Source organism: Podarcis vaucheri, assembly GCF_965113315.1.
Source record: "Podarcis vaucheri genome assembly, chromosome: 5".
NCBI lineage: Eukaryota > Metazoa > Chordata > Lepidosauria > Squamata > Lacertidae > Podarcis > Podarcis vaucheri.
The window spans coordinates 21,019,522-21,307,879 of NC_138763.1; the positions used below are offsets into that span (position 1 = coordinate 21,019,522).

The window sequence follows — 288,358 nt, forward strand, 5'->3', positions numbered from 1 at the left end:
AAACAACTTGGCCTAAAAGGACATCAAGAGTAGCTTGATATATTCCTATTATGGCTTGGAAATGCTCTACACTAGTGAAGCTTTGGAATGTGTAGTTATCTAGAAGAAGTTGTAGACCAGTCAATTGTTCCTATTCTAAATTTTACATATAAGCTATAATAATATTTGAGAAGTAAGGATTTTTATTAAGGGTTAGGAAAGAACTAGCAATTTTTTTGTTTTAAACTATACAGTAATATTGCTTCATCATGGAATTTACACATGGTTCTGTGGAATTATGCACAGTAGCCACAATCTAATCTAAAAATATAATTTGCATGTTAAACTGGCATGTGCATATCTAGAGTTTGGCTGCCATTTTAAATGGCTACGCCCTTGTACATCTAGACTTGTTCAGCTGAAGCAACTGCACTAAACTTAATATAAACAAAACATTTTAAAATGTCCAAGCTTTTTCAGCATTTTATAAAACAGGCTTATTTGGGGAATTTTGCATTTAGTTGTCCTTTGTAATTTTCACTAGAGATTTTCCTCATCCACCACCACACTTGTTTTAAGGCATGGGTGAATGTGGTTTTCCACATGTCTGACTACAGCTATCATCCTTGACCAGTGGTTATGCTACCTGTGCTTTTTAAGACTAGGATTCCAACATCTAGTGGCCCATAGGTTCCTTATCCCCAGCTTTTGAATATGGTTTCTAATATGGAGGTCCTGAATATTGTTTCCCCCTTACATACACGTTTCAGGTTTGAGAACAGATTGTGCTGAAACATTAAGGAATCCTAGTAGCAAGGTGAAGTGGTGGACTTTTCAGTGTATAGAAAGGGGCAAATAAAAAGCAATGTTATTTTATCATTCATTTCTGGGGTTACAGTTTGATTCGTATACGAAAATAAATGTTTTATGCAGGTTTTTCCTAGGTTAAACTAAGGATATTCCTTTAGTGAGAGGAAGGGGGATGACAGCTTCGAAAGAAATAAGGCCGTCACTCTCTTAACCAACCAGCCCCGTTTTAGTATCACTCGTCATCTTTAAATGCTCCTTTATTCGCATCTGCTCCACCTTTCTCAAGGAAATCGACAGGTGGTTTGCAACTGTTTTCTTGTCGCCCTTTCCCGCTGGCGCTCATTCTCCCGCTGTGGTGGTATGTGGGTTCCTTAATAAACGGGGCTTGGATGCTTGAGGCCGTTCACCCTAGAAACAGAGGGTCTGCATGCGATTCGTCGTCCTTCACGGTCCCCTGGCGTGTGGCGCCCCGCGCGCCGGACAAGGGCTCTCCCTCTTCCACACTGCCCTTCTGCTCCCCTGAGCTGTGTCCATGCTCAGCTTGCTGCTGCTGCCGCCTCCTCAGCTCCTCCCGGAAGATGGGCGGCAGCTGGTTGACGTACTCGCGCCACTGCACTTTGCCCGCGTGGCCGCGCTTCGGAACCGAGGGGAGGAATTCGTCGTGCGCCGGCGCCTGCTGCGGCTGCGGCAGGGAAGTGGCGGACGTGCCGCGGAAGGAGGACTTGGCCCCGCCGACGTCCCACGACGAGTGCATCGGCTCCAGCCGGGCCGGCGACACGCAGCTGAACCCGGTGGCGGTAGAAGCCAAAGTGCACGACAGGAAAGCCAAGAAGAGGCTCTGCCCGGGGCTGGCCGACAAGCCTTGCAGCTCCGGCTGGGTTAGCAGCCGCTCGCGGATCAGCGCCAGGAGGCACGAGCCCAGCGCCGCCGTGCACGCGATCATCATGGCGGTGACGCAGTGCAAGAGGGGCGCCAGCGAGCGGCACGGGCGCGCGCCGACGAAGTCCAGCGCCAGAGCCAGCGAGCCCGTCAGCACGCTGAAGAAGCAGCAGCAGGCGATGGCCAGCATGATCGGGCCCCCCGACGGGCCCAGCAGCGGCGTGCCCGGAGCCGGGTTGTCCTGCCGTATCGCCCAGGACGCCCCCAGCACAATCGCCCTCCGCTTCTTGTCTTCCACCAGCACCCAGATGGGGTAGGCGGCTGCCGTGCCCATCACTGCCAGCGCCATGCTCTGAGCCAGCGCCGCCGCCAGGCTCCCTTTGCGCCGGAGCCGGTTTCGCCTCAGCAGCATGAGGCGGACGATCTTCGACTCCCCGAGGCTGCCGGTCGCCTTCTCCATGGCGACAAACTTAAGAAACCGCGCCGAGGAGACAAACTTCGGGAGCTGCGTGTCCTCAGGGGCGGCTCCTGCCCTCGCTTGCCTCTGAGGGAACCGAGACCCGTTCGTCTCGTCAGAAGGGTCGTTGGCAGTTGGGGAGGGGGAGGGGGCGCGAGGCGCAAAAATGGCGCCCTGCTTTTCCCGCCTGATTTTTCTGAGGGCTCGAGCGTTGCAAAACGCACGCCATGGAGGTGTGTAAAATTAGGCGCTGTGTATATATGGGATACCTTTTCCCCCTCAACGTCGTGTCGGAATCCAGAGTCATCCCGTTAGAAGAAATGAAGTACTGGTAGTTCTTCACACAGCGCATAGTTAAAGCTATAGAATTTGTGCTCAAAGCTGTGGTGAAGGCCACCAGCTTTCAAAGGGCCAAATTCATTAAAGATAAGGCTGTCAATAGCTACTAGTAGTCATCACGACTATGTGTTGCCTCCAGTGCCAGAGGCAGTGTTTGGGGTTTTTCTTCTTAAATCCAATTTTTCGGCCTAAAAAAGCTCCCAGGGTAGTTTATAACTAAAAACAAACTCGGGCCTGCCCTCAAATTTCAAATCTGAAAAGACACCATGCAAAACAAAAACGGATTAGGAGGGAGGAGGAAATGAGCAAACTCGGTTTTCCAGGACTCTCTTTCATCCAGAACCTTTTTACACTGCCAGAGTTCAATCAGGAACATGTTGAGAATATGTTCCAACACACATGTGCAGATTGTCCTACCATCCTTGACTAATGGTAGCTCATACATATAGGATGAAAAACTTAACTGCTTTCTAGGGACAGAGTGTGATTTATTGTCAGACATCTGATTTGGCATTCTGCATTTTAGTAATTAAATACATTTTAGAATTTTTTGTTCTTTTATGCAAGTTACAGTTTTAAAAACAATAAACCACGAGAGCCTCTATTAAAGATGAGGCAATGTACTGACAACTACCGGAGTTAATTAGAAGGGGAAACTCCTTAAATTCCATTAAGGACACCAGTGTCAAACACTCAGAAAATGAGTAGTGTAGTGTCCTATGGTAAATTTACAAAAGCAGATGTATTAAGTTACAGATTTTGTCAAACATTAGTAAGTGCACTCTAACAGTATTGGGAGCCCTGTGCAATGTGGACAATGGTGCTTATTCAAGACTATCTTAACACCCCCCCCAAAAAATGGATTAAATAAAATGCTTTCTTTCACTGACAATGTATCATTCAAGTTTTTGATTCTAAGCTTACATCACACTATGTTTTCTGTGTCTGTTTGTCTTAGCTGGTTCTTGGCAGTCTCAAATGTACTTTGTTTAAAATCATTTAAACCCACACCCCTTCAGCAGAAAGAGATTCAAACTTGTGATCATTCTTCAGCAGACACTGAACTATACAAGGTAAGGCTTTATTAAAGATCGCACAGTAGTTCTGTTGTAACTAGAGACATTGCATGTTGTAAATCACCCTGTGTTACTCAGATGAAGGGTGCTATAGACAATTAATTAATAAAAATAATACAAGCAGTGCACTTTTAGCTAGCCTGAACTTTGCAAGCAGCTCAGTTTGATAACTATGCTGTGCAGTAACTAGTCCACAGCAAATGATAATAGCCAATACAAGGCTAATTCTATATTTGCTGAACTATAAAAATGATAATATACTTCCAGCCATGACATGGTTTTACTTTTGTTTTTATTGGTAGCATTGCTATCATACTGCTCCAAGGTGAGCCTGATATTGAATACTTTACACATTAAAAGTGTATATATGGAAAAATATAACAGCACATGACTACCATATTTAGTATGACATAAAATGGAATGTGGAAAACAGTAATAAAAAGTTTAATCTACTGTGTTCTCTCTTATTAAGGTTTATTACAAAATGTTGAGGGAGCAGTTAATGTAACATTCTTCGATACTGTTGGATAGGCCAAGTGGCTAATGCTACAAGCAGTAACTTGTGCCATTGCATTTTGGTCAGGTCTACTTCCCTGCAAAGCAAAAATCTGCTCCAGACCTTTGCACTCAAACTGTTACTAACTTTCAAAGAAGTGTGCTTAAGGCTCTGGTATTATTTTCACCAGTATTGCTGGGATCCAGGTTGGCACCTTTTTACAAATGCCAGTTTGGATTCCAGCACAATAAGATCCTCATACCATGATCTAAAGTATTTAAACAAAACAAAAAGCAAGGGTTACACGTGTTTTCTGCACACAAGCTATCTGCCCCTGGATTATCCATGATTCATATGGATAACAAAACGTGAAACTACTGATTCCAATGATTGCAGTGGCTTTAAAAAATGCCACCATGATAATGGAAACTTGGCACCTGTGACTAGATTATTCATTTAAGGAATTTATGTAACGTGGGTGTACATACATGTCTAAAAATTAATAAGAATGGCTCCATTCCTGATTTTCTGTGAAATACATTCACTGTTTCATTCTGCTTGGCTTAAGTGGAACTATGGTGATGATGAGTCTGCTCACAGAAAACAAATTTAATGCATTTGGTTTCATATAAAGTCACCTAAGGAAAAAAAACTGTTGGAAGCAACACTGATTAGAGGGAGGGAAGGCTTGTATTGTCAAAGCTTGCCTATTTAATTTAGGGAGGCAGGGAATGGGATTTTATCTTTCCAGACACAATTCCAGACATTTCCCAGATGTTTACACGAGAGGCTGTAAAATATAAATTTAATTTTATCAGGATAGACAGGTGTTTACGTCTTCTGGAAAGATAAGCATAACATTATTTATGACACAGTGGCAAATTTATGGTATATCATTATTTGCTTTTTCAAGCTTACTTTACCAGACATATCTCAGTATGTTTGCATTTTTACTTCAGCATGACTCAATAAATTATAAATACTCTAGTTCATAGAGAAAATATACATGAGCTCTTTCACTTATGAAGTCTTGAGGATTATCTGTGGAACAGATGGTAGATCACAATGTCAATCACTCAGTGCTATATAACATATCCACTTCATTGTTGAGATCAATTTTTTCTAGTGTCCAAAAGAGGGAGTGCTTTGCATTCTTTTCTTTGGTTTTCTATCCAGGACAGTCTAGTGCAGATGTTGAACAGGGTTGCTTGTTTAGAAATCAGAGAATCTCCACTACCACCTGAAGAAAAGAGTGAAAAAGTTGTGAGAGTATGGTACTGACCTGGTTCAGGCATTCCTTTCCAGACTTGCTAATTTAGCAGACAGGACAAGCAAGACGACCACATGCTCCCCCTCCTTTTCTTTCTCGGGACTTAACTCGTGGTTTAATTAAACCACAGTTACCCATTACATCCAAAATGGGGAGCTGTGTTTTAATGTCAGTTTACTAACCAGGACCTTAAAGTTTAAGGTCCTGGTTAGTAAACTGAAATTAAACCACAATTCCCTTTTGGGGGGCAGAACAACTAACTGTGATTCTATTAAACTATAGTCTCACACAGTTACTTATCTTGTAAGGGTGTTTGGTCTAAACAACACAGCCACAGCCACAGGATTCGGGATTTAATTCAGCACTGTCTGAGAAAAATGCCACTTTTGAAACCAACTCTATGGTACCTCCATACCTCTAGAAAGGTTGTGTGAATCATTCTCAGTAAAAGCTAATGGGAAATTGAACTAGTTAGCTTTAAAATAGTAAGACCAAATCATGTTATATAGCCCATATGACATAATATTTCTTTGTTTTACGCGTAATGATATCACTATCTGCCAGTGGTCATTTGATGCACTTCCCTTGCAGGCATTAGTCCCTGACACAGTTTGGCTGCAGGATTGTCCTCTCTTAACAGTGGCCAAAGTATGACTTCTGACACTTTGTGTTGGAGAAGTAGGTAAGCATTTTCTATTGACAAATGTACATTTTGAAAATGTATGAGATTGGATTATAAACCAGCCAGTCCAATATCTATATTAGATTAGCCCAGGTCAGGGTTTGACTTTGATAAGCCATAATCAGAGATTGTGTTACTGATGCTGTCTAATATCTATTTGAAGATAACAAAAGTCATCTGTATCTTTGGGAGCATATGACATCAGTATGCTGTTAATGCTCAGTTAACACATCTTGGAAACTTAGAATCATAAATCATAGAATTGTAGTTGGAAAGGACCCCAAGGGTCATTTAGTCCAACCTCCTGCAATGCAGGAATCTCAACTAGATAATTCATGACTGATGGCTTTCCAGCCTCTGCTTAAAAACCTCCAAGGAAGGAGAGCCCACAACTTCTTGTGGAAGTCTGTTCCACTGTCAAACAGCTCTTACTGTCAGAAAGTTATTTCTGATGTTCAGTTGGAATCTATTTTCTTGTAACTTGAATCCATTGGTTCATGCCCCACCCTCCAGAGCAGGAGGAAATAAGCATGCTCCATCCTCAGCATGACAGCCTTTCAGATATTTGAAGATTTCTATCATATCTCCTCTCAGTCTCCTCATTCCCAGGCTAAACAAACCCAGCTTCCTCAACCATTCCTCATAAGGCTTGGTTTCCAGACCATCATCTTGGTTGCCCTCATCTGCACATGTTCCTGCTTGTCAATATCCTTATTAAATTGTGGCAACCAGAACTGGACACAGTGCTCCAGGTGTGATCTGGCCAAGGTAGAATAGAGAGGTGCTTTGTCTTCCCTTGATCTGGACACTAAACCTCTGTTGATGCAGTCTAGAATAGCATTAGCTTTTTTTGCTGCTGCATCACACTGTCGACTCATGTTAAAGTTGTGGTCTGCCTAGACCTCTAGATCCTTTTCACATGTAGTACTGGTGATCCAGGTGTTCCCCATCTTATGGTTGTGCAACTGGTTCTTCCTAAGTGCTGAACCTTACATTTCTCCGTAATGAAATTCATTTTGTTAGTTTGGGCCTAGTTCTCCAATCTGTTAAGGTAATCCTGAATCTCGATTCTGTCTTTTGCGGCATTACCTATCCCTCCTAGTTTTGGTGTCATCTGCAGACTGGATGAGCATTTCCTTAATTCCGTCATCCAAATTTCCTTAATTCCGTCATCCAAAGACATTGAACAGCAGTGGATCCAGGACAGAACCCTACAGCACCCCACTTGTCACTTTCTTCCAGGATGGCGAGAAACTGTTAGTGAGCACAGTTTTAGTGCAAATGTTGAAGAGTGCTCACTTGCTTAAGAGTTTGTCCTTTCCTACGTCGCTTATCTAGGGGAGATAAACCACAAGCCTGGGTCCAGGTGTAGTGGTAAACCAATCCATGACTTAGCATCTGGTAGTGTGGGAACAGTGGCTGAAATCTATGCTTTGGTAACCCACAGGTAAGCTTAAAAGTAGGTAGCCGTGTTGGTCTGCCGTAGTCAAAACAAAATAATAAAATTCCTTCCAGTAGCACCTTTGAGACCAAGTAAGTTTGGTCTTACTTAGTCTGACTTAGCATTATGAGTGAACACAGAGCCTGTGAACTTGCTAACGAATTAGTTGTGAATTAGTGAGCTAAGCCTATAAAAGCATAGGGCTCATTTCTTGGTTATGTCAGACAATTCTGGAAGACTGAGATTCTACAGACAACTGGTTGCATATGTGAATTTCTGTATTTTTAGATAGATGGCACAAGTGCTTCTTTTCCCCTAATCAGGAGCTTTTGCTTTTAGGCACAACCCAGACAAAGTTAGCTAGTTTAAAATCTCAGTGCAATAATTCATACAGTTATTAGCACATACCTACTACTGGAATCAATGGGGCCTAGCCCAGTTTAATTTGGGGTGGCTTGAGCCTGCATGCTTAGGTTGCCGATATTCTGTTGACTTTCCCTCTTCTTAAAATCACATCATTTTGAAAAGTATGCCTGACTGGTAAGGTTTTAACTTTTAATTTCTCTCTTTAAAAAAAATAACCCACCGTTTATGGAAGAGAAATCCAAAGTTTCTTAGCGGGGGTGGGGATAAGAAAGAAACAGAAAGGGGCAAAAATACACAGAATATGTTCTAAGGCGCAGCCCGCTGCAGCAGCCGTTAACGGCTGTCCTGAGGGAACTGTTGTACCGCGTTCATAAAATTCTCCTCCCTCGTCCGGCCGTTTACTTTTGAACTGATCCTTCCGAAGCGGTTGATTGGCTCGAGACGACCGGCTTGCCCAGGCGCGTGCGCAGCAGCGAGCTGCCGCGGCTGCTTCCCTTTCCTCCTTTCCGGCGATTCTGATTGGAGGAGGAAGGGAAGAAGGGTTTAGCAGCCCCCGGCTGGGATCCATTCAGGGGAAGCTGAGAGGAATTTGCGGGGAGCGAGGGATCTGCTGCCGCAGGTGGAGGTGAGCCTGTAATGCTGGATACGTGTATTATTTTGAGGAAGAATAAAAATGGAGGGGGGGGTAGGCTTTTATGGGCGTACTAGGTCGTTGCCATCGTGACTGCCCCGTCCCCGAAGTGTTTGGGGAGAAATTAAGGGAGTGGCGGAGAGAGCCTTGAAAAGTGCTCCTGTTTCTGTAGGTAAAAAGAAGAGCAACAGTAAAGATAACTCCTTTTGGGAGGGGGAAAACAGTGTGACCACCAAGAACTTCGTGGCATTTTCGTTAGTACCACTCTGCTCTGGCATTTGGATGCATATCGGAACAGTACAGCTGCCCTAAGACCCAGAAAACTCAAAGGCAAGTATCGTTTGTAGTCAACTTCTTGCTATACTGGTGACTGTTCTTGGGTCACGATCCTCCAGCTATTTGTATCTAAACAATACCATTACTCAAGAGTGGGGCTACTTGGCAAATAAATGACTGGAGGGGTCCAGATCTAAAGCATATACAGCTTGCCCTTATTTAAACTTCCTTAAATTTAAATCCCTTTATATTAATTTGTGCTTAAGAATACAGTATAAAATGTTAGTGTTTCACAGTGACTTGCATTAATAAATATTGAGAAACTCTCAGGCTTTGTTTGCAAACTTGCGTTTAAAAAGAAACAAGTATCAGGGAACTGATCTTTCGTTTCCATCTTAAGCTCAGTTCAGATTCGATTTTGTATTTCTTCCATAAAGTATTTCACTTCTGTTCGCCTACATACTTTCCTACCTTTGAACTTGTGGATGCTTGACACATGCCAGAATAATAAAAGCTTGGAGTTAAATAAGCTTGCCTGTTCTTTCAGTGACTTAAACCATTTAAAGCAGATACAGTGGTTACATTATGCTCAGATTAGGGAGGTCTTTAGATCAGACATGAAAATAGGCTTCCAGGTGGAAAAATAAAAACTAGAAAAAGAACTGTTAGAACCTAAGACCAAGGTACTTTCAAATATGTATAACTTGCTGCTGAAATGGAACACACAGGATGAAACGGTTAAATCAGCTATGATAAAATGGGCACAGGACATTGGTCATAACATTATGTTTGCTGACTGGGAAAAGTTATGGGCCACCGGAATGAAGTTTACGGCATGTAATGCCTTGAAAGAAAACATTATGAAAATGATATATAGGTGATACATGACCCCAGTCAAGCTTGCAAAAATATACCATCTGCCCGATAACAAATGTTGGAAATGCAAAGAAACTGAAGGTACATTTTTCCACCTCTGGTGGACATGCCCAAGGGTTAAGGCTTTCTGGGAAATGATCTATAATGAACTAAAAAAGGTATTTAGGTATACCTTCCTTAAGAAACCAGAGGCCTTCCTTTTGGGCATTGTCGGCCAAGGGGTGGTAAAGAAAGATAGATTTTTTTTTTATGTATGCAACTACAGCAGCAAGAATACTTATTGCAAAGCATTGGAAGACCCAAGATTTACCCACACTGGAAGAATGGCAGACGCAACTGATAGAATATATGGAACTTGCAGAGATGACCGGCAGAATCCGAGATCTGGGAGAAGAGACGATGGAAGAGGACTGGAAAAAATTCAAAGACTATCTACAAAAACATTATAAACTATATGAATGTTAGGAGGGTGTAAGTTTGAAAGTAACAAGGCAGCAGTAACTTGGCTTTATGATATAAGAAAATAAGCTGATAAAGATATTTAATTGTTGAAATATAATATATAAGAAAAGTTATGAACTGAAACAAGGTAATAAATTGCTGTCGAAAACTCTTGAACTGAGAACGCAGAGAAGGGAGATGTGAGGAAGTCTAAAGATTATGAAAATATGATTAGCCAACAACTGTATGTTATATTTTTCTTTTTTCTTGTTATCTATTCTCTGTTTAATCTTTTTCTTATACTTTTGTGGTGATGGAATTTTGTATGTTGGGTGTTTTTTCTTTTTGTGTTATTTAAAGGAAACTGCAATAAATATCTTATAAAAAAAAAAAAGCAGATACAGTGGTACCTTGGGTTACATACGCTTCAGGTTACATACACTTCAGGTTACAGACTCTGCTAACCCAGAAATAGTACCTCGGGTTAAGAACTTTGCTTCAGGATGAGAACAAAAATCATGTTCCGGCGGCAGCAGGAGGCCCCATTAGCTAAAGTGGTGCTTCAGGCTGAGAACAGTTTCAGGTTAAGAACGGACCTCAGGAACGAATTAAGTACTTGACCCGAGGTACCGCTGTATCTCATAATAGAAATAATAAAATAATAATAATAATAATAATAATAATAATAATAATAATAATAATAATAATTTATTTATACCCCACCCATCTGGAAGTCTGGGTGGCTTCCAATAAAATACTAAAATACAATAACCTATTAAACATTAAAAGCTTCCCTAAACAGGGCTGCCTTCTGATGTCTTCTAAAAGTTTGGTAGTTATTTTCTAGAATCATAAGAGTTGGAAAGGACCCTGAGGATTCCATTCCCCTGCAATTCAAGAATATCCAGCTGTCCCTTACAGGCATTAAACCTGCAACCTTGGCACTGTCAGCCCCATGCAACCAGCTGAACTTTCCAGCTATATTGTGTTTGGTTTATAGTCACATTTCTTGGTAAACTGGCATCATTTCCTAGATGGGTATCTGCTAAGGGAACTATAATTTTTATACTTTTAAATTCAAATGACCATAGTAACAATTAAGTAGGTATTTTTTTACACCTCTATGGCAATTCCTGTGTGTTTCCAGGTGGGTTTCACAGGAGAATTCTCAGAAACATAGGAAGGGCCTTCTGTGAAATATAGGCACAATATTAGATTTTTTAGAAACATAAGTAAAGGTAAAGGTACCCCTGCCCGTACGGGCCAGTCTTGACAGACTCTAGGGTTGTGCGCTCATCTCACTCTAGAGGCCAGGAGCCAGCGCTGTCTGCAGACACTTCCGGGTTTAGAAACATAAAACAGGACAAAGAAAAATCTGCTGGAAAAAAAGATTGGCTCCAATCTCAGTGTCAGTATAATAAGAACATTGGAAACTACCTTATACCATGCTAGAGCATTAGTCCACTGGCAAAGGTAAAGGACCCCTGGACAACCAGTCGAATTTGACTAAGGGGTGCGGTGCTCATCTGCGCTTTCAGGTCGAGAGAGCTGGCATTTGTCCGCAGCTTTCTGGGTCATGTGGTCGGCATGACTAAACCTCTTCTGGCGCAATGGGACACCATGACGAGTACCAGAACGCACAGAAACACCATTTACCTTCCTGCAGCAGCAGTACCTGTTTATCTACTTGTGCCGGTATGCTTTTGAACTGCTAGTTTGGCAGGAGCTGGACAAAGCAACGGGAGTTCACCCCATCGCACACGTTCAAACTGTGATCGGAAAGCCCAAGAGGCTAAGTGGTTTAGTATTGTCTACACTGACTGGCAGTACCTTGTCAGGATTTCAAACGAGGCTTTTGCTGTATAAACCTGGGACCTTTTGCTTGGAATAAATGTGCTTCACCACTGAGCCACGCCCCTTTCCTAATTTATGAAGAAATTGTACTATAGTCATTGGAAGACTACTTATGTATTATTTTGTGTGATGTGCAACAAAATATCCATGCAGTACATAGCATTTTCTTTTTAAAACAAGTTTCACTGATGCTGGAGTTATAGGTCATTGTGAAAGAAGTTCTTTGTTTTATTTGCTGAGAAACATCAGTGATGAGGCAATAAAATTTTGTAAGCAGGAGTGCATTTTTCCTTTCATATAATTACTAGTCATCAGAGCGGTAGAGAACTAAGGAATGGAGGTAAAGGTTTCCCTGCTGAGAACAAACTTTTTTGCCTTATTCTTAGACAGGTTCAGCCCATTGTGAATAAATTATAATTATAGGATTTCTGCATCACTACTTCAGCTCAGAAAATATGCCTTACTGCTTGTTATCACCCCTGAATGTCCAGCTTGGAAAACATAATCGCCAAATTCTTCACTTTTTATTCCAGATAAATAGAGAACTGTTATTTCTAGAATATACCAATCCCAGGGCTGACAAATACGACTTCACTATATCTTCTTGGTGAGTATTGAAAATTGTACTTTGCTGTTTGTTTTATTTATTATATTTTTCTGTAGTATCTAATGGAATTTCTCCAAATACTCTGGGTTTTGTTTACATTTTTAAGGTACATTACTACTGTTTCCTTAGCCATGCAGCCGGTGTAGATTGATTAAAATTGAGTCATATCAAGTCAATTACTTAAATCAGAAAAAATGCAAATTTAAAGCTGATGTGTCCCGCTGATACTACATCATATATTTCCTAAACAATAGCTGTGTTCACATGAATGACAAACCAAACTTTATGACCCGTGGCTTATTGTGAATGAGCAGCATGTTGGTACGCTCTGCCTGATTACTCCTGTTTTGCTCTTCCCCTTGCATATGTGGGATATGCAGTGCAGGGACTTTAGTTTGTGGCTCCCTAACAAGCCATCATTTGCAAGCCAGCAACAAACAAACCTTAAGCCAAATTGTTGGGGAGATGTAAATCATAGAACTGTAGAGTTGGAAGGGAGCCAAGGGTCATCTAGTCCAACCCCCTGCAATGCAGGAATCTCAACTAAAGCACCGATGACAGATGGCCAAAGACTACAGTGTGACACTTCTTACGTTCTTTGGTGGACAAAGGCAACTGTGTGTAAGAGAGCACAATCATGAAAAGAACAACAGAAATAGCCTTTCTGGGGTGCTTTATAACTGATGCTTAGTGGTCATGACAAGACACAAGGCAGAATTTACCTAACCAGCCCCACTGGTGGAAGTCCTGTGCAAGGACTTCCACTTGTACCATGGAACTCTACCCAGCTCTCTTCCCCCACTTCATGTCCCCTGAAATTTGCCTCCAGGAGGAGGTTTGGGAGAACCTTCAGAACAGTGCTCAGGTGGAAGTGGGGTGTTTGTGCATATGGAACAATTGGAAGAGTGCAGTGTTGAATTCTGCCTGCCGGATTCAGAAAATCCATGGTTGTATTCAACTAATGTTTACTCTTTTGAAGTCTGTTGACTCATCCATGGAACTTCACGTACATAGTTCCAGAGTGTTCTAAGGTCTGTGAAAGAAACAATATGCTTGACTGCATATAGATGCCGGTGAAGCATCATATTAAACAGAAGTCAAAAAGCTTTTTGTGACTGTTTAAAGTCATTTTCTGACTATTGAAACTGAGGACGCGACCAATGTGTTCACCCATATGGTGACTGCTCACCAGTGGAATGGTTCAGTGGATTCACACTGAAGGAATACTATTGTTATAGTTGTGCGTTAGCAGCTGAAAGAGATGTACTAGGAGGAGACGTAACAAGCAGCAACTCTTTGTTCAGAGCTACAATGGGGCAATCAGAATTTATGGGGAGCACATAGGAATGCAGAAGAGGATCCAGGACTTATATCCTAGTGCCCAGTATGTTCATAGCTGAACTTGGTGATAAAACCAACAGCTTTACAAATCAAATAAATGATTTTCAGACCTTTTTTTGGTTTCCTGGCATCCTTTGCCAGCAGCACAAAAAGGAATGCAGTTTTGGAGGGTGTTGCAAGAAGAAGAATCCCCAGATTATATTGGACATGCTGGAACTTTAATTTCTTAACAATGAATGTAGTATTTGGGAAGAGACTGACACTAATTTAATATTTTTGGAAGAAACATTTTGATAACAGCACAATCAGATAGGTGCAAGTTCCTGTACCTTTTGTACCTGTTTTTTTCCAGAATGATGACTCATGTGGATATCCACTTCAGTTAACTCCAGAGAACAGCTTGACTTTGTCAGATTTTATGAGCATCATCATGTCAAGTCAAAAGATTCCATTAAAAGCTTGTTCTCTGAGTTAATTCTGGCAATCGCAGCTTCCCAGAAGCTAAACAAAGGAGAATCTGGATCAAGACACCTTGGACATCATTGCACAAGCAAAATAATATCTGTATTTACTGATCATTTGGTGCAACACCTGTACAAGGGTGTTGTTTCTAGTACATAACTTGAGTTTCCTGCAACAGGCACTTAATGAAGCTATTGAAGCCTGGACCATTACTGTGGGATGAAGGCTGGGCTTTCTATCTTGTGCAAGAGGCAAGAATTCTGCAGTCACAAAACTGTGTTTACATTCCTGCACAAGCTTTCAGAGAGCAAGCTGGAGACAACATTGCAGCAAATTATCTCATTGCCAAGATTCTTGATCACCGCTCAGATGACAAAGGTAAATGTGCTATGGAGTTTCTCAGCAGTGAGGATTAAGCATTTCCTCTGGAACACCAGGAAAGAAGACAGACTCAATGCTTTGTGGATTAAGTAAGTTCCAGACTTCAATCACAGGACAACTAGACTGTTTGCAAGACCAAAAGACTCTTTGGAGAAGGGGTGTGGCCATGGAAAAGAGAATGGCTGCTTAACTCTGGAGCTCCGTTCCTTGCCTGAAGGAAACACAGTTAAGAGAAGGTAATTTATCAACCTGCTGTTCTCTGGATGGAGCAGAGGTCAAAGGAATGTTCACAAATCACGACTGACCAACAATAGGTGATCTTGCTCTATTTTTTTTTAAACCTTGTGATAAAAAACAAACTTCAAGCTTGCAGGATGCTGAAGCTGACACTTAACATGGCACTGCCTTTGAAGGATTCCCCCTTTCTAAACAATCAATGACAATGAACATGTCATTTTCAATACTGATTTTTCCTGGCAAGGTACATTTCAAAGGCTTTGCCAACATTTAGCACTAAGCGATGTTTGGTGGTAACCATAGTTGTTGTTCTTACATTTATACAGTGGTGCCTCGCAAGACGAAATTAATCCGTTCCGCGAGTCTCTTCGTCTTGCGGTTTTTTCGTCTTGCGAAGCATGGCTATTAGCGGCTATTAACGGCTTAGCGGCTTTAAGAAAAAGGAAAAGAACTCGCAAGACATTTCGTCTTGCGAAGGAAGCCCATAGGGAAATTCGTCTTGCGGAACAACTCAAAAAACTGGAAACTCTTTCGTCTTGCACGTTTTTCGTCTTGCGAGGCATTCGTCTTGCGAGGTACCACTGTACTGCCTTTCCCCCAGAGTGGGACTGAAGGCAGTTTACAGGTAAAATAGAAAAAGCTAAAACATAGTTAATCATGGTTGAAGCTGAAGTGTTGTGCAATCATGTCTTACTTCATGACAGAATAGATTCCTGCAGCCGTTTGTGCAGCTCCAGCCTCTCATCCCAAGACCTTTGCAGCACCTTTAGACTGGCAGTGCCTCGAGGGCCTTGTCATCAGTGTCAGTGGCCCGCTTGTTATTACTATTGCTTTTGTATCCCACCTTTTTCTCAAAGGAGCTCAAGGTGGTGTACATGGTTCTCCACTTCCTCTTTGAATCCCCACAGCCACCCTGCGAGGTAGCTCAAGCTGAGAGGCAGCAACTGGCCCAAGATCACTCAGTGAGCTTCATGGCCAAGCGAGGATTTGAGCCCTGGTCTCCTAGGCCCTAGTCCAACACTACCCCGGGGGGGGGCACAACCTGCAGCCCCTCCAGATGAATGTTGGACTACACCTCCCATCATCCCTCATCACTGACTATGCTGGCTGGGGCTGATGGGAATGGTAGTCCAGAAACATTTGGCAGGCCAGAGTTTGTGCACCCCTGCTCTAACCACTACACAACACTGGCTGGCTGACTGGATGGGTGAGCTGTGGCAAATATTGTCTGCTTTGTCTTGCCGGTCCCACTTCCTCTCCCTTTGCCCATTGAAGGAGACACAATCCTATTTTAAAGTGAACAGTGATTTTTATTGGGTTAATTAACTTTATCTGATGCATTTAAGTTTCACATAAATTCTCTTTGAGCGGAAAAGAAACATTTGGCTACCTTATGACATTTGTTTTATTTTTTTCTTTAAGCACTCCTTCCCCAAAAAACAGTTCTATATAGCTTTTTGAAGAAGTCATCTCCAAAGTGTGTCCCTGCTGGTATGCTACAAGGAATAGATACCTCCCTTGACTCTGAATGATTTACTGTTTTGTTTCCTATTATTCAGTCTGCTGCACTGAGTACACTTGGACCAGTCCATCACTCTTGTTTCAGAAAGACAGCAGAACTACTTGCACTTGAAGGAGGGTGCTGTTGCATCTCTTGAGTCACTGCTCTAGGTTTGCCTCCTTCCAAATTGGTGGCATATACTGGTCAGTAGCTCCTGCAGAGATACAAGAGGTGGTCTCCTCTAAGAGTGAGCAATCTTTATCCTAACATTCTCTAAAAGGAAGCCTTATTTGGGTCTGGGTGAACTATGTATTCAGTTTTAATACAGATCAGATGTGGGAAAGTTATTTAAAACATATTGTTTCCTTTAAAGCTTGCAGCTTATCACCTTTTTATTATCCGTCCCTTCTAATCAGTTTAGTTGGGCATACAGCATATCATCTTCATTTTATCCTTATAATTGAGCTAGGTAGGTTAGGCTGAGAATTGGTGACCAGCACAAGGCCACCCACTCAGCTTCATGGCTGAGTAGGGATTTGAACATGAGTAGGCAGCCCTGGTCTGACAAGAAAAGTCCTGCAATGAAGAAGTGCATTTATGGCTTAATGTTGCTGATGACATAAATGAACCTCAATACACTCTTTAGTTTACCTGTGATAATACATCCATTGCTTAAGAGGAAATGTTTTCTAAGTGTCTTTTTGCATAGCTAATGTATACTTTTATTTAAGAACAGAAATGTACTTGAATAAAATATATATAGAAAACCTATGACATTAGCCCCATATAAACTGTATGTATGAGTGGTGATTGGAGAAGGAACTGGCAAACCACTCCAGTATTTTGCCAACAAAACTCAATGAACATAAACAAAGAGAAGCTTTGAGAAGAAAGTGAGTTTCCAAGGCACGCTCTGGCTCATGGGGTCACGGAGAGTTGAACATGACTAAGATGACTAAACGAGTGGTGGCATAATTTAGATATATACTTTATAAGTCATAAGCAGCATTGATTTCTCTGATCATATGGTCCATGTATGATGGTTTGACAGAAACCCCTTTCTTGCTTCATTAGAGGGTTGTGCTAGTTATAGCTTGGCAACACATCATTTTATAGAGTAAGTGGGAATCCGTAATATATAACTGATTAGTTTTTGGCCCATTCCACATTTTTTAAAAAAGAAAAAACAATTTCTATATTAATTTCTTAAACTATGTTGAAAAACATGCAATAAATACTATAGCTTAATTAAACCAACTTAGAATGACTTGATTCTATTAGACTTTACATATATATATAACTTGAAAACCGTTTCCCTCTTTATTTTTAGGAAATGCATCATTTTGAAGAGGAACTAACTTGTTCCATTTGCTACAGTATATTTGATGACCCTCGTGTACTCCCATGTTCACATACTTTTTGTAGAAACTGTTTGGAAAGTGTTCTTCAGTTATCAGGCAACTTTTCCATATGGAGACCCTTAAGACTTCCACTGAAGTGTCCCAACTGTAGAAGCATTGTTGAAATTCCACCGACTGGCACAGAATCTTTGCCTGTCAACTTTGTATTAAAGGCTATAATTGAAAAGTATCAGCAAGAGGACCATCCAGATGTTGCTACGTGTAGTGAACATTATAGACAACCTCTAAATGTTTACTGTCTTCAAGACAAAAAACTAGTATGTGGCCATTGTCTTACAATAGGAAAACACCATGGCCATCCCATAGACGACCTTCAAAGTGCCTACATGAAAGAAAAGGAAACTCCTGGCAAACTCCTTGAACAGCTGACAGATAAACACTGGAGTGAAGTGTGTTTACTTATTGAAAACCTGGAAGAACATAAAGCTCAATGTGAGAGCATTGTCCAGGAGGATAAAAAAACTGTGTTGCAATATTTCAAGAGACTCAGTGATTTACTTGATCATAAAAAACAAGCTTTGCTTGCAGCTTTGGAAGAAGTGAACATGCAAATTGAGACAGAATATGAACCTCTAATTGAAAATATGAAAGGCATACGGGAAGAACAACTTGAATTGATGTCACTGAATACAGCCATTCAGGAGGAGGAATCTCCCCTCTTATTTCTGGAGAAGGTTGATGATATTCGCCAGCGTGTTAAAGCTTTGAAGGAAAAGCCGTTACCAAATATAAAGCCTGTAGAAATCTACCCGCGAATAGGGCAGGTGCTGAAAGATGTGTGGTCCAAAAGTGAAATTAGTCAGGTCAACAAGATTGTCATTCCCAAAATAAAGCTAATTTCAAAAGAAAAAATATGTAGCCATGGCTGTGAAAAGGAGAAGAAACCACGTAAAGAATTCTTCAGGTCCTTAAAGCATCTGGCAGTTATACTTGCTTTCTTAGTTGTGGCTACTATTATCTTTAGCCAACATCCCTTTCCATTTGTAAAGGAAGGAACATTTCCCTTTGTTATGGAGTCCTTGGAAACATTCTATCAAGATTTTAGTAAGAGGTTTCAGATGGTGGTGGGAACCCTGTGGTATACCTCTAATTTTCTACTTGAATGCCTATACAGAATATTCCCTAGTTCCATGTGAATATTTCAAGTAGCAACCTGTGCTATATTAAGGACCTCATGGATTATTTTAATTTTTAAAAACAGATTCTTATAGCCTGTTGTTAAACTTAGAATGGTAGCCATTAAGATCAGATGATTGAGCCTATTGGCTACCATTGGCAACAATTTATAGTAAGGGGATGGAAATTTTATTAAAATGAAACCAATACATGGGAATTTCTGGTCTCAGAATATGTTCACAAACTGATATAAGTAAAGATTAAAGTGTAAATAAACTGTTAAAAAAGAAGTAAAGATTAAACGGTCCTGTAAAGGTAGTTTGGGAGCTATAGCAGACTTTCCCTTGAATTAGCATCCTCTGCTATCACATCTTTGTGACCTTCAATCCTTGTTTGTCTTTACTTACACTTTTACATATTTTATAAACGCTATTTCCAAAGTATTATTTAGTGCAAAGAAAGCTGGAATGAATGTCATAGTATTTTAGTGACACATTAATCTTAAGTACCCTATAACCTTCCACTAATTTTCTTAGTTGCCCCATCAGTGTTTAATGTTTTAAGTACCAAAGATTTCAAAATGCATTTTTTCCGGAAAACAAAGTTAATCGTTAACTAATGAAAAATAACTGCCAGTAATTCCCAAAGTGACAAAACAGCATGTCTGGGAACATAAGAAGGTGTTTGCTTTACAGCTGTTGTAGGAAATCACAAAACCCTACAAACCAGAACTGTACCTGTATATGTAGTTTGGTGATTATGTTAGGGATATACGCAGAAGGCAATAGTATGCCGTAATTGAAACTAGTTTTTCTGCTGGCATAAGACTTGGTGGATTCAATGTTTCTGTATGTTCACTGTATATTTTTGTATAAATGAATTACACGTTTTATCAAATTGGAGATGTAGACTTACACTTTTCAACAGACTACGTTGCTTATCTCATAATACACCACAATTCATAATACTTCTACTCAGAAATAGGTCTCTTACTTTTTATGAAGCTTACTTCAGAGTGGGGTAAGGATCTATTAGAAATCTCACAGGATTTCTACCTTTATGGCTCAACAGAGGTTTGAACTTGAGTCAGTTCTAAGGGCGCTGGAATTTTTTTCTTATAAATACCTTAGAAGTGCCTCCTGGAGAGATTCAAGAGTAGACATAACCCCTACAGGCGACAGCCCTATCTAAGTTCCAAGATGTCATGTCACTCTAAATGTGTAAGTTACAGGAAATGAATGTTCCTTTGGACAAGTGCATCACTGTTCTGGTGAATATGTGTGTCTTGCACTGATCATCTGAAATTTTCAGCACAGACCTGGATGTGGATTGTATGTTTAAATAGGCACTGCTGCATTTGGTAATAAGCTATTCCATATCTATGGGGTGTTAGGCAAGGGGTAGTACTTCTGGTGGGGGACGTCATGCTCCTGGGGTAGTTTGCCCACTCATGGGCACTATCTGCACTATCCCTGCATGCAAAGACAGCCTGCAGTGGATTGAGCGGATGAGACCAATAGTGGGTCCAACGGTCAAGGAGGGTTTTTGCATGTTGTAGAGGGAGAATAGAGGAGCAAATGTGGCTCCTCAACCTGGGAAGGCAGCCCACCTGGAAGAAGGAAAACTACTAAACCCCTGCCTTGCAGAATACTGTATTGGCCTGAATATAAGCCTCACTTTTCCCCCCAAATTTCAACCATGAAAAGTTAAAGTGTGGCTTAAATTCACAACCTTACAAAAACTGGATTTTATGATAGAATTATATTCAAGGTATTGTCTCCCCCCCCTTTGAATTTTAAAGGTGCAGCTTATATTTGGGTGCAGCTTATATTCAGGCCAATACGGTATCTGTGGGAGAAGGTGGCACCTTGTACGTCTCTTTCTGACAACTCCTGCATCCACCTTGGTGTCAAATGTATTGCTCTACTTTCCTTTGGACCACATCACAAGAGCCAGATGGGAACTGAAAACTAAACTACTTAGTAGTTTAGTACATCATTTGCCAATCTTACCACTTACCATGTTTAGGACTTGGATGGTGGGCAGCTACACACTGATATCTTGCCTAGTGGAGCAGTCCCTATGGGATTTATATTTTGGTTGTTCACCCACCACAGCCTTATGTAACTTGCACCTGTAATTTATTTCCTAAGAATTGTGGGGCTTTCTATTACGTATTCAGCTTCATGCTTTTAAAGTGTAAAAAAAAAAAGAAAATGTATTGAAGTTATTTTTCCAGTTTTTCGGATTGCAGAATTTGTATTTTTCCATGTACTAATATCTTAATCTTCATTACAGCGAACAACTTTTGCTGACAATTGTCACATCTCTATCACAAACCTACTTCTGAAGGTATTTTAAATAAAACTTGAAAAACGTAACTTTGCTGCCCTTGTGTACCATTCACATTATGGGGGGGGGGGGTTAAGGATTAAATTTTCCAGAAAGGACGATTCAGTCTTTTCAAAATCAGTTGTGCACATATAATGTAGTCAGGAAACATTCCACTTGGGAGACAGAGAGGGGAGACAGAGAGGCCTGTAAATTTCAGGTTCCCATAGACCAATGATCATATCCTTATCATTGGGTTGCAAAGAGTATACTTAGAGTAAAATGAACAAGTAGGAATCTATAAATGTTCTTGCCACTGGACATATATTGATTACTTTGGGAATAAATCTCATTGAAATCAGTAGCACTTAATTGTGCCATATGGGCCTGTACCTCAGATCTTTTAAGGTATCTAGTCATCTAGGTCAAAAGAAAAAAAAAAAACATTCAGCAGAGACTTAAATGTAATTAATACATCTCCCAGGAGGTGGAAGGTTGTCAACTATTCAGTGTCAACCAGGAGAACTGCACCACCTAGCTAGAATCTTGCACTACATGTGGTTTGCTGCATCTGCCTTCTTTTAAGAGAATCACATCTGCTTTCTTGAGCCTCACCCATACTGCACAAGACCAGGGAAGAAAACATCAATTGTTCAAAACAAAATATCTTTTTATGGGACCTGTGGAGTTCATCCCATTCCCAACCAGAGGGAAAGGGTGGTGGTGTTAAGATATCCTCCAGCACCTCAACAATGGATTCTCATTGAGATTGAAGCCTGCAAGTAAATACATCTTGTGGACGTTCAGGGTGTCATCAGCAAAAGTCTTTGTTTCCGGCCTGCTCACTGACCAGCATGGTTATAGCGGAGGACCAAGAATTTTGAACTGTGCTTGCATACCTTCAGTTAACATTTTTATTAAAAACAAACAAACAAGAAATTAGAAATCTCATTTTCATGTTTCAGATGTAGCCTCTGTACCAAGACAAACCTTCAGTTGCTCCAGGAGCAAATGGTTTGGGTAGTGCAAAAGGGCTACACATTTATTTTGCTTTGGCAGAAGCTCTTTTTCCAATCTGTGTTAAGATGAGGAAGCTAAGTGCAGGAAGGTATATCAGGAGAAAGAGGCCATCCTCAGGGATGCTTTCTGTCTTACAACAAAAATGAGGCTTGAAATGTTGCCTCTGCCCCATAAGAGAAATAAGCTGAAGTAAAATTTAAACAGCATTTTAACTTTCAATTTGAGAAACACACCTACAGTGTTGCTGGAAGCCCTCCTAAAAACCAAGGCCAGCAATTCTCCAGAAGCAGACTGCCGCAGCACAAGAAACGCTGGAGAATACAAGCAACTTTGCAACATGGCGACCTTACAATGGTAAGGTGGTGAGGGCTTCTGCAGCTGTATATGTAATATGAACCTATAGTTTCCACACATTTCAGTTTTCTTTAGAAGTTGGCATATATGTAGGAATACAAGGAAATCACACCTCAGTCAATTTATGATTTTATTTTAACAAATAAAAACATTAAATGCTTTAAAAACAATTATAGGCTTTACCTCAAAAATAAAGTGTACTGGCATGGAATGGTGATTGCTGAGCACCACAGAGCAATGTACATCTAGTTGCAGTTTAGAACTTCCTTTTCTTTCTTTCTTTCAAAATGCTAGTAGCTTTGAAAAAGTTGCTAACGCATTTAAAAACACAAACTGGGGGAAAATGTGTATTAGGAAATGTTCATTAGAAAAGTCTACTGGTTAAATAGAAGTCATTTCTGTATTCAGGAGCACCCTACAGAACCAACTTCAGCAAGTCCCTTCAATGCAATCACTTTGGGATTTGTTGCAACACTTTTTGTGGTATTGTAAGTCTTGTAAATCCCAATTAGTCTATCCGCAATTTCAAACATGTTGTTTCTCAGAGAGATGATGATGAATTGTGCATTTTTTGTTTGTTCCTAGAAATTGAAACATATTTTCAATTAGGATTTGTAATGAGCCTGGCAAAAAAACCACAATAGTTTCCCAGTTTTTTTCAAGCAGTAGTGATAGTAATTAACAACCACCAAGACTAGTACAATTTCTTCCATTAGAAATATATTTTAAAAATTAAAAAATTGTCCAGTAGCACCTTAGGTAAAGGGACCCATGACCATTAAGTCCAGTCATGACCGACTCTGGGGTTGCGGCGCTCATCTCACTTTATTGGCTGAGGGAGATTGAAGTGTTCTCCTACTGGTTTCTCTGTCTTGTGATTCCTGATGTCAGATTTATGTCCAGTAGGAGAACACTTCAATCTCCTAGGACATTATATACAAGATCTCAAAGACCAACTGCAGTCGTTAACTGTCGTCAACAGGTTTACCACACCTATCAGCCAATCACCCATTCCCACCACCCTTCTGAGTAATACCCCTCCCCACCCTCTCACTATAGATAAAAGGTCTGCTGACTTCTGTTTCAGTGTATCTGAAGAAGTGTGCATGCACACGAAAGCTCATACCAAGAACAAACTTAGTTGGTCTCTAAGGTGCTACTGGACTATATATATATATATATATATATATATATATATATATATATATATATATGCTTTCGTAGATTTTCACGGGTACAGGAATGCAGGTTTTGGTGTCTTCGGGTGTCTTCCCGTGTAAGAGTCGGGGTGTCTGTGCGACGTTTCGACGAGGTCTCACTCGTCATCTTCAGGCTGGTGCTTTCGGCTTCTTGTTACTGGAACAGCTGGAGGAAACCTTCCAGCTGACAGCTCTGTTCCAGTAACAAGAAGCCGAAAGCACCAGCCTGAAGATGACGAGTGAGACCTCGTCGAAACGTCGCACAGACACCCCGACTCTTACACGGGAAGACACCCGAAGACACCAAAACCTGCATATATATATATATATATATATATATATATATATTTCTTCTGCTGCAGACCAACACAGCTACCTGCCTGAATCTCTTCCATTGTTTGAGATGACTATCAGCTTGTGAAATTCCTAGAGAGCAGTGCCCTAGCCAAGATTCGTTGGGTTCAGCAGCAATTTTGAGGATTGGCATCAGGAATAAAGACAGAAGCTTTAGAAAGTCTGGACAATATTCTATGATGCGTTATGTCATCTCGGTCTTTGTTAAAAAGTAAATCCTCTAGACATAGGAAGGAAAGAAAGTGGAAGCAGGGTCCTAAGGTTGAGGACAGAAGCTTTGAGACTTTATTAATGAAAGAACCTCCTTTTTCTCATTGGGTTCTCTTTAGGGAGGCATGATCTTTAGACTGAACTGCACCAGAAAGGAAGGTTTCTACTGGGACGTCTACCACTAGGTCTTTGAGATCCTCCACTGGTCGAGAGGGGAATATGTAAACCCTTTGTGCTAACTGTGAAGATTTCTTATTCTGATGCGAGTAAACAATTCTGCCTTTCCTGTTGGGATGGGAAGGAAACCTCTTTAGGAGCTGACCTGGATTCTGGAAATACAGTGGTGCCCTGCAAGACAAATGCCTCGCAAGACGAAAAACTCGCTAGACGAAAGGGTTTTGCGGTTTTTGAGCTGCTTCGCAAGACGAATTTCCCTATGGGCTTGCTTCGCAAGACAAAAATGTCTTGCGTTTTTTGCAAGTTTGTTTCCTTTTTCTTAACACCCTTAATACAGTTATGACTTGACTTTGAGGAGCAACTCATAGAACGCGGTGTGGTAGCCTTTTTTGAGGTTTTTGGCGATTTTTGAAGCTTTTCCAAAACTTTTCCGACACCGTGCTTCGCAAGACGAAAAATTCGCTAGACGAAAAAACTCGTGGAACGAATTAATTTCGTCTTGCGAGGCACCACTGTACAGGTTGGGGAAAGAGCCCTAGCTCAGAGGTAGAACATCTGGTTTGTATGGAGGTCTCAGGCATCTCCAGGTAAGACTAGAAGAGACTCCTATCTGAAACCCTGGGAAGCCACTGCCTGTCAGGGTAGATGATACTGGGCAAGATGGACCAATGCTATGACTCATTATAAAGTGGCTTCCTTTGTTGCCCTGGAGAATCAGCTGAACTGATTCATGGGTAGCAAGAAATAGTTTTTGAGAGTAAAGCTACAAAAGAATCACTATGATGATTAAAGGATAACCCAGCTGGTTAGAGCATGGTGCTGATAACACCAAGGTAGCAGCTTCAATCCCTATATGGGACAGTTGCATATTCCTGCATTGCAGGGGGTTGGACTAGATGAGTCTCAGAGTCCCTTATAACTCTACAATTCTATGAACATGTCAAATGATTGACTGCTCTTCAGTGATGCTGCCAGAATATTCTCCTTCCTGTTTTTCTAGGTTGTCAAAGAACTGATGGCATTAAGGAGTTAATTCAGAAGCAGAATTATGGATAAATGACCTAGAGTTTGGAGCCTGTGTTGAGGCTACTGACAGCAGACAGAGTGGTTCCAGAGATCTGATTCATCTAATGTGTTGTTGGTCTGATAAGTTACGGAGTCAGACTTTTTGAGTAGGGCCCCTGTTGAATCTCTGACCTGGGATGAGTAGAGGGGACAAAAGATTTGCCATGTGTGGTTTTCTTTATAGTGATTGAATAGTCAAGTTTTGATTGCAATCTGCTTTGTTGCTGTGTGGAGGATTGAAAATGGCAGCAGACAACAGTTGCATTAAATGACTGATAGGAGGAATTGGAGAGTCCTAGGTTTAGGCTCTACAGCAATCTTCTTTAGGTTTGCTTATTTGATCACCCTAAGATGCTGTCTTTTCAATGTGGTGCCATAGACAAAGGAAGATGCTGAAGATTTTTTTTTCTGGAATGCAGAAAGCTGAGGAAGTGAATTCTTTAGAGAGAGGCAGCCAAAGAGTAACATGCAAGTATTGTCAAACACTGAAGCAAAGAGCTTGTGAAAAAAGCTGTCCTGGAGTCAAGGCAAGCGCAAACTGGGGAAGGCTCCAAGCAACTAAGATGTAAATTTCAAAGACTTAATGACATTTTCCTTATTTTTGTTATCCGTACTGGGACTTAACCCTTTCCTTTTGGGTAACTTCACTTCAGTCAGAGAAACACTGCTCTTCATTGACATGCCCCAGAAGCAGACATACCCAAGACCTTTTCTAATTATTTTACCGAAAACTAGCATTAATTTGATACTACTAAAAATGTAAAACTTGGATATTGGCTTCTGTACTACTTACGTATATGTAAAATGCTACGATGGATACATTTTTAAAATCAAGGGCTGCATCAATTTCATCCATGAAGTAAAGAGGAGTTGGTTTGTAATGATGTAAAGCAAACACCAAAGCCAGCGAGCTAAGTGTCTTCTCGCCACCTGACAAGTTGAAAATTTTCTTCCAGCTTTTCTTTGGTGGACGAACACTGAAAGAAAGAGGAATATATTTATGAGCTTACGATTTACAATCTCCACAACCAAGCTTTTAAGCAGTGCTAAGCAGGTTAGAAGTATATGCTATATACATTATCTCAGTAATTTTACAACAGTGCTGTTTGGCAGAGCACTATTATGCCACTTAAGTATTTCGAATTAGGATCTGATGGCTGCTCTATATACAAAAAACAAGTTTAGTGAATTTTGTCTTAGCTCACAATCTTAACAACTATGTAGACCAGTGGAGGGGGCTACAATCCTAATGCTACTAAACTATAATTTAGCATTGCATGTGATTCAGCCAAGTTTGGTTAATTCTGCAGTCAACATTTAATGAGCATAAATATACCACATATAGGTGGTAAAAGGACCATCAAAATACCTTCAAGCTATTTCCAGAAAATACCTACCTGAACATGATTCCTTCAGAGAAAGGATCCAGACTATCTACAAGCTCCAGTTCAGCATCTCCTCCCAATGTAAGCATTTGGTAGTTTTCCTTTAGTTTATTTGTTATTACATTAAATCCTGCCATAAATTCATGAAGCCTTTGTTTTCTAAGATCTTCTTCAGCTTCCCTAAATTTGTCTCTCATATTGGTTATTTCATCCAACTCTGCCACACGTTTCAAGTAGAGTTCCTCCTAAAAATTGAAAATGTGCATATTCGATATGACTCCTAAGTGTTTCTGTTAAGGATCAGATAGATTTAAGTGCAAAAATCTATTTATCCAGAATTTTAATATACAAAAGAAATTCTAAGTTTCTGTTGCCATTGTGAACAGTGTTAGAAACTGAGATATGAAAGCTAGGAGCTAAATGACACCTTAAACATAGGTTATGGGTGCAATAACGAAAGGCCTAGGCTCACTTTTTTAAGAACAAGAATACAAAGCTGAAAATGAACTGAGGTTAAAATATTAAGTTCATTTTTCACATGGTCTAGTCCTTCTTTAGCCCACCCCACCCCACCCCCTAATATTCTTAACAGGGTCTCTTCAGAGGGTCCAGTCTTCAGATTGTAGCTGGAAGTGGGGAGGCAGAAAAAGGTCCTCCTTTCCTTCCACTCTGCAATTTTAATCTGAAATCTCAGGTGCAGTACTGCACCCAGAACTCAGAAACTGCTCATGCTAATAAAATTCCCTGTCACAAATGTGTCTAGAACAATGGGAATTTCGAACATTGATTATGAAGTAACTGACTTTTATGTTTGGCACCTGTGCAAAGGAAGGACATAAGCAGGTTGTCCTAGCATTCCCCTTCCATCAATCAATGCTCCATACAAAAAGTGCGAAAGAAGACTTTCTGAGAAGGTATCTAGAAGTTGGGCTATACCAGGCATAGGCAAACTCAGCCCTCCAGATGTTTTGGGACTACAATTCCCATCATCCCTGACCACTGGTCCTGTTAGCTAGGAATCATGGAAGTTGTAGGCCAAAAAACACCTGGAGGGCCGAGTTTGCCTATGCCTGGGCTATACACACAGGTCCTGCTTACCAAACACAATGCACTCTCTTGGAAATTGTAGGCAAGCATTCACATAACAAGCCCACAATTTCCTTTGGAAATATTTCTGGTATGGGATTTATCCAACCTCTTCCTCCTAAAGCATGCAAGCTTAAGTGAGCACTTGTAAGGAATCTATAATTTCTTTAGGAAGTAATGCTACTTAGCTCTTTATAAGGAGAGGTTCTCTCAATGACAAACAAGAAATACTAGTCGAACAAGCATTTCAGGTAACAGTCTTGCCACAGATCTGTAATTGCTTGTACGAATTCAAGATACTGGTTTTAAAAAAGTATGATTACCTTTTTGTTATATTCAGCAATGGCACCCAAGTTTGGTTTCATTTCATTACATTGTGCTTCTAAAAGAGCTATCTGATTGGTTACAATATCCGGGTTTCTTATAGCCTCAAGTTCTTCCTGGCTGAGCACTGCAAGTTCTTCTACTTGTTCATCTTCCAGAGAATGCAGTGATATTTTTGATATCTAAAATACATTTTAAGTAATTAATGAACAAGTCATATTCACATTTCTACAGCTACACTTTAAGGAACTTTCTTATACCTTAACTGTATGTTAATAGAACAAGTTTGCATTCTTAGTCACACACTCATCTAGAAATTGTGCATTTTTATTTGATATTTTAAGATTTATATATGTAGTCACTTTAAAGGTCTTCTGATGAAAAAGCAGCCTATTGGTAAGAAATAACTAAACAACTTTATGATTTAACAAACTTGATTTAGGCACTATTTGAGTGTGATCCAAATAAGAATAATGATCCATTTCAAGCCAGAAAACAAGACAAAAAAAAACTTGGATAGTATGGAGTTTTAACTATATCAAACAGACATTGTAGCAATGCAAGGCATGTGCTCCCTATTTTACAGGACACTGCAGAAATTAAATTGTTTCTTTAAAAAAGCAAGCCAGGCTTTGTGGACAGCAAAGTGGCTCTAGATAATAAAGAGACTGGGTGGGATATGAAAATAGTATACTCTCCAATGAGGCATAGTCTGTGACTTTTATAGTTTTTTCAGGATCTTGGTAGTTTGCTGTATGATAGATAACATGCAATATTAAAAAACAAAAAACAAAGAACCCAATCCTGCTATATGACAGGATTGGGGAAAGCAATAAAAAAAAGTTTCCCCCAAAAACATAATATTATAGTTTTTCTTAAAATAGTAAGGTATTATAAAGTGTTTACCTCTTTTTGCCAATATTTAGTCTTTGATTGATGCTCTGCAATATGACTGTCTAGCTGTTCAATTTTAAGCCTAATATTAAGAGCCTCTTTTTGAAGCAAATGCTCTTCATCTTGGATAGCTTTAATTTTCTGAAGCACAGAATGGTGTTCCGCTTGAATCTCTGGCAAAGACTCCTAAGTAAAGATCATAGGTGGAAGTTTATTTTTTATTATTCAGTTACCGGAAAGGTTTACATTTCTAGAGCTCCAATTTGTTCTAGATGCTAATGTCTCTTTAAAATGTGAAAAAACACAGGTAATACCCATCATCAAAATAATGGTGCAACATAACTGTTTGGAAGGTCAAATGCTGCAGGGAATGGTTTAGCATAGTGGCAGCAGGTATTAACAAAGGGGCAGGGAGGGAGGGGGCCTCTCTGTGCAGCCTTGTGTTGAGTAGCATCAACTCAGTGACATGTGGAACACCAGCTTTTCTCACCACCTCTGAGATGCAAAGGACTGGTAGTACACTAATGTCTGGAGAATGAGGGAAAAGTCAGCTTTTTTGTACACACCCCTTACAAACACACATTTTTCTACTCCGAAGTGATGCATATAGAATTATTACCTGGAACAGGAAGAGTAATGATTTTAAGTGTTAATAGTAAATTCTCTGGCGTGAACAGCGCCTCATTTTTGTGCAATATGAGCGTACCTTTAAAATGATATAAATAAATTGAGCAATTGAATCATATTTTCTCTTAAATACAATTTTTGCTGGTGTTGAAGACTTGTAGTGGATTTTATTACCACATGCATTAAAACTCTACTTGTACATCATATACATTTTTAGTGTTAATACACTGTTCTGCATCTTTTAAAACACACCCTATTTAAAGAAATCAAGTTAGTATCATACATACTTCAGCTTCTTTGCTGTCATTCATAACTTTAGCAGCTTTTTCTTCTAGTGTATTCAGCTGTTCTGTTAAGTCTTGGAGGGCTTTTTTATTCTCTTCAATTTCCTTCTCAGTGTGGAGAACAGCATCTTCTGATTTATTCAGGTTTCTATCAAATACAATACAATAATAAAGTAGGTAAGAAGCCTCTACTCTACTGACATTAAAACCTTGAGTAGAAATCAAATTTAAAAATGGAATATAAAACAAAATATTGACATTAGAAGACTGTGATATGATGGCCATCTTTAATTATTCAAAGGGATGTAACATTTCCATTTTGAAAATCTGTTTTCATTATGAAAAACACACACCACAGATTTTAAATTTCGATAGAGCGAAAGGACTGGAAATATAACTAACTTGCAACTTCTGTGCATTTAACTTGTGCAATTGCAGTGTTACGTGCTTGGCAGCTGGTCAGCTGAAATTGCACAAACTGAACACATGGAAGGTCTTAAAAGCTCTTTCTGTATAGGGTTCTCATGGCAGAGCTTTACAGCTCTCAGACTTGCTTATCAGGCTCTGGGAAGGAGCTTCTCAAAGCCTGGTAAGCAAGGCAGAGAACTTAAAAGCTTGCTGCCTTGCGTGGGGTGCAAGGCCTGCTCAGTGTGCCTGCTTCAGAAAAGTAGGGGTGGTCAGGTGGGGCTGGTTCCAAAGTTGCTCTGACTATATGCAATTTCTGGAGACTACTCACCTACGTTTTCCCACTATATCATTTCCTGTGATACCTATTTCCTACCCCATTGTCCATGGATTTCCTGACACACTATTTCAGTGGCTAAATATAATGGGACCTCAGGTTAAGAACTTAATTCATTCTGGAGGTCCGTTCTTAACCTGAAACTGTTCTTAACCTGAGGTACCACTTTAGCTATTGGGGCCTCCCGCTGCCACCAGAGAACAATTTCTGTTCTCATCCTGAAGCAAAGTTCTTAACCCGAGGTACTATTTCTGGGTTAGCGTAGTCTGTAACCTGAAGCGTCTGTAACCTGAGGTACCACTGTGTATGATAACACACAACACAAGCACAGAATCTATTAGCACACAAACTAACATTTTAAGAATAGGAGCCTTTATTTTAAAAATAACCAGCTACTATGTTGCAAATCCATTACTTGATAATTTTGCTGCTTGTTTTCTTTAAACACTGTAATAAAATGAGTGTCCTGTTTATTTTTTTATGTTGGTTCCAAAGGATATAAAATCATTTCCATACCTATCTGCTGTCTTGATTGCCACCTGAGCTTTAGTAATAGCAGAAGAACATTGATCTATTTCCTTGTTTATCTTATCAAGATTGTCTTGATGACCTTTAAGCTTATTATTATTTATGTCAATTATGAGATTATGCAATCTCTTTATTTCTGTTTCCAATTTACCAGCCTTTGCAGCAACTTTGTCATAATCTGTAAGACAAAAAAGACCAAAAAAAAAGAACTTGATGAATACTTCTAGTGCTAAATATATAAACAGTATGGTATGAGCAAACTACGTGTTCAAATGTTTATATGTTTACAAGATTTATTATTGTGCAAAATAAATGTATATCCGCATTTACTTAGCTATAATACAGTGTGTGCATTACTTCAATTGTAATTTCCTAAACAGCATTTGTTAAATTATTTGCTTTGTAGATTGAATAGTTTTCTTACAAGGAAAATTATCTATAACTACTAGCATCAGGCTTGTTGACTAACTGGAAAGGATAGCTTTACTGAATAGAAATACAATAGACTCCAAATTATTGACTCTCTTATTTGATTTCTAGGAGATAGGAGTGAGAGGCACAGAGAGGTAGGTTCAGAAAAGTGAAGTTTTATATAGTGAGCAGACTAAAAGCTGGATCTGTGTGTACAGGTCCCACCCCCAAATGTGCCCATGGGCCAAAAAAGTGGGTGACCCCTAAAACACATCAATTATGATTCACCCTCAATTATAATTTACTGCAATGTTGACATACCTTCTTTGAAACAATGACATTTTCTCTCCATTTCTTTCTGCTTGATTTTGTCTGGAGCTGCAGCAATTACATTTCTTTCAAGTTCTTTAATCTGGATTTTTAAGTGAGCCTCTTGCTCTGACAAACTCTAAAGAACACAATTATTAATTACTATTAATTTCATTTGTGACACTATTCCTATGAGGCATCTAGCAGTGATTTACAACACAATAAAAACATATATAAAACATTTGCATACATAAAAATAGCTAAAACAGCCCACACCAACTAACATAATTATTTCAGGAGGGTTTTTAAGCTGAAGGACTAACTCCAAGAAAGATCCTAACCTTGGACTTGGGAGACAGACCTTAACAAATAACTCTTAAATGAGAGACTGTGCTGGCTCAAAATATAGGCAAAAGACCCCCAAGATAATTGCTGCCCACAGGCTAACCAGAAAACATTAGGTGCATTATAAGTTTTTAAGAACATTTTAATAGGGTGTACAACTTGCCTTTTGCCTTTTCTTTTTGGAGACAATTACCCTTCCCTATCTTAAACTAGTTTGTCTGGCCTGCCTTTTCTAAAAACTGGGGGGGGGGGTGTTAACATTCTCTCTGGCTCAAACACTCTTTTCAAAATTACTGCTCTTAAGATTTTTCCATACAATGCAGGAACAAGTATCAACAGCCAAAGCTAAACAGCCCACTTTCCTATTGCCTGTGCTTTGAATAAGTTTTAAAATACCTGAAATCCTTCATATAAGATAGTATATTTAAAGGATAATCTCCATCAGAAGACATGACTGGTGTATCCAGAGCTAAGAAAAAAAGCAGTAAGGTATCTTTAGCCAAACTTATGATTACCTGAATGTTTGCACTGTACTTTCCTAACGTGTTCCTCATTTCTCTAATGCTCTGGTGCAATTTTGATATTGCTTCTTCAAGCTGCATTTTTTGTTCCTGAAACTGTGTTGCTTTTTGGAGATCCTTTTGCAGCTGAGATTCCATTTTATTTACCTAGGGGCAAGTTATAAAATGTAAAAAAAGTAATGTATGTAACATGCAAATAAACCAGGGATGGGGAACCTGTGCCCCTCCAGATGTTATTGGACTTCAGCTGTCAACAGCCTCAGCTAGTGAATGATAAGAGGGTTGTGTTTCAACATCTGGAGAGCCAACTGTTCTCAATATCAGACCAAAAAAAGCCCCCAATTCATCAAAATATATTTCAGTGTTTATATGTCTAGACTTAATATAAGAAAAGAAAAAGCTTTCAGAACCAACATAGCCCCTGCTAAAGGTTGGCTGGGGGTGTTACTATAGCATCTCTGCTACCAAGCAAGCACACCAGTCCCAGAGGTCACAGGGGCCAAAATAGGGGATTCCATGAGTGACGTTCGATCTGCCAGATTGAAAAGTTCCTTCATTCCCCATCATATCCACAGATTGTGCCCCTGACCACAGCCACCCTGGCACTAGATAGGTATTTTCTGTCCCACTGATTTCACTTGGCAGGTAACCAGTAAAAGATTCTCCCCACTCATTAGGAATTCAGGTGTTAGAGAAAGCATACTAACCTCATCTTCTGATGTTTCAACTACAACAGAGGACCCCATTCTACCCTTCATTACTTTCCCTCCACCACCAGTCATTGTACCTATGGAAGGACCAAGAACAAATCAGCAATTCTTTATTTCCCATAACTTAATTTAACCACAACTTAAAAAAAATTTTTAATACCTGATTGTTCTATGATTTGTCCTTGTAAAGTTACAACTCTCCATCTCTTGTTTTTCTGGAATGCAACCCTTGTAGCCTGGTCCAGGTTATTAGCAACCAAAGTGTCACGTAATGCAAAATAAAAAGCATTGCGAACCTTCTCATCTTTAACTTTTACCATATCAAACAAACGTGGAATGTTTTCAGGAGTCTGGATTTTTCCCATGCTTTTCTCCCATACTGTCATCTGGAAGGATTAAAATCACCACAAAACCAGTAAACTAACCATCAAGAACTGCACAGGTCCTTGATATACCTCTTTAGTTTACTTTCATAGATCTTTGTTCATATTTTAATTGTTTTCAAATACTTTATGACAACAGTGCTATCATATACAGGCTTATTCAAATAAAGCTCCCTGAACTCCATAGGATTTACTCTCTAATACATGTTTGAACCTGAAGCACCATTTTCCCCTTACATAAATCTATGTCATGCAGATATATACAGTATGTTTCGCCCCATAGGATGCACCGCCCCATAGGACGCACCTAGTTGTTGTTGTTTTTTTTGGGGGGGGAATAAAGGGAAAAAAATTATTTCCCCCCAGGCGTGGGGGAAGCCCAAGCCTCCCCCGACCCCAGCCCCAAGAACAGCCTGCTACCCGCAAGCCTAGGGAGCCCGGTTGGAAGTCGCGCCAGTCTCCCCAGGCTTGCGGAGAGCTGTGCGCAGTCTGGGTGCGCTCTTCAGCGCGCCCCAGGCTTCAGAATGCAGGCAGCTCTGCGCAACCCTCGGGAGACAGGCGCGAAGTCGCACTGGGCTCCCTAGGGCTGCGCAGAGCTGCGCAAAGCCCCGGGACTGCAGGCAGCTCTGTGCAACCCTCGGGAGACCGCCGTGAAGTCGCGCCGGTCTCCCGAGGGTTGTGCAGAGCTTCCTGAAGCCTGGAGAGAGAGAGAGGAGTCGGTGCACACCGACCCCTCTCGCTCTCCAGGCTTCAACAAAAGCCTGCATTCGCCCCATAGGACGCACACACATTTCCCCTTCATTTTTGGAGGGGAAAAAGTGCGTCCAATAGGGTGAAAAATACGGCAACTCCTAGTATGTATTTACTCTTATATTAAAAACTGAGACTTTGTGATGTTTATTACAAACATGAGCTGTCACTAGTAAGACTATTTTAACAGGCTGTAATAAGATACTATCTATACAAATATACCTTACAGTATTTGTGCCCATCATATATAAAACAGTTTTACTATTATAAGCCATTTTAAAATCTAAAAAATGACATTGTAAAAGCCAGCTGAACATAGTAATGTAAAAACAAATCTATATGCAACTTCGACTTATTCAACTTAAAAGTTATCTATTAAAAAAAAGGTATTACAAACCTTGTCAAGCCCTATAAATGTTGCCACTCCAATGTTTTCCTTCTTCAAAAATTTAACACATTCTTGAGCAGTATCCATAGTGTCGACTACAATGTGATCTAATGCTCCACATGATGATGAAATTGCAACATCATACTTCTCATCTATGGCTCCCAAGTCACCCTAGTAGCAAGAAAAGAAAGCACTTAGGTTAGTAATATGAGTACCAGACATCCAGTCCTAAGCATAGCTGCATGTAAGTCCCATTGGTTTTAATGGATCTCATCCCTTAACATAAAAGAACTTCTCACGTTGTTGTTTTAATGTCCTTTCACACTGCTCCCATGATTTAGGGTAGAATTTAAGCAGAACTCTCTCCTGAAAGCTATGGGGGGGAAAGATGTTAACTAAGAAATGATGGCTCAGAACAAATGTGGTGGGGTAGTATCTCAAAAGGCAGTGGCTCAAATTTGCATACTGTTCTGGCTAATCTCTTCTTAAAGTAGCTACACTTGGGCAGAATGCATAATTGTTTCACAGGGCACTTTGAACCTATTATGAATGAATTTTATGTTGGGAGTCATTCTGCAAAGAAACAGTAAAGATGTTTGCACCTTTAAGAACTGTTTCTGTGAGCTTTGGGCAGATTGGGTACAGCTGGTCATGACTACAAAAGGAGGAAAAGTTGCAGTTTGAACTTTGCCTGCAAGGAAAAACACCCACAAGCTTTGTTGTTTTGTAATAAAACCTTTATTTGTTTGGTTTTACACCGGTCTGGTGGTGTCATAGTTTCTGTCATCTGCCACCAGAGGGAAAAAAACCACTCTAACATTTTAAAGGTGCAGCTTATTTGTAGGTGTGGCTTATATTCGGGCCAATACTGTAATGTAGCTTGGTTACATCCAGAGATGCTGGACAATGCTGCTGCCAGTATTTTTGCATGTTTCTTTGAAGACTCAGAGAGGCTGAGTAACCTTTACTTTAATTTGGAAATCAACTTTTGTCTTGGAGAGATGATTGTGCATGCAGTCCTCTCAAAAGCTGCCTCAGCATCTTGGGTTTACCAAGTACGACAACTTCCCCTGCTAAATATTCTCACTAACCAAGTTAGCCTACTCAGATAAAGAGAAGAAGTACCACTGTGTATCTATCTGGAGGTTAGCTTTACATTGCCAGTGCAAGATCAGGTTGGGTAAACCTTGTAGCCCAAAGCAGAAACAGATCTTGGGGGAAGCAGGTACTTCCCATAATTAAGTCTGCATATTCACCAAGCTCAAACAGGCCATACATTATTCATATATAAGGTGACTGAAGAGAAAAAACTCCTACTTCCCTAACTATAGATCTAAGAGAAGCTTGGTGGAATGACAAACTGCCAGAAAACTTTGGTCTTATTTATGTAAACCTTCATGGCCCTTCAGGCAGCTAAAGAGTGCTAGGCCTGCTCCAAAGGGTGGCAAGGATCTGGACAGCTGGTTGCGACAACTAATTATTGTTATCTATGGAACCTTGATAGGACTCGGCATGAAAGCTGGGTCTGCCCTCAACACTACCCTATCCTTATGAAAAACACACAAATGTTTTACAGTGGAGACTGGAGAAAGCATTCAGCTCTGATACCCTGCAGGAAGAGGTGATAGCTACTTGGAAATAGATTTTAAACACTCTTAGGGGCACTGTCATAAATGATTCAAAGGCGGTCTCTGGAGAGCTGAGAAAACCCTGTACAGTGGTACCTTGGTTCTCAAACTTAATCCATTCCGGAAGTCCGTTCCAAAACCAAGGCGCGCTTTACCATAGAAAGCAATGCAAAACGAATTCATCTGTTCCAGACTTTTAAAAACAATCTCTAAAACAGCAATTTAACATGAATTTTACTATCCAACGAGACCACTGGGCCATAAAATGAAAGCAATAATCAATGTACTGTACTATAAAATAAATAAGACAGTATTGTAAATGATAAAAATTAAAATTATTTTTTCCCTTACCTGCGCTGATGATAGTCATTGTTTGGATGGGGGGCTTTTATCCATTTCCACAGTCACACAATCAATCAATCAATCAATCAATCAATAGCTGAACTGGGTTCCACACAGTCACAAAAACAAATAAACCGAAAAAGCCTCAAAAACAAAAACACAAAATAAATAGCAAAAACAAAAGCACCAAACTTAACCCATTCCGGAAGTCCATTTGACTTCTGAAATGTTCGAAAACCAAGGCGCAGCTTCTGATTGCTTCAGGCGCCCCGGAAACAATAGCCAACAGCCACATCTGATGTTCAGCTTCCAAAAAACGTTTGAAAACCAGAACACTTCCAGGTTTTCAGCGTTTGAGAACCAAGGCACCACTGTACAGCTCTGCATTTCAGCATAGCTCTATGAAGGAAATGTTTCAGCGACAGATAGGAAATTGTAGATGAGGCCAACTAAAAAGGGATAGAGGATATTAATTGCTACGTATGTTTCTTTTGAGAGTTTTTACAAAGATCTTCCTGGAGGAAGAGAATGTCCCTAACTTTTGCTATCCAGAAATTGATCCCATTAGAACACCATACAATTCCATTAGAAGAACACCATGCAATAAAACACCTGAAGGAGACAAATTGCTAAGCTGTACTAAAGGGAAGAGGGGATGTCTGTGAACAACACATATGCTGCAACAGGTGAATGAGAAATACAATAAAACGCACAACTAAAGCTGGCCTGAGACGAATGGGAGCTTGAGAATGATGTGACTACTTCAAGCAAGGCAGAATGCAAACTAAATTATGGGAGCTGCCTACTTCCCTCTAGTTCTATTCCTACCTTCAACCACAAAGTGGAGACATTACCCAATCTGACAACCTTTCACTGGCAATGGGAAAAAGAACCAATACAGAAATGGCCAGAAAAACAAGAACTTACTAGTCTTCCATAAATTCCAGGGATTTTCCCAGACTTCATCTGTTGAAGTAAAACTTCAAGAACTCTTCCTCGACTTTTATTTATTGCCAATGAGCTTCTTGCTTCTTCTACTTTCTGACGCAGATCTTGAACATAATTCTTGATGTTTGTTTCATCTTTTACAAGTTTATTAAGATCATTCTCTTTCTTAAACGAAAAAGGCATTAAATTATTTTGTTTTTGAAAATTCCAGAAGTAGTTCATTACAGAATTGAGATTTTCTAAAGAAATAGTATTCCTCTAGTAACAAACTCCACTATAGAGGAACTAAGCTGGGGTTCCCAGACTTTCTGGGTTAACAGGCGCATTTGAACTTTTAATGTCTAGGAGATGACACCACAATTATCACTTCTAGATGTCCTGGTGCAGAAGTTCCCTTATTCAGCTAGATCATGAAATATATGATTAAATAAAACTTTTTCACACTCAGTATCTGTTTCCACGTTTTTGGCCTGTATGAATATTTTAACAGTTCAATAGCAACTCTTTTCCACCTCCGTATCTTCCTGTTTGCATCACATACCACCTTGGGAAGTGGATACAAAGGATGTGTCAACAGCATACAAGGATTTTGTAGTTAGATGAAGAAACTGAATAGGACCTTTCAGGTCCTCAAAGAGATTATTTACAAAAAATGTTTTATTTGAAGAAAAAACTGGTGACATCCCAACGTATTAACACCCACTGTAGAAATTGCACTGAGAGATGACCATCTAAACCCTACTCGGACTCTAGGATTAATGTCCATGTAAAAGGCATTTAACTGGGGCCATATCTTAAGGGACAGAATTAAATGGAGAATGTGAGTGAATTATAACTTGGGTGCAGGCCCTCAAGATGGAACCTATGAACTGCCTATCCAGCCTAGTGGGAGAAGTTATCCTATTCAATGTGTGTCCTTGATTCCACTCTATCAAACTATTGTAATGTTCGAGCAGTGTATTGATGCATGCTGCTCAACAGTCCCCAATTCCTTCACTTGTCTTGTTTACTGCATTGGGGTAGGGGAATAAGCCAGAAGCTGGCTTCATGTTACGTGTGAAACAGTACTTGTAGTTTGTTTTCCCCTAACAAACCATGTGTGCTGGTTTGCACAGAATGCAAAACTACCCTCTGGCTTGTTTCCTTCCTAGAGGAGCAACAGCAGAAAGGGGGTGGGGGTGGAGGCGCCATCTAAGAAAGTAATTGTAGAGGAACTATGCGGGGTGTCTTTACAGGTTTTAATACTATTGATAGTAATAGTTCTGACAGTCTTAACACCAAACATTTCTGGGAAAAGTAGTAACACTTAAATTGCAATTAGAAGTTAAGCATTTCAGGAATATAAATAAATCTTCAGTAACGTCTAACCTTCTTTAGATCATGCTCAGCTTGAGGCAGTTTTGACTCCAGTTCTTTGATAGTGGCTAACCTTTCTTTAAGTGTTCCTGAAGCAGTCTGAAGAGCTGCTTCTGCTGCTTTAAACTGAGATACTGCAGTATTATGGTGACTAAGGTAGAGATCAAGTTCTGACTGTGCCACCTCCAAATTTGAACGTGCTTCATTAACCGTTTTGCTGAATTCCATGAGTTCTTTTTCTTTGTCCTATGAAAATGAAATTTGTAAAGGTCGTATTAAAAAAACCAAAACCTTTGCTCACAATTCAAGTGGTAATGCACAGATCCTGGCAATTCTCCCAGAATAGTTTTTCTCAGCTGCAATGCCACTCCTGAAAAGTAGAGATAAGCCAGCGACTCCCCCCCCCCCCCAAATCATCTTCAGTGAAATGCTGATTGTCTTCTTTGCTCTTTGGGGCTTGGGGGGGGGGAATAATTTTTTTTTCTTTATTCCCTCCCCTAAAAACTAGGTGCGCCCCATGGAGCGAAAAATACGGTAAGAAGCACTCTCCATTGGTTTAGCTGGGACTGTTTGGCTCCTTTCATCCCAAAACCATCTCCTCCTATAGGCATTTTGGATAACAGTCTGAAAGTCTATATCAGAATTTGCTTTCTTTTTCACTCACACCTCATTGTTTCATCCCTTTTGCACCTGGTCTAGATTGGAAGGCATTATTTTAAACTGTAAACCACTTTGACAAAAATGCAAAATATAAAATACACTGCATAAACGACACATATTAACTCAGATAGTTTCAGTTTATAGATACGTAGCAAGGGATCCAATCCAGCCATTCAAATAAATTGTCATGCAGCCTTTGCTTTGCTCACCCATAATCAATACTGTTCTTCCTTTTGCTAACAAGGACTACATTTCCCTTACTGGAGAATAAAAATAGCATTATGCACAAAGACACGCAAGCAGATCTGGTTATCTGAAAAACCAACCAGAGAGCCAGCCAGATTATGTCAACTTCCATTTTCCTTTGTATTCTGGTGTTAATACAGGAAAGCAAAAACCAACCTCATATGCTCCGTATTAGTTAAGCAAGAGATAAAAGCAGTGTTGAATCCACTTAGCATAGTGCAGCCAATGAATGTCCTTAGTAAGAAACACTGGCCTTCAAAAGGGGAAATGCTATAAGACAGTAATAATGCTCATATGTATTTCCAGGATGTTTAGTACAGTGCAATGGCAATGCCACAAGTGTAAGCAGGTGTCAGCTGCTTGCAGGGAAGTAATTGCTACTCGGCTGGCTGCTTAGTTTATTCTGCAATATACTTTAACTTCTGTTCTGACCGAGAAGAGATAAAGAGAGCCTATTACTTGGTTAATTATGCTGATTTGCTTCTAGACTCCAGGGGAGATAGCTGAATGCATCAAGTGTACAAACCTCTTTTTCATTCTGCAATCCTTGAGTTTCCTGCTTAAGACTGTCCATAACTTCTTTTAGTTTTTCCTCTACCCTTTTCTTTTCTTTTTCTAGAACCTCTCTCTTAGCTGTTGCTTCACCAATAGCAGATTCACTACGGGCAGGAACACTTCTCAAGTCTTCAACCTATGAAAAAGGTAATGTTATTTTTTTCAACTAGGGGAACAGTCTCTCCAACAGGGAAACCAGTTTCACCAAACAAACTGCACTTCACTGGCAGATCTATTAAGCACAATTGTTCATAGCACAGGGGGCTTAGAAGAATTATTTCATATTTATTTATTTCATAAAATTTATACACTGCTTGATCATAAAAACTCAAAGCTGTTTACAAAAAGATAAAACTATAAAATCAGGGGGGGATCACAACATATTAAAACAGATAAGAGCTACAGGAGTTAAAATAGTATAACAGATTAAAATTCTTATCAGCATTTCTAAGTATCTGGGTAGGCTTGTCCAAACAATTATGTTATTATCAGGCACCAAAAATACAGTGAAGGTGTCTACTTGATATCTATAGGCAGTGAGTTTCAAAGTATAGGTGCTGCCACACTGAACAATTGGGTTTTTACAAATGCAGAATAGGTATTACATAGCACCTTGTAGTAGCACCAGTTAAATATATTTGTTACACTTTATAAATTTAGATTGACAATAACAACATGAAGGTGTAACATGAAAAGTATCCTATTATTTTTCAGGAATATTCAGGCAATAAGATACACACTAAAGCCTCTTTTGCAATTTTTTCCTTGACACATTTGCTCATGACGAATTCATTTCCTTTCTTACTCAGGAAAAGATCACTTACCAATAACTGGTTCACTAGAGACCAATTTCAGCTACTTTGGGAGTTATCCAACTAACACATTCCATCTGCACAATAATTTCTGCTTGTGTGAAGGATCTCCACCCCCCTTCCTGCACACACCCTTCACCATCCCCCAAATCTGCTCTGGAGGCTTGGTGGAACCCCTGGAACAGATTTAAGGGGGCAGGGAAGGAAAGTTCCGTTACACATGCAAAAATCCTTGTGCTGGCAGAACACATTAGTCAGATACCAACAAGAGAGCTGCCAGAATTGTATAACCTTTTGCAAAGCACCTGCACTTATGTGGTAGCCCATGTCTATTGCTAAATACGCCTGTCTAAGTAGAAAAGTACAGGCTACAGAGGTAGCAATCATCGTAAGCTGCTGTGGTTCAAAAATGTGGGGGCACACTGACCCCATATGAAGAAAACTGCATTGGGTAGGCACAGCCATTCTGGAATAACTGGCCAGTATCACCCTGCCATGAGGCAAAGAATGTGGGAAAGTGGCTTCCTTATAGAGGCAACCCAGATTGTGGAATTCCTCATCCTAGGAGATCCACCTGGCTGTTCTTCCTCCCCCCCTCCTTTAGTGTGTTGTTTTATTTTGTTTTTGCCTTAAGACCTTATTGATTAGGCAGACATTATAGTTGGCTAGATGGCAAAGTGTGTCATTTTTGGATTGGTAATGTGCACCTGTCAACTTTCTGTTCTACGATAATGGTTGTTAAATGGGTTTCATGTTTAATCTGTTTTGGGTGTTATATACAAGCAAGGCAGATATAAACTTTTCAATAAATAAAGTTAAAAATGATTTTATTGCACAAGAGATTATATAGGAATCCCTCCACTTACACAAGGGTTACATTCCAGAGCCCTGTGCCCATAAGTGAAATTGTGTAAAGTGGGGAACACTCTCTCAATGCCTATTTTCCACTGCTCTCCAGCTCCCCCTATCCCAATTCTCTCTCCAATCCAGACCAAAATATAGAGTTCATGCTCTGGGGCTGGCTGGAGGACACGAGGGAAAGCGGCTGCTGCACTACCTCACTTGGCACTGTGCTACCTCACTTGGCAGTGCAGTTGCTGTTGGAGCTGTGTGAATGAACTGGTGGAGTCAATCCAGCACTCCCACCAGTGTGCTTTGTGCACCCCCAATCTCCCTGCTGTACCCCTCCCAGTAAGCAGCAGTAATTCCACTGCAGAAAGGTTGCTGCTGCTGCACTCCACCGGGCCTCTTCTACTAGGAAGCGTCCCACTGAAATATAAAAGTCTTACTTCAGAGTATAAAATATTTTAGGCTTGGGCTCCAGATTTTATTCTTAAATTTTTAATAGCACATTGAGAAAACTCTTTCAGATAGATAGCATAATGAAGCAAACACTGACCTTTTGAAGTCAATTTTCAATAGTATTTTGCCTAAACATATCAGAATGAAGTTTACAGGTGTACCTTTTCTTTATCCTTCTGAAGCTGCTTCTCTAGTTTTTTTGACTTGCTTTTTGCATGTTTTAGTTTTTCCCTTACTTGAACATCCTCCAAATCGAGCTGCTTAAATGTATTTTTATTTTCTTCTATGAATGCTGTGATTTTATTGAGTTTTCTAGAAAAAGGGGAAATATACCAATTACCTTTTCAATCAGTTAAAGACGGTATGACCAAACTAAGCTAGGTTTGTTTTTTTTTAAAAAAAAACTTTTACAAAGTGTGTGTGTACGTACACACACACACACACACACACACACACACACACACACTGGTACCTCGGGTTAAGTACTTAATTCGTTCCGGAGGTCCGTTCTTAACCTGAAACTGTTCTTAACCTGAAGCACCACTTTAGCTAATGGGGCCTCCTGCTGCTGCCGCGCCACCGGAGCACAATTTCTGTTCTCATCCTGAAGCAAAGTTCTTAACCTGAGGTACTATTTCTGGGTTAGCGCAGTCTGTAACCTGAAGTGCATGTAACCTGAGGTACCACTGTATGGGGTGTTAGGGGAGGTATCTCTGGTGGACACATTGTGCTCCTTCTAGAGTAGCTTGTCCACCTTAGGTACCTACCTTGCACTCAGCATTCACATTTGGCTCCTAGAAGCTGTCAGAATACAACAGCAGCCCCACCCCAGGTAGCAGTTTTACTGGCTGGCTAAACCAGGCGAGGGTAGCTGATGGATCTCAAATCCTTAGTGAGTTAGGGACATTCCCTGCATTCAAACACAGACTCTGGCAGATTGGGCAGACAAGACCAATATTGGGTCCAGTGGTCAAAAGGGCGGTTTCTGCACGTGGTGTAGAGGGAAATGAAGGGCAGATGGGGCTTGTCAACCTGGGAAGGTAACTCATCAAGGAGAGAGAAAACTAATCGTAAACCTCTGCTGCCTTGTGGGATATACTTTGGGGGAAGAAAAGGCTAAGGAGTAAACTATACACAAATCCAGAGTGGACTCCCTAAGACAGTTGGATGGTGCCTTGTCTCCTTCTGGCAACTGCTGCAGCCAAGCTGGTGCCAACATATTGCCGAGGGGGATCTTGTCGTCTGGGCAGCCCACGACCTCCATACACACTTCCCAGGCTTGTGCCTTGGGGAGGTCACCTCAGTGGTCTGACTTCACTCCTGGAGGTACACTCCACTGTCTCCCGAGACAGATGGATGACAACAACAAAGGAAGCAAAGTGTCATGCTCATTGCACAAAATGCACCACTGCTTTAACAGCAAAATGAGTCATCTTTCAAATACTGTTAACGCCTGCAAAGTAATAGAATTAATAATGTTTACTTTTCAATTTCTTTCAGAGCTTTATTCTTATCTTTCTTTTCATCTGACAGTTTACTGCTTTTCTCATTAACTTCTTTAGTATCTTCATGTATTTCTTCTTTCTGGGTCTCCAGTCCAGTTATCTGCTTCTGCAACTCATAACTTTAAAAAAAGAAAAAGAAAGGTTTCACACGTCTGATAATGCAGACAATTGTTCCCATCATAATAAAAAGATACTAAAATAGTTGGGAGAGATCCAACATTGTGCCAGCACAGACAGCAACTTCTTTGTCCTCTTCACCCATTGAAAATCCCTTCCAAGGCAGATTTTGTCTTGGCCCTCCATGTTGGATGAAGAACTTCAACGCACAACTCCACTTCTGCCAAAGGCTTTAATTTTTAGATCAAATCATACATAAGGAAAGTTACCGGGTACAGAAATCAGCGAGTACATGAGAAGTTAACTACATGGCAAAGCATGAGCTAAGACACTGATGCAACAAGTGACACTCCCTCTGCACCTGAGTGGGTTGGTTCTGCACAGTTTGTTTGTGCTGGCAGAGCAGAGGGTGTTGATGTAGTTGGGGTGGGCCACTCCTCCAACAACTCGCTTGGTCATTCCCCTTGATGCAGATCTCCACCACACAAGCTGCAGAATACCTCCCCAGGATCAGACATTTCTTGGGGTCCTAATTCCACCTCCATCGTTCTGCTAGGACCCTCCCCAGGGTCCTCTAGTTCTAACTAGAACTGACCAACCACTCCAGGACATTCACAGGACTCATGACAGCAAAAAGTTTGCTAGGCAAGCACCGCATCACCCATTTGCATTTATCAACCAAAAAATTAGCAATATTAAGGAGGAGGATTTATTTCCCCAAAATTTAGAGCAACTGAGGTTAGTCAAGGTGAATCTTTAAAAGAGTATTTTGCCCACAGTACAGTGGCTACTCATATTGTGGAAAGCTCCCATGTAGTGCCAGAGTTTTCTACAAAGAAATTCCAGACTAAATGATAGAACTTGTGAGACCTAGATAGAGCCTTGAATGAAGACCCATCACACCCATGTGCTAGCCAAAAAGTGTACCAAGGTGGTAGAATAGGTATTTAAGAGGAAGATGGAGCAAAGTCAGTATTCCACCCAACTTGTTTGTGCTTCAGCTGCTCTGGCATTAGCAGTGCCACAACACTGGTTGTCATGCACAGGTTCTCAATGCTAAAGGTATTCAAATATACGTTTTAATTAAATAATAAAAGCCTCACCCCAGTTCTCCAAAGTAACAACTACCACCAATCCTTCTAAATTAATTCGCTGAAGAGATGACCTGGCAACATACATTTTATATCTTTCACGTCATGTCCCCAGTAAATAAATCACTTTGGGATGTCTATGCCATACTATTCCCCTCAAGTAAAATGTATTTAAGAGAAGTAGCAGAATACCACTTGAATCTAAAAGCAATGTGTTAAATCAAGACTAAGTTAGGTACAGTTATGTTCCACTTATTTCAGTGGGGACTAAATGCAACTACCTTTAGAGCCAACACATTGTATTTACTATGATGTAGAGCAGGGGTTGTCAGCCTGGTCCCTACCGCCCACTAGTGGGCATTTCAGGATTCTAGGTGGGCGGTAGGGGGTTCTACAGCACAAGCTGAATCCTCCTTCCATTGAGCACTGGTGGGCGGTAAGGAAATTTGACCATCAAGAAAGATGCATTAGTGGGCAGTAGGTATAAAAAGGTTGACTACCCCTGCTGTGGAGAAACAGCAGCACAACTAGCCCAAATCTTCAACTTCCCTCTGATCTAATTAGAGGGTGTAAAGAACACACATTAAATCATATCAAATGATGCTACTTACATGTAGTACTGACAAATCTTATTCTTTTCTCTGAACATTTTGTTTTCCAAAGAAAGAAATTCAAGTGCTTTGTTCCGTTCTCCTTCCAAGGCATCTTTCTCTTTTTCCACCATTTTAACTCTGTTCAACTAGACAGAATATTTCATAAATAATGGTTGGTTTAATGCTCGGATATGCACACCATAAAACACTTTATATGAAACAGGAAAGAAGAGAGCTTTACAGCACATAGCACACTATGGGCACAAACCAGTAGAATGACAGGAGTTGTGTTTTTCTACTGCAATCACCCAGCTCACTCTGGTCCAGGAAATATCAGTTTCCCTCCTTCCCACAGTATATGCAAAATGTAATCCTGAAACTTGCAAAGGCTTATCAAAAAGATAATGCTAAATACTATCCTATATATATTAATTCAAATCCTCAGAGAAAGCATTATTGCTTACATAGTGGAAGCAGTACCAACCACATACAAGAGGTTGGGTGTTAGGAGGTTTGAGAGGAACCTTAACAAGGTTTGCAAAAGACACAACTAGATATATATATAAAAAATACATAGAAAGAACCATGTCATTGTTTCAACTGGCCACTTCTTGGGTTCACATTGAGAAGTCATTTGTGCGGCCTTTTCTGACTCAATACCCCAAAGGGGAGGGGGAGAAAACAGGGAATAGATAGGTAAGTCCCAAGAAAAAACTGACAGTGCTCTGCCAGCACAGACTCTAGGACACATTCAGGACTAGAATTGGTTTTCTCTCATGCAAGGACACTTTCCTCCACTGTAGGAAAAGCTGTATTTTTAAATGACCCCAAGGATGGAAGACTGGCTAGGCTATAGGAATCAATGGGCAATCCAGAATTTTAAGGTAGCTTGAATTGTGTCTCTCGTTCTTCCCCCCCCCCCAAAAAAAAACACAGCCTAATGAGGACTGAGCACATTCAGTGGCCACAGAATACTGAATGCTGGTAAGAGCTGAAGAGGGGAATAAAATGAAATGGCTGGAATCCTGAAGAGCAGCACTCCACACAATACTTATTTTATTCTATACTTTAAAAACAACAACTAGTAGTCTTACCTTCTCACCCCTCTGTTCATTTAATATTTCAACTTTTCGACATAATATTTGAATGGGTTCTTTTAATCGTTCTGATCCTATTATGTCTTCTAAATATTCAAGCATGCCTTCATCATGTACATTCTGCCCTTTTGGTTTCATCATCGCTATTTGTTCAACTTCCCCCTAAAAGATGATTTGGTAACAATTTTGTAAGACCTCTATTCAAAACCACAAATGTAGTTGCTCCTAGCTACAAGTGTGACAACAATAAGGAATGCGTACAATTAATATGTTTGTAATTTGAGATTTTAAATAGGGAAAATTCACAAAACTCTGAGTTAATGGCATTTTCACTGAAGCATATGCGATTTTTTCCCTGCAGGCCAAGATCCCTATTTATTTTTATCCCACACACAGGTGCCTCAGGCAGCAAACAATATATACCTACAATTACAGTATCATAACAGAGGTATAATAAATTATGAGGAGGCAACCCATACAACTGTTTTAGATTTCACATAAACTGAATTTCTTCTACAATGGTGGACAACTGACCAGGCCTTTCCATTTGCCCCTCATCTGCATAAAACACTAGAAGTGAAGTAGACTGCACAGCTGAGCTTTAACAAAGTGGACCAAAACATTTAGCTTTCACATGTACTCCTATGGCTGAGGCCTTTGACAGAATTTAGTTTCACTTTAAAGAAAAATCAGGACTTACCATTATGTTTAAACCAGGGGTAATGGTTTAAAGCAAACTGGTTAATTTTATAATGTTGTGTGTTATGAAACTGACTTGTTAAACTTACTGAAATTTGTTTTAGGGCAGAACCCCTACTTCAAACATAAATTATAAGGCAAGATTCACAAAAAATGAAATTTAGCCTTTTCTCCGGCCCATGTGAGAAGTCTGGAGAGGGGAATAACTGGGACTCTTTGCTTAGGCTTGTCTAGGTAAAGGTAAAGGTACCCCTGCCCGAACGGGCCAGTCTTGACAGACTCTGGGGTTTGTGCGCCCATCTCACATCTATAGGCCGGGGGCCAGCGCTGTCCGGAGACACTTCCGGGTCACGTGGCCAGCGTGACAATGCTGCATCTGGCGAGCCAGCGCAGCACACGGAACGCCGTTTACCTTCCCGCTGGTAAGCGGTACCTATTTATCTACTTGCACCCGGGGGTGCTTTCGAACTGCTAGGTTGGCAGGCGCTGGGACCGAGCAGCGGGAGCGCGCCGCGGGGATTCGAACCGCCGACCTTTCGATCGGCAAGCCCTAGGCGCTGAGGCTTTTACCCACAGCGCCACCCGCGTCCCTTAGGCTTGTCTACACAGCACTAAACCATGTTTCAGCTTTGCATGCAAATACAGCCAATATGTGTAACCAGTACCCCACACAGGGGTGGTAATGTTAAGACCCGTACCTGTACACATCTCTCAAAGACAGGCTCACAATGGACTACTGCAGGTCAAATCAGTACAAAGGTGGTGAGAAATAAATAAATAAATAAGTTCAATCTATGGCTTTGGAGAATAGACTTTATTGTCTAGCCTATGGATCAGAAAGAGTGTTTTCTTTAATACAAATATTTAATCACTCTTGGAAACCATAATATCTTGCCAACATGAAGGAAACGCTGAGCATGCACACCTATATTCACGACTATTTACGTGTTAAGAAAATATTATTATCAAGTACATATAATATTCGTAAGATATTATGCAATAGTTTATAATCTGCCTTTTAAAAAAGGCAGTAATAATCTGAATTACTGCAATTACATTTAAGTTATGGAGGGCAATGTCAACAAGGTATGTACTTTTCAGTGATAGGCACCAAACAGGAAGACTCACGCCAAGTAAGTTTTTGATACTATAAGGTTTAAGGAAAGATTGCATATTGATTGATTATATACATAAAATAACGCCAACTACTTTAGAACCTGAGCCAGTTGTATGTCATGGGCCCCTTGGCTCCAAGCAGGACCTGGCATGAATAGGCAGCCCCAGACTCAAGAGGAGGAAGCTGCAGCAAATGGGGACTGGAAAGGGGCCCACAAGGATTAAGGGAAAGAGGTCCTTTCCTTCTCTTTCTACATGTCAGACAGAAGAAAGCATATCTGCCAACCCCCTCTCCTAATGTGGAGTGCAGAACCTCATGTCAAGGGGGAAGACTTCAACCAGCCAGAGGGTGCGGGCTGAACAGGAGGAGCGCTGGATCTGGAGAAAGAAGGTGGTCTTGTCACCATCCCTTTCTGGGTGGGATCAGATGCACCTGCCTAGTTGAAGCATGCATGTTATGCACAACAGATTCTGAGAGTGAGTGTCTCACAGCCAATCTCCTACTGTCTTGTCTTTAACAGCTTGTCAGGAGAGATGTGCCAACTGTTGGGACATCTTTGTAGTTTTTGTTCAGTTATGAACTTTTCACCTTTCTTATGTACCACAAAATAATGACTTCTGGCTCTTGTGCTTGCTGTTGAGCCTATATTACTATTAACCCGAATAAATATATTTTCCTTCCAGTCGTTTGAATTGTTTGATTGTTTGAAGATGGAAGCCTGAAAATATCTGGCTAACAAAGATAAAGTGGGCAAACTGTTTAATGCCTAAGGACATGCTAAACCTTTATCATGAGGCCACACATAACAGCCACTCCTTACACAACAGTAACAGTTTGCAATTTGATATTACTCTAGTTCAGTCTGATGTTAGACTAGAATTAGTAACTATTACAATGGTTAGTTAAAAAATAATTGGGTAAGTAATTTCAGCAATGAAACTGGGCATATGCAACGAAAGTGGGACAAAAAAGAAAGAAAAAGGAAGTGAAGTGCAAGTTGAACCAAGCTGCATATTTTAGTCTGTCCAAAGGCTAGTAAAATTCCAGGAGAGAAGATTCTGTTCTATAACCTTTTAGTACTGAAAATCAGTCAACCCATCTAGGAACTGTAGTTCAGAATCCTCAGAGAACAGCAAAATAGCAATGGACATCATTTCTCCATCAGCTTCATTCACATGCCAAGGATGGGTGGATAAATTCTTTTAGTTTTTAAAATTCATTGTAACTCGGAGCTTTATTTTTTAAAAAAGACCATGTGAACATAGCATGAACATATGAACTACACTTACAATATATTGAGCTTGTATCAAACAGAGGTTCTCTTATATAAAAATTAAAATGGTAGAATAGCCACCTTTTTAAAAAGGAAAAGTATTCTAAATATAGCCCAACAGCACACTTACGTTTATTATTGTGGGGTTGAACTGAGGCACTAAGCTTCAGGAAAAATCATCTAATAACTCATCAGAATCAAGAGTCCACCTGGGAAATGACAAATCTACCTGAGCTCTACAACCTGTTCTCTACTGAAACCATGAGTATTAGCTAATACCAACCAACAAATTTTATATCCAACTCATAGAAATTGAAAGACACTGAATCCAGCACTTTTTAAAATAAAATTCTGGGCACTTGAATACAAAGTATAGACAAAGAAAAGATCCAGATTTTAAAATAAAATACACTTACGTATGCAATTTATTTCCAGCCACTCTCTCAGTGCAGCTCAAGTCATACACAAACAGTAATTTATTTATTAAAACATATGATGTACAATTTTCTAAAATAATAAATACACTATTATTTATGCAATACATAAATGTGGACCCAACAGCTGAAAATCAGTATTTTAATTATTATATAAAGAAATCAGTATGGACTTTAGATATGTTATATTAGAAGTGCAAAAAGAAAACCCTCATAAAAATTATCCACACTGGGGACTTTCACCTGACATTATTTTAATATTTCATTAAGTGTTAAATAGCCTTTTTTCACTACTCTTCTGACAGGGACTTGTTGATTTCAGCTGGCAAAGCTATTTGCATTTTTGCATTATAAAAACAAACTATTGCATGCATAGCACTGTTATAATCACCTCAAACATCGATATAATCATTAAAATAAAGAGCTACCATTTACACAATGGATTTTACTAATATGAATACTACTTCTAGTTTTTTTAAAAAAATAAAGTTATGTTTTATTAAAAAAGGAAACAATGACTAAAGAATAATTTAATAAACCATACATGACTGTATTTTTGCATAAATTTTATTCAACTTCTATATTTTATTTTGATTTGGTGTATGTATGTGTATACACACACACACACACACACACACACACACACACACACATACACAGCACGCGCGCAAAGAAATCCTTAATACTCATTTTCACTATTTTTAAAATACAGAAAACAGGGAGGGGGGAACCATGACACAACCCTCAGATTCAACAGCAAAACACTTCTCTGGCTAACCAATACACACCAAATAAGTTTTACTGAAATATTACTGAATACTGTTTTTTAACATTCTGGATATTATGTTCTATGAAATGCAAATCAAACAGGTTGTTTTAAAATCATTATTTTTGCTATTTTATTAGTCACTTTACTCAAATGATTCAAAGAAACTTACAGATACAATAAAAATACTAACACCAGTTACAATATATTTTAAAATGTGTAGACACTCCACAGTGCAGTATTTTAGGCTGCAAACCTATACCCAGTTTCCTCAGAATAAGCCTCATCTGAATTAAGTAGGACTTGCTTTTGAGTAGCCATGTATAGAATTGCACCGTTAAAAATATATTTGCTTTCACTGGGAGAGACTTACGAAAGTGCTCAATACTTTCATTGAAATAAAGCATGTTAGTATGACTTGACTATGCTTAAACTGCACAAGCTCCAATATGCCTTTATAGTAATTTTGAGAAGGAAACAATGAAAGCAACCACTATCCCACATAAATGATTAAGAGATCTGTTGATAGACTTGTAAGAGCTATCCATTACAGTCTCTGTACTATATGTTCAAAAAATAAATGAAAGTGTAATAGTCGATAGGAACAATATTTTACTGCTTGTGTAATTTTTTAAAATCAGGCATACAAGCTACAAATAATTGTCAGGAAAGCTCAAGTTTTTGTTGTTGCTGCAATTATTCAACTGTGGCAGATTTTTCATAAGTTTTGTTTGGTTTCAGTAATAGATGTTAGCATACATCATACAAAATTTAAAAACTGACCACATGCAAAACCATAAATCCTCTACTTTTAAATTATACCATAAACATGCAATATTTTGGAAATTGATCTGAGTACACCCTGACATACTTCAGAGTTTTGTCTTTTACCAGTTTTAAGAAATTAGGTTGTTGTTAAAAGCTGCATTGTGTACAAAGTAAATTCAATTTGTGATGTGCAGATTTAGGAACTTGTGTGATTTTAAAGCAAGAATAATGGCATTCCCCCCCCAAAAAAAAAATCATAGCAGAGTAATACTACAAATAACTGGTCTAAGTTATACATTGAAGCTAAACTTATAAAACAGTGTGGTGGTGTTTAGCAAATACATTTGAGCCTCATCCAGTTAAATGTTAAGCATTTTTAGGTGTCACTGATTTCTAAGGGGGAAAGTTTAACTAACTATAAGAACCAGGGAATTAAAATGATGAATTTGGCTGAATCATGCAACTGTAAAGTTGTTCTTTCTATTAAAATGCAGACAATTAAAAATATTTTCATAGTTTTCAAACCTATGGTGATTTTCAAGAAAAAAAATGCATTTAAAATGTAATCAAAATATTATTAAAATTATTTGTAAAATTTACTACATATTTTAAAACTGATTATTTTTAGCTGAGCAAGGATGCTGCAGATTAACTGCTAACAACATTTTTCCTTCAAGTATCATGGATAGTAGACAAATAAAATATAACTTATCTTTTTATATAAACTGGGAAAGAAAAGATGAATATAAGACAAACCTAAAATTATAATAAAACTGACAGTTGCATCCAAGACTCACTGAAGTAAATGGAACCAAGTTAGCTATAAGCTAGAACCCAGAACCCTCTCCATATAGATCATGTGACACAGTATCAAACAGTTTGTGTATAAAACTGCTATTCTATGTGAAGTAAGAACCATGAGAAAAAACAACTAGCTGCTGAGGTCAAGAACTATAATTACATCTTTACATTCACATATTTTGGCTGGGATCCAAAGGATTGCTTGCAGATTTTTTTTCAGGCACACCTAAACTCTGATATACTTCACACCCGCTGAACATGGAGGGGGCAATTAACAGTGAGCTTCAACATTAAGTGAAGAGCTGCACATGGTAGAATTGGGAATCCTTCTCCCAATGGAAGCCCTTTCTACTTATGCATGGGGATCTCTGGATTCCAGCTAAAATTTCTTATGAGTCCAAAACTGGTAGCCAAAGACTAGCAAGTCATAGCAGATGCCATACCCACAGGGGGCATCTTGTGCATTAAACTTATGCTGCTTCTTTAAGAACAGGTATTCATAGTCATTTCAGTGGCTCACCACTTGTGCAACATGGTCAGCCTCCGCCCTTTACTGCCCCATACAAAAAAGTCCCATGGGGTCCTCTAGAGCAGTGTTCCCCAACCTTGGGCTTCCAGCTGTTTTTGGACTACAATTCCCGTCATCCTTGACCACTGGTCCTGCTAGCGAGGGATGATGGGAGTTGTAGTCCAAAAACAGCTGGAGGCCCAAGGTTGGGGAACACTGCTCTAGAGCAGTGTTTCCCAACCACTGTTCCGCGGCACACTAGTGTGCCGCGAGATGTTGCCTGGTGTGCCGCGGGAAAAATTAAAAAATTCGAAAGATTTTTTTTTAAAAAAGTCAAATTTTCAATTGGGGCGCCATCACTAGATGACCCCTGAGGTTCCCTCCCTCCCTCCGGCTCTGCGCCTCCCTCCTCCTCCCTCCGGGGAGGCCCTTCCTGGCTCTCGGCCAAGGCTTGGCGGCTGCCACTCACTCACTCGCTCGCCCACCCGTCCCTCCATCCCTGCACCCGGCCTCTCCCCCTCCATCCCCGGCGCGGGGGCTGCTGGGATCCGTAGTCCCCTCGCCCTTGGGCTCCGCGCCCATGCGGGGTGCGCGAACTACGTTTCCCAGCGTGGCCTGGCGGGCCAGGCGTTTTGTTTGAAGCGCTCTTCTCCCGGCCATGGAATGAGCGCAGCGGCGGCGGCCGGGCGGGCAGGGGCTCTTCCGCGCAGACCCCGCGCAGCCTGCCTGCGCCCCCGCGGAGATTGGGTGGCAGGATGGAGCCCGGGGATCCCCGCGGAGGCGGAGCGGCGGAGGCTGCCCCCCAGGTAGGGCTGCGTCGGGGTTTTTTTATTTTTGCAATGCTGCATCCGCGCCGGAGGGGACGCATCGGACTGCGGGGAGACCCCTTGGCGGGCGTGCAAGGCAATGCATGTGTGCAGGCGTTGCATGGAGTGCAGTGCAATGCAATGGCAACGCGGTGCCCTGCATGCATGCATGCAACTTCCACCGGCGCTCCGGACTTGGCAGGTGAGGGGGGTCCCCAGTGGGCGGCAGAGAGAGCCGGGAGGGCGAAGGGGAGCCGGGGGGGAGCAGCCGGGGGGAAGCGGAGGCTGGCGGGGGCCCCTCACCTGCAAAACCTGGTCACCTCTCATATATTTCGTGCATTGCATTCATCGCCCGCTTTCTCCTCCAAGGAGCTCCCGGGGGCGCGCGTGGTTCTCCCCGTGTTATCCTCGCAACAACAGCCCTGCGAGGTGGGTCAGGCAAGTGGCCCAAGGGAGCACCCAGGGATTGTCCTGGCCAGGTGAGGTGATTTGAACCCTGCTCTCTGCCCGGTCTTCGTCCTCATTTAGCCCCCACATGTGCATGACTGTGCATGACTGAGGTTTCCCCCCTCGTCTTGGCTATGGTGTGAGTCTGTGCTGTTAATTAATGGGGTTCTGCCTTCGGAGAAGATGAGCCAGCCCTCAAGGAGGTGATTATGTAATTTGCTAGCAATTCATGTCCCTCCCGGCGTGACGCTGCGCGCTGACGTCACGGGGCTGTAATGGTGGTGTGCCACGAGATTTTTTTCATGAAACAAGTATGCCTTTGCCCAAAAAAGGTTGGGAAACACTGCTCTAGAGCATCAGTCCACAGCTGGGAAAGCAAGTTAGCTAGAAAGTAAAGTTAGTGATACCCACCCCACATGCAGGAACAGAGACCTCCTTTGAACTCTCTTGGGTTCTGTCATCTGCAATGAATGTTCATGTAGAGCCAGCCCAATTTAGTTTGCTGCCTGAAGTGGAGTCCAAATGGGCTAAGCATCCTGATAGGCCAACACATTAAAAACATCCCCTTTTTATGTCTCTACCTACCAACCACACATGAAAATTAGTTTTGCATGAGATGGACAAATACTATTCGACTATAAACCCATCCTTCTGAGCCACATTGCCATTTAGTACCATTTAACCTGCAAGTAAATGTTCTTGCTCAGTTTCTTTGAAGGTATACAGAATGGCCCTGAGGGAAAAAAAAATAGTTTAAAATAAAAAAATAATAACCAATGCTTTAGTATATTGTGCATCACTAACTTCTAGTTACACACTACTACTACAGTGTGGCACAAAATTTTGAGAAAAGGGTAAGTTATTAGTTAAATAAACAATCCTTCATATAACTTTTTTCTAAGAGATAGGCCCTGCAATCCTATGGTCCCTGAAGAAGCGTCCCAGGGACTATAGCAGTGGTGTCCAAACTTTTTTCAAAGAGGGCCAGATTTGATGAAGTGAAGGGTCATGAGGGCAGACCAAAGGGCCAACCACAGTTGTTGACCTTTTTTTGGATTGTTGAGCCACTGAAAACGGACTTTGAGCATGCCTGGACTATAAGAACCATTAAAACTCCTACTCTAAGTGAGAGGTACAACCACAGAGAGGGAGCTCTGACTGGAAACTTGTGGCCTTGCCCTACCAATGTTAGAGCTCCAACATCAGTAAGGCCAAAAAGGGGGAGTGCCAGAGATAGAGCAAGGGAAGGCATGGATCTAAAGTCTTCCTAGTCCCTGACATGCCCCCAAATCAGGAAGCAAGCTACACTAGACCTAGAGTTAGTGATGTCAATTTTGTTTCAACTGTTTCCAATACAGTGGTACCTCTGGTTATGTACTGAATTCGTTCCAGAGGTCCGTTCTTAACCTAAAACTGTTCTTAACCTGAAGTACCACTTTAGCTAATGGGTCCTCCCACTGCTGCCGCGCCGCCACCACGCGATTTCTGTTCTCATTCTGAAGCAAAGTTCTTAACCCGAGGTACTATTTCTGGGTTAGCGGAGTCTGTAACCTGAAGCGTATGTAACCCGTGGTACCACTGTAGAAGAAAACTGTAAAAAAGCCAAAATCCAACACAAAACTGAAGATGTATGAGCACAAGAGCACTGCTCTGCTCTTACTTCTGCCCTGACAGTGTGAAACCTGAGAGGGTGAGCAGGATATTGGGTAAACAAGCTTGACTGCCTTCCGTTCTGCCAAACCACTACCTAAATATTTATTAATGATGGTACTATCTTTCAGATAAATATATTAGTTCTACATAGAGGTTAAAATAAGCTAGCCTATAGTTAGGTCCTTAGTGTGTAGATTGGTCTAAGAAGTATCTAAACTACAAATCAAAACTTGATTTAAGATTAGGAATTTTCTTAATTAAAATGTCTAAATTTAAATTCAAACCACTTGCCTTCAAATGTTCTAGAAATTACTATACAAAAAGCTTCAGAAAATCAACTTAGTTTAGTTTTACATTTAGTTATATCCCATTTTTGAACTTGAGAGATAGAAGGAAAGAAACTAGCACAGAAATAGTACATATTATCACTTATATCAAAATCAAATATAATCAACATTTCAATTACTCAGTTGCCCAATGAAAACAATAATACCATTCAAGGATGTAGCTTGCCAACCAATCATACAGGTTATCTTAAGTTATAAAGGTATGGGTGCTTAGAAAATAAGGCCTCTTTATATAATACAAATAATTCAAAGAGCTGGAATATGGTAATAAATCTGTACATTATTTAACATGGGGCATTAAAAATAGGGTCTTTTAGCATATTATATAACTAAATGTGAAAACAGGTATTTATTATTTTTTGAAGGGAAGGAAGTAACTATTATTAATCTTATAAAATGTGCATGCTGATGACACTCATTCATTGATTTCAACAATTCTGAGAAGCATACCTTCCCATTATGACGCATTCCCATTATGACACAATGAATAAGTAACCAATTAAATGAAGCACATTTAAAAAAAATGCTAAATGAAAGTTGTGCAAATATTGGAGGAATGAGCATTCATTTATCCAGCTACTATAATTCCACACAAGGTTACTGTTTCTTATTCTTAACTATAAAACCAGTCTGATTTCTTCAAAGTTCAATGAAATTAAAATCTGATCCTGTCTGAATATGGTAAAAAAGGAAGCAACAAACAAATCTAAACAAATTCTTATATCCAGTGCTAGAAATCCCCCAGGTGCCAGGTGTGTTTGTGACTGGCGCAAATCCAATTACAACCACATAGAGATCTCTGGATGCCAGGTTGGCGACTGACATTACCTTCTGGCTGGCCTCTTCAGCTTTCTTAAGCAGAAGAGCTTATTTACTGCATTTATATCCCACCTTTTACTTCAAGCAGTACATCGTTCACCCTCCTCTAAAATTAATCCCTACAACGACCCTAGGAGGTAGGCTAAGAGGCTGTGACTGGCCCAAGGTCACCCAGTGAGCTTCATGACCGAGTGGGAATTTGAACCCTGATCTCTCAGGTCCTAGTCAAACACTCTAACCACTATACCACACTGGCTTTCTACAGTACTTCTGCTATGGGGCAGATATATATATTAAACAAGTGAATAAATACAAGGAAAGCAAAAGGTCCCTTAGAAAAGGATCTGAAATATTTTCCTTCAACCTTGAATTTCTTTTATTCTGGGTTGTTTTATTTGATTTTCTAATGTGCTGTAAGCCGCATTGAGAAATTTTCTTTAGAAGAGAAAGAAGTTAAGAAATAAAATTAATAACAACAAACTTCACTGGTGGGGTGGAGAATGGCACCTAGACGTTCTGTTGTGGCAATCGTAACCAAGGTTTAAGGTGCCATCTGTCAATTAGCTTACAATGGTGCCCCGCAAGACGAATGCCTCGCAAGACGGAAAACCCGCTAGACGAAAGGGTTTTCCGTTTTTGAGCTGCTTCACAAGACGATTTTCCCTATGGGCTTGCTTTGCAAGACGAAAACGTCTTGCGAGTGTTCCGATTTTTCCCCGCTCCCCCCCTTTTCTAAGCCGCTAGTAGCCTTTTAGCTGCTAATCCGCTAAGCCTTTAATAGCCGCTAAGCCTTTAATAGCCGCTAATAGCGCTAATCGGGTTGCTTCGCAAGACGAAAAAACCGCTAGACGAAGAGACTCGCAGAACAGATTAATTTCGTCTTGCGAGGCACCACTGTATATGAGTTTTTAACACTGCTTGTATCCATACATATATGAGACCATACCCTTTAAGCATACAGTACATGTTTACATCAGAGTGCTTGTAGGCAGTGCTACAGCCCATGCTTCAAACGGCACCCAGGCCACACAAGTGCCTCCAACATATATGTCAAAGAACATTCCCAAAGCTTGCTGGCATTGTACAGAAGACCAACCCTTCCACAACCTTTATAACTTCCAGTGCTTGCCCTTCTATAGTATCCTGACATTTTCTGAATGAATTCCAAATAAAATCTGTACTTTGTACTTGTTCTTAAGATTCCATGCTATCACAATAAGTTATCATTGAAGAAAAAGGTTTTGAGTATGTCAGTACTTGTACATTTAACTGAACTTAAATTTTACTTGTACTTTATATTACTATATATATAATTGTAACAAAAAACTAGGTTTCTTACAAAAGTCTTTCCCTGGTGATTAGTGTGGGGATTCAGCCATAATCATGAAACAGAAAGTGGAAATTAGCAAATATCAAGTTACACCAATTTTCTCCCAGAAGAGGAATTGTTTGTGTCACATATGAAACTTTTAACTAGCATGAGTAGTGAATATTTGTTGTTAAATCCAGTTATAAATGGTCCCATCATACAATATCGTGAAAATTTAAACTATTTGTAAATGATGAAATTTGATCTTTCAGAGTGCATGATTTGGTTAATTTTGTATCCATTCACGCTTCTGAGGCTAGAAAGATGTCAAAGGAAAATGGCAATGTTCAATACAACCATGTGCTGTAGTTAATATCTATACATTTCAGTACTGAATTAACATGGCATGTAGGACAGAAAGAAACAACAATGTTGCTCAATCCCTGCTACGCTTAAGCAGCACAATAATATTGGGGTTAAGATCATCTTCACTACACCAATATTTACGTGCTGCTAGGGCGGAACAAGTATAACAATTGTTCTACTCACTTGTCTGCCTACAACACACACACAAAAAAAACCCAAATACCAGAAAAGATTATTTTCCTTAAAATTCTAAAGCAGCATATAATGACTTGCATATTTACTATGACATACAAATCATGATGTGCTGCTAGAGTACTATAAGGTTTCTGGAACACAAGACTTATTCCGATATACCTAAACTAATGCGGTTAGAAAAATAATAATTTAGTAACAATATTATTCAAAGAATTACCTGTAAAATCAAGAACCTATTATGATCTAGGTCAATTCCATGACTTCGAAGTAGAAACCCAACATCTTTAAATGTTGATTTCTTCCCACTGATATGGTACACAGAAGAATTGTCTTTGTAGGCTGTTCTGGAGACATAGAAATTGCTGCTGGGAATGACTTCATAATCATCCCCTTCCTGTTTTGAAGGAAAACAAACCCAGAAAAACAATTGTTAGTTTTAAGCCACAGGTCTACCCAAGATTTCAAAATTAAATAATTTATTTTCAAAAATCTGTTATATCCTAGTTAACTCTGACATTAAAACTCATAATAAATCTTATAACATATGCACTTTATTAGTCATGCCAGCATTTTTGCTGTCAGATAATGTCTTGGAAACACAGAACCTCTCCAATTTTTCTAAATTTAGTAGGATATGATTTCAACAACTTAATGTGCAGACTAATATTTACTTCTGAGAAAACATGCAAGCACAACACACTTCAGTGGGATACTCCAAAATATCTGTGAATAGAATTGTAGCCTTAGTCTTTTGCCTACCACCATATTGTAGAACAGATACCCTTCTCCTATCTTCTTCCTGTCAACTTGCAAAGCAGTTTCCTATCAGTTCAAAGAGGTTACTCCCAGTTTTCAGCAGACAAAACCTTCAGTACCCAAGGTTAACCATTTTAAAGAGGCAGTTTTAAAACACTGGGAATACAGCATCTTTTTTATTTAAAAAAAATCCTAAAAATATACACAAATTATTAAGCATGAACTTAAGCAGATCTTTGACAAGCCACACATACAATGTTTTAATCCATATTCAAAAAATGCAAAAATATTTTTCTATGAAATGTTATCCCACAAAATATTTTTTTAAATTGTTTGTCCTCCTAATTGTTAGCCTAATTCCTTGAGAGCTTAAATTTGTTCCAATGAAATTCCACAGAAAAATTACTTATGGAAAAGTGCTTTATTATTTAAAAAAGCATAAATGGAAGATTAGATATGACTGTATGTGGCTGGCTTTAATGGAATATCATTTCTATTTTAGATGAATATTAATTTAGAAGGATAGTGTTTCAATATATATTTTAAAATATTATTTTTCAGCTCATTACACCACCAATGCTGACAATTAAAAAAAACACCACACACAGCCACAACAGCATCCCCAGTTGTGTACAAAGAATCCCCCTCCTGGTTTTACTATTTGGACAGTTAACCTGGTAATGTTTTATTGAGCTAATTGGGGTTATTTTTAAAAATGCACACGGATGTGCATTTTTGTCCAATTTTAACATATTACCCACACACAAATTTGAAAAGCAAGACAAATGATTTGAATTTAGTTTAACACTAACCCATGTATAAGGGTCTAGTGACTTCTGTTTCAGTGTATCTGTAGAAGTGTGCATGCACATGAAAGCTTATACCCAGAACAAACTTAATTGGTTCTCTAAGGTGCTACTGAACAATTTTTTAATTTATTTCCCTTGTGAAAGGGGAAATATAAAAAATTTGCAAATCATGTAATTTTAAACAGATATGTAGTGTCTACAGGTTTGTAATTTATAATAAACCACACCAAAAATTAGTTTAAAAATTTATTTTAAGTCCGTGTATGTTGATATTGGAAGGATGATGACTTTAAGGTGGTCTTTCAGAGCACATTTATAGTTTACATATACACCACACACAACCCTGTAGCTAGCCTGAAACATATAGAACCTTTTCAGTTCTACAGCAGTTCCTGTAATATGCATATCTAGCATAAATATACTTTAAACTGAAAACAGAATAAGCTTTACATTGCCGTAAGTAATATGTGCAGACAAGAATACTTTTGAAGTTAAATATACTTATGAAGCAGAAATGGAACTGCACTGCTGCAGTCCTATGCACACTTATTTGGGACTAAGCCCCAATAAACAGTGGCACCTACTTCTGAGTAAACATGCACAGAATTGGATTTTAAGTATATCAAATACCTTTCAGAACTCTAACACAGAGAACTAGAAAGGCACAAGGTTTCAATAAAATGAAATAGGACATTATATGATAAACTTTCCCCAACTTTAACAAAAGTAAAACATACCTTGTCAATGATCTTTTGAAAATGAACTTCTACTGTGCAACTTTGAATATCACTATGCTCATCAGAATTATGGATCAGAACTGAAAGTTTTTTGGATCTTATTTTTTGTGCTCGATAACCAAAAACAAAGAGCATAGAATCGATCACATTGGACTTTCCACTGCCATTTGGTCCAATAATGCAAGAAAAACGCTGCATAATAGAAAAAAGAAAGCACTCCACTTTAATAACCACTAGCAATTATGCTTCTTTGCGTTGTAGACAGTTTAAAATATCATTACACCTAGTGCAGGAAATTGTGAACTACTGGAAAACTTAGTTTTTACAGCCAACGGTAAAAAGTACAACCTATTCAAAGACACCTCCTATTAGCTCAAATTTCTGAAGTTTTGTCCTGTGAACTCTGCAAAATGAGCTGCACTCAGCAAGCAAAATGTTACAAAGAAACATGTTTATAATTAGCTACTTGAAGGGTATTGATATGTTTTCAAATTAACATGGACTCGTATTGTATAAGTGAATTGATAATTATTCATAATAGAAAAAGATGCATCCTTTTCTAGCTGCTTGAATTCCACAGAAAGCAAGATCTTGAAAACAGAAGTACAGACAATAGTAATTCACATTCTTTCATTTAAAGCGCCCCCATGTTACTTAGCAATCTGTAATTTTCACTTTACTAAGAGCAGCTAAGTCAAAAGAGAGTCTTGCCTCAACTTAAGAAGTCACTTAAAAAAGAAAGATACCTTATGAAACGGTCCTAGAATTTTCTCCCCAGCATAAGATTTGAAGTTCTGGTTTACAATGTGAGTTATCATGAGACGAGGAGCTCCAGCTTCATTGGTCATTGCTGGAGGTGGGGGAGGAGAGATGCTACTCAAAATCTCTTCTAAACTGCGATTGTCAACTACTCCGTCTGAGACTGCTAGAAATTTCCAAACAAAAGCAGAAAGACACGCAAACTTAATGACTACATACACCTACAAATATTTCAACTCTGTAGTAAAAACAGAAGAATCCCCCCTTCCAGTAACACCGTTACTATACAAGAATCAACACATTTCTATCCACAGGCTGAATTACTAGGAAAAGGATCTAGAACGTTGCTTCCATTTACAAGCAAACTTATTCTACCACTAGAACTGTACTTTAAAGCCACAACATTTTCAAAGTAATATGCTGGCACTAAGAGTCTTTCATCCATACAAATCCCAAGAAAACAACTTTTTCTACAGACTTGCATTTTCAGGCATGCTCAGAGCTTACGTACACTGTAAAGGAGGTGGTCTGAGGATCTCTGCACAATGCCCTGCAAGCTGTAATGACAGCAACAGCACTATTCCTCAAAGACAGGAAGTTTGTCACACACAGAGAAAACTGGCCACTTAGATTTCAAGAAGACGTAGAACAATTTTTTAACTCATTGAGGCAACGTTTTCTTTGAATAATTTGTTGGTGTCACTTTTCAGTTATTAACCCATTCACCAATAAAATCCTAAATGTCTGATGACCAATGTACTGTATTATGTGGCCTACTGTTTCGTTTCACTGCAGACGTTCTCAGTACAAGATGCAAAGCTCAAACATGTTTAAAATATACACAGTACTTGCCTAAGGACACACAAGATGCAAACAACTACTCTCACACCACCTCAAAATTATATCTGTTTAAATCATTTCTTGCTTTTCTGGCACAATATAAGGAGTACAGGCTAAACACTAGGAATAAGAAGACAGATACTGCCTCTAACACCACATTAACCTGAAACATTTATAACTAATGTGGAAAACATCACAGAGTTAAAGGCAAAATTGGACTTATCCTAGCTTCTAAGCAGGACACCTCCACGACCAAGTTTATGAGCCAAATATATAAAGATGAAGAGAAACTGACCTTGCTGAGGTACTTCAGGGGTGTGCATATTGGCTTCTTTTTCAGGTTCCCCATCACTGAAGGAGTCATCCAAGGGTTCATTGCCTTTGTGATGGGCTGCTGTAGATATTTTAGCTCTTTTTCTTGGCATGATTTCAGTTAGCTGTTCCGATTCCAAACAACCAAACTACAGAAGCCCTGTTATCGTCTTTGTTAATGCAAATGAAAAAATCCCAATGACCTAAATATTACATTACAAATGATAAAGTTGCGTGTCCAGTGCCTAATATTAATCTAAAATGTGGGTTAATTTTGCAATTTGGCAAGCTATTATGACAAGTATGTAGTACCTCTCCTCCCATTCTCCACTGTAAGTGACAATTTACAACTGTCATATTAACTCAATATATTATAAAGTTAACTAATTTAATAGAAAACAAAAATATTGCCTATTTCATTAACCAGAATTAACAGGTGTAATCTCCTTAAATGCAGAAATCACTTTACAATAAAGAAGTGTAATCTCCAGCTCTTTATTTGAATTATTTTTAAAGGATTCTGTTCAGGTTCAAGACTCAAGAATTAGTCTAGTATTGCTTAAATAATTTAATAGAGTCCTTAACAAGATGTGTTCTCATTCTTTTATTCCAATGAAGATAACTGTAAAACTTGAAATGAGGACCACCCTTTTTTACTGGTACCTGACTAGAGAGTAATTCAAGAAAGCTCATATTTAAGTATATAAAGTAAGGGGGGGGAGACTGAAAGGGGAGATGTTAATTTGCTTCTCATAATCAAGGTTTATTAAAATCATGTTCAAAAGACCTCTTCAAATAACTGACATCAAATAAAAAATCTCAGCCCATGCATACAGGATGCGGACTGTTTTCTATTAATTTTCCCCACACCCAATAATTAAATAGGCTTATTAATGTTCTCTTTAAGCCAATAGCATACTCAGGAAAGATACTGTAATAGTTATACTTCACTGACATTTATAGCCTCCAGGAGTCCAAAGGAATCCGACTGAAAGAAGTGACGTTGGCTTTCAAACGTTAATAGGTTTGCAAAGCAACGGCTGTTTTAATTTATGCACGTTATCTCACAAGTATTGTGGGAAATTAAGCGCCCTAATAAATGAATCGGGCTTTTTACCCTTCATAAATCCATCACCTCCTCCCCGCACCCCACCCCTTCGTAGCTTGCTTCCAATCAAGGGGGTCTAATTAGTGGTGCTTTACTAAAAGCACTTACAGACCTACTACTGCCAAATATCACTCATCAGGTCAGGGCTGCGAAATGAAAATTTTAAAAAAAACTTTGCTGTGAACCGAACGCAGAAGTTTTAAAAATAAATAGTTTGGCATGCATGATCTTTTAAGAATGCATTGGAATCATCCAGCCCTCCCTCCCTCCCCTTAGACTCCGATGCGTACGTGCCTTTTTACCGAGAGCAACCAGTTGAAGTCAATTTTTTCGCGGGAGGGGGGAAGGGGAAATATCTATTTCACCGCTCCAACGGCTAAGAATTAAATCCTTCAGGCGACTATAAAAATCACGGTGGGGGAAAAGAATCTATTTTTAAAAGAAAAATGTGATTATAAATCGTCTCTGACAGCCTATACCAAAATCAGCAAAAAAAATTAAAAAAAAATAAAAAAATGTGCAAGGAGCGAATGGAAGGAGACTAACTTGCTTTTACCGATAGCAACGGAAATCGCCAGCAAATATAGCTTTTCTCCCCACCCCCACGGAGGCGGGTAGGGGGAAAAGCGGGGGAGAAGGAAAAAGCGGCCGGTTTGGGGAGGGGAGGGGGAGAGAGAAGGCTGCCGCCTTTTTCCTCATAGAATAGTTTGTGGGAGTTTTATTTTTAATATTGAAGAAAAAAAATTTTTTTTTTAAAGCGAACAAGTTTCCCAAGTACCAGTAAGCACCAGCCAAGTCCATGAACCTTACTGGAAGTTTCACCCTCCATTCTAACCGCAGGGAGGGAAGCTTCTTAAAACGCTCTTCCCCCAAAAACCTAAAAGCAAGAACAGTTCTTCCCCCAAAAAAGGTCTTCTTACCAGGCAGAGTCAGAGTACTTCGTCCCCATCCACGGCCCACAACAGGCAGGCAACCTGGAGCGAGGGCCGACGGCGCTCCCAACGTAGCAGCGGCGCGAGCTGCAGAAAGCTCCCTTTTCCTGCCTGCAGCCTTGGCGGCTTCTACACTCGAAAATGGCGCCCAAACGGCAAACTCGTAACGAAATTCGTTAGAAACGCGCAAAGCACGCTGGGGAATGAAAAAAGGGGCCGGCTTCCCACAGGTTTGAAAGGAGGGGAAAAAAACGAAGAGAGGAAAAAGGAGGGGGGGGAAACCCTCTCGCGCCGCCATCTTGTTTTCCGTTAGTTAGCGGAAAGGGGGGGTTGAATGTTGTCACGTCATGCTTTCCTCAGCATTCCCCCCCCTCCAAAAAAATAAAGAAGTATATACAGTATACCGTATATGTGTGCGTGCGTATAGAATGCTTTTGAACATAGGATTAAAATATAAAATATCCAAATGTAACGAAAAGGGGAAAGGAGCCGAGCCCCTCCCGCGGATAATCGGACAGGCGGAATCGGTCACCTAGCAACAAGATCCAATAGAACATACAGTAACAGCGGAGGAATAACGAGAAACTGATTTTTATACGTATATAGATATAGCTATATTAAAATAGTGATACATTTAATACAAATTTGACAGGTCAGCCCCCTGACGTCACGGCTGGCGTCACACGCTCTGGGAGGGTCTGAGGTGGGAAGGGGAGTGTAACGAAACCTCGCGGGCGGAGGGTGGGGGGGGAGTGAAAAATCTCGCGGGAAGTCGCTATAGAGACCGAACGGCTTCCCGCTCACGGTTGGCATCAACAGCGCTGAGGAGGGAGGGAGTGCTTTTGGCCAGAAAGGCGAACTTCTGAGGGCTCTTGGAGCGGGAATACCTGACTGGCAAGCGGGCGCGGAGACAAGGAGCAGAGGCCTCAGCGCTCCGGGTTCCTCTCAGAGGTACGCGCGCTGTGCGCTTGGACCAGGTGCTCACCTTGCACAGGTAAAAAAGGAAGGAGCAGGTGTGAGGCGGGCGAGCGAGGGAATGGGAAATGGTCAGGTCCAGAGAACTCAGCAAGTGACTGGCCGCCGAAACCTCCGGGGTCTTTAGTATGCGCAGGTTTTGCAAAAATGTGTTATAGCCAGGTACGCAACGGTGCCTTTCTTTCTCGTATTACTTTCCAGGCTCCAATGTTGCAGCCCTCTCTCTCGCTTTCTTGGAGGTGACCCCACTGAAGCTCTCGGGAGTTATTAACCTGGGGATAGAAAGCAACTGTGGACTTTACGGGGGGGGGGTGAAGGGAGGCCTGCCTACAAGCCTGACATGCAGCTTTCCCCTTCATTTTAATTCCGTTTTACAGTACTGAGAGCTGCTTTCAAAGCCCTGAAAATAAAAGGGGTTCGGAAGATGCTGCTGCTGCTGCTGCTGTTGTACAGATGTAGCCTTTGAAACAAAATCTTCTGGTTCCCATACTGCAGTGATTGATTGATTGATTGATTGCAGAGGTTACGTTGTCGATGAAATGGTCCTAGAATCATAGGCAAAGCCATCTTTACGCATGGCCATTTCTGCTCATATGTGGAGCATCAGTAAGAGAAAGTAAAGTATTTCGTAGAAGCCAATGGAAGATGTTAATTAAAACAGGTTGTCCCCCTGTTTCAGCACATGATTTTTTTTAGAAAAAGGGAATGAGGATTTTATTCTACATTGGTGCTTTGTGATTATGGAAGGTACTTTTAGGTTATTTCTGCACTAAAAATGTCACAAAATAACTGTTTTTCCCATTCTTTTCAAATCCCCAAGGGAAAAAAATCCATGTGTTCATTATAATTTGAAACCTATATTTCACTCTGAGGCTACAATTCATTGCACACTTATATCAGAGTAAGCCACATTAAAGTCAGTAGGCCTTATTTCTAAGTAAACAAGCATTGGATTGTGTTGCCTAGGTGTTACTTTGTCTGGTCAGTTAATATCAGTTAAAACTTTGCCAATGATTAAGAACAAAATCAGTAACAATAAAGCACAATAGGCTCAAAACAAATATTGTGTAGTCAACTGCCAGGAACCAAAAGACTGCAAATCATTGCAAGGCCTGCTTCTGTTGCTAAATCCTTGCATAGTAACTCCTTGGTGGGTTGTAGTATCTATGTTGCTGGAATCCCAAGAGGTTAGAGGGCATATGTTGTGCATAATGGCATATTCTCTTGTGAATAAGAAAGTGTCCATTAATTTACATTAATGGGAGTTATGGCAATTGAAGAAGTTCTCTAAAGTCCATTATTTCTGCAGAACCTTTTGTAAACATTTTTTCTTCCAACAGTTGTTTGTAACTTGGCATTTTATTGCCAGGAATGGGTCCAGAGCTTTCCCAAAGTATCTGACTATATTGAAAAGTTAATACAAACACTTCCTCATCTTTATGCATAAATCTGTAACACATTGCATTACCACTTTGGGCCAGAGAAGGCAATGATTGATTAAAATGTGAGTATTAATATTTTAGTACAGGTTACATTTTTGTATGTGTTTTACAGGTATTAACTGTGCAACCAAGAAGATTTTTTCTATCAATGTAGCAACTGGATGATCAAAAACAGAAATCATAATGAGATTAAAGACATCTCTGTTGAAGGAACCAAAACATATCCTTTGTTCATCTCAAACCTATGTCATAGGCATAGCTGACAATGTTCTGATATTTCTCAGTGCTTGCAACAATGTGGTTTTTTAAAAAATCACAAATGTATCAAAATAAAATTTTGTATCTCTCAGAGCTCAAACCCTGTAAGAAAGACACAAAATTTTTGACAATACACTTTGTCCTACAATGGTCCAGTTTACATATTGTGGTAAACTGCATTTGATCCCTTAGTGTGAATGCGAGCAACAAACCACAATCCCTGGCTTAGTGTTATGTCTAAACCTGGTATCAGTGTGATTTGTTTATAATAATATAATAATAATTTATATCTATGGGTTTCCCTAGCCACTCTGGGCGGCTTCCAACAGAATAGTAAAATACAATAGTCTATTAAGCCTTAAAAGTTTCCCTAAACAAGGCTGCCTTCAGATGTCTTCTAGAAGTCTGGTACTTGTTTTTCTCTTTTACATCTGCTGGGAGGGCGTTCCACAGGGCAGGTGCCACCACTGAGAAGGCCCTCTGCCTGGTTCCCTGTAACATGGCTTCTCGCAGCGAGGGAACCGCCAGAGGGCCCTTGGCACTAGACCTCAGTGTCAAGACAGAACGATGGGGTGGAGACGCTCCTTCAGGTATACTGGACCAAGGCCGTTTAGGGCTTTAAAGGTCAGCACCAACACTTTGAATTGTGCTCAGAAACGTACTGGGAGCCAATGTAGGTCTTTCAAGACTGGTGTTATGTGGTCTCGGCGGCCGCTCCCAGTCACCAGTCTACCTGCCGCATTCTGGATTAGTTTCTGGGTCACCTTCAAAGGTAGCCCCACATAGAGCACATTTCAGTAGTCCAAGCAAGAGATAACCAGAGCATGCACCACTCTGGCGAGACAGTCCACGGGCAGGTAGGTTCTCAGCCTGCGTACCAGATGGAGCTGGTAGATAGCTGCCCTGGACACAGAATTGACCTGTGCCTCCATGGACATCTGTGAGTCCAAAATGACTCCCAGGCTGCGCACCTAGTCCTTCAGGGGCACAGTTACCCCACTCAGGACCAGGGAGTCCCCCACACCTGCCTGCCTCCTGTCCCCCAAAAACAGTACTTCTGTCTTGTCAGGATTCAATTTCAATCTGTTAGCCGCCATCCAACCTCCAACCGCCTCAAGACACTCACACAGGACCTTCACCGACTTCACGTTAGTTCCAAACTAACAGTGATGGTCAGCCAAGGGTTGTAAGGAAAGCAAACTAGGATACCTGATTCAGATAACACTCGGCTAGGCAACACTATGTTGCTCTTGCTTGTCCCAGGAGAAGAGTTAAACAGGGTTTGCACATTCTCAAAAACCCATTAACTGTCATTTACTGTGACATGAAAACCGGTCCAGTTTCAGGCAGTAACATCAGACCTACTGTTTTTGAGCAAATGGATATTGATATTGTTGTGCAGCCATGGAAGATAGAAGACTTATCATTGAACCGCATCTTAAGGGCTGTTAGAATAATCCCATCTGTGTAAGAGAATTTAAAAAATAAATCAGGAACTGTGGCACCCCACTTGTAAAATACAAATTACTATTAACATGTTCACAGCTAAAGTGAATGCTCTCAAATGGTCTGTCTAATCTTCTTGTTGCCTTCCCAGATGCATCTGGTTGGCCACTTTGTGAAACAGGATGGTTGACTAGATAGGGTTTTGGTCTTATCCAACAGAACTCTTACATTCCCTGAGAAAATAGCACAGTTTTTGAGGAGGGGCAATAATCCTTCTGCCCATGTATTTGCTTCTGCTTGAGTTAGGGAAATTATGCAAAGTTTAACAGCATCTGTTGCATTGAAGTGTGGAAGAAAAGGAAGTGCCCGTATAGAATCTAGTTCCTGTTCATGCACTGATGTTATCGTGGAACTTTTAAATCTGTGAGGAAAAGTCACTAATGCTCAGACATGCAAAAGGTTATTGGTTGATAAGTTATTGTAAAGAGTTTCAGTGCTAGCTATTTGATTTTACTTCTGTATCCCCATATTCAGGATCCTTGTACTATACATATGATCAATGCAGCACAAGAGTGGCACACCATTGGCTCACAAAGCACAGAAAGCTTTGCACTAGACATCAAAGGTTGAATTAAAATATATTTTAAGCCTCCAAACCACCCAGAACATACAATGGGCTCACATATTCACTGCTCTCTTTTCTGGTTAATTAGTACAGTGGTACCTCGGGTTACAGACGCTTCAGGTTACGCAATTTTGGGTTGCACGCCGAACCCAGAAGTACTGGAACGGGTTACTTCCAGTTTTCGGCGCATGCACAGAAGCACTAAATGGTGCTTGGCGCATGCGCAGAAGCGCTGAATTGCAACCCACGCGTGCGCAGACGCGGCGCTGCTGGTTGCGAACGTGCCTCCCGCACGGATCACGTTCACAACCTGAGGTTCCACTGTATACTACTTTATGTAAACTATTTAATTCCTTTTTTAATTAAGCAGTCTATAAATCTTGTAAAATAAAAAATATTGTTTGTTGTGTCTTGAGTTGGGCAAACCAGTAAGCACTAAATTGGATTACCTAAAAAACATAGTTTCAAATAATGGTTTGCATGTAATTCCTGGTCAGTGCTAATCATAATGGGCCTTTTCAAACTAAGGGAAAACAGAGGAAAGCGGCAGCGGGAGGCCCCATTAGCTAAAGTGGTACCTCAGGTTAAGAACAGTTTCAGGTTAAGAATGGACCTCCGGAACTAATTAAGTTCGTAACCAGAGGTACCACTGTATTTCTAAGTCCCAAGAGGCAGCATCATATTTTTAAGCCAGCTTTATATGGTCAAAATCTATCCCTTTGCATATTTCATACCTGAAAGTCTTGGACGGGTGTATTAAGGCCAGGTACACCTCTCCTATTGCTATTAGCATACTATCCTTCCTTTTTAGGAAGATTTTCTGTAGGAGATGTTAAAGCTTGGTGCTCAAAAAGCCTTTATCATTTTCATGATTTGTATAAGTCTAATAGTATAATAACTAAAGAGGCCTTGCAAAACCAGTTAAACCTATAAGTGCACACTATAGACCAGTGTTTCTCAAACTGCTGCTGCTAGCTGGAGATGATGGGAGTTGTAGTCCAACAACAGCTGGAGACCCAATTTTCAGAAACACTGCTATAGACGTTTTGAGTTCTCCCTTCATCTCAAAGCCCTTTAAAGAAAAATACTGTAAAGAAAATATAAGTAAGAAATAAAGTATTATCGGTATGTATAATTGTTGAGCTCTCTTTACCAACCCCTTGCATCTTTTTTGTTTAAAACTTTTTACAGTAATTCATGTTTTCAAAAAAGTTTAAAGAAGAAAAAATAATATATGTACAAAGATTTAACTGTACCAATATTCTTAAATTCCTTAATTCTGTTAAAACATAAGGAATTGGTTAGTTGTGTAGGTTGGACAACAGCAGACGATCTTTATTCATGCAGTGATGATCACCAAATTATTAAATGGAACTTGTTAAATGGTGAGACAACACAAGTAGCGAAGCTTCCTGATGATATCTATCCCATCGATCTTCACTGGTTTCCCAAAAGTTTTGGTGGAAAGAGACAAACTCACGCTGAGAACTTTGTACTTACAAGTTCTGATGGTAAGTCATCACGGAGATGTATATAGCTTATTTTAGAGTACAATGCTTTTGAAAGTATTTCATTTTGTCAGTATGCAAAGTTGTAGTCAAATGAGTTAGAGCAGTTCCTTTGAAATTAATGAGCCTAAATTAGTAATGTCCAGTCATTTAAATGGCACTGCTCTTGAGTCTACAGTTTCTGCTGAGATTATCATGCAATATGATGCACCATCTTTAATCACTAACTTTATGGCTCCTTTCAAGTGTCACCTTCTCTGATCCTTGATTTTGTACAACTTTACAGTATTTTGTACTCTGGGTGCATGCTTTCCCTTGCATTGAAACATTGGGCTCTATATGCTGTAAATACACTGGCCAGACATAAGCATGTATTTGGGATGATTTGTTTTCACTCTAGAGGAAAACAGTAGTTTACTTACAATAGCAGTTGAAAGAACATATCAAAGTGTTGGGATGTTGCAAGCAATTCAAGTAAGAATTCTACAGCTTTGTAACTGGGGTATCTTTTAAGAACAAATCTTATCTGGTCCAATCCAGAAATTGCTTTGAGCACACCATAGGTGTAGGTCAGCAGTAGCATGGATGTGGGGAAAAGGGTAAATTTAGATCTACATGCAGAGTAGCTCTGGTAAGCTGAATCAGCTCTGCCTAGATGCACATACATACTATGTTACATGCAATCCCTGTTGTCCTGGTGTGGTTTGTATTAAATGGTTCCTTTCCACTTGCTTTTAGTGCAAATAAGAATAATTGCAAACATGAGCTATATTGAATACTGCACACAGTTTTCCTTGTGACACTCATGGACAACTGTCTATATCAGAGACTTTGATGTCAAGACTAGTAGAAGAGATTTTTTTCTTCTGGTATCTATTCTAACTGTAAATCAGGTATCTGTCTTGATAAGCAATTTATTTTATTTATAATACTGAGTTGCCTTTTGGCCCCAAAGAACCCCTCAGACTATCCACAATTTGAAAAAAAGTTAGCTTCAAAACTTTGAAACAATACCATGGCAGATTAGTATGATTTAAATTTTTAAAAATGTGGAAGTAATTTCACTAAAAACCAGCCAAAGTCATGCAGAGCAAAAAATCCCATAGACAATGTACTACCACAGCTACAGCCCTATCCTATGTTTCCACCAATCTAGCTTTCTTGCTGGTACAACAAATAGCGAAGCCGCCTAAGGTGATCTTAAATTAAAGGTAGGTGGCCTTTCAGATACTCTGGCAACAAACCATTTAGGTCTTTAGAGTTAAGAACCAGCACCTTGAATGGTGCCCAGAAACAAATTGTAAACCAGTGCAGTTGTTACAAAACCTAGTGTAATATGGTCAACAAACTGCATGCCAGAAAGCAATCTGGCTTTCTTTTTGGAACATGCTTTGCGGTCGCCCCACATAGTGTGTTGTACTAGAATATAGCTTATTTTGTACCCCCAACTTCAGTTTAATTTCCTTCTTTCACTTTGCATTAATGTAACTGATTAGTTTGACACTTTAATCCAATTAATCCATATTTGTTTACTTTTTCCTCAAAGGGATCTTTTCTAAGGAGAAAGCATTTATAGTCAGCAAACCTATTAGCAATTTTTTCTTGATTTTGCATCCATTTTGACATTAATAAGACTGCCAAATGGGTAATTCAGAAGAGTTGTATCCAACTAACTTATACTCAGTATAGATCCATTGAAATCAATGCACAATGCCCAGTTCATTGATTTCAATAGGTCTACTTTGACCATAAGCTGGATACAACCCTTGGAAAATAAGCAATAATTTCCTATCTGTAGGCTTTGGAGAAGTGCACAACAGCAAGCTACTTTTGCATAGTAGAAAAAGTTAATGCTTTAAGACATTTGGCTGAAAATGGACATAATGACAGCAGACCAGCTGCTTGATACCTGCCGCTGTTTTGTTGGCATCCATCTGTCTTGAAAGACAATGGAGTGGGCCTCCGGGGGTGAAGTCAAATTGCTGTGTTAGCAGTACCGAAGTGACTTCTCTGGGACGCAAGCCTGGACAGTGTTTATGGAAATCCTGGGCAGCCCAGACAAGAAGACCCTCCTCTTGGCCTTGCTGATGTGGTTCAAGGGAAAGCAGAGCAATCTGTTTGGAACCAACTTGGCTGCTGTAGTTGCCATCTAACTGTCTTAGGGACTCCACTCCGGATATGTGCAGAGTTTACTCCTTAGCCCTTTCTTTAGAATCGAGAGTTTTCCTTCTCCTAGATGGGCTACCACCCCAGGCTCATGAGCCCCATCTGCCCCTCACTTCCCCCTACGGCATGTGCAGAAACCGCCTTCTTGACCATTGGACTTACTATTGGTCACATTCTCTCAATCCAGAGCCTGTCTTCACATGTTTTACCCTAATGATATTTCTCCTCAAGGCTAGCAGGAAGCACCCCAAGAGAAAGATCAAATGTGCAGGTATGTTGGAGGTCCAGCTGTTCCCTCCCACTGACGTATGTTGCACTTTAAATCATCTGCCCGCCCATACTTTATAATGCATTAAAAAATTGGGCCCTGCACTGTCTCATATCTCATTGCACCTACATAATAATAATAATAATAATAATAATAATAATAATAATAATAATACCACCCGACCCATCTGGCTGGTTTCCCCAGCCATTCTGGGTGGCTTACAGAATATATCAAACATAATAAAGCATCAAACATTAAAAACTTCCCTATACAGGAGTGTCTTCAGGTGTCTGATAGTTGTTTATTTCCTTTACATCTGAAGGGAGAGTGTTCCATAGGGACGGCGTCACTACTGAGAAAGCCCTCTGCCTGGTTCCCTGTAACTTTGCTTCTCACAGTGAGGGAACCATTAGAAGACCCTCTGAGGAGGACCTCAGTGTCTGGGCTGAGGCCAATGAAGATCCTTTAGAACCAGTGTTATATGGTCCCAGTGGCCACTCCCGGTCACCAGTCTAGCTGCCGCATTCTGAATTAGTTGTTGTTTCTGAGTCACCTTCAAAGGCAGCCCCACACAGAGCACAATGCAGTAGTCCAAGTGGGAGACAGTCTGCAGGCAGGTATGGTCTCAGCCGGCATACCAGTTGGAGCTGGTAGACAGCTGCCCTGGACATAGAATTGACCTGCACCTCCATAGACAGCTGAGAGTCCAAAATGACTCCCAGGTTGCACACCTGGTCGTTCAGGGGCACAGTTACCCCATTCAGGACCAGGGCGTCCACCACACCTGCCCACCCAAAACCAGTACTTCTATCTTGTCAGGATTCAACCTCAATCTGTAAGCTGCCATCCGTCCTCCATCTGCCTCTAGATGGAGGACCTTCACTGGTTCTGCTGTAAATGAGAGGATGCATTCATGTGGACATTTATTGAAGTAAATTGACTTATTTCCAAGCAAACAATGGAGGTTGTTGTTTATGGCAAATGACAACAAGTTTTTACCTATTGTAAGTAGCTGTATATGTTTGTGTATACTTTAAAATAGAATGTATTGTACATACAACAATCTGTTTGATATAATTATGGCTGAAGATTTAAAAATGTACACTTATAGTATTTTAAAAAAATCCCTGACACAATATCAAAGGCATAAGGGGGAAATGTACTCAACTTGCAAAACTCAAAAGATAAAACATCTCTTTAAAACCAAATAGTTTTATTTTGTTATCCTAACATACACACACACACACACACATACATTTAGACAGCAAATGAACAAGCTACCATTGTTGTCATCCTGAGCCCTAAGTTGTTTTAAGTTATTACACTGACCGGACTGGGCTTTTTTCATGTTCTTTTGCATCTACAACATGAAGATTGATAAAGACATTTTTAAAGAAACATATTATGTCCACTGAAAAGAGAACAATGCAACTGTTATGTATATATAGACATTATAGTCCACTAATGTGTTTCTCAGAGCATTCCTATGCCATCAATCAAAATCCTACAAATTGGTTCTGTATGAATGTAACCAAGAGAATCCCTCTTACATGATAGTACACCAATTTTAATCTTATTTATGGTATTAATATTGCAAACCAGAATTCCCCTGAGTTCCCTGTGTTTTATGAATGCATCTTAGATTTTTTAATAGCAGTGTAAAAAGTAGAAAGTGCCCACTGAGACCTTTATTTTACCACATATGTAATAGAGGGACCATTATGTCTTGAAGTATATCTAGCTAGACAGCTGCTATAATTCATAGATTAACAGGAGTAACACATCTTCTGAAAAACAAAGCTGTAGTATAGAATTCCTAGATTTGCTGAGTTAATCATCTGTGATTGTCACATTTAAGACCAACCACACTGGTAGCCTATACATGATATAGGATTTCATAGAAAGGCTTTTATGGTGTTTGGCACCATAACAGCCCAATATCTCACATATGTGAACTATTCTTGGAAAACATTGCTACAAAATGGGAAATATCCATATTTATTTTTTATCCCATTATATTTTGAGGAGACAGGTGATAAAATAACAAGCATAAAAATGTAAACACAAAACAAAACAAAGTGAGGATCTTCACTTTATCCCGCTCTATCTCAGAGGCTCAGTGTGGGTTACATTTTCCCTCCGGTTTTTCATTAAAGAGAAAAAAAGCTGTTTCCTTGCTGAAATGTTTACAGTTGCCCAGCTCCCACATAATGTTAAGCCAAACCGTGACTTACTACAAACGTGGGGTTCCAAAGAGGAGATTGTAGCACTTTGCTCCTCCCTGGGTGTTTTCTGCTACACTGAGCTGAGCTGTGGTTTGGCTTATTGTCCAGACCCGAGCTTGTAGTTTAGCTCTCTCCAGACAAACCACAAGCTGGAACCAAGGTTTATCCTATGGTTTACAACTTGTGGATTGTCTGGGAGAGATAAACCCTGAGCCCTGCTTCAGACAGTTAGCTGAGCCAAACTGCAGTTTAACTCAAGCACAGAGCAGTAGCAAAAGAAAAATGGGAGGAGCAAAGTAGCCACAATCTCCTCTCTAGCAGTCAACGTGTTTGCTCATTTGCAGTAAGCCATAGTCAGCATTACATGGGAGTTTCATTATCATTTACAAGATAAGACTATGGTAAACATGAAAACAAATACTGAATGGGCTGCTTCAAAGTAGATTTGGCTCATGATTCTTCTCTACAACTAACTTCACATACAGAGGGCACTCGTCAGTGCAAAGATTTCCACTTGCACAATGGAACTTGCTCTCCTCTCACCACATGCCCAAATATGTAGGGTTGTAATAACCTGTAGAGCAGATTTAGGACAAAGGAGATAGGGAGAACGCTGCATTGCACAATCAGAAATCCTTGCACTGATTGAAGGATTGCCTTAGTGCTATGTTGGGTGTCTGGGAATGCATATACAAATGGCTCAATGCAAGTTACTGAAACACTTTTACGTACCTGGCACTATTTTCACTAGGAGGAGAAGGAGGACTAATTAGCATTAGTTCTCTGACATATGCTAGTATTCGTTTCTTAAGGGGGTATGAGAGAATAGTGATAATTTCCCCTTCTACACAAAAAGTCCAAAAGGTTTTCTCCAGTTTTTATTATCAAAAGTCACTCAGGTTTCTTAATGGGACTTTAGGTTTGTGGTCCAGACCATTCCCTAATTTTTGTCAGAGTCACTGCCCATTGACAAAACACTAGTTGTGACAATAAAGGAACAAGGTTCCAAGATTTGACGCATGCAAGATTGTACTAAGTAAGGTTAAACCAAAATCAAAAGAAATACTCTTAAATCTTTATGGATTACAATAAAACTTCCCTTTTTACTCTGCCAACTAGCAACTAGTCTTAGTTCATAACATTCAGGATCTAAAATTAGTATTTATACATAAGCATTGGCAAATCATTTTTGCAATGGGAGTGTGTGAGACCTGAACTTTGAATGGCCCCCTGATGATTGTGCCTCCTTGTGTATGCCTGTAAGATGAGCCAGAATAGCAGATTTTCCATTTTAATATGTTCCCAGATCTCTTTTTTCAAAGTCAACACTGCTGTTGGCATCATTCCATGAAGGGGGTTCAGTGACACATAGGTGAGGTAGTGAAAGTGAAAAGCCCTTTTAAACAGGCTATTATAAATATGGGATAGTCCTGAAGCTTTCTCTCTTTTGCTCCTCCATAAGGGTGCAAACTGGATCCCAGCTAAGGTGGGCTCAGTGCTTCTCTACAATGCCAGCAGCATATTCAAGGATACTTGAGCAGTGTAGTTTTTTTAAAATGTCATTGTGCTCCTTTTAGCTGGTTCAGCAAGTCTCAATAGCTATATTTTGAGCAGCAGATGTTGTCCACCATTTTATATGAAAGAATCTTCTACCACTCAACCAAATTGCTATGAAAACCCCTTTGGTTAGTTTATAAGAATGCCCGTAGAACTTGGAGTTCAGATTCAAAAATCCCAGGAGCTAAGCCAAAGGTAGTCAGAAGGGTCATGATGCCCTTATTACACAGGACTACTATGCCCTCAAAGGGAACTGCTGCCAACAAGAAATGCCTGATAGGCAGGATTATAAGAACTGACATTCATAACAGGTATCTGCTAGCATCTTTATAATTCTTCAGCTTTGTAAAATTCTGTTTAGAACTATGGTCTCTATCTAGAATCCAGCACTTACATATTCTAGTGCATATAACACCATACGTTAAAAACCGAGCTTCAGTTATCTGCTATACACAATAACCTTTCTCCTTTTTGTTTATAGCATGTTTTCCTGATTAATAACTTTTACTTTGTTTAGTTTGTATGTAAAGATCTATTTGGTGGAATTACAATCTGCCTTCCCATATGAAATATGTTTATGTTACCACTTTAATTATTCATCTAATACAATCTGTAATGGTTCCTTAAAAATTATGTTGGCTCTTTTTCTACTAGTTTTCGTTATACTGATGACTAATCATTAAAATCAGAGCAGAATATTTAAGAGGTCTGTGGTAGCAAATGAATATAACAGACATGGTTCTGTACATGCTGTACTTGAATAGGCCTCTAATCTCTTATTTGAATGCCTTCCAGAACTGCAAAACAGCTTCAACTTTGAGAACAGTTTATGGTTTCATTAAATAATAAAAACAGGAAGAAAGGAGCAGTATTTTATAAAACTGAGAATTAATGTAAGGCTGAAACTGAGTCCCTTCACATTCTGTTCCAAACTATATTATGAATAAAGCATATGGTCAAAGCTTTCACTTTTCTATGCAGCCTATAACAGTAAAGTTTTTCAAAAAATCTTGATATGTCCACTCATGCCAACAGACACCAAATGAGTTTTTGAGCATCTGATTTTATTTTATTTTAAAATTGTCTTCCTGGCCAGTGTCACCCATCAAGTGACTCCTAAACTGTATGAGGCTGCAAGATAACTCTCTGCTTATGATCTCTTCGCTGACAGTGGATTTGTGAGAAGATCAGTTAGCTGTCTTTCACAGTTTGAATGTGTCTGCTCTGAATCCATCTTTTCAGTCTTGGTCACTTGCCCAACATGTTTTTACCTTCAAATCTTAAGGCACTGTTCCATAATAGAATGCTGTAACTTCAGTCTTTCTGGTTCACGATAGAAAGTTTTTCTTGTACGAACATTTTCCACCAGTATAGATTTCTGTATCTGATATTTGCCACAACCAACAATTAATGAATTGACCATCTTATCTCTATCCCTACTCTACTGGAATTCAGAATGACTATAAGATGTCATTCAAATGTGCCACAACTAATCTTTCTCTAGATCTGGCTTCCACAACCTGATACCCTGTATTTTGGACTATAATTCCCATCATCTGGGACTGTAGACCATGGTGGCTGGGACTGATGAAAGTTGTAGTCCAAAACATCTGATGGGAGACAGATTGGAGAAAGCTGCTATAGATGTAGGTGGTGATGATGATGATGATGTTAGCATGTGAGCATATTTCATCTTTAGTTTGGCTGAAAAGTGCTGCTCTCAGTGGGAGATGAGAGGTTTTCCCAGAAACTCACATATCACAATGAGGTGGAAGCTTTGGTGTGGCTGCATTTTGAGCGGGTAAACCCTGCCCCAAGCCTCCCCCCGATTGGATGGCTGCCAGGAGGTGCGGCGCAGGGACAGCAAAGCAGGGGGCATTACGCCCCCTGCTAAACGTGGGAAATGTCTCCTGCTCACAACTCCTCCCCTCTGGGAGGAGGAGAGGCTTTATTGATGAGAGGTGATCTGTTCTTTAGCTTGAGGGGCAAGACTCTCCAGCAAAACTGGGAGTGAGTGCCATGACATCACAGATGGTAGCTGTGACCTGATCAATTTGAACAGGGAGAGGCCAGCACTGCAGGATTTTCTTAAAACAACTAATGTTTTAATTTTTAAAAAATACTTTCTTGTTAGGATCGAATTCTCACAGGCCTATCATTGCATTCAGGATTATATCTGCTTTTGCAAAACTAAGAAAAATTAGCCTATAGAAGGATGAAGAAATAATGGGGAAAGGGTTCCTTGAAGTTGGGTAATGTATAGGAAGATACATAACTGTTTACCAATATAGAGGTCCTAATCCAGCTAAAGTTAACTGTTGTTAGTGGGACTTAAGTTGTTGTCCCATTGACTTCAATGAGATGTCAATTTCTGATTCTAGAATAAGTTTTCACTTCTGGTATATATGAGATTATAGGAGGGGTTATTAACTGAAGAATTTGCTTATTGGTTGGGCTATGGGATGATCACTAATTGGCTAGTGACGGAATTAGAAAAAGGTTTAGAAGAATCAAGTGACATTTGTCAGATAATTATTTTAACCAATGTCACAACTCTATGATAATAACCTTCTTGTATATATTTGATTTCTAACATTACAACATCAAATTTGTGTAGGCAAGTTCCATTTGATTTCCAAGACTGGAAGAGTTGAAAAAAGTGTAGAAGCCCACTGTGGAGCTGTACTTGCAGGGAAGTGGAATTATGAGGGAACAGCACTTGTTACAGGTAAGAGGATTTTATTTTTTTTTTGTAAAAATGTGATGAAGGAGAACTGTCTTCAAAGTATGTCTTAAAAAGTGAAGTATAACATTCATAGAAAAGAACATGTACTTTCCTGAAATGTAGTGACAAAATTAACATGACTGAAAACATACTTGATGTCTACTGAATATTGAGAGGGGTTAGATTGAGATTTTCTCTTATTGAACACAAGAAGATTAAAGCATTTCTAGATCAGACCAAATGACCATCTTGTTCAGCATCCTGGTCTCACAGTGATCAACCAAATGACTATAGAAAGCCAGCAAGCACAACATCACTCTCCCCACTTTAGATTCCCAGCAACTGTTATTCAGAGGCACGTTGTCCTCTCCATCCACAGTCCTAGGATTGCAAAAGTAATAAATGATTGTTGATCAATATCTCCTGGCCAAGGGTCAGTACCCACTGTTCAACTAGCCAAAGGCTGCATCACATGTGAATAGTTTCAACTCCTATAAAGTTCAATAAGTTGTTAAGCAACCTTTTGAAGCAACACCATGATAAATGCACAGCAACTGCTTGTCATTTAATTTGTATGTTTATATAAGTGAAAATAAGGCAGAGTTAGGAGTAAGGAAAGAGATAGTCAAGTTTGCTGATAATAAAATGTTGAGGCTGGTAAAAACAGTAAGTAGCTATAGGGCTGGCCCAAGCATACCAACAACAGAAGCAGTTGCACAGAGTGACAAAATTCCAGGATCATTTACTTTTGTATTGTATCCCACCTTTCTCCCAGTGCAGGACTCAAGGCAGCTCGCAGCATGAATTAAAATGGATACAACTAAAAACACAATAAATATACGTATCAGAAAAACCCAAATATGTTACCCTATTAAAAATAACACCAAAAACAATTAAACACATGTGAAAGCACACACATAAAAGGACACCTGCTGTTCGAAGACCCTGTCACAATGCAACACACAGAACACAATAATCTCTGCTTGCTAGTGAAAGCAAAGAGGGGGCCACCCCACACTCCTGTGGAAAGGAGATGCACCATAACTGTGCAAAGAGGAAGGCACATATCAACAGTTTAGGAGCTTATTTTTGGGGTGTAATCTCCTACTCTTTGACATTGGAATGGGAGGTTGTAGACTCTCCTTCCTTGGAGGTTTTAAGCAGAGGTTGGATGGCCATCTGTCTTGGATGCTTTAGTTGAGATTCCTGCATTGCAGACCCTTCATAGGATGTTATATTTGCAAATGGTTAACATTTACATGTTTGGCTTTAATCACTTCTGAATGCTTGCAAATAGGTGCATTAAAAGATTCTAATTTGTTAATGATGTGACCCAGGAATCAGGATAGTATTTCGTATAGATGAACTAATATGTAGCACAACACTGTGACAGTCATTTTAGAAAAAATAAGGAATAGTATCCTGCTCTATTCTTGGTCATTTATTGTGTAGACAATAAGACACAAAGAAGCATATAGGCTTCTTTATATTTTATAATTTTTATGGTGTAACAAAACACTTTGGGCCAGCCATGAATAGCTGTTGTCTGTTCACTGTCTGTTCACTGTCAAATATTTGCCTATAACAATGAAATACTTTAAAGCCAATATGCAGTAATAGCAGGTAGTCTTGTTAGTCCATTAGAAAAACAACCCCAAAGTAGCAGTAGAGTAATATCTTTCTTAGGTCCAACCCCAAAAAATAAATTAATTAATGATCAATGTTTATCTCAGTATAAATTCTTACCTGATGCTTCCATTTCTTTATGCATCTGGATGTCTTGTTACATCCCCTCCTATTTTGCATGTTCTGCCCTCACTTGGAGGAAGAGGTAGAACAGGCTAATCTCCCTGTTCCCCAGCCTTACTTATTGCAATGTTAGCAGATTTAGAAAACCACCTGTGTCATTTAATCTCAGTGCCCTGAAATAGCCACCCTCCGAGGAAGCATAGTTTTATAACGTAGTGTGTGCATCTGTTCCCATTCTATATATTTCCAAGTTCTTGGGGACAAACAGGGTCATGCTCATTCTATCACCTCCTACATGAAAATCACTGGCTATTACATCACTTCTTCCAGTCAATTGAAGCCTCCTGTTATGACCCACCCCCAACCACTGACATACTGCTTTGGAGCATGATTTATTATGGTTATTTTGGAGTGGCATAGGGATTCCAGATGAATGAGATGTTTGATGTGGCATGTGATTCCTCAAAAAATGTTAGGAAATTTTTATTGTGCTGTATGCTAAATTTGTTTTTTCAGTGTAGTTAACTTAATACAATGTTAAAAATTCTGAGTGTTAAAATTGAGAATTTTAATTCAGTCAGTTGCAAGGTCATTGCTAAATGTTCCTTTGTTCTAGTTGGTGAAGATGGACAAGTCAAAATATGGTCTAAGAGTGGAATGCTGAGATCAACTTTAGCACAACAAGGTAAGGTGTTTTATATCCTTCTTTGTAACTGCAATATATATATATATTCCTACATTCCCAGAAGAATTAGTTGGTTCTTCAATAGCCCTGTACCACAAATTGTTGTTCGCATCTGTCTGTCTCACAAGACAATGGAGGAGTGTGCCTTTGGAGGTGATGTGAAGTTGTGAGGTCAGGACCACCCTGCTTGCCCACCCAGATCTTGGTAATACACACAAGATGTCAAGTTGTGGATGAGCCAAGTTTTATTATGGACTGACGTGACTTTTTATTTGACTGACATGTGGGAGGACTAATGAGCATGGCTACCCAGGTCCCATTAGGATTTAGTGGCATAAGTGCCAACTCCCTGGGGCCCTGGGTGCCCAAGCACCCACAAAATTCCCCATGAAGGGGCCGGGCGCCCACAAATTTTGGTGCCAGGGGCATGCACGCTGCATGGCACCCACAACCCCAGGCACCCACGGTCACAGGGCCAAGCTGGCACTCCTGGAAGTTGGAATGGGAGAGGGTGACAAGCATCATCTGCCTGTCCCTCCTTTAATGATGGTTATAGACTCCATTTTCCAGTGCCTTAACTCTCTATACCCAGGACATGGCAAATTACTGCACTCCTTGCTGCCTCTCCCCATTCCCCATGCCCAATAAGAGGTGTTCCTATGCTGGCTACCACTTGTAGGAACACTACAGTGGTAGCTTCCCAGCCAGACAAATCCATGGAGTGTAAGACTGCACTGGCTTCTAGCCCCGATGGTTATGTTCCACCACTACTGTCGGAGGCAGTATGCCTCTGTATATCAGTTGCTGGGAATTGCAAGTGGGGAGACTGCTGTTGCACACATCAAGTTGACCACTGGACTAAATGGGCCTTTGGTCTGATCCAGCGGGATTCTTACTATATTCTTATGTAAAGGGAACATTTATTGATTAATCATCTGCCTCTTAGTAGATGAACCAATTAAGAAGGCTTCCATGCATGAATCACCCACAAATACCCACAAATCAGATGTGCATCCATATATGCATTGGAATATGCGTATCTGAGTGCGGAGCATTACTCTCACTAGAATGTGCATTCTCATCCACATTCCAGCACATCTGTTCATACCTCTCTCTTTTTGTTAAGCACAAGAGTTATACTGAGCTTAGAACGTTTAAGAAAACTCTTTAGCTGTTTTTATTTTGATCTGTATTTACTTAACTGTTGTGTTTTCATTCATTGTTTCTGCTGTTTATAAAAGGTCTGTAGCATGGTTTAATCTGTGATTTATATAGTCTATTTTGTTAATGTAATTTTGTACACCAACTTGTGAGTGCAGTGTACTCTGAAAGGCAGTTTTATTATTTCTACAAACAAATAGAATAAAACATAACTGAGGATATTTCATTGTGATTTGGAGCTAATGTATTTTAAATATGCACTTTTCAGTACTTTTCAGCGAAATATTTTGTGTTCATTTTCTGTTTCATTGAAAACACCCAACTCTTCTTTACCTTTGTACATTTAGATCTTGCACTCTCTTGACATTAAGAAGTCACATGCAGCTGGGTTTGGTGAAATGTCAGACCTTTATCTCTTCCTTTCTCAAACAAAATCTCTAAATTCTCTTAGCCTATGAAAGACATTTCTAACCACAAAAATAAAAGACAAAGAGATTTCAACTGTTTGAAGGAAGTTTCTGTCACAAATGCAGCGTGTTTTCTCATTTGCTGTGAAAAAACCCCAAGATGAGCCAACAGTACATGTTGACATTTAGTTTTCTATCAACACAGTTAATAGAATGTTTGTGCCTTATTCTTGGCAGGGTCTTGCTTTCTTCTGAAATTACACAAAAGTCTCATGTGTTCAAGCAAGCTAGCAATACTGGATATTATTCTTACCTGATATTTTTACATTTTAGATGTATTTGTGTATTTTTGAAATGCATTATAAAAATAATTTTAGCAGAAGTTAGTGAATGTATTCAGAAGTATTTTAATTTCATACACAGTTTTTCTGATTTCTTATTAAAATGCTCATCACTTAAATATGAGACTTAGGCCAAATGGACAAATGGACTGAGAGACCAAAGAAGGATAGGATAGGCAAGAACGGAAGGAAAGGCAACTTTTTTTAAAAGGTTTTATTTTATTTCATAGGCTTATACACAGTAACATGGATTTTGACCTATAACACATGGTAGATTATGTACAGATACATTCATCTAAAGACTTTCTTTTTATTGTAGAGTGAATTCAATAATATTCTTCATCAATGTACTTCTATAACTGTTTTTTTTTTGGGGGGGGAGGTCGGGAATTGAATTAAATATGCAGTGGTGCCTCGCAAGACGAAAATAATCCGTTCCGCGAGTCTCTTCGTCTAGCGGTTTCTTCATCTTGCGAAGCAACCCTATTAGCGGCTTAGCAGCTTAGAGGTTTAGCGGCTATTAAAGGCTTAGCAGCTTAGTGGCTAAAAGGCTATTAGCGGCTTGGAAAAAGGGGGGAGCGAAAAAAATTGCAAGACGTTTTCGTCTTGCGAAGCAAGCCCATAGGGAAATTCGTCTTGCGAAGCGCATCGAAAAACGGAAAACCCTTTCGTCTAACGGGTTTTTCGTCTTGCGAGGCATTCGTCTTGCGGGGCACCACTGTATATATATTCTGTTTCCTGTACAGCCTGTAATAGATAAGCACTTTTTAAAAAGTGTTTGTGACAAAAATTAATTATGTTACTATGAATAATTATAGTGCATAGTGGTGTTAATAGTACAATATTAAGGTACATTTTTATGTATTCAAGAAGACCAAAGGAGAGGAAAATAAACTACAGTTACAGAAGATGCTTGCAGTTTTAATACAGTGGTGCCTCGCAAGACGATATTAATCCGTTCCGCGAGTCTCTTCGTCTTGCGGTTTTTTCGTCTTGCGAAGCACGGCTATTAGCGGCTATTAACGGCTTAGCGGCTATTAACGGCTTAGCGGCTTTAAGAAAAAGGAAACAAACTTGCAAGAACTCGCAAGACGTTTCGTCTTGCGAAGCAAGCCCATAGGGAAATTCGTCTTGCAGAACGACTCAAAAAACGGAAAACTCTTTCGTCTTGCGTGTTTTTCGTCTTGCGAGGCATTCGTCTTGCTAGGTACCACTGTATATTTAATATATTAATATATTAGATTTAATATATTAGAGCATGAACTATCCAAACTTAAAGCACTTTGAAGGCTCATAAATTCCAATTGGAGAATTAGGCTTGTGCTCACTAATTTATTCAGTCACTCTTCAGAGCACTTCATGTTGACTGGATCATATACACAGGGTTAGCACAATTTAGAATTGCCCCAGGTAATGAAGCAGATTTGTCTGCCCGCCCCCCTGGCATACTAGAAGGTAAGCTAGCAAAAACTAATAAATTAGTTTACCTTTCAGATAATAACACATTATGCTGTTTTAGTAATCTATTTGCCCAACTCTTAAATCTAAAGGATAACAAAAGTCAGCTGAGAATATTAAATCTAGCTTGAGTCCTGATTCTTGTCTTCTGACTCCTCACAGCCTTTGCATGCTCTCATCCCAATACAGTGGTACCTCTGGTTACGTACTTAATTCGTTCCGGAGGTCCGTTCTTAACCTGAAATTGTTCTTAACCTGAAGCACCACTTTAGCTAATGGGGCCTCTTGCTGCTGCCGTGCTGCCGCTGCATGATTTCTGTTCTCATCCTGAAGCAAAGTTCTTAACCGAAGGTACTATTTCTGGGTTAGCGGAGTCTGTAACCTGAAGCGTGTGTAACCTGAAGCGTATGTAACCCAAGGTACCATTGTACATAAATTTGTGGCCAGTCAAAATGCTGTCACTCATTGCACGTCCCATCAATGCTCCATCATGCTGAAGATGTTTCTTTCCAGCTTCTGTGTGAGGACCATAACATTCGAATTTGCCCCTACCATTGCCTCCCAAATACTGTGTTTCTGGCAGCTTCATCGGTTTCTCTTATTGGGTATCTTGTTGGAATATAGTGAAAAAGGGGCTCCCAATTTCCCCCACTCAAAATTCCTCCCACACAGATACAGTACTATCATCTCTGCTTTTAAAATTCATTTTTTTTCTTGCCTTATTGTTAATTTGCTACTTCTGTTTTTAGTAGAATTTGTCCTGATGTTTTTTTTAAAAATTATTTGGTCCAGACTCCCACTTATAGAAATGTACAATTTCCTTATATCCCGCCTTCTTGCCATTTCTCCACTGCCTCTCTTCCAGTTGCCTTGTCCTCCCCACCTGCGTCTTCTGCCTGCTACCACAGTCCTGTTTCTGCTACAGTGGTACCTCGGGCTCTTAACCTGAAACTGTTATTAACTTGAAGCACCACTTTAGCTAATGGGGCCTCCTGCTGCTGCCGTGCCGCTTAAGCACGATTTCTGTTCTCATCCTGAAGCAAAGTTCTTAACCCAAGGTACTATTTCTGGGTTAGCGGCGTCTGTAACCTGAAGCTTATGTAACCCGAGGTACCACTGTACTAGACAGATCATTGTGGGGCTACTCCAGCTTCCTTGTTCAGCCCTGAAATGTATGTTACCCCTTTCAAGTCTGCAGAACAGCGCTCTGTATTTGATCCTCAGGCTAGAAAGAGCTGTGAGAGGATAAGACAGCAGAAAGGGAGAATCATAGTCAAAATCTCATCAGCACATTTGGAGGTTCTTTAAAACCACTGTAATAGAAGCTTGTGTAGAATATATATCACATATTACAAAAGCGAAGAAGTCGAAGCTTAGATAACAAAGGAAGGTAAAAAAGGGCAAGAAAACTTACCGGTATTTTACATTTCGTTTTCAAAACTCAACCTTTCACTTATTTACTAGGGCCTAATTCAGAAAATTCTGTTCCTGGGAACTAGCCATAGCAACCAAAGCACCTTTGCCAATAAAAATAAAATAAAGCAAAGCAATCTAATATTCATTGGCATCTTAATTTATTGATTGAGGTGGTAATGATATCTGAAATCTGCACTCCATTGTTATAAAATCCTATATATCTGTAAATATACATGTAGCTTTCAAGCAGTGCAGATTTTACTGTTGGAATGCAGATAAGGCACATGCTAGTATCTTTTACTTTTAATCAGGCAAGTCTCACAGTATTGAAAAATATGTCAGTGCTGTCTGTTTTTAATGTGTGTGAAAGGAAGCAAAGTTTCACGGGTAGCATCTGCAGTGCACATTAAAACCTCATTACATCAAAAGGATAATTCCCTGCTTTTGCTTATATATTTTTAATTAAGTAATTTAATTAGTTTAATTAGACCTAGGCATACCAACAGAACTTTTAATCCAAATCTGTAATGATAGCTAATACTCAAAATAAAAAAAAAATCCTTCCAGTAGCACCTTAAAGACCAACTAAGTTAGTTCTTGGTATGAGCTTTCGTGTGCATGCACACTTCTTCAGATACACTGAAGAAGTGTGCATGCACACGAAAGCTCATACCAAGAACTAACTTAGTTGGTCTTTAAGGTGCTACTGGAAGGAATTTTTTTATTTTGACTATGGCAGACCAACACGGCTACCTATCTGTAACTGATAGCTAATACTGTATATGTCAAGCACAGACCTTCTAAGCATGTGGAATGCAGCTATGTTAACTCATATAGCCAATCTCCATTCTTTATCTTTTCCTGTCTCTCTCAGTGGCAGCAGCAACCTCTACTGTACCTCTCTTAATCTTCAACACCCTTGGCTGTTGTTTGAATCATGTTTTTTAGAGCAGTCTTCTGCTAGAACTTTGCTGTTTTATAGCTTTGCTAGTGGTGGTATAGCAATGAGAGATTCTCAGAAAATGTTAGCATTGAGAAAGCTTAACTTTATTCCATAAAATATAACTTGTGTTGCAGTCCTAAAACTAGAGCAGGATGGGATTATAAGGATTTGGGGATAACAGTGCTATAAAGCCATATCAGAGCAAAGCTGGGACCTTGTAGATATCAAACAGAGACTAAATTTATATACCACTTCGAAATCGGTCACCTCACAGTCCCTGCAATGAGGCCATTTCTTATACCCTTGCTTGCGTCTCTGTAGCCTACTTTGTTACAGCTATCCAATAAGGGTGGCACTAGCATTGCTATAGTCTAAAGCCATGGTGCTGTTTCAGTAGATTCTTATGTTTCTTGCTGTTGATAGATCTAATGCCAACTTGCAGGATCTAAACAAACTCCAGATGGAGTGATGCAGGTCGTGCAATAACCCTGATCCTCTGTCAGAACTATCAATTCTGATCTGGTTCTTTGATATGAGGAACAAGAAACAGCCTGCTGCTAATCCCTGCTATTTGCTCAGCTCCTCCTTCCTGCCCTTCCTGCTCTGCTTCGATCCTGTACAGACACAAACTTTGACATACATCAACACTGAGTTTGGTTATTCCCCTCCAGGTACTCTGGATTAGTCTGAAGTGCTGTCTTTTTAAGGACTGAAATTGCTGCCAGCTGGAGCCAGTTGGACTCTTTATGTTTGAACTCATTAGCCCACTGGTGATAAATACGTAACAATAACTAAAGTCCTAAAATCTAAAGACAATATCTAATTCTGCTCATCTGCATTCAGAAAGGACTTCTACTCACACAACATGACTTCCTCTGTTAACCTCCTTCTGCACATGCGGAGGGGTGCAAGAGGGAGGAGAGAAAAGGGAAATCTGCTAGCACAATATTGGATTTCTCTTTAATATTCCATTGAAAACCCTAACCATTTCCACAAGAAGCCAGCTCAAATAGAAACACCTTCCAATAGAAGCTTATGCTTTGTAAAGTCTTCAGGAAAAGAGAATTCCCTGTGTGTCATTGCCTTCTTAACCTATTGGCCTACGAACCTCCAAGTGCCTTTGGGCAAGCAGGAACGCATCTCACTAGTCAGTGCCCATGGGCCTGTCGCTCCTAGGTAGTGGTTTGTAAGTTTACAACAACAGTTGGGGTTATTGGTTTGTTATGTTCTTGTTTTTATTATGTATTTTGTGTTTTAATCTTGTATTTTTATTCTGTGAACCTCCCAGAAGTTTAATAAATAAATAATAGTTGCATGCCACAGTAGCTGACCTTGGTTACAACTGCCATCCATTTTTAACAGCACAGTCTCTGTAAATTTGCCTTTTTAAAACAGATCAGATATCAGTGCTAGAAAATATTGGGCCTCATTCAGCAAGTTAGCAGGATTTCCTACTAATATACAGTGTTTTTTCCTTAAAAAAATTTTTTTAGGGGTACTCTCATTTACCTTGTTGTTGCTTAGTTGTCTTAGTCGTGTTCAACTCTCCGTGACCCCATGAACCAGAGCATGTCTTGGAAACTCTCACTTTCTTCTCAAAGCTTCTCCTTTTTATGTCCATGGAGTTTTCTTGGCAAAATGCTGGAGTGGTTTGCCAGTTCCTTCTCCAGGTGGATCACATTTAGTCTAAACTCTTGGCTATGACCTGTCCATCTTGGGTGGCACTGCACGGCATAGCTCATAGCTTCAAGCCCCTTCACCACGACAAGGCAGTGATCCATGAAGGGGATTTACCTACTCATATTCAAATACTGTCCCTCAATGAGGCCAGAAGTAGATTCACAAAATATTTAGGGGTATGCGTACCCCTGCGTACCCCCAGAAAAAAAAGCACTGCTAATATATCCTTACTTCTTTTCTCTCTCCCTTTCTCGGGCTTTTCTACAGGCACACCGATATATTCAGTAGCATGGGGTCCTGATTCTGAAAAGATTCTTTATACATCAGGAAAGCAGTTGATTATCAAACCACTTCAACCAAATGCTAAAGTTCTGCAGGTAACCATTACTGTAATGTGAAATGGGATTTAGTCTTTCATACTGTTTCAGGATATTTATATTTATATATATTTATATAAAATATTTATATAATAAAAAACTGTGTGTGCATCAAAAGTGGCTGGGTAACCCCAGCCAGATGGTTGGGGTATAAATAATAAAATTATTATTATGTTGTTATTTTGGCAGGAACATTGTCATTCACAACAGTGTTAAGGGCTAACTCACCAGTGTTGGTATAGAGAATACAGTACTTTCATATATGCAAGTTTATGTGTGGAACAGAGCCTCAGTATCCACATTACAACTATTATTAGGATTATTATTTATTCAGTTTACATACCACCCTTTATCAGAAGATCCCAGGGCTTTATACAATATAAAAAGCACATTACAGAAGATAAAAACATAAAAAACATACTGACAGACAGCGTAATAATGACATAGTCATCATAATAACTGTCCATTCCCCCACAGGCCATTGATTATTTAATAGCCATAGGCCAGGGTAAAGAGGAATGTTTTTGCCTGGCACCAGATAGTTCAAGGCAGTTGTTGTAATCCTGTGAAATAAATGGGCATTCTCTTCACATGGTGCTATAATTCTAATTATGCTTCCTAAATGGTAATGCAACTGTTTGTATGTACACATAACACTTCTACTTTCCTTAACAGAGGTTGGTTGCACAATCACTCATTATAACCACAGTTAAACATTACAGGGGATCAATGTTAACTGCAATTAAGGCTAACCAGACTTAGCCAGAATTTGAAATAAGTTTAGAAACTGTGGTTGAAAGTGGTGCTGATGTAATGCTTAATCATGATTGAGGAGGCTGGGGAGAAAGGGATTTGCACTCACTCAAGTAGGGAACCACTGGGAAGAAAGAGCACAAAATCTTGCAACCCAGTCCTGATTGTTTAAGCACAGTTAATCAGTCATGAATGTTAAGTGTGCACCAGCACAGCATTTTAACAGGACTGACACCTAAAAGTGCATATAGTCCTAAACATTGGGACACATGTGGATTGATAACTATTCACCCTACATTGCAGAACCTAGGCCACTTAAAAAAAAAAAAATATCCAAAAAGTACACAGTGGGTGAACATTTAACTTTTATCAATCCCAATGTTTTTACATGGATTGTGCAACCTAACTTAGAGAGAGCTCTGTTGCAAAAGTAATATATGACTATATCAGTTTATTGTATATATAGTTAGTTTATTTAATCTTAGCTGTCCTCAAATGACATGACCTTTAAAAGCTTTGTTTTTAAAACAACTTATCAATTATGCTGCTGTTCCCCCCCCCCCAATATGGTTGAAATGGCTTGCCAGCCTGAAACTGCAACCTGTTAATATTTAGAATTGTATGCAGTATAGTGTTACATTAGGTCACTTAGTGGTCTGCTTGTTCTTCTGGCAAAATGTTTTACACCAGCAGAAAGTTGTTGTGAAAGAGAATGCATAAACAGGTTGCTTTGTTGTACAATAGATAGATTAATCATTGTACATTGATTTTCCGATAGAGCAATGGTTGCATTGGATTCCCTTGTTGCACTGTATTAAAACTCACCTGTCCTCCAGCACAAGAGCCCTTGTGCTAGCAGACAGAAAACACTTGATATGTTGTTGGGCCAGTATTAGATTTTCTAGATCCATTTAAATTGGGGTTTAGGCCTGGTTTTGCTACAGGAACTGCTTTGGAATGCTCTTCCCAGAGAGGTGTGCCTGGTGCTTTCATTACATATCTTTAGGCACAAGGGAAAAATTTTTCTCTTTAACCTTGCCTAAGGTGATTAACTTTTTATAGGCTTTTAAATGTGGGAGTGGGGGTTATTGGATTGTTCTTGTTTCTATTATGTATTTTGTGTTCTCATTTTGTATTTTGATCTTCAGATGAAGGGCAGTTTACAAATTTTGTGAATGAAAATGGAACTGACATCTTGTAATTGTAACTGTTTGTAATATACAAATAATAATAACCTCCTCCTGATTTGTTTTTTAAAAAGTTTATTTCAATTCTATTTTCTTCTACAGTGGAAAGCTCATGATGGAATTATTCTAAAAGTTGATTGGAACTCTGTCAATGATCTTATTCTATCAGCTGGTGAAGATTGCAAATACAAGGTATGTATTATTTTCAACAACAGAAATGCAGTGAAGTAAAAGAGTTTCTTATTCAGAACACATTCCTTTAAATGTCTTTTATTCTTCAGAATAAATATATCAGCCAACCTTATTTATGGCTAAGTACTGCTTATGCCTGCCCACAGTAGTGTGCTAGAACAAAAATTATTTTCATAGAAGAACAGCGAGGTAAGAGTGATTGCATCATAAAAAACTAAATAGATTGGTAAATCAAAACTGTAATATAGATATAGATATTACTAAATTAGCTCCATTAATTCTAATCAGTCTATTATGAGTAGAACTTAGTTGGATATAACCCATATTACCTCAGTCTGCCCATTCTGAGCAAGCCAAATGACCTTTTTACTTGGATCACATAGTGTTCCAAGGATCTCATGCTGTGTAACTGGTCCAAAGAAGGAAATGCCTGTGCACATACTTTAAATAAGGTGTGGGGTAAGGTGACTATTTGAAGGAATGAACTTCAGAATATCAAACTGGGGGCACGGAATACTGATGATGAGATACATAAAACATCTGAGCAGACCTGGTAATACTCTTGGTTTTCCCCATGTCAATTACTTCAGTAGTACCCCCAGCCACACATATCCAAGCTATCCCATTATTTATGAACCTTAATCCATTGTAGCATGTAGAGCAAAGGGAAAGATCAGGACAGATCCTCCACTTGGAGAGTGGATATAAAGGGTGAGAGTGGAGATAGGACTGGAAATAGCCATTGCTCCCACTTTGGGTAATATACAAGAAATGTTATGTAGTTCTGAAACATGATTTGTATTTGGAAAACAAATAAGACTCCTTTGAAATATGATGTCATTAACAACTATCTTTTAATGGTTTATAGGTGTGGGATAGCTATGGTCGTCTAATGTATAGTTCACAGTCGCATGAGTATCCTATCACTTCTGTTGCTTGGGCTCTGGATGGAGAGTTATTTGCTGTGGGGTCCTTTCATACCTTACGACTTTGCGATAAAACTGGGGTAAGTAACCGATGATTTGAGAATAACACTTGTTTTGGGGTGTCTGTCCAGTGGGATATCTTTATAAATTATTTCCTGGTGTGCTTAGTGGATTCACTTTTAGAAAAGAAGGCTGTATACATTAAAAATCTAAACTTTATAAAATTGGACCATAACTTAGAATTTTTAATTTATATACTATATATTTGTTTACTTAGTAGTAAAGAAGAATAGTAAAGAAATTTCACTGGTACATCTTATATTTCCAATTTAAAGTTTTACAGTCAAAGGGTTTTCATCTTTTCATTATGTTATGTGATTAATAAGCAGCCTTATTCCCCTGTCAACATACAACACTTCCAAGAGAACCGCACTGGTTACTTATTTGCTACTGGGCCATGTTTAAGGTATTACTATTGGTATATAAGCCTTAGCCACTTGGACTCAGTTTATTTGAGGCATCACTTTACCCCATCTGTGCCCACTTGACTGCTTCAGTATGTGCAACTGGCCCTGTTTGAGGTGTCACATAATACCCATTCTGCACTTCGAAGAAATCAGTATTTTAGTGTGGCAGAAATTACAATTAAAAGGTCCCTTCCTATTGACATCAGGCAGGTGCCTTCACTGTACTCTTTCTGGTGCCTACTTAGAGCAAATTTATTTAGGCAAGTCTATCCAGGCATGTAGAAGTTACAAGTGTGCTATTTCTTTTTAGATACTGTTGATTTTAATAATCATTTGAATATTTTAATAGCTGCTTTTAAGTTATGATTTTAATGTTTTGTTGTATATTTATCTCTTAAAGTTGATGGATCATTTCAGGGCAGGTTTTGAGTGTGCTTTGTGATGGAGAAGGACACCTCTTTTCAAGCAGAAACAAGGAACTGATCAAAATACCTATTAGACTGAGTAGTGGATGAAATGCCCACAAATGAAATGTGCCTATTCAGGATTCCTGCTGATAAGCGGGAATATGCTGGTAGTGATCGCCCATGTTGCGAGGTGGGAGCAGGCTTCCGTTCTTCATGGGGTTGTCATATCCCAGAGGCTAATATAGCATTGAAAGGAATTTGAATTCCTTGCCGGCAGGGATCACTTCATAGCACTACATAAACTGCTACCAGCTTCTTTTCAGCCTCTGGTAATCTGATTACTCCACTAGGATTGCCACCCTCCCTGTGGGCCGTGAATGACATGGGTCTGAGGTGTAATTGCACACACGTGCTCCTTGACTCTGCACAAAAGTGCTGAATTAGGCTTCGGATTTCTATTCATGTATGCATGTTTCACTCACGTTTCTAGAACTGTTTTGAACAATGTTACTCTCTTTCCTCTTGCTACTCATGCCCAAGAGCTCAAAATGTGTCCAAGTTGACATTTAAATCAAAAGGAAAAAATGTGCTGCAAATGATCATTCACATCGCTTCACATATATAGCAAATTAGAAACAGATATTAAATGTAGTTAATAAGGAAGTTCAGAAATTATCATTTTCCTCTGAATCTGAAAATCTATTATAAATCATAGCTTCAAGGTCTATTCATCACTAATTTTTACTTCTAAAAATACTTCTTAGTCAACTAAGAAGGTGGGATATTTAGTTTTACATTTTTAAACTTTCATCTCATTTAATAGTTGTTTTTGCTTTATTTCTGGCTAGAAAAAAAGGATAAATAACTATTTCTGATTTAGGTTGACTAAGGTTCTCTGGCAAAATAGTGTTGTTTGGAGCTTTTCAATCATAATCTTTTCAGACCAGAAAGTATGCTGTTCATAAAATAAGCTGTGATTTTATGCCAGAATAGTTGATTTTCCAAAGACAGTGTTTGCAGCTGAAGCATTAAAGTAGGCAAATTGCTAATCAATCATGAAGACTAGTTCTTGTTATAGTGATTCACATCTGCCATAGTATATTCTACTTGATCATAGTTAAATATAATTATAAAGAGTGAAATAGAGTTTCCTCCAGGTACTGGCATGAGAGTGAGCTAAGTTTGTAACAGTAGAGTTACCATCCCTTTCAACACCTTACCACTCCATGAAAGGGTCTTATGCTAGTGTAACTTTAGTATGCAATAGTCTGGTATTAAAGTGTTTTATACTGAAATATTAAAAATGCTACATAATTTTTTATGTTGGCTTTAAAAAATAAAACTTTCTAATACATAACATTTTTGACAGGATTCACATCTCCCAGTTTCATACATTTCTCTCTTGTCCTCTCTCACTCCATTCCACACTCACTTGTCCTTTAATACTTCCTTCCTCTCCTGCTTCCTCTCAGTCTTTGTCTCCTACTTCTCTGTTCTGCATACACTATTCATGGCGAGGATTCACAGCCACAAAAAAAGACAATATAGGTGCTTTACATCTCAATTATGAACATTATTAGCAGACAATAAATCACGTTGCACTAGTATTTTACAGTCCAGAAGTTGACTTTCATTTCACAACAGCTTGTGACTTCTAGTCCTTCCTCAAACAACGGTTATCATATTGGCACCTGTTGTACAGCTGTAATATTTTGAGTGGTGCCTTAATTTTCCTTGACAAAGCAGTGTGCCCTCACCTATTACCTAGCCTGACTCAGATTATGAATATTGGAATCCATGATTCATCAATCACTTAGAAATAATAATGGCAATTGTAGAATAAGATGAAGAGCTTAGGGTAGGAGACTCTCAGTGTCTCTTTTCCTAACCTACTTCATAAGATTCGTGTGAGATAAGAGGGGGAATCCATATATACCACATTGAGCTCCTTGAAGGAAGGGTGGGAGGTATACTTGTAACACATACATTGTTGATAATGCAATAGATAATTGAAGAATATGTTTGAAAGTAACACTAGCCCAGTTAGAACATAATGCTAAACCATGGTTCACACAACATCAGTGACAAGGAATGAACATGAGCAAAGCTTTAAAATAAATCATTCCCAGAGATGTGAAGGCCTGGAAAGAAACTGGAAAAATCAACCCACCCAATTGAAAGAATGGGAAAATGGGGGGAGTTTGGGTACCCCCCCCCCATTTTTCCTGTTTTTTCCTGGGCTTTCACATCTCTAATCCTCTCCTCCCATGCAGCTGTGAGAAGGACTTTGCCAGTGTTTAGTTTCATGTTCCCCTAATCTTGACTTGTTGCATAGGAACCAGGGATCATGGTTTATTTCAAACCAGTCAGTTTCAAAATAAGCAAACTTCAAACCATGAGTTATGAAGCTGGCTTGTTTAACTAACCAGAGTTTCTGATAAACCACAATCTCTGGTTTATATGCAACAACAAGTCAAGATTAGGGGAAAGTGAAGCTAAATGCTGGCAAAATCCTTCTCCAGTCTGTGCAGGAGGTGGAGAAGATAGGGGGAGTGTGTGAGCCCAAGGCTTTGTTTGGGCTCATTCCAGCTCATGCAGGTAGTGCTAAATAGTGGTTTAGTGGTATGTGAGAACATGGCAAATGAGTCTGAAACTTTTCCCCAAAATCTGTCACAACAAAGCCATAATCTGAATAACTTCTCTGTATGCATTGTTCGCATTCGTAGGCTTACTAATTTCAGACTGCAATCTTATTCATATTTACTTGGGAGTGAGCCATATTGAAAACAGCAGCATTTACTTCTAGTAGAGCTTAATAGGATTTCAAATTACTAAATTTTTAAATTGTAAATTATTTGCAACTCAAGTTGTGGCCTGCTGAATTCAGTTACACTTCTTAGAATTCAGTTACACCCTAGAAGAGTGTTCTTTAAATTAAAACTCATTTTTTCTTTAATTGAAACTCATTTTTTCTTTAATTTTTCTTTAATTTTCTTTAATTGAGGCCGCCCTGTGGAACACCCTCCCAGCAGATGTCAAAGAGATAAACAACTACCTGACATTTAGAAGACATCTGAAGGCAGCCCTGTTCAGGGAAGTTTTTAATGTGTGACATTTTAATGTATTTTTAATCTTTGTTTGAATAATAATAATAATAATAATAATAATAATAATAATTTATTATTTATACCCCGCCCATCTGGCTGAGTCTCCCCAGTCACTCTGGGTGGCTCCCAATCAAGTATTAAAACAGTACAGCGTTAAATATTAAAAACTTCCCTGAACAGGGCTGCCTTCAGATGTCTTTTAAAGATAGGATAGGTACTTATTTCCTTCACATCATGAAGGGAGGGTGTTCCACAGGGTGGGGGCCACTACCGACAAGGCCCTCTGTCTGGAAGCTGCCCAGAGTGGCTGGGGAGACCCAGCCAGATGGGCAGGGTACAAATAAATTGTTGTTGTTGTTGTTGTTGTTGTTGTTGTTTATTTTAACTCCTTCATTGAAAATCTGAGAGAATACTTTGTAATACAACAGGATAGAGTTTATCCTGGATTTCAGGAAGAATCCTCTTCACACATGAAAATTTCATTCAAGGGGGGCGGAGAATGGGGGGGAGCTGCACACTTGTTAATAACCTAACCCAGCAGCTGTGAGGTAATGGGCTAGGAGCTGATCAACCAGTCAGCTTCTGGTTTATTGCAGCATCACTGCCTCATGAAGACCAACATCTTGGGTCAGGGCATTAGCAGCACTCCACGCATCAGCATTGGTGGCCACATGCTTGAGGTGGTGGACTATTCTGTCTACCTGGGCTCCACCATAACCAGCATACTTTCCATTGACACTGAGCTGGAAAAGTGTAGGTAAGGCAGCTATAGCAATAGCTCTCTCCAAAAGGGTATGGGAGAATGTTATACCTGCCAGGAATGACATCTAAATCCATATGTGCTGTGTCCGGAAGATTTTGGGCATCACGTGGCAGGGCAGAGTTTCAAAAAAAAGATGTACTCTATCATACCCACATTCCCAGTATGTTGGAACTTTTGTCTCAGCGACATCTACGTTGGCTTAGTCATGTCCACAGAATGGAAGATGGCAGGATCCCCAAGGATGTGCTCTACAGGGAGCTGGCTTCAGGCATCAGACCTGTTGGCAAACCAACTCTGCATTACAAAGATGTCTGCAAATGTGGCATGAAGACTGGCAACATGAACCCTGCTGTGCGGGAGCCCCTTGCAGACGACCTCAGTGCTTGGAGACAGTCAGGTTGTGTATTCACAACAGTGACCAGAGGAGGAATGACCACTGGGAGGGAGCGCAGAGAGAAGAAACACCATGGTGCATCTGTAACAGCGAAACCAGATGCCTTCATCTGCCCCAGCTGCAACAATCTCATATTGGTCTCTACAGCCACAACAGGCGCTGTAACTCCAACAGTTTGACCTCAGTGGCACACTCTTTTGTAGTCTTTTGAGACTGATGAATAACAACAACTGGATTAGCTTGGAAGGGGCAGAGGCTGGTCGTTGCAGCTGTGCTACCAGTTGGAGCATGGGCATGTGGTAGAGGGTGCTTGGAGGAGGGCATTTGGAAATAGCAGCACTGGTGGACCCTGTTGGAGTTTATGGGTGCTGGCAAATGTTTCATAATGTCGGGTGTTGATTCTGGATTGAAAGGAAGCTGAATCTGGTCCACTTGAAGGATTTCAAAATCCATTGTTGGTCATTGCCTTCATACAGATCCACCAAAATAGTTCAAAACAATAAGCAAGCTTTCAGGTTCCCAGAGCTGTTCATTAATCAATTAGGCTGGATATTCAGCTTTCCTCCACTCCGCTCCCATTTTGCTACCTTAATGGTGAAACCCCAAGTTCTGCATTTAGTCATAGCCTTAAGATAGACTCTGAGGAGGAGACTGCAGACTAAGTAAAAGCGTCACTTGTTGCAAACCCTGATGTTAGTTACTCCCAAACATTTTTCAACCACTGTGTCATACATTCAAGCTATTAATGGGAAAAATCCCCTACTCCACTCTTTCAACAATTATAGGCAAAGTGAGAATTCAAATCCATGGTATTGTTTATGAGTCTGGCATCAGTATGAATTATTTTTGATTTATAAACACAAAATATATAGGTAGTGTATTTGTTTCGAAGCATAAGAAGAATGAGAGAAGAAACACAAACTTTTCAGAGACTTTTCTTAATCATTTGTAAGTTCATCTATTACAGAACACACAACATAAAATATTGAAGTTAAGTCTGTTTACAGAAAAATACTTTAAAATGGGGCTTTCTTCCTACAGAGGAATGGGGAGGGGATTAACAGTAGCTAAAGCCAGATACTATCTATTCCTTTACAGCTGGCAGGAATAATTTATGAGGCTTGCCTCCTTCGTTTTTGCTGCTTCATGCAATTTTTTTCCTTGACTTAAATATAAATAGCTCCTAAAGAATTAGCCATGCTGGTGCTGAGAGAGAAGAGAGAATGAGTCACATAACCAGTGTGATAGTGTTTGAAGAGAACCAGAGCTGGCTTTCTGGTCAACACAGACATTTTTATTGTGTCTGATGTAATGGAGCTGAATCAGCGAATTGCTCCCTCGAGAGCCATCAGGAGATATACATATCATTAACCCTTCTACAGCATATGCAACTAGTTACAAAGCATAATTTAATTAAATACGCTAACAAATACTCTTTTGCTTCCATCTCTTTTTTGCTTTTCATCTGTTCCTTTATATGTGTATGTGTGTGTGTGCGTGTGCCACTTTTACAGTAGTACTGCTTAGAAACAGACTTCAGTTAAAATGTCATGCAATTTCATGAAAAGCAACAACACCCAGTATTAGAATTAACTTTGGTAGGTGCTCTTAACATTTGTGCCAGGCATAGATTATGTTCAAAGCCGAACACACTTCTACATATAATACAAAAAACAGTTGCATTTTCTTTGTCCCTGATTTTTAAAATGCTAAGTGTCTGAAGAAAAGACCAGTGCCTGACGCCTGTGACTATTCATACATACCTTGTGGGTGACTTCCTGTGGGTTTGTATGCCTGCTTTGACACTGTTGGTCATGTTGCATTACTCTTACACAGAAATAGAAATCAGGAAGGACTGAGGCCTTCTAATATTCCCCCACCCCCGCAGTTACAGAAAATGAATCACAAGAGAGGACCCCTTTCTCAGTGCCCCAGAGAATGAAAGAAACATTTATATAAAGCATAAAGAACATTATAAGCCACAGTCAGTACGAGTGCACACACACATATACATGATTTTTGTTGTTAGAATCATTTAGTCAATCTGGTCCTTTATATAAAGGAATGTTACTTTTCTGCTTTCTTTACCAGAGGTTAATTGAGCCCCATTAGACAATTGTTAGTGCCATTTTTATTATAGTTCTGAATTCTTTTGCAGATTTTAAGGGATATTTTTTTTAACCTGTGCACTACTGTACAAAAATAAAACTCTACTACAGTTGTTTAGTTTAGTCTAAGTCTTGGAACACCACCTGTATTTTTTAGACTTGCGGGCAACACATTTCCCTACTGAATATCTTGTTATATTGTGAATGCCTCTGCATATTAACTCTTAATTATATTATTGATCTCTGTGCAATAGGACATCTCCCATATGTCTCATCATTCTAATGCATGAGCATAGCTTTTTAAAATGAGTAGTCATTATAGTAACTGTGCCCTTTCTTGAAGATGTGGTTGAGGTGGAGCGGTGGTCAGAAAATATTTTTACCTTCAGAGGGATTTTTGGTAGTAGAGACTGTACCACCATTTCCTTGACTGTGAAGGTAATGAAACTTTGGCACAATAATGGGATGGAATTTAAATCTGTATCTTGTCCTGGCCTCAGGGATCTAGAGGAAGAGTTTACACTCTGTGTTGTTTCCTGGTCACATTTCAGAATAGATTGATGGGAATGGGTTTTTATAAAACTTGACAACATTATATAAATCTGAAACAAGAATTGTGTAAAAAGCATTATTTTCAAGTTTCTATAATCTCCTTACTGTTTTCTTTGCCCTCCTGTAAATGAAGGTAGGTAGTAATGATATTAAAGAGAACCAGTAGACAAAGACTGCAATGGCATTTTGTTTCTTCACTTCATAATGTGTTGAGATATTTTCTAGATGATTTAAACTGCATGGTGAAGGGTTGTTAAACTCTGTAAAGTGCATGAAAGCCATTTTATTTTCAGTCACATTTGGTTACTTACTTTTACTGCCACTTCTCTCATCATAACAAAGCAGTTAAAAGGACTACTTCTTAAGATTGTTGTACTGTGGCATTGGACTAGAATATAAAATACGTATGATACGTATTTGTTCTTCATACCTGCATGATACTTTGTTCTCAGAAAAAAAGCAGTCTTAAGATTTCCTTTATAATATAGAATCATAGAGTTGGGAGGGACCCTGAGGATCATCTAGTCCAACCCCCTGCAGTGCAGGAATCTGCAGCTGTCCCATACAGGGATCGAACCTGCAACCTTGGTGCCACTAGCACCATGCTCTAACCAATTGAGGCATCCAGGAGGGAAGTCTATACTACTCTTTGCAGTACCTTCCTCCCAAAGGCTGCATCTGCAAATATGTATTTGTATTCTGTATTTGTAATATGTGTTTGTCAGCAAATATTTGTAGATATATTTTTAAAGTTTTCTATTGAGATTAAACTCCATGATCAGTATCAATTCGAAATGAAAAAAGCACCGTGAATTATTTTATCTCATAATTAAAACTGTTGTTTTTGATTCTGTAAAAAAAAATAATGTAATTGATAGGCTACTCTTTCAAAAGTAGCTACTATGCATGGGATAAATGCATTACTGCATTGAAGATTATATTTCCATTCCATAACTGTAGACCTAGCAAATTTGTTTCCCTTAATGCTGTTCAGGGATTGCATCCCAGTTTTCCCTAGTATGACCTATATATTTGAATGTATTTAATTTTACCAAATTCAGTTCTTTAAATAAATTACACTGGAATGTCATGGTTTCCCTTGTGGCCTCCCATTGATTTCCTTGGAATATACTGGCAATGATTGAGTAGAATTCTACTGAAATTTGACAGTGCACTGTAACCAGAATTTAAAAATAGGTTTTTGGCAGCAATTCTTTTCCAGAACAGCACATTTTGATATGATACAATTCACTAGATGAGATAATGATCCAAATATTTGAAAGTAGGTTATTCATTTAATCTATATCTTAGATTAGTAAAGAGCCAAATCATTGACTAAATTCCAAGATTAAGAATGAGAGGAGGACTGAAATTATTTTAAAAGGTAGCAGTGGTTTCAGTTCTTATTCACCGTTGTAGTACAGTGGTACCTCGGTTTACAGACGCTTCAGGTTACAGACTATGCTAACCCAGAAATAGTACCTCAGGTTAAGAACTTTGCTTCAGGATGAGAACAGAAATCGCACGGTGGCAGCACGGTGGCAGCGGGAGGCCCCATTAGCTAATGTGGTACCTCAGGTTAAGAACAGTTTCAGGTTAAGAACGGACCTCCAGAATGAATTAAGTTCTTAACCCGAGGTACCACTGCACATTAGTTCCCTATTAGTCTATTAGCTTTGTATACAACAGTGACTATAAACCTTGGTTTCATGGGTAATACAAAACCTTTGTATTACAGCTGTTTCTGCCCAGAAGCAAATACTAAAGTTGATTTAATGTTAATTTTGTGCAGATGCACATGCAAGTAATGCTTATGGCACTGTGCTTCTGGTTTGTTAATTATATACACGAGCAAGCAACTTTGGGAGTTTACACATCAAACAAATAGGGCTGGCCCAACTGAAGAAGCAAACTGGACCACCACTTTGGGATGCCAGTCTGAGGTATTCAAATGGCTTGGGGAGAGCAAAAGCTGCTGCATATGCTTTTGTAGGGGGCAAATAGGTGGCTTAGCAATTCATTGACTGGGTTGTTTCCTACATTCCAGGTATTTCTGCACCTTCCCCATCTATTTGGCTAAAGATGAGTGACTATCAGGGTTTCAAAGAGCTTTCAATTCCCAATTATCAGCATATCATTGGTGCTTTAAAGAGTCCTGCATGGCACTTTGAAATTACAACAGTCAGCTGATTGTCAGGGCTTCAAAGCACTGCATCACATTATGTCTTTGTGGTGTCAGGTGATTGACAGATAGGCAGCCATGCTCACCTGTCAAATTTGGCTGGCAAGAGTTAGGGTAGATAAGGATCTGGCCCACCAGCCTGATCCAGTTCTTCACCCCTGATGTAAAAGTACAACCTTGTACAACCAAATGTGAGTGGTCAAACCAGACAATCTAACAGAGAAGGATGGGCCAAGCGAAGGGAAGCTGTGGCTGGGCTAACGAAGGAAAGCAGCTCAAAACATGGGGGATTGAAAAGGGGATAGCAGCAAAGAAAGGCAACAGTGGATAAAGAAAGAAGTTCAAGTTATAGCCATTTGGCGGAAACAAATAATCTAAGCAAAAACCGCTGGAGGAAAAAGCAATACCAGTATGGAGCAAAGCCAGCTAGGAACACAAAGGATACTGGGTCTGGTACTTGCCTGTCCACTTGACTACAGGTTACATTTCTAGCCATGTATACATACATGTTCCCATCATCCAGTGAGCCTCTCGTTAGTGATTCAATTTCCACTGTATTTGTTTGTGGGAATAAAATATATTCTGCATTTTATGTGTTTATGAAATACCTTTTTATGGATCCTTTTTTGCAGCCATAAGGTGGAATACACAGTAAAAAATGTGCAAAGCTTCTCAAATGTCACTGAAGTTTGGCTGTAATAATATTCTACAAGTTACCCATTTTAAAATGTATTTATTTCCCCCCATATCTTTTAAATAACCTATTATAGAGCATTGTTTCCCATCAGTTACAGAGGCGCTGACAGCATCTTCTAATTACAAGAAATATGTATGCTGCTGCTTTTGGTTCTCACAAAACCTTTTAATCTCTAGAGAGAAACCCAAAGACCCAAACACACTATTTTTGTAGAAGTGTGTTTATACTTAATTTTAACACAGTCGTAATTTTATCGTTGGTGTTTTTATATGCTCCTGAGAAATCAAGTGTACACTTTAATGTTTTGCACATATCTCAAAACCAAACTTAGGTTGGTGAATTCATATATACTGATTTAGAACTCTTGTAATAAGATCTGATTTTTGGCTTCCTTTCCCTTGAAAATGAAGTGGGCCTTTTTAAACAGTCTAGGATGAAACAATCTTTCTTCAAGAGAAGTAAGAGTAACCTTGTGCCAGGCTTAATATCATGTTAAACTTTTCCATTTGACACATGTATCCAGATCTCTCAATATGTGCTATTTTTACTTTTAAAACTTTTACTCTGTATTGTTCTTCTGTTTAGGTTTGACTGTTCTGAGTTTCAGAAACTTGAATTTATTTTTCTTTTGTAGTGAAAACCAAATTTCTAAATAGGAAAGGTTGCCTTGGTGTCTTCAAAATCTTCAGTTTGAGCAGCGCTGTCTTATAGTCTTCAAAACACTGGTCTTGGAACTTGCTGCTTTATTATGCTACAATAAGTCCTAAAAGCTTATTTATGTTAATAATATGCATTGTACGGTATACAATGAATGCAAATGTGACATTCTCAATTTCTAAACTATGGTTAAACATTCAGGAGAATGCTTATTTTCATGACTTGACAACTAGTTAACCTGGTTCAGATGTAAAACGGAACTCTGGCTTAATACAAGCAACAACAACAAAGCTCCAAAGTAGTACATCAGGGGAGGGAGGGACTAGGGAGGAGAACCCAACCCAACACTAATTCCTGAGATGGTCCATACTGGACCATTAATTACAATTAGTGCTATCCAGGGTTCCCACTTCACCCATACTAAAACCATAAATTGAAGTCATTTTTAGGCATGGATATACAGGAGCCATTGATAGTTATAGCCACAGTTAACATTACTGGAAATACAATTGTTTCCACAGGTAGACCTGCCAAGGTTCTGTGGCCTCACAGTTGCTTAATTATTAGATCAGGAACTCATACGTGACTCCCCTCCCTCAGGTGTGTCACCTTCTGCATCATATGCAGACTGAGAAAATCACAAATACATGAAGGCATACTTAGAGAATATTCAGGTCACCTTGTACTACTAAGGTATCTGCATTGCTCTGTCAACTTTTAGGTGAAATAGATTTTGTGAAGCTGTAACTTATTTCAAATATTATTACTTTTTGCACTATGGCCTGGAAGTACATCTGCTTAGTATTTATATCAGATTCTTTGGTAGGACAATTTAATGAGCATTTGGCCCTCAGTATTATTTTCATGCATTGTATTACATACCTTAGATCATTTTCATTAGAAAAGAATGTTAAGAGCTTCCTGCTTTCCCCTGATTGTTCAGGCCCATATTACAAAAACTGATTATTAAGCCTGAAATAGACACAAAATCAGATGCAAGAAAATATGCCACCATCATAATATCGTTGAAGATTTTTCCATCATTTACTATACTAATCCATTGCTCTGGAAAGCAACCACAAAGTCATTCTCATCTGAAGAAACCACTATGAGGAAAGCATATCCTCAAAAACAGTGTCATTTTTCTGATTTAATTTCTACTGTATAACAATTTACAAGTGCTTTTGTAGCAATTTACAAGAGCCAATATGGTATAGTGGTTAAGAGCAGTAGACTTGTAATCTGATGAACTGTGTTTGCATTCCCGCTCCTCCACATGCAGCTGCTGGGTGACCTTGGCCCAGTCACACTTCTCTGAAGCCTCTCAGCCTCACTCACCTCACAGAGTGTTTGTTGTGGGGGAGGAATGGAAAGGAGAATGTTAGCCGCTTTGAGACTCCCTAGAGTAGTGATAAAGCGGGATATCAAATCCAAACTTTTCTTCTCTGCTTTTGACAGACCACAGCTTATTTAAATAATGTATATTGCAGTGTTAACTTTTGGTGGATGAATAGGTTTCAAGTCATGAGAAGTCCTCTTTCTGCATTAGTCAGACTTTTGTTGGAGCTCTTCGTCATAGCTCTGGGTGCTGTGCTTTCAAAAGGATGTAGACCAACTGGAATGGGTTCAGATGAGGTCAATGAAGATGGTCAAGAGTATAGAAGACAAGTCCTATGACAAAAGGTTGAAGTACATTTAGCCTGGAGAAGAGAAGCCGTGGCAGGGTCGGGATGGCCATAATAGCATTATTCAAATACTTGAAGTGATATTACAGTAGAAGAAGCAAATACTTTATATCTGCTGCCTTGGAAGGCAGGACTACATCTAATGGTCTTTAGGTACAGGATAGTAGATTTGGATTGAACATTAGGAAAAACTTGTTAACATTAAAAGAAAGTTCAAAGTTTAACAATGGAACCAGTTAACCACAAACCAGTGAGGATGCTACCGTTGGACATTAGGGTAGATTGGCCTTGTTGTAATAATAATGGACACAACTGATTGCAAAGTACACCATGATATGGAACTGTTTAGCAAACACAATGGGCCTTGATAAGGAATAGTAGCAACAGGACAAACCAAAAGTTTACTGTATCATTCTTTTCTGTTCATAACACTGTTCATAACCCTAGTAAGCTTAATGGCTGAGCAAGGTTTTAAACCTGAATCTCCCTGACTCAAGTCCAACACTTTGCATACTATTCTGCATTTGTCTTCTAATGTAGCCAGAATATGACTTGAGGGGCAATTGTGTAGGTTGCATGGAAGCTCATGCCACAGTAAATCGTTTGGTCCCTAAAATGTCTCATCATGTTATATCTCTTTGCTGCAAGACTTAATACAGCTGCTCCTTTGACGTTGGAAGGAGGAGCTTTCAACAACAACAACAACAAAGCATCTACAGTAGATAAAGTGCTACTTTCTCTGCCCTTTGTTCAAATAAGATTTATGAAGTTTGAATCAACCTCTGTCCCATTTTGAGTCTGTATATGTGCTGTTTTAGTTGTTTTGTAGCATTCTCTAGACGGAGGCACCTGCAAGGGAACCACAAAGAGAGCTCTTCCCCTCTATACTTCCCCACCCACAGATACCTATTAAAACTCTTTCACAAAAATCGTCTGCTCCACATAACAAGTGTTCACTGTTGTTTAGCAATTTAGACTTTTATGTGAAATTATCCCAGAGATACCAACTTTTTTCCTTTTATTTTGCACTCAGTTCATCTAATAAAAAGCTGGAATAGCATTGCCTTACTGTTAGCTAATTAGGTTCATGCCTTTGCTTCAGAAACCATTTAACATTTATTTAGTGTCCTCACTGTCCTGGATGCTGAACAGAAAACTAAGTAATCCTATCACTGTCCCAAAGACAAATAATTTAAGAGTGATAGACAAAGATGTTGTATGCGTACACATACACAGAGCATTATTACTGCATTGTTGTAATATATGCGTTGTGTACTGTAGAAGTAATTACAAGTGGAAGTATGCACTTTTTTTTTTTAAATTTGCAGTGGTCCTATGCCTTAGAGAAACCAAACACCGGCAGCATATTTAATATTGCTTGGTCTACTGATGGCACGCAAATAGCGGGGGCTTGTGGAAATGGACACGTGATTTTTGCTCATGTTGTGGAACAGCACTGGGTGTGGAAAAACTTTGGAATAACATTAACTAAAAGAAGAACGATGGAGGTATGTGTTGGATGTTTCAAGCTTTGTGAGTGGCTCACAAATGTGGTGAGCACAAAATGTTGGCAGAAAATAACAGGTACTTTTTGAATATCCTTTTCAGTTGTAGATGAACTGAGTGAATGAGTGACATCCGTCTCTATGGCCAGCTAACTATCCCCAGGAGATCTGTTCATCAGTCTGCTGGATTGAGCAGCTTTCAGGATGCTCCTGGTGATAATAGCATGTTGACCAATATGTTTATGAACTGAGGTCAATTCTCGCAACCCAATTATCTTGATGTTAGGAAGGCTACTCTGGAGTAAATTGACTGTGGAGTATACCTCTGGTTACTGCAGTGGCTGGAAATTCAGAATTAAAAAACCCACATTTATGCTAGAAATTATTTTGCAGCTGGCAGCAAAGTCACAGCTGCAGAAGCAATAGCATAATGGTCCATGCACAGGTAGCCTTGGTTTACTGGCTTTGGAAAAAAAAAAACCCTGTACATGTACACAGCTGTGGTTTACCATTATAGCAGCTGCAGCATTGTTGGTTTTTTCTTTTTTTACTATAGTGCAGGTTTTTCTGCTAAGAGCAGGGATAGCACTAAATGTGTCTGTTTTCTTTGATCACAAAATCAGTACATTAGCCAAGCACTACCCCCCCAACCTAATAGTGCTTCTTGATGAAACTTTGCCCAGAGTATTTCAGCCTCAGGTTAAAATAGTTTTCAGCTAGGTAAAACATCTACTATGACTTATTTTTACTACTAGTTGTCCAGCCTAGAGAAACCATAAGCTTTTCATACCTAAAATCTGATTGCTTACAGAATACTTTAAAGAGCCTTTTATTAGACCCAATTAAAGATTTTCAGGCAACTTTCTATTTTATGGTTACCTTATTATAACTGAAGCCTAAAAGAATTATGAATGTAGGTTCTTTTAAAAACACATGGTCCTAAATTTAAAATGTGAGTCTGAGTATCTGAAAGCAAATGTATTAATTTTTTACCTGCTAAATGTTCTGTCCTCGGTGACCAGACACTGACTCATAACATCCCACCCAGAGGACAGGGAGATAATATACAATTTCTGTTGTTACAAGTTTTCTCAATTACACATTCAGTATTAGAGTTCAGGCCAAGCTTTTCAGCCCTGGGTGCCCAGTGTTAGGCTCCCAAATCTATAATTAGGCACCTAAATATCTTTTGGCCTGACATGAAGTTGTCTTTGATGCTGAATATATAATTGGGAAAACTTGCAACAACAGAAATTCTATATTACCCATCTGTCCACTGGGTGGGATGTTATGAGTCAGTGTCTGGGAATATGGAAGACAAATTGGCAGGTAAAAATCATATTTTTGGTATTCATTCCCAGACAGCGAATCGTAATGAATGACTCTGTCTAGTAATCCCTGAAGCTTTAGTTATATTTAGCTTGTACAGCTTCGTGGGAAAGGTATACAAAGGAGTCTTCGCTACCAGTGTATGCAAATGACTTGCACATAATTTAAATTCTTGTTTTGGGGTTGTCTCAAGAAAAGTTTCCAGCCCAGCTTCTACCATGTTGTTTAGAAATAAGAATAAATGCACAATTAACATATCATTCTCAATCTTATATAAAAGCTTTAGTTCACTTTTGTTATAAGATTCTGGAAACCAGAACTGACTAGATCTCCACTGGTCCTGCCCTGGTTTACTGCTTATAAATAGTTAAGTGACATTAATTGTGAATTATCATTGCATTTCCATGTTCAGGATGGGAGGAGCTATTCCCTTTTAATAACTTTCACTTTCCAAATGTCAACTTTCTGTGAGGCCTTCTCAGATACAGTGGTGCCCCGCAAGACGAACGCCTCGCAAGACGGAAAACCCGCTAGACGAAAGGGTTTTCCGTTTTGGAGGCGCTTCGCAAAACGAATTTCCCTATGGGCTTCCTTCGCAAGACGAAAGCCCATAGGGAAATCTCCGGGACAGCGGGGAAGCGCAGCGCGTCTTCCCCACTGTCCTCGGACCTCCTCCGAAGGCTGGCGGTGGGGCGGAAAGCCCTTCTCCCCGCACCAGCCTTTGGAAGGCTCCTCCGAAGGCTGGCGGTGGGGAGAAAAGCCCTTCACCCCGAGCCAACCTTCGGAAGGCTCCTCCGAAGGCTGGCGGTGGGGAGAAAAGCCCTTCTCCCTGAGCCAACCTTCGGAAGGCTCCTCCGAAGACTGGCGGTGGGGTGGAAAGCCCTTCTCCCCGCACCAGCCTTCGGAAGGCTCCTCCGAAGGCTGGCAGTGGGGAGAAAAGCCCTTCTCCTCGAGCCAACCTTCGGAAGGCTCCTCCGAAGGCTGGCGGTGGGGCGGAAAGCCCTTCTCCCCGCACCAGCTTTTGGAAGGCTCCTCCGAAGGTTGGCGGTGGGGAGAAAAGCCCTTCTCCCCGCGCCAGCCTTCGGAAGGCTGCTCCGAAGGCTGGCGGTGGAGTGGAAAGCCCTTCTCCCCACGCCAGCCTTCGGATGGCTGTCCTGAAGACTTGTGGTGGGAGGAGGGTTTTCCTTCCCACCGCCAACATTCAGAATGCTGTTCTGAATGTTGGCGGTGGGGAGGAAAAACCCTCCTCCCACCGCAAGCCCCGGGAACAGAGGAGAAGCGCTGCGCCCCTTCCCCTCTGTTCCCGTACCTGTCCTGAAGGCTTGCGATGGGGAGAAAAGCCCTTCTCCGCACCGCCAGCCTGGCAAGCGGTTTCCATAGGAACGCATTAATTGATTTTCAATGCATTCCTATGGGAAACCGTGCTTCGCAAGACGAAAAACTCGCAAGAAGAAAAAACTTGCGGAACGAATTAATTTCGTCTTGCGAGGCATCACTGTACCAGTATCTAATGATACCAGTATGTAATGAACAAAGCCCTGAACAACTTAGGCACAGGGTGCCCTTCTCTTTATGTCCCAAGTCTGTTGCTGCAATAATCTGGGAAAGCACTATTAGTACTACCCCATGGACAAGGAAAATGAGTCTTATTTATTAGGAGTCATGTGTTCAGTCTTTGACCTCAAAGAAGGCTGCAGCCCTACACTACTGATCTGAATAAAGATACATAGGAGCACACTGCATATTGCTAGGTCTCACTCAATACATTAACAATCTTCAGCTCAATAGTTTCTAAATTATGGGCCCTAGATTCTTCAAAATAAATACAAAAATGGGAGTTTTAAAGCTTGAATTTGAGGAATATAAATACTTGAATATTCATTATTCATCTTCATTTCCTGACATTCTGTACTGTCCTTAGAGCTAAGAATAAGGCTACTTCTTTGCTTTTGCTTTCAAAATTATTTAAATTTTATTTAACCATTGGCTTCTGTTCCCACTAGGTTCGTAATGTACTTAATGACGCAGTGGATTTACTGGAATTTCGAGACAGAGTCATTAAAGCCTCTTTGAACTATGGGCATTTAGTAGTTTCAACATCTCTTCAGTGTTACATATTCTCGTAAGCAGCCTGAATTAATGAGACACAGCCATCTGATCAATTAAAAACCTTGAATTTTTCACAGCTACATGATTTGATTTGGGAAGCATCCATTGTTTTATGGAGATCTCCCATAAACCTAAGCTAAATGACATAAACTTCTCATAACTGTGAATGGAATTAGCTATGTTCATTTTCCCATGAGTGGGACCTTCCCAGTGAAGCCACATGTTACTGCTTATTGGCATCCTGTTTCCCAGTGCAACTGTGCACTATTTTGGTCTGTAACCTTTTAATCACTACTCATGCCAACTTTCTAAATTACTTTTTAAAGTTTGAAGTCCTCTAACAAAGTTTAGGGGTACAGTTGGAAGTTCTGTTTCAAGGGAATATGGCAAAGCTCTAGTAGGCATTTAGCAGACCATGTACATTCTACTGGTGCATAAAAGCTGTAACCAATGTTTAAAACAAGGCTGGCCCACCCATAGGGCAAGGTGAGACGACCGCCTCAGGCAGCAAACCCCAATATAGATCTTTTTCTCTCCCTTGCTCCTGGCGTAGATCTTCACTCACCCCTCCTGCGAAACCCAGCCAGATGGGCAGGGTATAAATAATAAAGTTATTATTAAAAATATTATTATCATTATTCCCTGGTGGGGAGGGAGGCTCCATTTCGTGGTTCTCCTCAGTTGCCAAAATGTCTTAGTCTGGCCCTAGTTTAAAATGATACTGTATAAACGGAATGATAAATACTTATGTGTCCTCTGATTCTTTTGAAATCTTACCACAATGTTTTCAAGCTGATATATCTGTGAAAATCTCACTATATAACTATAAAGTATGTACACTATCTCTTTTTTTGTTGTTTCTTAATGTATATTGTCTTGCTCTTTGCTTTAGGACTAAAAACTGGAATACACCATTAATCTTTGACCTTAAAGAAGGAACTGTCAGTTTAATTTTACAGGCAGAAAGGTAACTTTCTGATTGCATGACTTAAAACCATGTTTACTTAAATAGGGTGAGATGGTGGGATCATAGGGACGCTGGTAGCACTGTGGACTCATGGAGGGCAAGGCTATAAACACTACCACAAGCAATAATCGGGACACAGGTGGTGCTGTGGGTTAAGCCACAGAGCCTAGGACATGCCGACCAGAAGGTCGACGGTTTGAATCCCCACAACGGGGTGAGCTCCTGTTGCTCGGTCCCTGCTCCTGCCAACCTAGCAGTTCGAAAGCACATCAAAAGTGCAAGTAGATAAATAGGTACCGCTCTGGCGGGAAGGTAAATGGCATTTCCGGGCACTGCTCTGGTTTCGCCAGAAGCGGCTTAGTCATGCTGGCCACGACTCGGAAGCTGTACGCTGGCTCCCTCGGCCAATAAAGCAAGATGAGCGCCGCAACCCCAGAGTTGGTCATGACTGGACCTAATGGTCAGGGGTCTCTTTACCTTTACTAGTGGGATCATATTTGGAAGAAATATATGTGCTGACTTCAATGATACTGTTTGGGAAGCAGTTTCCCAGCTAGATCTGACTCTTGACCTTGTTTGTCTAATCTAGAGCTATATGCTCTGCTTGCCTTGTTATATGCTCATGAATGTGACACCCAGCAATCTTGACTCTGTGAGTAAATCTGTGTACAGTAGTACCTCTGTGTGGTTAAACTTGCTTTGGACTTGATAATAATTTCCCCTCCAAGTAAGTGTTTGTAGGTTTTGAATTTCTATCATTAACACTTGCCTTTTAAACCAGTTAGCCAAAAAAACCTCACTTTCCAAATAAAGTGTATGTACCATTATGCAAATATTACCATGAATATGTGCCAAGTCATTTTAGTATCAGATTGATGTAATATTAGATGTCCTAAGCAGAGGAGAAATTAGAGAACTTTAAAGGAAAGACATTTGATTACAAATTCCTGTGCATTGATATATTATTTGAAAATACTTACTTGAATCAATGCATTTTTAAATTATGCAAGAAATAATAATACAGTATATAGACAATTACATTAATAGTATTGTGTGAAAATAGTTAATCAGTGTTTTCTCCTCTGCTTCTTATTTATAGGCATTTTCTTCTTGTAGATGGTGGAGGGCTATATTTATATTCTTATGAAGGACGTTTAATTTCCTCTCCGAAGGTTCCAGGAATGAGAACAGATATACTAAATGTTCAGACCATTTCTTTGAGTAATGATACCCTAGCATTAAGAGATAAATCTGATGAAAAAGGTATGTTGTACAGACATTAAAATTGTTATTTTTGCACAAAACGTTTCTTCTGAGCAAATAGAAGTAAATATGGGGTTGTCAATGTATCACTTATGGGTGCACTTGCACCTACCAAGCCTTTTCTTGATGTCTTCAGCATCCTCTCTCTCCTACTTAAATCAGGCTTCAAATAATCTATTGCAGCACATAGAAGGTTTCTTTCAAACCTAAATTGAAATGGAGTGAGGGTTCAATAGGTCACAGCTTAACTCTTCCCTCCCCAACTAATTACTCCACCTCACAAATGCCCCCCCCCCCCCGCAATTAGATTTGAAAGAATTCTTCTGCTGTAGCCAAAATAAGTCATTTTTCAAGCCTAATTTCAATAGGGAGTGGCATTTTTTTGTGGGCATATCACAGATGGAAGGGTTAACCCTTCTTTCCTTGGGTGCAGTTCAAAATTGTCCTTGCTCCATGTCAATGTCTCCTTTTTGAAAATGATGTTTATTGTTACAATAGTGAGGTCTTCTTGGAAAGCAGTATATAAATTTCTTAGATAAACAAACAAACAAACAAACAAACATGTATTTGAAATTAGAGTAACTTTTCCTCATTTATTCTTAATGAATCAGTGCTGACCCACCCATGAGGAAAGGTGAAGTGACCACCTCAGGCTGCAGGATCCACAGGGGCAGTGGATCCCACTGCTGATCTTTCTTCATGCCTTATTCCTGCTTCCTTCACCCTTTATTCCTTGGTGGGGAGGGGGGGTGTTATTTGGAGGTTCGCCTCAGGTGCTAAAATGTCTTTAGCCAGCCCTCCATTGAAGGAAGCATAACTGAAAATCACATGGAGATTTCATCTTCTTCCTTATCCCCCTGTGCTATATCCAAGGCCTTTCCTGAGGATCTCCTGACTTTTAGTAGAGGTTTTTGATGGGCTAAAGTGGGGATAAGGGGGGGGAGCCCCATTGTATAAGCAAACTTTTACTAACATAAATTTGGTTATAGCCAATGTATTTCTGTTATGTGTGCAGCATCAAGAGTTTCTTTTTGGGTGCATTTCTTTTTTGCAGGCTTATTGATAGTTCTGGATTTATGCTTATCTTTGGCTTGTTGAGGTTTGTCAAGTAAACAGTCAATAGTTCTCCAGGAGAGATAGCAGGAATAAATGACACCAGAGGGGAAATATGTTTCAGTTACTAGTCAAGAAAATCCCAGAATTGGTGGGAAATAATTTGCTATTTGTTAGCACACATAGATTTAATCAAAATCCCAGAAGTTATTAAATCATCTCAGTAAAATATGAGGTGTACAGTGGTACCTCGGGTTAAGTACTTAATTTGTTCCGGAGATCTGTACTTAACCTGAAACTGTTCTTAACCTGAAGCATCACTTTAGCTAATGGGGCCTCCTGCCACCGGAGCATGATTTCTGTTCTTATCCTGGAGCAAAGTTCTTAACCTGAAGCACTATTTCTGAGTTAGCGGAGTTTGTAACCTGAAGCATATGTGACCTGAATCGTATGTAACCCGAGGTACCACAGTATTCCACTTTCCTTCCAAAACTAAGACATCAGAATACATAATTTCCCTTGCAAGAGGTTGCGTATTTCATTGCTCCTTGTTTTCTAAGGACCTCTAGTTGCCCACTGATGTTGAAGGGTGAAATACTTTTTCAGTGAACAAGAGGCATTTCCTTGTACTATATCTAAAGAAGTTTATCCAGGAAAACTGGATGTCTTAGGGCTTGTTTCCATCTGTAACCTCTGTACAAAATAGCCTGTAGTTGACATTCTTCTTCTTTGGTGATCACTTATAGCCGAGTAAGATTGTCTTCCATGAACACGGTCTTAGTGGTGTGTCCATAGGTGACTCTGGAGGCCAATTCTGGATCCACACGTTGTTCCACAGTGGGGACATAGGTTTCCGGGCAGTAGTTGATCATGGTGAGGGTTTGCCAAATGTGCCTTCCTCTTAGCTTGTTTATCCCTTTCGTCCCGAGTTCAAGTGCCTTCAAAGTCCATGACATCTTTGGTAAAGGCTGTTCTCCAACTGGAGCGCTTGCAGGCCAGTGTTTCCCAATTGCCGGTGACATAGACAATTTCTAAAACCTAACAGATGGGTTTAATTTCACTTTTTAAAAAAGCACTAAACAATATTTATATACTCTGCTGGGAATCGGCTATTGTGAGTGTGACATGGGAGTTGATAGGTCATGTCCTTTGCCTTTTCTTAACTATCCCTTTTCCACCTTTATCCACTTCAGTAATTATTGAATCCAAAAGATGACAATATTTCGTGTTTTCCACCTATTTTCTGGTCTTCCTCTTCCTTTTTTGAGAAATTATGGGGTTTGTAATATATACACTTCATATATAAAAAAGAACATCGTGATAGTTAGTAAAACTTTTGGTTTTGATAAAAACACAAACAGTGTCTATGACAAGGGAAACCTTACATCAAAAAGAGCACAGCACTGTCTCAAGTCACAAGTTATTTTCCTGTGTTTACACAGCTGGCTCAAACTAGCACTGGATGTAACCCTTCTTTTTCCTTTTCATATGCAACCAACAACATCAGAACAGCACCTGTTCTCATAACATCGTTTTTTCCTGCCAATATAACCAGTGACCGCAAACCAATATCCTGTATCCTTCTAAAAGAAACTCATGACACTATGCTAAAATGCAAATGGAAGAGTCTTTTAAAGTTAAACGTGCATGCCACATGGAATATAGATGACATATTATCAGCTGGATTTGGCATGTGATGTCAATGCTTAAAATCTGTTTGGAATTAATCACTCCCTTCCATGTATTTGCTGAATTATGCAACATTTATTTCAGACTGTACATGTGCTAGTTTTTCTAACCTTCCTATCTTGAGAACAGTAAGCATGGGGTTAATCCCTGTATAAAATGTGACTTTGTATAAAGTAGATTAATATATTAACTCACAAATCTCATGCTTGTCTACTCAGAAGTAAGTGCCACTGAGTTCAATGGGATTTACTCCCCTGTAATGGTATATATAGAATAAAACTGTTTTATGAAGCTAGCTATGTGCACCTACTTAACCTTTTCATCTTTTTTTTAACAGTAGCACTTTACCATACCAACTATAAAAAACATAGTAGATCCTGCATTGTATTGTTAATATCCTTTATTTTTCAATATTTCATGTTATATTCCTGTAAGTCTAATTGAAAGATTTAATCATTTTATGACAAAAGGTAGTGAGCAGGGATAAAAATAATCACACTGTAATTTTTCTGTCATGTATAGGTTTTTGTTTACAAAACTTACTATTTTGGCCCAAAAAGTCAGCAACTTGCAAAAGGACACAACTTTGTCCAGTTGTTAAATTTCAGTTATAAGTCTTTCAGGTTTCTAGCACAAATCAAGCTCTCAAGCAAATTACTAACAATAATAACAGTTCAAAGCATTACGATGAAAAGTTCCTGGGGTTTTCCCTCCTTACAGTCATATGACAAGAGTGTAAAGTATAGATTTTACATTTGCAGTAATCAAGCAGCTATTATTTGCTTTGTGGTTATATTTTTAAAATGGTCAGAAATAACCAGAACTGAGATTCAGAGTGGCCTTTGCAGTGTGTTACATCTAGACATATGAAACCCTGGTTCAAACCCCAGCTCTACCATGAATTTTTCAGTCTTATGTTATCAAGCTTATGGAAAAGGTAAATGAAGTAAAGGTTGTAAACTACTTTGTACCCTGAAAAACAAAGAACCAGCTAATAGATGCATGGCACAAAATTTGAACTATAGTAAATGAAGAATAAAATACACCAATGTTCCCATGCCATCCTTTTACTCTCATTACAAAAATAGAGTATAACAGTCAAATTATTTATTGATAATCTCTCTCTCTCTCTCCCTCTCCCTCTCCCTCTCCCTCTCTCTCAAGTTATTTACCTCTTTGAGCCTTTAGCTGGAAAGCCCTTAGGAGATGGGAAGTCCCTTACTCATAAGGTAATGTACATAGTATCATTTAATATTTTGGGGTAATATTAATAGTCATTATCAGAGCAGACCAACACTGGAAATCATCCTCTGTAATTTAGGTTGGAGAGGCAGGTGTAATGTTGCTGAAAACCTCGGTGAGCTCAGATTGTTGAAAGAGACATTGCATGAATAACTTTCTGCTTTGTAGCTTGGCTATGTTCCCAGTTTCGAGTTCCAAGTATCCCAGCATGTTATCAGTTAGAAATCAGCCAGTGTTGATTGAAACTGAGAGAAATCTTAATTCTGTGATCATTGAGATTAATATAGCTGTTTCAGCAGTTAGCTAATGGGAGTTTAGAAGTTACGCACATCTAATTAATGAAATACAGGCTTCAATTTTTAAAGTCAGAAAAAATATTTTGCCAGTTTGGCCAGATGTTTGATATATTTGGGTGTTTTTAAAGAACTGTGCTTGGCTTTGTTTTTTAAAGCAATAAGATATAGGTCAGAGTAAGATAATTCATTTGTAGAATTGAATTATAATTGAATGAATTATAAATGAACATTTATTGTTGTTTTGTTGTTTATATACCACCCTGTATCCAAAGATCTGAGGTTGGTGTACAACATTAAGAACATAATTCACAGAGCATAATAACGAAACATCATACAGAACACAATAATAGTCAGCACAATGATAAAATAATCATAATAACATTCCCCTCCGCACCCCCATATTTAATAGGCCATACACATTTTGTTCATAACTTTCTTTATTGGAGAGCTAGAGACTTACTTTTTTTAATGAATGAAACTCAAAGTCGGGGCCTCAGGGTGCCAGTGAACGTCTTCATGGGCGCTAGGTTCATGACCCCTGCGCTAAATAGCAAATGTCTTTTTCCTACATTTTCTTATTCCCATTCCCACATGCTTTTTGACCTGTCTCCTTTCATTTATTGTTTCATTCTCCTTTCATATTCAACCTCTACCTTAGCACTACCCCCAGCTGCTCATTTCTTTCATCCCTACTTCCTGGTTCTTTTACATTCACTTAACTTCTTCCTCCTAAAACAGCTTTCCTCTTGTATTCACTGTTTCTTTGTTGTTGTTAATAATAATAACATACATACATACATACATACATACATAAATGTCCATAGCACCTTAAAAAAGGTAAAGGACCCCTGACAGTTAAGTCCAGTTGCGAACGACTCTGGGGTTATGGCGCTCATCTCGCTTTATTGGCCGAGGGAGCCGGCGTACAGCTTCCGGGTCATGTGGCCAGCATGACTAAGCCGCTTCTGGCGAAACCAGAGCAGTGCCCGGAAATGCCATTTACCTTCCCATTTATCTAGTTGCACTTTGAAGTGCTTTTGAACTGCTAGGTTGGCAGGCGCTGGGACCGAGCAATGGGAGCTCACCCCGTCATGGGGATTCAAACCGCTGACCTCTTTAGATACCACGAAATGCACACAAAAGCTTATACCCAGAACAAACTTAGTTGGTCTCTAAGGTGCTACTGGACATTTTTTTAATTTTTATTTCGACTGCGTCAGACCAACACGGCTACCTACCTGAATCTAATAATAAGAAATACTAATTTTTTATATCTCTCAGTCTCCTTCAACACTTCCTTTGGCCCTTTCCCCTCAAATGAGGGAGACCTCCCCTCCCAACTCTTTGTCTCCTGGCCAATTTTACTCACAGTTCTTAGTGCTGGGATTGGTCCAACCAAAAGGCTTTGGCATGGCTAGGGACTGCAGCAGGCAATTTAAGGGGATCACCTGAAAGTGACCCATAGCCTACTGATGTGTCCCAGCCCAAACATGGCTCTAAAGGAAAGTGGTCTGTGACTTAAGATATTAATGTAATATTGCCCACTTTTAGACGTCACACTACTCTGATTAAAAAATTATTCAACCTATTTATTACAAGAGGATTCAAGACCTGCTATAAGTTATACCTTTGACTTTGCATAGTGTAAGCTTGTGTGGTATAGTAGATAAAAGAGCAGGATCTGAAAGTGGAACACTCACGTTCCTGTTTTCTTCTTGGACCAACTCACTGTCCTTCAGTGTACAAGATCAATGTGCAAAATGTTTATTCCTATAATTATTCATTCATATTTGTTTTTTAAATAAAGCATTTAATTCCTAACTCCATGATATATTACTGATTTATAATATAGACAGAAATCATGGAAATTGCCTTAGACCAGAAAGGACATACAAATGAAAGGAAAATTGCTTTTATTGACAAAAATAGAGACCTTTATATAACATCAGTGAAGAGATTTGGTAAAGAACAGAAGGTTATCAAAATAGGTAAGAATTAACTTTATGCAACAGATTTTTATCCCCTTCTTTCTAGCCCTTCTTCTTTTTTCTTGAAAGCCCTCCTTTTTCCTGAAGCCCTCTACCCCACCCCACCCCACCCAAATGGTTCTTTCCCATGGAATCAAAATTTATGGAAATTATATTTCTAAATAGAAGCATCCCTTAGGGGTGGGTGGACAATATTCCAGGAGTTAATTCCCATAATTGGCTTGCAACCGTGGATTAAGTCAAGGCAATGGTATTTTCAGTTTCTGATATCTGCACATAATTTTACGGTGTCCAGTAAGTAAGCTAAAATACTGTACATGAAGCAATCAACAGTATTTTGTGATATTAAAAATTATATGCTCAGTACTTCTTTGTGTTCTCAGTGCAGTCATACATACAGGTTCTGCACCTAAGTAGACCAACACGTGTTCACTTCCTTTTTGAGGGGTGGGGGAAGCCTAGCTGATGTTGGAGAGGGCATACGGCAGACACTGAGGCATAAAACCCCAGTAGGAGGACCGAGCCATAACCCTGTGTGCTGCAAGGGGAAAAACAAGACACCCATGCCTGCTATTCTACACTGAGAGGAAGTTTCAGAGCACACACAAGGAACACCAAGAAAAGGGGTTAAAAAAAACTACCCATGAATTCTCGCAGGCTTGTGCTTGTTTGTTCTGCTTTAATCTTTCAGGATACAAATTCTAATTTATGGGAAGTAAAACATAAACATTATTTTACACAGAAGACAAAACTGTTACTTAGAGTCATATTTACTGGCAGAGAAGAGTTGAAGATACTGATGTTTATACTGTAGTGTCATGTGCTTGAGCAGATACTTGATTCTGCTTACTTTCTGTTAAGGAACAATGGTGCATACTTTGGCGTGGAATGACACATGCAACATACTCTGTGGACTTCAAGATACACGCTTCACAGTCTGGTACTATCCCAATGTGGTATACGTAGACAAAGATCTCTTACCAAAAACCCTTTATGAAAGGGATGCAAGGTATTATATACTTTTATGTCTAGTGTTTAATTAATAGTACCCCCATCAATAAAATACTTTCCATTAGAACCATTGGGAGTAAGATTCCACAGTGTGAAAAACATGGGTGCAATTACAGGCGAAAACAAGTGTGAGTTGCCATTGTTTAATTTGGATCAGGGGCTAAATTTGAGCTACTAAGTTTGCAGTTTCAAATTATCAGTTTCCATCTCTCCACCTGAAGAATCTATCTGTTCTGGTTATTTACTTTCATTTTTAGGGCGGTAAATAGACCTACCTGCTATGTGCTAACCTATAAGCTCCCCTGTATAGTTAATGGTGGCATACTGCCATTGATTGTGGGCCCCCAGCTATTGAGCACTCTCCCTAGAGAGGCTCATCTGGCACTGACATTAATGTACTGTTTATTCTCTCGTGCTTTTTAAACATCATTTTGCATATATTTAACCGTAGTTATTGCCACTTGATGATTGATTTTTAGCTCTTTTACCTCTTTGGCTGAGTTCAATCTCTTGTTTTCTATGGTTGACATTTTGCTTTGATGCTGTTTGAATTCAGTGTTTAATTCATTTTAATGTGTTTTTCTTTTAACTTGTTTTTTTACTCTGTTTTCTGTGTATCGCCTAGATAAATTATTTTATGAGGTGTCACTGATACAAAAAAGAAAAATAATGTGATGTCACAAAAGCCCAGAAGAGAAATTGGGGTATATAGACGTGAAAAATATTGTTATATTTCCATTGATAGGCAATGAATACTAAGAGAATGCTATTCTGAGTGCTTCCTCAGTCTCTCCTACATTGAGCACAGACCCTTAAACATGCCCACATTTAATTGGATGGCAGGATTGCACACCCATAGTCCTTTTCATTATGGAGAGGCGCAAAGAGCTTCTCTCTAAGTGGTTGATGTAAGTGCCTTTCCACCATTGATGGGAGCAATTGATGCTTGCTTACACTACTATATAGTCTTATCTTGGATTTTTTAGATGTGGCAGCCATTTTGTGTTATTTCACACCTTTGTGGCAGCCATTTTGTGAGTGACACCCACATCAGCTTCTCAAAATTTCAGATGTGCCCACCGGCCCAGAAAGTTTGAAATCCCTGCTTTAGACAAAACTATTCAACATTCAAATAAGTTTATGATATTTTTTTCTCAACAGCGAATTTAGTAAAAATCCCCAGATTGTGAGTTTTGCTGGAAGTCAAGTAACGGTCAGGAGAGCCGATGGCTCACTTATTCACATCAGTATTTCACCTTATCCAGCCATACTCCATGAATATGTCAACAATTCAAAATGGGAAGATGCTGTCAGATTATGTCGCTTTGTTAAGGTAAATATAAAATTCTGCAGCAGAGTAAGTTTTTTGTAGCTTTTATACCCATTACTACTTCAACTTTTGAAAAATGGACTTTGAAATATGAACTTTGTCAGGTTTTTGGGTCTGCCCTCAGCCATGCAAAGAGTTCTCTCTATGTCCCATCATAAAGTGTTTTTGAAACTCCCCTAGTTTTTAAAAACTAGCTTATGATGCACTAAATAGTTCCACACTGCTCTGCTTCAGAGCCAGTGAGAATTCTAAAATTATTTACATTCTGGTAAAGCCATATTTCTTTTCTTTATTATGAAGTTGCAGACATGTTCTTATCTCTCTTTTTAATTCAAATTATCATAAATTATAACTGTGGCATTTTATCTGCCAAAAAAATTGAAACAGAGCATGCAGGTTTGTAGGATTGAATTCCCCCCAAAATTCTTAAAATGCTTTTTAAAATGCAGTTGCTTCTCATTGATGCAGCTGGTCATTTGCCTGAGCTGAGTAGCAAACTGCTCATCCTTCCTTCTGACTGGCTGCCTTTCTGCTCACACCTGCTTCCAGAGTGCTGTCATATGTGCCTGTCCAGGCTGTTTAAATGTAGGCATTGGCAGCCACCATTACAGTGTTTACATTCTATGTTTTTTGCACATACGCGTAAGGGTTAGTAGCCTTTTAAGGGAAGAAGACAAAAGGGAACATGCAACACTGTGTTCTGACATCTTTTCTGTCTTCTGAAACAAGAACAGGCTCATTAGTATAGTTCACTGCTATGGTGGCTGTCTCTCCTGGCAACAGATACCCTTGCCACAGGTGGGAATTGGAGCAGAGGGCAGCAAGGCAAGCAGATACATAAGTTGCTAATTCACCTCTATTTGTTTACATGGCAGGTTTATGCAGTCATTTACAAAAACCCTAACCCCATTTACCTGGGGAAATGCCTCATTGAATACGGTAGTAGTTACTTCTGAGTAGACTTGGTTAAGATTGCACTATCAGATAGCTTTGGTTTCTACACTAATTTTTATATAATGCATTTGCCCCTCTTAAGAGCCTGCAAATAGAAATTCAGTGGTACCTCGGGTTAAGAACTTAATTCATTCTGGAGGTCCGTTCTTAACCTGAAACTGTTCTTAACCTGAAGCACCACTTTAGCTAATGGGGCCTCCCACTGCCGCCGCACCGCCGCTGCACGATTTCTGTTCTCATCCTGAAGCAAAGTTCTTAACCCAAGGTACTATTTCTGGGTTAGCGGAGTCTGTAACCTGAAGCGTATGTAACCTGAAGTGTATGTAAACCGAGGTACCACTGTGTCATTCATATCTGGTAGCTTTAACAATATGGTTACAGTTTTACCTAGATCGGAATATATTTTCTATAATTACCGTATTTTTCGCTCCATAGGGCGCACCTAGTTTTTAGAGGAGGAAAATACGGGAAAAAATATTCTGAATCAAATGTTGCACTAAATGATTTAAAGCAGCAAAGCCGGCGGCTCCTGTCCGCTTTGCTGCTTTAAACTGAGCCTCAGAGGAGGGTAGGAAGGGGAACCATGGCTTATCTAAGTCCAGTTAATAATGCTGAGCCTGACCTATGGCCATCGAGATTAGCCTGGCTGTCTCAGTGGAACTCTGGGGAGGCTGGGGTGGACTTTCCAGTGGTCAAAGTGTGGTTGTGTCTTCCTGCCCTCTTTCCCTCCTGCACCCCCGCACCCTGCTTTGAGGGAAGGAAGCGGAGCCATGGATCCTCTGCTCGCAACTGCAGTGGATTCCCTCCACTTTGAAGCAGGAAAGTGGGAGAGGAGCTGCTTACATGAGTGTAAGCTGCTCCCCTCCCACATTGCCGCTTCAAAGGGAGCCCAGGAGGAGGGAATCTGCTGCAGCCGCAAGGAGTGGAGGATCCATGGTCCCTTTCCTTCGCTCCTCCATGATTGCTTTGAAGCCGGAAAGTAGGAGAGGAGCTGCTTACACAAGTGTAAGCTGCTCCCCTCCCACATTGCCGCTTCAAAGGGAGCCCAGGAGGAGGGAATCCGCAGCAGCCGCAAGGAGTGGAGGATCCATGGTCCCCTTCCTTCCCTCCTCCGTAGTTGCTTTGAAGGAGGAAAGTGGGAGAGGAGCTGCTTACACGAGTGTAAGCTGCTCCCCTCCCACATTGCCGCTTCAAAGGGAGCCCGGGAGGAGGGAATCCGCTGCAGCTTCCCCCACCTCCCGCAGAAGCCGCGCGCTCTTTAAAGGGGCTGTGCGGCTTCTCCTGGCTTTTCTGGGAGGTGGGGGGATTCCCCCCCCTCGTAGAAAAGCCTGCTGGAGCCCCACAGCCTTTTAAGAGGGCGCCGCTCTTGGGGGCTTTTCCCCCAGGAGGGAGAAGGGACTGATGCGGCCAGTCAGTCCCTTCTCCCTCCTGGAGAAAAGCCCCCAAGAGTGCACAAAGCTCTTGAGGGCTTTTCCCGCCTGCCTCCCCCCTGCATTCGCTCCATAGGACGCACACACATTTCCCCTTGCTTTTTAGGAGGGAAAAAGTGCGTCTTATGGTGCGAAAAATACGGTAACAATGAAGTTTCATCAAGTAATTTTCCTATAATATGTATGGAATTTGTAACTTTCTGATTTATTCGCATGCATTTGAAATTGTCATGATAAAATAAATATATCAATTGCCTCTTGTAGCATAGTTTAAAAGCAGAATCTGACATTTTTATTGTCCATCATTTTGGTTCTTTTCTGTTACCTCTGGCTTCTGCTTACATTTCAGTGTCAGTAGTGAACAAATGTTCTTATTCAAATAGAAAATTTAATTGTAGAGTATCCCCCTTCGTGGAGAAAGTATATCTACTGGCAAATCTGTTTGCAGCCCATATTTAATACTACTACTACTACTACTAATAATAATAATAATAATAAATTTTATTATTTGTACCCCACCTATCTGGCTGGGTTTTCCCAGCCACTCTGGGCTGCTTCCAACAGAACACTAAAAACAGAATAACACTTCAAATATTAAAAACTTCCCTAAACAGGGCTGCCTTCAGATGTCTTCTGAAAGTCAGATAGTTATTTATTTCCTTGACATCTAATAGTAGAAATGAATAAATGTGGGGTTGAGTGATGAAGGACCACAGTGACGCTTTAACAGCTTGATATAGACTTTGACTTCTGCTCATTTTTCTTTGGCTGAAAACAAATGATTGTCTTAAGCTTCTTCTCTTTCACTTTAAGGATCAAACATTGTGGGCATGTTTAGCTGCTATGGCAGTAGCCAGTAAAGATATGAATACAGCAGAAGTAGCCTATGCATCAATAGGTGAAGTAAGTAGATTTGCCTTAATAGTTTGGCTTCTTAGTTTCTTGCAATGTAACTTTAAATGTGCTAATTTTATTATAACTGTTACATTTTTTTAAATAAAAAAAACAGATTGACAAAGTTCAGTATATCAGTTCTATTAAAGATCTTCCATCAAAAGAATCAAGATTGGCTCATATCCTGCTTTTCAGTGGAAATGTACAGGATGCTGAAACACTACTTCTTCAAGCTGGCCTTATTTATCAAGCTATTCAAGTCAACATTAACCTTTACAACTGGGAAAGGTAATATGTTTCTTATGGATGTAGCATATGCCTTACAGATTCAACTAATACTATTGTGAGAAACTTGTAAGTCAATTCCATTATTTTATTAGTCATTGTTCTCTGACATTTAACTAAAATTGTTTTGAACACTAAATATTTGGGAGAAAAAAGAATATTTAATCCCATTATTCTGCCCCAAAGGCAATATATTTTCTTATGAATGTAAAAGAAGGACCGGATTCAGCTAACAGGTCCCACTAGCTGAAGCCTGCATGAATATGTGTACTAGCACAATGGGGCTTTCTTCCTCCCCTCACCCTATTTGCCCTCAAATTGGTTTGGAGGGGGGGCAGGAGACTCCCCCCCAAAAAATCATCATGTGTGGGAAGATTGTTCCATCAGACAAGCGCTGACAGAGCAATTTCCCATAATATTTAAGAGAACCCATAATATTTAAGAGAACCTGTTTTTGTTGGTGGTGGTTCTTTTTAACTGTAGAATTGAGTCACCAATGTAGAACTTGTGTGCTTGCTCTTCCATTCTACTTTAAACATGCTTTAGTTGAGATATTTCTAGTCATGGATTGTTTAGTTGAGATTCCAGCCTTGCAGGGGGTTGGACTAGATGACCCTTGGGGTCTCTTCCAAATCTAAAGTTCTTCGATTCTATGAAAGACCAAACTGGGTCTCTTTGCTCCTTACTTACGTATAATATTTATGATTTTCTTTAAGTATAGTAGCTGGGATCCGTGAAGCCTATTTTAAGTGAACCCAGGGGCTTCTCCTGTTGATGAACCCCAAAAGTTTCTTGTGGAAATCCCTGGAGTCACAGATTTTTAACTCCATCAACACAGGGACCACAGAGTGGCATTATTTGTGTTTAGAGTCTCTCCAATAGTTATATGAATCATTGTTTACGCTTGAAAGCAGCAATGTTGCTTTAAAAACATCATAAACTTTTTGAGTAAAGTATATTATATGGGGAAGATACGTTTCAATTTCCTAATAGCACTGTAAGGACAATAGAAATATGACTGCTTCTCATAACATACTTCATAAAATTCGTCCAGTTCCTAGACATCATTGCCAGCACTAATGCTAGGTTTCTTCTTGCTTTATGTCAAGAAAACTTTCCACCAGTGTAGTCACTGTACAGCATGTATTTTTTATAAAAACCAAAGCATTTGTAATTAGGCCAGTTTCTGAGTTCAGCCTGATGAGCTCATTATTGTTTTCTTCTAGGGCACTAGAACTTGCAGTGAAACACAAGACACACGTTGACACGGTTCTGGCTTACCGACAAAAGTTCTTGGATGACTTTGGTAAAAAAGAAACAAATCAGAGGTTTTTGCAGTATGCAGAAGGGGCAAGTATTTGTGGAAGCTGTGCTATACATTGTCAGAAAGTCAGCATTATAGCTGTGAAACAATTTGAAATCATAGTTTAATATGAGATTAGTAATACTTTGTGCTCGTGCTTTTACAGTAGCAGATAAAACTAACTGTTTATTATCTTTAGTTTTCAGGATCTGCATTTTGTGGCTTAATTTTTAATGTCTACAGAGCTGGGCCCAAAGTATGTTAGGGGATGTCCTATGACAATTTTGACAGTCACGCTGTGTAAATATTACACAGCTACGTAATATAGGTGGAACTTAGTCATGCTGGCCACATGACCCGGAAGCTGTACGCCGGCTCCCTCGGCCAATAAAGCGAGATGAGCACCGCAACCCCAGAGTCGGCCACAACTGGACCTAATGGTCAGGGGTCCCTTTACCTTTACCTTAGAAACATTAAGGTTGGAGGGGCTGATTCTGTTTCTGAAGCTTTCAGTCTTGAGGTTTCACCAGTGCAAGCTGGTTCAGTAACAGATGCGGTCATAACCTATTCTTGGGTTGACATCCTGTGGGGCCACTACAGCAAAAGTCCCAGTGCTGTTTTGCTTAGCATAGCTTTTAGTAAGGTATAATAAATATTATCTGAAAATCATATGCAGCTTTTGGCAATCTGCATCATAGCCTTCACGCTCCTCCTGTGTAAGAGAGGGATAGAGATTTAGCGAAGCAGCATGTGGGACTTAACTTGGCCAGCAATATTTGGCAAGTTTTGATTGAACTATAACAGATCTCAGTAGCAGCCTTCTGAAACAACATAAAATAGTTGTGGTAAAGGGAGGCCTCATTTGGCTCTTAAGTCACCACTGTTATTTGTGCCATCTTTGATGGAAGTGGAGACATAATATACAATAAGGGGGAATACAGGCTGGAATCCAAACAGCTAATGCAAGGGGCTTCTGCAAGGGGCCAGTTGCCTTTTTAATTTTAACAGCTGAGTTCTTTAACAGATCACAAGCTGCTTTTGAAACTCCCATCAATTTCAAAATCTGTTTCTATGTGACATGGGGTCATGTTTGATAAAAACAAGCATAACTCTTTGGGTCTAGAGAACATATTTCTTACTTCTTTAGATCCTAGACATTTATTAATTCTAATAAAATTAAGGGTTTTTTGTTTTTTGTATTTGCTGTGAAGCTGTGGTACAAACTGCAGTGAATATGGCAAAAGATGGATATCATTCTCTTGCACACATACATACACACACACACAGAGAGAGAGAGAGAGAGGGAGAGAGTTTTCCTTGAAAATATTTAGGAGTCATTGCTTTCTAAAGGTTCTGAAATATGCACAAATTCCATTTCTTATATGTAGGATTACAGTACACATACATGTTCATTTCGCAGCTGCAACATTAAGTGTTGATTTGCCTCTATGAATGTGCCATTACAGATACAAAACCTTAGCTAGGGCTTTTATATATACCCGCATCACCTCAAACAGTACTTTTAAGTGGTCAGTTCACACATTCAGCAGCCAGTCAACAGGTTTAGAGAAAACAAGCAATGCTAGATCCATTAAAAGAGATATCAAAATCAGTGAAAAGGTTAAAGTCATAACTGAGATGCACAATGCCTCTAGATGTTTGGGTGCTGTATTTTAATATTTTGGGTGAGGATCTGAAGTACAACTTTTGAGCATACAAGGGCCTTTTCAGTTCCCCTCCAGCAGCAGCAAACCCCACCCTGCAATCAAGTTTGCCTCTAAAGTCAGAGGCCTTTCCAGAGTGACAACCCATGAGCTGCAAGGGGCTGCCAACAAAAGGAAAAATTGGCAATCCATTTGCATGCAGAAGCATTTGCTGCACCCACATGGGCTTGTCTGGATCGCTGCCATAGTACCAAGATTTAGTTTCTTAATCTTGCTAACACATTGCAGAAAGCTGCCCAGCCACAAAAGGCCAACAAGCAGAAAGTTATGAAGAAATCTGTAGCAGATGTAACGTATAAAGTAAAGACTTGTCAGGTTAATTTATATGCATCTACTATAATTATGATTAATGGATACTTTCTCTCCCCCTCGCCCCCTGGCTTCTGCAGCTTGAAGTCAACTGGGATAAAATCAAAGCCAAAATAGAATTGGAAATTGCTAAAGAGAGAGAACGAGCTGCAGCTACACCAGCAGTCAGAGCAAGCGTAACCATACAGCGCTAAGTGGCATGTTGATTATATTAAGTAGTGGTTTTATCACTCTGCTACTTCAGCATACTGGTAAGCCTTGGTATTTTGGGATGGACAGTAGTGCCTGACTCCCATATCCTGGACTTTCTATACCTATTGCTTTATTGTTAATGCAAATGAATTTGTATGTATGTCATCTTATGCTATGAACGGCAATCCTATTCTGGTTATGGTAATATGAAAAGTTTGGAGTGAGTATGACATATGTTACCAGAATCAGGTTCTCTGACTTGGTTTCTCAAAAGAAAAATGTTGGTCTTGGTAGCAGAGCTGAGGCAGTGGAAACTATCACATAAATAAATGGCCAGCTATTAAGATTACCAATAGACAAGCATGGAATTTATTTTCAAAGCAGACCGCTTATCTAAACATATTTATGCCTAAGGAAGCTCTTTTTGTATACAAGTTTATGGGTCAGAGGTATAATCTGCCTGAAAACTGAGGAAGCATTATACCATGAGCACATACTGAAGTCCTGAAACTGCTGGATAATGAATATTTCCAAGGAATTTAATAAAGTTTCTGATTTGTTTTTCTTTTGTAAATGATTTTGAGATTGCAGGGTTAACTTTAGCAGAAGCAGCATAATGAACCCTGCTAACATGAAACAAATTTTGTTGATATAGACAGTGGCATACAAGATGGTTGATGTAATGGGTAGTCCTTAATTGAACTAACTTCTGTTGACACTGAAGTATACAAAACATAAACTCTGTACAATGAATACCAGCATATGCAAGCACCAAACTGGAGATACTTTTTAAAAACTTATTTTCTCCCAAGTTCAACATAGCAAGTAATCCATCTAACACTGTGCATATGTTGTAAAATGTATTTGTTTAAAATGACACTTATTTTTTCTAGAAATAGTTAATGCTAGGTGATAAGGCCTTTCTATTTTTGAAAAGGTTCAGATATCCCCATCCTTTAAAAGCATTTTGTGATGGTAAGCTGTCCCATGTCCCCTATTTATATATGGTATTTCACCAGTGCACTGGGGATTTAGAAAAACCTCAAGCCACTTTATTGGTGTAGCCTCATTACTTGTCCAAAGTATCCCCATTGCCAATGATTTCAAGAATACAGCACTAATGTCCCGATTGTTTAATAGGCAAAACACAATGTTTTATGGTGATATCAGTAGTAAAATATTTTTGTACAATAAATCATTACTTGGAATCATAAATCATTTTGTAACTGGTGTTAATGGAAATGCTGTGCCTTTCATAATAAATGCATAAATTATTACGTGTTTCGGTTTGTTAATGAATGCTAAATGAAACCATTCTCTCCTTAAGCATTTGCAATACTTAGAAATATTACAAATCCACCACAGGCTTTGTTCCTGTTAGCCAGGAAAGCAGCCTTACGTATCACTTAGTGCCGTGTCAAACGTACATAAGAAGCATGGACAGCCAAATGGCAAGGGACTCACATTTTTACCATAATGTCTGAAGTTGGATCACTGAGCCCTTCAATGAAATGTGAGAGTTTTACCTTGAATCTCAGAGCAGAAGTGAGGATTTTTGAAGCACAAGTCTTTGTCTTGTTTGTCATTATGGCCTAATTGGACTCAATTGATCTCTAATAAATTATATTACGTAGAAGCCGTTATCCATTGTAAACAATATTATCCATAACAACTATATAAATATAATACGAATATGAAGCTGAAGAGAGAGAAAATGTAGATTTCACGTTCATTTCTAAAACTTTAAAATTCATTTAAAACATATTGTCAGAGCTGCTTCCAGATCCCAGCTCACACAGGACCACGCTAGCCAGCGTTCACTTTATAAGAGTCTTTATTGAGTTACAGGTTTCATTTCTGAACTGCAGCGTGCAGCCCTACGTCTTCTACGCTAGACCGGCGAAGACCCGTCTGAGTCTCCGCCTCTTGCACACCAACTTAATACCCTAGCCTTGCTCCACCTCCTGCGCCTTTCCTTCCGTCTCTGGGTCCCTCTGCCCCCCGGGGTCTCCTCCTTCCTACTCTCTTCCGATGCTGACCCCCCGGACCCTTCCGCCTCCTTGCGGCGGGCTTTGGGACCTGGCTCCCTTTCCGGGCTGCTTACTGCGCCAGCTTCCGCTGCATTTGAACTTGGCGCGCGCGCCCAACTCTCTACCTTCCTCTTGACCGTTTCCTCGCTCCCTGATGGGGGCGTGACTACTCCTGACTCATGCCCTCCCTCCTGCTGAAAGCCTCCGGAACCCGATGCCTGGTCCCCTTTCTCCCCGCTGCTCCCAGCTGGGCACGTAGGTCCCGACTTCCAGCTGCTGCTCTCTGATTCCTCTCTGGTCCCTTCTTCCTGGGGTGTCCCCCTGCTTTCCCCCCTTGCTCTGACCACTGGCGCTCCTTTCTGGGAATCCTCTGACTCACTGGAAAGGCTCGGGGATCTCGGGTCGTCATCATCACTCATCCTTCCTTCGTATTCCTCCCCCTCGCTCTCTGTTTCCTCCCTTTCCTGCGTCTCTGCTCCTGAACCCCTGACACATATTAACAAGAAAGCCCTCTTCAGGCCAGGGTTTCTGTTGCTGAGGAGGGAGCTATACACACATGATTCCCAGAGGGCTATGGGGTTTTAAGGTGACTGTTCAGACAAATGAACCCTAATCTTGAAGCATTGTCAGAATGAAGGGTGTTTATGCAACACAATGCCTTTTGGTCTGGAACATGTGTCATTTCTGAACATTATTCCAAATTGATCAAGGAAGCTGCTGTATTTATTCACTGAGCAACAATATCTACCCCTCTTAATTGCAGAGAAGTCACCTTTACGTGGTCAGGTCAACGGAACAATGAAAATAAATCTAATGTTTTTGCCAGGATAGATGGCAATAATCAGAAATGATGTCATTTGCGTCATCTATTGAAAATGTTTTATGGGTTTCTTTGAAACAGAGAGTTCTAGCAATGTTGAAAAAAGTACTAGGATTTTTATTTTATTTTTGCATTCCTGGCAACCTTAGCTTAACTGGTTTATCTTCCCAATGACTTTCAGGAAAATCTGTCTTTGCCAATGATGAAAGAGCAACCTATAGTGAAAGAGGTTACTGAAAATATTGATTTATTATGGATCAGGCAGTTATAATGGTTTATTAGACTTACAATTTATTAGGGTCCATCATTTTCTAAGCTCTGGACTTTAATATACAGTAAGTGGGCGGGGGGAGAGCAAAATTAATCCCTGGCGTTTTGTTAGACATTTGTATATCTTTACTTAAAATTCACAGAAGCCTGATATCTGTCCACTTAATAAGTTAGTAATTGAAATACAGAATCATTTAGATTAGAAACTGCAGGTTTGAAAATAGTGGGGAACATTTTCTGCCAGATCTTGAGGGCCCCCACCCCCAGTGGGCCATTTTACCAGATGGCTAGGCCCACCTAGTGGGTATGATTTCAGGTGACCAATTTTTTCTTTCCAGTGTGGCCTGAGCTCCAGCTCTGCGTCCAAGCCCCTCCCTGCGGAAAAGGGTGCCTCGCTAGCTGCGGAAAGGAGGAGGAAGAGGAGCTGCCACCACTGGCCACCACAACAGGCCTGTGTGTGTGTGATGTCACACATCCGCATTGCAGCGGTAGTCTCTCACAATTTTGGGAGGGAGATGGCAACCCTCTTTTGGAGTGCAAATCCATTGAGCAGGCCCTAACCATGTCAGCGCTGATGTTAACTACATTTAGGAGTATTAAGGGTTCCTGCTTCCAACATCAACAGCCAGCTTTAAACTGTTGTTTCAGATACTGAATCAAACAGGAACCCTGAGAACCTCCAAAAATGGTTAACATAAATGCCAATATTAAAATTGTCTGTGATTAATCTCAGCAAGAGACATCTGCACTCCAAAAAAGAGGTGGCACGATTTGAGCAAACCAGTTGATGGCCATGTCTAATCCTTCAGTAGTGTTATATCTGCACTGGCATCATGAGAATTCTCACTGTAGCTGTGCTAGCAAATGATGTGAGCAAGAGTGAATTTCTCAAAACAAACCCTCTCAAATGCTGTTTTAACTTCATACTTTATTTCATCCAATTAGTTATTATAGAGCTCAAGTTCGGTATGTTGAGTTGATGACAGAACCCCTAGTTAACATTCCAACACATTTAAGAAACATTCCACAAGGGAATGAACGTCTCCCAGTGGACACACGTTCCCCAGGTTTTGGACACGCAGGGCTTGTACTTGTGCATTTAATACATTTATAAATGCTCTGGTTGCACTAGCTAGTAGTTGCTGCTATGGCATACTTTTTAGCCACAGCGGAAATGCATAACTTTGCAATACAACTTTTCTTTAATTTCTTCTGTTATTTTTATTCTGTGATACTCCTGGAAAAAAGTAATTGTAGCATGTTCGTAACTGATAGAGAGAAGCAATACTGTGATTAAAGATAAGCAATAAAAATTGCACTGCTTGCATTTTTTTATAAATCCAGAAGAAGCAAAATCTGAACCAAAAATGTACGTCCCACTGACAAGAGCCTCAAGGATATGCCAAGCTATTACACACCCCAGTAAGGTTTTTAAAGTACTAAAACACTCTAGGCCCGGTTTCAAATGGGACTCGTGCCAAGTTAAAATGCTTTTTCAAAGCATAAGACAAATCTGAAAAGTAATAGGATCCTGGCATATTTGCTTTGGCTTCCCTCACAGAAATGTTAAATGATTCCCATAATATAATTTGCAGTACTGGAGTAATTTGGGCTTGTATTAAATATAAATGAGAAATGTACCATTTTTATCAAAATTTGAGATAAGCTGGAACAATGCACCTCCCTTTCTCTCCTGTGAGGATTTTGTGGGCAAATAAAAAGCACTTGGATCTTCATCTTCAAATGCTCCAAGGGGAAGAACACAAGGAGTGCCCTGCTGGGTCACACCAAAGGCACATCCAGTCCTGCGCTCTGAGAGTAACCAGCCACATGCTCCCGAGAAGCTCCTGAGTAGGGCATGAAGCTGAAAACCATTCCCTGTTGTTCATTCACTGCATCTGGTAGCCAAATATAATGCCTCTGGATATACAGGCTCCCCTTTTAGCTACCATGGCTCAAGCCACTGGTGGATAGATGGATAAATTTCTCTTGATACATTTAAAGCCCCCCTCCCATGGCAGTGGGAATCATCCTATGTGGTACCAGTGATTAGGGCAGTAGTCCTATGTACACTAAGTATTTAAACATGCATAGGATTGGACTGTAAATTTATTATGTGCTGTGTAAGAACACCACAGGGTACGATCCAACTAGGCTATACTCTGAGTAGACCCAATGAACATAGCATATGAATGTAGCAAGCTGCCTTGTACTGAATCAGATCGCTGGTCTATCTAGCTCAGTGCCGTCTACAATAACTGGCAGAAGCTCTCCATGGTTTCAGGCAAGGAATGTCTCGCAGCCTGACATACACTTGCCTGTGGTTAAAGTTCTGCATGGATGGATAGTCATGTCCATTAATTTCAGAGCATATCCTCTGAGTATGACTTAGTTGGATCATACCCTGTTGGCACAGTGGCTCTATCCAGATGTTTAATTAAAAGCATAGTTACATCTGTATCATGATTTGCCCAAACTCCATTTAACTGGTTAGACAACAACAACCTGATGGTTTGGTGGTCCTATTTCCCCTGCATAACTGAAAAATTGAGAAGCTGAAAACCTGTTAATGCGCATTTGTAGCTCTGAATGGCTAACATAGCGCATGGCAGAGGTGGAGAACCTGTGGCTGGACTATTGGAAGTTGAAGCCTAACAATATCTGGAGGACCACAGAAACTTGAAAAGGGTTGGAAGTCCCACACATTCAGTTCCTACCATTAAATGTAAACCCTCTCTACAAATCAGAAAGTGATAAGGATGGTGGGTTTTTCTTAAGAGTGTGTGCTACAAGATGAAGCAGAAGACAGGTTGATTTGGAAAGGACTGCAGTTTTCCCAGGACTTGCGGTTCATTTTTAAGCCCCACCTCCATCTGCAAAAGAGGCTACAAATGTGCATGTGAATTAAGGTATATGCAAATTTGATGCAAATTTGTCATCTTTGCAAAATGCAGCAGAGGCTTAATCTACATTCAGTATACTGGGACCCTTAAAACCTCGCTGGTACCCCCAGCCTTTGTCCATGTTTGTATTTTGAACGATGTGTGAAGATTTCCCAATTATTTCTGCTTATTATGAGATGTGAAAATAACTGCAACAAAGACTCATAAAAGGCATTCATTTTTTATTTTTGCAGTTTAATTCTGAATATAGTGGAAAAGGAAGCTTTCATATTGTGCCGCGTGAATTTTACCCATCCCTCACAAAACCTGATTTGCTTCTCAGCGAAACCTGCAATCCACCCACTCCCCAGCTTCTTTTTAGTCCATATTCAGTTCCCCTTGCGCTCATAAGCTAAACACATCAAAATAGAGCATTCTGTAGAAGCAATCAAATTCCCTACTAAAAGCAAAATCCCATAATTTGAAAAATGATCTCAGCCACAACTTGGTTTGGCCATATTTTCATCGTAAGGGCTGGGACCTTTTGGTCAGAAACTTTTAGGTCAGCTTCCCCCAGATTGTTCCCAATTTGTTTTGGGGGAGGGGCAATGCTGGCACACACTCATTATCATCATTATTGTCACATCTTTCCTGATTGTTCCCAAGGGTTTTGTTTTGTTTTGGAGAGGGGCATTTCAGAGGCATCATTATCACCTTTTCTTCCTGCCTGACCCACAGCAGTGATTCTTCCCAAGTTCTGTTGAGAAAGATGAGTGCAGTGCAAAGGAAGAAACATTATTATTATCTCCTCATACATGCCTAATTTTGACATAGTCACATTAGAAGAGAAGTTTGGATTTGATATCCCACTTTATCACTACCCTAAGGAGTCTCAAAGCAGCTAACAATCTCCTTTTCCCTTCCTCCCCCACAACAAACACTCTGTGAGGTGAGTGGGGCTGAGAGACTTCAGAGAAGCGTGACTGGCCCAAGGTCACCCAGCAGCTGCATGTGGAGGAGCGGGGAAGCGAACCCGGTTACCCAGATTACGAATCCACTGCTCTTAACCACTACACCACACTGGCTCTAGGTGAACAAATGCTGCCCCCCACTTCCCCAAAAGGCTGCACACACAGACCATAAATCTGCACTGCCTGGAGGGCCACATTTTGTCCCCCATCCCTGCCTTAATGTAGATTTAATGTGCATGCAGCATACCAATGGCAAAATGAATATCAGTTCAAGCCTCAAAACCAAAACAGCTTTTGAAATATTGGCAGAAACTCAGATGGAGCCATTGTGCTGCAGGCACTCAAGTTAATTACACAATGTGCTCCGTTTGAGGTTGTCAAACCGTGTTTAGCATTACAGCCAAAGCTACCACTCTGAAAGGAAGGAGGGAGACCAAAGAAAAATGCCAAAGATGCAGATGCAGAAAGAAATCAAGGAGACATCCACAGGAGGAACTGTTGCACTGATTCATGACTTCAGGTGGCCTCACATAGACTTGAATACATTTGTGTTCCAGTCAAACAATGCGGCACAGTCTCTAAATAACCTCAGTGATGGTGATCTAAATAGGTAGGTTGGCCACAGCACCAACTACAAAGCATGATTTTAACTTTGTTAAACCAGCTGGTAACAGGGACCATAGTACTATCAAATTGAGTGTGTATGTAAGTTGAGAATTGCCAAGTAAGTCCAACGATCACATGTGGCTTCAAAAGAAGAAACTTATCAAAAAGGAGGAGAATGAAAGGTAAAATGAAGGTGGTTAAATATCTCCAGAATGATTGGAGGTTGTGTAAAACTGCTATAATAGAAGCTCACCTGCAACGTATACTATCAATCAAAAGGTACCAATAGAAAATACCAGCATGCTTAACAGAATGAAGGAAGCTATTAAGAGACAAGGAGCCTTCTTTCGGAAAATGAAAGTCTTGTCTAAATGAGAACATAAAGGAATACAAACTTTGGGGGAAAGAAATGCAAGGAATGCAGAAAAAGAACTAAAGTAGCACATTGCTAAAAGCAAAGACTACAATCACCAAAGAAATAGAGTGGTACCTCTGGTTATGAACTTAATTCGTTCCGGAGGTCCGTTCTTAACCTGAAACCGTTCTTAACCTGAGGTACCACTTTAGCCAATGGGGCCTCCCGCTGCTGCTGTGCCGCCAGCACACAATTTCTGTTCTCATCCTGAGGTAAAGTTCTTAACCCGAGGTACTACTTCCGGGTTAGCAGGGTCTGTAACCCGAAGTGTTTGTAACCCGAGGTACCACTGTCATTAGAAGCATGAAACTAGCTAAGGAGAGTGTTTGACTTTTGGATGACAAGGATGTCAAAGGTGTGCTAAAGGAGGAAAAGGTGATTACAGAATAGCTGGATGATTTTTGTGTATCAACCTCCACAGTAGAAGTGCAGGGAGACTGCTGTTGCACTCAGATCCTTATTTTTTTGCTTTCCGTAGGCATCTGGTTGGATGCTGTGAGAACAGGATGCTAGACTACTAGATGAACCGTTGGCCTGATCCAGCAGGGCTCTTATGTTATTGCAGTGGCTCTGCTCCTAACTTGCAGGGTTGCTGCCAAAAAGTAGAACCAAGAGACTGTTGCTCAGCTTCATGGCTTTGGGGCTGTGTGGGATCCCACAAGCATCTGTCCTGTCACCTATATGCTATATGAAATCTGTTACAAGCGATCATCTGGGGATTTGGAGCATTGTGCCATCAGTTTGTGCACAGTGCTATCTCTCCATTCCATTAGAACCAGGGGATACTATGAAGGTCATGGACTACAGGCAGTGATGGACTTGATGGGGACCAATAATCTGAAGCTGTAAGTGGCTAGTTCCTGTGTCCAGGAATTAGATAGATGACCTGTTCTGGGAGGGGACATGTACCCCCCCCTGAAGGAACAGGTTCATATTCCTGGATTTCAACTTGTCAATGAAGTCCATAGCTGTCAACTTTCAGATTTGAAAATAAGGGATCAGCAGCCTTGAAAATTAGGGATCAGCAGCCTCACCTGTCCCGGGGACAGTCTATGGGATATCTAACAATCCGGGATAGCAGTGGGAAGGAGCACTGGAATAAGGGAATTTCCCTCAAAAAAAAAAAAAGGGAAGGTTGACAGCTATGATGACGTCTCAAGTTGCTTCTGTGGTTAAGAGCGCTTATGCCCAGCTTAGGCTGCTCTGCCAGCTGCAGCCATCCCTTGATCAGGTTAGCATGACCTTAGCTGACCATGCTTCAGTGACCTCCCACTTGGACTACTGTAATGCACTTTATGTGGAGCTGCCCTTGAAGTTGGTATGGAGGCTGCAGAACACAGCTGCTAGATGGGTAAGTAGGACAGCCTGGTGGAACCGGTCCTTTTACTGCACTGGCTGCCAGTGAGCTACCAGGCCCTATATACACCATAATATAAAGTGCTAAATAGCTTGCGACCCAAGTAGCTAAAAAAAAAGGAGGGAAAAGGCTTCCCTAGTATTAACCATCTTGGACCCTACAATCTGCAGGTGATGCATTGTTGGTGATGCTACCAAAAGGGGCTGGCGTTGCATCCATTCAAGGATGTTTCCAGTATTGGTTCCCCACTCATATAATGTCCTTTCTCGTAAGCTGGATCTGTCCCCATCATTACTAACTTTCAGGAGGAATTTGAAAAACTGAAATAAGAGAAATATGGGGAGGGGGAGCTTGACAGAAGACTGAGTAGCAGGAGCTCCTCCTACACCTCCTAATAATCTCATGCACGCATAACACAACCACCACACTGGTTTCCCTCCATCCAAGCTCACTTTCAATTTTATAAACCTTCCTGGGGGGAAGAGAACTACCTGGGGAGAACTGGCAGCTGCATTAATGGTTAAGAACCCCTGCCTACCAGTAGAGGCACCTGCCTCCAGCCAGCCCTCAATTGCTTGCCTTCTTTCGGTGCCACTGGCTGTCAGCTGCCTCCTCCTTAGTCCCACTAGGCTTAGTCTTGGATTAAATTAGTTTTAGAACTTGCAGGGAGGATGGGGACGAAACTAGAAGGGGTTGGCTCTGCCTGTCATTATGTCTGACCCCCCACACCAGCTGTTGTCCTCTTTCCATTCTGCCTTACCAATCCCAAAGATACCAGCCACCACTGCCTTCTGCTAAGGTGGGCAGTTACCCGTTGCCAAAAAAAGAGGGCCAATTTGCATATGCTGATTGGTGCAAATTTGGAAATTTTTGCTATACTTTAAGCAGAAATGCAATGCAGCTCACCAGAGTGGATGGTTGCAACCAGGTGACCTGTATGCCTGCCATGCAGGTGTGAACATTTGATGGGCAACTTCCATGACTCTGCGTTCCACTCATATGGTTCTTTTACTTTAAACTGGGCTTGGACTGGACAACTGAACAAACAGAGATTGCTTTCAAACAGAGGACTGTGCTCTGTAGACATTCACCTTTCCTCCTGCCTGCTGACTTTCCTGTGAACGCTTCCTTAAATCTCACATTAGCATTATGAGGCAAAAATTAAGTTGGAGAAACAGTACCGCTGACTGTTTCACTGGTTTGGTGTTACTTAATCTGCATCTTGGGGAAGGACTGGGTGAAAAGGGGCAGGGTGGCAAGGTTTCTTTTCCTGGTTCGCATCCCCATATTTTCATAGATGATCAGAAGAATATTCCTTTTGCAAAGATCAAGTCATTGGCTCCACCTCTGGTGCATTTCAACTGCAGGAAAGTGACTAATAATGGAGGCCATTTAAGGTTTCTTTGTTGTGCTGTCTCTCCCCCCCCCCCCACGGCCGTACATTAGTTTGTTTCGGATGCCACAGATTTTCATTTTCAAAGTGCATAGCTCTCCTAAAACACTTCCATCTAATAAACACAACAATTAGCACACAAAACATGCTGCTGCTGCTGCTTAAGGTATGAACATGTATCAAATGTATCGCTGCCTCTTAACCACAAGCTGTAGGAGACACCTGCAATGCTTACATCCGAAACAACAGTACTGCAGCAGATGGAATGGAAGCTAAAGGTCAATCGTAATCTAAAAAAAAAGCCCATAAAATATTGATCATATTCACGCTACAGAAATAGGACAAACCTTCCCCAATCTAGTGCCCTCCACCACCTAGCTGGGAATAATGGCTCCTAAAGGGCACTAGGTTGGGGAAGGGTGTATGAGGATTACTACACATAATAGAATTGTGGAATTGGAAGGGACCACAAGGGCCATCAACTTCAGCCTCCTGCAATGCAGGAATCTTTTGCTCAACGTGGGGCTTGAAACCCTAAGAGACTGAGCTAGAGGGACCATGTAGCTTTTAAAGTGCAGTCAAACTACAGGTTATTCACCTGCAGCTTACTCCTAGGTAACTAAGCAAAGGCTTGCAATCATCCTGATCCTAATGAATTAGGTATTTGTTATCTAGTGTTGCTCTTTCATCTGTGTTCATGCCTGTCAGTCTGTATACAGTGGTACCTCGGGTTACATATGCTTCAGGTTACATATGCTTCAGGTTACAGACTCCGCTAACCCAGAAATAGTGCTTCAGGTTAAGAACTTTGCTTCAGGATGAGAACGGAAATCGTGCTCCGGTGGCGCGGCAGCAGGAGGAGGCCCCATTAGCTAAAGTGGTGCTTCAGGTTAAGAACAGTTTCAGGTTAAGTACGGACCTCCGGAACAAATTAAGTACTTAACCCGAGGTACCACTGTATATATCATGCAGCTGCCTGCATTTCTGAACTCTCCTTGAGGGCCTGCACTTCAAAAATATAAATTTATTCTTCACCTTACAAAAATAAAGTTTACAAATATTTTAAAAGCAGTTGCAAGACTGTTCTAGAGGTTGTGTGTCTATATATTGGTGACGACATAGGTACTGGTCAATAGGTGCCCATCAGTGTCTAGCTTCAAACTGAAGTAAGCTGAAAACCTGCAAATTCTCTCCCCCCCCCCAATAACCACACATCCTTTTGGACATAAACATGCACATTTGTTTAAAAGGCACTGACAGCACTTTCAACCACTTTTAAAAGGCTGTGATTGTCTTCATCTTTAGACAGGACAAAGGAAATCTTTAGGCACTGAGTAAAAGCTGTTGTCCTCACCTCCTCATGTAATATCTCTGGCTTCAAGAGGGATAGGGAGTCTCAAGGTGAGTTCCTGGCACAGAGGCCTTACTTTTAATGACTTGGGCATTGCCAGTATTAGCTTCTTCTTTTCAGAAAAGTGGGTCCATGCTGATTTGAGGCACCTATAATGCACATCTGACTGACTGAATTCCCTGTTTACATACGGTGCACATGCTAAGGGTCAGTAAACACATGCACACACGAAACACTTTCTATAGTCTTGGTGTTAAGCGCACTTCTTTACACTCACCTAATGTTCTAAGCTGCAGGACTGAAGTTGGACTGTTGAGGAACATGGGATGCATACATAGAAGTAAAAAGTGTACTGTACATTAATAAACTACCCAGAATGGGTCCGAGTATAACAAGCACAGAGCTTGCAGGAGCAACGGACTTGTACAGACTATGTAAAACCAGTAACTGAATTGGTGCCTGAACCCTTTGCACTTTAACTGGCAAGGCAAACTTAGCTCCACATGTGCTTAGAAGTGACTTTTAAGTTTTATTGCGGCTGGTCCACAATACAGCCGCTAGGGTTGTGACTGGTGCTGATGCTTGGGAGCCAGTGGTACCCATCTTACATCACCTTATCTGGTTTTTGTTCACTTTTGGGTATGTTTCCATTGCTGCTTTGTACTTGAAAATCCTTCCCTGCCTTAAGACCAGCATGACACCTAATGGACCATCGATTTCCATGTGAGCCTGTTAATCTATTAAAAGTGTTGCCAACCTTTGAGGGCTTGTGGGTACATTTGCCAACTGGAGAAACCGTTGTGTGCAACACACACAGCAACCAAGAACAAACCACAACCTAATCTACTGGCTACCATAGAATGCTTTTGAGCCTAATTTTGGCAGGGAAATGGAACCCTGTGGACTCCAGGGAAGACCTCTGCAGATGCAGGTGGGATGGGTGAATCTGTCAATTTTTGTTTCTCCCATTTTCTCTTTTTTCCATGCGTAAGTTCAGTTCTCTACATTTCCAGTTAGTTGAATAGTATCCCAAATTACAAGGAAACTCTGTGGCTGGCTGCAAATTTGATTTTACCTTTATTATTTTATTTGTTTGATTGTTTATCACCATTATGCCAGAACCTCATGGTGACATACAATAATAAATGATTAAACTATCCAATACACTTCCTCTAAGAATCTAATGTGTTTGTTTGTTTGTTTGTTTGTTTGTTTGTTTGTTTGTTTTAAAAAGCTGCCTGGGTGGCTCAATGATGGATTCCTGGCAGGCATTATCAGCTACACGTGCCACAGCATTTACCTGATCTTATTGTGCAGTAGCACCAAGCCTGCCCAGCCCTATGCATGTTTACTTGGAAATAAGCCACATATAGCTCTCTGGGACTTACTCTTATGTAGGTGTTTCAGCCGCAGGGTAGTAAATGCAACACTTAAGTGTAGTGAATCAAAAGTTAGTTCAACTGATGTAAATGGGACTGTGCGGTTCTGGCAACCAATGGGATTACAAAGGCTGCTGGACGCTCACTTCTTGCCTCCAACCAACTGGTCACAGATAGCCATCAAAACCAAGGTTTATATATGTTCCATGGCACCATCAATGATACAAAATGGAATTTTATTGCCTGCAACATTGCATGACTCCCAGGCCCCAGGTGGGGACCCAGCATGTGCAATGATCTTAAATGTTTGTGTTGATCAGAGCAAAATATGAAGTAGTGGGGGAAAGAGCAAATGGTTTATTAATCTAAGGTCATTTACCTAATCTTCATACTTTGCACTTATGCTGAGTGTTTCAGGTGCGGTACATGCTTCGCAAACATTATTTCAGCCATGTTGGTAACAGCCTTCCAAGGAAATAGAGTGGTACCTTGGGTTAAGTACTTAATTCGTTCCGGCGGTCCATTCTTAACCTGAAGCACCACTTTAGCTAATGGGGCCTCCTGCTGCTGCCGTGCCACCAGAGCACGATTTCTGTTCTCATCCTGAAGCAAAGTTATTAACCTGAGGTACTATTTCTGGGTTAGTGGAGTCTGTAACCTGAAGCGTCTGTAACCTGAGGTACCACTGTATCATCGTTGAAGCTTGGTTGGGGTGGGGGTGGGGATCCAGCAAGGCCTCCTGGGCATTGTTTGAACTGGTGTCTCTCCTTAACTGTGCTACATTAACTGCATACGGAACAGTTGAGGGTCCCAACTAACAGAAGTGAACAAAGCTTCTGAGTTCATCAAAAATCTTTTATCAGCCCTGCCCAATGACAAAAACCACAAACCAAACAAGAAGTGGGTGGAGATAAGAGATAAAGATGTTGCAAGGTGGAGAAGTTTGCAATTGTCTGGCAGTGCAATCCTCTTATCCGTGTCTATGTTGTAAACAGCTTTTGGATGCCCCACGGGAAGTGATTCATAAATGATTAGGATGATAATAATACTCAGAAATGCCCTCTTAATTTTAAATGGAGTTCACTCTCAGGTTAAGAATGTACAGGATTGCAGTCTTAAAATATCAAGGCAGAGGTTAGGCTATATGTAATCTTAACATACGGTATACTAATCTGTAACCCATCTGTTATAAAAGGGGTGGGGGGAAATGTGCAGGTACAAAGGGCGGGCACGAATCTTTAGCAAGCCCTAGCCAGAAGTGGGAGCTGCATCACCGGAGCACACATCTCCCCAACAGAGCCTCCCCCCTAAAGAAGTGGGGTGCTTTCTCTGCTCTTGCAGCAAGTCTGCCTGCACCTGCACTCCCACCCATGTCTACATTGTATGGGGATGACATTGCACTCCACCAGTGCTCAGTCAGGGCCAACACTAATGATAAAATCCAAATTATCAGAAAAGCCGTAAAACTGTGACTATTTATCACTTCCATCCCTGCAGCAATCAGTGGAAGGATCAACAGCAGTTTATACTCTGCTTCGAAGAAAGTTTTTCGGTGAGTTTCCCAACCACCATCAAAAAATAAGATCCGTAGCTGGGGGGGGGGGGGGAGAGGGCTAGCTGGGGGTTTTTGCCCAGTGAAGCCTCCAAAGGGGTGTCATTGAGGCCCCCAGCCTGTGTGTGTGTGTGTGTGTGTATACGCAAATGTGTGTGTGTGCCAAACTGGGTCTTTTATCGGGGTGAAATAAAGCCTAGTTTTGCGCCTGCAAAAATAAAGACCCCCCCCCAATCTTTCGGAAGTGAATTGTGGCAAACTCCTTAAATTCAGGGAAACCAAAGAAGCAATGAATGAAAGTCCCAAAACGGTGACTATGTCTTTTGACACCCCCCCCCAGCCTTCAAAGGAAGCTTTGCAAGACACTGACTTTAAATCAGCTGGAGGTCGTCGTCCCCCCCCCTTTTGCTTTTTTAAGACTGCAATCCTATGCGTGTCTACTCGGAAGTAAACAGCACTGCATTTCAGGGCGTTTAATTCTAGGTACGGTAACTGGGCTCAGGGTTGCAGCCGGAGGAAAATTCCCGTAGGGAGACAGAAATAAAATTCCAAAACAACTTGAGCTGCATTTGCCGCATATTAAAACAAAAAAACAAAAATCACATCCATCGACCCCTTCCAGGATTTTAATCTGCGGCGAGAAGAGGGGTTCGTTAACACAATGGAAGGCATCTCCGCGAGGCAAGAAGAAAAAGAGGGGAGGAAAATAATAATAAAAAAATCTTGCTTTCTCCTAGTTCCGAACGTGTCCAACTCGAATGCATGTCACAGGCACTTAATGAACATCTTAACGAAAAAAATGTAATCGGTGTATCTCCGAAATCCCAGACGTGGAAGGCCGGCGGGGCCGTCGGGCGGGCAGAAGAAGGAGGCCAAGGCGTTTTGTGTCCCTCACGGCTGCCCTCCGTTGCCAGCACCGTTTTCGCTCCTGGAGCGCGGGACCCCCCTCGGGGCGACCCCCTGCCTGCCTCCCCGCCCGCCCCCTCCGCCCGCCACGGCGTCTCCGTGGAAAGGGGCAGCTCCGTCGGGCCACGCGCGCCCCCGCCCCCTCGGGGAGCTGCAGCTCCTTGTGGTGGGGTGGGGGGCCCTATGGGACAGCGGGTCCTCAGCTGCCCGCCCTCGCTTGGCCTCTCCCCGCGCCCGTGGCCAGGCTGGTGACGGGGAGGACGAGGGGCTGCTGCTGCTGGAGGCGCATGGACTCCTCGTAGGTGGGCAAATACTTCACCTCCTCGTAGCTGGGCAGCTGCAAGAAGACGGGCGACACGACGGGCAGGAGGGGGGGCGGCGGCGGCGGCGGCGGCGCCTGGCTGCTCCGGCCGCTGTCGAGCAGCGAGTCCTGCGACGTGGCGGCCGTGGTGCCTCCCCGGGCCAGCGAGTCCCCGTCGCCCTCGTCGCCGTCGCCATCGTCGTCGTCCTCGTCGCGGCGGCGTCGTCCCGGGCGCCGACGGCTGTTCCTGCGCGGACTCGGGCAGATGACGCGCTGCAGGAAGTAGCCGATGGCGAAGAGCACCAGCAAGATGAGCAGCCCCGAGAGCTTCCTGACGAACCAGCCCACGTTGTCCAGGAACGTGTGAAAGGGCAGCCGGCAGCACTTGACCTCCGGGTAGGTGGCGTTGCCGTAGCTGCAGCAGCTCTCCTGCTCGCCGCACTTCAGCTCGGCGCAGCTGCCCTGGCAGGGCGGCGGGCACAGCAAAGCCGCCCCCAGCGCCAGCAGCCCCGGGGGGAGGCCGCCGCCCCCCATCCTCCTCCTGGCCCCCTCTCGCCCTCCTTCCTCCGTCGGGCACCGGATCACTCGAGGGGAGGAGGAGGCGGAGGGGACGGGGACCTCGCTGGCCCCTCCACCCTCGCCCCGTCCAGCACGCGCTCTGCAAACTCTGGCGACGGGGCCAGGGAGCTGCCGCCGAAGGAGCCTCTCTCCAAGGCTGCTGGAAGGCGGCCCCGCCGAGCCGCGGGGTGGATCTCCCTTTAGCCCATTGGACCAGCTGCGGAGTGCGGAGATGCCGGGCAAGATCCTGCTTTTTGCAAAAGCTGCCCGCGCGGCTGGGTCCTGCAGGCGAGAGGCGGGAAAATCTGGCACCGGCTGCGTGTGTGTTTGGTTGCGCGCGCGGGGCGCCAAAGAGAGAGGGCGAGCCGGGAAGGGGTTAATGGGTCCGAGGGATCGGCTGGTTTTTCTTCTTTTTTGCAGCGCTTCGATCTACATTAACATAGCTGCCTGTCGCCTTTTCCTTTGGAGTAGCGGCGCACACCCCTCTGCTCCCCCATTGCTGCTCGAGTTCCTGCGCTTAAGTGATTGGATTCCCCTATTGGCGTTATTTAAATTTACTTGCTGCTGGGAGCTGCTGCTTACCATATTTCTGGTCTTATTTCTGATTAAAAATTGATGATAACCATTTGGCGGATGTTAATGGGCTTAATGCAGCTCCTCTTCCATTAGGGAGTGGGGAGGCTGCGATTTTCCTGGCCGGGTGCCTCCCTTACGCTTCCCAGCCAGGGAGAAAGGTCGGTGTCTTCCTTTCCCTGGAGAAGGTGGAGGAGGACCCAGAAGGCTGTCTAGCAAGGAGAGTGTTAAACGTCTTGAGACATGTGGGCAGAATTACCTTTCCATAGAACTGCATAGTTGGGAGGGACCCCGAGGGCCATGCAAGAAGCTCAACTCTGACTGATGGCCTTTCAACCTCTCCTTAAAAACCTCCAAGGAAGGAGAGTCCGCAACCTCCTGAGAGAGTCCATTCCACTGTCAAAACAGCTTTCGCTGTCAGAAAGTTCTTCCTGATGTTTCCTTTGGTCACATACAGTGGCCATGATATTCACAAAAAGAAGTAATGCCTTGCTGAACGCTTTAATTGTGGAAAAGGAACTTTAAAAAAGAAGAAGACAGAAACAGATAACCACAGGGCAGGTCCCTGCCTGGAGAAGTGTACAATCAGAATTTATTTCCAGAAGGGTAGCCATGTCCATCTGTTGCAGGAAAAAAACAAGAAGGAGTCTTGTAGAAGCACCTTGCAGTTGGAGAAGTTTATTTTATTGCATTTTTCCATACATTTAATCCCCATCTTTCTACAATAAAATCAAACACAGGCTTACAAAACAGAAACATAAGTAACACCATTAAACACAGCCCAAGCAATCACAGGCAGGGGTAGAATGGGGATGGATGAATTCAGAGAGGAGGAGATTTCCTCCCTTTCCATCACAGATTCTTGCTTACTTTTAACTTATTAGGCCTTATAGTTGTCTCTTAGTAGCAAAAGAACCGATGGGCAAACTTTAATGAGTGCACAAGCCCTTAAAATGTTTGCATTCTGCATCAGTCCTCACAAGATCCCCAGGGTGAGTTAAATGGCATTTCAGGCAAAAAAACCCAAAACAGTAATAACCTTGAATGTAAGGGGATATTTGTAAGAAAAATCAATGCACTTTGCCAATCGCTTGTTGTATCACAATCACAACAGCAAACTGAGATAAGCACAAATTTATGGCAGCTACAAAAGACTGAACAAAAATTAACCAATGTAGAAATCACCTCCCAGTTATTAGCAGCAGAGGTGATTTGGATTTTATTTACTTCCGTGATGCATTTTGTCTTGGAAAATGCTGATGAACATTCAGATGGTTACAGCATCCAAGCTTCCTGTACTCTTTGTAAGACAAATTTTAGAAGAACTGACCTGTGTTCACAGGAGAAAAGAATCTGCACAAATCTCTAGTCACACCCCGGGCCCATTTTATTCATTACCTTTTATCGTTATTATTCATTATCGAAGGAGCACAGGCTCATTCAATGTATTATTTCATGCACCTCATGAAGACTTGGTTTTTTAATAAAGCCTTTGGCTCATTAAATAACTTTTCTACTTGCTTAGGTTGTGTTTATTTTCATGGTGACCAGATTTGTTAATCTGTTTTTCATGGTATTGGGTTTAGTTTGGAATAATGCTACTTATTAATCTGTTAGCGTCCTTGAATTTCTTTGGGAAATAAGACAGGCAAGTAGCATTTTTTTAAAGCCCAGGGTGGTGTATAGCGTCCCCCTGCCCATTTTATCTCCTAACAACAACCCTATGAGGTAGACCAGGTGATTGACACAGTGAGCTGCATGGTGGAGAAAACATTTAAACCCAGTTCTTTCCACTTCTAGTCTGACACTATAATTACATGCACCCGACACCTTAAGATAGCCACAAACTGAAGATTTTGGGGCTTTAATATCATATCCTACTGTTTTCCTTGCTTGTTTTCGCTAGCATCTAGCTTAAAGGAGAGTTTTGGAGAATGGAAAAAAACTTCTCGTGGCTTTATGGCATTTTGTTTGGTCCTTATAAAGATAATATCCCACTGCTGTGTTTGGATTCCACCCTGCACCGTATGGCAATGATTTCTTATTAGACCAAATCTGGTTCTTGGCCAGCACAGCTTTGACATTAGGACAGAAGAATTCAGAAGCACTGAAACATTCTGCCCTGTCCCTGAAACCAGGGTGCTGAGTTTCCTACGGTGCCATCCTATACATATCTGCCCAGAAATAGATGTGTTTAGTTCAGCTTATTCCCAACTGACTGTGCATTGGATTGCAGATCTGTTTAACGATCATGGTCTTCTGCTCATAGAATCTTAGAAACCAATGCTCTACCTGATTCCACATCCCCCACCCCAAAATTGGAATCAATAGGACTAAGCATGTCCTGAACCTCTAAAACATACTGTGTGTTTGGGTGTTCCTAGACCATAGACTGTTCCGATTAAAATTTGGCAGAGACTGTCACTAGGCTGTGTGCCTCTAAGTGGTGAGAGAATAGCAAGCTTGTTGATGACTAAGCCCAACCCCAATCAGTCCGAACTCCTCCATTAACGGGGAAGAAAACCCTTTGAAGAAGGAGTGATTCTTTTGAAGTGCCTGACTAACAACAGAAAGCTTACACTTTGAAGATGTCCCCGGGTGTGAAGATAAAATTACAATGGGAGGAATGCAGTTAGCATAATCGCTGGTGCTGCCACTGCAAGTCGGAGTAGCACACGCTTTCTATGATTTAAGACAGGCTGAAATCTGTGGGACTTTCTTCTGAACAAACATGTACAGGACCAAGATGTTAAAACATCAGGGCTTCGGATATGTTCACGTTACAGGTTACTCAGGCTCCAGCTTGCTTCCACTGCTGATGTTTGAAGCTGAGTACGCATGATGTTAGCCACAATCCATCTGTATCCTGTAGTTTCTTGAGATAATGCGGTTTCCCTCAAACCAGCTTCCATCCAATTTGAAAACAGAAGCTGCAGTTTACAGGTGAAACTCGGAAAATTAGAATATCGTGAAAAAGTTCATTTATTTCAGTAATTCAACTTAAAAGGTGAAACTAATATATGACATAGACTCATGACATGCAAATCTCTTTTTTGATGAGAGCAGCTTTTGTATCTCATTTGGAAACCAAGCACCCAGAGTCTGGAGGAAGAATGGGGAGGCACACAATGCCAGATGCTTGAAGTCCAGTGTGAAGTTTCTACAGTCTTTGTTGATTTGGGGACAGTGGCGTAGCATGGGTTGCCAGCACCCGGGGCAAGGCAAGTAATTTGTGCCCCCTAACCCGTGGATTTGCGCCCCTAACCCGTGGATTTGCGCCCCCTAACCCAGGGATTTGCACCCCCTAACCCTAACCCCCAGATGTTGCGCCCGGTGCAGCCGCCCCCCCCTGCACCCCCACACTACGCCACTGTTTGGGGAGCCATGTCATCAGCTGGTGTTGGTCCACTGTTCTTCATTAAGTCCAGGGTCAACACAGGGTCTACCAGGAGATTTTTGGAGCACTTCATGCTTCCTTCCGCAGACGAGCTTTATGGAGATGCTGACCTCATTTTCCAGCAGGACTTTGGCACCTGCCCACACTGCCAAAAGTACCAAAACCTGGTTCAATGCCTGTGGGATTACTGTGCTTGATTGGCCAGCAAACTTGCCTGACCTGAACCCCATAGAGAATCTAGGGGGCATTGCCAAGAGAAACATGAGAGACATGAGTACGAGCAATGCAGAAGAGCTGAAGGTTGCTATTGAAGCTTCCTGGTCTTCCATAATACCTCAGCAGTGCCACAGGCTGATAGCATCCATGCCATGCCGCATTGAGGCAGTAATTGATGCAAAAGGGGCCCAAACCAAGTACTGAGTACATATGCATGCTTCTACTTCTCAGAGGTCCAATATTGCTCTATTTGCAGCCCTTGTTTCGCTGATTTCACTTAATATTCTAATTTTCTGAGACTGTTAATTTGGGGTTTTCATTAGCTGTACGCCATGATCATCAAAATTATAACAAATAAAGGCTTGACATATCTCGCTTTGCATGTCATGAGTCTATCTCATATATTAGTTTCACCTTTTAAGTTGAATTACTGAAATAAATGAACTTTTTCACGATATTCTAATTTTCCGAGTTTCACCTGTAGCTGAGGTGTGTGCATCAGCTGTTGCGCAAATGATATCATAGGAACATAAAAACATAAGAGGATGTTGCAGGATCAGGCCAGTGGCCCATCAAGTCCAGAATCCTCTTCTCACAACTAGATGCCTGCGGGAAACTTGCAAGCAGGTTCCAAGCATTTGAGTCCTCTTCCCATCCTGTGGTCTCCGGGGAACGCAGGAAGCATTTCTGCCTCCTGCTGTGGAGGTAGAATATAGTAATCAGCATCATTGATCACTCTATCCTCCACGAATTTGCCCGGTACTCTTTTAAAGCCGTCTAAGTTGGTAGCCATCACTGCCTCCTGTGGAAGCGTGTTCCATGTATAGCCATGTGCTGCTTGAAGGAGTAGTAGCACATGTGCAGACGACAACTTCAGTGGAAGTGGAATTCTGCATGGGGAAACAACTAATGGGAATCGGGTAATGGACACTGGGTGGAGATTTCCTAGCCCCCATTTTGATATTTGATATTTTATGTAATGTGGCTTGTCGTTGTTTTATTGATTATAGTTTAGAAATTATTTATTGTAACTGTTGAGTGGATTTCTCTTCAACTTTTATATGTTGATATTATTATTTTGTACTATTCTAATAACTGTTGAATGTTACTTAATTTGATGTAGGTTGCTTATTTTAAAGTTTTGTTGTATTATCACATTTTTGTATTGCATTAGATTGTTATAAGATGTACATTTTTTGTTTCTTCAGCTTGTAAACCGCCTTGAGTATTGTAAGATAGAAAGACGGTATCCAAATAAAAAATGACGACGATGATGATGATATGTACAGCAACATAAGAAAGTGGCATGAAGCACAATAAGCTTTTGCTGGATTGTGTCCAACACATTTACAGCGTTAATACATGGTGCATTTATTTATTTTTACATCTTGCCTTTCTTACACTCAAGTCAAAGGTCAAAATCCAACATGCAGCTTAATCTGCTTATGCCCAATGATTTCCATGGGTTTAGGTATGCATGTATTAGTTTTGGACCCTGGCCAAGGTGGCTAAGAGAACAAAAATATCAAAATAATGTTGCTGTTGTCAATAAACCCACCTCATTAAAAACACGTAACAGTTCAAGAGCAGATCATAAAATGGTAGAGGTAGCAGATAAAAACCCAAACCTGCTCATATTCCTTTCACAGTAACCAGCCGTCAATCTCAGCTATGCAGATGTTACAGATAATCAAGCTTTCTTGGCTTTTGTTATCCTTGATGGAATTGCTCTTTTCCCAGACCCAAGGGAATACTTGACTTCTTGCTCCAGGAAAGGAGGACTGTACTTATGCACAAAACCTGAAGAGCTTCCAGGATTATATCTAGCTCATATTACTATGCCAATAATGATTTCCCTGGCGGAATACATTCAGGATAGTTGAATTTAATATATACATTTTGTTATGCATACTCTAGCTAGTCTGATTTGAAAAGAAAAGGAAAGTAAAAAAAAAAGGGTGGGTGGGAGATCATCTTACAAGTCCTCCTTCAATAGGCTTGAAGTCGCGCCAAAATTATTATCTGGTGTTGAAATTTATACCAGACTTACAGGGCCAAATTCACTCTTAACTGTAGAAGTCGCTCACTACGCCAAAGAGGTTGCTTTTGGCGCAACTGTATCCAGTATTATATACTCTCCTGATCTTATCTTGGGTCTCGTTGATTATTTGGAATTGCTTGTGCCATTGCTTATATAACATGGCAGTTGCTACTTTCAAACAAAGCTAGGCGAGTTGCCTCTTATATGGAATAAATATGAAGTTAAGCACAAAGCTGGCCCCTTTATATATTGCTACATGCCACCCCATCTCTGAGCGGCCTGAGGTTCCAGGCACTTACCCAAAGAATTTCCTCCAGAAATTGGGCACAGCAGAGACTGTGATGTCTTTATGATATATGGTTTTATTGACACGTACATACAACCTGCACCTAGATGGAGGGATTGCAGAGCATTGACTACCCATGAGGTACCCAGTCTCAGCAGAAAGTCATCCTCGGTGTCTCTTTGTTTCAGCTTGCCATTCTCAGCTTACATGGAGGTTTTCCCCTTCCTCCTCCTCCTGGCTGCTAACTGACTCCAAGGAACTCCCCCGAGCCTACGTCATTCAAAGTTGAAACCCTAAACTGTGCCTTTGTCTCTGCCCACTAGGGCCCAGCAAAGAAGGACCCCTCTGCTGCATTGGAAACCTCCCTCTGCTGTCAAGTCTTCTGCCCTTGGTGACAGTTTCCATTGATGAGTCATTTACTCTGTTTTATTCCTTCATGGCTTGCACTCAGCTGGCCCTGCCAAGCCAACCAGGTTCGTTTGCATAAACTGAGCCCAGGAATTTCTGTGGTTTGCCGCAGTTTGATCAAAGCTTGCTTAATTTGAACTTTTACATTCCCCTTTGAACAACTGGCCAGGGACCTCCTGCCTGAGATGGGTGAAGAGGCAAATATGGATGGGGGCAATGGATGTGACTGTCTTCTATCCCTGTGTGTGTGGTCCCTGCCCCAGTGAGCTTACCACCTAAAATTCGACACTGGAAACAAAGTGAAGGGAATGGAAGCAGTTAACCAATGCAAAAATGTTCATTTCTGTTGCACATACTTAGGTTTTGTTACGGTAGAACAGGGGTGGGGAACATTTGGCTCTCCAGATGTTGCTGAACTACAGCTCCCATCATCCTTTACCATTGTCCATGCTTGCTAGGAGTTGTAGTTCAGCAAAATCTGGAGGGCCAAAGGTTTCCCATTACTTCCATAGGACAAATGGGTTGTGCCTAAGGCTTCTGGGAGGAAGTGAATTTCCAGGAAGCATAATAGTATGAAGGTTCTCCTCGAGGGGACGTGGTCCCTGGGATGGAAAATGTTCTCTAATGTAAAGTGCTAACTGTAAAGTGCTAACTGTTACCTGCAGTACCTCAATGGTAGAGGTACCCTTCAAGATTCAGGTTTTACTCCTCCAGTTAAAAGAGTTCCAGGGTTGGGAAAGACCTTGGAATGCTTCTGTGAGTCAGAGCAGGCAGCATAAGGCTAGATAGACCAATGCTCTCAATCAGGATAAGGCAGTTTCATAAATATTGTTACAGATCGTCTGTGATTCTGAGTAAAATTGGGATGATTTGTTTTCTGGAAGGATGTCTTGAGAGCAAACCTTTAGAAACATCACTCTTCCTTCTTAGTTAGGGGTCTCAGGCTATGGGAAAGGATGTCTATTCATAAACCTTGAACTGTGTGAGTGTGGAACAGATTACCCTTGTTTATTGCATGACTAAATTGGCCACAGAACATCCTGCAAGAAAAGAAGAACCTCTGTAGGCAAATCAATAAAGGTTTTATTAAAATCTGGACTGTGTGGATCATGGAAAAGGTTATTCATGAAAGATGGCAAAATAAGGAATAGCTCCATGTCTGGCTTCATTGTTCTGAACGTGCCAAATCTGATACCAAGCAACTAAACTGCATTTGTTACTGTCATTTGCATTCTGCTTGCTTGGCCTGCACTGAAAGCTTGAATGTAAATTTTCTGTAACCGATATTCCTGTTGTTAGGAGAATCAGCGTATGACATTTCTTCATTTTGCTTTCTTTGAATCTCGGAGACCAAAATTAAATTTGAAGCCATGTTGCGAAGCGCCACATATATATGTATGCATGTATGTTTTGTTCATGTGCACACTGCTGATCTAGTTAGTAAGTTCAGGCCAAGACAGACAGAAGAAAGTATGCCTTCACACAGCACGTAACTAAACTCATGAAGTTCACTATAACGAAGGAGAAGGAGGGGTGGCCACTAATTTAGATGGCTTCCTAAAAGGATGGAGACAAAATAGTGGCGGCTAGGTGTATCATGGAACTTCCAAATGAGCAAACAGATTGCCATATCTGCATCTTGGGTCCTTCCTCCCTTCCTTTGGCTGTGGATAAACAGAACAAAGCAAAAATAGTCTCCTACCAGTTAAAGAAATTTTTAATGTTCACAGCGAAAGAACAAAGACTCCATTCTCAGAGGAAAGGTGCTCCCAGTTAAGGTTTCCACCCACTTCCCCCCGAGCCACCCTGTCACTTCCTCGTCTGGCAACCTGATCTCGAAACCATTTGGCCTTCTACCTTATCTGCTCTCCTTGACCTTGGACTGATCAGTTGGACACTTTCCAGCGAAAGGGAGTCTGTTAATTCTCTCTCCCCCACTCCCTGTTCTTCTCCTAGCTGTTCCCCACTCAGTTCTTCCCAGCTGTTGTTTTCCGAACTATGTCCCTCTGCAAACCACTGCTCCAAGTCTATACTCCACTGCTCCTGGGCAGCTTCAGGATCCTGGTCAGGGGGAGCCCCCCCCCCATTCCTCATCAGAGTAGCTCAGTGGCCAAGCACCTGCTTTGCATGCACAGTGTCCCAGGTTCAATCCCTTGAACCTCTAGGGAGGACTGAGAGACAAGGCTGCTGCCAGTCAGTGCAGACAGTACTGAACTAGATGGATCAATAGTAGTTCCCTGTGTCCTGTGACCCTGAGCTGCTGGAGGATGCTGTGTTCTGATGTCATGTCAGACTCTCACCTGATCTGGATACCTTGAATAATGTGCTTACATTCTATACGTTTGCTGTACGCCACATCAGAGACTGGTTTCTTAATATGCCAAGGGAATTAAAAAGCTTTCTTTATTGTGGGGAAATATATGGCCAGTTTGACACACACACACACACACACACACACACACACACACACACACACAAGTTTCAAGGAATAAGCATCTAGAAAATAACCCCCGCCCCCGGGGATTATGCTGTTTCATCAGTAGTTAATACAAAACAGGGCAATTTCCATATTTGGATTAACTTTCACACATTGAATACATTCTCATTTTCAGCCAACTGCTACAATGCGCATTGTGATGACTCACACAGCATGTAATGGACCTGTGGCACAACGGCAAAAAGACCTGCATGTAAATGCCATCCCTAAGCTAGGACTGTGTTTTCATCCTGACTGTTTTTGAACTAAATCAGGCTTTCACATTGAGGGGGTGGAGAGGCAATTAATGGACGCATCCATTTAAAATCAGGAATCACAGAAGTACTGAGCAGATACCGTGAAATTGCCTACTAATAAGGGCGCTGTTTATGCTCCATTACTGGCAACATAAATAATCATTTTTATCAGCAGTGCTTATTTAGAATGGCTAAAATCTCTCTCTCTCTCTCTCTCTCTCTCTCTCTCCCTGCCCTGGACCCTCCTTGAAAAAGCAAGGAAACTCTGTTGCCCGCCATTTTTTCTGTAAAGAAAGCCACATTTGGCAGGCTTGGCAATCTGTTAGTATCATTGACCTATTAGCCAATGTTAATAATTCATACAGTTGAAGATGTGGAAGAAACCTCTTTAGTGTGGCAAAGTTAATCACAGGCAAATGTATCGGAACCAAGTGCCTAAGTGTTTGCAAAATGTGCCAATAAATCCAAATAATGCATTAGAGTTCTCAGCTACAGCAGAGCCCGATTCTATGGAGATTTATCCAGAGGTAAGGTCCAAAGCAAGGGATTTACTCTCAAGAAAGTGTGCACAGGATCGTGATCTTAGTCACAACTGACTTTTAAATGGGTTTGGGCCAAAGTGTTAATTGTGGTGTTAAAATGAATTATATAAAGAATGATTTTTCCAGAATATTGACTACTTGTTAGAAACAAACGAAGGAGTCTTTCTCAGCCCTGGAAATGTCAGGGAATGAACTATTTGCATGCAGAGAATGTCTGCTACCACTGAGTTGCAACCCTCCTCATAAAGGTAAAGGTAAAGGATCCCTGACAGTTAAGTCCAGTCACGAACGACTCTGGGGTTGCGGCGCTCAACTCGTTTAATGGCCTCATATGACCCACCAATTGCAAAGCAATTTTATGCCCAGTTACTGAGTTCAGTGGAGTTTCCTTCTGAAAATGCATGCATAGATTGGGCTCATAATTTAGCAAAAGTAGTTAATCCATGTCACTTGACATGTTGGGAATGTTAGAAAGCTAATGGGTGATCGGAAGTTACTCATACCTCATGGTGAGCATGCCTTGCAAGGAGGGTCATTTTCCAAAATGCATCGTAGTAGCTGATTATTCTTATTGAGTGTAGCACACAAGAGAGTACCGGTATGTTACTCATTATACAGTGTCAGTCCAGGGGAACATGGAGTTTTAATCACAAATCAAATTGTAAGATGTGTTTGTAAGTATATTTTAAAAAAGTCATTCTTTCTGCATTTTAAGTAGAAAATAATTGATAAGTCATGTCGGCATCTTTGGAGTCTTAAATTCAACACACATGCAAGCAATAAACTGTTCTGTCAAGACATCAGCATATCCATCATAAGCATTCGTTATTGTCATTTAAATGAGCTCATTACGAATCTTTTGAGTGGGCGCCGTGTTGCAATATGTATCATTGTTCTCTAAAGCAGGAGTGGAACCTGTGGGCCTTCAGATGTTGCTGGACTCCAACTTCCATCAGCCCCAACCAGCATTGCCAATGGTCAGAGATGACTGGAGTTGTCCAACAACATCTGGAGTACTACAGATGTACTACCCTCCATTACACAGAGATACAGTGGTACCTCTGGATGCGAACAGGATCCGTTCCAGAGCCCCGTTCGCATCCTGAAGCGAACGCAACCCGCGTCTGCGCACCTGTGCGTGCGTGAGTCGCAATTCGCCACTTTCGCGCATGCGCATGACATCATTTTGAGTGTCTGCACATGTGCAAGCAGCGAAACCTGGAAGTAACGTGCTCCGTTACTTCCGGGTTGCCGCAGAGCGCAAGCCGAAAATGCTTAACCCGAAGCTACTTCAACCCGAGGTATGACTGTACTACAAATCAACAATGCTAGCAGAGAAACAATAAGTGCATTGTAAAAAATATTTGCATATTGTTTACTTCAGTGGGTGACACTGGCCTGATTTAAGATGTTTGCTGAGTGGAGTCCAATTTTCTTATAATTGTTCTATTCTTGTCTCTGACCAAGGCAGAGTGGTTTGCTGACCAGAGCCAGCCCTACCATTAGGCAGACAGAGGCAGCTGCCTCAGGTGGCTGATTTTAGGCAATCATGAAAGGGCAGTAAATTGTTAGTTGTTCGTTTATTATTGTTGTGCAAACAAAAAAATATCCTTGTGTGATTTTCTGTCTTGGGCGCCAAAATAAACCGGCTAGTCAAGTTGCTATTACATGCCTTTGCATGGGGAGATGGGGTCCATTTGCTAGTCTACCTCAGTCAGCAAAATGTCTTGTTGGTTTGCTGCCTGTTAAAGCGAATAGAGTAGCACAGGCTTGAACAACTCATGACTCACCAAGTTGAGCGCAGCCATGTTCAGAGGCCTGCTAGAGGCTTAGTAAGCTTTCTATTATTGCCACCTGCAGGACTGCAAAGATGGTTGGGGTTGTCATAACACCTGCAAGAGCCGCAAAGCAAAGCTGGTGCGCAGCTTTTGATTTCACGGGTCATATGCCTGCCTGAGCCAGCCGTATATTAAATTGCTGTCCGGATGCTATGTTTGCAGCTTGAAGTGTGTATGGCAGTCAGCTTGACTCCTACAATTGGGGGGTGCGTAGAATTATCTCTTATAATGAGAAGAATTGATACTTTCTGAGTCCTCTGGGAGCAATGTTCTTAGGCATTTCCTCAGGAAACAGAATACACAATGTTGTGATTTTTACTGAGTCAGTGTAGCAAGTATCATATTACTCCATTTGTATTTACTGGAGGTCCCAGCAGGTCTCTTAGAGGGACACAGAGTATGGAGTCTGAGGCTGAATGAAACTGGTGACACACAAGCACACTGATATTGTGTAGAAATGCCAGTTAACATATTCTAGAAACAAGAAGAAGGTTTCCAATTGCAAAAGTTTGTGACGGCAGAATGTATTTTAGCAACCGAGCAGCTAACTCTTTTTGAAAATATATACGTTGCAATCTGTTGCCTAATGAATAAGCTAAGGAAGCCAAGAGAATGTGTTTTGTCCGTCTCCTACTGATCTCTCCTCTCTCCAAAGATGACTCAAGGTACCTTATCCACATTACAAATTTGTTTTGGTTTTATACCAGTTGTCCTTCCACTCCAAAGAATCCTAGCAATTGTGGTCTGTGATGGTGTGCGCTAACAGTTCTCTGTTAGAAATCCCTGGTACCCTGCAGATTTCCCATTCTCCGGGATTCCAGGAACTGCTTCCAGAGCCAGCTGCACCATTGGGCAGATTGAGGCAACTGTGGGGGGGAAATGCCTATTGAATTAACTTGTCTCATAGATATTCCAAAACAGTGAAATTTCCACCCATGGAAATACATCCGCAAATAAGGATGAGGGAGAAATTCTATGAAACTCATATTTAAGGATGAACCTACCAAATCTACACTTTCTGAAACAGTATGTAAACTGAAACATAGCCTCCCTTTGAAAGTCACACTTCTCTGAATTTTGCAAAACAGTTCTCCAGCCAATTACTGTGTACAAAAGCACAGCTACTGAGGTAAAGTGTGCACAGAAGTGCATTTATTAGTAAAAACGACATACAGAGATGCATTATATTAGGGGGAATTGATTTGCAAAAATGTGTACATTAGGGGAAATTGCATACGTAAAAATGTGTTTATTAGGGGAAAATATGCACTAAAACAGTACTGGATGTTCACAAATTATTATTTTTTAACTCACAAATTGGTGCAGATGTGTGGAGAACTGAATTTAAGACTGGAAAATGAGACAATGAAGGGACCAAAATTGACAGCTCCACCCACCTCTATACACAAGTAACTGGCTTCAACACTTCAATATCACAAGAAGTTATGCCTGTGTGTATTGAAGCACCTGTGCTTTCAAGGGATTATGGCATTTGGGAACCACTACCCATGGCTTCAAGGGATGCTGGTGGCGCTGTGGGTTAAACCACAGAGCCTAGTACTTGCTGATCAGAAGGTTGGCGGTTCAAATCCCTGCAACGGGGTGAGCGCCCATTGCTCGGTCCCTGCTCCTGCCAACCTAGCAGTTCGAAAGCACCTCAAAGTGCAAGTAGATAAATAGGTACCGCTCCGGCGGGAAGGTAAACGGCGTTTCCGTGCACTGCTCTGGTTCGCCAGAAGCGGCTTAGTCATGCTGGCCATATGACCCGGAAGCTGTATGCCGGCTCCCTTGGCCAATAAAGTGAGATGAGTGCCGCAACCCCAGAGTCGGCCACGACTGGACCTAATGATCAGGGGTCCCTTTACCTTTACCTTTACCTTTACCCATGGCTTCAAAAAAGTTATCATTTGGATTCATTTTTCTTTGTGTGCTATAGGGTTCTTTGATATGTCTACAGATTGTGCTTGAATCTGATGGCACTTGGCTTTGTTTGCCTGCCCACTCTGTACCTACCAGTCCCAATGAGCACAAGCCAGCACTGGGTTCCCTTCCCACACTGAAAATAGGCTTTAAATAAGCATTCTGTTGTGGCCTATAGAATATGTCATGGTGTGGGCTGGATGCCCACAACAATTTCTCTAGTTTTCAAATGTGCCCATGGGCCCTGCAGTACACACACACAGAGAGACATGGAAGATCCAGTTGTGTATCTTCTGCATAACAACATGCAGTTGACCCTGATTAACACTCATTAATTACAAGTACATTAAAGTCCAAATTGAATCCAGCCATTTCTGCCTACATAAATGAGCATCAATAAAACTGAAAGCTTTTTGCAAATTGATTGAAGAGGCTAACTAGGTCTGACATACAGTAATATCCATAGTATGGTCTATGAAGGCTCCAGTTACATTGTGTTCTTAAGAACAACCCCCCCTCCAATCTACTTCAATTTCTTTTTTAAACAGGATGTCATAAGCATTTGCACTCAGATAACTCCTTCAGGTACTTTTGACAGGTGCGCTAATAAGACGGTGAAGGAAACAGTTATTTGTAGCAACATTACCTTCTGCTTTGGTAATGTTTGATAAAGATAAGACTGGATGGCATTGTAAAGGTTAGACCAGGTCTGTATGACTTGCCCATCAGCCATGTCAGTTCATTAGGGTGTTGATACCTGCACTGCCTGCCTGGAACTGTAAAGTTTTTTTAAAAGGGCAATTATCAAGAACCTGCAAAGCCACAATAAACATTACTATCTATCCATTATTAAAGGAAAAAAAATTGTTAAAAAAATGTCCTTACAAAATAAAATGAGTGATAACAACCACATGTTTTTAGTCTGCAACAGCATGCGTGTTGAAGATCTATAACCAGTGTGGTGTAGTGGTTAAGAGCGGTACACTCGTAATCTGGTGAACCAGGTTCGCTTCCCCGCTCCTCCACATGCAGCTGCTGGGTGACCTTGGGCCAGTCACACTTCTTTGAAGTCTCTCAGCCCCACTCACCTCACAGAGTGTTTGTTGTGGGGGAGGAAGGGAAAGGAGAATGTTAGCCGCTTTGAGACTCCTTAGGGTAGTGATAAAGCGGGATATCAAATCCAAACTACTACTACTACTACTACTACTACTATTCTTCTTCTTCTTCTTCTTCTTCTTCTTCTTCTTCTTCTTCTTCTTCTTCTTCTTCTTCTTCTGTGTCTGGATTTGGATGTACGAAACAAAAAATGGCATGGGAAAGGAACAAATTATTAGGGCTCATTATTTCCCCCCCTCCCCAAAATTTGCTTTCATTTGACTCAACTGGGGTGCTCATGCCATTCCGCTTGGGCTGCAATAATCCTAATAAACACTTACTGCAAATAAGTCCTATTGAACTCAAAGGGGCTTCTGTATAGACATGTAATGGATTGAACTGCAAGTCTGTGGTCTGAAGTCACACACACACACACACACACACACAATGCACTTCAAATCACCCCTTACTATTGACCATGTTGACTATGGCGAATAGGAGGTGGAATCCAGCAACTGTTGGGCCATGGGTTCTCTATCCCTTAACGTGGGCAGAAAGTGAAGATGGGACTACAGCAATCTCAGTGGGGTAAGGCACATGCATTGTGTGCATAAGGTTCCAGGTTCAATCCTCAGCATCTCCAGGTAGGGGAGAGACCTCTTCCTGAATCCTTGGGGAGCCACGGCCAACTAGTGTTGACAATCGTGGGATACATGAACCACTATAAGGCAGCTTCCTAAATTCCACCTACAAGCTATTTTGGCTTCCACAGTGCTAACGATACAGTCTTTTGCTTTCCTTATTAGACTTTTGCATTGCGCTGCAAAACTGGCAGGCACTACAACAGGGACAACTGAGCCCCCATATGCTAAGCACAGAATGTTGCTGAAGCTATGTTGGTACAGACAAACCACTCTGTGTGCCATTATAAGTACACACACAAAAAACAGCAGCAGCAGCAGCAGCAGCAGCAGCAAGGATGTCCATTCCAGAGAGCAACTGTAGTAAATGACTGTGCCAAAAATTCTCAGACAGTGCATCAGCATAAATGAATTAATATTAGTCACTCCACCTTAACATCTTTCACCACAAAATCTCCTGTTTAGAGATTATTGTGTGTTTTTTTAAAAAAGAAGTCATTTTTGTGGCCACTAAAAAACTTTCATTTATAAACTCTGAGGCCTTGATGAGTGCTTTACGGGAATGTATTTTTAGTAGTCCAGACTTCTATAGGTGATGTGCAATAATCAATACTGAAAGCAAACACTAAAGAAATACATTGATTCTTCTGAAGCACAAAATCGTTAGATACTTGACTTTCAGACTTTTTACCATGGTTTCATTGGGCAGAAAACTTTCTGTTTGTTTTATATTGCTCTGAATTTTGCAGTGAAGCATTAAATGCTACAACACTCAGAAAGATGCTGCTAAAAATATGGTTAAAAACTTTGGGCCCTTTAATCATAATCCTGCTAAAGCAGATGGGGGAACTTTGTGATTTTTGTTGCTATTATAAGAGATTTGTACTTTTTCATGCTAGTAGGGGAAATAGTTTATCAACCAAAATCTGTTTCAGAAGCAGTGTAAAGGCACTTAACTTTATAAGTCAGCATTTTGACTTGCTACAAGCCCTATAAACAATAACACTGCCTTGCTAGATTCATGGAGAATCTACTTAATGATCATATGCTGATTTTGTGAGGGCTTTTGCTTCCCAATTCTATTGGTAAAACATAATGTCATTTCCCATGTGCTGAGTGCGCATTACGGTTGCATTACAATTACAACCAATTACAATATTTCAGTCTGAGAAGAAGAAAAAGAAGCCTGCCCATCTAGCCCAGTGTTATGATAGCTGGCTGTAGTTCTTCATGATCTCAGACAGACGTTTTCCCCATCCCTACCTGAGAGATACCAGGAATTGAACCTGAGATTTTCTATATGCAGAGCATTTGCTTGGCCATAAAGCTGGGGCTCCGCTCCAATGGCTGTTCCCCTTTTCCTGTGCTGGTGAACCACCCTGGGGCCTCTGGATGAAGGGAGGCATACAAATTTAATAAATAATAATGATACTTTTTTTAAAAAGCGGAGCAAGCAACAGCATGGCTGACACTCTTCGCAAAGTTGTCTCTTCAGTAAGGTTACGCTCCCTACTCATATGTCGATTATATGCAGAGAGAATTTCTTGTCCCCCCCCCAAAATGGGATTTGGAGTACAATGGAATTCCATTCTTAGACCAAAGTAAAGTTCACAAACCGGGACACTACTTCCGGTTTTGCGGAGTTCATAAACCAAATAGTTCATAAACAGGGCTGTTCTTAAACTGAGGTACCACTGTATTACACAATAACTAAAAAGCATTTGCAGTCATGTGTTGACTGGTTATATGGAAATACCTAAAACAGCCCACAAATTGTCCCTGGGTTGCCATCAGGATGCTGTTCCATTTAAGGAATCATTCCTAGTGTTTGAAATTGCTAAGGAACTAGTTGTTTCCTCAACACTTTTTCAAGTACACCTCCAGAGTCATCTGTAACTGGAAAACGAATGAGGAAACAAGACGACGACTCTGCACATGCAAAAAGTCAATTTGCTCATCGTGCAAAAATCTCCAGTTCCAATAACTACATTCATGAAGCCTATAAAAATAAGGAGGACTCGAAAATGTTCCTCTGTGACTGTGATTCCTTTCCACAGTAGGTCATTCCTTTTGCTTAACATATTTGGGCGCTCTCCAGAAACATAATGCTTTTTTTAGTCAAATAAAGTAAAAGTGGAAATAATTTTACAAATATTTGTCAAGGCCGCTGAGCACATTGTTAGAGTTTTCAGAATTCCAGCAAGCCAGACACCCTTGCCCCCCTCTGCTCTTGCTCATTTATAATAATCTGAAAAACTTGAATCAGTTTTCCTTTAGTCATGATGATCTTTCAGGTGAACCCAAATAATCGGACAATTAGCAATTCACTTGGGGCAGAACCCTCACAAACCCCACAGCTGTTACTCACACGCACTTTCTAATATCCTCAGAAGGGGACCTGCTCTAGACTTCATTGGCTTGTGAAATCAGACTGGAGTTCAGTGTTGGGGCTTCTCTTTGTGACACCCTGATAACAGAACTCTTTCCCTAGAAAAATTGAGCACAGATTTTCTTTGCTTTCATTTGGAAGGAAGGCAAAAAGTGTTAGGCTCAGGGAGCAACCCCATGCCTAAGAAGCTGTTGTAAAACAAACCAGTGCAAATTAAGCCAATATACAGTTACATCAGATCCAAACCCTGCTGCTGTTACTCTGTCTAAGTTTGGCAAAGGGGAAAGCAAGCCTTTAAGATAAACGTTCAGTGTGTAGGCAGGTCATGTGAATGAGCTGAAAGGGCTTAGAGTCCAGCCTAAATCCTAAATTTCCAGAATCACAGCCTAAACCAGGGGTTAGCAAACTTTTTCAGCAGGGGGCCGGTCCACTGTCCCTCAGACCTTGTGGGGGGCCGGACTATATTTTGAAGGGGAAAAAAATGAATGAATTCCTATGACCCACAAATAATCCAGAGATGCATTTTAAATAAGAGGACACATTCTACTCATGTAAAAACACACTGATTTAGAAGGCAGAATTAGAAGGTGATTGGGCCGGATCCGGCCCCCAGGCCTTATTTTGCCTACCCATGACCTAAATAATCAAATCACAGAATTGTAGAGTTGGGAGGGACTCTGAGGGTCAGCTAGTCCAACCCCCTGCAATTCCGGTATCTCAACACAAGGTCCCGCCCATCCAATCTGAAACTATATTGGACCTTGCTTAGCTTTGCAAATGCGCTTGTAGTTCTATTGCTCCACCACTAAGAGGGTGCATCAGTGGAGGCTGGTTCATTAGGGTAAATGGGACACTGCCCAACCAGCCTCAGTCTGTAGAATGGAACAGGGAGGAGGATGGGGGCAGAATTAGAATGAGTTGGTTCTGCCAGCCGTTGGTTCTGGCTCCACTTACTGTTCATCTGCCTGCCTTCCAGTGCAATGGGAACCAGCCACCACTGCTATGCATTCATTCTTTCAGTCAGTGGGCATATTCTTGCACCATCACAGGGCAGAAAGAGTTGGATTTTGATTTTTAAAAGCCATTTAGGGTCACTTCCAAAGGACCTGTTTGCTGAGCATTCATCCGGATTTGTTTGCACGAAGTCTGCAGAGAGCTTGGACAACACGGACTATTTGGGCATCTGATTTATCTGCAGGGAGGTTATATGATGTTGTGTCAAGTGCTTGTTGGCCAGCTCTTTCAAGCTGATTTTCCTGACACTTCCCTTATCACAAAAGCTCTGTTTCTTTTTTGGCGGCGGGGGGGGGGGGGAGAGAGGAGTGGGTCTGTTGCCAAAGAGAGCCAAATCAGCTATAATTACACAACCTGAACGTACCGGTTTGTGATTTAAGCCCATCCCAAAATAGCGACAGTCTGGAAGCCACTTTCACTGCAACGGCGAAAGTACGAGGGAAGAGAATGCAGTGGGCTTAAATGTGGTTTAGCAAGCCAGAAGACTTGAAGTACCGTTGCAGAACTACATCAAGCAGAAAAAGAACATACACTTCCATTTAGAAAGGCCATTGCCATGGTCTTGCGTAATGTAGAAGCTGTGCTGCATATGTGTGTGTGTGTGGGGGGGGTCAGACTTTTTCCAAGCCACAATCTTCATTACTCATGCATTTTCTCAGCAGGCTATAATGATAGAGTCATGAATGTCTAAAAAGTGATTTCATTTTACTGTTATTTACAACTCAACTCAATAGCCGAACCTCTTCCTATTATCCGTGGTTAAATATAGCAAGAGATTCTTTCCCATTCCCTTTTCTCTACTTCTCTCCCCCCCCCCCGCCGCACACCCACGCAACACACATGAGTCAGAAGCTGTAAGAATGAGTGGCTCCCATCTGGCCAGAGCTGTTCCCTGGCAGCTCTGTTGACTTTGCTGATTGTATTCACACTCCTCAAGGTCACCTCAAACATAAGGAGGTGAAATAATGTCTGTCTGGGGGGGGGAAAATCAGTTTTGTGCCAGAATCTCAGTTTTAGTGATATATATGTGTGTCCTTCTCCACGCACATAAGACAAGAAGGCAATGCTGGGCACATGCCGACAAGTACCATATTTTTTGCTCTATAAGACTCACTTTTCCCCTCCTAAAAAGTAAGGGGAGATGTGTGTGCGTCTTATGCAGCGAATGCAGGCTGCGCAGCTACCCCAGAAGCCAGAACAGCAAGAGGGATTGCTGCTTTCACTGCGCAGCGATCCCTCTTGCTGTTCTGGCTTCTGAGATTCAGAATATTCTTTTTCTTGTTTTCCTCCTCCAAAAACTAGGTACGTCTTGTGATCTGGTGCATTTTATAGAGCGAAAAATACGGTATTTTCCCCCAACCCCACATGACTTTTCTTTCAAACCTCACATTCATTCATTTTGCTCAGAACTGATTCAGACGCAATGTTTCAGCACCAGCCCGCTCTTCCTAATCTGTATTCAGATTGTGTAGATTATGAGTCACTGAAAGATGGAGTTGTTCATGGTCAAATGCATGTGTGCCAGCAATTTATATCAGCAGTTGGATCTGATCGCAGGTGAGGTCAGCGTTCCTGAGATTTATCTGAAGATTAGATACCCGTGAGCAAGCATTACATGTTAGGCTCAAGTGTTATGTCCGATAGCCCCCAGATGATAGCGCATGGAAATGCACAGGGCTGCTAACTGCCTTGTTTAAATGGGAACATCGGTAGCTGCTTAAACTAATATTGGAAAACATCTAGCTCAGTATCATTTACTCTGACAACACAGCTAGGAGTCGTTTCTGAGCTATTTAGGGGATACTGAAGATTGAACCTGGCATACCCTCCAACATTCCTCAGATGAAAACAGGGACATTTCTCACTCCCCCACTGTCCTGAGAAAACCCCTTAATCCCATATTTATTTTCTTCTTTGGTAGGGATGCCATACGTCTGGGTTTCCCCAGGCACGTCCAGGAATCGGACTGTCAAAATAGCGTCTGGGCGGATTTTCGCCGAATCAGCAAAATGCCCGGGGAAACCCAAACATATGGCAACTACGGTGGTTTTTTAAGAAAAATGCTGTAAAAAATCCAAAAAAAGCCCAAAGACTTGTTGTGGTTTTTTTTGAGGGGGGAGGAGATGTACCCAAAGCTCAACAACTTTGCCCCCCCACCCCCAATAACTTTGTCTGGATTTTCACTTTTGGCAATGTGGCAACCCTGTCTTTGGTAGATTTATGAAAAGAAAAACACACACGGATAAATAAATTATACAAAGGGGCAAGATTAAAAGCGGACACACAAAGCTTGCCTAAAAAAATAATCAAGACTCCTTGCCCTCCGCTCTGCCTTTCTTCCTGGCCAGGGTGGCCCTGCTCCCTGCCTGCACCTCAAAGCTGGCACATCATGTCGGGCAGGGCCTTGGCAGCAGCAGCCTTGCCCACTCTCCAGCAACCGCTATGAGCTGCCCAAGATCATCAACTGAGGCTTTTCTTTATGTGACTCCTCCCTGAGAGGCCCAGAGGGCAGCAACACAGGAACAGGCCTTTTCTGTGGTGTCTTCTCACTTGTGGAGTGTTCTGCCCAGGGAGGCTTGCCTGCACCTTCATTACATTAGCCTTCATTAGCATCTCCACCCCCATCGTTCTGCCCGGACATTGAGGTCCAGTGCCGAGGGCCTTCTGGCGGTTCCCTCACTGCGAGAAGCCAAGTTACAGGGAACCAGGGAGAGGGCCTTCTCGGTAGTGGCACCCACCCTGTAGAATGCCCTCCCACCAGATGTCAAAGAGAACAACAACTACCAGAATTTTAGAAGACATCTGAAGGCAGCCCTGTTTAGGGAAGCTTTTAATGTTTGATGGACTTGTTGTTTAGTCGTTTAGTTGTGTCCGACTCTTCGTGACCCCATTGACCAGAGCACGCCAGGCACTTCTGTCTTCCACTGCCTCCTGCAGTTTGGTCAAACTCATGCTGGTAGCTTCGAGAACACTGTCCAACCATCTCGTCCTCTGTCGTCCCCTTCTCCTTGTGCCCTCCATCTTTCCCAACATCAGGGTCTTTTCCAGGGAGTCTTCTCTTCTCCTGAGGTGGCCAAAGTATTGGAGCCTCAGCTTCACGATCTGTCCTTCCAGTGAGCAGTCAGGGCTGATTTCCTTCAGAATGGATACGTTTGATCTTCTTGCAGTCCATGGGACTCTCAAGAGTCTCCTCCAGCACCATAATTCAAAAGCATAAATTCTTCAGCGATCAACCTTCTTCTTGATGGACTACTGTATTTTAATATTTTGTTGGAAGCCGCCCAGACTGGCTGGGGAAACTCAGCCAGATGGGTGGGATATTATTATTATTATTATTATTATTATTATTATTATTATTATTAGTAGTAGTAGTAGTAATAATAATAGTAATAGTAATAATAATAATAATAATAATGGCACCAGGTAAAAACATTCCTCTTCTCCCAGTCCTTCAGCTAATTAAACAATCTACGGCTTTATAATTTCTGTGTGTGTGTGGTGTGGGTATTGTTTTAGTTTGTTGTTATGGCATGTATTTTGTGTTTCCATATTGCACACCGCCCTGTGATCTTTGGATGAAGGGCAGTATAAAAATTTAATAAATCAATCAATAAAAATTCTTATTCTACCAATATTTTTGAGCAGCTGAGAAGGAGGGGGATGTACTGAAATCCTAGCACTGCCATTCATTTCAAAGCTGTGTACTGTCGGAAGCCTTTGCCACTGAAATAAGCAGGGTTGAAAAATTCTTAACTTTGCCTGGATTGTACATTGACTTTACAAGGGCTATTTTGCTGCCCCTTCCCAGTCTAATTTATTTACACTCCCCCCCCTTTTCACCGATCCTTTGCTTTAGCCAAGAGACACAGGTTTCACCTGTCAGATATGAAAATCTGATTGATTTCATTGGGAATTCTGTGTGTGAACCATAAAAGTGCTGAGAAATGAAAGGAGAGGAAATTGGATATTTACTCATGAGCCCACAGTGGAAATGCAGTCTGGGTAAACGTTTGAAAAAAAATCATTTGGCAAGTCAAGGCTGGCTTAGAGGACTATTGGCTTCAATTTATTCATAGGTAAACTTTAGCCCTGGAACTCAAAAAGAGAGAGGTTTGAAAGAAAACCATTTTAGGCAAGTTTGGAGAAATGAAAGAGATATATAATTTTCTACGCCGTCTTTCTTTCAACTTCATTCACCTGGATATAAAACAATAAAAAGTAAAATTAATCAGTCATGACTCAAAGCTATAGCATGCACACTTTCAAGAATGAGGGTAACGAACAAGGCAATCGCAGCAAAAACAATTAAAAAATTTAAGAGAGTTTAAAAAACAACAATAGACTAAAAACCCAGCAGCGTTCTAAATATTCTACAGGCGAAGCAACTGCTCTATCACTGAGCCATGCCCTTTCCCCTCGAAGGAGTCCCTGTGACTCTGTGAATTATAGGCCTCACCATATGTCTTTCTATCAAAGTACAAGAGTCAGCAAGATCTGGGATGCAGCACAGTTGTGGTCTGAAAAACCTAGACCGTGTGTCTGGATTTAGACCAGTTGCACTTTCCAAAACAGAATGAGAACCAAAACACAGTCACGCTACAGGATCCATACGTATCCAAATCCTGCAACACAGTTATCTAGTCAATCAATATCCACAAAAATGGGGGGGGGGGGAATTGCTTGCAACATTTTTACACATTTGCTTGCAAAATGAAATTTGAGCTGGAACACTAATGAAGTTTGCTGAGTATTTAAATAAATAGATAAATAGATAGATAGATAGATAGATAGATAGATAGATAGATAGATAGATAGATAAATACATTGCAAATTGCAAATTGCAGCAGCAGCAATGTGGAGGATGGAATTTAAGACTGGACTGGAAAACGAGAGAACCAAAACTGACAGATCCTAGCATCCCTGGTCACTACCTTCTGCCTTGGCCTGTGTGGTCTGGCAGGACTTAAGAATGTCCTGCTCAATCTTCTGTTCTTCTCTGCTGCTCCCCAGGCAGGGCTAGGATTGCCCTGTTTTTCAAAATAAAAAAAATTCCTTCCTGTAGCACCTTAAAGACCAACTAAGTTAGTTCTTGGTATAAGCTTTCGTGTGCATGCACACTTCTTCAGTGTGTTTTCGCAATACATTTCGGCCGATTGTATTGCATTTTACCCTTTGAGTTGTTCTGTGCATGTTTCTTGCTGTAATGATCTTTTTAATCTTTTCTTTGCCTTTCATAAAATCCTCTCTCTACTGTGAGCAGCTCCCCACCCCAAACTGGAAAAAGGAAGGTTAAAAGTAACTGGAAATAAAGAATAAATGTTCATTCTATCTGCATCATGTCTGCCCTTAAGGTGTAAAAATTTCTTTCTTATAAAAGCAACTAATACTGTAACCCTACGTGAACTTAACCCTGTGTGAACTTTCTCAAGCATAAATCCTATTGAAGTCACTAGGGGATTGTGTCTGAGTAAACACGCTTAAAGCGGACAGCTAAGTTTAGAACAGAATAAAATAAAAAGGGGAGCCTGTGGAAGCAATTACACCTTATCAGGCCATTTTCAAAGCAGGTCCCAATAACCACATGTTGGTGTAGGAGTCAAACGCCCTGTAAAAAAACACACTGGGGGAAAATTAAGGGTGAGAGAATTCTAGGGCATGAAGAAAATTGAGAGGACCGGAAGGGAGAGAAGGTTTCAAAAGTTCTATTTTCGTCTCAGCGTCTATTTGCTCAAAATAGACCCAAGCCCCCGGCCTTGGAGTTTATTCAGCCCCCGACATGGTTGTAACCTCGTAAACAGGAAGCGCTCTCCAGTTATGCTCGCAATAACAAGCTTCTTGCTTTGTCTCAATGCTTTATCACCTCAGCCGGTCAAAACAAATTGCTCAACATTGTCTGGGTTTCATTAAGTATTCCCAGGATTAGTCACACCTGTGCAAATACGTGCACCTAGGCCAAACACGTGTGACGTGCAAAGCAGCCGCCTTCCTTTCCTCAGTCCAGTGCCAATGCTTGCAAGAGGAAAACATTGTTGTGGTTTGGCGGCGGCCGACATCTTTGCACAGGACCCTCATGAGAAGCTGCCTGAGCGGTTCATTTGGGGAAGACATTGCTTAACTTTCAGAAGAAATGTTGCCAAGCCTGAAGTCTCTCATCCGGAATACCTTCTGTTTCACTCCTGATGTATGAATATGTCGTAGCATCACCCTGCCATTCCACTAAAATAATAATAATAATAATAATAATAATAATAATAATAATAATAATTATTATTATTATTATTATTATTATTATTATTATTATTATTATTATTTATACCCCGCTCTCCCCAGCCAAGGGCCAAGGCCGGGCTCAGGGCGGCTAACAAGCAGTAATAAAAATAAGTTGAATGAATACAACTTAAAAACAAAATTAAAACACTGAAACATTAAAATATTAAAATGTAGCCTCATCGCAGGAGGAGAAAGGAAAAGAAAAAAGAAGGAGGGGAAGGGAATCAAATTGGCTCCAAGCCAAAGGCCAGGCGGACCAACTCTCTCTTACAGGCCCTGCGGAAAGAAATCAGATCCCGCAGGGCCCTGGTCTCATGAGACAGAGCGTTCCACCAGGCTGGAGCCAGTGTTGAAAAGGCCCTGGCTCTGGTTGAGGCTAATCTAACTTCCTTAGGGCCTGGGACCTCTAGGGTGTTGCTATTTATGGACTTTGAGGCTCTCTGTGGGGCATACCGGGAGAGGCGGTCCCTTAGGTAATGATGATGATGCGCAATGTGGCTAACCAGATTTATAAAATACAGACACATGGGCACATTTAAGAGTTCATGTAAATAGACTTCTTGCGCTGGTGTGATACTACATGAGGAAACACAGATCAATCTCTCGGTCTTAAGTGCATAATAAAAGATGTGTGGAGTGAGAGAAAATCCCCCTGTGTACTTTGGTACATGCTAAGAAAATTGCTGTCTGTCTTTATGAACCGACAGATTTGTTTTTAACATTCACCTTATTCTTTGTTAATTGATGTTCAATTAAGCACTCTGAGTTTCAGCAGGATATTCAAGTGTCGATTATATACGCCCTGCGAATGTTTTGCTAGCTGCACATTTTTAGTAGAGGATTGGAGAAGCAATGGGTTTGTATCATCTACGATATGATAGCTATTACAAGACTTGACAGTCATCAATACAAGCAATATTTTTTCAAATGGAATAGCATTTTAATGGATTATGCATCATGCTCATCCTGCTATTCCATTCATTTCATAATTAACTCATTGCATTTTAAACCTATGATTTAATTGCTTTAAAATTGATCTGCAACCATACTTCAGGTCAGGATCTATTTTCCTGTGAGCTTTTCCGCTACTCATAGATACACTGTGCTGTGCTTGATTGCAATACACAAGGTCGCTTTAGTAGCATCTAATGCAAGGCAATGCAGCTGAATTTCCACCAATCACCTACATAGAAACAAAAGCACAAAGCTACTCAGATGTCTGTGAAGGGTTTCTGGGATTTAGAAACTATAACCCAGTGTTCTAAGTGCTACTCTACATAGCTATATAGCAGAGAGCTTAATTCTGATGATGAGTACAGACTCACATTTGGAAGCTGCATATTTAGGTACACTAACCTGGGTATGAGCTCCACTGAACTCGGTGGACTTGCGTCTGAGTGAATTGGTCTGTACATTTTTAGGGCTGAGCTGTAATAACTTAATGTTGGAGGTGGGAAAAGAGTGCATGTACAGAATCATGCTTTCATATTCAATTAAGGTCTGTTTTGGTACATTGTGGCTTCCCAATAAGGGTTGCCACACCAAAACAGGCACTCACACAACTGACACAGTTCATTCTTGGTTCTCTGTGATCTTTACTTGCACTATTTTATGCAAGTTTAAACCACAGAGCCTAGGACTTGCCGATCAGAAGGTTGGCGGTTTGAATCCCCGCGACGGGGTGAGCTCCCATTGTTTGGTCCCTGCTCCTGCCAACCTAGCAGTTTGAAAGCATGTCAAAGTGCAAGTAGATAAATAGGAACCGCTCCGGCGGGAAGGTAAACGGCGTTTCTGTGTGCTGCTCTGGTTCGCCAGAAGCGGCTTAGTCATGCTGGCCACATGACCTGGAAGCTGTACGCCAGCTCCCTTGGCCAATAAAGCGAGATGAGCGCCGCAACCGCAGAGTCGGTCACGACTGGACCTAATAGTCAGGGGTCTTTACCTTTAGCTTTAACCCTCATTAAGTTCAATGATGCATACTCTGTGGTAAGTGAGTCTAGGAATGCAGCTGGGCTGAGCAATCCTAAAACCTGGTCAGGGGCAGAGCATGATTTTGGCTACAGTGTCTGTAATCCTCCTGGCTTTTGTCCACTGTGGGAGAACAGGGGTGGGCAGTTTCTCCATCACTTTTTGCTGCACCTGCTCCAGGATCTCTGCGGGATGGACTGGCTTAGGATCCAGGGCGCCCATGGCTGCTTTCTTTCTGCTCACACCTCTGTAATATCCCATGTCATGGTCCTATGACCATGTAGTAGTATTTGATCTGTGGTGTTGGAGGCCAGTGGGTAAGCATGTGCTCTACATCCTAAGTCACTCTATTGAGTTCAACTCCCACTCGGAAACCAATGTCCCCACTGTGGAAGGATGTATGGATCCAGAATTGGCCTTCACAGTCACTTATAGACTCATTGTTAAAACTGTGTTTATGGATGACAATCTTACCCGGCTACGAGTGATCGCCAAAGAAGAAGTAGTCACTCTAGCAGCAATGATCAGTCATGTAGGATTGTAGCCTTGGCGGTCCAATTTACTTTAAGAAAGCAAAATACAAATTGTAAGAGAATTTGAATCTCAGTGCCAGAATATATTCAGCAACATAAGTGAAGGTGGGCAAATATCTGATTTCTCTCTCTCTCTCTCTCTCTCTCTCTCTCTCAGGTTGCAATGTGTTTACATAGTCAGTCAGTTATCTAGGATAAGTGTGGTTTGAATGGTCAATTTTCCTGGGAAAAATGACTCCTTAACTCACTTCAGGATCTAATTTATTACACATTGTGAATATATAAATAGATCGCTGATGAGTTCAGAGAAAGTCCGGGGGGGGGGATTTAGCAACAGCACCAAGAATAAAGTAATATTATAAGATGGCTGAAATGAATCTGGTATTCAGAAGTGGGTCTATATACATAGCAAACTGAATAATGCAGGGTGGTGAGCAACAAAATGTAGCCCAGTGTAGAACTTTATAGTACTGCTTCTTGTACTGAAAAGCAGTTTTGAGAGGGGACAATATGGAGAGTCCACAACTTCCCAAAGGAGACAGTTCCACTGTCGAACAGCTCTTACTATCAGAAAGTTCTTCCTGATGTTTAGCTGAAATCTCCTTTCTTGTAACTTGAAGCCATTGGTTCAGATCCTTGCTTCCAGAGCAGGAGAGAACAAGCTTGCTCCATCTTCCGTGTGACAGCCCTTGAGATATTTGAAGATAGCTATCATATCATATCCTCTCTGTCTCCTCTTTTCCAAGCTAAACATACCCAACTCCTTCAACCATTCCGCATAAGGCTTGGCTTCTAGAAGCTTGATCATCTTCGTTTCCCTCCTTTGCACACATTCCAGGTTGTCAACATCCTTCCTAAAGTGTGGTGCCCAAAATTGGACGCAGTATACCAGGTGTGGTCTGACCAAGGCAGAATAGATACCTTTACGTTTAGAATTGTACTGTAACATGTAGCTCTCACAATCTACTTATTGAGCATTAATCCTGACATACAATGCCATTTCAAACAATTATTATCCCACACTTTCTAATGCATTTTCCTGTCACTTTCCTTACAGCAAAAGCCCAGGTTTTCTGGGGGTTAGGGCACTGAATCTGCTTTAATTGTGCAACTTGAATTTCCTGGTATCCCAGACCTTCCAAGTGTCCCTATTTTCCAGGGATGGTCCTGGATTCCCAGTTAGCGGTGCTTGAGACAATGGGCAATTGTTGTGGCTTGTCAGAACATAGAAAACTACTGCCTGCGGTTTTTAGGAGTCTGGGTTGCCTTCTAAACTCCAAAATGGTGATGAACAGCTGAATTTGATTGGCCGAGTTAGTATGCTATCACTGAATGTTCACAAACAGTTGTACTTCTCAAGCACAAATCTGCAATAATGTTTGCAGCCTATCTTCTCTGGGGGGGGGGGTACGCAAAGCTATCACTTTGTCTATATTTACAATATCATAAAAGTTGTCTTTAAAAAATTCTACTGGTTATAAATTCTACTGTCATGGTGACACTGTGGCATGGTAACCTAAAGAGGACAACAGTTACCATGAAAAGGAAGGCAATTTCTCATATTAATGTGAACAAACTACACAGTTTTTGGCCTCAAGCTTTGCATAAAGAACTATTTGGGTGGCAGCAGCGACACCATAATCTGACCTCTAGGCTAAATACCTGTGAAGAACTGGGACATCTGTACCTATCAAAGGGTTGAGCCAGGCTATGGCTGCTCAAGACATGACAAGGTTCTTGAAAAATTATTGTTAATGATTTCAGTTTCCTACACTAGTAAGACTTTGGCATATGGAATCCTATTTGAAGAGAAATGGGATGTTTGGAGTATTTTTAGCTATTCCAATGCTCAGATGCGTCAATGTGGTGTGTATGTGTGTGAAAGTAACACAAACCAATAGATTCTGTAAGGAGGGTGAGTAATGTTGGACATATCTAGACCTCTTGGAAATATTTGGCTCACATTTAAGTATGTGGGAGTTTTCTGGAAGCAATTATGACAAAAGTAATGAACTGACCACCCTCTAATAAATATTTTGTCTGTGAGAAAAATCTTAGACATTTTAAAACATTTTTATAAGATTTTTTTTTAAATGGATTTTCTCTCCCATATACTATTAAAATGACTTTACTATCATAGCAAACACAGCTTAGGATAGGGATACTGAAATCTGCATGAATGTTAATCTCCTGGAAAGGCCTTCTTTCACATCCTGCCAACACCTGCATTAAGCTTGCTAGTTTTTAACTTAATAATGCTGTGGCTACTGTTGTGATGCTTTCACCAGTGTACAGTATATTTACAGGCCGGCGCAGAAATTTGCAGGCCTACTCCCCAACCTTCTGCTTTGGTGGGCATAAGCTTAAGAACATTAGACAAGCCTGCTGGATCAGGCCAATGGACCATCTAATTCAGCATCCTGCTTTCAGAATGGTTGACCAGATGAAAAGTCAGTGAGCTAGGCATGAGCACGATGTTGTTGTTGTTGTTTAGTCATTTAGTCATGTCCGACTCTTCATGACCCCATGGACCAGAGCATGCCAGGCACTCCTGTCTTCCACTGCCTCCTGCAGTTTGGTCAAACTCATGTTGGTAGCTTTGAGAACACTGTCCAACCATCTCATCCTCTGTCGTCCCCTTCTCCTTGTGCCCTCCATCTTTCCCAACATCAAGGTCTTTTCCAGGGAGTCTTCTCTTCTCATGAGGTGGCCAAAGTATTGGAGCCTCAGCTCCATGATCTGTCCTTCCAGTGAGCACTCAGGGCTGATTTCCTTCACAATGGATAGGTTTGATCTTCTTGCAGTTCATGGGACTCTCAAGAGTCTCCTCCAGCACCATAATTCAAAAGCATCAATTCTTTGGCGATCAGCCTTCTTTATGGTCCAGCTCTCACTTCCATACATCACTACTGGGAAAACCATAGCTTTTACTATACAGACCTTTGTTGGCAAGGTGATGTCTCTGCTTTTTAAGATGCTGTCTAGGTTTGTCACGCTGCGCACCTATGATTTTAGCAACTGGTGCCACGAGGCAGTGGAGGTAGAATGTAGCCATTATGACTTGTAAAAAGCCATAATGACCATTAGGCCCAGTCGTGGCCGACTCTGGGGATGCGGCGCTCATCTTGCTTTACTGGCCGAGGGAGCCGGCATACAGCTTCCGGGTCATGTGGCCAGCATGACTAAGCCGCTTCTGGCAAACCAGAGCAGTGCACGGAAATGCCGTTTACCTTCCCGCCAGAGCGGTACCTATTTATCTACTTGCACTTTGACGTGCTTTTGAACTGCTAGGTTGGCAAGAGCAGGGACCGAGCAACGGGAGCTCACCCCGTTGCGGGGATTCGAACCGCCGACCTTCTGATCGGCAAGTCCTAGGCTCTGTTGTTTAACCCACAGTGCCACCCGCATCCTGATTATGGCTTGTGGTAGTGCCTTGCCCTCTATGAGTCCTCTTTTAAAGCCATCCATGTAGGAGGCCATCATTGTGGGAGCGGGTTCCATACTTTGAACTATGCATTGCATAAACACATACCTTCTTTTATCAGTCCTGGGTCTCCAAACATTCGCCTTCACTGGATGACCAGCAGCAGGGCTAAAGCTACAAGCCAGAGCTTAGATTGCACCCTTAGTCATACTTTGGTTCCATTGAAATAAATGAGAAGTGAATCATGGATACTAAGTTGTCCCCCTTTTTTCTTTGTGAATAGTTTGGAGCCAACCCATTCTAAGAATTCTACTATCATTCTCCAGCAAATGAGAGTGGGCGCATTGATTAATCATTGTACAGCAATCGTACTTGATCGTTGCTACAAACAAGTACCGACAACTCATAGGGGAAAGCATAATTATTCTGCTGTTTATGCTTCGAATCTATGCCAGTGCAATCATTAAAAGTGAGAGTTCTTTATGTAAAAAGTATGTTCTGACTAGAGATTGCAGATTGTACAGTCATCGGTGTTCGTGGTAAATGTTTGAGGTGCCTCATCCCATTCATTCAAACACGCCAGACAGATGTACTGATATGAAGAAGGGGCTGCATCTAATTCAAATCTATGATGCTGTGCAGTCCCACAAGTAGGAACTGGGGCAGAAAGAAGCAAGACTGAACTGCAGCAGTGTTCCGGTCTTCAGAGTTTTTTGACCCATGTAAAGAAAATGGCGAGTGCTGTCAGAATATTTTTTAAAGCAGTAGATCTCACTTAATTGTTTGATATAACTAATACTAGACAATCAGTTTTAAAATAACAACAACAACAACTTCTCTGACCAGCAGGGAACATTTTATTTACAGTAATACAATCTCTTCTGAATTTGACGCACTCCCTCTCCTCTGCATTTTATTTTCAGGTCAGGTGAATTTGGCCTTTGCTATCATTCTTGCCATTTCCTGGTTCCTGAAAGCAACACATCCTGTTTGTGGTTGCTTGAAGCTGCCATTCCTACAGGTCAAACTAATTTTTTTGGTCTGTTTCTTTCCCTCAGTATCTACTAACCACTGTCAGTTTTCTTCTTGACTTTTCCCCGTATAACTCCCCCACTTCAATTTCTATTTTCAGAATGTTATTGGGTGCCTCTTTGTTTTCATAGCAGATAGATCCAGGGATTATCTGTCCATTTTTTATTTTAAAAACAAACAAATGTAAGAGTTTTAAGCAACTGAACATGACATTTAAATGCTACTCACTTACTGTGGGGGCTGTCTGTATTTTATGACATCTCTGGGTCAGCATGTGTTGGTTTTCCCAGTAGCTCGTTGAGAAATCATGTGCCTACACGTTATTTCTTTTAATGTAATTGCCACAAACTAGCACATATGTGTGTTTTAAATCCCTGTTGGTTTATATGGGACTCGTGTGCCTTTGTAACAGTGTGTGGGATTGTGGCCAATATTTTCACTACGTAAAAATGGGGAATTAAATGTCGGCAGCAGCATCGACTAAGAGATAAGATAGAGTCTAGTTTACAGTCAAGTATGGACAGCATCTTAAAAAGCAGAGACATCACCTTGCCAACAAAGGTCCGTATAGTTAAAGCTATGGTTTTCCCAGTAGTGATGTATGGAAGTGAGAGCTGGACCATAAAGAAGGCTGATCGCCAAAGAATGGGTGCTTTGGAATTATGGTGTTGGAGGAGACTCTTGAGAGTCCCATGGACTGCAAGAAGATCAAACCTCTCCATTCTGAAGGAAATCAGCCCTGAGTGCTCACTGGAAGGACAGATCCTGAAGCTGAGACTCCAATACTTTGACCACCTCGTGAGAAGAGAAGACTCCCTGGAAAAGACCCTGATGTTGGGAAAGATGGCGGGCACAAGGAGAAGGGGATGACAGAGGATGAGATGGTTGGACAGTGTTCTCGAAGCTACCGGCATGAGTTTGACCAAACTGCGGGAGGCAGTGGAAGACAGAAGTGCCTGGTGTGCTCTGGTCCATGGGGTCACAAAGAGTTGGACACGACTAAACGACTAAACAAAACTAGTTTTAATAGAACTTTGGTTTGTAACAAAAAACCGGAACATTGATTTTGACATCAAAACGCACCAAAGCAACACTCCACTGTGTTCCTTGTTAAAAGGTAAGTTTAAATGCCACCCTGCTTAAAGTAAAATCTCTATTTCCTCACAAATAAACAGAACATGTTAATAATTTATGATGTGCCAACAAAATGGGGTGTTTCTCTTCTCTATTTCCCTCCCGTCTTAATGTGGTTCCATTTCAGCCAGATCATACAAATATGAAAGTGAAGCTCACTAAATGTTTTTGAGAGTCACTTTAGTGGAGCTGCAGCTCGTTCTGATCTCCTGATGGAGAGAAAAGTGGTGCATAATAACAGTGTTGACCTTGTTGCCCGTTCTGATGGAAGTGAAATCAATTATTAGCTCACCATTGATAGCAATTGCTCACAGGATGTACTTACCCTCGCCCTGAGCAATGAATTGTAACTTAGAATTTAATAAGCAGAATCCATCCAATGATGAAATTATAGCACCTAAAAATGCACCCGTACTGAGTTGTTTGATGATATGCAAAGTTATTTAAATTAAACTGATTGAAAATCAACCGCTTAACGAGGAGACATGTTGTGTAAATCAGCCCTTAGATTGCATCTTCTCCATGAACAGTGGGAATAATATTTGCACAGTAACATCATCCAAAATCCGGAAGAGAAGTCATGTAGGAAACTATATAGCTGTTGGCTAGTTACACAACAAAAGTGCTAATATGGCCAAGGCTCTGGGTTTAAAGCCTGCTGGAGGTAGATGGGAGTCTGCATGTCTCTTCTCTTAAAAAAGAAAGATGGCTACAGCTCAGATGGTAGAGCATCTGCTTTGAATTCAGAAGATGAAAGTTTCAGTTCTTGGCATCTTTAGGTAGGACTGGGAAAGACCAGGCTGAACCCCTGGGAAGAGGCTGCAAGTCAGTGTTGACTCAGCACAAGGCAGCTTCCTTTCTAAAGCCCCACTTGAACAGTGTGGTTGCTGTGGTGTTACGATTAATCTCATGCCAGCCTGGGACCGTGGAAAGGTTTGCATCTACATAGTTCGTCAGATGGCATGTTTAGCTTCCCATGCAAGTAGGGATGGGAGAATTTGTGAGTTTTGGGTTCTCTCCCTTTCTCATTTCTCCAACATTAAGTTCAGGTCTCCATATTTCCAGATCAGGTTGTGATAGAGATATCTTTTGCCACACCAAGACTGAAACTCAGAAGTATGTCTTAGCTTTGTCCCTAAAGCATCCCAGCCCCAGTCCCCGCACCTCTTCATTGTTTCTACCCTGCTCAGCGTTGCATGTTCACATTGAGACAGGATGTTGCACTTGGTGAAGTCAGCCTTTTGATTTTTTTTTATTACAAGGATATGCAATCAAAAGCATCTGTAATGAAATTTCACATTCAGCTATCAGAAGCTAGAAGAGCTGCTGATTATGATTTTCAGGTCTAGCAGAATTATTCAGATTTTTAAAAAATCAAGCAAACCTGCATAATGTATATAGTTCTGTAATGCAGTGTTTCCCAACCTTTTTGGGGCAAAGGAACACTTGTTTCATGAAAAAAATCTCGAGGCACACCACCATTACAGCCCCGTGACGTCAGCGCGCAGCGTCACACCGGGAGGGACATGAATTGCTAGCAAATTACATAATCACCTCCTTGAGGGCTGGCTCATCTTCTCCGAAGGCAGAACCCCATTAATTAACAGCACAGACTCACACCATAGCCAAGATGAGGGGGGAAAACCTCAGTCATGCACAGTCATGCACATGTGGGGGCTAAATGAGGACGAAGACCGGGCAGAGAGCAGGGTTCAAATCACCCCACCTGGCCAGGACAATCCCTGGGTGCTCCCTTGGGCCACTCGCCTGACCCACCTCGCAGGGCTGTTGTTGCGAGGATAACACAGGGAGAACCACGCGCGCCCCCGGGAGCTCCTTGGAGGAGAAAGCGGGCGATGAATGCAATGCACGAAATATATGAGAGGCGACCAGGTTTTGCAGGTGAGGGCCCCCCGCCAGCCTCCGCTTCCAACACCCGGCACAACGACGCCGAAGTTTCCCCCCGGGCTCGGCTCGGGGAGCAGCGCTGCTCCCCCCCGGCTCCGCTTCGCCCTCCCGGCTCTCTCTGCCGCCCACTGGGGACCCCCCTCACCTGCCAAGTCCGGAGCGCCGGTGGAAGTTGCATGCATGCATGCAGGGCGCCGTGTTGCCATTGCATTGCACTGCACTCCATGCAACGCCTGCACGCATGCATTGCCTTGCACGCCCGCCAAGGGGTCTCCCCGCGGTCCAATGCGTCCCCTCCGGCGCGGATGCAGCATTGCAAAAATAAAAACCCCCCGACGCAGCCCTACCTGGGGGGCAGCCTCCACCGCTCCGCCTCCGCGGGGATCCCCGGGCTCCATCCTGCCGCCCGATCTCCGCGGGGGCGCAGGCAGGCTGCGCGGGGTCTGCGTGGAAGAGCCCCTGCCCCCCCCGGCCGCCGCCGCTGCGCTCATTCCATGGCCGGGAGAAGAGCGCTTCAAACAAAACGCCCGGCCCGCCAGGCCACGCTGGGAAACGTAGTTTGCGCACCCCGCGCGGGCGCGGAGCCCAAGGGCGAGGGGACTACGGATCCCGGCAGCCCCCGCGCCGGGGACGGAGGAGGAGAGGCCGGGTGCAGGGATGGAGGGACGGGTGGGCGAGCGAGTGAGTGAGTGGCAGCCGCCAAGCCTTGGCCGAGAGCCAGGAAGGGCCTCCCCGGAGGAGGAGGAGGAGGAGGGAGGCGCAGAGCGGGAGGGAGGGAGGGAACCCCAGGGGTCATCTAGTGACGGCGCCCCAATCGAAAATTTGACTTAAAAAAAAATCTTTCGAATTTTTTAATTTTTCCCGCGGCACACCAGGCAACATCTCGCGGCACACTAGTGTGCCGCGGAACAGTGGTTGGGAAACACTGCTGTAATGTATATAAACATAGTTCTGTTTTTCTAGCCTGGTGCATAACTTCTTTTTTTAATAAAAAAAGCAAATGTAGCCCTGGAGATACTATTTGTGTGTGTGTGTGTGTGTGTGTGTGTGTGTGTCAGAAACACATGTGAAAACGTGCATTTTAGAAGTTTATATATTCACCACCATTTTAGTGCAACTTCTAAAATGCACATTTTCGCATGACTTTCTGCCTAATATACACATTGCTGAAAAGCAATTCCCCTTGATATAAGGCATTTTTGTACACATTACTGGGCCGGAGGACTTCTTTGCGACATTTGGAAAAGTGCAAATTTTGAAGGAGGGCTATGTTTCAGTTTGTGACCTGTTTTTGGAAGTATTCCGCTTGATGGTTTCCCCACAACCTCTTCCTATGTTCTTAAGTGTGATCAATTTGGTATGTTTACCTTTAAATGCAAACGTACCATATTTTTCCATGTATAAGATGCCCCCATGTATAAGACACCCCTTATTTTTGGGGACTTAAAATTAAGAAAATGGGGGGAGATTGCCCCCGTGTATAAGACTACCCCCCATTTTTAAGTCATTTTGGACTCACAGCTGTCCATGGAGGCGCAGGTCAATTCTGTATCCAGGGCAGCTGTCTACCAACTCCACCTGGTACGCAGGCTGAGACCCTACCTGCCTGTCTCGCCAGAGTGGTGCATGCTCTAGTTATCTCCCGCTTGGACTACTGCAATGCGCTCTACGTGGGGCTACCTTTGAAGGTGACTCAGAAACTACAGCTAATCCAGAATGCGGCAGCTAGATTGGTGACTGGGGGCAGCCGCCGAGACCACATAACACTGGTCTTGAAAGACCTACATTGGCTCCCAGTACGTTTCCGAGCACAATTCAAAGTGCTGGTGTTGACCTTTAAAACCCTAAACGGCCTCGGCACAGTATACCTGAAGGAGCGTCTCCACCCCCATCATTCTGCCTGGACGCTGAGGTCCAGCGCCGAGGGCCTTCTGGTGGTTCCCTCATTGCAAGAAGCAAAGTTACAGGGAACCAGGCAGAGGGCCTTTTCGGTAGTGGCGCCCTCCCTGTGGAACGCCCTCCCATCAGATGTCAAACTGATAAACAACTACCTGACATTCAGAAGACATCTTAAGGCAGCCCTGTTCAGGGAAGTTTTTAATGTATGATATTTTAGTGTTTTTTGGTTTCTATGGAAGCCGCCCAGAGTGGCTGGGGAAACCAGAGCCAGATGGGCGGGGTACAAATAATAAATTATTATTATTATTATTATTATTATTATTATTATTATTATTATTATTAACGTTATTTTTAGTAAAAAAAACACCCTAGTCTTATACATGGAAAAGTACAGTAATTCGAACCCAGCTCCTAACACACATGCACGTGGCATCCCTCTCACAGAGTTGGGAGATACTAAGTAGAATACCATCATAAGAACCCTGTGGACGGAATGCTTTACATGGATGTAAGTGGGTGTAGGGTTAACCATGGAGAGACCATAGCAGTCAAGCCGGTTGGTTTATGTGTAAAGAACCATCTTTAAAAGAACCATCTTTAAAACAAGCGTACCTCCTGCTTAATATGGGGCCCTTTCATCTGGCAAACCTGCAAATTCAAATGCAATTCCTAGCATGTCTTGTGAGAACATCCTTTAATAGAGGAGGGGAAAGGAATATCTGCCTGCATGTTTCCCCCTGCGACTCTGTGGTCCATACATTTGGCTGTATGTTATGGCTTTCCTGTTAGATTTCTATGAGCAGAGCTAACAGCGTGGATTGCCCCCGTGCAATATCTGGACTTGACAAAGGAGTGTTGATAGTCTTCAGTGTTCCCATGGCAGTTCAGAAGGCTCAGTGATGGTCACAAGAGATTCATCCATATACTCAGACCCTTCTAACCAGGGGGCAGAGCCATGGTGTCTGAGCAGTTTGAGACAGAGAGCTCAGATTAGGCTTCATAAGCATCTTAGGGGGGTGACTGTCTCTCCCTGAAGATCTGATGGGGAAGTGGACTTTGGCAGTCTGTTGGGGTGCTTAAGTTGTACCTCCATCCCTGCACAACCTGTCTGTCAGCAAAAGACTCTCCCAAGTAAGCATTGCACACCTGGACGTTTCGCAGCTGTGTGTTTCAGGCTACCTATGATGTCTATGAGTAATTGGGTGGCTTGGAGAGGATCCAGAAATGATGGATTAGCATAAAACCCAACATCCTTCCCCCCTTTTGGTTGAACTCTTTCACTTTACTGAACAGATACCATAACTTAATTGCAAGAGTTTTATCAACCAACATTTCAAGTAGCTATGAGAGAGCTCCATCTGCTGGACATAGTTAGAAATTGTATCTCAGGCCGTCTGCAACAGAAGTCCTTTCCATTTATTTAACTTATGCTAGCAACGAATCTCAACATTGGAACTGGAAGGAACCTATTGGATTTATTTAGTTCAAACTTCAAGATAAGATATATGCTGCCTAAAGTATTATCTTCGCACTGGGGCTTTCAAATGATACTGTTCACTCCCCTAAAAAAAAGAGAGAAATATTTATGTAGCATCAAACCAAGCAGGTCGCAGTTTACAAGAATATAGGCCAGAGGTTCTCAATCCCCAAGGCACAATTTGGGAGAGTTCTTCATCACAGAAAAGCTATGATTATTCTGTGGTTGCACTAGAACCTTGCACTTTTCAGGTCCTGCTCTGGGCTTAGGCGTTCTCTGGTGTGACAGTCAGCCATAGTGGGCTTCTGTAGCTGTGGTGGCAGCAATCCAAGCAGTTCTGGGTCAAGCCACACTTGAAATTTTCCACTGTGTAACTTCCCACAATGTCCCAGGATGATGCAGAATCAGGAGCATCATGAGAAGTTTAAGAGGGTGGTTGGATCCAGTGGTTTGGCACTACTCATAGGCCAAGCAGCAGCAGCAGCAGTCCCAGCCTGGGAACTGAGCTCCTGGCCTCTGCTCAGTGGTGCCAGATGCTGATTCTGTCCCTGCTCAATTTTAAAGCAATGCCCTACACATTTGCCTGTTGGTGCATTGACCAGCAAGGCAACCCTGTGAAGGAGGAGGAGGAGGAGGAGGAGGAGCATCTTATCCACCCTCCCTACTTGTCCAGTGGCAAGGCTCCACCAGCTGCCAGCTTACTCAATGACATGATTGTTGGGATGTGTCCAGGGAGATGGGGGCATTTGGCAGGCCCCCAGCTGGCTCCAGCCACCGGCCGGCAGCCGGGCGAACTCCGGTTCTCGGAACAGGATCAATCAGCGACACAAGCCTCAGAGACCTTTCGAGACCTGGCACGTTCTAATCAGCAGAGTGAATAAATTCTCACAATGGAAGTGGCGGACAGAAACATGCGTAAGCGTTATTTACAGGCATTTATTCAGCATCAGGAAAAACATGTCTGCTTCCCTTCGTGTCCAAGTAGAACAGCAGTATAGCAAAAGCAATATACAAAGGGAAGTTCCCAGCAAGCTGTGCTGGAATGTAAACAGGCATGTGACATACAGCTATCCACACGTCTGTTCTAAAGGTGAAATGGAACTATATCCCAACAATGATGACCTTCTGATGGCTATGGTCTGCCTACACCGCTGGAAGCAGACATGGTGGCTGGGAGCCACAGGAGGGGAGAGCTGCTCTTGTGCTGGAGCCTTGCTTGCTAGTTTCCCACCAGCATCTGGTTGGCCACTGTAAGAACAGGATGCTGGACTAGATGGGCAGGCTCTTCGTCTTCTGTACTACTGTTTATTTCTTCCTCTCCCAGGAGTGGGTCTTGCCAACATGGCTCTCTGTCTTCTTGCCAACTGGTACAGGAATTATTATGTTTGCTTGCAGAAAGCTCATTGCTTACTTGGGTGGTGCTTCATAGAGTACAGTTGGAAGTGACCCCAAGTGTCATCTAGTCCAAGCCCCTGCAATGCAGGAATCTCAGCTAAAGCATCCATGACAGGTGGCCATCCAACCTCTGCTTTGACAAACCTCCAAGGAAGGAGAGTCCACCACCTCTCGTGGGAGACCGTTCCACTGTCGAACAGCTCTCACTGTCAGAAACTTCTTCCTGATGCAGATAGGTAGCCGTGTTGGTCTGCCATAGTCAAAATAAAAAATTCCTTCCAGTAGCACCTTAAAGACCAACTAAGTTAGTTCTTGGTATGAGCTTTCGTGTGCATGCACACTTCTGTGCATGCACACGAAAGCTCATACCAAGAACTAACTTAGTTGGTCTTTAAGGTGCTACTGGAAGGAATTTTTTATTCTTCCTGATGGTTAGTAGGAATCTTCTTGCTTGTAACTTGAAGGCATTGGTTCGAGTGCTACCCTCCAGAGCAGGAAAAAACAAGCTTGTTCCTTCTTCCTTGTGACAGCCCTTATATTTGAAGATGGCTATCATATCTCCTCTCACTCTCCTCTAAACATACCCAGCTCCTTCAACTGTTCCTCATAAGGCTTCATTTGCAGTCCCTTGATCTTCACATGGTGACTCAGCTGAACTTTGCTGCCCTGAGACTCTCCCAGCCTCTCTTGTTCTGTGTGTCTGTTGACCAGACAGCCAATAAACTACTGCCACCTCCATGGGAGAGAAGTGATTAAGCGAGCCTGCCAGTCAGGATGACTAGAGCATGGCCACACTGCACTCTCTTTTCCCAAAAGGCTGGGAGTGATAAAGTCTCAGTTTCCCCCGTGTTTTGTTTTGTTGGAGCTTCCAGAACATCTTCCCCTGAAGACTAATGGCGCTTCCAGGCAACCAAAAGTTACTTAATGCATGGGGCCAAAGTCAGGGGTGATGAACCTAGGTTCCTCCAGATGTTGTTGGACACCCTTCCTGACCATTGGCCATGCTGGCTGGGACTTGTGAGAGCTGGAATCCAGCAGTATCTGAAAGGCCACAGTCCATCCATCCTGGACAAGCTTACTCTAGTGAACATTAAAGAACCACACTTGAACCCCTCCTCACCTATTTGGAACCCTGGACTTATGACTAAGCTAATATGATGTCAGGGGCTGGACTGAGGAGGAATGGTGGGAACCCACCCGCCTTTCCTTCACCTTCCCGAGAAGAGGAGGACAGTATAGATTTAGAACAGTGGTTTGCAGAAGGTCATAGTTCAGAGGCTGCAGAGGGGAGAAGCTGGAAAATATTAGGAGAGGAGCAGGAGGGAGAAGAAGCACCAGTGGAGAGACAGCTAACAGACTCAGTGTCTCTTGAAAGCATTCCTGATCCCCCCCTCCCAGAACCAGGCGTGCCTTGAGAGTGTTGTTGTTTAGTTGTTTAGTCGTTTAGTTGTGTCCGACTCTTTCTGACCCCATGGACCAGAGCACGTCAGGCACTCCTGTCTTCTACTGCCTCCCACAGTTTGGTCAAACTCATGCTGGTAGCTTCGAGAACACCATCCAACCATCTCGTCCTCTGTCGTCCCCTTCTCCTTGTGCCCTCCATCTTTCCCAACATCAGGGTCTTTTCCAGGGAGTCTTCTCTTCTCATGAGGTGGCCAAAGTATTGGAACCTCAGCTTCAGGATCTGTCCTTCCAGTGAGCACTCAGGGTTGATTTCCTTCAGAATGGATAGGTTTGATCTTCTTGCAGTCCGTGGGACTCTCAAGAGTCTCCTTCAGCACCATAATTAAAAAGCACCCATTCTTCGGCGATCAGCCTTCTTTATGGTCCAGCTCTCACTTCCATACATCACTACTGGGAAAACCATAGCTTTAACTATACGGACCTTTGTTGGCAAGGTGGTGTCTCTGCTTTTTAAGATGCTGTCTAGGTTGCCTTGAGAGTAGTAGATCAGAAAACTCAAAAGCAGAAAGCACAGATCAGCTGGCACAGGGGTGACATAGAATAGTAGGGGCTGAGGGGGTGGGACTTTACTTGGAGAAGCACCATTATCTAAGAGAGACCACGTGCCTTCTTCTCTCTGTGCATATTGAATAAACTACTTGGTAAGAACTCTTTTTGTGTTTTTTGCTTCTAGGCATCCCACCATGAGAGGGATAGGATTCCCTGAAGCCTTGACATATGATAAACACCACCACAGAACCTTGGGTGTGGAGGAAAATAGATGCCCCTTGTTACCCAGGGCTTTTTTAGCCAGAACTGGACGAAAAACAGTTCCAGTACCTCTCAGGTGGGCGCCATTGCCATTATAAGGGAACAAGGGAGGAATTCATGGTCAGTTCTGGCACTGCTTCTGCCTGATCCTGTTAATGTTGTTATTAATTCCTATGCAGAATATTATAATCCAGATAGACAGTCTGATTGTATACCTTATGAACAACCTCACCTTTTTTAGGTTAAAATGTGTTTTTTGTTTTTGTTTTTAAAAAAGATGGTCAGTCCCTGCAGAGGAGTCTGTGGCGATCATAGTTTAAAGATAAAAAGAAGGTAAATTCTTAAGATTACCACACATTAAACGACAAACTAATACAGTAGAGGGCTTACTTGCTTCGGTGTTATGATACTGGAAACAAAGTGTAGGGAAGAAAAGTATTGTTTTAAAAAGTGTATAAGCTGCTAATACAACAGGATATGAGTAAATCCAAGGGCCTAAAACACCTGCAGGAAATAGACTGGGGAATTGAAATTGGGGGTTGGGTGAGGAGAGAATGGATTTGGATTTGGGAGAAATTCTCATGTCAGCTGACATTAAAGAGATAAGGCAAAAACTTCCGTACATTCACAAAAACATTTTGGCATTATTATGCCAGCAAGACTGTAATGATAGGGGTAGTTATAGCCATATGTAGTGAAAGCATCAACATTCTGGGATTGGAAAAATGAGGAAATTGGCAAAATCACGTGTCAGCAAGTTATGAAAACCCCAGAGCTGGCACTGTTAAACTTACTTACAAATGAAAATCAGGGCTTGACTGACAAACCTTTCATTGGATTCCTTCTGGTGACAGCACATGTGGTCATTGCCCACTTCTGGAGAGGCCTTCAAGGGGCTACTTTAAAATCTTTTTATAGAATAGTGTGGCGTGTAGCCCTCACTGGAAAGCTAACACACCAATTACGCCTGGCGAGAGCAGCAAAACCCAAGGGCATTTTGCTGGAGAGTGGTGGAACTTTATTTCCTTTACAAATACTCTAGAAAGTTGAAGGCCCGTCCCTGGGGTTTGCACTAATATATGGATTTCATGATAACTGCCCCTCATTTATATGAATGCCTGCCACTGTTATGCGGGAATAGTGATTATTACAAGGGTGAAGATATCTCCAAAGTTGGGAGCTGTACTTCTTTGGTTTTAATGACTTTGATGATGTAACACAGCCGCAAAACGACAATAAAACTGTTGTGATTAATTGATGCAATATGTTTTGCATTGTACATTGTCATCACTTTTTTCTCATGAAGCAAAATAAAAATATTTAATAAAAGAATGTGTTTGTCTTGATTAATTTAGATCAATCATCCAATGAGTGGGAGCGAGGATAATGGCCATTCCTATCACCAGGCTGGGCAGTGCAGATGATGAGAATGACAACAGTGAGGATGAACATTGCTCCATCTCTGCAGGTGCTCTGCACATTTTTCACACGCACCTCAGTTTGTGGGGAGCAGGCAGTGGCAGGGTATTGGGGAAGGCTTGGAGGGCTAGTTTAGGCTTGCAGGCCACCAGTTCGCCACTCTTCAACTAGAAATATTTGCACTCTGAAACATCCTTTCTCCACCTTGGGTCACCAGATGTGGTTGGACTACAACTCCCATCATACCTGATCACCGCTAGCTAGGGATGATGGGAACTGTAGTCTAGCAACTTTGGGAAATCCAAGGGTGAGAAAGAATGCTCTAAAGGCTGAAGTGTGTATTTTGTGGAAAATACTCTGGATTTTTATTTATTTATTTGGTGTTGTACCGCTTTAAACAGTCATGGCTTCCCCCAAAGAATTCTGGGAAGTGTAGTTTGTTAAGGGTGTTGAGAATTGTTCAGAGGCCCTGTTCCCCTCACAGAGCTACAATTCCCAGAATTCCCTTGTGAGGAGGACTTGATTGCTAAACCACTCTGGGAACTGTAGCTCTGGGAGGGAAATCAAACTGGTCTTCTAACAACTCTCAGCACCCTTAACAGACTACGGTCCCTAGGACTGGGGGAAGCCATGACTGTTGGTATGATAATACCAAAGTATGATAATACCTTAAATGTATAGCTTTCATGCAGGTGTATAGTTCCACCCAAAGCGGTGGTTTCAGGGGAACTTACTGTCCACCTAGTTCAGGACACTATAGAATGAAAAACTAGAAAGAAAACAAGAGAAAAAGAAAGTTCAGTTAATTTTTCTGTATCAGGATTGTTTTGCCCCCAGCATTCATGCTTGAAGTACAGGTGGGTTGAATTTGGGTGCCATCCTGCTACAGAATGCCCCTCTGCAGACAACCTGTCCTCTGCTACAGCAGTATTTCAGCTCACACCCTTGTTATATGTATAAGCAAATGGTAACCTAGCAGTCTCATTAGCTCAGCTCTCTCTGTGACCTTTCCATTGTCTGCAACACTTTACTCTATATAACACACTCAGCAGTTTCTGCCGTTCTGTGATATTCTCAAAGGGAGAGGAGATTAGAGCTTTCCTGAGAATTTGCATTGTACGGCAGAAAAATAAAAAATAAATAAATAAAAGATCAAGAAACTTTGAAGAGAGGGAAGGACAGAAAGGATGAAAGCCAAGACAGAATGAAAGAAGAGGGTTTTTTTTAAAAAAAGTCTGAAATAAGTAGTAAAATAAAAAAGCAGAGTGCAGAGTTATTAAGTTAGGCTTTTACTCTAAAGCTTTCTTAAAGCCCCAGGAAGCTCTCTGGATAATATGAAAAATAATGAATAAATACGATATTCCCAAATCTGCTACCTTAAAAAAATTATATAAGAAAGGACGTAATTTTAAATCCAGTTTTGAAAAGCTGGCTGCTGTACTGAGTCAGGTTAAAGAACTTCAGGTCAGGGTGATGGTGGACTGTGGCCCTCCAAGCCTCTCTTTGTGGCCCTTGGGAGAGTTAAAAGCATGTGACCTGCATAGCAGTGATGATGTCAGTGAGTCCCCTCTACAGGGGTACCTCGGGTTACATACGCTTCAGGTTACAAACGCTTCAGGTTACAGACTCCACTAACCCAGAAATAGTACCTTGGGTTAAGAACTTTGCTTCAGGATGAGAACAGAAATGGTGTTCTGATGGCGCGGCAGCAGCAGGAGGCCCCATTAGCTAAAGTGGTGCTTCAGGTTAAGAACAGTTTCAGGTTAAGAACGGACCTCCGGAACAAATTAAGTACTTAGCCTGAGGTACCACTGTAATTGTAAATGCGTCAAAGCCAATTTGGCATGTGGCTCTCACTGTGGCCAATGATTCCTCATAGCATTCAAAGCTTCCTTCAGACAAGATAGCACAATGACCTTGGAAGGTTGGCTTCCTGATTTCCGCAAAGGCTTATCCCTTTGCCCCAACACCTGGGTGCTTAAGGAGAAACTTCCAAGTCCAGGCTGCTGCTGCTGCTGGCCAACTCAGGTTTTATGGTGATGTGCACAAGAGGGCCTCATTGAGTACATGGGATGTGGGTAGTGCTGTGGTCTCAACCACTGAGTCTCTTGGGCTTGCTGAAGGTCAGCTGTTCAAATCCCCACGATGGGGTGAGCTCCCATTGCTCTGTCCCAGCTCCTGCCAACCTAGCAGTTCGAAAGCACACCAGTGCAAGTAGATAAATAGGTACCGCTGTGGCAGGAAGGTAAACAGCATTTCTGTGAACTCTGGTTTCCATTGCACCAGAAGCGGTCTAGTCCTGCTGGCCACATTACCTGGAAAGCTGTCTGTGGACAAACGCTGGCTCCCTCGGCCTGAAAGCGAGATGAGCGTGGCAACCCCATAGTCTCCTTTGACTGGACTTAACTGTCCAGGGGTCCTTTACCTTTTTACCTTTTACCACTGAGGAGCACTACATGAAGGCTGGTTGCTGCTGCTTCTGTGCTTTCCAAGTTCACCCAATGCAAGGAACAGCTTTATCATTAAAAGTAGCTTTCCACTTTGCTTGTTCACCACGTTCCTTTCTTTTAAGATAAAAGTTCATGCATGCCAACTAGAATTCAGTTTTGGGGGTGCAACATCATTTTTATGGACCTATGAGCATGTGGGAACCAACCTTGGCTTAAGGTAATAACATCTGGATCAACTGAGCCTCCTTCTTGCCTGCAGATGTGCTTGGTAGGCAGATAAGTGTCATCCAGATGCTATAATGATTAATTCCTGGTGGGAAAGATGAGTCACAATTGTCAGGCTTTGAACTGATAATTCTCTCCAAATGTGAACCATAGACTGCTATGTAGTGTTCAGATAATTTGGTCCAAAGTGCTGTTGTGCAGGCAACTGTCTATCCAAGTCTGATGGGGTGGTAAAAGGTTAACATTGCTGATGGAGCCAGGTGTAAGAATGTTATGTACTGAGTTGAATAGGATTCAGAATGCAGCAGTCTGATTGGTCCACAGGAGCCACCCAATCCAGCTCCAGGTGGAAGTGAATCCGCAACCTGATTGGCCTACAGGAGAATCCTGGAATTAGCCAATCACGTGGGGCCCATTGTGTAAATAATGTATATAAAGCAGACATTCAGGGGGAACTTTCATTCCTCCTCACCACTATGAGCTGAATAAAGAGCATGAAATCCACTCTCGACTCCGAGCATATTTGAAAGAAGCAGGAGAATGATCTATAATTTTGCCTCACCATTATTATTTATGGAGGATGGGGTCCACCTTTTAACACAGCTATCTACAAAATTGGATGATTTGGGGTGATTTCCCCCTTTTCTAGCAGCCATTCATACCCTGCTGGTTCAGGTTCTCTGGCTCTGGGTATAGCCTGGGTGGGGTGGGGGAGGTGCAGGAAAAAGAAGAGAGGAAACTTTCCTTCCATGAACTTCCTCTCGTTCGCTTATCTTAGGCTCCAGACAATTGTCTTTCAATGATGGATGGCTGCCAGCAACTGCATGACAGCACAAGCAAAAAACCCAACTGTGGTTAAAAAATTACTGTTGTAGAATCAGTCAGCATATAGTTTCAGGTACATACTGAGCGTGAATCACACTTCTGTAAATAAACATGCTGTGTAATTGCCTTAAGATCCTGATAATTTAAAAGATAAGAATTTTGAAAAGCTTCTCTGTAAGAGAGCACAAGCAATAGGGCTTCTTGCTAGTCCTTCAGCTCAATTAAGATACATGCTGCTTTGAACAGATTTCAAACCTGTGTTAGAAGACGGGGGCCAAGCAGCCTTGCCTTGGACCCCTTTCCTATAAAGAGCGGTGTGAAACAGGGTTGTGGTCTCACCCCAACTCTTTTTGGTCTATTCTGTTGCTCTCCCATGCCTTCATCTTGACTGAAGATGGGGTTTGCATCCATCCAAGAAGTGACCTGGCACATTTCCATGCCAAGGAAAAAAGTTTGGTGAGTCCTTATGCAAGAGATGTTGTTTGCAGAGGCGTAGCTGCGGGTGTAGCTGGGGGCACTGGGCACCACACTGCTGGGGGCAGCACTGCAGCGCGCCTGAGCCACACATCTCTCCTGGGAGGGGCTTAGGTGCCTGCAGGCTCTGTGCTGCCTGGAACGGCAGCGTGGGGCTGCATCTGTCTGCCACCTCTCCCTCAGTCACTCTACAGCCGGGGGGGGCAGTGAGACTCCTGCCCCAGCTTGCCCCGCCCCCACGGGTGGCTTGCCCCACCCCTGGGCACAGGGCACACACACCGCCCTGGGCGTCCGAGCAGCTAGCTATGTCACTGATTGTTTGCAGATGACATGTCATGCTCCGAGGAAGCTCTACAGAGACTCATCAACCATTCTGGCTAAGCCTATATGGGAGCTTGGCCTTACCATTACCCTGACAAAGACCAACATCTTGGGTCAGGATGTTGTCAGCATTGACGACTGCATGCTTGAGGTGGTAGATGATTTTGTCTAGCTGGGCTCCACCATGACCAGCAAGCTCTGGCTCATTGATGTTGAGCGGGACAAGCGTCATGGTAAGGCAGCTGTGGCAATGACTTGCCTCTCCAAAACGCTATGGGAGAATGTGATGCTAAAGTCCAATACCAAGATGAAGGTCTACCAGGCTTGTATGTTGAGCACGCTGCTTTATGGTAGTGAGTCATGGGAGACTTAAACCTTAAAGCCAGGAGCTATGCCCCAATGTCTTCCACATGCAATGTGTCAGGAAGATTTTGAGCAGGACAGAATCTCAAACAAAGATGTGTTCTCCCAAGCTCACATTCCCAATATGTTCGTACTCCTGTCTCAGCGACGTCTACGCTGGCTTGGTCATGTCCACAGAATGGAAGAGTGCAGGATCCCCAAGGATGTGTTCTACAGGGAGCAGGCACCAGACCTGTTGGCAGACCAAGTCTACATTACAATGATGTCTACAAAGTGTGAAATGAAGGCTGGCAACGTTAACCCCGCCATGTGTGAATCAAATTTGCAGGCTATTTCAGACAGTCCCTGTTTATAACAAGAACAACAACAAAAAGGAAGTGGGAGTGAATCAGAATTAGTTTCAACGGAAAGTGTTTATGAGCAAATCTGTTCATATCATGGATATTCAAATCTGTTCATATCATGGAAGACTTTTCTTCTTTTTTAAAAAGGCTCACCTTTTAAAATGACTTTGCTGCAAAAACAAACATGCAAAAGTGAATATCCTACAAAAATGAAAATGGGATTGACAGGAGAGAATGGGCAACATTCAAAAAGGCAAATGAAGTTCAAAAGGGAAAGCTGAATGAATCACCAATTTCATGTTTGGTTTCTCAATGTGTCTATTATGCTGCTAGGGGAAAACCCTCTTGAGCAGGTGGCCTGACTAACATTGTAAATAAAAGGCAGGAGCAAAACACAGAATCCTCAAGTTTAGAGATCCAGGCAGTTGCTGCTTTTGTTATAGCTTCCTGCAATTGAAAATAGAATAGTTATAGAACCCTGGGAAAGTAAATATTTGAAACCCAAAAGAGAAGGAGTAAACAAGAAGTAGAAGCACATACAGTGGTACCTCGGGTTACAGACGCTTTAGGTTGCAGACTCCGCTAACCCAGAAATAGTACCTCGGGTTAAGAACTTTGCTTCAGGATGAAAACAGAAATCGGGCAGTGGCGGCACGGCGGCAGCGCGAGGCCACATTAGCTAAAGTGGTGCCTTAGGTTAAGAACAGTTTCAGGTTAAGAACGGACCTCCAGAACACATTAAGTTCTTAACCCGAGGTACCACTGTATAGGTAATATATCTGCATTCTGTTACAGAGATAGCTAACTGGTGACCCATGGGCCAAATATAGCCCCAACTAATATTGCCCAGCAATATTATTGTGGAAAATTGCACAATTTTGTGGATGCTACAACAAATTTTAATCAAATCTTGGTTAAGCAATTTCTCCGCAGTATCCCTTCTGAGGTAAAGCAAAATGTTTTCACAATTAAAGCAATAGAGAGATTAGGGACACAGTAGGATGCATTATGTATTCTAGCTCCCCATTATTGGCACTGACTGAGAGTGGCTTTCCAGGATTTCAGACAGGGTTCTCTCCCAGCCCTACCTGGGAATTAAATCTGGGTCCTTCTGCAAAGCAGATCCCCCACCTCTGAGCTAAACCTTTCTCTTTCGAATTGTGTATGTTAGGTGGGTTAATAGGATGTAAATGTATATGTATGTATGTATGTATGTATATGTCGGTAAAATGAGATAAAACAGCTAACTAGCAGATAAACTAAAACATGACAACTTTAAAATGCCTCGCAAAAGGATGTTAAGTGCTCCTGGGAACATAGGAATCTGCCTTATATAGAATCAGACCATTGGTCTCTCTAGCTCAGTCTTGTCTGCATTGACTGACAGCAGCTCTCCAGGGTGTTGGATGAAGCTTTCTCCCAGTCCTACCTGGAGATGCTGAGGATCTTCTGGGAACTTCTGCATGCAATGCAAATGCTGTACCTAACAGGAAGGGCCATAACTTAGTAGAAGAGCATCTGCTTTGCACGCAGAAGGTCTTGTGTCGGCAGAAAAGAACAGTGTTTAAGAAACGTGCACCAGGACTTATTTCTGGGCAGAAATTCATTGCACAATTGCAGAATGCACAAAAATTATACATTTCCTACAAAAGAGGCACAAAGCTTTTGAATCCTGTGTGTATGAGCGCACATATATGTCTTCATGTAACTCATCCTCACTTCCATTTCCCCTGCTGCTTTTGCCCAGGAGATCCAATTCTTTAGTGCTGAATCAGAGCAAATGTCAATTGGGTTTTCTCCGAATTGACATTTGATCAGATTTAGTGCTAAAGAGAGAGTTTTCTGGGGGAAAGGAGAGGGGCAAAGGGAAAACCGATCAGCCTGGAAAGCACAGAACAAGTGGAAGTGTCGGTGAGCTTTGTCTCTATGGAACTTACGTCTCTGGAGGTTTACCAAGTGCATGCAACGGTGCCAGTGTCTTTTTTTTTTCTTTTTAAGGAGAAAGGTAATTTCTGAGAAGAGAGCCAGTGGCTCTTACGCAACAGGGCAGTTTACAGACTTGTTGGCATTTGAGACAGTAACGTTTTCACACAGGTATAAACAAAGAAGAAGCAATGCAACATGGATGCAACATATTCCTTTGCAAACTTGTACAGACAATAATGTCATCTTTCTTCAAACTTCCTGGTGGGAGTTGGAGAAAGCCTTGTAGGCAATTTAGTTCAGCTCCCCTGGTTAATATAGGAAACCCAGATGTTCTTGTGAACAGAAGCTGGTGCACGTTCTTATACTGTGGAATAAACACTCTCCATGACTGCTTTCACTGTGCACACATTTACAGCCTCAAAATTGAAGGTGGACTTCTTTTTCCTCTTCGTTCATGGAAATGTAGAGTTGGAAAAGGGACCCTGAGGAGTCCAACTTCCTGCAATGCAGGAAAATGCAGCTGTCCTGTACAGGGATCAAACCTGCAACCTTGGCGTTATCAGCACCAAGCTCTAACCAACTGATCTATCCAGCTGATCTATCAAGCAAGCTGTCCACTTTCCTGTTTCCCCAAACATTTCTAGCATGTTTACCCACAGAAACATTTGTTCAGTGATATCCCCACCCCCAAGTCATCTATCTGTGTTCTTCTTGTTTTATTGTTGTTTTAATGTGACAGACACAATCAGTACTTAGCACACTCCCACCAGTCACAAATAGGAAGAGCAGGTTTCCCCGAACTCCGTCTGTGTGCAAAGAGGGTACCTGTGTCCACTGAGCATCTCTTTTTGCTACGCTTCCTGCAAATAACCACAAAAACAGGCAGTAAAATGCAAAGGAAACCGATCACTTCTCACTAGGCATATTCATTCTTTCTTGTAGCTGTTTCATACATGAGGTTATTCCCCCCCCCATAGTTTGCTGTAAGTTAAAACAGGCAAAGAGGAACAGGATCCTACTATCTATCTCGTTATCTCTATACATTATTCAAATATTCACTTGCTGTAGCTTTTGTGTGCAAACCAAGGACAAATAATTGCACCAGGAAAAGGAAGGACAAAGTTTCCCTTGCAGCAGGAGAATAAACAGTCCTGTTTGTTTTAGCCACTGCTACTTGTACCTGCAGACAAAAGCACCGAAGGTAAGCTTTGTAGAATGCAGTGGTCAGGTAGCAATGATCTTTTCCCTATGAAAACCCTAGTCTCTTTTTGCTCCCAGCCCCATAGCCACCTTGTTTCCCATTACAGCCAGCAGACATTCTCCACAACAGCAGTAGTCTTATTCCACAATGTTCATCAGGAACGAGTGCTTTTCCTCCCCTATATGAGTTTCATCCCTTGCCTCCTGGGCAGCAGCTGCTGTTAAAAAAATGAGAGGCAGAACGTGGAGCTGGGATAGGCTTTTTTCTCCAGCCCAAGGGCCACTTACTCCGATGAACAACCTTCCAGGGGCCACATTCCCAGTGAGGGGCACAGACAAAAGCATGTGGGGCAATGGATGCATGACTGTGTGAAGATGAATTGCATCCACACAAGAGTCATTGATGTCTCTATCAAGGCAGGCAAGCAAGATCCGCTATCACAGGTCAAAGGAACATTCCATCCAGGCAAAGAAGAAGGCATGGAGCAGGGCTGAAGGGGCACATTTGGCTCATGTGGATTCCCCACCCCTAGTGTAGGGCAAAGGCATAGCCTGGTCCGGGCACACACTGTCATTCAATGTGGTGGTAGAGCAAGAGAAGATAGCACTGCCTCTCACTAAGCATGCTGAGGCAACATGTGAAATATACACTGCCTACCCATAGATGCAATGGTTTAATTCATGACATCTTCCCACCTCATTTATTTGAGGGGAAAGAATCATTGTCCACATGGGCCTCTTTGCACCCTGCGGTGAGCAGTGTGTGCTGCTCCTCTGCCACCGAAATCGTAGCCCTGGCCTGGTGTATATGTATGAGTCAGGCCATAGAATCGCAACTTCCTTGGAATGTCATTTCAAAGATCGATGGATGAGTTCATTCATTCTTGGAATCTGAATTATTGGGGTGCTTTCTTAAAAACCTATTTGAGATTGCATTAATTCATTGTGTATGCAGCTATGCTCTTTTCCAGAACCAGTGTTCTGCTGATTGCGTTCCAATTGACCTCATGCTTAGTTGGCTAAAGCTGAAAAGCATTTATGCTTATGTACTTCTCAGTCCCATTGATTTCAACGACAGAGGGAAAGGACATGCTTAAATCATCTCTCGAAATTAATGAGACTTAAAGCAGACCGTTCACCTTGTAATAAAAGGTTGGATGGCCATCGGTCATAGATGATCTGAGCTTCCTGCATTGCAGGATGTTGTTAAGGACAGGAGAGCGCTGCAGGCAAAAACAAGCAAGCAAGCAAGATGCAATAACAGTCATGAGATTCCTGCATTGCAGGGGGTTGGGCTGGATGACCCTTGGGGGTCCCAACTCTATAATTCTGTGTTAACTCTACACCTGTGCGGTTTGCTTTTGTGGTGTGGAGAAACACACTCCCCTCGCATATCCTCTTCATTGTGGCTTTTTTTGTGTGTGGTAACAACTAAGAGCCTTGGAATAGCCTAACTAAATCGGGTCGAGAAGCCCAAGAAGGAAAAGCACTGCCCTCATTTCATATCTGGACTGACGAGGACCGCCCAACACCTTTCGGAGCTAGGCGAGGATTAAACTGCGCCCGGCTTCCCTGCCCTCTCGGGATTTCGCGCCTTTTCGATAATTGCCTCTCGGTTGCCAAGCCAACGCGCGGGGCTGGGCTTCGACCTGCTTGGGCTGCTGCTGCTGTTGCTGCTGCAGCCGCCGCCACTTCCCCTCCGGATGCGTCCTCGCCCGCCCCCCACCCTCCGGCCGCGCTGCCTCGCAGCTCATCCTCCTCCGCGCGAGGGACGTTTCCCCGCAGCGCCTCGCCTCCGCGCGCAATGACCAGCGGCCAGGAGTGCGGGCAGGTGCAGGCCAGGTGAGCCCGGGGCCCAGCGCGCGGGAAGCGGGCGGCGGCGAGGCGAGGCGAGGGTACCTCGGCGAGGCTCGAGTGGCACCAGCGCCCAGCCCTCGCCTGCTCCTTTCGGCGCCGAAGGTCGCCCACCCCGCGCGCGAGGAGAGCGAATTGGAGCGCGCGCGCGCTTCCTCGCGTCTCCGGCGCCTGGAGGGAGCACGCGGCGCTCGGCGCGATAACAACAACAACAACAATGAAGGGCGCCATTGCATAAGCCGAGGAGGATAACGAGTCCTGGCCCTGAGGGGAGGGAGGATGGCGGGAACGTTTCCACACCGTCGCCAAGGATGGGGGAAAATGAGGGGTGGGGGACATGAATCGATCCCTTCGCTCGAGGGGCGGTGTTCTGTGGTTCTTTGTGCCTTTCCCTCTTCTTCAGAGAGGCAGGGGAAGTCCCCACACCAGCCCATGCTCGGCTCCCCTCTCCCCACAGCCGCTGGGCGCGTCTCTTTCTCCTGAGGGAAGGCGCGCGGGCGCCTTTGGGAGAGGCAGAGTGGAAGATGGAGACGAAGGCTGCGCGCAATGGTCGACCCCGGGGCCGGTGATTTCGCCTTGCTCCTCTGTGATCCGGAGGCAGGGCTGGGCACGGGGAGAGGGCCGCGTTTGCTGCTGGTAGGTAGTCAAAGCGAGGGTAGGGTAGTCAAACCGAAACGGAATACAGAAGAGCTCGCCAGGGGGAATGGAGAGGGACATGATAAACCAGCCTGGATAGCTCAGTTGGTTAGAGCGTGGTGCTGAGAACAGCAAGGTTGTGGGTTCGATCCCTTGCAGGTTCCTAGAGGATCCTCGGGGACCCTTCCAACTCTATGATTGCATGGTACTGTTCACCTATGATTCTAAGTGTGTGGTGTAAGTAGGTTTCAAGGGACTCACACAGAGACAAAGAAATACCCACCTCATATATTTGCACTCATATATTTGGACGGTTGGCGATCCTTTAGGAAAAGGGATCAGAAGCAAAGTTTGCATAGTGCCACTTAACAAATCCAGGATGTGACCCCCCCCACCTGCCGGAATGGTATGCGCCATTCTGATCCACTGCACCTCAAAATGGATATTGTAGGCAGAAAAAGTTACCCAAGATGATCTGTCTCCAGAAAGGTTGCAACGTTTGGGGGCCTAGGGGGTAAATGGGAGCATGATAGAGGTGCATAAAATTATGCATTGTGTAGGGAAATTGGATGGGGAGAAGTTTCTCTCTTTCATGATACTAGAATCCTGGGCCATCCGCTGAAGAAGCCAATTAGTGGGAGATTCGGAATAACAACTGGAAGTACTCATTTGCACAGAATTTGCATAGCTGGGATGTTAGAGGAGGGGTAGTACTTCTGGTGGGGGACATGTCATGCTCCTTCTGGGGTAGTTAGTCCACCTGCACAGGAAAAACTTTAAGAACTTGAAATGTGCTACTTAAATACTAAGTATTATTCACTATAATCTCCAATAATAGGAGAATCAGCAGTAAAGGTAAAGGTTTTTCCTTTACCTCATAGGAGAATAGGGATGCGGGTGGCGCTGTGGGTAAAACCTCAGTGCCTAGGACTTGCCGATCGCATGGTTGGCGGTTCGAATCCCCACAGCAGGGTGAGCTCCCGTCTTTCGGTCCCAGCTCCTGCCCACCTAGCAGTTCAAAAGCACCCCTAAGTGCAAGTAGATAAATAGGTCCTGCTTTATAGCAGGAAGGTAAACGGTGTTTCCGTGTGCTGCGCTGGTGCTGGCTTGCCAGAGCAGCTTCGTCACGCTGGCCACGTGACCTGGAAGTGTCTTCGGACAGCGGCGGCTCCCGGCCTCTTAAGTGAGATGCGCGCACAACCCTAGAGTTGGACACGACTGGCCCGTACGGGCAGGGGTACCTTTAGATAGATAGATAGATAGATAGATTCTTTATTGTCATTACACTAGTGCAACATTGCACAAGTGCAACGAAATTGAATGCCAACCCTTAAAAACAACAAAAGCAAAACAACAGCAACAACCAAACAAACCACCTTCCAAGGAGAGTATTGGAATACTATAGTGCCTTCCTTTAGAGAAATCCTTTATACAGCTTCAGACGCAGCACTTAAGGTGCAAGTAAAGAAATAGGTCCTTACCAGCAATCGGGATGCTTTTCAGCTCTTTACTGAAATGCCTGAAGGCAACATCTCTTTCCCTTCTCCCCCCAAAATAACCATACACTGTTTCTTAGGCTAGACCTCTGTTCTAGGTCTGTAAATTTTTTGACCCACATGTTCTGCAACTTTTAATTCAAGCAGCTGAGATGTATTGCTTGAGAAGAATGATAATTTCAATATTACTAATAAGCGGAACAGAAGAAATATAAGTAATAGCAAATGGTGGGTATGAGACAGGAAATACTGCTTAAATACTGTATGGCACTATTATATCCTTTGTTCTGCTGCTGTATTTCAGAGAAAGGGCAAGTAAGGCTGGATCTAGACACATCAAAGAAGCAATTCAGTTAAATGAATTGTAAACTTCATACAGTGGTACCTCGGGTTACAAATGCTTCAGGTTACAGACGCTTCAGGTTACAGACTCTGCTAACCCAGAAATAGTACCTCAGATTAAGAACTTTGCTTCAGAATGAGAACAGAAATCGCACGGTGGCGGTGTAGCGGCAGCGGGAGGCCCCATTAGCTAAAGTGGTACCTCAGGTTAAGAACAGTTTCAGGTTAAGAACGGACCTCCAGAACAAATTAAGTTCTTAACCCAAGGTACCACTGTACAGGAAAATCCCATGGGTGAAAAACTGGACTCTACAGCACCATCTGGTGTCACAGTGTTATAACGCATATAAAGTGCTTTATATTTACGAATGTAGCTGAGTCCTAAGACAGAAGTGTGTAAAATTATACATGGCATGGAGGAAGTGGTAAGGTGTTAAGTGGTACATCAGTTGCTGAAATAAATATATAAATAAAACAAGCCATAATAAAATCTGTTAGCGTTTAATGCACCACTTTCCTCTTCTCATCCCTGAACACCTGATGTGCCACTATTTCAAATCTTACATTCTTTTCTGGTGCACTTGAACACAGGAAACAATGGTTTGCAATTAAACAAGGATCCCAAACCATGGTTTGAGCCAAGCTTAAAAGCAAATGGAATTTGGTCGAGCTTGTGGTTTTGGACTGGATTTGCTGGGAATCTTGAATTATGGTGCATGGGGTAAAAGGAGGAGCCTGAGGACTGGTTATGCAAAGATCGCTAAATATATGGCTCAAGGTTACATCTGAATGCACCTAGTTATAGGCATGGTTCACACCCTGTTTTGTCTCACAGAGTGATCACTTTTGCTACCTTGTCAGAGAGAGAAACTTCTAGAGTCAAGATAGAAAAACATTGAGAAAAAGATGGCCACATCCATCTCACACAAGGCTGCTCAGCCAAGTACCCATTCAGAGAGAATTGCTTCTAGAGAAAAGTCTGAGGAGATTATGCAAAAACATATACCTCATTGCCTCTGACAAAGATTCTTAACAAGAACACATTGAGCTTTTCATGGCCTCATTAATTGGTTTTACAGGGTGATGCTTTCTGTATATACAGTCATACCTCAGGCTGAAGTTGCTTCAGGTTGAGCGCTTTCGGGTTGCGCTTTGCGGCGACCCGGAAGTAATGGAATGTGTTACTTCTGGGTTTCACCACTCGCACATGCACAGAGTGTCAAAATGACGTCACGCGCATGCGCGGAAGCGGCAAATCACGAGATGCGCGGATGCAGGTTGCGTTCGCTTCAGGATGCGAACAGGGCTCCGGAACGGATCCCATTCGTATCCAGAGGTACCACTGTATAGTATATATATTTTAAACTTTTTCCAATTTTTTAATGCTAAGAAAGTGTTTTACTTGTGGAGAAACAAGTTGTTTCTTAGCAATTAAAAAAAGCATGAATAGGTTTGTCCTCTGAAGCTACACCCCCTGCTCCCAGTAATTTGGGGCCTATTCTTTTTTGTGTGTGTTTTAGGCCTCCAGTTTTTCCTCTCCACCTGGAAAGATTAAAAGCTTACTGTTTCTTTTACATTTATGATCCTCATAAAATCATTAGATACTGCCATGAGTCAGAGTTAGGTCATTATCAAGCATGTCATTCTGTGTATCTCTTTATAATACACAGAGGACTGACAACTCAGGTTTCAAACCACATACTTCAGTATTATCTCACTTTGGAAGCAATCCTATGCACAAGAAGCTGGTGAAAAGCAAGAAGACATAAAGTCATCGCAGAGCTAAACCCGGTTCAGCAGTGGTGCTGCTGCTGTTTCTCCTCTGCCTAAGCCTGGCAGAGGCAAGAAAATAGTGTTCTCCACCAGGTTGCCAGGTCATGTGACTGGGCTGAATGGGCCTAGGAACATTTATGGTCCTACCTCCACCATGCTGCTGGAATGCCTCTCTTTTGGGACTTATATCAAGCTCAGCTCAGCCAGCTTCAGCATATCACTAGCTGAGCCACAGAACCCCAGCTGAGCAGAAGATGTGCTCACCCTGGCAGACATTGCCACCTTATCTGCCAGTTTTTGACCCTACTCTTGTAGCCTCTTCTGTTCATTTGATACAGAGGTTTTGTGCAAGAGCAGTGTTGATGGACACTTCCATATTGACAATAAAGTTTATTCATTATCATTTTTGTTTATTAAATTACTTACGTAGTTGTAGATTGTGCTGGCTTCCCATACGTAGGATAGATCCCTTAAGATTGTATTCAACTGAGGCTTACTCAGAGTATACTCATTAGAACTAATGCACCTAATGTAATCGGGTCCATTAATTTCAGTGGGTCTTCTCTGATGAAAACATAGTTGAACACTGCTACATTCAATAGAAAAATGAACAACAATCAACACTTCCTTTTTGTAAGTGTGCTTTTATTATTTCTGGATTAATTTGTAGACAGATCTGTGGTCTGTGAAACACTGTTGTCGAAGTGGATAAATAATTTGAATAAATATTTTGCAGTGTTGTAAAATGGTGTTATTTTATAATGAATTAAAAAAATTATGTGTATGTGGGGGGGAATGAAATTCAAACACAACGTAACCATAATTCTGGTTCACAGATACCCTTTCATTTGTTATCTCATGCAAGCAGTCACATAAACAGTGGCATAGAAGGAAAAGAAAAGCTTGCAAGGCACTCCTAAGTTTGTATCATTATTTGCAGATGGAAAGCTTAGTCATAAGTCTCAAACGGTTCATATAGTTGACTATCAGACTTTCAGGTCAATGTGATCAGCTATCAGTTTTTCTGAAGCTTATTGTTTCCCTAGCAGTGTTAGGAAACAGAGATATGAAAGATAGGCGCTAAATAGCACCTTCCTCCTAGGTTATGGGTGCAACAGCAGAACATCTAGATGCGCTTTTTAAATAACAAGAATACAAAGCTGAAAATGAAAAGCCAACAAGATGCCTATGGGAAACCAGCAAGCCGGTCCCATTCACAAGAGCACTATCCCTTCCCACAGTTTGCGGCAATGGGCATTCAGAAACATACTTGTCTCTGACCGTGGAGGCAGAGTATAGCCATCATGACTAGTAGCCACTGACAATTGTACCCTCCATAAATTTGTCTAATCCTCTTGAAAAGCCAGTATATCTGAATATAACTTATACTATATTCAGATGTATCTGAACAGCAAATTAGCTGAATATCGTAGAACTATATGTCTTAAACATTCTCTGGGTGTCGGCTCTTAACTTTGTTCTTCTGAGGCTGTGACTGTGTATTTTTATATCCATTTTTATTTTATGGTTGGTTCACAATACCAGTATGAAATGGATTGATATTTTGTAATCTGTCCCCCCCCCCGAATAAGTATCAGCAGGAAACCATGCACAGAACTACAAAACTAGATATACCTTTAGTTTAAAATCGCCGCTTGCATGAACATAATGCATGAAATGGCAACATTTAATATTAGTGACAACGCATTTTGAGAGAATTACGTTCAAGCTAAGACAAAGGTCTCGTTGTTTCATTTTTAATCAGTGCTATAATGCTTATTGATGTTTTGGAGAAAACAAACAAGGCACTCAAAATGACAGGTCTTCTTCTGCCCTACCCTTCACTACTGTTTTCTTCTCTGGTTTCCTAGGAAAGAAAATACCATTTCTCTGTGTCTGTTTTGTGGCTAGATAGCTTTTCCCCCCCAGTTGCAGTGGCTGTTTTGTTGCAAAACCCAAAATGACTTGGTGATAAAACTTCAGGCACGAGCAACAGAAACCCAAGATGCAGTGCGTGTTTAAATGTGTAGAGATGTGGAAGAAAAGGCACACTGAAATAAAAATAGCAATTTTAAAAAGCCACAATTAACAGGATTAAGCAGCATATTAAGGAAGTAATTCTAAGAATGGGAACCTGGCATACGTACATAAGTACATACGCCATATCGAGACTCCGTTCAGGAGCAGGGCTACAGCTGGCTAAGCTGGTCTATGCCTGGCAGAGGGAAAGCAAGCCTTTAAAATAGAGTTTGATCTACAGCACACTTTTTGTGTGTTGCTGGGCTGCCAGGTCATGTGACAGAGCTGAACAGAGTTAGCCCTTGCCTGATCTCGTCCCCACCACTTCATTAGAACACCCATATTTGAGGGCTTATGCTGGTGTAAGTTGACCCTTTTCCTTAAAAAAAATAAAATACAGGTTTGCTGAAGGAATAGGATGCATGCGGCCATTCGGGAAACTGGGGGGAGGGGGAGTAATGTTTACACTCTGGCTCAGAGGATATCTACATCGGCATTTTTGCCAGGGGCATCTGCACCATGAAAGCTGAACCAGAATATTCAAGTAGCATCCCAGTACAGTCACAATCCTGGTTTAGATGATTACAGAGATCTTAGAAATTTGGCATTATTTATTCCTACTCATTTGGAGGAGGGCGAAGTGGCTGTAAGCTTCAAGAGAGTCAGTAGGGTGAAAAAGAGAGAGAGACTTGCTTTGTTGGAGGCAGAGTCCTGGGTGTTATGTACTGAAGTTCTCACCCTGGGCCAGCAGGGGGATACTGTAGATAGTTTTCACTCAGGTCCACATATGCAAATAAGGGATTGAAAGTGACGTTCAGTGATTGGATAGTTACAGAAAGTGGTTACTGTTGCGTTGTAGTGGAGCTCTATATAAGCAGGCTGGCTGAACCCCTCAGTTCCGTTCTGTTCTGGCCTGTGAATAAACGAGCTGTTTGAAGAATCGCTGTGTCGTCTGATATGTTCACCCGCAACTTAACACTGGGCACCTGAGGTGGACCCCAAAATGGCGCCTCCTTCCCCATCAGGAACGAAGGATGGTTGGGGAAGATCTATAGCGGAACTCAGGGAGAGGGAGAAAGAAAGATCAACATTGGGATGTGCTGCCCCAGTAGACCCTGTTGCCTGAGGCATCACTTCACCAGGCCTCAAGGGCAAACCCTTGTCACACACTGATTCCTCAATCAGCAGGATTGATGTACAAAGCCTTGTATTGATGCTGCTGAGCTTTGACTCTCTGTTCTAGTCATGCTAGCGCACAAACAGGACTGTGGAGGGGATAAGGGGTAGTAAATATAAGAATCCTGCACATTCACTCTCCTAAACAGACAACTTATTCATAGACTTCTCTGGTTAATCTGGTTGTTACAGTATAGCTTTATGTGATGGATAACACAGAAATGGTTAAAGAATGAATGTATTCACTATTATGTTTGTGGCTCAGTTGAACAATTATTTAATGCTTCAAAAATGCTATAGGAGAGCTCATATTTTAGTTCTGCAGTAACAAAAAAAAAATGGTTACATGTTCTTTATTTTCCAGTGAATCTGAAGTTTCAGCTTTGGATGATAAAGGTAACTAATTTTTGAAAGCTTATCATTTCCCCCCAGTAGATTTGTTTTAAAGAATCATTAATTCTGTTGAAATAGATGTGGATCATGTAATAGCATGGTTGTACCAATGTCAGGTTTCTGAAACGTTTTATTTTGTTTTTCTAATGTTTTATCACTGTTGTTCTTCCTGCAGAGCTCTGTTATGTATTCTTATAAATGTGTTTGAAATTCAGCAGTAATTTTTGAGACATCCTATTCTATAGTAATCCTGTTAATTCCTGAAGTAATACTTCTGAAGTTAATGGCCCCATGATTGCAAACAGTGGATTTGTGGTCAACATTTTACATTGATGCTTCACTGGAACTTTAAAAAGTCACCACTGCCTTTTAAACAAGAAACATTTATGTTTGTTGTGGGTTGATTTTCATGGAGGAAGGGCTGTAGCTCAGTGGCACAACATCTGCTTTGCATGCAGAAGGTCACAGGTTCAATGCCCAGCACGCCTGTGGTTTCCCTGTCCGAAACCATGGTTTACAGTGCAATTCTATACATGACTATTTTGAATCCCATTTCCCTGGAATTGACTCCTAGGTAAATAGATATAGGATTGCAGCCCAATCTTATGCATGCTTTCTCAGAAGTAAGTGTCAATTTAGATAAGTTTAATTCCAGCTCATGGCAATTTTTGCAGCTTCCATTTTTAATATTTTCCATCCCGTACTATTTCCAAAGTAATATGTGAATGTTTAAAGAGAATTATGCACAAAATACTGAAACTCCGCTTTTAAAAAAGCAGTTACTTACTTTTAAGATGTAGTCTTGGGGCTGCCTTAAATAATTTTTTCTTCTTTGTTAGAACAGTTAATATATGCATACGTGCATGAAGCTGCTATAAATTACAGTTGCTGCAGCAGAAGTCTGAAAAGTATGGCAGCTAAAATACACCTGGGTTGTGACTGGAAGTAACAAAATATCTTGTCCCATTGTAATGCTGCCTCGTTGCTCTTCTATTTTTTTCTGATTATGTGCGCTGCTCTGGAAAAAAATTAAATGACAGGGTGGCATGTACACTTTTGAAACAGACAAGCAAACAAACAAACAAATTAAAAATATTGATTGCCCTTTTACTTTATGTAGACAAAGATTACAAGGATTTAGCAAGGATTAAGACCCAAGTTTAATATGTACTAAACTAAAAGATGAGCTAATCACATATCAAGTTACTACTGTGCATTGCAAAATAATAGCCAAGTTGACTTCCTCCTGAAAACACTAAGGGTATGCCTTGAGGCTAATTACTCAGGCCCGGGTTCTTCCCCTTCAACTTTCTTTTTAATGTTGCCTTGAGCAGCAGAATTATTCCCAGGGCAGGGTTGGGAGTAGCCAACTTTTTGCTAAAAAAGCAAAGAGGAACAATGCCTTGATCAGCTAATTCTTATGAATGGAAGGTACTTGCTTAGAGGTCTGCGACTGCAATTATTTTAGGGATAGGGGCAAAATGTTGAGCTGGAATCATTCCCAGTGTTATACAACTGGCCCATGAGTCTGTGGAATAAATTTCATTTATTCCCCCGTGTTTGGGAAAAGGTGGGGAAAGACACTGAGTGCTGAATTCCCAACTGATATTTTATCTCCTCAAAACAGATAGTAGCAGTTCTAAAGATGAAGATTCTGCTCAGGAAAACAACTTGGGTAAATATGCTCGTAATGATATACCAAATACATGTGCATTTTAGTGGAAGTTGGAAAATGCTACCAATAATCTAAAAAGCTGAACAAACACAGAATAAATTCAATATTACAAAAACCCCCAACAGTCTAGATTTAAGTACATAAATACAAAGCAAAGCAAGAGTTAACTGATACTGATACTGGGGTTCCTGCACTCCAAGGAGCCTGGCTTAAAGACAGATCAGAGGGGAGGTGGTCCTCTCACCAGGCTAGATGACATAACAGCTGTCGCTAGTATCCTTGCTTGCAGCAGAAAAAATGTTGGAGAGGCCAATGATAGTCTCTTCCCCAGCCTCCTGGAAGAACCAGCTATTGGTGCAGGTTTTATTCTACAACCTCTTTCAGAAGAATACTGGTAGAATACTTTTTGCAGAGTGGCACTACAGTGTATTGGGGTTGTGTTACAGTATAACAGGGGTTCCCAAACTTTTTTCAAAGAGGGCCAGATGTGATCAAGTGAATGTGCATGGGGGCTGACCAAAGTTTTTGCCCTTTTTTAGGGTTGAAGTTGTTGAGCTTTTTTAAGGATTTGAGCCCAATAAATAAACTGCCCTGGGGGGCTGGATTAGGCCCCCCCAAACAGGCTTTGGACATGCCTGCAGTATACGGTTCAAACTATTATTATTATTATTATTAATAATACTACTACCACCTTGTGTTGTGGTCCTAACTGCACCATTTAAAAAGTAAAGCTTAATGTTAAATAACTGTTTCAAAATTGCCAAGGCTAAATAGATTTTCATTTCGTCAAGGTAACGACAGTTCCCAAAGCGACTCTGAAAGCAGCTCGGAAAGCAAGTCTGGTCAGTAATTGAATCATACCTATTCTATATATTAACAGTGGATTTATTTTCTAGTGTGAATCTTTATATAGCTGAAACAGCACCATTCACATATGAGAGGAACGTATTAAAGGTTGGAGGGAACCCCCAGGGAAGAACACTTCCCCCCCCATTGTCCAATGGCATCCCTGGAACCTTGGTGGGAGCACTCTATGCTGCAACACTTTGTTGTAGATCACACTTGTTTATATTTCCTTAATGTCTCTTTAAAATGCATCTTAAATTATTGAAATGACAGCCACCAGATATGAATTTAAGCCACCTGCTTGCCTTTCATTGGGTATTCCTTTGCTACATTTTGTGTGTGCGTGGCTATTTATCAGTAAAGAGAAAAAAGGGGGAAGAAGGCAAACACGACATTGTATTTGTTAAATATTGGTGTTTAGCTGGTAGTCACAGCAACAGCAGTCCATAAATATGCTTAGAAATTGGCAACAAATGTGGCAAAACAGGATGATCAGGAAAACAATGGGAGGAAATGGCTTCCCACACTAACTGGCAAATGTATTTTGTTGTTAATATCCCTGCACTTATTTATATTTTAAACAAATGGACACTGCAGTTTATGTTTAATGAGGCCTTTTCATTTACAGATACAGATGAGGCAGATCTAAATGAACCAAGTGAGTGTTTTTTTGAATTTTATCCTTACTTTGAGAAAGATCTGTAAGAGGATTCTTGCAAGGTAGTAAAAGCCATGTGCATAGATGGGAGTGAGTGACTTTTGAGTTACAGATAGGTAGCCTTGGTCTGCCATAGTCAAAATAAAAAAATTCCTTCCAGTAGCACCTTAAAGACCAACTAAGTTAGTTCTTGGTATGAGCTTTCGTGTGCATGCACACTTCTTCAGATATGACTTTTGAGTGTTTATGTTAAGTGGGACATGAAGTACTTTAAGGACGATTCTTATTGAAAATTAGCTGAGGCCATTATTGAATGTACATAAAATTAAAAGAATACCCTTTAATAAAGCACTACAGTGGTGCCCCGCAAGACGAATGCCTCGCAAGACGGAAAACTCGCTAGACGAAAGAGCTTTCCGTTTTGGAGGTGCTTCGCAAAACGAATCTCCTATGGGCTTGCTTCGCAAGACGAAAATGTCTTGTGATTTCCTGCGGGTTTTTTCCCCTCCCCCCCTTTTCTAAGCCGCTAAGCCGCTTATCAGCTGATCCGATAAGCCGCTAAAAGCTGCTAATAGCGCTAATCCGCTAATCCGTCAATGGGCTTGCTTCGCAAGACGAAAAAACCGCTAGACGAAGAGAATCACAGAATGGATTCTTTTCGTCTTGCGAGGCACCACTGTATGGCCCTACAGTTAAATACATGGCAAGATTAAGGAAAGATGGAGGACCTCATGATGTCTAAACAGAACCTCTATATTCAGGTCTGGATAATTATCAGGTATGGGAGAATCATGCACAGATAGGCTCTTATTTCTTAAATATACAAATACAAACAAAGCTTTCATACAACTATGTGTTGCAAATAATTATGTATGCAGGCATTACAAATAATAATGTTTTACCTGAGGTAAGAAAGAGGGGTGCTGGTTTTTTGCATGTATTTACACATTCTTTTCCGTGATGCCACAACGAACTGAAATTTAGTCCAATAAAGACCTTAGAAGGACAGCTGCTAATTCCATCAAAAATCCATAAAACGTTTCTGTTCTCGTTTGTTTTTGTTTCAGTTTGTTATCGATTATTAGATTTCTCACTTGCTCTGCACCAAAAGGTCCTACAGCAGTTTGCAGCAATTAAAAAAAAAGAAATACAAACAGTTTAGAACAAATTGCAGTTACAAGCATAGGGTGGGTCCTGAACTAGCTATTGTTGCTGTGAATTGTAATGTACCTTGCTAGGTATGAGTAGCATTGAGTATGAGTAGCGCTTACTACACTGTTAAACTGATTGTGGGGAGCAGGTGGTGCTGTGGTCTCAGCCACTGAGCCTCTTGGGCCTGCTGATCGGAAGGTCAGCGGTTTGAATCCCTGTGACTGGGTGAGCTCCTGTTGCTCTGTCCCAGCTCCTGCCAACCTAGCAGTTCGAAAGCATGCCAGTGCAAGTAGATATGAATTTGTATCAGGTACTGCTTTGGCAGGAAGGTAAACGGCGTTTCCGTGCACCCTGGTTTCCATCACTGTGTTGCATTGTGCCAGAAGTGGTTTAGTCATGCTGGCCACATGACCCAGAAAGCTGTCTGTGGACAAATGCTGGCTCCCTTGGCCTGAAAGTAAGATGAGCGCCACAACCCCATAGTCGCCTTTGACTGGACTTAACTGTCCAGGGGTCCTTTACCTTTTTTACCTTTTTAAATTAAACTGATCAGTAAAGAATTACAGAATGGCAGTCATGATATACCGTACTTCTAAGGCTGTGTGGGATACCAGTAGAGGAAGGTATACAAACAATTCTGCACACTTTTTTTTGTAGTACAGGACTTAGAATTTCCCATAACATGATATGTGGACCTCTAAGAAATCACCAAAATGGAGGGTTATAGACATAGGCTCCATTACTACTACTTCTTCTTCTTCTTCTTCTTCTTCTTCATCATCATCATTTCATTTCATTTCTGTATTGCTTTTTTTTTTTGGGGGGTGGGGGTGGGACTCAAAGCAGTTTATAACCTACATTAAAATATCAAATAAAAACCCCCAGAATAAAGCATTACTGAAAAAAGCAAAATATAAAGTATACATTTAAAGACAATTAACATTCATTCAAACATAATTAATAGGAAACTAAAATATCGTAAACATTTTTTAAAAAAACACTAAAGAGGAGGTCAATTGCAGAATGCACATTTAGCAGAGCAAAGTTAACAAAAAGAAATCTTAAACATTTCAAAAGAAAGCATTACTAAATGAAGTCAAATATAAAAGGCACATCTGAAACAGCATAACTAGTACAAGGATAAAATATTCTCGTAAGTATAGAGCATATCTGCTGCTGTAGCTGCAAATCCTGCCAATAGCGGTTCACGGAGGGGGCTTCGGATGCTCATGTTCAGTGAGCTGGGTCTCCACAAAAAGACAACCAAGACCAGGCTTCCTCAACCTCGGCCCTCCAGAGGTTTTGAGACTACAATTCCCATCATCCCTGACCACTGGTCCTGCTAGCTAGGGATCATGGGAGTTGTAGGCCAGAAACATCTGGACTGCTGAGGTTGAGGAAGCCTGAGCAAGAAAGTCTCTGGCCTCTTCAGCAGCCTCAGCTTTTGTAGCTGGAGTCAATCTGGGCCCTGCCCTCCCAGGCCAGGTTGAAAAAGGCCTGCAAGGCAGGAGCAAGTCTTTCAGGACTCACAGCCAGCTTAGCTGAGCAGAAGCACTTTAGCCTGGTGAGGTGTAATTAATGATGCCAGGTTCCACTGTTAGGGGAAAACATAATATATACTAATAATAATTCTGCAAGAAGCAGCACTATACAGTATTATCAAAAATGAATAGTGAAGCTGGGAGAATTGTGGCTTCATCCCTGTGGCACAAGCAGATTTGAACAGATTTTTGCCCAGAACGTTGAAAGATGTATGATGAATAAAAAGTGTAATATGATAAAATGCAAATTTTAAAACCAAAGGAGCCTTCAAATAGCCACGGTGTCATTCAGAATGTCATCTTTAAATATCTGTGGAGAAGTCTTGCTTCAGTTTATGATTCATTCCAAATAATGATGTACAGAAACAAATCAAAGATGCATTTTTTGTGTTTATAGATGAGGATCTGAAAATGAAAGAAGAACTGCCGTTGCATTGTGTTGAATCAGGTATAATACTTTTCTTTAAGAATAACATGTATCTGACAGGAGGAAGGTTTCTGGTTTCCCCCGAATGTGATTTTATGCATTTTTTTTTCAATTCATCGTAGACAGAGTTCCAATTTTTTTAAATTTTGTTACACCCCCACCACATATGTAACATCGTTCCTTCCTTATTGTTATGCCTCCAGCATTTATTTGATTTCGATTTATATATTTTTGCCATAGGTGGTCATATACCATATAACATTTTTAAATAATTCTCTTTAATTGTGTAACATGCTGTGAACTTGAACTGTGAACTGTGAACTTTGCCAGAACCTTTTCCAGTGTTCCATTTGTATTGGGTAACCAAAATCCATTGCCCATTTTACCATTGCCTCTTTTATCTCCTCATCTTTTAACTCCCAACCCAATAATACTTTGTAACTCTTTGATAACAATTTCCTATTATTTTCTAGTAATTCTTTTTCTATTTCTGAGATTTCTTTTTGGAACCCAATTTTAATGTCTGATTTAAACACCTCATTCAATTGATGGTACTGAAACCAATCTGTGCATAACTGTCTAATTTCCTCGAACTTTTTAAAATTTAAGTTGACCCCCTTCTTCCTCCTGGGAATTATGAATATCAACATCCCCAAGCGGAAAAAAGAAAGTATTTTTATACGGCACAATGGTGGCGAGAATGCTAATAGCAAAGAGGAAATATTTTGTGAATATTTATAGTTAGCAAGAATGATGGAGGTAATTAGAGGCCAACCTAGCCAAAAAGGATTGGCTATGTGTAAGAGATTACATGAAAAAAACATTGTTCTCAAGCTATATCCTGGTTATGTTTTGACTAAATCTTGTAAAGAGTATAATGGAAAGAGAAAGAATTGGGAAAATTAAATGAAATAAAGAGTAAATAACACAGTAAGTAAAAGGAAACCTCAGCGAAGTCACGGGTGGAAAAAGATTTGTATGGGAAGATGTATAATGTATTAAGTTAAGAATTTATGCTGTAGAGAAATCAAGAATATATGTATATGTACAATTTATACTCAATAAAAATCATAACAGAAAAAACATGTATCTGACAATTTAAACTGTTTTCAGTTTAAGAAACTTCTCTCTCTTTCCATTTAGAAGTTAATACTCATCAACACTGTGAACGCTGCAAGATCCCACAAGTAGGTGGTTTTTTTAATCCAGATACGGACTAGTGTTAAAAGTCGTTTCATAAATCCGATACTAATGTCCTCCTAATTTGCTTTTCCCATTTTTATTTTTATTTTAATATAAAGAACCAGCATGAACAAGTAGCTCCCAGAAAGCTTTCTAGAGGACGATTCTGGTAAGTTTTGGTCAATATAATTGAAAATTACATCCTAAAAAATGTCTTTGTTTTATTATTATTTTTTTGCATGATTACACGGTACACAGACATATATTTGGCAAATCCGAATGCACACTTGTCTACTATTGTGCAGTAAAGGAAGCGGAAGAGCAGAAGGGGACCTACAGGGTGGAAATAAATGTTGCATTCTTCCAGTTGTTCTGTCTCTGCAAGCACAACAGCTTTCCAAACGAAGCAGTCCTCCTTTCTCCCTGTGCCTGTGTGCTGTTCTGGGGGTACCCCTGACCTCCTCCGCAGAGCAAATTTTGGAGGGTACACAAGAAGAGGAAGGGGAGCATGACATCATTTTGAGCATCTGCTCCGTTACTTCTGGGTTGCTGCGGAGCGAACTCGAACGCACTCAACCCGAAGCACATTCAACCCGAGGAATGACTGTATATAAATGTATTTTTCACATGTATTTGGAAGGACAAGAAAATGCAGAGGAAGCACATGCATATATCATGCCCATTTATCAGAGTCGTCTGTGCCTGGACTTAACGGTCAGGGGTCCCTTTACCTTTATGCTGTATCACGTACTGAAAACTACACCTTATGTGTCACGTATGCAGGTTGAAGTTGGACGACGAAGGAATTTATCAGTGTACAATCACGGGGTTGATCTTCGAAGTAACCAAAGCCGTAGTCATTGAGTATTCCCTTTTGTCTTGGACCAAGTATGCTGCTTACCTTAAAGATCCCTGGATTGTCGTGGGCCCCATATTTGACGTCAAGTGCAAATCACCTTCTGTTCTTACTTCCATTCAGTTTCCACACGCCCTCTGCCTGAATGGTAAGACTTGCTCAGTGAATTTAAACATATTTGTCTATCTGCTGGGGCACTTACTCTGTTTTTAGGAAGCGTTAAAAAGCGTTCAATGTTTCTCTGCAGATCATTCTTCTGACATGACCTTCAACGTGTTCCATTTCAAAAGCAACGGCCCAGAATTTGAGTGTTCTGCTGATCACTCAACCACACACGTCAAATGGCGTGTGAGCTCCCTGTCCCCTGTTGGCCCAGTTATTGAGAAATACGATCCAGTGTGTTACCACGGGGTTGTTATATTATACAAAGTTGTCAACGACCACCCTTCCTTGAAATTCCATGTGTATGTAGCCGGCAACAACAGCTCGTTTATAAAGGTAAGATCGACTTTCTTTGCTGCCAGCATGGCATTTTCCTGTACAGTGGGCGCTCGGATTGCGATTGTGATCCATGCAGGATGCCCGCAGAGTTTGGAACCCGCAGCTGCGCGTCTGCTCATGCATGGGTTGCGATTCGGCGCTTCTGCGCATGTGCGACCACCAAAACCCAGAAGTAACCCGTTCCGGTACTTCTGGGTTTCGGTGGTCCGTAACCTGAAAAAAAAGCAACCTGAAGCTTCTTTAACCCGAGGTATGACTGTATTCCAGTGCCCACTGGAGCTGTCAACTCATGAAATAAAAAGTTCTAGCAAGTAAGAAGGACCTGGTGGCCGTTCAGGAAGTGAAGGCTTGTAGGACAAGGTGGAACTTGCACACCCCTGAGGGCAGAGCCTATAGGAACACTGGGTTCAATTGGACACTGGATGAGGAAAGAAGGCTGTCTTTCAACCCCCTCCTGTCTGGCAGCTAGAGCCCCAGATCTCAAAAACCTGTTTCCCCCCCAGTGAGTTGGAAACTCTAGTGTGTGCAGCCAGGAGAACCATTAGGGTTCCAGTGGCTACAACAGGATATTCAGCTGAGTACTGCAGAAACTGCTTGGTGAATGATCCTAGTAATTGTTGTAAGAATCACATGATTGTTGCATTTAATTTGTTAGGAAGCGAGGGAGGGAACTGCAATTTCTCAGTAGATGAAAGAAATTTAATATATCAACAAAATCTCCAACAAGTCTAGGTAGGTCTTTGATTTCTTGACTTAGGCAATCATGATTTTTAAAAAAGTTCTGTTTTAATTTTAGGATGTGTCGAAAACCATACAGCGCTCTTCCAACAGATTCATTAAAATTGAGAAACCCCCTTGTCATAAATTACTCCAAGTTGGGAGGAAATACAAATTAACTAGTGTCCCAGAAGCTGACATAAACCCTGAGGTATGTTCTTTATTCTTCTATGATCGGATTGTCAAGATGCATGTCCTTGTCTAAAAGATGATGATAATTGTCATTTGTGCAGTGTTCCTGACACGTTATGACATCGTATACATGCATTATATAAAAGCTTAGCTAGGAAAACAAACTTTTTGCTTTGACAAAAGGGTTTTCAATATTCTGATATTCACTTTCTAGGAAATGGAATTTGTTGATGACTCTACGCTAGCACAGAAACATTTCTTTGAGGTATATTTAGACCAGCCAACAGAACTTGTGTTATCTTTGATGGATGTGGAGTCAGAAGAAACTGTGTGGAAAGCAAAGCTACGAGAATGTGAGTTTTCCTTAGACACAATTCATTACATAGTATGTGCAGTTAACAGTGTTTGATTTATTTGGGACTTCACTGATGTTTAAATCTGTTTCAATTTTTGTACAGTATATTGCATGTTGTTGTTTTTCTTATTTGCATTTTTCAGATGTGGTAGAAAGCGGGGTATAATTTTTAAAAGCGAACAAATAACCTGATTTACAGTTCAGTCTCATGTTACACTCCCAAGTAAATGTGCATAGAGCCTCAATAATGAATTGCAGCCAACATATTGGCCGCAATCCAAATGAGACTATGCATTTTCCGGCCACAGTCCCACTCACCAACATAGAGGTCCTTTTTACTTCTTCTAATAAGAAAGCTGCCCTCCAAAACATTGCAGAACTAGAGAAATTGGGTTGTGTGAAAGAGCAGATTCAAGAAAAAAAAAAGTATCAGGCAAAAATACGGCATGTGATGAAAGTACGCTGCCGTTAATGCAGTCTACTTTCTCCCCCAATCACCAAAATGCTCTTTGAACTCAGGAAGAGTTTAGAGACTAGTCTGAGGTATGAGTTTAAGGGAGCAACTCTGCAAAAAAGAAAAGTGGAAGCATATATTGCTATTTCTGTTTTCTATCAACAACAAATAAAAATATCAGTGGGAGGATATTATTTTGAATAGGCAAATGCTTTAGATATACAATATTTTTAAAGCATTGTTTAATTTGTTTCCTCCTGCATTGTGTACATTTCCCCATCTTTCTAAATTATATAACCAATACAGCAGTACCTTAGTACTCAAACGGCTTGGCTCCCAAACAAATAGGCTCCCAAACGCCACAAACCCAGAAATAAGTGTTTCAGTTTGCAAACGTTTTTCGGAAGCCAAACGTTCAACGCAGCTTCCGCTTGAGTGCAGGAAGCTCCTGCAGCCAATAGGAAGCTGCGCCTGGTTGTCAAATGGTTTCAGGAGTCGAACGGACTCCCAGAATGGATTAAGTTCGAGAACCAAGGTAGCAGTGTATACAAATTTAAATGAATCTGTGCAGTTATTGGCCATATTGACACTCATGCTCCAGCATTCCGTTTACTCCTTCAGTAGTTGAAAGATGTAGCGCGTGTGGAACCAAAAGCACTTTACTCTCATTTTACTGTCATTTGGTTCTCATGCAATGGCAGTTATTACCACGTCATTTAATTCCCCAAACAGAATCCAGTTTCAGTCAAAAGCAAGCTTCTAGATTCCTATTTTTCTGTAATCGCTACTATCCAAATCAGGCACTCCCAACCTTCGGCCCTCCAGATGTTTTGGACTACAGTTCCCATCATCCCTGACCACTGGTCTGGCTAGCTAGGGTTCATGGGAGTTGTAGGCCAAAACATCTGGAGGGCTGCAGGTTGGGGATGCCTGATCCAAAGCTATCAAAACCGTTCACCATGAATAGTATGGACTCGCACATGAACCAGTGTGGTGTAGTGGTTAAGAGCGGTGGACTCGTAATCTGGTGAACCGGGTTCGATTCCCCGCTCCTCCACATGCAGCTGCTGGGTGACCTTGGGCTAGTCACACTTCTCTGAAGTCTCTCAGCCCCACTCACCTCACAGAGTGTTTGTTGTGGGGGAGGAAGGGAAAGGAGATTGTTAGCTGCTTTGAGACTCCTTAGTGTAGTGATAAAGCGGGATATCAAATCCAAACTCTTCTTCTTCTTCTTCTATGGATGATGCATTTTCAAATTACTGAATTTACACATATGATGATGCTTCTCTCCAAATCCAAATCTCCAGGTGATAGGTCCCACCAGCTTCATATGTTAATTAGCTGTCTGTTCAGGCTGGACAGCTCCTATGGTTCTCAACAGAAACCCTCCCATAATTACTTGCATGCTATGCTGGGGAGGGCGGGATATAAATAAAAAATTATTATTATTATTACACGACCTTCTGTTTGGGTTTGCAGAGAGTGTTACTTTTAAGGTTGGGCATTCATTTTTTTTTTCAGTGGTGGGATTTAAAAATAAATGAATAACTTGTCATTTACTTATAATACAATCAGTGAGATGCAGCTTCTTTTGTGGCTAAAAGCCATGGAGCAAAGATAATTGTAAAAAGTCCTTTGATTTATTTTATTTTATTTTATTTTATTTGTGCTTTACTGAGAAGCGGGGGGAACAGATTAATACTTCTTCTTTGTGAAAATTGTGGCATATTCGTTTGCACTGCCAATTACGCGATACAGCGGGCCTTAATTTTCTTTTGAAAACATTTCTATTTAACAGGTGACTGGATCTTACATAACCAGAATAACAATAAGCAGAAAAGATCCACTAACAGTAAGTTATTATAAAGCAGTATGCATGAAACAATCAGCTGGGAACTTCTCCTGTACAATGTACAGCTCTCAATGGATTTATGACTTGTGCAGAAGTTTCCAGTGGGACTGTCCAAGCATCTTTGCAATGTTAAATATATTTGCTTAGTTCTTCAGCATTCTACTACATGACTAGGCAGTACTCTTGCTAGTGCACAAGTTGCTGATTTCCCTTTTCCTCCATCTGTGGCTTAGATTGAAGCCCACATAACCTTATTTTGAAAGCACAACAACTTACGTATTTTGAAACTTTGTCCTTTGCCATGTATTCCTTAGGCACGAGACGACGAAAATCCAGCACCAGTCTTTCAGAAGATGAGCTTTGTAACAAACGGCTAAAAGCTATCAACGCTTCAGGTAAAGGATTTTGTGAAATTAAAGAAGATTAGCATCTAGCCACGTTCTAAGCCTTTCATACTGCAAGGTATTTATGTTACATTTTACTTAACCTGGGTGCAACTACAATTTCAGCTGAAAACCCATGCATTTGTATTTGCACAAAGATTCCGAACACCTAATTTGAATGCAGCTATTAATATGAAAGCATAAATTTAACCTGTATATTACAGTGTCTTGAGGAATCCACTAGAGGGAGTTCTTCAATCATTTCAATACATTTTAACAAACCATATTTTTAGAAAATTTACGTTGATCAGTATACCGAGGTTTGAACTAAATAAAGAACTAGTTGGCACAGGAACAAAATCAACCCTTTAACTCCAGTAGAAAATTGCTCATGATGCCAAAGGTAGTAAGAAACTGTTGCCATCATAATAGGGTTATCCATAGATAGGAAGTACCTATTTTTGTGGATTTGTGGTATCGAAAAGCCTTGAAAAAGAGCCTATAGGAAAATGGAATGCTAGAAAAGGGGGTGATGAGAGAGATGGCTTATTTTGAACACAATGCGACCACACTTGGAATACTGTTAAAGGTAAAGGGACCCCTGACCATTAGGTCCAGTCGTGGCCGACGCTGGGGTTGCGGTGCTCATCTTGCTTTATTGGCCAGTACAGCTTCTGGGTCATGTGGCCAGCATGACTAAGTCGCTTCTGGCGAACCAGAGCAGCACACGGAAACGCCGTTTACCTTCCCGCCAGGGCGGTACCTATTTATCTACTTGCACTGGCGTGCTTTTGAACTGCTAGGTTGGCAGGAGCAGGGACCGAGCAACGGGAGCTCACCCCATCACAGGGATTTGAACCTCTGACCTTCTGATCGGCAAGCTGATGATGTTGTTGTAAGCCACTTTGAACAGTGGAAAGGTGGCATACAAATCCAATTATGTATGTATATGTTGCAGGCCTGGCATGTTCATTCTCTTTGTGTTTCCTGATCTGATAATTTTGTGTGTGTGTGTAAGTCTCTTCCAAAGAAAAGTCAATGATTAGCTGCCCCTGCCTAAGATGGGAAGGAGCACCCCAAGTTATATTTGAATCCTCTCCTTTCTTCTTCAAGAATAGAAATAGATAGTAATTTTAAAATATCCATTCCTCCCCCCTCAGGCCAAGTAAAAGCAATAACGACATATTTGTATTCTGCTTTTAGATGGAGCGAAAGCTTCAGCAGTACTAACTGATCAGCAGCTGATGATTCTTGCAAAGAAGATGGGTAAAAACTGGAAAGTAATTGGCATTGAATGCCTTAGCTTGTCCATCGAAGACATCCAGCAGATTGAGGCAAAGGAAGAAGATGTCAATATGTATAAATGCATGATGTTGCGGAAATGGAGGGATTCGGAACAGAATAATGGAACTGCCGGCAGTTTATATGACTGTCTTAATGGCCAGGCATCCCATGATGTGCTAGAAATTCTGACAGGTAAATATCAACACTCTTTATACTTTGCGTATGATGTTTCAGATATTTAGGGTGAGGCAGAATATTTTTAGGATAGCAGAAGTGGTTTCTAAGGCTGGATCTATACACATCAAAAAAACATTTCAGAAAAACGTGTTTGTCAGGGGTTCAGGAGCAGAGGCGAGGGAAAGGGAGGAAATAGAGAGCGAAGGGGAGGAGGCAGAAGAAAAGATGAGTGATGACGACGACCCGAGATCTCCGAGTCTTTCCAGTGAATCAGAAGATTCACAAAAAGGAGCACCAGTGGCCAGGGCAAGGGGGGAGACTAGGGGGGCACCCCAGGAAGATAGAGCCAGAGGGGACTCAGAGGGGAGCAGTTGGAAATCGGGACCAGCGTCACCGCCAGAGAGCAGGGATGAGGAAGGGCGCCAGGGATCAAGCGCTGGCAGCTCACAACAGGAGGGAGGGCACGAGTCAGGAGTGGCCACACCTCCATCGGGGAGCGAAGAGACGGTTAGACGGAAAGTGGAAGGTTGGGCGCGCGCGCCAAGTTCAAATGCACAGGAAGGTGGCGCAGTAGGCAGCCCGGAAAGGGAGCCAGGTCCTAAAGCCCGGCGCAAGGAAACAGAAGGGTCTGGGGGGTCAGCGTCAGAAGAATCCCGGAAGGAGGAGACCCCGGGGGGCAGAGGGACCCAGAGGAGAACTGTCAGGCGGAAAAGGTGGAGCAGGGCTAGGATATTAAGTTGGTGCACAAGGGGCGGAGACTCAGACGGAGCTTCGCCGATCTAAGCATAAGACGTAGAGTTGCGCGCAGCAGCTTGAGAATGGAGACTGTAACTCAATAAAGACTTTTATTTAATGATCGCTGGCTGGCGTGATCCTCTGTGAGCTAGGATCTGGAAGCAACCCTGACAGTGTTGTAAACCTCAAAGTAGGAAATCACATTGGCAAAAGATGGGACTCCACAGTGCCATCTGGTGCCACAATGTAGTAACACATATAAAACACTTTTTCTTTACTAATGTAGCTGAGTCCACAGTGCCTTCACTTTATGGAAAACGCATCACGTATATTTTAATGGCCTGGGGCAAGCTGTGGGAGCGGTAGATCCTGCAAATTTCCAGCATGTTAGGAGAACAGATGTTTACAGCAGTCACTTGGGAGTGTCTCTTCCATAACCACCATCCCTGCAAGTTCCGGAGCAGTTTTGCAATTAATTTTAAAGTGTTTGTGAATGTATTAATTTATGATATGGCGAAGGATGGACACACATGCATACAGATGCCTATGCCACATGCGGACCTGAACTTTGTTACTACTGTAAGAGGCAAATGTCTGTTACGCCACACTTAAATTCTAAGCAATTCCTTAATTCTCATTTATTTTTGTTTTACAGGTTTTTTAAGAGCAGATGCAAAGTCATGAGGAAACAGCTTGAAAAAGAAGAAACATCAGGAATCTCCTTCCATGTACATTTTCCAAAAAAAGATGAAAAGGAACTTCGTCGTGCTCTGCAAACTGTTTTAATCTCTGGAGGGTTTCCATTAAGTGACAAGGATAGGCCAGTTGTGGAAACTTTGGAGCAGAAGAAAGAAAGAAGAAAAGCATGTGGAACTGTGAACTCATGTAAATGCTTAGCTACTTGTTGCTTTTTTACACATGACTTCCCAGCCTGCCCTGCTGTTGGAGATTCGGCCTTCATGCGTGTTTTACCCGTGCAAGGAGAATTAATGCCTTCCAAAACCCTCTCAGGTCTCCTTGGGTTGCACTGCCTGGATTAACTGGGATCTTCGCTATCTTGTCTTCCACGTTCATACCAGAGTTCAGGGACGAACTGTGGTCTTTCACATTTCAGCGGTCAAAATTCACTGCCCTCTGCCTGTCACCTGCCATTCTGCTCAATTCACTGGGTCATAGTTGCGATGCCCTGTGGCTCCCCTAGGCTTGGAATTCTCCTGTGGCAGAACTGGTTGTGCTGCCCTAAATCCATCTCTGCAGCGTTATGCATCAGACACACACCTGAGAAGGGATTTTTCTACACCCCCTTTGTGAAGATACAAACAGGTTTGTCTTTTCACTACCCATGGGTGCAATTGCACACACTGTGGATCTTCATGCTTTCCCTCCACAGCATTCCTGCTATAGACTTTCCCAGTCCCTTGTTGAAGGGAATGAGAAGAGACTGAAAGCTTCCACTTAGACATATTATGTACAGTGGTACCTCGGGTTAAGGGACGCGGGTGGCGCTGTGGGTGAAACCACAGAGCCTAGGACTTGCTGATCAGAAGGTCGGTGGTTCGAATCCCTGCAACGGGGTGAGCTCCCATTGCTCGGTCCCAGCTCCTGCCAACCTAGCAGTTCAAAAGCACGTCAAAGTGCAAGTAGATAAATAGGTACTGCTCCGGCAGGAAGGTAAACGGCGTTTCCGTGTGCTGCTGGCCACATGACCCGGAAGCTGTAAGCCTGCTCCCTCGGCCAATAAAGCGAGATGAGCGCCGCAACCCCAGAGTCGGTCACGACTGGACCTAATGGTCAGGGGTCCCTTTACCTTACCTCGGGTTAAGAACTTAATTCATTCTGGAGGTCCATTTTTAACCTGAAATTGTTCTTAACCTGAGCTACCACTTTAGCTAATGGGGCCTCCCGCTGCCGCCTCGTGGTTTCTGTTCTCATCCTGAAGCAACGTTCTTAACCCGAGGTACTATTTCTGGGTTAGTGGAGTCTGTAATTTGAAGCGTCTGTAACCAGAAGCGTCTGTAACCCGAGGTACCACTGTATAATGCTTTGAGCCACATTGAAGTCATCATGTGGTTTTGAAACTGCGCACTGAGCAAACATAGGGCTCCTCAGAACCTTAGCAGGAGTTGCTCAGTGACAAAAGTGCTAATGTCAAAAAGCTCTCTGATGGGCAACTTGATTACAGTTTCTAGTCTTCTGCAATGTGTAACTGTGGGGCATCCGGGGCACACTTTCAGGTATATGTGGCCTGACAGGCACAACAGACCTCACAGACATCTCCAGGTGTTTTTTGTTGTTGTTGAGGGGAGTAGGAAGTGCAGCTTGGCAAAATACAGAGGCAACTCTCTTCCCCAACATGTCAAGCTATTGAAAAAATTATGTACCAATAAAAGCTGGATTCTGAGACCTTTATACGCAACCATTCAAACATAGCAAATTTGCTTAAATTCTGTTTAGCTCTTTTATATAAGCTGGTTTTATTAGCCATAGGGTGGTGGTGGGTAAGCAAGCAGTGCAGGTCACTGAAGCCCTACCCTGAGAAAGACTTGAAATATCCAACCATTTCTTTGGCGTCTGACATTTTAGTAGATGTTCCTTGCAAACTATATTTTTTATAGCAATGGGGACTAGAAACTTACCTTTCTGAAAAGAGTGAGACTCTCAGGAAGATGAGTATTCTGCATTCAACACCACACTTTGACTTTTTTAATTTAAAAAATGCTCTTGTTGAATTATGGTGTACGTACAACCTTGCTCTTTTTCTAAGAGCTTTCTAATACCGTATTGGCCTGAATATAAGCCTCACTTTTCCCCCACATTCCGACCATGAAAAGTTAAAATGCGGCTTATATTTGCGACCTTGCTGTGGGCAAAACAGCAGCAGGAGTGCGGCAAAACAGTGCCCACCCCACGCATAGACCCCCCATCCTTTCTCCCAAGGACAGGAAGGGGGAGAGCGAGGAAGGGGAAAGGCAACGCAGCACGGCTCTCCCCTCCCCTGTCCCGCCCTGTATGCAGCCAGGAGCTGCGAGGAATGGAGCGGCTTATATTCGGCTACTTTTTCTTTCCCCTCCTCCAATTTTAAAGGTGCAGCTTATATTCTGGTGCAGCTTGTATTCGGGCCAATACGGTAATACTTGATAGTAGATTCATCATCCCCAGTAAAGTGGCAATACTGTTGTTATTTTTAAAGGATGCAAAACGCTGTGAATCAAGTTTTAGATCCTCAAGGAGTCATGTAGTATCAAACTCTACTGCGCTTGGGACACATCATGTAGCATAAAACCAGCATCCACACACTGCCTGTGTCCTTTTAGAGGGGCAGAGTAGCTCTAAACATTGTAAAACCATTTTACAGTTCAGCATTGGCACTACGGGAAGATTTTGCATCTCTCTGGGAATGTAATTTACATGTCGCCCCCCCCAAAGGTCACCCATTTCTTACGTGGTACATTTCTGTGTTGTACATATTTCCTTGGAAACAGACTTGACTGCATGTTGTGTTAATCCTTTTTTTTAAATAAAAATAAAAATTGTGTCAAACCTTTTTTATTTAATGAAATGGTGAAACCAGTTTTGCCTTATGAATGACCTTGGGCCAGTTAGGCTGAAATCTAAGTACTGTAACTGTTCAATTAGAGCTGTCATAAAAAACATCTTTAGCAACAACAAATGGCTGGTTGGTTTTTCCATCCAACCTGCTGAAATAATGTTATTTGATACTAAGAGTGTTGAAAACCACACTTGTGCTTTCGATAAATGTCTCGCTGCCAAATCCCTGTTATGGAAAATGGCGGTTTGCAGATCATAGTTGGCTGGCTCTGACCTTCTCACAGTTCCTGGTAGTGTCATAGAATCATGGAATTGTAGAGTTGGAAGGGACCCTGAGACTCAACTAGCTTGACCCCCTGCAATGCAGGAATATGCAGCTGTCCTGTATGGGGATCATCCTTGGTGTTGTCAGGACCATGCTCTAACCAACTGACCTTTTAAACCAACTACCACCCTCAGAAGGGACGTGGGTGGCGCTGTGGTCTAAACCACAGAGCCTAGGGCTTGCTGATCAGAAGGTCGGTGGTTCGAATCCGCACGACAGGGTGAGCTCCCATTGCTCAGTCCCAGTTCCTGCCAACCTAGCAGTTCGAAAGCACATCAAAAGGCAAGTAGATAAATAGGTACCACTCCAGCAGGAAGGTAAACGGTGTTTCCATGTGCTGCTCTGGTTTTCCAGAAGCAGCTTAATCATGCTGGCCACAAGACCCAGAAGCTGTACACTGGCTCCCTTGGCCAATAAATCGAGATGAGCGCCGCAACCCCAGAGTCGTTCGTGACTGGACCTAACGGTCAGGGGTCCCTTTACCTTTACCACCCTCAGACGTGTACAAAGTGGCTGTCAGGGAGGGGGCTTTCTTAGTAGCAGTCCCTAAGTTGTGGAACTCCCTCGCTCCACAGATTCAAACCTAGGATCTTCATTGCACAGAGTTGGCTGCATGCTGGAAACACAACTCTTTATCCCGCCCTTCGACAGCATAAAGTTTTGTTTTCCTTCCTTGCTGAAATGAAATCATAACGAAAAGGAAAAATAAAACGAAGGAATAACATTGCTCCAATATAATTTAAACAATAATTTATTTGGCTATAAATATAAATAAGTTTTAAAATACATTATATAAATTACATATAAAGATAGCTTATTTATAAATACGGCTATGCACTGCTTCCACTACGGAAGGCTGCAATGCTTCCCAATGCCAGTTGCTGGAATCCGCAGGACAGCAGAGTGCTCCTGTGCTTGAATCCTGCTTGCTGGTTTTTCCTGCAGGCATCTTGTTGGCCACTGTGAGAACAGGATGCTGGACTAGATGGGTCACTGGCCTGATCCAGCCGGGTTCTTCTTAATTGGACAGCACCATACGTGTGCAGAATATTAGCCAAAAAACAAAAATCCACCCAAAAACCAACAGACATCTGTGTCCTGAATTTCTTACTTCTAAAGAAAGTAGTTTAAGGTGCAATATGACCAGATTTTTAATCCGGGAGGGGAAAAAGAAAAAAAGTGGAATTCTTCGTATTTTGGTTTTCTGCAACATATTTTCCCTACACAGACTTATGAAAGCAAGGCTGAAATCCTAGACCAGTGTTTTTCAACCTTTTTTGGGCAAAGGCACACTTGTTTCATGAAAAAAATCACGAGGCACACCACCACTGTGTGCGGAGAGGGAGATGTCATAGCCCCGCTGCTCTCTATGGGGAATCGGATGAGAGCGGACCGCCTGTCCGCTCTCATCCAATCCCATCCGATCTGATCACCACCCAGGACGGATGGAAAATAGGGTGGACACAGTCCGGCGCCCGCCTAGTGGGCGAAAATTTGACATTTTTTTTTTAAAAAAATCTTTTGAATTTTTCAATTTTTCCCACGGCACACCAGGCAACATCTCGCGGCACACTAGTGTGCCACGGAACAGTGGTTGAAAAACACTGTCCTAGACCATTTACTTGGGAGTGAGCCCAACCAAGCTCAATGGGACTCACTTCTGAGTAGACGTGTATAGGATTGCATTGTAAATCCCTAACATTTTATTTAAGAAGGCACTTGATTGTAATCTACACAGCAGGTAGCCACCTGACTGGCAAAGGAATGCATGTAGATTCTCAGCCTGCTGCTGAATTATGAGGATTTCATTTGGGAAGGGGTTTTCCTACAAAAAAAAATTGCCAATTGATTCTGGGACATTTCCCTACTTCCTCTAGCATATGTGATGCAGCACACTGGTTTCAGCATGAAGATCTCTTATCATGCACACATGTTGTGGTGGATTTTGTTCCCTACTTGTGGTGCATCATAAACCAGATTATGCATGATAATCTGTTATGGGTGCTGCTAATCCTGTTTCATTGCACTGTTTTGAAATAGATGAAGTGTATTTGAGCTGTTTCTATCTATGATTCTATTTCCCCCACCACCTCCCTTTAAAAAAATTAAACATTTGAGGATCAGTATTACATTTGCATTTCTAGAGACTTCCCGTAGAGGTGGCTCAAGGTTCTGTCGATGGTCTGAGTGAGCTGCTGCAAAGTTAGAAGAATTTCGCATTCCTTCATCTCCATCTCAAATGTCTTCCTGGAAGGTTGTTGTGGTGAGGGTGGTGGCTGTTCAGTGATGTTCTGGCTGGCTTTCAAAGCCTATAAAAGATGCACAATCAAAAAGAAAGATGAATGCAGGGGCACATTCACACACAACTGATGCAGTACCTAATTGTTTGAAACAGTATAACAATGCCTCACATTTATGAAATGGGAACAGAAAAGCATGCTACCATGAGGGGGAATGGAATGGAAGAGTAAGAGTAAGAGTCAAAGTTATGTTAAGATCTAGAAAGCCGCAGGTTCTCCATTGCTGTTTGTAACTGCTTAGAATATCAGACATGCTAATTGCAACATTTGTAATTGCTATGAATCATCAGTGTTTGTTGACATCATAATCCATCCTTCTGGATACATACACACACATGCCCATGAAAAGTAAAGATTTGAGTTTAATGCAACTATAGGTATTTTCTCTCTGATTAAATCAGTTGGTCTGACTATTACATCTTTCATGAAGTTTATGAGTTACGGAAATCAGTAAATTACAGGATTCAAAGAAGGCAAAGCAATATTAATAATAGTTCAAATATATATATCTACCTGCATCATAATGCTGACAGCACGAAAAAGATCTGAAGAATTAAAATCCTTGATTTCCGCCATATAGTGTTTCAGAATTTTATAGATGGTGTCCATGCATGCAGTCTGCAAGAAAAAGCAACAATAAAGATATAAGCAAAGGTTCTGGAAGATTCCTTTACACAAGACAAATAAACTTGCTGCCATCTGAGGATGGAAATTTACCTGATCAACAGCATCATTTTCTCCTGAGGGACAGAGTCCAGGCTGAAATAAAAGATGGAAGGTGAGAAGCATTAATTTCACTGCAACCATGAATTTGGCTAACCCATTGCATTTGTTAGAAAGTACTTATTGTAATACCTTCAGTGAACTTCCTCCCATACAGGCCTTCTGGATCTTCTCTTCATTCTTCGGATTTTCAGGAACATTATATTCCACTGTACAATTAAATTGCTTCTATAAAAGTGAAGAAAATATCAATTGAATCAGTACACAATTCCTGGGTGCAATGGGAATTGTGTTGAAGACCTTGCATCACGGGTTGGTCATGGCTACTGACAAATATCCAGAGAGCCCAGAAAGGCCTAGGCTTTCAAAGAAAAGGAAGTGCATTTGAGTTGCCCTTCTTCTTCCCATGCTTGTTTGCTTAGAGGTTCAGCCTGCAACATCTCCCCCACCCCCTTTGGGGGCATGAAAGTTTACACATCTGTAATATGCACTGTGAAGAGTGACATATGAGCTATGCTGTACACCTTGTAAACAAGTGTGGGAATCTCTGTCTGAACCTCTGTAACTGCTCACAAAGAAAATGCTGCCCTTACTTTCAGACTGAGTTGGTTCTAACAGTGTAACCCTACGTACGTCCCACTGAGAGGCGTACTAGTAACTGGGTTTAGGACTGCAGCCATTCTTTTTTATTTCTATGGAACTTTCAGAGAAATCATTCCAACTCACTGTGCTTGCTATTAAGTATTTAGCATAAAAATGCACGAGATAATGTTACAATAGCGCTCAAGAATATGAACCTGCTGCGGTACAGCAGGTTGACCCAGATATTCCAGCAGTTGCCATCATCACCAGATTGGCATGGAAATGACTCATTCTGTTGCATGGTTCAGAAATCAGGGAGGGAACATAGTAGGTATTTGTTTCTGAATGTGTGAGAGAAGCAAGGAGTCTATACCTATATCTCTGCTAACACTGCAGATTATTCATCAATCCCCACCACTGTCTCTTATTTCCGGAGTTCAGAGGTGAGTGCCAGTCCTTCATGTAACCAAAAACAACCCAAGGATGACACAGCATGTTCAGAAGTATGGAGCACTGACTGACTGTTGGGTGCAGGAACAATTATGGAAAGCTGGAAGATAATATAGCTGGAACTCAACATTTTGTAGCATTTTGTTGCTGGCTCTACTTGTAATATTCCACAGTTTTTCACCTATGGCACTGTTTGGTCCTTCTACCTTTTCTGAGACAGGAGACGCTCTTTCACAGGTTCAGTTCCCACAAGGAGGAAAAAACTGAAGGCATAACAGTGTTTGAGCAATATGTATTTACAAATATTTTAAGTGCAGCAGGACAAAGAACATGCAGGTCCCTAGACAGAGAGTGTTTCAAATCAGCGGCAAGGATTCAGTCCCATTTTCCTTTGTTTTGCTAGATTCAAAACTGCAGGATGGGTTTTGCTGCCCCGACCCTGGGCAGGTATGTGTGGTCTGTATTCTGAACTCCAGGAACAAGTCAGGATCAAGGCAAAGTAGCTCTAAGCCATGCAAAAGCCTAGAGACAACCATATCTTCAGTAGACAGAACACAATAGTATTCCCATAGCAATATATTTCATGGACGTTCGAGCAATGTGCCATTTGGAATACATTTGATAAGGTTTTGACTGTGTATGCTCAGGCAGCGGTTTTTCACAGTGTGCTTTTCTGCAGAGCAGGATGTGCAGTCCTATCATCTTATTGATCCCAGTTGCCATTTAGCAGAGCTCACTAGAGAATGGATTGCACACGCTACTTTTTGAACTTCTGCAAAACTGATTATGCCCTTCATTACTATTAGTGGATTTTTTAAAAAACCAAACCTGAGCACTGCAAATCAACAAGCTGGAGTCTTAACTGTTCAGTTAAAAATGGTCACAATAAATGACAGGCTCAAAAATCAAAACAGAGCAAGTTTATATCACATTATTACATAGGAATTAGCCCCGCTATTATATAAGGAATAAAGATTTCAGACCTTTGCAGCCCTGGCTTGAATTTAAGAAAGAATTCAAGTGGTGGCTGCAAAGATCCTTCCTTTGCAGATGCAATGAATTCAAGCCACGGCTGTGGCTGCAAAGGAAGAATCAGGAACGTAACCTAGAGGGTGCTCCTGGTTCCTCCTTTTGAATTTGGAGTTGCAGTTTTACCTGTCATGTGGTGTCAGGTGATAAGCAACCAGGGCCAAACCACATTGCAAGCCAAATGGGGAAGACAGGCAGTCCTAATTAGGCCCAGGAGCTGAAGTCTCCCCACCATTGCTGCAAAGGAAGAGGTGGACTGTGTCCTCAGTTCTCTGCTGACAGGCGGCCTCAGTGGGCAAGAAGCACCTATCCCTAGCTATAGCTGTTTCTGGACTGGAGTAGCCCTAGTCCATGTCCTCATAAAAAGGGCTAATTTACCCAAGCCACACACACCTGTCCATCTACTGACATCACTTGTGACATCAGCTGATGGGTGGGAGTATTGGCTGAGGGGGGCTGTTCCTAGCAGGGAACAGGTGCTCAAGGGTGTCATGGACTGGCCAAGATGGGACAATGCAGATGGACAATTGACCAAGCACTTGGGGAAGGGCCCTGGCTGGATGTGGGGACCTCTGCCAGGAGTGGAGGAATCTGCAAGCAAGGATCCTGGAGAGGCCACTCCCTTGTGTCTCATCCGTTGTTGCTACAGGAGCCACAAATCCTGCCTTCCTCTCCATCCCTGACTCCCATGCCAAGCTTGTCAGAGCCTCTCTCTGATATGCTCACCTTGGCACGTCAGATATTGGGAGTAGCTCTGCCCAGAGGCTGTTGTTTCACCTGTTCGAGCCACCTCTCAGGAGGCAAACACCTCCCCTGTCACGTAGGCCCAGGAGGAATCAAAAGAGAAGGAAACAGAGTATAACAAGAGATTGCAGAAACGCTCTCAGCCTTAAGGTGAGCTCACTCCATTCCTATACAGTGGTGCCTCGGGTTAAGAACTAAATTCATTCTGGAGGTCCGTTCTTAACCTGAAACTGTTCTTAACCTGAGGTACCACTTTAGCTAATGGGGCCTCCTGCTGCATCCGCACCGCCAGAGCACAATTTCTGTTCTCATCCTGAAGCAAAGTTCTTAACCCGAGGTATTATTTCTGGGTTAGCAAAGTCTGTAACCTGAAGCGTCTGTAACCTGAAGCATCTGTAACCCGAGGTACCACTGTATATAGGATAGACAAGGTGTGTGACAGCATCGGATCAACATCCAGAGCTGTTGCTGTATTTAGGACTAACTATGCATATTGCCTGAAGTGCCTTAAGACAGAAATTTGCATATGCACTAGAGTAATATAGGGATTAAAGTAGGCTTCCTTAACCTTAGCCCTCCAGATGTTTTGAGACTACAATTCCCATCATCCCTGACCACTGGTCCTGCTAGCTAGGGATCATGGGAGTTGTCGGCCAAAAACATCTGGAGGGCCAAGGTTGAGGAAGCCTGGATGAAAGCCTTTATAAAGAACTCTCCATGAAGCCTTCAGCAACTAGGAGCCAGGAAAGCAGCCAAAGCAGCAGGATTAAACCCTTGCTCGGCAGATGCCATGCTGTTCAGTTCGGCTGCATCCTGCTCAGTTCAGCTGCATGTACCTGTACCTTGTTGGGGACGAAGCCAAAGGCAAGCCAAGACAAGTACTATTGACTGAGCAAGGGAGAAGTCTCTTTTGCAATCACCTGCAAAAAGCAGGTTTCTCCCTTTTTTTGGCAGATTGGCTGTAAGAGAGATGTCTCTCAGATCACACACGATGTCTGTAAAATATAATGGGTGTTGCCGGCCTTAAGTGGAGGGGGGAGGTGGCAGCAAGAAAGAAGTCTGTAAAAAGTTTTGCAGTGTCAGTGCCAGGGAGCATATGAGGGCTAATTCATATGCACACATATTATCACTTACAAACTGCTTTCTGCAGCTCCACTGAAACTCCTCTCAGCTTAACCAAAACCACTGGCACTCTCCTCATCTTTCTTGACTCCCTGCTGCTTGTAACACCATGAGCTCTTGGCTGTTCTCTTTTCCCCAAATCACTCATTCAACATTTCTGTAGAAGAGGAAATACTTTATCGACTTCCCCCCTCTTTCACAAGTTAAAACTTTTTAACTTTTTCAGCAGGGGTTAAAACTTTTTAACTTTTTCAGTCCACTGTCCCTCAGACCTTCTGGGGGGCCGGACTATATTTTTTTTTGGGGGGGGGGAATGAATGAATTCCTATGCCCCACAAATAACCCAGAGATGCATTTTAAATAAAAGCACACATTCTACTCGTGTAAAAACACCAGGCAGGCCCCACAAATAACCCAAAGATGCATTTTAAATCAAAGACACATTCTACTCATGTAAAAACAGGCTGATTCCTGGACCGTCCATGGGCTGGATTTAGAAGGCGATTGGGCCGGATCCGGCCCCCAGGCCTTAGTTTGCCTACCTATGAGTTAAACTCTATAACACTCTTTATATACTCATTGTACAAGATCACCTTTAGTCTGTCTGCATTTTGCAGGAAGGACTCAGGTACCTACCAGAAATTTAGGTTTGTGCAATTGAAGTGGATCAAAACATTTGTGTCACCCTGCTGCAACACATCCACTTTAAAACAAATGAACAGTTTGCAGTTAGGAAAGTGACAGTGAAACACACTGAAAAATTAATTTATTAATAGGAACATGTATAACCACTGTGTAAGGAAACCAAGGAAACTCACTGTTGTATAACCTCCCCACAAACAAATCAGAACAAATGCTCATTATAGACTGCACACAGCTTAATCTCTGTGCACACTTTCTGCAAGCAAATCAGGATGAATGCCAATGCCAATGCTAATAATGTTATGTTCTTCCAAGAAATAATGCTATACCTGGAGCTGATGCAGCGCCATATCAGCAGCGTCCATCAGATGCGAGGAAAGAATCAGGCAATCGCTTAAATTGGCTGCCAGGCCTTTGGTGGCTAGTCCTTTGGTGTGAAGATGATAAGCCATTGAGCTGGGCAGGCTTAGGCAGATAAAAGCTACCAGGAACCAGGAACCTGGAACAAAGTCAAGAGCCACATATAGGAAATGGAGGTCACAAAGATCCCTCTGACTTGGCAAATTACTTCCAACACTTTTTTCAGTTTCTTGTGCAACATCTTCCTGTCTATATCAGAAGCATAAAATAAAGAGAGAGAGAAAATGGTCCCAAACTCTCCCCTGCCCCCTGTCACCATATACAGATACTGCAGTAGCATTACAAAACTTGTGCATATACCGTATTTTTCGCTCTATAACATGCACCCGACCATAACACACACGTAGTTTTTAGAGGAGGAAAATCCGTAGGTATGCCACCCGTAGGCATTCCCTCCATAACACGCACAGACATTTCCCCTTACTTTCTAGGAGGAAAAAAGTGAGTGTTATGGTGCAAAAAATACGGTACTGAGAAAGCCCCAAACTTACATAATATATAAAGCCCATGTTTAGCTATTGCAACAGATGATATTGCACATATATGTGCTAGTACAGCTGATTTAAAAAATCAATAAAAATCTGAGCATGCTATACTCTACTGTGGCTTGCATACAAAACAGGATTATAAGACCGCAGTACATAATGTCATTAAAAACACTAGGATATCTTGGAAGAATCACACCATTGTTCTTTTTAGAACTTTAAAGCAAAACTTTGGCACAGTGTCCAAGGACCAATGCTCATACTCCTTGTTTTGTCATCCAATTCAGGAATGCTGAAGCAGGGAGGATCACAACTTGTTGTTTTTTTTGGGGGGGTGAGCGTAGGTGAGTAATCTGCAGATCATTTGTAATGGGCTGGGTTGTAATAACTCCTGCCTTCAAAAAGAAACAAAATCCTAAAGGTGCTAATCCCATCTCTTTCTGAATGCACCAGGCAGCAGTATTTCACAACATACTACAGGATACACAAACATTTTGGATAACCTGATGTGAAGACAAATTCAAAATTCAGCACTGGAAACAGCCTAATGAAAGCGCTAGTGACGTGCTGTTTTTATTGGAATTATCTGTATGTTTTTAATAGTTATTTTATATTTATATATTTTTGTAAATTCTATTAATGTGTAATTGTTTTTTTAATGAGTCCCCCTATGGTTTTAGCACTTCCTATTGTCTCCCAAGACAGACATATGCCAACAAAAATAATTTTTATCTTAAGCCATATAAAAACTAATAATAATAATAATAATAATAATAATAATAATAATAATAATAATAAATTGTACAATTTTAAATCCACACATAAACCAACATATTCTACCCCCAAAATCCACCTAAACAAGGTGACTTGGCAGTAGTTAATCTCGAACACACTGCTGTACCAAAGAATGATAAACACCACTTTAAACAATGCTCCTTTTTGTAAATCAGCTCAGCTCTGCAGGATATAACCCTTACTTCAAGTGTCACAACTGACCCCTGGAAGCACCACCCGGCATGCTGGCTCCTCCACAGTGGGGAGACAGTCAGTGACTCAGTCTTGGCAAGACAGAGGGACGAACGGAAGAGCAAAAATAGGTCTTAATTTATGCCCAAGGCTCTTGATGTTTACAGAGCCAAGGCTTGCCCTTGGAGCATAGAGAGTTAAGAATAGATAAGGGTGCCCCAAAGGAGAAGTCAGGGATTGGCTTTCCAGAGCCTTTACCATTTAATCCCCACTATCTCTTCCCATGGGGACGCGGGTGGCGCTGTGGGTTAAACCACAAGAGCCTAGGGCTTGTCGACCAGAAGGTTGACAGTTCAAATCCCTGCGATGGGGTGAGCACCCGTCGCTCGGTCCCTGCTCCTGCCAACCTAGCAGTTCGAAAGCACTTCAAAGTGCAAGTAGAAAAATAGGTACCACTCTGGCAGGAAGGTAAACAGTGTTTCTGTGTGCTGCTCTGGTTCGCCAGAAGCGGCTTAGTCATGCTGGCCACATGACCTGGAAGCTGTACGCCGGCTCCCTCGGCCAATAAAGCGAGATGAGCACCGCAACCCCAGAGTCGGCCACGACTGGACCTAACGGTCAGGGGTCCCTTTACCTTTACCTTATCTCTTCCCATAAGACGAGGCTTGCTGGATCAGACCAGGGTGGATCAGACCAGCATCCCCTTCTCACAGTGGCCAACCGGATGTCCACAGGAAGCCCACAAACAGGATCTGAGCGCAAAGGTGTCCCCCCCTGTTGCAGTTTGTGACAGCTGGAATTCAGAAGACAGTGGAGCAGCGTTTCCGAAACTTGGGTCTCCAGCTGTTTTGGGACTACAGTTCCCATCATCCCCGACCACTGGTCTTGCTAGTGATGGGAGTTGTAGTCCAAAAGCAGCTGGAGAGCCAAGTTTGTTTGCTTTTTGGAAATGCTGCTTTGGATGCTGTGTACACCTGCTTCGATGTTTGACATTGAGCGCTGGGCTTAAGAGAGAAACTTTTATCCGGCTCTTTTGAAGAGGGAGAGAACACCGAAGAGCTTAAACTTCAGACAACTCCTCTCGGTAGCTAAGCAACTTCCTCGCTCCTCTCCTGCTCAGCACCAGACCCCAGACTCGTCGCGATCTAGCCCCGTCGCGATTTGATTGGCTGAAACGGGGTCCGCTAAGGACCACTCACCTGGAGAAGCGGGTCCGGCGCTGCTGCTGCTGCTGCTCTTGCGCATCTTGGCTGCTCTTTCCGAACTGCTCTCTGGAGGTGTTGCTTCGAAAAGGGCGCAAATCGTCTTGCTAGCGTCTCCGCTGCCTGCGGCAGTCTTTATAAGCCAGCGCGTTGGAAATGGATTTCCCCCCTTTTCTCTTTCTCCCTCAGCTTCGGCTGACTCATCGGCAGAACTTCACCTTCATTCATTTTTCTGGGTGGGAATTTTGCGCGGCTTTCCGCGCCACCCGCTGCGTAGGCTTTTCTTCCAAACAATCCCGAAGGTGAGAAAAGAAATAAATAAATTTCGTTTGCTATCAGTTCCAAGTATCGCTGGAATTGATTGACAGATGGAAGGAGAGAGCTTCCCGCAGCAAGTCGAATATGCTGCCATGCCCAAAGGCAATATTTGACGACAGGGCGTCTCGCAGAGCTGTTTCTTTGGGACTCATGCATGTTCGATGCGACTTGGGCTGTGTGTATACGCTATGTAACTTTACTGTGGCCAGATTTCTTTTAGGAGGATAATAATAATAATAATAATAATAATAATAATAATAATAATAATAAAAAAAAAATTAACCGAGCCTCCCTCCCTCCCACAAACACTCGGACTCATTGCACTCTGTGTGCTTGTCGCACACACCAATCCCAAAAGTCAGTGGCGTAGCGTGGGGGGTGCAGGGGGGGGGCGGCCGCACCGGGCGCAACACCTGCGGGTTAGGGTTAGGGGGCGCAAATCCACGGGTTAGGGGGCGCAAATTACTTGCCTTGCCCCGGGTGCTGACAACCCATGCTACGCCACTGCCAAAAGTCACAGTGAAAATGTGTTTTCAATGGGCTTTAAAAACGTAAGTGTGTAAAGGATTGCAGCTTGATAGTGTGAGAATTGGAGAGTTGGAAGGGACCCGGAGGTCAATCCAACCCTCTTCAAAGCAGAATAAATATATACTCAGAAGGAAGCCTCAACTGAGTTTGATGGGACTTACTCTGAGGAAACTGTATGTAGGATCAAAAGCATATTATTAGAGAAGTTAAGCACAGGTTGCATCCAGACAATCTCTTTATTGAGCATTTATCCTGATTTGTTTGGACAAAGTTTGCAAGGACATCACGCAGCTTCTCATCAAGCGTTATCTCACACAGTTCCCAGTGCGTTTTCCCCATCACTTTCTTTACTGCAAAAACTCCATTGAAGAAAGGGGGGGGGGGAGAAGCAGGTTAGTTGTGCAAGAGCACCGAATTCACTTCAATTGTGAAAACTGAATTTGTGGATATGTGATTGGATCCCAGTACTGAAGTAGAAAAGCAACCTTCAGTGGCTAAGCCACCATAGAGCCACCACAGGCATTGCTTGCATGCATTGCTGTGGGATCTGGCTGTCTCCCTCTGGATGGTGTGATGGTTATATAGTCTCTGGGTACCTGTCCATTCCATCTGGAAGTTGGCTCAATCCTAACCAGGTGTGCTACACCTTTTGCCATCTCACAATTACATACCTGGCAGTATTCTCCATTTATCTCAATGAGGAGGATTGTATTGCCTAAAAGAGATGGATGCAAGCTGGTTCCCCCAACCCAGGTTTTTCTGTAACATGCTATTGAGTCAATAATAGTAAGCTAGTGGTGGGTTTATCTAGACTATCCACACATTGTTCCTCTTCACTTGTTATTCTGCAATGTGTTCCTGCATTTTTGCCAGCTGGAGCGGCACTCTTGCACCAGAATGTAACAAAAGCTAGACACTGACCTGGAACATTCATGAAAAGTTATCGGGCTTTTATCCTCAATTAAGAACATTCATACATAAACAGAAATAGCACAAGAGAAGCTTGAGGCAGTTTTAAGGCCAAACCACATGCCATGTGGGAGATCTGTGATTCATAGACACACATTCCAATTTGAATGGAGCAGCAGCAGCAGTGGGGTGTGTGTGTGTGTGTGCGCGCGCAAATAATCCTTCCTATCTCATCCCATTCCCTGTATCTAAAATGCCCTGCAGCTGCTGTAAGCCACAGTGAGGAAATGTAGGTATGATGATATAGACATCTGTATCTTGCATGCTAAGGCATAAAACCAGTTTTGGTTGGAACAATTAAGATCCCCCCCACCTTGATTTTACAGTTAAATGTACATTAAATGTGCACTTACTGTTTTAATTTTGTAGTTTGCTTTTTTATTTTTTTGTACACACAGTGGGTTTCTTTTTTTAATGGTGGGCAGTTCATAAATTCTATAAATAAATAAAACTCCCTTTTCCCCATATATTTTGAAGGTGATGAGTTTACAGTGTGCTGTTTAGGTGTATTAATTGAAATATGTATTAATACTGTTTGTAGATGTATTAACTGCTATAAATTTATTAACTGAAATGAAAAAAAAGGAATGCAAAATTGTCTCTCTCCAGCTGGGAAGGCTAGTGAAGGTCTGGGTCCTTTTTCATTTTTATTACAGGGGGCTTTTACCTTTTATCATAAAATAAGTACTAAACAGTTGGATTCAGTATGCTTGAGGATTTGGTAAAAAAAAGGGAGTAGCATCTACTAATCTTTCTATCTTTTTAAATTTGTATCAGTGCAATATGGAAATGCTACACTTTTCACAATGCAAATTCATACTCAGAATTGGAGTCACGTTGTGTGATGTGGCCATTGGCATGTTGTGTGAAAATGTATAAAATCCCAATGTTGTCCTTGAACCATACATTAAAGGTAAAGGTAAAGGGACCCCTGACCATTAGGTCCAGTCGTGACCGACTCTGGCATCGCGGCGCTCATCTCACTTTATTGGCCGAGGGAGCCGGCGTACAGCTTCCAGGCATGACTAAGCCACTTCTGGCAAACCAGAGCAGCGCACGGAAACGCTGTTTACCTTCCCGCCGGAGTGGTACCTTGCACTTTGACGTTCTTCCAAACTGCTAGGTTGGCAGGAGCAGGGACCGAGCAACGGGAGCTCATCCCATTGCGGGGATTTGAACCGCCGACCTTCTGATCAGCAAGTCCTAGCTCTGTGGTTTAACCCACAGTGCCACACACTGCAAACATACATTTCAGTTCCACTTGATTGTGGGTATGACAGGGCTAGGAAGAGAGTTAATTCCTAAATTATCTTGAATTGTGAGGACTGATTTTTCCGCTTCAAATATATGTATATCGTGGCAACAAAGTGAGTTCTGTGGTTTTAACTTATCTATTTACCTGTTCAGTGTTAGTGGGCCAGATAGCTGTACAATGCACTACAATTTGACAATGAAATACCAACTTTAGTACACATGTTCAGGATGCAATTCAGCGTTTTAAAGTCATACAGCAAGGCTCACTTTGATAAGCCGCAGTACAGAGTTCCCAACTAAACCCTGTAGGGTGGTCAAACGTGGCAGGGCTTGCTATCAAATTCAGAACTTACCATTACCCTGTCACTTCCCCTGTCACTGGTGGGGAAATCCAATCTTTACTGCAGAATCAGAGCAAATGTCAATTGGGTTTTATCCTAATTGATATTTGCTTCAATTTATTGCTTAGGAGTGGTTTCCTGGGGGAAGTGGGAGGGCAAGGGCAAAACCACTCAGACCACTGCCTAGGAAGCTTAAGACAAGTGGGAAACTGCTTGCACCTGTGCTTTCTAGGCTTGGGACAAGCACAAGTCTGGATGAGCCCTTAGTCAGCTGATTGGTGCTTGCAGCAAGCTTCTCTTGCCAATTAGGAGCATACATTAAGGCTATCAGTTGCTCCATTGCATAGAACGCAGGGAGAACAGCTTCATAGGCCAAATTAGGACCCCCATGAGATCTAATTGGTCCATGAGCAGGTGGCACTAAAACATGTAAAGCAATATCTCACTACTGCTAACAACCTCCTTAAATCTTTCTAATTGACACCACTGGTATTTTAACTCTTGATGCACTGTGCATGTCAAAATGTAGCATCAGAAGTGAGACTTATCAACCATTGTGATAGTATATGTGATCAGCTGCTGCTTATATATTCATCAGATATAAGTAACGGACACTCCTAAATTCTTAACTATGAGACAAACAAGCAAGGAAATGCAGGTTGGTACAGTTTCAGTTCATCTACTACAAGTAGTAGAAATGGGGAAGTCCCCAATTATCATTTATTTCATAACACTTTTGGAGTTCAGTGGGTTTGCATTCTGTCCACATCAGGCAGTAGGATTCAACATCAGTGAAAATGAATTTGAGAGGACATGAATAACCAGGTAGATCTCTATGAGAGATAACCTGACTGGCTCCATGTTGTCTTGGGCTTTCTGAGTCAATCCCCAAACCTTAAACTTGGCCTTGCAGCAAATTAGCAGCTAGTGAAGTTCTTCCAATCAGTAATTTAAAAAAACCACCATAAAACTGCAAACTACAGAGACAATTAGGTAAGAACCTGGTAGTAAATTGGCAGCCAATGACATCTTTCCAGTTAGGAATTAAAACAGCCATAAAGGCACAAATTACTGGTGCTATTAGGTAACCGTCAGCGACAAAACTGCAGCAGCACCCAAGACAATCTGCCACTACCAAAGGCCAAGCCTTCATCATACCATCAAAAATGAGCAGGGATTGGGTCAGCTGGGTTTCCTGGTAGAAAGCATTACAAGGATACTGCTCCCAATCACAACTTTTCGCCCACAGCAAATAGCAGCCATTGGAGCCCCCAGTCTGGACTTTGAATACATCAGTGGCCAAGGGTTAAATATCTCCCTTCCGCTCATGCTGCTTCTCCAATCTGGATTGGTTCCTCCAATGGCTGCTATGTTGTAAAAATATCAATCCACCAAGTATACCAGGGTCAGTCATCAGCTCAATGTCACATCTAGCTAGACCCTTTTCAAGCCATGCTCAGTGGAGTGCACCAAGGTTTTGAAAGGCCCCAAGGAAAGATGTTCTCCACTGGAAGATGTTCTTCCAATTCTATGATTCTATGGACCTCCTCTTATTTATTGAATATATTTATGTATTGGTCAAAACCCCATAGGGTGGTTTACAACATAGAACACTAATGTCAGTACATAATAATATCTATACAGCAGGCTTCTAGCGCTGCCAATAGCAGATGATTTTCAAGCCTAATTGCTGGGGTGGGTATTGAATCTTCAAGGAGTGTGCAGGTCAGGAGGGAAATGGGACATGCAGCTTCTGGAATGTGGCCTGTGCACTGAAAAATATTCGCTGCCTCTGAACTAGAGAACGTTTAAGTAATTCAATTATATCCCTGCTGTCACAGTCTTTTGCTTCTGCCAAGCCGCAGAATAATTCATTTTCCAATTGGTAGAAGTCTCTCCAAGACATGGGAACAAGTTTCAAATTTTTAGGGCACTTCATCGATATTGTCGCAAGAGAAGCCAACCACTCCCTGGAGACAATGATAGAAACCATTGTTTAACCTGCAATGGGCTCTAATGTAACTAACTTTTAATTAATAAGGTGGTAATTCCCTGCTCTGATTTAATTAATTGCAAATTGTTTCAGCAAAGGGCTCCACTGAAAGAGCAAAGGAAAACAGTGAAGGGGAATTGCTCCAATGACTAATCCTCCCAGCAGCAAATGGTAAGGAACTATATCTACAAACTTACCGTAATCAAAGTTCTAGGTGTGACTGCAGTCACGTAAAGGCCCAGTTCATGTGTGACACTAACTAAGCCAAATGATGGATTAGCACCGATGCTCAAGCATGCTGGCTCCAGGAGAGGTCCTCTTTCTGTCCTCCTCCTTCTGCAAACTAAAGCTGTGGTTTGATTTAGTATGCTAAGACATGAACCTACCCAGGTTCATTATTTGGCTCACTCTAGACCACGCATAGCCAAACTCGGCCCTCCTGATGTTTGGGGACTACAACTCCCATGATCCCTAGCTAGCAGGACCAGTGGTCAGGGATGATGGGAATTGTAGTCCCAAAACACCTGGCAGGCCGAGTTTGCCTATGCCTGCTCTAGACAAACCATGAGCTGTACCCAAGGTTTGTTCTATGTTTGTGGTTTGTCTGGAAGAGACCAATCATGAGCCTGAGTTTCGATGACATTGTTGGCCAAACTATGGCTTAGTTCAAGGTAACACAGTGACAGTAGACCCGGAGGAGGGACAAATGCTCTCTGCTCCAGGAACCCACACATTCACACTAAGTCATGGTCCAGCTTAGTGTTACATGCAAACTAAGTATTCCATAAAACTGGAAGGGTGATATGCATTTTTAAAAATTTTATCTTTAGAATGACCACAACAGGCCTACAATATTATTTCGCCCCTTATATACCCAACTGATCACTGTGCTCTGTGGATGAAGATCAGATATCATCTCATCTATATAAAGTGGATCTTGAGCATGGGAGCACATGCCCTTTGGAATATCCTTCTGTTACGTATTAGATGGGCACCATCTCTATTGTAGTTTTGGGGCTTATTGAAGGCCTTCCTTTTTAAGGAAGTCATTTAAGTGGATCTTTTAAATATCCCAGTCAGAATCTGTATTGACTTGTGTGTGGGTGTGGGTTTGTGTATCTATATATGCACATGCAATGGTTGTAGTAGTTTTTATTTTTGTTTTTAATTGTTACATTGTTTTGAGATACTTTCTAGGAAGTGATTCATAAATGGAATGAAATAAACAAATACATCATCAATAACCCCCTTTGTATTGGGAATCTCCATCTTAGCTTTTGTTCAGAACTATTACCAAGGGACCAATCAGGGAAAGTTTTAAATACAGCAGGAAAATTATTTTCATTTTTGGTGTGCTTGTTGAATCTACCAAGGTCCACAAGAAAAATGAAGATGCAATAGCAGTCCACGGTGAACCTCAGCTTATCCATGCGACTGACACATGCTATAGGCAGGAAAAGCTATGTTAGCAATCAAAAGCACACTATTGGGTCTTTTTCCTTCCATTTCCCCCCCAAAGGAACTTAATGTAACATATATGGTGGATCTTATTTTATACTCACAAGAAACCGGTGAGGTCATTTAAGCTGAGAGACCATGACTGTCCCAAGGAAAATTTCAGCCAGGCTCCCCCTCCCAAATCTATAGTTGGCATTAAAGTTCATGGGAAGTTCTTGCACAGAAAGACCCAAACCCAGTGCTATTTTTCTAGAAAAAGAGGTGCTGGGACTCACACGAACACTTCTCTTGTTCTCTTATAATGGCAATAGTGCCCACCTGAGAGGTGCCAGAACTGAGTTCCAGTGAGTCCCATCTGGAAAAAAAGCCCTACCCAAACCATTCATTTTTTATAAGTCCCATTAAACTCAGTGGTGTTTTGCCATCTTAGGGGATTCATTGCTACAGGACCTTGTGATATCAATTAGGACAAAGCATAAGCCTTTAAAAAGAAACACCCCCCCCCCTGAATAGCAGTTGTGGGGACTCCTGGATCAGACTAGGATTATGGTTCAATCTCAATGAACTCCGTATTGGCTGCCTGGGCTCAGTGGTGGAGGAAGGGGGGTGCAGTGGGGGTGGGCCGCCCCAGGTGTGTCATCACTGTGTGTGTGTGTGACAAAATGACAAAAACGTGAGTTTAAAAAATGTTTTTCCAAAAAAAAAAAAGGGCTCACGAAATGTCAACAAACGCAATGAAACATGGCTGGCACTGTGCGCCACACTGCAGGGGCCAGCACTTACCTTGGGGCCTGCAACATGCCCAAGCCACTCCTGGGAGTGACGTGGTGGCTTGGGCGCCTGCAGGATCCGCGCTGCCTGAAATGGCATCGTAGAGCTTGTGTCTGCCCACTGCCTCTCCCTCAGCCACCCTACAGAGGAGGGGGAGGCTGCAACGAGGCTCCAAGCAATGCGCCCCGCCCCCTCCTGCAGTATGTGTGCGCCACACCGGTACCCGAGCGGCTAGCTATGTTGCTGCCTGGGCTTCCTGACCTGAAAAAGCCTCATTGCTTCACCACATCTTACCCTGAGCTTAACAAGAAGCCAAGGAGGCTGAGCTTTGAACGTCTGAGTTTGGTGGACTTGCTTATTTTGTTTTTAAGGGATGTCCTCCCTTCTAACTTTCCACCAATGACCTTTCCCTTCAGATTCTGACTAAACACCAGGAAGACCTTTCTGACAGTAAAAGCTGTTTGATAGTGGAATGAACTCTGAAGAGAGGTGCTGGACTCTGTTTTAAAGCAGAGGCTGGATGGCCATCTGTCATGTATGCTCTAGTTGAGATTCCTACACACAGCGGGTTGGACTAGATGACCGTGTGTGTGTGTGTTGCTTTTCAACTCTAGAATCATATGATTCTATGAATTGTGCTCATAGCCATGTAAGTCTGTAATGGGGGGGGGGAGGCAGAAAGAAAATGCTGGAAGTATCTAATGTAGATGCACTGGGATTTAGCTACAGATAAAGAAGTTATCAGAGGAGAGCAGATTCATGGAAGAAGGTTTGCTTCTGTGCTTGTGGTCAAACTGATCTTCATATTTTTGATGAGATAGGGTTCACACCAATGGCCCCCTCCAATCAAGAACAAATAGGTCTGTATTAATAAGGTGGGGAGGGGCCTTTCCTCTTTAGCATTCCTATCTGGTATGACCAGCTAATATACTAAGGGACTTTGTGGCAATCTTAGCCTTGGTATTTAAGCCTTTGACTGAGTTGATATAATGTCACAGAATGCTCCTGATCACACTCTGCTGGATAATGAAACTGGAAGCATCGTTGCAGACAGCGTGCGAGAAAGTGGGAAGGAACTGAGAAGTCTGTTTGGCTGTGACTAAAACCTCAGACTAGATCTAGGAATAGATGACATGTGCTTGTGATGTAAAGAGTGTAAGTGAGAAGGAAATCAAAAGGACAGAGGATGCATACACAATATACATTTAAAGCACACGGTCATCCCCCAAATCCTGGGAACAGGAACTTGTTAAGGGTGTGATGGAAGGATGCTTGACCTAACTTTTCTTTTGTTCCTTTTGATGGAACAAGGCACTGATCTTGCTTGCATTACAGTATGGTATCAGCCTCTCTGTGACCTTCCTGACTCTGGAAATTGCAAGGAGTCAAGTATCGATAAGTCATCTGTGATGCTGGGAAATCTCCCAGAGTAGCAATTATCAAAGAACACACTTTTCTCCAGATACTGGGACCAGGGTATAATTTATGACATCTTGGAATTAGTAAGATAAAACTTGCTGACTCTAAACAAAGGAACTTGCACCAGGCATCTCACATACACAAAACGATAATTATTAGGTATATCTGACAGGGAAGTTACCAACTCTTGCTTCCAAAGAAATGTTTATTGCACCCTTTCCACTTTACACCAGATTTTGGGAGATCCAAAATCCCATTTAAGATTTTGAGTGGTTCAACCAGCCCATTGTGGCCCCAACCATTTCCCACCTTCTCAACACCTTTCTCAAGAACAACTGTAGCCCTCCATAGGACATGAAACCAAAGAAGGGGCAAGATATCTATTGCATAATTATATGTTGCGGAGAGCCTAACTTTCATGGTATAGAGGTCTTGATCTGAGCTGTGGGTCCTGAGTTCATTCTATTTATTCTGTTGGGGGATTGCTTTAGGGGAGAGCTGGGAAAAGGTATAATTTTGCTTCTTTCGCTATCTTCTGAGTCCGTACCAAACGTTATGCTCACCCACTTTTGCCATTACTACAGTTTAGGACAGGGGTCTGCAACCTTTAAGACAAAAAGAGCCACTTGGACCCGTTTCCGAAGAAAAAAACCCTGGGAGCCGCAAAACCATTGCCACATTTAAAGCACGCGCGCCGCTGCCCTCTGATCTGACAGCGGCCGGGAAGGTGACGTCGGGACGGTGCGTGACTAACACACGCACCGCCCCCATGCGATGTCACAGCCAGTACAGTGCCTGCCACAGTGGGGAGTGTCGGGGCGCACAATGCGCCTCCTCCCCTCGCTAGTATCCGCCCCAGAGCTGCGGCAAAGGTGTAAAAGAGCCACATGTGGCTCCGGAGCCGCGGGTTGCAGACCCCTGGTTTAGGAGGAATGTGAATGTATTGGTTATGTACAGCTGTGGTATTTATGCTGCCTGAACCTATTATTGTGAAACTGATCTATGTATGCATCCTTTCTTGTAATAAATAATACAGTGGTACCTCGGGTTAAGTACTTAATTCGTTCCGGAGGTCTGTTCTTAACCTGAAACTGTTCTTAACCTGAAGCACCACTTTAGCTAATGGGGCCTCCTGCTGCCGCCGCTGGGCGATTTCTGTTCTCATCCTGAAGCAAAGTTCTTAACCTGAAGCACTATTTCTGGGTTAGCGGAGTCTGTAACCTGAAGCGTATGTAACCTGAAGTGTATGTAACCAGAGGTACCACTGTATTATTATTATTATTATTATTATTATTATTATTATTATTATTATTATCACACAAGACTACTAATTTATTATTTATATGCTGCTCACCTGATTGGGTTGCCCCTGCTACTCTGGGTGGCTTCCAATAAATTATAAAACCACCATAAAACTACAAGGTGTGTCCACAGCCCTGTCTAGTCCTGTTGTACTGGATGAGTTTCGGTTGGTAAGGCTCAAGGATACCCTTAAGTAATATTTCTTGGAACCTGGACCTCTACCCCAAAATCCTGCCTTAATGGCACCACAATCTCTGACTGTTTCCTAGCTGTTTCTCTCTTGATCTGACATCACGAATGGCCCTGACAACATTCCATCCCATAGAAATTAACTGGAATAATTCCTTTCCATCCAAAATCCCCCCCACAAAATCCTGGAAAGTCTTTAAGAAGCTATACTCATATCTGTTTAGTGATCACTTTCACTTCTTTTGAGAGAATGGTCTCCTACGCCAGACTAATCACCACAGTTAGAGTCTCAATAGCTTTAGCCAAAGGGTGGGAAATCTACAGGGAAATGGGAAAATCATAGAAAGTCAGCAAGCAACTCTGTTTTCGTTAACCACAGCACCTTTATCAGAAATCAGTAACTAAGACAATAATACAAATCAGAAAGTGATGAAAGATAGCCAGTATGAATAAGTAATGAACGTGATCATCTTTCCAATGAAATCAATAGCAAAACTGCAATTTGTTTGAACCCATATCTTTACTGCCACTGGATACTGAAGAATTATCATTCTACAATATATTGGAAATAATGTACATATGTAATAATAGTAATAAAAAAATTGGAAAATTACAGTGGTAAATACAACTTGCATTATTTCAAGGAATGTATATGTCTAAAAGGATGCTTTAAACTCTTCTTTGTCCCACACCCCAATGCATAAAGAGGAGGGGCAGGGCTGAATTCTCTCTCTCTGACTTAATTTACTTATATTAAACTAAGAGTGTTTACATTTTCTAAAAGTGAGTCTCACCTGAAGGCTTCTGAGTAAATATGTATAGGACTGCACTGCTAATTTCTGTGATTTACCAGGGATTAGGCACAAAGAACAGGGATTGTCTTTAGTAAACAGAAATAGTTGTGCCTAATGCTTTCTTGCATAGCCTGTGTTAAGGTTACCAGACATCCCTGTTTCCCGTGGACAGTCCCCGGATTTATAAATCAGTCCCCAGACAAAATCCATTGAAGTTGAAAAGTGTCCCCGGATTCATTGAAAAAAATCTGGTAACCTTAGCCTATGTGATATGGGAGTTAGACGTTGGAAAACAGGAAATGGGTGGATTATTTTCTAGCCAGCATATAGAAACACCCGCACCAAAAGTGCTCGTGTAGTCTGTGTCAATTCAATTATTTAATCTCTGCCAGTTCAGATGCCCGTCTTCTCTGGTGCATCTTTAATCCAGAGTGACATCTGGAGTACAGAAAACTGTTTCATGATCACTTACAAGAGAATATAGTGACAGTGACCTAATAAGAAAATACATATTTTAGCATCGGTGGGAGGAGACCTCAGCCTCTGTGGAACTGATGCTTTGATGAAAACTCTCAACTGGTTTTACTGTAGATACGTCAGGTGCTTTTGTGATATCCCAAGGCTTCTGGAGCAGCCTGCTTTTCGTTTAGGAACCCTCAGAGGACATCAACTTTATTTTGGATGAGTCACAAATTGTTCCAAAGTGGCCTAGAAATGTAACTTATGTATATTTATAGTATTATTTCGCACTTTTACTTTCTCTCTCCTTTTTCTCCCATATTTTTTTTTCTTCTGTCACTTTACTTTTGTAACTGAAATTCTTCTAATAAAATAATAGGAGCTAGGAAGACAAGGAAATATCTGAGAGGTGGTTTAGTGAGTGAGAGCAGGTAGCGGACGTTATAGGTCTGGATAGGCACCCCCATGATTGTAATTGAATTTATGAAACCACACGCTTGTTAAACTGCAATAAATAAACAGAAGTTTATGTTCCAATTTAACCCCAACTGGACTCAGTATTTTACCAGGTAGGGCCTGGGTAGTGGCAGCAAGAAATAAAGTGGTGGCACAGTGATCAATAGACGGTGAAACGTCCGGGGACCCTGTGTGAACGCCACAGGGAGTTGAAAAGGAGAGGATTTGGAGAGACAGGTTTTAGCTTGGGAGATGGGTTGGGAGATAGGGAGTGAGAGAAGAGAGAGTTGGTTCTGGGTAGAAATATCCACTCTAAGGAATATATCACAAGCTAGAGAAAGGAGTCTCTGAGCTTAGTGTGAAGGACAGTGTGTAGCGTCCTGTGAGAGTAACAGGCCAGGAATTAACTGGGAGGCTGAGGCTGAGAAGTAGAAGCTGGAAAGATACAATCTACTTAGGTCTCATTCCGGTCAGGAGGGGAGAGATTCTGCTACAAAAAGAGAGGACTCCCAAACCAGTTAATAGGGGTGTGGTGATCCCTTGGGTCTGTTGCTTGGAGTACCCCAGGAGTAGGGTTGTCAAAGGGGTTGTGTAACTGACAGGAAGTACCACCTTGTTTAAGAACCAAATATTAAGCGGCAACAGATGTGCAACAACCGAGAAAGAACTGAAGTGAAATAACTGGAAATAAACTGAGCATTTACCCTTTAGTCTAAAAACCTGTAACATCTACCTGAAGCAAGGTAACTGAACATAAGCAACTGAGTTTAAATGAAGCTGTGCTTGATTAGAAGTCCAGAGCATCAGGTAGATTTAGTATAAATACAGTATTATTAGGTGAACGGTTACCTGAAATAACATTATAACCTGAAGTATCCTTTGTTTTACCCACTTTCCTTTGTTCAATAAAATATTTCTTGTTTATTTGACCAAATCCTGCCTGAGACTCCAAATCTTTAACTTTTCCCTCACACAAGCCCCCCACTAGATAATCTGCAGTAATTTGTAAAAAATCGTGTAATTGGTGTACTGTGAGGTGGTTGCACTATATTTAAGTGAGGGCCGGACCAACAGCACCAGGGGAAAAAGTGCCATTGCGACGTCGCAGCCGGCACCAGGCTTTTGTATCAATATGTAAGTATATATGTTGCAGAATTTTTATACCGCTTAATTGTAGAAACCTCTACGTTGTAAAAACTACTTAACTGTAAAAAACATATATATATTGTGTATGCAGCTGTGTATATAGGAATATGTGTATACATGTGATATCATGCATGCAGGCACGCACAATATGCAAAAATGCAGCCTGGAAATATCTCTCTCTCTCTCTCTCTCTCTCTCTCTCTCTCTCTCACACACACACACACACACACACACACACACACACTCTCTCTACTACAGTAGGAGGGAGCTGGTGTTTTTAAGAGTCAAGCTATGCAAGAGAACAGTAAATAGCCAGAGACACTTGCTGTATGACTAATGCATGATGTACTCATGGCAAGTCATGCATGCAGAATGTGCATTAAAAATGCTTTCATGGGAAGAGGCAGGGGGAGGGGAAGCTGCAGCCACACATCTTGCTTCCTGAGAGAAAACACATTGCGGAACCTTGCAATATGGAGTTACAACACTGAACGGATTCCATGAGACTTAAAGGTTCACTGAGAACTTCCAGTTGCATGTTGAGCAGGCAGAATATACTGTGGTGTTGCTTTTGTTACAAAACTAACAGTATAGGTTACATTGGTCCTGGTTCTAGTTTCACGTAGATACCTTTCTGTTGCAATGTAAATTTGTAACTTGTCATTTTTGCCTGTCAAATCAGATCAAACCCAGCTTTGCACAGATGAGATGTGACTTTCAAAACAACTCTGGTATTCACACACTGGAATACTTCTATCTGCCATAGGCAGATAGATAAAACACTATTTGGGGATGGTAAAGGTAAAGGTAAAGGGACCCCTGACCATTAGGTCCAGTCATGACCGACTCTGGGGTTGCGGCGCTCATCTCACTTTATTGGCCGAGGGAGCCGGCGTACAGCTTCCGGGTCATGTGGCCAGCATGACTAAGCTGCTTCTGGCGAACCAGAGCAGCGCACAGAAACATCGTTTACCTTCCCGCTGGAGCAGTACCTATTTATCTACTTGCACTTCGTGCTTTCAAACTGCTAGGTTGGCAGGAGCAGGGACTGAGCAACGGGAGCTCACCCTGTTGTGGGATTCGAACCACCAACCTTCTGATCGGCAAGCCCTAGGTGGTTTAACCCACAGCGCCACCCTGCTGGTACATGTGAACAAAAAATGCAATGGCAATCAGCTTCCATTTCACCCATTTGTAACCTTCTCCATTTTCACAGGGGAGCAATTCTCGTCCCCAAAATTATGGTTGGCAGACCTGTTCAGCTCCTCCTTTTTCAGCTTCACTGTAGGACAAAGATACACATTTTATGAGGTTTTAACAGTTTTCTTATTCATGGCCCTGGTATTATTTTTATAAGTTGGCAGTTTGTAAATATTTTTATGAACAAGCAGACGTATATGTTAATGGGTTCATTATATTCTGCACTCATTAGCCTGAATGTAAGACAATCAGACCCCTTTATAAATTGTATAACACATCCTTCCATGTCTGAAAAATTCACCAACATTTTGGTGATGCAGGGATTTATTGAACTTTATTTATTTGATTCATCAGTTAAAATACAGGCAGTTAATAAATTATAGTTGGTTTGCAGTCCTAGAAGTAAATCTTTGCTAATTTCTGAAGCTACATGATCAGGTTTTGATGTGATCTGTTTCTCTATCCATCACACGAAAATAATTCTGTTGAAGTTAACCAGGTCAACCTCGATTTGTTACATCATGAGAACGTGTTTGTCATTTTACAGAATGTGCATTTTACAATAGCCAGTGGTTTCCTTTGTCCTAAGAGGAATCATTCTGATACAAAGAGTCACTCTGGTCCAAATGGAAGACTTTTTAGTTTAGAAAAACAGTGATCAAGGGGTGGCAGGATAGAAGTTTATCAAATTATGCATGGCATAGAGACAGTGGATAGGGAAGAGTTTTTCTCCCTCTTGCATAAGGCTAGAACCTGTGGACATCCATTGAAGATGTTATAAGAAAAAACTGCTCCTTTCCCCTTATGGGGTATCCAAGAGCCTATATAGAGTCCTAATGTAGGTTCCCTATCAGAAGGAGAAAATAGCAGAGGCCAACCAGAGAATATTTAGAAGCAAAGCAGCTAATAATTCTGATCTTTATTAAAACTGTTGCAACAGGGTCCCCCGCTCGCCCTACACGGGGAGGGAGGAGAGGAACCCCGAACAATGGTGTGCAAGCCCTTATATAGACTTTTGAAATTGCCCACCCTGTAGCTCAAGACCATCCCCAAAACACCATACATACATCGGAGGAGGCAGTGGTCTCCAACTGAAATAAATCACAGGGGGTGGTCTACTGCGGAAATCCTGTTTGTCAGGATACCTGACAATGGTCACTGATTGCTCCACCTGGGCAGCCTGGCCATTCCTTTTGAGATTCTAAATACTTAGCTCCTGAATCCAGGTCACAGGCTCATCCTATTCAAATACGCCCTCAAGACAGGATTTGTGAGCCAAGAGGCAATGGGGAGGCTTTCCCATTTCCTTCCTCTCTGCAGAGAATATTTGAGGTCACTGGAAGAGTCAAAATGGCTTCAGGATTGCTCTCCTGTACTATTTCAGACATGTGGTTTATATACTTATGTGTTTGCCTTGTAAATTTATGAATATATGATTTTTATATATGAGACCTTAGAATTCCTATAACAAAGCTGTTGGATGCCTCAAAACAGATAAAAGTATTTCTTCATGAAGTGCATAAATTGTTGCACTCTCTTCCACAGGAGGCAATAATTGTCATGACCCCTGACCTTGGGGCTCTCTTGAGTCTTCCATCTTGTGTGGGGGTTGTGTGTGCTTTGGTTACATACATACAAGCAAGGGAAGACTTGAATCAGTATTAGTATATCATGGAGAAATCTAAATGCAGCAGAAAGCATTTACAGAAAGCAACTTTGCTTTTGGTGGGGAAGCTTTCAAGTGATCTGATCCAGGAAAATGTTATACAGTGGTACCTCAGGTTCAGGTTAGAGACTCCACTAATCCAGAAATAGTGCTTCAGGTTAAGAACTTTGCTTCAGGATGAGAACAGAAATTGTGCTCTGGCGGCGTGGCGGCAGCAGGAGGCCCCATTAGCTAAAGTGGTGCTTCAGGTTAAGAACAGTTTCAGGTTAAGAACAGACCTCTGGAACGAATTAAGTACTTAACCCGAGGTACCACTGTACTACATACTTCTGTGGCTTGAATAAACTATCTGTGAGCAGGTTGCATGGAACAGAAACAGAAAAGAGAACTTCTGAATTGTTTTGGTTTGATGTCATTACGATATGTTTCTGGGCACGATATTCACAGATCAATTGCCAACGCTAGATGAATGATGCCTCAGTAATGTAATATTTTTGTTATCTGTAATAACGTAGTTCCCTGACATTTGTATGCCTCCTGCTGCATCTTGTCCTTCCCAGTTTTAGCTTCTGTAGGTGTAGAGACCAAGAGAGCTGAGAAATGTCTTTCTTCTCACTGCTAAGGAGGAAGTGAGAACCTGTTGCTGCTGTGCCACAAGAATCACTTGGCTTATTGACTCATACTTTCTCTGCGTTGCCTGAAACCCCTTAACATGCCCCTCTGTTTCTCTCTCTTTTCCTTTGCCAAGCCAAGTGAAAAACATAGATCAGGATAGTTTCATCACCTTACATCAGTGCAGTTCATCACCTCCTAATCCATGCTGTCTTATCCTAGACAGAATAAGCTGGTCAGAATAATTTTAATTAATTTTAAAAAAGCAATTGTTTCCATTTTATTTCCCCTGCCCCAATTTCCCCTCCCACTGTTATAAATGGGAGAGAGAGAAAATTCCTAGGTTAACTTCAGGGCTGTCAATTTCTTTCTGCTCTTTTCAGGAGTGTGTCAGAGGAAAAGGAGGCTTTTGAATCTGCAAATGAACCTGTTGACAATAGCAGCAACTCACTAGGGCAGGGGTCAGCAACCTTTTTCAGCCGTGGGCCAGTCCACTGACCCTTAGAGCATGTGGGGGGCTGGACTCTATTATTTTTTTTTGGGGGGGGGGAGGAATGAACGAATTCCTATGCCCCACAAATAACCCAGAGATGCATTTTAAATAAAAGGACACAGTCTACTCATGTAAAAACACGCTGATTCCCGGACCGTCCACGGGCCGGATTGAGAAGGCGATTGGGCTGCATCTGGCCCACAGGCCTTAGGTTGCCTACCCCTGCACTAGGGTTTTAGGCAGGAGACATTCCCACTCCAGATAGAGCTCTGGACCTTCTGCATGGTTCTACCATTGAACTATGACCCTTTCCAACATAGGAAGCTGACTTACACTGAGTCAAACCATTGGTACATCCAGTATTGTGGACACTGGCAGCAGCTCTTTTGGGTTTCAGGCAACAGATACTCCCAGCCCTACCTGGAGATGCTGGGGATTGAACGAGGGACCTTCTGTGTGCAAAGCAGATGACCCAGCACTTAGCTATGGTTGTTCTGCATGCCTCTTTCAAGCTGAACTGTCAGTGAGACACTACTGGTGGCATATCTATGCTCACCAAAATGTTTGAGGATTCTTCTGAAGTCCTAAGTGTAGCACTACCAGGAGGGCTGTTCTCCTCCATTTCCACTTCATCCTTTGGCTGCCCTTTGGGCAGTTTTTAGGATTGCAGACCTGGATCCTTTTGAAAGCTCGACAAGTAATGAAAGCAGGGTGACCATCTATCCTACTTTTACAGAGGACAGTCCTCTGCTTGAAGGTGCCCTGACTTTGAAGGCTGCCCACTCCAAATCTGGTTTAAAGATAAGGAACTATCAAAAGAGAGAGCAAGCGCCTTAAATGAGGTCACATTATGAGTATTTATTCATTTATATAAAGCTTACTTGCCAAAACGGCTTCTAAGCAGTTTGCAAGTATAAAACTATATATATATATATATATATATATATATATATATATATATATATGGGGTAAAGGGACCCCTGACCATTAGGTCCAGTCGTGACCGACTCTGGGGTTGTGCCGCTCATCTCACTTTATTGGCCAAGGGAGCCGGCGTACAGCTTCCGGGTCATGTGGCCAGCATGACTAAGCCTCTTCTGGCGAACCAGAGCAGCGCACGGAAACGCCGTTTACCTTCCTGCTGGAGTGGTACCTATTTATCTACTTGCACTTTGACGTGCTTTCGAACTGCTAGGTTGGCAGAAGCAGGGACCGAGCAACGGGAGCTCACTCTGTCGCGGGGATTCGAACTGCCGACCTTTTGATCTGCAAGTCCTAGTCTCTGTGGTTTAACCCATAGTGCCACCTGCGTATCTATATATCTATATATCTATATACTGTGTGTGTGTGTGTGTGTGTGTGTGTGTGTGTGTATATATATATATATATATATATATGCATGCATATTTAAAATACACAAGAAAACAATTTCATTAGAACATTAAAGCAAAAACCCATAACTAAAATGTGCAACAAACAAGCCCATTAAAACAGCAAAACAGTTACAATAGCGTAAGCAGGCAGTCAAAACAACTAAAACAGGATGTTGAGTCAGGAGATCGGTGGAATGCTTGTCTAAACAGGTGTGTCTTCAAGAGATGGCAGAGTGCCAGTACCAATGGGGCACTGGTGCCACCACCGGAAAAGTCTGCCTCTGTGTTACCACACTTATGCAACTCTAAATTTGACAGCTCCTGGGCATCTTTCCAGGGAATTCTGGGCATTTCCACTACAGTATTACGCTTCCCTCATGTCAAACTGTTACTTGAATAGCATCAATTTAACACACTGTTATAGATTTAGGGAGGGGGGACCACCTCCCCAAACTCTAGGAATGAATAAGTGCTAGGATTTTGATTAATTGGAATATGGATTAGAGTACAAGCTACAGAGCTGCGCTAGACAGGGGATTCCTGGGCTGGCTTATGCAACTCAGCCTGGCTGGCTTAGTGAAGAGCACACCTGTTAACATGACAACAGGTGTTGATGAGCCATCAGGGAGGAATGGCCTGGGGAATGAGATGTTACCAAGGTAATAGGGTGTGGGCTTGAGGGGGCAGGAAAATGGACTTGTTGTTTTTAGCAAGGGTTGCTGGGAAGAAGGAGCAGGAAGAAGAGGTGGGATCCATCTTTGGGGCAGGCTGGCTGAAGAGATGCCTTGGGTCCCAGGGCTGCACTGCTGTGGGGCACAAACCCCTATTTCTCATTAATGGTGCAACTCATTTGTGCAGTGATAAGCAGAACTGGAAGTCTTACTGCCTAGGGAAATGGCTCTGAAAATAGTCATCCCAGAAACCACTGCTTTCCAAGAGCTCTTTCTTAGGCAATCTAGGAGTATAAACTTCCCAGCCCTTGCATCTTGCCAGTCAAAAATTTTTGGGGATGCCCTTTTGCTGAAGACTTGACAGTTTCCAAATCAAAATCTATTGAGTAAGAACAACAGGCTGAAGGCAAGAAATTGCTCTTAACTATGAATGATTTGCCAATGGAGCAGGGAGGTTGATGGGAGGGATTCGTGGCCAGAGGAAGCACCATAGATCAGTGGCAGAGCGCATGCTTTGAATGCAGAAAGTTGAGGCTAAAACCCCAGCATTTCCAGATATGGCTGGTAAAGACCTCTGTCTGAGATCCTGATTTGCTGCTGCCTTTCAGTATAGCAGACAATAGTCTGATTTGATATCAAAGCAGTTTCCTGTGTTCTTGCAGTTTCCATTATTGTACAGCACTTGAGGTATTGTAGGTGTTTTTATGAAAAATGCCACGCTATTAATTAACAACAAAATGCCAATCAGTATGTTGTTGTTGTTTAGTCATTTCCGACTCTTCGTGACCCCATGGACCAGAGCATGCCAGGCACCCCTGTTTTCCACTGCTTCCCGCAGTTTGGCCAAACTCATGCTGGTAGCTTCGAGAACTCTGTACAACCATCTCATCCTCTATCGTCCCCTTCTCCTTGTGCCCCCAATCTTTCCCAACATCAGGGTCTTTTCCAGGGAGTCTTCTCTTCTCATGAGGTGGCCCAAAGTATTGGAGCCTGAGCTTCAGGATCTGTCCTTCCAGGGAGCACTCAGGGCTGATTTCCTTCAGAATGGATAGGTTTGATCTTCTTGCAGTCCATGGGACTCTCAAGAGTCTCCTCCTCCAGCACCATAATTCAAAAGCATCAATTCTTTGGTCACCAGCCTTCTTTATGGTCCAGCTCTCACTTCCATACATCACTACTGGGAAAACCATGGCTTTAACTATACAGACCTTTGTTGGCAAGGTGATGTCTCTACTTTTTAAGATGCTGTCCAGGTTTGTCATTGCTTTTCTCCCAAGAAGCATGTGTCTTTTAATTTCGTGGCTGCTGTCACCATCTGCAGTGATCATGGAGCCCAAGAAAGTAAAATCTCTCACTGCCTCCATTTCTTCCCCTTCTATTTGCCAGGAGGTGATGGGACCAGTGGCCATGATCTTCGTTTTTTTGATGTTGAGCTTCAGATCATATTTTGCACTCTGCTCTTTCACCCTCATTAAGAGGTTCTTTAATTCCTCCTCAATTTCTGCCATCAAGGTTGTGTCATCTGCATATCTGAGGTTGTTGATATTTCTTCCGGCAATCTTAATTCCGGCTTGGGATTCATCCAGCCCAGCCTTTCGCATGATGAATTCTGCATATAAGTTAAATAAGCAGGGAGACAGTATACAGCCTTGTCGTACTCCATTCTCAATTTTGAACCAATCTGTTGTTCCATATCCAGTTCTAACTGTAGCTTCTTGTCCCACATAGAGATTTCTCAGGAGACAGATAATGTGGTGAGGCACTCCCATTTCTTTAAGAGCTTGCCATAGTTTGCTCTGGTTGACACAGTCAAAGGCTTTTGCGTGGTCAATGAAGCAGAAGATGATGTTTTTCTGGAACTCTCTAGTTTTCTCCATAATCCAGTGCATGTTTGCAGTTTGGTCTCTGGTTCCTCTGCCCCTTTGAAATCCAGCATAGATATGTCTTATAGCCCAAAGGGAAGGCTCTGTGCTCTGTCTCATCACCTTTAGATGTACCATAAAATATGGGGGGTGGGGTGGGGGTGGAGCAGGTAGGCTCCACCTCGCAGAATTGATCACATGATGATCCTTGTGCACACCATTTGAATGGCAATGCCCATCAACTGGGTGGAGGCGGCCTCCCCAAATACAGTGGTACCTCAGGTTACATACGCTTCAGGTTACAGACTCCACTAACCCATAAATAGTGCTTCAGGTTAAGAACTTTGCTTCAGGATGAGAACAGAAATCGTGCTCCAGCGGCACGGCAGCAGCAAGAGGCCCCATTAGCTAAAGTGATGCTGCAGGTTAAGAACAGTTTCAGGTTAAGAACAGACCTCCGGAACGAATTAAGTACCGTACTTAACCCGAGGTACTACTGTATTGAGGAGTTGAAACACTACTGGTAGAGATTTGGCTGCCTCCATTGGATTGCTTTTTCTCACGGCAGTCAATACTTTTTAAAAATTTCAACAAGCCTTCTGCTGCTGAGTTTAATATGTTGATACTCTTGTTTCTTTGCTTTAAAATGGTGTTGCTTTATATTGATTTTCTATTGCTGTGGAAGCTGCCTTGATTACAGGAAAGTTTAGGAATTCCTTGTGAATAATCAAAGTAAGGGTAGTTGGCTTCTTTCTGACTCATCTTGAGTACAGGCTCCAACTATTAGTTTGTTATGCATTTGCAGCTCCTGCCTTCCTTGTGAGCTATGTAGAGAACTGGATGTCACAATCATAACAAATAGTCTGCTTCTCAGCTTGCTTTATCAAAAGGATTTTGTAGAAAAAGCTGTGATTTATAACCCATGAATACTATTCATAAAAGACACGGTGGGCAGGTACAGACTTAATGGCGAGCCAAACTATAGAGAATAAATGTGTTGGTGTGTAAGGGGTAAAAAGTCACCGCCACTTCACTTCTCCTGGAATTCTGCACAGCTGAGACCTAAGCTATGGTTTGGTTTGGTTTAGTGTTACATGTGAACCACAAGTGGTAAATCAAGAACAAACTTCAATTAAAGCACATTGCTTGTTTTAAGTGGGGGAAACCGAGTCTGAGCTCGCAGGTAACACTAAGCCAGACCACGGCACAGCTCCTGGTAGTGCAACAGCAGAGGAGGTGTGATGTGGTGACAATTTTCATGCCATGCATGTGAGCAGCACTCTTGTTTTTTCACATTAAGCTATAGTTTGCTTAGTGGTATGTGCAAATGAGGCCAGTTCCTGTGTGTTCAATGATCTGGAATAAGTTCCAGAGTATGAAGTGGCCCCCAGCAGTTAGCTAGGAAGGTGGGTGGGTGGGAATCCCGTTTTCTATTATCTAACCTAGAACACTGCCCTTAAAACAACTGTCAGCAGCTGCTCTGACCTTTAGGACAAGGTTTCTTGTAACCTGCACGCTTTTGCCATAATTAAAACAGGAACTGCTTATCACAGAGGATTTTTATCTTACTCTGCTGGGTGAAACCTGTTGACAAAGAGCTCTTTTAGTCTCGTTTGGGAAATCTGAACACCATCAACATGAATTCTCTGTGAAACTATGTAAACATGTGTAACCCCTCAACCCTACACAAACTTTGAAGTGAATCCCATTCACTTTCAGTTGTCCTTACCCTTATATCAGCGGGTTTAGACTGAGGTACTAGTCGTCAATGTTTTGTTGTTGTTTTTCTTTTTTAAAAAACCACACACACAATTTAAGGTTGTGTTTACATAGCAGGCCAATTGTTACTATTTAAGCAAGGTTGCCATTTGAGGTGTGTGTGTGTGTGAGAGAGAGAGAGAGAGAAAGAAAGAAAGAAAGAAAGAAAGAAAGAAAGAAAGAAAGAAAGAAAGAAAGAGGCTCTTTAATTCTTCCCTCTCATGCAGTTTTTCTGCTGAAAAATCACCCCTGGTTGTTTATACTTTATTTAAGAAAAAGATAGACATCTCCCTTTCTCCTACAAGGCATACATTATGGCGTCATGGGAGAGACTGGTTTTCAGGATGCTCGCAGTGCATGTAAGATCCCCTTACACTCACTGACTGAGATGGATGAGAAGAGAAACCAGATTGGTGCCCTACATATTTTCATTTCTTTGAAATGCTGTGTACCTGAGCTCACTGGAGAAGTAAGCTGCTCCCAGTGGTTTCTCATCTGGATTGGTTTACGTTTCACTACAGGTTCATTGCCAGGATAGAAAAAGGAACCATTTGATGCCTGGAGGAAAAATTATACTAGGCAGTTTAAAGATGATGGAGTTACTAAGGGATCATTATTTTTTTAAGAGAGAACGTTGGAGCAGATAATCATCTTCCAGCACTTCTAAATGTTCAGTTCAGGATTAGTAACACAAATGTTAAGGAATCAGACTCCCTTTGAGGATTTAATTCAGACAACTGAAAGTGACATGAATAGTTTGATCTCAGCTGTGCGCTACATCCCGTTACTTCTATCTCTAGATAGTAAAACAATTTACATAGCTAATTGAAAGGCGGACTTGGCACAGCATTGGCAAAACATCATTCAGAAGTTTGGGCTTCTCCCCTAGAACTGTTCATTGGCACAGTTTATACAGACACAGCCATATTACACTGATTATCTTAAGTATGGAAAAATACTTGACTCTTAGAAACTAACTGACACAGGGGAGAACTCCTTTCATAACCACAAGCAGCTTTCTGCAGCAGGAATGGCCATAGCTACTTACTGGCGACAGTGGGTTTGGGGCAAAATTTTGGGAGATTGCCGAAACTGAAAACATGCAACTCACCAAAAGAAAGAGAAAACTTCTTAGAAATGCGTTTTCTTTGGATTTCCCAAACAGAGATCTCATCTGAAGATGTTAGACCACAATATCACATATCTCTATATTATATATATATACTAATTGAAACGTACTTGTAAGCACAAGATGATTGTTCTAAGAGAGTGCAGCCCCTATTAAATAAAACTGCATAAGCCTATTTTCACAATGTATTTCATCCCATACTACTTCTATTTTTTTAAAGACTACATAAAAAAATCTTTTTCAAAAAATTGCGCTTAAATGATCGCTTTGAAAGAATAGTAACTTTAGAACTAACCATTTAAACCACCAGAAAACAAAAACATGACAGAAACTGAAAACAGCTTTGGAGACCACAAGGTGGCAGGCACTTGCAATAACCATTTGTAAGATGAAACGATGATAGAGAATAGCCGTGATCGGAAGCGATACGACTGACTCAGAAAGAATGTTACTTTAAAAAAATGTAATTTAATCCATTAATCTTAGGATCTACACCAGCACAATATGTTTAGTGTAGGAGACAGCGAGTACAGGAAATATATAGTTATCCAACCATTTAAAATCACTTCAGTGTTTCTAAGAGATGGCTGTAGGAAGAGAAAACACTGGAAGTAAAAGTTAATGTAAAATGAAAAATCACTCATTTCCATGATCTAGTTAGAAGGCATTTATTGAGGTAAGAAATTCCCATTCTCATTAGTTTTCTTGTGTGTAAACATTTTTTAAAGTAACAATGTGTGAAACTTCACATTGGAAAACATATTCTAGGTTGATCCAACTATAAGGTTCTCTTGGGGCAAATTTTGCCAAGAGTGTGTTTGTTTGGTGAGTTGAGGGTTTGTTTGTGTGTAACAGGAAGACTTAGGAATGCTCCGAGATGGTCCAAGGCCCATTTCTGCCTGAGGTGCAATGACAAAGCCTCTCTTGCTACTCAAGTCAAGATGCATATTATGGAAGTATGGCCAACTTATTGGGACGCCCGAGGCAGCAAATGCCATAAGCATTCCTTCCCGTCCCTGGTAGTAAAGTGTTATGTACTGAGTTGAATAGGATCCAAACTGCAGCAGTCTGATTGGTCCTAGAACAATAGGATCCAAAATTCAGAAGTCTGATTGGTCCTAGAACAATAGGATTCAGAATGCAGCAGTCTGATTGGTCCTAGAACAATGCAACAGTATGATTGGTTGGCAGGAACCACCCAATCCTGCTCCAGATAGAAGTGAATCCACAACCTGATTGGCTTACAGTAGAATTCCGGAATTAGCCAATCATGTGCAGCCCATTGTGTAAATAATGTATATAAAGCAGATACTGTGAGGGGACCTTCATTCATTCCTCCTCACCACTATGAGCTGAATAAAGAGCATGAAATCACTTTGCGACTCTGAGTATATTTCATAAAGATACAGCTATGATTCATTAAATATATAGCAGCATGCTGCACTTTCATGACACTTATAATCAGCTGGTTAAAGCAGCTAACTCACTCCATTTATTGACTGTTATGTCCCTGGGAAATAAATAAATAAATAAATAAATAAATAATAATAATAATAATAATAATAATAATAATAATAATACAGTGTTACAATTCCCAGTGCGATTTAACAAATTGTTGTTGTTAATAATAATAATAATAATAATACAGTGTTACAATTCCCAGTGCGATTTAACAAATTGTTGTTGTTGTTATTTTACATCCCACCTTTTCCCCTGACAGGGACACAATGCAGCTTACAGATAAAATAACACAAGCTAAAAACATAGAAATAATAATAATAATAATAATAATAATAAATAGACAATTAAACATAGGACTGTTGGAACAAGATCGTCTTTGCCTGCTAGCAGAAGAACAACAAGGATACAGTCTGCCTAACTTCTCTCTTCTGAGGGAACTTGTAGCTCTTTGAAGGGAATAGAAGTCTCATAGCAAGTGGGACCACCCTTAACGTATTATGGTTCCCAGGATTCTTTGGTGGAAGCCATGGCGGTTTGAAGGGGTATGATTAGGAGGTAAATGTGTTAGTGCAGACGGAGCCCAGGCTGGGTTAACTTTCAAGGTGTTCAGATTACACAGTCAGCACAAAGTGACTACCCAAGATATAGACTATGTTGGTTTTAAGACTATCAATTTCAGTGAAGATCCCCGAGATTCATGCCAGGCGAAGTGAGAAGGGAGCAGAGGCCTCAACTGTCTAGGCCACAGCTGTTCTGAAACGACTGCCAATACATCACACCGCCTGAGGCTGAGAACTCCTGGCTTGCGAGACAACTCATTACTTCTCATTTGTGGTGATGGGCCTGTCTCTCACCTCTCTTCCAATTATTTCAGTGGCAGTGAACCAAGGCAAATAAAGAGGAGCGAATGACTGCCGGCTTCGCTGTGCTACACATTTGAAGTGCATGGCTGCTGCACACAAGGCCACAAGGTTAAATAAGCTCCCACAGGTTTAAAATGCCTGTCCAGGAACATCGTTGAAGGGCTCGTTGGCTTTTCTCCACTCTCGACTCAGGGCTAAAACAGGAGTGATTGCAAGGACTCGCGGTTTGCATTTGAGCTAAATGAGGGGAATTGGTACTTTTGGTAGGGTTTTCCGAGGCAAGTTCTGAAAAAACAAAACCCCAGTTCGTATGGTACCTGAGGCATTTGCATGGTAGAAGATCTATGAACCTGTCCCTTACTGTGCAGATGATGGCATGCATGTTACCATGATCTCCACACCACTAACCACACAGAATCCCCAGCTGCACTCTTTCCCCTATTTTCTGAAAATGAAACTGCATGTTCACGTGAAGCGATGAATAAACACATGTTGCTCCTGCACTCTCTGTTGTGGCAGATATTCTTGGAACTTGCACTGACCTCCACTGTTTGCCTGGTGCTACCCTATCTGAGGAAAGAGTTTTTGGAGAAGCCATGCACTTGAGAGAAATATCTACAAGGGAGAGCCACCCACACAAAATATTTATGACTGGAAGATCTCCTCTTCTTGGCATCATGGCTTTTCCTTCACCACTCCCTCCAGTTCTGAAGCAACATACAGACAAAGCACTGTGTGGACATGACTTTCTCAGCTGTGTGATGGAAGCAATTACCATAACTGCATGACTAATGTTAGAAAAATTCTTGTTGATTGACAGGACTGCCTTTAGGCAGTGTGACACGGTCAACTCAGGCAGCTGACATTGCGTGTTATGAAAGGGAAGTAAAATCATTAGTTCTTTACCATTATTATATTTGTACTCCTTGTGGCATTTTCTCCCTCACGTGCCAAAATATAAAAAATGGGCAGCTTTGGCTACTATGCACCTTGATTTTTTTTTTTTTGGGGGGGAGGCTCGGTGGTGAAAGAGTGGAGGCAATTTGTCGTTCTATCTCAGATGACAAAATATATTCTGTCCTGTATCTGAAGGACCCAAGGGGAAAAAAATCATTCTTAGGACCACACTTGATGTGATGGTGGCAGTATGGGGTGTCGTTTAAGAGGGTGAAACTTAATTGTTGCAGTTCTATATGCATTATTATTATTGATGTTATTACTATTATTATTTAGATTTCTTAACCTCCACCATGAAGCCACATAGTGACTGTTCTATGTGCTTTAAATATTATTATTATTATTATTATTATTATTATTATTATTATTATTATTGATTTCTTAGCCTTCACCATGATGTTTGAGGGTGGGTAACAAAATATAATTTTAAAAGCACTTTAAACAAATCAGAGAATACTCAGTGTAACATGCCATCGAATCTAATGCCCACCCTAATTTTTGCAACATAATTTGACAAAAAAAGTATTATATTCGAGTAAATATGGTTGTTTGGGTTTAGTCACACAACAGCCTGAATCAGAGCTAGAGGAGGTTGGCGCCCACTTTTAACCACAAAAGGGAGTGAGAGTAATAGATGCTAACTTCCTTGCAATCTTTCACCCCAGTGCTTCTCTCCTCACAGCTTTTCTGCTCATGTGATTTTTGCCCAGCCACAGCCACAGCCACTTCTGGTATCAGCAAAGCAGATTTATGTTTGGGTAGAGAAGCTGCCATGAAATAAGTCACAGGTGGGGGAAAAGTCAGTGCTCCTTAAACACACAACCGCCACCATCACATCTTGTTTGATTCTTAGACAGGGCTTCCACATATTTACCTTGATAATTTATTCACAGGAATCACTTAGAAAGTACCTGCACATTTTGCCTTATAACTTTCTTCCTGGGACAGCTAGAGACTTTTTTTTTTTTAAAGTGAAAGTTCAGATTATGGGACACCTGCTCTGGGGCACCACTGAAAACCTTTGTGGGCACCATTGTATTGATTCCTGGTTTATTAGATTTTCTGAACCAGCCCAGTGACTTAACCAATCACAAACAAAGTTTAATCAACCTTGGTTTATGTTAGCCCTAGCTTGTTACATGCAAAGCAGGCACAACATATTTCTATAAAGCAACTTTTACTTGTTTATTAAAAAAGCATGTTTGCTATCACACTTTAATAATACCTTTACTGTCATTGTACAACCTGTGTACAATGAAATTAAAACAGCCCCCCCCAAACACTCAATCTCTTATCGAACCACACACCACCTCACAAGTCAATTTCGCTATGTTATTTTCCGTTCAACAGCCTAACAGCCCACGGATAGAAGCTATTTTAAAGCCTGTTGGTAAAAAATACCATCTTCCAGATGCTACATCCTCCAAATACATATACACATACAAATTTTAATTTTTTGGGGGGGAGAGAAGTCAAGCCTATGCCCTATCTTAGAGAAAGCAGCTAAAAAACTGGCACCTTCGAGCCAAAATTTCCACTTCACTCTGTGAAGCATAGGGATTGGAGGGTAAAATGGCTTCAGCTTTATTTGGGCTTAGAGCAGGCATAGGGAACCGAAGGACCTCCATGTGCCGTTGGTTCTATTTCAGCTCCAGGCAGCATGGCCAATGGACAGGGACGATGGGAATGGTATTCCAACAACGGCTGGAGAGTCTTAGGTTCCCAGTTCCTAACCCAGGTGCACTTATATGCATATTTATAAATATATATCTTTAGCCATTGTTTTAACTGCTTGCTGCAGCCTCTTTAAAACCAATTCATTCCTTTAGGCCCAATAATCTGGTTACAGTTCAGAAGAGGGTGCATGGGAGGGAAGAGAGATGTCATTGCATGGCTACCCCTGCAAACAATTAATCTTGCACAATAAATCACTATGGAAGGGCTTAGCAGAGTTTCTCAGAGCAGCACTGGGCGTTGTGCAGTGCAGCTTCCACTGCCATTCAAATAGGTGGTTTATTCACCCTCTGTTTAATAAATACCATATTTTTTGCTCTGTAAGACTCACTTTTTCCCTCCTAAAAAGTAAGGGGAAATGTGTGTGCGTCTTATGGGGCGAATGCAGGCTGCGCAGCTATCCCAGAAGCCAGAACAGCAAGAGGGATTGCTGCTTTCACTGCACAGCGATCCCTCTTGCTGTTCTGGCTTCTGAGATTCAGAATATTTTTTTCTTGTTGTCCTCCTCCAAAAACTAGGTGTGTCTTGTGGTCAGGTGCGTCTTATAGAACAAAAAATGCGGTACATACGCCCACTTCTCAAATTTCATTTATTGTGTGTCATTTTGAGTTGTGTTTTATTGTTATTAGCCGACATCTGTTGTTTTTTTCCGGGGGCAGAAGTAGGATGTGGTTGCTTTACATAAATAGGTAAATTATAATGCACAATGGCACTCTTGCATCAAGTGCACGGCTTCCGTTAACAGGGAAAAGCTGCATTTGTGATAAGCATCAGAATACTGTTTAAACTGGGCTCACTTTTATCTTTTTGTTGGTCTCTGAAAACCCAAGAAAAATATTTGCAAGCTACTGTGGTTTAGTAAGGATTAAGCTGTTGATAAAAGGACACAATCCGCTCTAGCAACTCCCTATAGGTGTGGGTAAGCTTTGGCAATCCACATGCTGTTGGAATACAACTCCCATCAGCCCAGAAAGTATGGTCAATGGTCAATGGAGAGGGATGATGGGAGTTGTAGTTCAGCAAACACCTGGAGGGTCAAAACTTCCCCACACCTGCCTTGCCAGAATACAGCACTTTGTGAGTCAGGGAATAAAATGTATTCATTTAAAAAGGATTTACAGACCGCCTTTCTTAGTGCTATTCACTCAACATGGCTTACACCAGTGTTTCCCAACCACTGTTCCGCGGCACACTAGTGTGCCGCGAGATGTTGCCTGGTGTGCCGTGGGAAAAATTAAAAAACTCGAAAGATTTTTTTTTTAAAAAAGTCAAATTTTCGATTGGGGCGCCGTCACTAGATGACCCCTGGGGTTCCCTCCCTCCCTCCGGCTCTGCGCCTCCCTCCTCCTCCTCCTCCGGGGAGGCCCTTCCTGGCTCTCGGCCAAGGCTTGGCGGCTGCCACTCACTCACTCGCTCGCCCACCCGTCCCTCCATCCCTGCACCCGGCCTCTCCCCCTCTCTCCCCGGCGCGGGGGCTGCCAGGATCCGTAGTCCCCTCGCCCTTGGGCTCCGCGCCCGCGCGGGGTGCGCGAACTACGTTTCCCAGCGTGGCCTGGCGGTCCGGGCGTTTTGTTTGAAGCGCTCTTCTCCCGGCCATGGAATGAGCGCAGCGGCGGCGGCCGGGCGGGCAGGAGCTCTTCCGCGCAGACCCCACGCAGCCTGCCTGCGCCCCCACGGAGATCGGGCGGCAGGATGGAGCCCGGGGATCCCCGCGGAGGCGGAGCGGCGGAGGCTGCCCCCCAGGTAGGGCTGCGTCGGGGGGGGTTTTATTTTTGCAATGCTGCATCCGCGCCGGAGGGGACGCATCGGACCGCGGGGAGACCCCTTGGCGGGCGTGCAAGGCAATGCATGCGTGCAGGCGTTGCATGGAGTGCCCTGCATGCATGCATGCAACTTCCACCGGTGCTCCGGACTTGGCAGGTGAGGGGGGTCCCCAGTGGGCGGCAGAGAGAGCCGGGAGGGCGAAGGGGAGCCGGGGGGGGGGAGCAGCGCTGCTCCCCGAGCCGAGCCCGGGGGGAAACTTCGGCGTCGTTGCGCCGGGTGTTGGAAGCGGAGGCTGGTGGGGGCCCCTCACCTGCAAAACCTGGTCGCCTCTCATATATTTCATGCATTGCATTCATCGCCCGCTTTCTCCTCCAAGGAGCTCCCGGGGGCGCGCGTGGTTCTCCCCGTGTTATCCTCGCAACAACAGCCCTGCGAGGTGGGTCAGGCGAGTGGCCCAAGGGAGCACCCAGGGATTGTCCTGGCCAGGTGAGGTGATTTGAACCCTGCTCTCTGCCCGGTCTTCGTCCTCATTTAGCCCCCACATGTGCATGACTGTGCATGACTGAGGTTTTCCCCCCTCGTCTTGGCTATGGTGTGAGTCTGTGCTGCTAATTAATGGGGTTCTGCCTTCGGAGAAGATGAGCCAGCCCTCAAGGAGGTGATTATGTAATTTGCTAGCAATTCATGTCCCTCCCGGCGTGACGCTGCGCTGACGTCACGGGGCTGTAATGGTGGTGTGCCTTGAGATTTTTTTCATGAAACAAGTGTGCCTTTGCCCAAAAAAGGTTGGGAAACACTGGCTTACACAATTCACACAATACACAGGGGTCAGCAAACTTTTTCAGCAGGGGGCTGGTCCACTGTCCCTCAGACCTTGTGGGGGGCCGGACTACATTTTTTTGGGGGGAAATGAACGAATTCCTATGCCCCACAAATAACCCAGAGATGCATTTTAAATAAAAGGACACATTCTACTCATGTAAAAACACAATGAATCCCAGACCGTCTGCGGGTCAGATTGAGAAGGTGATTGGGCTGAATCCGGCCCCTGGGCCTTAGTTTGCCTTCCCATGGTACAGAACATAAAAACACAAACTAATTTCTACAGTCACCCCCCAATTAATAGCCTAGCAGTAATAAAAGCACACCCAGCCCATTATTATGAATTCAACAACAACAACAAAATCTGCCCTCCAGGTGAGACAAGTAGGCCTAAGGCAAGCAAAACGAGTGATGCACTCTTAAAATGCAAAAGGTAGGGAAAGATAAACAAAAACAAATTCTGGAGGAATTTATATTTTTCTAAAAATACAAAACTCTTATGAATCTGAACCATTGGATACTCAAATCTCCACAGAGTTCCTAGAAAGGATTAAAATCCCAAAAATTAACCACTCACCAGGAATCTCTAGAATAAATCAATCAAAAATGGGATCAAAAATATAAAAGTCCACCATAAAGCACATGGTCCCAACTGATTCATTAGTCTTTTTTAATATAAAAAAATTCAGAATAAATCCCACCTTTTCTTCTGAAATTGTTTCTTGACATATAGAATAGAGGCCAAATTCCTGAAACTTGGCAGAGCTCGGTTATCACAGTTTGACCCAAACCACAGAAAGATCTTCAACAAGTTGAATCTTATAAACCCCTCTCACAAGATTGATATTATCTGTGCAAGATGGTTTGATTAGTAGTCAAACATGGGTGACTTACCTGCATGGCTTCCTGATGTTAACGGACTCCAGCTTCCACAACCCTTCATCACTGGCCATGTTGGCTGGAGCTGATGGGAGTCCACTAACACCTGGAGGGTCATATTAAAGGGGCAGACTAAAAATACCTTTTCAGTACAGTGTGATATTTAGTACTTAGGCTAATTACTTCCTTTCTCAACAGACAGTTGTGGTTTTCACTTATGCCAATAAGAAGGTCATCTTAAAACAGGAAATGGGGAACCGGACACCCCCCCACCTTAACAATGTTGGACTCCAACTCCCATTAGCCCCAGCAAGCAGGGCCAGTGGTCATGAATGATGGGAATTGTAGTCAAACACTTGGGAGAGTTACAGAACATGTAAGAACATTTAAATAGCGCCGCCTTGCTCAATCACACCAAAGAGCAATTTAGTCCAGCATCTCTATTTCCAGTATTGTCAAAATACTCTGGGAGCTACTAAAAGAGAATGATGCAGATAGCCGCTGCAAGTTCATCAAAACATCTGATAAGTAGGGTCAAATCAATGCCTTTTTAATCACATGATTTTAGTGGTTGCCCCACCCCCTTTTTGCAATGTAAATAAGTAGCTATGGAGAGGTCAGAGCAGCATCAGATTGTATGAGGGGAAGTTTAACCTCTGCAGCAGTCCTGATGAAGTCCACTCCCCAGTCAACTATTGGCATGAAGAAGCCACTATTTAAAACTCTACTGGTGCCCATGGTTTCAATTACGCAAATAGCAGTATGAAATTCAGAAGTGTAATGGGCAGAGCTGGCATGTGTGCCCCCTACAGTTGTTCTTCTGACTACCCGGATAGAGTTTTTCTCAGTATTCATGATGTTTTCTGTGCTTGTGATTTTAGCAGCAATTTTTTTTTTTACACAAATCCATCTTCCTTTCTTGGGAAGCAGGTGGCGCTGTGGGTTAAACCACTGAGCCTAGGACTTGCCGATCAGAAGGTCGGCGGTTCGAATCCCCGCGACGGGGTGAGCTCCCGTTGCTCGGTCCCAGCTCCTGCCAACCTAGCAGTTCGAAAGCATGAACTGCAAGTAGATAAATGGGTACCACTGCGGCAGGAAGGTAAACGGCATTTCCGTGCGCTGCTCTGGTTCACCAGAAGCGGCTTAGTCATGCTGGCCACATGACCCGGAAGCTGTACGCCGGCTCCCTCAGCCAATAAAGTGAGAATGAGCGCTGCAAACCCAGAGTCGGCCACGACTGGACCTAACGGTCAGGGGTCCCTTTACCTTTATCTTCCTCTCTTACTTACCAAACTATTAAAAAACAAGCTATTTCTGCAGTGCATTCAAAGATTTGAGTTCCCTTTTCAGAAGAAGAAAAAGATGGGGTGATTTTAATAGGGAAACAAATGCGTGAAAATTTAATGCTACCCATATTCAAAGTCAGCATGGTGAATATTTTGAGGAGACACACAGAGAATGGCATTGCCTCTTGTCATCATCACCACCTCAGCTACTCTCACTTGACCCCAGTTTCTGCATATTATGTTCCTGACACTTTCCTATTTGGACTTCCCACTCAAGAGACTGGGTTTATTTCAAAGCCGGAAATACAGAATTCGCTTTTAAAGACGAAATCCTGACTTTAAGAAGCAGAAGGAAGAAATTAACTGCTAAAGGCAGTCAGATATTCCTGCAATCGTAACAACTAATTTAGCTTCGCGAACACTGTGCTAGCTCTGCTCTATACTGTGCAAATCTATGGAGACCATTTCCAAATGGTCCTTTCCCTAACTGATATAAAGCCTCTTTCCCTCTAACCCTACTATTCCATTGTATTGGAAATATGAACTTTTATGTTTCCTTACTTTTCCTGTCTTGCTTAAGCAGTTTCAGGCCTGGTCGACACATGAGCATAAGCCTCGCTGGATCTTATCAAAGGCCTGTCTATGGGTCCTCTATCAGCCCAAGGGTCATACTCTCCTATAGACAACCTTCTAGGAGGCCGTGTTCGTTTCCTGAACCAAAGGCTCTTCACTCTTTATATACCTAGTCCAGCATCCTCATTTCCTACATTGGTCCACTAGGTGGCTCTGGTAAGCTCACACACTAAACAATGAAGCCTTCTCTGGTTGCTCTGGCAACGGAGAACTCAGATATACAGGCCACATCCTCACTATGCATTTAAAGAACTACGATGCCACTTTTAACAGTCCTGGCTTCCCCAGGGGAAAAAAAACAAAATCCTTGGAGTTGCAGCTTTTTAAGAGTGCTGAGTTGTTAGTGGAGGAACCTGTTCTCGTCAAAAGAGCTACAATTCCCCAAATGGTTCGAAAATCAACCTGTCTTCTCAGGGGACTCAAGAGAACTTAAAGCTGTGTGAGGGGAATAGGCATTTCCTGTGCCATAAGCCACCCAGCTTATAATTATAGACAAAGTACAGTTACCAGGATTCTTAGGTGAAAGCCATGACTGTCAAAAGTGGCACCGCAGTGCTTTAAATGCAGTGAAGATGCTCCATCTTTCAGCCCCCCCCCCGAGGATGCTTATCACTTAGGGGCTCAACAATTAGTCCTGTGGGTTAAGCCACAGAGCCTAGGACTTGCAGATAAGAAGGTCGGTGGTTCGAATCCCCGCGACGGGGTGAGCTCCTGTTGCTCGGTCCCTGCTCCTGCCAACCTAGCAGTTCGAAAGCACGTCAAAGTGCAAGTAGATAAATAGGTATCACTCCGGCAGGAAGGCAAACGGCGTTTCCGTGCACTGCTCTGGTTTGCCAGAAGTGGCTTAGTCATGCTGGCCACATGACCCAGAAGCTGTACCACATGCTCCCTCAGCCAATAAATCAAGATGAGCGCCGCAACCACAGAGTCAGCCATGACTGGACCTAATGGTCAGGGGTCCCTTTACCTTTACGGTCAAACAAGCCCACATGCATCTGTCCCACTTCCCAATCCCATGCAACAATATGACACCAGCAATATTTTAGCAAAAAAAGAAAAAGAGAGAGAGTAAAGGGTGGATCCCTCCCCTTCATTCCATCCCAGTGGGGTTGGCCTGCCAGCAGCAGCCCAGCTGGCTACAGTTGTTGTTCCTTTGGCTGTAGGGGCTGTCAGCCAGTCAACTGGCTGCTGTAGATGTGACTGTTGCTTTAAGGACCTCTATCAGAGAATATTGGGTCAGATGGCTAGAGCCTGGGAAGTTACTTCAATGCAGCCTGGGTGAGCCCTGTTGACCCTGGCGAGGCAGTTCTTGATTAAAACAACATAAATGTTGTTCACCTTATCACTTCTGCAATTGTTTCCTGACCTGAAAGATACTACAGTGGCTGCTCAGCCACAGGTGTAACAAAGTCATAAATCAAAACTGCTGCTTTTGCCTCAATCTCTGGCAGTCTCAGTGGAAGGTCAGCTAGATGGTAGAGTCAAGCCAAAGGCTTTGCTGGTGGAGAATCAGGATGTGGGTTGTTGGGTGGGGAGGGAGGTGTTTCCAACTTCCCATCCTCCCACTGGCAGACACAGAAGTCCCACAACAGTGCCCTTGAATAAGCAGCAACTTAAAAAAAACTGCAGTGTGATCTAGGCCCCATGTACCATAACGGTATTAAAAAAAAAGGCTTAGAACATTTTATTTTTCAGCTCTCTCAAGGTGATTTTTTTCATAGCACAAATAACAGAACAAAAGCAAGAACCTAGAAGAGCATCTTTTTCCTTTTCTTATTTCACATTATACTTAGTAAATAGGGATGCTCGGGAAAAAGAGGTTAGTCCAACTTTAGCTCCCGTGAGCCCCAACATCTTGAGGGGTTCAGGTTCCCCATCACTGGCAAATGTAGTTGCTGCTTCCATTGAAGTGAATGGGAGAGATGCATGGTAGCTGGGTTATGAATTTGGGAAGAAGGACAAGACTCACATAGAGGTTGTAGCTCGTATTAAAATGCATGGTGATAGCAAGTGCAATCTCAGCGGAGAGAAAGTAAAGAGAGAGAGAGAGAGAGAGAGAAAAGTAATCAATTCCCATATCAAGTGTGTTAGAGTTTAATTCAAGTTTACGTATACAGTTGAGGTGTCATTTTCATTTTTCAGCCCACATAGTATTTTTGTTAACTTTAAACCTTACCTTTGTGCCTGCCTTCAAGTGAATCTATAATAACTTATCTGTGTTCTAAGTGAATAGTATTTTTTAAATATATATATATATATGAAGAGAGACTTTTCATATTATATATATCTATATATAATCTGAAATGAGAAAAATAGGAATTTCACATGTACTTCAATGAATATATTACAGGTGAATTACTATGTTGTCCCACTAGTCAACAAAAAGACATATCATATGAAAGAAATTTTTAATTTTTATTTTACATATTTATACATAAAACTTTCAAGGTAACTCTTTCAACTCAACTGCATGTTAATAGCACATCTAAAAATGAATGTCAGGTAGTCAACATTCACAAAATGTTGAAAACTGATTAAAATATACATATTACTGAAAGCTACAACTTCACTACGAGGCAGGCATGTATGTTTTCTCTCTCACTTGTATAGCACCGTCAAAATTACAGTCTCATTTGTTTAAAACTACGCTGAAAAACAATAAAAAGTAGCCAATGGTAAAATACTGCTTTAACTTAAAAGGTCTCTCTAAATAAACAAAAATAAAAGTTAAAACTACCCTCTCTCTTCTTTTTTCCTCTTCACGTTTGCAATGTTTATAAGTACTGTACATTTTGTTCTACAATAAGATTATTGAACTGTCCGATATTTAGTGGCACAAGTAAAAAATGAAATAAACCCAACAGCAAATAAATTAAAAAGCATAGGCCAACCACTGGACATAAAGCTTCAGACATTGGGAACAATTCGCCAAGCACAGTCGCTGTGCATCCACCGTTAGCTTCAAGGAAGGGTTTGTGTGTGGGGTTCCTGGTGCTTGGCAGATTGCGCCCGGAATCAATGACTAACACTGATTTTTCTTGTGCGCCACCCGTGGAGCATCAGCGTTGGTAAAACCACAGAAGCAAAATGTTTTAGCTTGTTTCTTCAGTCTGATGGCTTCCGGTTTTATTTTGCTGGCATCTTCTCTGCCATGTGCTTCTGCTGACTTTCAGCGTGTCTGAAGGGAAATGGGGAAAAAGGAACGGTATTACGTAGATGCAATAAATGAAGATTTTTATTTTATTTTTTACTGGCAAAACTTAAAGGCTGCAGAGAAGGAAGGAAGCGCAGCGATTGCTGAAAAGATTGCTTGAAGAGATGCGTTAGCTTTTGCTGCAATTATCTAGCCGGCTTAAATAGTCCTTTTCTTCAGGACTCCTCTAGACTGCAGAAATCCAGCACAGGAAGGAAAATAACAACCACAGTCTTCAGGAGGTAAAATCAAGAAGAGCACGGGGGGCAGGGAGGGTTTCAAGGAAATTGCTTTGGAATTGAAACCGCAGGTTGCAATAACATTGAAAGGAAGTTTTATTTGGGGAGCAAGGGGAAAAGGAGGAGCGTTTCACCTCCTTCCCATGGATAGGAAACTTATTTGTCTTAACACAATCCAAGGATGTAACAAGATGACCCCTAGGTCCCTATTGTAGCAACATTTCAAGATATAAAGAACTAAAAACAACTCGCCTCTCACCAACTGCCAACCATGTGGCCCACACAGAGGGCATCTGAATGGCTAATTAAATATGTAATTGATTCCAGTAATGAGAAACGCAAACTGCTTCCCACATGAGAAAGTAGTTTTGTAACACCCTTCCCCAACCAGGTGCCCTCCAAAAGTTTTGGATTACGACTTCCATAAGCCCCAGGCAGTCCCTACAGGTGCACACTGTGGACCCAATAGAAGCCAGAGGCCATGCTTTCTATTCATTAAAACAGACTCGTACTTCAAAGTTTATGGGCACCAAGTTGGCAGTAGGCTGTTTTAGAAGAACAAGGGAAAGAAAAAAGTGCCAGGGTTGCGGAGCAGAGAGTCAGATCAGGAAGATACAAGTTTAGATAGACATACATCCACAAAGCTCATTGGGTGATGCTGGGGAAAGTCACCATCTTTCAGCTTAACCAACTGGTCGGAGGTGCTGAGATGGTAAAACTGAGGTGGGGGAGACAGAAACGTCATGCACCCTGAACTCAAACTCTTGATTATTTTCATCTGCAATTTGGTATTCAAATTAGAGACCATCCAAGAATATACAGAACCATCTCTTTGTAGATTTAGCAAGATCTGTTCAGTATTTGTATCCATAAAACATAAACACCCATAAAACATCTCTCTCTCTCTCTTTAGCTTCTTCTGCTTAAACAGTTCACACTTCAACTATGCAATGAGGCATTGTATCTACACTTCCTGTTGCTGATCTCTTTTCACCCAGAGACAAGCAGTTAGGGGAAAAAACACCCCATCACTGGCACACATTCCTTGAACTTTTGCTTGCTGCCTTCATGTTTGTCCCTTCTCCTCCCCTCACTAACAATATTTCATAAAGCAGCAAGGGAAAAGCACCAGCATTGTGTATGGTAGTGGCAGCATCTTCTTTTTTTGCAAGGCACAGGCGGTCTCAAATCTGAGCCATCTGTTGGCTCACGGGAGAAAAAACACCAACAACCTTCCTTTTCTCTGGAGGGGAGCAACAGGCAGAGTATGGGCATTGCTGTACAATCATACCTCATGTTACGTCCGCTTTATGTTATGTTCTTTCAGGATATGTCCCGCGGCAATCCGGAAGTACTGGAAACGGTTACTTCCAGGTTTCATCGCTCGCGCATGCGCAGACACGCAAAATGACGTCACACGCATGCGCAGAAGCGTCGAATCGCAACCTGCGTGTGTGCAGACGTGCCACTGCGGGTTGCGCTCTTTTCATGTTGCGAACGGGCCTCCGGAACGGATCCCGTTCGCAACCAGAGGTACCACTGTATTACAAGGTGAAGAAGCAAAACCACTCTGCTGTCTGTGATTTGCAGCAGCAGATTTCTGCAAGAACATACTATAGTGAGCACACCGACCTTTTCCTCTATGCAGAAGTCCTCTGGTAGATGTCAATGACGACTTGCTCACCAGATTATAGTGGGGGAGGGTAGTGGGGAAGGATAATGCCATGCTGAAAGACAGACACATAATGGCATGCGGAAAACACACACACACACTAACCCTTCCCTGGTCTTTGTGTAAAGCGGATGAGATTCTGCCTCTCTTCAAAGTTTTTTAAGCTACAAAAGCAGAGAAAATTCAACGAAGTCAAGTGCTGAGGGTGTGTGTGTGTGTGCATGAGAGAAACAGAGTGCTAGGCGTGTGCAATTATTATTATCATTATTTGCTGTGGACTGACACACTCTAATATTTCCAAACTTGCTTGCAGATCAGAATGCAACTCCCATTTGGATTACTCAAGTCTCCAGATTTTGGAAGGTACCCTGAGGTTCATCTCATCCAACCCCCCCCCCCCCTGCAATGCAGGGATATGCAGCTGTCCCATATGGGGATCAAACCCGCAACCTTGGCATCATCAGCACCACGCTCTAACCAACTGAGCTATCCAGATATATGCATGCTCCCTGGAGTTGCAGAGGTTTCAGTGCAGTGGAATAGTTGGCAAATACCGCAAAGCAGGAAGCTGTAAGAGAGCCGATTTAGCATTTTTGGCTGCTGAGTTACTACTCAACCTTCTTTAACCAGCCAATCTGAGAAACGTGAAAATAACCTGGAACAGAGGGTGACAGAGGATAGATAGAAGGGGAGAACATAAAAGGTTTGTACTGAATAAGAAAAGGCCTGGATTAAAGGGATCTGGGAAAGTTGAGGCGTTACTGTATTTTACCTTGTTGGCAGCAATGGTGCTAAATTACCATGGTACTGATAGGGGGCCGCACTGTAAAAGAAATATTACAGAAAAAAGAAAAGAATAGTTGGGTTTGCTTTGGTTCAATTAAGTCTCATCTCTGTCTGCAGGTGGCAAACAGGTTTCTTCCCTTTAAGATTAAAAACCAGCACAGGATTTGACTGAAAGGGTACAGCAAGAGTACAAGTAGCTATACAGTATATTCAGACTGTTGGTAAACCAGAGAAGAGTAACTTCATCCACCTGATAAGACTACATGCCTGCTTTCACTACAAAGGATGCAGCTGTGAACTGCACCTATTTTTTGCAACAGGCTCCATTCTTCGACAAGACAATTGAAACCACTTCTGGACAAAATGAAAGCATGGTTGCTAGCCATTGACACTATTATTGGCCTTTTCCTTGGAACTGCCAGGACCTAAGGTCAATGTACACCCATATTTTGCCTTTTGGAGTCTTCCCAGGTCTTGAAATCATGTCTAAAGTCACTCTGATTGATTCTGCCTGCTTCAGGGCTTGGTAGCTGGACTGAATATGTAAGGACAACTTTTAGTACAGAGCGGCAAGCTGTTAATAGGGCATATTGTCTACCCAGTAAAGTAAGGAGTGAGAAAGGATCATTGCAAGATCATTAAGAAAAGATAATTTAGGAAGGGAAGGGAAAGTTAAGAATAGATGGCAGCTACATTATCAAATGGAGAAAACAGAAGCTGGGATTTCTAACTGAGAGGAGGCATCACAAAGGCAGATTCCAGAGTAAAGGAAGTTTTTGTCTCTATCTTTAGGACCACTCTCTTTGTCTGCCCAGACAAATTTATCAAGTTTCACATTTCCTAGCAGCAATAATTTCCCAAAATTAAAGGGACTAGCAACTGCAAGCAACTAGAGAAAGTTATTAGGCATTGCATGTTAGATTATAAATTGATTCAATGGCCAAAGAAGTTTCACTTATAATCTGATAGAGAGCGTGGATCACAAAGAAATAGCATACTGTCCAAATCTGCCATTTGTCATACCCCAAACAGTCATGGCAACAGGTGCTTAGAAAAACAGCAGCAAAAACAGTTGCTTCAGTGCAAACAACACTAATAGTGGTAGACTTATGTTACTGAACCAGGTGCACTTTTTATGACCTAAGCTTTCACTGGAGCTGTAGGTGGAACTTTTATGTAGTTCCACAATTGCTTCTTTTGGTCTAGCAGTTCTGGGTGCATGCAGCAATGTATGGCACCTTGCAAGATTAATCTAATAATGCCTGCAGAACTTCTCCTGCATTCTGTCTTATAAACTGCAGATTCTGGGGCAGCAGCACTATGATCAGCTTTTTGCCCCCAACCACTTTTGTGTCTGATGAAGTTTTCTGAGTTTGTTCGTTACCTTGTAACATTGTGGTTGCTCCAAATAAAGACATTATCATAATGTGGCTTTAGGGTATGATCTTAAGAGGCATTGATCAGAAAACAGCATTACAATGTCCTGATAGGAGGACAATTCACCTTGTATCAGTAATATATCATAATTCCTTCTCAGTGTTCCACCTTTAAAAGAAGTGCCTTCTCTGTGATGGTGCCTCAACTGTAGGAAGCCATTCTGAGTATGGTATGCCAGGCACAGGCATACATTCTTTGTGTCATCAGGTTGAAATCATTTAATTTCCTCAGGCATTTTTGATTATATTTTTGGCTGGTTGAATGGTTTTGCTCCTTTTAATTTTAAGTATTCATTCATTCATTCATTCATTCATACATACACACACACATACCCTAGCTTTCCCTCTGACAGTTCTTATGTTTCTGTAATTTTGAAATTACTTTGACCCTGAAATCTTTGGATGAAGGACATTTTATACATCAATTAAAATAAAATATATCGTCACAACAAAACGGTCTAAAGAGAGACCTTTGCAACAGGACGTATCTGAAAAAGGTTACCAACCTGGTCAAATCCTCAATGTCTACCAGCATAGCATCCTGTTCTGTGTGCAATTCATCCCGAATTAGCAGCAGTTGCACCAATTCTTCATTCAAGCCTGACAGCAGAAAAGAGAAAAAGAGTGTTTAAGCTCATTTAGCCACAGTTCTCCCCATGTCTAACACTTTGGAATCTGTTAGTCACCATGGTACATGGCTCTCACTCCAAGAAACAGAAGGGCATTTGGCTTGGCATATAAATAAGGGAGGCGATGAAGTAATGGAACAAGAACAATGGCCGGTATTGTTAAAAACAAACGTTAGTAAAAAAAATATCAACATGACACTACTGTAGATCTCATGAGAGAACCAAGGATGACTTCCCAAAGCAGAATGCACTCTTTAAACTCTTTAACTTAGGAACTAACCCATGGAACTTCTGGCATTTTTATGGTTGTGGTTGGTGATGGAAAATCCTCAAAACTGGGTGTGATCTACCAAGGCTGAACTTGCATTAACACATTGGCAGGGAAATAAGCTTGACTGTCTATGATGTCAGCCTGTTTCTACAGAGGCAAGAAAGCAGTAGGTGCTCCAACTGCAACAGCTACCAATGGTGCCAGGAACTGCCATTGTGTTGTGTGCCCATTCAACACCAGAGAAACCCCTGCTTTCTGTGCTGTCATTAGTAATGGTGAGGTTGGCGGGTACCAGGGACAGCGACTTTTCAATGGCAGCCCCACAATGGTGCAATTCACCTCCCTGGTACTCCGCTAAATCCTCATTCTGCTAGTCTTTAGACTTGGGTCATAGGACTTTTATTTATTTATCCCACAATCCTTTTCAGTATTGATTTTAGGATGGTTGTTTTATATTGCAAACAAATTATTTGCATTTTTAGCATACAGTTGTATATCACTTTGGGAAGATTTTTGTTCTGAAAGGCAGGTGATATATAAGCAAACAAGCAGATTTTTAAAATACAAACACAAACTTGAGAATCAAAACTCATGAAATGCATGTCATTTACCCAATGCTCTCCTTAAAAAATTAAACTAAACCAAGTCATGGTAGAACTGATTTATCGGTATTTTCTAGCAGGTCCACTGATTTTCTAACATCCTAGCAGCAATTCCAAAGTAGCAGACAGCACTAACAGACTTCAGGGGAAAATTATTCACATTTGGCTGAGCATAGCTCACAGGTGCCTAGGCAAAGAGCCACACTGCAGCTGCTTTGACTAATTTGATTAATAAGCACACATTGACATGGGCCATGGAGTCATGTGCTAATTTCTTTTTATTTAGAGCCTCTTCTGTCTGTAATGAATTAATTCGTATCACTGAAAAGCATAGCAGTACTTTGGCTCTAAAAAGACAACAACAACAAAAAGAGTCCAGTGGAAGGACTGCAAACAGGCACAAAAGCTTTAAAGGTAAAGGTACCCCTGACCGTTAGGTCCAGTCATGGATGACTCTGGGGTTGCGTGCTCATCTTGCTCTATAGGCCGAGGGAGCCAGTGTTTGTCCGCAGACAGCTTCCAGGTCATGTGGCCAGCATGACTAAGCCATTTCTGGAGAACCAGAGCAGTGCATGGAAACCCAGTTTACCTTCCCGCTGGAGCGGTACCTATTTATCTACTTGCACTTGACATGCTTTCAAACTGGTAGGTGGGCAGGAGCTGGGACCGAACAACAGGAGCTCACCCCATCGTGGGGATTCGAACTGCTGACCTTCCAATCGGCAAGTCCTAGGCTCTGTGGTTTAGACCACAGCAGCACCCGCGTCCCTTATAAAAGCTTTAGTATGGCCTAAATATTGCAAAGGGCTAAAGTTGTCTACTTGTGCCTTTGCACAAGATGTAATGAAAGAGAGCTGGAAACATGCTTCCTCTTCTCTATACAGTTCCCGGTATCATGCAAAGCTGGAAGAAACGTACAACCAACCATGGTGTGCAAGAGGCATCTACTGCTCTTTTTTGTGCAAGATCTCCACAAATGCATGGCTTCCTAGCCCCCCATTTAGCCCCCCACTTCTGCATCTCATGCAAAAGCACTCTAAATAGTAAAACTATAGGGAACTCATATTCGAATGCTATTGTTTCAAGGATTGCTGAAAAGAGAGGGACGTGAAGAGGGCCTCCTTCTTCCTCAGTTGGCATTAGATTACTGAATAATAGCCATTCCTGACCTAACGTTTGAAGGTCAAAAGTCACTTCCAGATCTGTGATTTCTCTTCTCCATATCTAAGATGAAAAGTACAAGAAATATAACATGCCATGAGCTAGCATGGAATAAAAAGCAAGTTTTGATTTAAAACTTGCTTTGGGAGCAATGGCCCCCAATGTTATCTGAAGAGAAGATGTTGGCATCGAAGATATTTCCCTCTAGTACTGCGGTACCTTGGTTTTAGAACAGCTTAGTTTATGAACAACTTGGATTAAGAACGCTGCAAACCGGGAAGTGTTCTGGTTTGTGAACTTTGACTTGGAAGCAGAACATGTTTTGCTTCCAGTTGAGTGTGTTCCTTTTGTAAATTGAGTCCCCAGATGCTATGGGAAAGCACACCTTGGTTTAAGAATGCTTTGGTTTAAGAAAGGACTTCCAGAACGGATTAAGTTCGTAAACCAAGGTACCACTGTATTGGAGATGGCATAATCCTAGGAAGACTGGACCATACATATACTGAGTCAGATCACTGATCCATCTAGGTCTGTATTATCCACACTGACCAGCAGTGGTTCACCAGGATTTCAGACAGGGGGTCTCTTCCAGCCCTACCTAGAGATGCCAGGGATTGAACCAGGGACCTTCTCATGCAAAGCAGATGTTCTACCACTGAACTGCAGTCATTCCTTGGTTCAATGTTGGTGTCAGCTCTCACATGCAACAAAACAGTTTCTATTCCCTTAAACCGAGGTGCCACGAATAGCGAAATGACATAATACCAAGGGAGAAGACTTACTTTCTATCTGTGAATGTAGATCATTGACTATCACCTGTAGCTGCCCAATCGTCATATCTCTCAGATCTGCGGGCTTTAAGCTTCTTTTCATCAAGCATTCACTTATATGAGGCATATGTGGCAGCTAAAAAGAATGACAACAACACTTTAGGCCACTGTCATGGCCGGCAACAATGACAAAAAAGAACTTCTGTCAGCATATTTTCTAATGTATTAGCAGTAACAGCTAATGATGGTAGCCTACTATATATTAAGCACCCTGAGCATTAGTCATTAGGTACTGAATGCATAAAATTTACCAAGTTTAGATACCACATACTGTACTAAGATTTTATAAATACTATACTCCAACAAAGGAAAAAAACACTTTATTTTCCCTGCATATTCTGAATCAAATATATTAAATAAATATGCTCCACTTTTAAAACTCATTTTTTACATCTGAGATGGAGCTATAAAGGTAAAGGGGCCCCTGACCATTAGGTCCAGTCATGGACTCTAGGATTGCGGCGCTCATCTCCCTTTATTGGCCGAGGGAGCCGGCGTACAGCTTCCGAGTCATGTAGCCAGCATGACTAAACCAGAGCAGTGCACAGAAATGCCGTTTATCTTCCCGCTGGAGCGGTACCCATTTATCTACTTGCACTTTGATGTGCTTTCGAACTGCTAAGTTGGCAGGAGCAGGGACCGAGCAACAGGAGCTCACCCTGTTGCAGGGATTCCAACCGCTGACCTTCTGATCGGCAAGTCCTAGGCTCTGTGGTTCAACCCACAGCACCGCCCGCGTCCCTTCCAGATGGAGCTATAAGCTTTCCCAAATTCCAAAAAGCTTTATTGCAACTGGGGCAACTTCCATGGCTAGAAACAACTGGCAGGCATTGATCTTCTACGAGATACTTACAAGGTCAGCTACGGGAGATTTTTTCCTGTTTTGCTTTTCCACCTCTACTTGCATTTTGGCCATTGGTTTTGCCATTGCTAAGGCCATTTTGGCTTCAGCTTGAAGTTTCTTTTGCCTTGAGAGAAAATCCATGTCATCTAGGGATTCAGATTCCTCTTCAGTAGTGTCTCTGTCAGAATAGGAAGAGCTCTGCTTGCTCTAGAAAAATAGACACAGCATATATAATATATATATATATATATACATACAATCAGGCTTGTCTAATTCAGCGGCTAGCAATTTAATCAATGAATTAAAACAATAAACATTAGCTCTAGCCTTAATGTGAATGGCATGAACCAGAAGTAAACCAGCCCTCTGCCAGAATTGTGTTTAGATTCTAGGGTTAAACCTTTGGCACCCCTGGTTTAAAGGACACCAGATGTCTGAGCTGGGAAAGAATTATGCCTGAGACATTAGAGAACTGCTACAAGTCTAAGCAGATGGTATAGATCTAAAAGGATCCCTGTGATGCCATACAAAATACCTCTTTATATCATCATACTGCGACTGACACCACTCTTCACCTGCTGATAGCAGGTGAAGTTCAACCATACCTGGAGGGCACTAGGTAAGCTATCCCTGATCTAAGAACTATACCCACTTGCCTAATTGACTGGCCAGTGCTAAAAGCAGCCACTTGTCCCATAATATTTTAGGGTTGCCATTTTGAAGAGCAAAAAAGAGGACACTTTTGCCGACTTTTAACTATGGATTGCCATGACAGCTCTACCCATGAAAAAGAGGATGTGTCCTGGAAAAAGAGGACATATGGCAACCAATGTTCTTAGGGCACACAACCCAGTCACATCAGTTATCCATAAAATGGTGGCGCTATTTATATATTTTATTTCTTTCTTAGTACTGTTTTGGCTGCCAATATTACGTTGCGTCAGTTTGTTTCTTTGAAGTGTATAATATTGTTTTGACAGTTGTAGTATTTCGTTCTTTTTCTTTTTATGTTTCAAAATTTAATAAAGGTTAACTTTTTAAAAAAGAAAACCTGGAATTTGGTGCACATTTCCTGACATTTTTCAAGGGATCAAGACCTTCTGTAAGACTGAAACTCACCATGGGAGACAAAGGTGTATCCAAACTTGTTTCGGTCTTGCTGTCGTCAGCATCGCTATCTTTGTCACTTCCGCTGTCATTTACAAAACAAATCTGTAAATTCATCCCACTTTGTAACCTTGAACAGAGAAAAAAAGAGGGAGAGGGAAAGAGAGATTGGATTATCACTCCCTGCAACAACACAAAATGTACTTTGGCTCTTGGTTTCTTATTCTTCTAGAAACTTTTGCCATTTCTGCATACTCCATCAATGTTAAGTGCCAGTCATCCTTCGTTGGAATTGTTTCTTCTTTCTGTCTCTGGCATAAATCATTCGGGCAGTTGTAGCAGTGTACATAAATAATTTTTTTGTGCTCTTTGGGTACCTTTCCACCAATTATACCTAAAAGAAAAGCTTCTGGTTTTCTTAACAAAAGTTATCTTCAACATTTTTTTTTCAACTTATTATAAATCATTTCCCAAAAAGCTTTTGCTACCTTACATGACTACTACATATGGTAGATACCAACAGGTATCTGATTCTGACTTATACATTTACTGGGAGTTCGGTATCATCCCCTATGTTTCCTTTTCTCTGCTGGTCTCTAGAAACCAGTTTACATGCTTGAGTAACTTGTTTACCATTGCTTGAGCTTTATTTAAAGTACAGATGTACAGGCTAAAAAGAAAAAAGTTGGGTTATGTATGAGAGTTTATCATTACGACATACTGAGATGATCCAAATTTAGCAAATACATTTACAAGCTGTAACTGTGCTAGATTCGAAAGCGGGGGGGGGGGGGGAGAGCAAGCATTCTGAGAAACTTTATTTATTTATTTTTTTAAAAAAGTTACACATGTAAATAGAGATTCTCATTCTGAAAACAGTTACCATGTCTGAATAATAAAATACAACATTGCATTTAGAACTCACTTATCCCAATTTGTTTGATTTACAGTTGCCCGCAAAAGACGAGTACAGATTTGTATTTCTACCTGATGGGGTAGATAGGCTTCAGACTTGCTACTTCTACTTTATATTTTTTTTTACTAGATCCCCAAGAACTAGATCACCCAGAGTCAGGAGCAAAATGCAGTTAGAATGAAAGGGCAGGGGGCAACTGAGACCATTATGTGTACCAGAACTGAACTGACTCACAGTGTTTTTCGTATAAAAATCCACTCCTGGTTACCTTTCTCCATTTCAGCAGCCTGATTTAGGTGGGAAAAGCCATTTTATTGTTCCCATTGCTAAACAACTCAGTTGTAAACCCTTGCCAAACTATTGCTAGCCACCCAGGGTTCTTGACCTACCTTCTGCCTAATGCTGTTTTACATTATTTTAGAGAAATGCAATCAGCTGCCGTTGCCTGTGTCCAAAACAGTAATTTCCCCTTCACCTGATTAGCTCTGAGTGCTCTTGTGCAGAATGGCTGCAATCAAATTCAAAAGGGGTTCTTCACACCCAGAGAACTTACCGTTTTTCTGTACACTGTTGAGAAAAAAAAATCACACAATCTCTTGTGCATGACTGGCCAGGAATGGCCTCCCCAATTAAAAAGAAGAAGAAGCTGAAGCATTTAAAAAGCACTCAGAAGATCTTTTCTAGAACTCCGTGCCTAATAGCATTATTGGTTATCAATACCTGCTTAAAATGTTGATCTAGGCAAGCCTACCCAGACCTGCCATTATAATGTACAGGTACATTATTATTTGTTTTTAAAATACGTTGGTTTTTATCTACAGTTTAGCAATTCTATTATGTCTGTTTTAAAAGTCTGTTTCTATTGCTTAAAAAAAAATTTGAATATTTTATACCAGGGGTGTCCAACTTCCAAGAGACTGCGATCTATTCCCACTATAAATAAAATGGCAGTGATCTACCCATTGGATTGACCAAAGTTGATGAGCTTCTTTTGTGTGTGTGTGTGTGTGTGTGTGTTTTTGGGGGGGTCTAAGATCAACCACTCCTGCCAACCTAGCAGTTCGAAAGCACGTCAAAGTGCAAGTAGATAAATAGGTACCACTCCGGCGGGAAGGTAAACAGTGTTTCTGGCCACATGACCACCGGAAGCTGCACACCGGCTCCCTCGGCCAATAAAGCGAAATGAGCGCCACAACCCCAGAGTCGGCCACGACTGGACCGAATGGTCAAGGGTCCCTTTACCTTTTAAGATCAACCAGGGACACCCCACAATTGACCAGTAGGTTGCGATCAACCTGTTTGACAGCCCTGCTTTATACCATTTCACATAAACCACTCAGATTATTTATTAAGCAGAATATAAGTCTTGATAAACAAACAAACAAACAAACAAACAAACATACATACTGTACATACATATCATCTGTAAAGTTGGATCTAAATAAATGAATAAAATCAGAATACCTGGAAAATCAGTTCTATACAAATATGCCACCTAGCTTCAACACGTATTCATTTAGAAGACACCGGCCTTCTGGCACATAAGGAAGGCCTCTGTGGAGCAACTTCTGCTCCTTGGATTTGAACATCATCTTGGCATTCATTCAACTGCTCACTTTTCCCTCCTCATTCAAATACCCTCAAGATCTCCCAAAGAGTGTCAATCTAAAGGCTTTAGAAAGAGCACATGCCATAAATCTG

General features: G+C 41.8%; 7 protein-coding genes and 1 long non-coding RNA gene across 34 annotated transcripts in view; 3 read left to right on the forward strand and 5 right to left on the reverse strand.

Annotated features, from left to right (window-relative positions):
• Nucleotides 1-3,524: 3,524 nt before the first annotated feature.
• LOC309533326 lies at nucleotides 3,525-8,189 on the reverse strand. The gene is made up of 2 exons (XR_014220119.1): nucleotides 7,838-8,189; nucleotides 3,525-5,276 (listed from the first exon to the last, which is right to left on the reverse strand). It is a non-coding gene; the product is annotated as an uncharacterized lncRNA (long non-coding RNA).
• TRIM59 (tripartite motif containing 59) lies at nucleotides 5,967-21,320 on the forward strand. 11 transcript variants are annotated; one of them, XM_082224495.1, is made up of 6 exons: nucleotides 8,237-8,420; nucleotides 8,599-8,756; nucleotides 12,407-12,480; nucleotides 14,462-14,900; nucleotides 16,461-16,633; nucleotides 17,733-21,320. In XM_082224495.1, the coding sequence occupies exon 6, from the start codon at nucleotides 17,736-17,738 to the stop codon at nucleotides 18,957-18,959; it is 1,224 nt and encodes a 407-aa protein (XP_082080621.1). In that variant the 5' UTR covers nucleotides 8,237-8,420; nucleotides 8,599-8,756; nucleotides 12,407-12,480; nucleotides 14,462-14,900; nucleotides 16,461-16,633; nucleotides 17,733-17,735; the 3' UTR covers nucleotides 18,960-21,320. The 11 variants fall into 11 exon arrangements, 10 of the variants coding, with proteins under 10 accessions (XP_082080626.1, XP_082080625.1, XP_082080621.1 ...); XM_082224496.1 differs by lacking the exon at nucleotides 16,461-16,633; XM_082224494.1 differs by lacking the exon at nucleotides 14,462-14,900.
• Nucleotides 21,321-22,761: 1,441 nt separating this feature from the next.
• Nucleotides 22,762-66,350, reverse strand: SMC4 (structural maintenance of chromosomes 4). Of its 3 annotated transcripts, none has more exons than XM_082223896.1 (24): nucleotides 66,138-66,350; nucleotides 64,093-64,312; nucleotides 62,945-63,120; nucleotides 62,199-62,390; nucleotides 60,114-60,290; nucleotides 47,586-47,750; nucleotides 46,510-46,637; nucleotides 44,669-44,809; nucleotides 43,347-43,497; nucleotides 41,043-41,207; nucleotides 39,623-39,856; nucleotides 38,234-38,419; nucleotides 35,346-35,507; nucleotides 33,976-34,201; nucleotides 33,813-33,892; nucleotides 33,100-33,252; nucleotides 32,252-32,378; nucleotides 31,508-31,697; nucleotides 30,253-30,397; nucleotides 29,351-29,524; nucleotides 28,444-28,626; nucleotides 27,047-27,279; nucleotides 26,443-26,626; nucleotides 22,762-23,225 (listed from the first exon to the last, which is right to left on the reverse strand). In XM_082223896.1, exons 2-24 carry the CDS (start codon nucleotides 64,220-64,222, stop codon nucleotides 23,049-23,051), a joined length of 3,879 nt encoding a protein of 1,292 aa, XP_082080022.1. In that variant the 5' UTR covers nucleotides 64,223-64,312; nucleotides 66,138-66,350; the 3' UTR covers nucleotides 22,762-23,048. The 3 variants fall into 3 exon arrangements, with proteins under 3 accessions (XP_082080022.1, XP_082080021.1, XP_082080020.1); XM_082223895.1 differs by having other exon boundaries at nucleotides 62,945-63,123; nucleotides 64,093-64,279; nucleotides 66,138-66,349; XM_082223894.1 differs by having other exon boundaries at nucleotides 62,945-63,123; nucleotides 66,138-66,349.
• Nucleotides 66,351-66,888: 538 nt separating this feature from the next.
• Nucleotides 66,889-131,788, forward strand: IFT80 (intraflagellar transport 80). Of its 2 annotated transcripts, none has more exons than XM_082224114.1 (20): nucleotides 66,889-67,143; nucleotides 68,679-68,781; nucleotides 72,180-72,406; nucleotides 81,237-81,347; nucleotides 83,710-83,778; nucleotides 91,452-91,561; nucleotides 93,604-93,693; nucleotides 94,562-94,699; nucleotides 108,967-109,146; nucleotides 112,476-112,594; nucleotides 113,474-113,548; nucleotides 114,648-114,811; nucleotides 118,718-118,782; nucleotides 120,944-121,079; nucleotides 121,941-122,088; nucleotides 123,252-123,423; nucleotides 126,618-126,707; nucleotides 126,814-126,986; nucleotides 128,210-128,333; nucleotides 130,400-131,788. In XM_082224114.1, the coding sequence occupies exons 2-20, from the start codon at nucleotides 68,750-68,752 to the stop codon at nucleotides 130,511-130,513; spliced, it is 2,337 nt and encodes a 778-aa protein (XP_082080240.1). In that variant the 5' UTR covers nucleotides 66,889-67,143; nucleotides 68,679-68,749; the 3' UTR covers nucleotides 130,514-131,788. The 2 variants fall into 2 exon arrangements, with proteins under 2 accessions (XP_082080240.1, XP_082080241.1); XM_082224115.1 differs by having other exon boundaries at nucleotides 66,889-67,100.
• LOC309533287 (putative membrane protein C3orf80 homolog) lies at nucleotides 99,026-150,989 on the reverse strand. Of its 3 annotated transcripts, XM_082224668.1 has the most exons (3): nucleotides 146,763-150,989; nucleotides 131,976-132,012; nucleotides 99,026-99,640 (listed from the first exon to the last, which is right to left on the reverse strand). In XM_082224668.1, the coding sequence occupies exons 1-2, from the start codon at nucleotides 147,276-147,278 to the stop codon at nucleotides 131,980-131,982; spliced, it is 549 nt and encodes a 182-aa protein (XP_082080794.1). In that variant the 5' UTR covers nucleotides 147,279-150,989; the 3' UTR covers nucleotides 99,026-99,640; nucleotides 131,976-131,979. The 3 variants fall into 3 exon arrangements, with proteins under 3 accessions (XP_082080794.1, XP_082080795.1, XP_082080793.1); XM_082224669.1 differs by lacking the exon at nucleotides 131,976-132,012; XM_082224667.1 differs by lacking the exons at nucleotides 99,026-99,640; nucleotides 131,976-132,012 and having other exon boundaries at nucleotides 144,820-150,989.
• LOC309533154 (NACHT, LRR and PYD domains-containing protein 1a allele 5-like) lies at nucleotides 147,011-226,860 on the forward strand. 3 transcript variants are annotated; one of them, XM_082224350.1, is made up of 17 exons: nucleotides 200,844-201,038; nucleotides 205,852-205,930; nucleotides 208,857-208,888; nucleotides 210,513-210,560; nucleotides 211,352-211,402; nucleotides 212,035-212,064; nucleotides 215,155-215,205; nucleotides 216,328-216,371; nucleotides 216,486-216,535; nucleotides 217,150-217,370; nucleotides 217,470-217,720; nucleotides 218,520-218,651; nucleotides 218,847-218,985; nucleotides 221,240-221,293; nucleotides 221,608-221,688; nucleotides 222,880-223,152; nucleotides 224,528-226,860. In XM_082224350.1, exons 7-17 carry the CDS (start codon nucleotides 215,169-215,171, stop codon nucleotides 224,554-224,556), a joined length of 1,311 nt encoding a protein of 436 aa, XP_082080476.1. In that variant the 5' UTR covers nucleotides 200,844-201,038; nucleotides 205,852-205,930; nucleotides 208,857-208,888; nucleotides 210,513-210,560; nucleotides 211,352-211,402; nucleotides 212,035-212,064; nucleotides 215,155-215,168; the 3' UTR covers nucleotides 224,557-226,860. The 3 variants fall into 3 exon arrangements, with proteins under 3 accessions (XP_082080475.1, XP_082080474.1, XP_082080476.1); XM_082224349.1 differs by lacking the exons at nucleotides 200,844-201,038; nucleotides 205,852-205,930 and adding an exon at nucleotides 147,011-147,140; XM_082224348.1 differs by lacking the exon at nucleotides 205,852-205,930 and having other exon boundaries at nucleotides 200,842-201,038.
• Nucleotides 226,861-229,705: 2,845 nt separating this feature from the next.
• On the reverse strand, nucleotides 229,706-238,454 carry IL12A (interleukin 12A; the record flags this gene model as incomplete). The annotated part of the gene is made up of 6 exons (XM_082223730.1): nucleotides 229,706-230,055; nucleotides 230,560-230,664; nucleotides 230,764-230,805; nucleotides 230,902-230,997; nucleotides 235,668-235,837; nucleotides 238,409-238,454. 6 exons carry the CDS (start codon nucleotides 238,452-238,454, stop codon nucleotides 229,873-229,875), a joined length of 642 nt encoding a protein of 213 aa, XP_082079856.1. The 3' UTR covers nucleotides 229,706-229,872.
• Nucleotides 238,455-275,049: 36,595 nt separating this feature from the next.
• The window catches only part of LOC309533114 (schwannomin-interacting protein 1-like), a 397,153-nt gene continuing 383,844 nt past the window's right edge, over nucleotides 275,050-288,358 (reverse strand). For 8 of the 10 annotated variants that reach the window (XM_082224231.1, XM_082224234.1, XM_082224235.1 and 5 more), the window contains 6 exons: nucleotides 285,754-285,871; nucleotides 284,644-284,841; nucleotides 283,743-283,866; nucleotides 280,804-280,897; nucleotides 278,848-278,898; nucleotides 275,050-276,149 (listed from right to left, as the gene is read on the reverse strand). In XM_082224231.1, the coding sequence (XP_082080357.1) occupies nucleotides 276,098-276,149; nucleotides 278,848-278,898; nucleotides 280,804-280,897; nucleotides 283,743-283,866; nucleotides 284,644-284,841; nucleotides 285,754-285,871 (637 nt within the window). In that variant the 3' untranslated portion in view covers nucleotides 275,050-276,097. The remainder of the gene's footprint in view (nucleotides 276,150-278,847; nucleotides 278,899-280,803; nucleotides 280,898-283,742; nucleotides 283,867-284,643; nucleotides 284,842-285,753; nucleotides 285,872-288,358) is intronic. The other 2 variants (XM_082224233.1, XM_082224240.1) reach the window with 1 other exon arrangement.

Bases quoted from the DNA above. Each gene is read 5' to 3' on its own strand.
- TRIM59 (XM_082224500.1), top strand. From the start codon at position 17,736: ATGCATCATTTTGAAGAGGAACTAACTTGTTCCATTTGCTACAGTATA.
- SMC4 (XM_082223895.1), bottom strand. From the start codon at position 64,222: ATGCCAAGAAAAAGAGCTAAAATATCTACAGCAGCCCATCACAAAGGC. The intron at 47,751-60,113 runs GTAATTCTTTGA...ATCATCTTTTAG, and splicing joins ATAGGTTCTTGATTTTACAG to GGGGAAGTTGAACAAATAGC. The intron at 43,498-44,668 runs GTAAACATTATT...CCCTTTTTCTAG, and splicing joins GCTCTGAAAGAAATTGAAAA to AAAACTCAATAAAATCACAG.
- IFT80 (XM_082224114.1), top strand. From the start codon at position 68,750: ATGAGATTAAAGACATCTCTGTTGAAGGAACC. The intron at 72,407-81,236 runs GTAAGTCATCAC...AAATTTGTGTAG, and splicing joins TGTACTTACAAGTTCTGATG to GCAAGTTCCATTTGATTTCC. The intron at 94,700-108,966 runs GTAAGTAACCGA...TTAAATTTGCAG, and splicing joins GACTTTGCGATAAAACTGGG to TGGTCCTATGCCTTAGAGAA.
- LOC309533287 (XM_082224667.1), bottom strand. From the start codon at position 147,278: ATGGGGGGCGGCGGCCTCCCCCCGGGGCTGCTGGCGCTGGGGGCGGCT.
- LOC309533154 (XM_082224348.1), top strand. From the start codon at position 201,001: ATGACCAGCGGCCAGGAGTGCGGGCAGGTGCAGGCCAG. The intron at 208,889-210,512 runs GTAACTAATTTT...TCCTCAAAACAG, and splicing joins TTCAGCTTTGGATGATAAAG to ATAGTAGCAGTTCTAAAGAT. The intron at 210,561-211,351 runs GTAAATATGCTC...CATTTCGTCAAG, and splicing joins TGCTCAGGAAAACAACTTGG to GTAACGACAGTTCCCAAAGC.